Below are 262,045 nucleotides of genomic sequence, written 5' to 3' on the forward strand. Positions count from 1 at the left end.
AGGCTGGATTTTGGTAGGCTGACAGCACTGCATACCCACTGAAGAAACGTCAAATGATCACAGTGTAATGAAGCCACAGCTGCCCTCTGAGTTTAATTGACTGCATTTTGCACATCGCACTCACTTTTCAGAGTGATCTCAGCACTCTTCCTTTTTTGAGACATGTGACTTATTTTCTTTGTATAGCTTTCTCTGTCGATAAACGTGCGTGGCTATAACACGATGCAGAGAACGTATAAAATGACAACAGCTGTCACCCCCAGGGAGAGGAAAGAGGGGAAAAACACAAAGTCAGAATGCGAATGGTGATTTGGGGCCCAGTCAGAGACTGTACAACATCACTGCTTAACAAGTTGGGTTAAAATAAACTGAGCATTTTTAAGTTGGAAACATCAAAACTCGGGAATTTTAAAGTCAAGCGGTTTCACAACATTTGGTTTACTTCTGTGTTCCTGCAACTACTGGATGCACTGATGTTAGCCCTTTTCCTCAAGGTCTGTTACTGGATTTCAGAGAATGCCGTCAGGTTTATAAGCATCAACACCTCATGTCCTTAAGAGCATCACATCCTTCATGCTAATAGGCAGGAATTTTCAAATTATAGAGTATAGAGCACCATCATAGAATAATTAAATGTTATTGTTAATAAAACAAAGTAGGTACATTTTAATGAAATTTTTTAAAATACTTTTAGGTTACACTTGTGAAATGTGACAGTGGAGTGTGTATGTAATAAATTCTGATTACCAAAAATTTGCACGGTTATTTATTAAGTGAATTTATATGCATGGGAATTATTTGAAACAGCCAGATATAAACGTTTTAACATATTGATGCCATTAGCTATGCCAGTGACGGCCAACCTTAGCTACCATTCAACAGTAAATCAGAACATTGTAGTGGGACGTCTGAGTGCCAAAATTCTCATAAATTGTTTCATTTCAACACCAGGTGCTATGCCACAGAAAGCTGTCTGCTCAAGTATCACAGTAGCGAATAAATGAGTTTCAAAACTATGCTTAAAGTAAATAACTATGCCGAAGAGTAAGCTTTCCCTGCCCAAATAAAAAATTTAAGATAATTTGCAAACATCTTAATTTATATTTCCAACTGGTGATTTGTGGAAAGCACAAACTGCCTTTGTGAAGCCCCCAAATGAAGATTTCAATAGACTCTCCCATCCTCTGCATCAGAAAACAAGTAAGACTTTCTCAGGGGTATAGCAGGAAAACATTACTGCGACTTATTGCTTAGCAGCAATACATCCCTCTATTTATTCTGTAAATCTTGCCAATGATTTTTGGCCAAAAGCAATAAAATTCTAAAGATGAAATCTTTTGTTTTGTGTCCTCAACCTGCCCATTACCCTCTGAACCTGAATAAGGCAAAATTAGAGGCTTAATTCTGACAGTGTGAACTGTGTAAATGTTTGTAGGACTTACGAGCCCACTTTGGAAACATTGAGCATGCTGAAACTGCTTTTACATTGTAATGAAAAATCTTCTCCTGAAAAATTAGGATTGATTTAGTATTAGGATTTGATTCAAAATTGAACACAAAAGCATTCCTTTTGGACATACATTATTCACCATATTGCCCCAGAAAACTGTTTTTATTTGTTCATCGGTTCATGTATCTTTAATTTATGCCTCATTCATTTCAAAAAGAAGAAAAACTGTGACAGGAATGGAAATGTTAATGTCCTCACAGAAATTTGATTAGGATTTTAAAATGTCTGAATTGTTTACCATCTCTTCAGAAGAAAAACAGTTTACTTTGGCATGAGCTATGCATGGTTTGCAGAATAGGAAAACAAATGAGATTTCAATAATCCAATAAAATTAATAAGGAAGGATGAATGCTTTTTTTTGAGCCAGTTATGGATAAATTTCATTTCAGAGAGTATATTGTTTTCATTGCCAGGAAGATAAATTTAATTGCATTTAATTTTACTTCTTCAATTAAAAATAACCATGAAACACTCCTGGCTTTATTAGAATAAATCCCACCATGAAACACTCCTGGCTTTATTAGAATAAATCTTTCTAAACTAAGATTATAAATGTATAAATGACACCTATAGGTGTGAATATTGCACAACATTATGAATTTAATGGCTCTGAATTGCATACTTTAAAATTGCCACAATGGTAAATAGAATGTTTTGTGTATTTTACCAAAATGGAAACATGAAATACATGTCAAGAGAAGCATTTAAGACATGTAAATAGACATTTAATAAAAAGAATATCATAAAGTATGTGCTTTCATAATTATCTTCGTTTCCATGGCTTTGAACATAAGGACAGTTGCTCTGTCAAAAGAAATACCTTTACAAATATCCCATATGATCCAGGAACTACAGCTATTTTCAAATTAAGAACTTTCACCATTAGTTTTGCAGCTGTTCTTTTGAAATGATGCTTCAGTGGAATTCTTACACTAAGCATCTCCAGAGAAGCTGAAATCAGTAAATATTCCTATAAGATGGTAAAAATCTATAGCACCCCACTGACTTTCCCACCCAATGCTGATTCTTCTGTATATTTTTCTAGTATTCTAAATCCATCATTGTCAAAAATTACATAGCATCAAGGACGAGGTCCTTCACGGGTTTGTCACCTCCCATTACAGCAGAGTGACTTCTGTCTGCATCTTTCAAGGGCTCCCCTCATCTGTGGGTTCAGAATCACCTACAGTAGAAGACAATGGCAGAGGCAAGGAGAAGGGGGATTTTGAAAAAGTCCCAAGCATTTGAATGCAGAACAGACTTTCTGAGTGCGCCGGGGGATGGAAGGGCAATGCACCTGTGCTACCTGCCAGCGGCCAGGTCCGCCCCCTCGCAGGGGAGCCCGGCCCCGCCCAGGCGAAGGGCCACGCACCTGTGGCCGCCCCGAGCCACCGCAGAGGCAGCCAGCGAAGCCGTGAAGTCCGCGTCTGCGCCCAAGGCATCTGCAATCAGAGGCGGGGCGTGATTATCATCGGGAAGGAATATGCAACATCTGTGCAAGAGCAACGTGGAAACTCCCTCCGAATCCTTTTCATTCCATTGTTAGGAACGTCAACCAGAGACAGCAGCAGATATGCTCATTCCAGAGTATGAGAGGCAGGTTTTTAAGCACGGTTGGTTCAAATGCAGAGAACTGGCTCTCTGCAAATAGCCTCACAGGAAAACAGTCACCTGGGATGAATTTATGAATACCCTGCCATTTAATTTTTAAAAATAGACAGTTAAAATACATTTTTTTAATGGGGCTCATAGCCAATTATACAGGAAGTAACAGTTAAAATGTGAAATGAGGACAGAGCTCTGGAAATCCTATCTAATTGTTTTCAGTTATTTTATTCAACTGCTCTTTCGTATAATACATATAGATTTACAACTTTTACATTGTCTTGATAAATTCTGACTTTCATCACAACATAATGTCACTATTTTGTTCAGGTCTTCTAATAAATAGTTTTTTCTGATATTAATATCACCATTTCTTTCTTAAATTTATTTATTGTTACTTGCTAGCTTGGTGCACCTTTTTTTCAATATCCATAAGTGCATTTAACTTTTTCTAATGCTAGTCTGACAGAATTTCGTCCATTTACATTTAGAGTACAATCACTGTCTTGGATTTTATTTTGTTTATCTTACACTATTTTACCACTTTTTATTTACTATGTGTTTCATCTTACTCCTTTTCACTTTTTAAATTTTTGCTGGTTTAATTAGTTTTTCTTCTTATTCCCCTCTTTTCCTTTTGTGACTTTGCGAATTCTTCTGAACTTCCTGAGCACTTACACTCAAAAGTACATTGTTTTACTTTATTTGAAAACTAGATATTCTTTTACTAGGAGTACTCAATTCACCCATCTGTTTCCCCAATTTGTATCCATAAGGGGAGGCATTTGATGTATTCTTTCTTTTCTCCTTTGCCCACTGTTGTCCCCTCCAAAATTCTTCCTTACAGGTGAGGTCTGGAAAATTTACTGTTTTTTTTTCTCTAAAATTTCCCTCCTTCTCCTCTCCTTGTTTTTACGTTTAATATATTTAATTCTCGACCCAAATTACAAGTTCTATGACATTGTTTATTTTTTATGTTCTTTCTATTTCAAGAATCTTCATGCAATTACATTTTTTCTGAGATAATCTTTGATAAAATCATATGATTTAACATGAAATAAGTGAATTTTGAGAATATTCACATAATTTTATGGGAAATATTTCTTTTAAAGATTAATATAAGTATTGACCAACAATTTATTTTGGAGTTGTTAAAACAGAGTTAAACATTCTTAATCCCTAATAAATGACTTAATTAGAAAATGATTGCCAGTCATATTTTTCAGAAGGAAAATCAGAATAAAAGGAATTCATTTCCCCATTCCTAAGTATATCTGGCAATTACATCACAATCCAGGCAAAAACTTAAAGGTGATTTTGTACTCTGAGCTTTTAAACAGCTGTGCCAACAGTTGTTTATCAATAGAACAAATATTTAGTAAACCTTTCAACTCTTACTGTGTGTAGATTCTACATCCATATTACCTTGATAAGATAAAACTCTCAAAACTTCATTTATGCTTCTCTTAGCTGATCAGTCCTAATTAAAAATGGGTGTTAGCCCATATGGCTTCCCACTTCACTGGTCCTGAACCAAGGCTTCTTTCAGTTCTCTCTTCTCTTCCACCCAACCTTGTTCTTGGATATATTTAGCACAAATGTTGATTAGGGTTTCTGACCACACTGTCAGGTACATGGATATATTAGGCCAAATGAATAAATCTCTAATCATGGAATTTGAAATAATAGCACTTGCAGTATGTTTAAAAAAAGCATTTGAGATAAGCTGCCGTTCCAGGACACTGAAATCATGCAAATTATACAGATGTCTGACTCCACAAGTTGGGACTTGGTTGAACTAAAAAAACAAATCCCACCCCCCCCCTTTTTTTTTACTGATCTGTCCATACTGTGGGTAAAAGGAGCATCACACATAAGGTTTTCACAACTACACAGTCACATTATCAACAGGGTTTTAAATGTTAAAGCTATATGTCTTATATATGTTCCTTACACAACTCAAAAGGTAATTCCCAGAAATATTTAATTGTCTAAATCACTTGCACTCTCACACATCTGGCACTCTAATTGAACATACAAACCTTCAATGGGTTTTCTTTTCTTCCATCCAGAATGTTTACCTTTAAACTTTACGGGTATAGAGATATTAATATGTAGCTATTACAATCCACTTCTATTTTTACTCCTGGGAGAAAACATATCTCTAACTTCTACATTTTGTTTTGTTTTGATAGTTTTGAATTATTTTTTAGGTCAATATTTTATAAAACAACACAAAAAGCAAAAATCAAAAGAAGACCAAGAATACAAAATACGGACTAATGAAAATGCTAAGTTGCCATTACTGGACAACAATGTTTGAAGCATTCACATTCAATAAGACTATATCTCTGATAAAATCCAAAGCTATGTATACATTTGAGATTTACAGAATTTACCCTGAATTAACCTTGTCATGATCGGGGGAAAACTTATGAACGGCCTACATTGAGTATGTTTCCTCAGAAATGGCAAGCTAGCAACTCCCTGTTAATGAAGACGTATTCTGAATCAAATTAATAAATGAGACTATATAGAAACTGTATTGCACTATTATTAACAGGTAAAATTTAGCGAAGTTAGGTGCAATGGCTGACTTATTTATAGGCATTCTCAGCACCTAATCAACTATAAAGAAGATGCTCATACCAAATATTTTGAATGAATGGAGAAATCAGTATCACCAGGACTCACGAGAAATAAATACTTTGGGCAACTCTTGGGAAAATTAGGCTTCTCTATTAGTGAACTAGTTGGGCTATTTTACTATAAGGTTAAGAACTGAAGTATTTTTTACATCACTTCACATCAGAACACAAAATTACATAGTCTTGGTGTAAATATTAAATGATCTGAAAGTAGCAAAACACATAGCAGAAGCAATCCTAAAATAAAGCTATACAAGCTATGAAAAATTTTATTACTCTTTAGTTGTAATTTCTACCTCCAGGCACAGGAAAAGTGAATAAAAAGAGATCAATTGCTTCAGATTACATACTTCATTGCTGAATTTGAACTTTAATTTTTATAGCCTGAGTGACAGGCTTTTATATATGTTCTCTTGTCAATATCATAGGCAATTACTACACTTTGTACCTTGTGTAATACATTTTCATGAGCATGCCTCATCTCTTCTGCTAGATGCTAGAGTCCTCAAAGAGAAAGAAGTAAGTGAAAGCAGAACTCAGATCATAGCTCAAACTGTACTCCTCTGTAGAAAGAAAATACTTCTTTTCTCTTCTTTTCAACTTAAACCCTACTTTATGATTGAATGAGAGTCTCTGGATTTGAAGCTGGTTAATATATAATCTGTGAGCTATGTGTCTGCTTTAATCACATTTCATTTTTCCAGAACTGTTAGAAGAATACCACAATTTATTATGCTTGATTGATATGTGAGAGGGTATGTATGGAAGTCTTTTTCCAGGAACACCCTTCTCATCTTGCAGACAGTACTTATTCATGATTATATGTGCACTCAGATAAAAGTATAGTTTTGCCTCGATTGTCACTCACCGTGAAATTATTATTCAAATAGGACGAGGAGCTTCTTTCAGCATGATGAATGCTTCCAGTGTTTCTGACATGACATTTAATGATTGTCTGATGTTTGCAGGGGAAAAGTTCTTTTTTCTACTTACCTGACTTTCCCGATGTGAGGGATTTCAGGGCATTGAATTCTGTCCCCAGTGACAGGATGACTTGTCTCCTTGAACTCCGGTTAACCTGTTAAATGTTCCATGAGAAGCAAACATCAAAAGAGAGTGCAATTTTGATGATAAGAACACAGGCAGCAAAGAGAGACCAGGTAAAAATGATCATATAAATCTCTTGTAAATGTTACAACAAAGGTTAAAGAAACCAGCTTCAAATGATGAATCATTTGGAAGGGGAGACCTATTTTATCAACAATTTCCATAATGCCATCAGCTATCACTTCATCCAGCTAGCAACCCTTTCCTTGCTTTACTTTTCTTTATAACATAAGAATCTGATTGGTAGGATCCATGCACAAAAAATGGATTCAGCAGTTTTAAACTTAAAAGCTTTTACTTATCTCAGGAGAAAACCTGAAACATGAAACCAAGACACATAATTCTTTCCAAAGCCAGTGACAATGTATAATTTACTTGCTTTGCTCTAACTATGGTCTGTTTTCTTATTCACTCCTATTTTAATGAAAGCCTTGCATGCTTTTAAAAAAAAATCTTGCTATTCAATTGCTATAGTATCTGTTCTTTAATTATCAGATGTGGACAGATTCCCACTGAAACATCAGTTAATAGATTCTACCATTCTACTAAGAGTCTATTACTAGTCTCTACTAGTAGTCACCATGACAAACACACCAAGACAACAATTCCCTACCAAATAAAAAAGACAAGGTCACCTTGATATGTTACATGCCCAGTTATCAATAATAACGTTGAGACAATCACATTGCTCAACAAATGAAATGACATAAACTACCAGCCCCCGAATAGATTGCTCTTTTATTAATGTTTGTTTATAATGTTTTGCATTGTTATCAGAATCATAATTTTAGTCAATCTGGCTTTTATGTTTGCTGCATTATTTCTACAAAAACCATTCCTTCTCTGCTAATCATCACCTGGTGAAAGTTTCCATCAGCCATGTTTTTTTTGTTTTTGCTGTTTTGTTTTTGCATGGGCCAGCACCGGGAATCGAACCTCCGTCTCCGGCATGGCAGGCGAGAATGCTGTCACTGAGCCACCATGGCCCACCCCAGCCATATTTTTAAAATCAAAGTAAAAAACACCTGGATCTTGATTTCTGTTTAGCTTGTACTCAATCTGCAAACTTCTTAAAGATGAAAACAAATAAATGACATTTTAAATTAAAATGATATTTTACAAAACTCTCAATAGTAAAAGAGTACTCCACACAATTTTGAATCTATTTAGCATAGATTTGGTTGAGCCCAATAATTACCTTTCCTGGAACAGTGATTACCTAAGTGCAATTCCAGTGGCAAACTCAGAGTCCAATTATACTATTTTAAAAGTCAAGACCAAAGGTTCTGACAATAAGCAGTTTCCCCAAAACTTTCTAAAATGAAAATGTTTAAATTACACATAGGAAAACTCTGAACTAGTCTCTAAATTAATTATGAGTATGATGTTTAGTTTATGAAATGAAACGTCAGGCAAGATTGTAAGAGCATTCGGTTTCTATAATTATAACTTGTCAGTGAGATATTTGAATATAATAGTGACATGAGCACCATTGTTGATGTTTCTTACACAACCAGAAATTTGTCTTGTCTTCTGCCATAATCAAAAAATAGGGAAGAGAAAGGGCTCTGTCAGAAGACAAGATTTCTATAGGATCTACATTTTCTAATCTGAAACTGTTCTCCTCTACAGGTACATCTTCATTACCCACAACTCACCTACTGCCTGTTCTAAGATCCTGTCAGTTGGCGATTTTTACAAGTTTTCTAGAAATTAAATTTTTATCCTGACTCACGATATAAAGTTTAGCATTGGCCTGGTGGTCCAACGGTGAAAACCTTGGAATACCCTAATTGCCAGCGTGATATAACTGACTTCTCAACCAGATGAGAAAAAGAACAATCAAAAAATTTTTGAAGACTCATAAAAATTATCTTCTATATAGTTTTCCATCCAAACAGAAGGAGATATTTGCCATATATTAACTAGATAGCTCATTACAAAACGTGCCGCAAAACTGATTACACACATAGTACCGAAACACCTTCTAGCAATAACAAGAAGCACAGTATCCTATCAACTCTGTAAAATTATCAAACTTGTAATGGGAGAGAAGTATCTTAATTGCATCTTCAAATACCAGCTCTCAAGATAAACATTATGATAAGAAGTGAAATATCAAAGAAACAAAAACATTGTGACAGTTGGGTGTGCATAGATTTTTCTTTCCTTTTTTGTAGTTTGAATGCTGGAAAAAGTCATGTCGTTACAGTCCTACTTTTATAATAAGCTCAGGTGGCCTTTTCTCTGGATAATTTAACATCCACATGAGATTAGAAGCAGTGAGTGAGCTGGAGTTTTCACTTAAGAGTTCATGCTCTTGAAAATTAGAAGTCATAGAGGAGCCAGTTTCAAAATACGCAGAAATCTCTGGAATGGCACACATAGTTTTATTATGTTAGCAAAATGTAAAGACAAGGGTCTTGTTTAAGTATATTTAAAGACTGAGTTCAATCTTTAAATATCCCGGGAGATAAAATATTTAGGGAAGTCTTGCCTGTTTGGCTTTTTTTTTTTTTTTTTAACTTTTTCAATGTTAAGAATTTAAAAAATAAAGTGTGAAGAAAAATGTATGAAAGTGATAAACTCACCACCCAGACTTGAATAACATTTATATGAATTTCATTACTCTCAAATATCTTCATCTTAGTTAGTATTTCACCCCTTTGAAAACCATTTTTCCCCAAACATTAAATAGTTTAACAGTGTCATTGTAATATAATTCACATATGTATAACTTACAACTCATCCATTGAAAAAGTAAAATTCAATGCTTTTTACTTCCTAGTGTATTCAGAGATTTATGCAACTATAATCACAAACAATTTCAGAACATTTCATCACCTCAAAAAGAGAATCCATTTCCATTAAAAGCCATTTTCCACTTTCCCACCGTATCCCATCACTATACTTTTTGTCTCTATTGATTTTGCCTTCTGCACATTTCATATTGATGGAATTCTTCAATAAGTGGATGCTTTCCTTTCATATTTTAAAGGTTTATCCATGTTATATTGTATGTACTACTTCATTCCTTTCTATTGATGGAGGATATTCCATTATGTGGATAATCTGCATTTCATCGATCTTTTTTACCAGTTGACGGACATTTGGGTTGTTTCCACTTTTTAGCTATTATCAATAATTCTGCTATGAACATTTGCATACAAGTTTTTATGTGGATGCGTGTTTTCATTTCTCTTGGATATGCATCTGGAGCGAGAATTCCTGGGCCATATGATAACTCTATGCTAAAATATTTTGAGGACATGCCAAATTTTTCAAGACAACTGCGTTAACTTTACATTCCTACAGCAATGTATGAGAGATTCAGTGTATGCTAGCATAGCATTTTAATTCTTTTTATGATTTAAGTTATTTTATAGTGGCTGCTCTAGGTTTGTAGTAAACATTTTATTTTACCAGAAATACGTCACATAGATTTAAGTGAGATATGGAAAAGTTACTTTTCTATAGCTGTATTTCCTCTACCCCTTTCTGTGCTAACATGGTTAAATGCATTATATTTGTACATGCTCGAAACTTAATAATATATTTTAATTATTATTTCATATAAATAAAGAAGCTAAGAAAAGCCAGCATATATTTAAAGACTTTGTGATGTGAGCCTTATTTACCAGGCCTGCTTCTCTTCATTTGTTCCTCTGGATTTAATTACCAACTGTTGTCATTTCCTTTTTCCAGTATAGCTTGTCTTCCCCTCAAATCCTCTGTGCTGCTGTTTTCAAATGTATTGCATTTCTATACGTTGTAGTCCCAACAATACAATTATATACATAGCACGTTAAAGAATTCCTTCTTAAATTAGTTAAGAGAAGAGAGGAAAATAATATGTGATTGTATTGCCTTTCATAATTACCTACAAAATGACTTATACCAGTGACCTTTGTTTATGTTTGGGATTTGAATTGTTGCTTGGGGTTACATGTTCTCAGACTAAAGAATTCCTTTAATATATCCTATAAGGTACCTGCTAGGAACACGTTTTCTTAGCATTTATTTATTTAGGGATGTTTTATTTTACCTTCATTTGTGTAAGATAATTTTGATGGGTATGAGAGTCTTAGTTGACAGTTATTTTCTCTCAGCACTTGGAATCTGTGATGTCCCTGCCTTCTTTCTGTCTCTCTCTGTTCTGATGAGAAGTCAAGTCTTAACCTTGAGCTCCCTTGTTCATGACGAGTCATTCTTCTCTTGCCTCCTTCAATAATTGTTTCTTTATCTTTCAACTTGTCACTATGATGTGTCTGGGTATGAATGTCTTTGAGTTTATCCTACTTGGATTTTATTGAGATTCTTGCATGTACAGATTAATGATTTTCATTAAATTTGGGAAATTTTCAACAATTATTATTGCAAGTATTCTGTCTGCCCTTTTCTTACATCTTTTTTTGGTACACCCACTATACATATGTTGGTACACTTATTGGTGCCCCACATTTCTTGAAGGTTCTGGTCATTTTTCTTCACCCTTTTTTCTCTGTTTCTCAGAATGCATAATTTCTATTGATCTATTTTTTAAGTTTATTTATTTTTTTTTTTTTTTATTAACGGAAAGAAAAAAAAGAAATTAACACAACGTTTAGAAATCATACCATTCTACATATGCACTCAGTAATTCTTAACATCATCACATAGTTGCATGATCATTGTTTCTTAGTACATTTGCATCAGTTTAGAGGAACTAGCAACACAACAGAAAAAGATATAAAATGTTAATATAAAGAAAAGAAATAAAAGTAGTAGTAATAGTAAAAAACAACAACAACAAACAAACCAACAAGCAAACAAAAACAAAAAAAAAAACCCTATAGCTCAGATGCAGCTTCATTCAGTATTTTAACATGATTACTTTACAATTAGGTATTATTGTGCTGTCCATTTTTGAGTTTTTGTATCTAGTCCTGTTGCACAATCTGTATCCCTTCAGCTTCAATTACCCATTGTCTTACCCTGTTTCTAACTCCTGCTGAACTCTGTTACCAATGACATATTTCAAGTTTATTCTCGAATGTCCATTCACAACAGTGGGACCATACAGTATTTGTCCTTTAGTTTTTGGCTGGATTTACTCAGCATAATATTCTCTAGGTCCATCCATGTTATTACATGGTTCACAAGTTTATCTTGTCTTAAAGCTGCATAATATTCCATCGTATGTATATACCACAGTTTGTTTAGCCACTCTTCTGTTGATGGAGATTTTGGCTGTTTCCATCTCTTTGCAATTGTAAATAACGCTGCTATAAACATTGGTGTGCAAATGTCCGTTTGTGTCTTTGCCCTTAAGTCCTTTGAGTAGATACCTAGCAGTGGTATTGCTGGGTCGTATGGCAATTCTATATTCAGCTTTTTGAGGAACCGCCAAACTGCCTTCCACAGTGGTTGCACCCTTTGACATTCCCACCAACAGTGAATAAGTGTGCCTCTTTCTCCGCATCCTCTCCAGCACTTGTCATTTTCTGTTTTGTTGATAATGGCCATTCTGGTGGGTGTGAGATGATATCTCATTGTGGTTTTGATTTGCATTTCTCTAATGGCCAGGGACATTGAGCATCTCTTCATGTGCCTCTTGGCCATCCGTAATTCTTCTTCTGGTAGGTGTCTGTTTAAGTCTTTTTCCCATTTTGTAATTGGGTTGGCTGTCTTTTTGTTGTTGAGTTGAATAATCTCTTTATAAATTCTGGATACTAGACCTTTATCTGATATGTCGTTTCCAAATATTGTCTCCCACTGTGTAGGCTGTCTTTCTACTTTCTTGATGAAGTTCTCTGATGCACAAAAGTGTTTAATTTTGAGGAGCTCCCATTTATTTATTTCCTTCTTCAGTGTTCTTGCTTTAGGTTTAAGGTCCATAAAACCACCTCCAGTTGTAAGATCCATAAGATATCTCCCAACATTTTCCTCTATCTGTTTTATGGTCTTAGACCTAATGTTTAGATCTTTGATCCATTTTGAGTTAACTTTTGTATAGGGTGTGAGAGATGGGTCTTTTTTCATTCTTTTGCATATGGATATCCAGTTCTCTAGGCACCATTTATTGAAGAGACTGCTCTGTCCCAGGTGAGTTGGCTTGACTGCCTTATCAAAGATCAAATGTCCATAGATGAGAGGGTCTATATCTGAGCACTCTATTCGATTCCATTGGTCGATATATCTATCTTTATGCCAATACCATGCTGTTTTGACCACTGTGGCTTCATAGTATGCCTTAAAGTCAGGCAGCGCGAGACCTCCAGCTTCGTTTTTTTTTCCTCAAGATGTTTTTAGCAATTCGGGGCACCCTGCCCTTCCAGATAAATTTGCTTATTGGTTTTTCTATTTCTGAAAAATAAGTTGTTGGGATTTTGATTGGTATTGCATTGAATCTGTAAATCAATTTAGGTAGGATTGACATCTTAACTATATTTAGTCTTCCAATCCATGAACACGGTATGCCCTTCCATCTATTTAGGTCTTCTGTGATTTCTTTTAACAGTTTTTTGTAGTTTTCTTTATATAGGTTTTTTGTCTCTTTGGTTAAATTTATTCCTAGGTATTTTATTCTTTTAGTTGCGATTGTAAATGGGATTCGTTTCTTGATTTCCGCCTCAGCTTGTTCATTACTAGTGTATAGAAAAGCTACAGATTTTTGAATGTTGATCTTGTAGCCTGCTACTTTGCTGTACTCATTTATTAGCTCTATTAATTTTGTTGTGGATTTTTCTGGGTTTTCTACATATAGTATCATATCGTCTGCAAACAGTGATAGTTTTACTTCTTCCTTTCCTATTTTGATGCCTTGTATTTCTTTTTCTTGCCTAATTGCTCTGGCTAGAACTTCCAACACAATGTTGAATAATAGTGGTGATAGTGGACATCCTTGTCTTGTTCCTGATCTTAGGGGGAAAGTTTTCAATTTTTCCCCATTGAGGATGATATTAGCTGTGGGTTTTTCATATATTCCCTCTATCATTTTAAGGAAGTTCCCTTGTATTCCTATCTTTTGAAGTGTTTTCAGCAGGAAAGGATGTTGAATCTTGTCAAATGCCTTCTCTGCATCAATTGAGATGATCATGTGATTTTTCTGCTTTGATTTGTTGTGATCTATTTTTAAGGTCATGAATTCTTTCTTCCACAAGCTCAAATCTACTGCTATTCTCTCTAGTGAGTTGTTCATTTCAATTATTGTACTTTCCAATGCAAGTTTTCATTTGGGTCTTTCACTAATTTTTATGTCTTTTGGCATTCTCTGTTTGTAAGGCAATGTCATTATACCTCCTTTTACTGCCTTGATCACAGTTGCTTTCAGTCTTGAATATATCTATTATAGCTTTTGGAAAATTTTGCCTGCTAAATCTGACATCCAGACCCTCTCAAAGGCAGTTTCTCCTTTTTATCCCTCTGTATGGTTCACACGTTTCTATTTCTTTGCATGTTTCATGTTTTACGTTATTGCTGTCATTGTTGAAAATTGGGCATATTAGATAATATATTGTTACAACTCAGGACACTGTCCCGCATCCCCACCCCACCCAAGGGCCTGTTGTTGATGTTGTTTCATGTGCTTAGTGACATGGTTAGACTATTTCAATGAAGTCAATTTCCCCTGAGTTTGTAGATTCTGTTGTCACTCAGAATATCAATGCATGGGTTTGGCACACATGCAGTCACCTTAGGATTGCAGTGGTTGTATCAGGGCTCTTCATCTCTCTTTTCTCTTAGTCCAGATGTCTGTGTCTGCTGATATCAAAACCAGCTGTTTCCTTCCACTAACTGTCGGTATAATGCTTTATTGTTTTTGAGACTATACTCGAGTGTATTCTCCATTGTCTGATCCAATTACTTCTAGGCCCTTTTTTAGGGGTAGTCTTCAAAGCCAATCCGTGAGGTTTGTTTTCAGTCCAGGAGGAGTCTTCCTAGCTGTTTTTTCTGTACCTGTCTCTTCTTGTCAAAGTTTCAGTTTGTTTGTGGTTTAGCTTCTTGACATCGTGGCCTCCTCCTAATTGATTAGCACTAAAATCTCCATTGTTTTTAGTACAGTACTTACCTTTGAATTTCCCAAGCTCTGCTCCAAATAATGTCAATTAACTTGAGGAAATGTACAGTGTTCTGTGTTCTTATGGCCTCTTTTATCCCGATCTCAGCACTCTGGAGCTGCAGGCAGTGAGTGGACTGCTTCTCTCAGCATGACACCCTTGCCTACGAGTGGGGCACTGTGTGTGTGGATATCAAGGGGGTATCCTCTTGGCTTGCCTCTTGTGTGGAAACTGGACTCACAAGCTAGCTGGAGGAAAGGGTTCAGTGTTCTTAGCCTGCCACACTTGGGTAGAACTTTTGCTTTATGAGTGGGGACCTGGTGGAGGAGCCCTCGTCCATTCAGCTGATCTTGCCTGGAATAGAGTTTCTGCAACACAGAGCTGGGTGGGAGGCTGTGCTGGTTTGAAAGAATTTTTTTTTAACATTTAAAAAAAGTTTTATTAATAAGTTAAACAGTCATTAGGTGGAAAGTTCCTTAAATGACAGTGAGACAATCATTCGCTGAAGCCAAGGCCCCATCCACCAAGGACAAGACTATGTCCTTCCACTCCCAGCAGTTCCCAGCTCTCATCACACCCTCATAAGGCAGCTAAGCCTATGGCTCCCTTGAACAGAGCCATCATTCACTCCAAGGAAGCTGGGAGTGCCATGTTTTAATTCTGATCATCTTGTGGGAACAACCATCTCTTTTATCCCTATTTGATAATGCAGGTTGGAATATTTGATTAGATTAGCTCCATGGAGATGTGACATAGCCAGCTTTGGGTGTCAACATTTGATTACAGGGAGTTGACTCCATCCGTTCCAGGCGGGTCTTGATTAGTTTACTGAGAGCTTTCAGAAGAGGAAGCGTTTTGGAGAAAGCTTCAGAATGATGAGAAAGTCAGAAGAGCCATGAGCACCCACGCAGCCAGAGACCTTTGGAGGTGAAGAAAGAAAACGCCCCTGGGGAGCTTCATGAAATAAGAAGCCTGGAGAGAAAGCTAGAAGATGTTGCCACGTTTGCCATGTGCTTTTCCAGTGGAGAGAGAAACTCTGAACGTCATCAGCCTTCTTGAACCAAGGTATCTTTCTCTGGATGCCTTGGGACATTTCTATTGACTTGATTAAATTAGGACAATTTCATGGCCTTATAACTGTAAATTTGCAACTTAATAAATTCCCCTTTTAAAAGCCATTCCTTTTTTGGTATATTGCATTCTGGCAGCTAGCAAACTAGAACAGAGGCTCAGGAATGCTGGCATCTTGACCCTCTCAGGGAGAAGTCATAGAACCAGACTGAGAAATAAAGTGACAGAAAGCTCCGTCTTGTTGGCAATACCTACACAAAGTAGGGATTCTGTCATGCTGAACTGAAAGGGAGTAAGGAAATGAGGCATGGTTGAAATGTTTCAGACTCCCACCACTCTTACCAATAACTAATAGATTTATTGACTAAATGTTTCTGCATTTGAAGTATGCACTTAGAACAATTTCCAGACACTTCGAAAATTTTACGTTGCAGTTGCTTAATAATTTTCATGAGTTATGATTATTTCACTTTGTAGAAATCCACAGAGCTTTTCCTGCTCCCATTCCAGCAGAGTCTCTCCAGGATCATTTTTCTTCTTTCATTAAATGTTGCCCTTTCTTTCTTAAAAATCAACTGCCTTGCAGGAGATGCAGTTCTCTTATAGGAGTTAAGGATAGGAAGACTTATGGACCAATTTTTTTCAATATCAGCAATCAGAAATTTTCTTTTATGCCAAAGCTATTTTTCATTGCATTGTCCACTACACTCTCTAAGAACAGATGGTCAAACATCTTAGAACAAAATGCTTACGTGGATCTGTTTTTTATGTATCAATATTTAATTAAATATGTCCCCACTGAGTTAATGTGTTTGGTAATAAAAGCAAATAACATTTTATTGCATTACTTCAAGCCATTGCTATAAATAGCAATGATGCAGTAATGATCTTAAACTCAAGAAGTGACCAAGGACAGATGGAATTGTTGACAATGGAAATGCTTTAAGAGCATCAGCATTAAAGAGAAAAAACAGAGATCTTCTGAATAATAAAACAGAGAGGAGTGACATCCTTTTGAAAAGAAGTAGCTATGGGCTTTTCATAAATAGAGTCATATTCTCTTCTGAAATAAATACAAGAATTTGGGACAGAAACGATTCCGTTTCAAATAATGGCATGGAATGGTCTCCTTCTTCCCTTATAACCTCAAACGCCAGAACCGTCCCCTGCCCTTGAGTTCTTCCACGCCCAGCCCGCGCGCCCCGGCCCCACTCACCGCTGGCGCAGAAGGGCCCGGCGTAGGCCGAGAGGCTGCAGTCACAAGCCACCCCCCTGCGCTTCTCCCGGCACCGTCCCCCGTGGCGACACAGGTGTCCGTAGCTGCTGCAGTGCCCCGGGCAGCCCGGCTCCACGCCCGGCGTCCGCGTGGCTCTTTCTTCCAGGTCCAGGGCGCGCCCGTCCAGCTGCAGGGAGCGCAGGCAGCCCAGGAAGCCGCTCTGCCGGGTGGCCGTGCCGCCTGCAGGGGAAGCACCGCGCGCGGAAAGGCGCGCCCGGGTCCTCTCGGGATCCCAGCCCCACGCCTCACTGAGGCCTTAGGGAGAACACCAGACAGGCCAAAGTCTTGTGAACATACATACTTTGGAAAATGCAAATTATCAAGTATCAAAAGTTGCAAATGACGTGGAATAAAACACTATTTTTAAAACACGGTTGATTTTGGCAAATATTTATTCAACTTCAGTTTAGGAAGATATTTGCCTTAGCTCCTTTAAGAAGAACAAAATAAAGACTGTGCCCCCATTACTGTAGCTTTTGTTTGTGCACAACGACACACATTATCATGATTATGTATGAATTTCCAAAACTTTTAAAACAATAATGTGTAAACAAGTTTCTTGTCTGAAGGGACTCTCAGTAATAAAGTATGAAAAGGGATTAAGGAGTGAGCAAAGAAAGGGAACCTGGAGGGAGTGACATGAAGCCACAGACGTTATCCATCCTCTTCTCTCTGGGTGGTGCAGCATTAAATGAGTGATAGATGGGAATGTATTTTATCGTGTGAACTTTGAATCACAACGTCAGAGAAACCGCTTAGAGAGGCATACGATCCTTGGCGTTAGAATTACAGGAATTACCTGGAAAGCTTATGAAAAATGCAGATTCTTGGGTTTGTATCCAGAGCTGCAGCTTGGTGGCAAATCTAAATTTTCAACCAGCGTTGTATGTGATTCTGAAGCCGATGATTCATCAAATGATTCGTCGATCACAATTTTATAAACTTTAGCTGAACGCGAATGTTAATTTTGGTTTGCTTTTACACCACTTTCGTTCCTAGGAATTCCATCACATAATTTCCAAGATTATAAATGAGGGGAAATTTTTCTTTTTTTCAACCACTATGTGTTCCTCCTCTCAGGAAGTTTGATGGTTTTAGGTGTTTTGAACAGGCTTCGTCTAAGTTTAATGTGAGGAAACAATCAGGTTGGTTTATGAAGCCATGCTATGTTCACACACACACGATCCCTCTCTCTCCTTACACACACATTTGAATTCATTACTTAGCATTTGGTAACTAGAAGTCATACACATGATCTTCCAAAGCCGGCTGTGCAATATTTTGTGATTTAGCTGAGTTTCTAATTGAACTATGTCCTTATTTTCTTTAAAATGCACGAGGCGTGATCAATTGAGAGCTACTTCCTTAATCTGCTTATTGCCTAAATTAGAATAGAGTTGTTTGAAAAGCAATATAGCAAAGTACATTTTTCCCCCTTGGGAAAAATAAACAACAATGAGCAAACAATAAATAAAGCCAGCTAAAAGGAAAACTTCCATTACCAAGACCTGTAAACTTCAAATCAATCCGCTGTAAGAGGAAAGGAGCGGGGGTGGGAGGGTGACTCAGTGGTAGAATTCTCCCCTGCCATGCGGGAGACCTGGGTTTGATTCCTGGTCCATGCACTTCACAAAAAACAAACAAACAAGCAAAGCAAACAAAAAAATTCACAAATGGTGTTGCAATAATGGGATACTCAGATGGAAAAATAATGAAATGTGACCCCGCCATACAGCATACAAAAAAAAATGCAAAAAGAGTAAAGGCGCAAGGTGGGCCTATATGCATGCAGGAGAGACCACTGGAAGAGAGGGCGCGCCTGGGTGGACAGACCCTGGTGAACAGACGCCCTGGGACGCTCCTGTCTGCCTGCGCTCCTACAGTCTGCATCTGAGCGCAGGACTTCTGCCCCAGCTGTGAGATCAGTTCCCTCACTCCAGTGAGAAGTGAAACTGAAGAACTCCACACAAGTTGGAAATGATCAGGCTAACGGTAGGGAGCAAATGCAGCTGTCACAGATGCCAAGCCCTGCAATGGGAGGCGACCCGACTGGGGACTGCTATCATGGGTGTGGAGGCTGCTTGCACGTGATCCCTCCGTCTCTTGAGACTTACTTCTCTGTAAACCGTTACACCTGCAAAATGAGCTATCAAGAGAAGCGCTCGGCAGGGTCCTGACGTTAGGGTGTCAGGGGCACTGACAGCAGAAGCAGCTGTTTGTAACTGCCGCGCCGTTCCCCCGCAGCTGTGGCTTTCCAGCGGCCCCTCTCGGCACGCCCAGCGCGCGTGCACCCAGCACCCAGCACCGCAGCGCTCTCCCACGAAGAGCTGGCTGTGTCACTTTTTATGCAAATATGGTTCAAAGTTTCATATAACTTTAAAAGCACTAAATGTAGATTTTTGATAGTAAGAAATTAATCTTCAAGTACATGAAAAAGACAGTATGCCGGGTAAAACACTTTTGAAATTCAGTAAACAATGAGTTATTTGGTTTACAGCTCTGACAGCACACAGCTAAAGGTAAGAGAAGGCACATTTCTCTGGATTAGCACATGCTGTGAGTTCTGTTGTTTTGCTTTCTCATTTTTAGGCAAAATGGTACCTAAAATCATAGGTTTTTTGTTTTTCAGTTTTTTTGTTTTTGCATGGGCAGGCACCTGGAAGTGAACCCGTAAAATCATTGGATTTTAAATGTTAGTACAAAAATATAACTAATAAAATTTAGAATGTCATTCCTTTAAAATCTTGTCCAGCTCAAGGGTTCATTGCTGAACAATGGACATTGCAGTGGGCTTGCATACAGTGGACGACTCAGCATGCAGCTCTGTCCTGAAAAAGTCCATGATCCCTAATTTCTCCACAAGCACCCCAGAGGAAGCTGTGGTCTTAAAAAAGAAACCCACACCAGCCATAAATTCTCCATGGAGAGTAGAGAAGTGAGGATACGAAGTCTCAGTGTTGACGGAAACTGCATTCTGAAATGACTCAATTGCAAAAGGAGAAACATACTAAAAGAAAAAAACCTTAAACAAAAGTGAGTTGTATTTTATACTTAGGGAATTTGACTGCCGAACCAATTGATAACCCCTACCAGCCCTCATTTTGTGTTCTGATTGTTCATGGCATGTAGCTACGGCATCAGTACCCAAAATGGTAATTGTTTCGAGAATTAGAATTGTGTTGAGAGGAGGCTCCATTAATGGTTTGTGCCTGAGTTGGTCATTACCAAAATCGTTACCAAATTACGTTATTCTCACTTCCACCATTTCTTCTACATTACTTGGCTGGGACTCCTCTGCTAGGAAAAGCCTTTTTCTTGATCCATTCAATTATTTATCCATAACAATATATACTTTTAAATTCTTATTCTATTCAATGGTTTATATTCTTTTATTATCACTTATGTTGATGCTTAAATTATTTCACATATAGCCAGTGGGATCCCATTCAAGCAAACTTGCAATGGCTTTTTAACAAGTCTCAATTAACTTTGGAGCATTTAATCATTTTCTGGCATAGAAAGATCATTGAGCTGCCCCATCTCTGAAATCAGCTATTTCTCCCAGAAATCCTAGTTCCATTTAGTGGAGAATGGTAGAGAATGGCATTTCGAAACCAAAATCTGGGTGCTAAGTATCTCTTTGCTACTATAGCATCATGGCTTGTAGGTCCTCTCAGTGACAGAAATACAAAATAAAAGTATGTGTGCACTAGGCATGCACCACACACACACACATGCGTGCACTTGTACATTTATACCTCTATTTCCGTATTATATATATTACAGTACATGAGCTCATGCTGATACTTCCATTTCTAATGCAGCACTACATGTTTTTTTCTAGCACTCCTCTTTTCCATATTTGTAACCCTCTTTTCCAACAGTGAAAAACCTGGCTTCCATAATCCACAAAGTATTTAATTATTTGTCATTCCCCCAATATGGAACTGCTCTCCTGCCCCAATAGTCACTTCCCTGACCTTATCCCTGCAGCCCTCACTGACTCTTTGGCCTTGGAATCGCAGGTCTCACCAGTAGCAGATGACTCAAGAAAAGGGATCAATTATTATCGGTATTTAAAAAAAAGGAAGAAAGAAAGAAAAGGGAAGGGAAAGAAGGGAAGAAGGAAGTTGGAAATAGTTTTTGTTTCATTTAGTATTTGAAGAAGAGAATATTTTAAATATTTCGTTCATGCCTTTACCACACCCTCAAAAATCTTGATGAGGAAATGAAGGCAAATGAAATCGTCCTGAGGAGTTTTGCAAATGCATCCATGTTTGAGAAGAAGAGGTGGGCTGAGGTGAGCTGGTAGAGTGGAAAACAATCCAGAAAAAAAATGCCTTCCTGACCAAAAGAAGGAAAAGAAGTATAAAAACATTAAGGCATCAGTGGCTAAGAGAGATCAAATAGGTCAAGAGGCTATTCAGGAGGCTGCTCTTACACAAGCTTCAGTTAGATAGCGCTAATTGCCATGGCTTGTGTTCTGCAACCAACATCACTCCTGTCAAAGCTTAAGAACACCGAGGGCTCGAACAGAGTTTCCATGATTATGCACTAAGTTTGTTTTCCTGGAAACTATAATTTCCAGAGTGTTCTTAGGCTAGATAAATCCTGAAAACTAGAGGGACCAGCTTCTCCAAGATTATCAGTTAACTATATCCCCTTATCTTTTAGTGCTGACATTCTTTCTCAACAGTAAAAAGTCAGAACTTTTTCTGCCTAAAGATCCCAAGAGATTGGGGGAGGGATCAAAGGAGAAGGAGGGGGTATGACAGAGAAAATAGGATATAACAGATGAGTATGACTGCTGAATCAGTATATTAATGTTCCTTCTAGCCTCCAGTGTTTTGAAGCAACTGGGTTAGGTGGGGGGGGTTCTGAAATTGTGGCATGGTGGTTCATAACAGGGCCTGAAAACAGTTCTGTAGCTACCTGTTGTGGTGTAATTCGAAAATTATTGCTTTTTATTTTTTTCTTTGTATGTATGTTATATTTCACAATAAAACATATTTTTAAAAAGTGAAGATCCTCTGTGTAACGGTTTGAAGTTAGGATGGTAATAGATTCAAGGAAAAAAGGTTCACTTTTCCAGGGACCTCTAACGCCTAACTGTGCAAAGACTCTGAAGCTTCTGGCTATCCTGACATAGAATAAAATTCACCAAATGTTGTGGGCACAGAACAGTTGAAAATTTATTTAAGAAAAAGCAGCACATGATCTGGACAGGACTAAGATAAATCAGAATATGGTGTAAAGGATGATATCATCCACATTTTAAAACTTCAACTTCTGTGTGAGAGCAAAGGAAGAGATGTTCAGTTGGTGCAAAAGTTGTATTTTGGGTAGTACCTATCCTAATTTAACTTGCATGGTCAGTTTAGTTAACACTATAAGTACATAGAATTTTGGATAGGGTATGAGGTTTTGTTGGCTTATGAGGTTAGTGTGATATGCTGATGTATCTTAGAGTGATTTGGGCAGTGAATAAAGAAGTATTTGCAAAGTTTCCTTGGAGGACTGGGGAGAAAGGGGGAAATATTCAACTCTCCCATTTGGAGAATTCCTGATATTCTCACAAGCAGTGGGGACAACAAAATCAATAGGCTGAGCCTTTGAACTTGGGGCTTGCCCCTATGAAACTTATTCCTGAAAAGGAGAAGCTAAGCTTACTGATAATAAACCTAAGAATCACCCCCAGAGAACCTCTTTTGTTGCTCAGATGTGGTCTCTCTCTCTAAACCAGATGGGCAGGTGAACACACTGCCCTCCCTCCTAAGTGGGACTTGACATCCAGGGGTGTAAATCTCCTTGGCAACATGGGACAGAAATCCTGGGATGAGCCAGAATCTATCATCGTGGGATTGAGAAGGCCTTCTCAACCAAAAGTGGAAAGAGAGAAGTAAGACAAAATAAAGTTGCAGTGACTGAGAGATTTCAAACAGAGTCGAGAGGTTATCCTGGAGGTTATTCTTTTGCACTGTATAGATATCTGCTTTTTAGTTTATGGTGTATTGGAGTGGCTGGAGAGAAGTACCTGAAACTATTGAGCTGTGTTCTAGAAGCCTTGATTATTGAAGATGATTGTGTAATTCTATATAGCTTTTACAGTATGACTGTGTGATTGTGAAAACTTTGTGTCTGATACTTCTTTTATCCAGGGTATGGACAGATGAGTAAAAAAAATGGATTAAAAAATAAATAATGGGGGGATAAGGAATAAAGTATATTGGGTGGATAGAAATACTAGTCGTCATTGAGAGGGAGGGGTGAGGAGTATGGGATGTATGAATTTTTTCTTATTTCTTTTTCTGGAGCAAAATGATCATGGTGATGAACACACAACTATATAATGATATTGTGAGCCATTAATCGTACACCATGTATAGACTATATGTGTGTGAAGATTTGTCAATAAAAATATTTTTTAAAAAAGAGAAAGCAGCACAAAGAACAGTCAATGCATCCATCACAACCAGGAGAATCCTCCCGTACTAACTTGAGCTCTTAAATTATGGGGGAAAATTTGATAGAACTAGAGATACTAACCTTGCAAAGAAAGCTCATCAGGGAAGAGAAATACATGTCAGATATGAGGAAATTCAACCACATTTTATCTAAATTGATTAAATGGCCAGACAGAGCTGCCCACTGCAAAGCAAAGTGAAAACAATATAAGAAGCACGGCAGCTCTGTCTACATACTGTGAAGAACAAGCAAGTAAGGCAGAGTCGGAAGGGAAGGAAAGAAGAGTTAAAGAAAGGTAAGGAAGGAGGAAAGGAAAATGGAAGAGAGGGGGAAGAAAAGAAACTAGGGTATATGAGGGAGAATAGGAGAAAGGAAGGAAGGAAATGAAGATGAATCAGCATGCAAATGACAAAGAGCTTGCCCATGGAGAAAAATTCCCTGTAAGGGCTTCACAGCATGGGACTAGTTGAACCACCAATTCAGTAAAACAAGAGCAAACATATTATATAATTTTTAAAATATTACAAATTTTATAGGAAAGAGAAAACAAATTGAAACATAAACTTGATCATCTGAGAAATAATATATGAATCAGAAACATTCATATTTCATAAGGAATGTAATTAGCACAGCTAAAACCAACTTACTGACATTGAGGAGGGACTTGGGATAATCATTTGGAAGGAAGAGGAAACAGAAAAAGAGATTAAAGCAATTAAAGAAAAAAAGTGTACGGAGGCTATGGTAAGTTTAATTAGGTACTTCAAATAACACGTATTCTTACTCTTAATCCATTCCTGTGGTTGAGACCTGATTGTAAATAGGACTTATTGAAGATGATAATTTCAATTAAAGCGTGGCCCGAATGAATGAAATTGGTCCTTAATCCTATTACTGGAAAATTTATGAGAGAAAACTACATGAAGAAATAGAAATTGGAAGAGAAAGAAGATGACACCATGTGCATTGATCGCCCTGTGACAGAAAAAACAAATAGCAGCAAGGATTGTTGGTCCTTTAGAAGATACTGACTCTGGGAGAAAGCAAGTCTTCCAGCCTCTGAAAATGCTATTCAATATGTTCCCATGGTTTAAGTCAACCCATTTTGTGTTATTTGTGATTGCAGCAGGAAATTAAATAAGAGGACAAAAGAGACAAGCCAACATAAAAGTAGCAAGTATCCCAAAGATGCCAACAAATGAAACATAAATGTACTCAAAACATAATAAAGACCATTTTCTTACATCTAAAACTTTAGATCAGAAAAGGCAAACTTTGTTTTAGGAAAAAGTAAAATAGAATAATTAATAATAAATAATAGGTACTGGACCAGTATTTGAACTTTAAGGATAAAGAATCTGACAAGAGCTGTGAAGAATCTGAGATTTTACCCTATTTGCAAGCTAAAAATCTAGTTTACCATACTTTGGTAGATGTTAACCAAAGTTATGAGATTCCTGGTTAAGAAACAAAGGACTTTTCTACTCATAGCACAATAATCAGCATCAACAGCAACATATTTTCATTAGTTCTCCTGGCCTCCAAGTCCCACGGGCAATGGGATGAGCCCAAATGAATGCTATGCACACAGTAGGTTAGCAAGAACTCCAGAGACCAGGGCTGAGCACTTCTTAAAGCAAGCAACAAAAATAGTAGCAAGCAGCAAACAAACCAGTTCCCCTTCCCTTTGACCTACTTGATTGCTGTTATGGATTGAGTTGTGTCCTATCAACACATCAAAAGATGAGTTGAAGTCTTAAATACCAGTAACTGTGAATACAACCTTATTAAGAAATAGGGTCTTTGCAGCTGCATTCAAGTTAAGATGAAGTCATACTGAATTAACAATATTACTAATCCAATTTTACTGGTGCTTTAGAAGGAAAAGAGGAGAGGCCTTGGGAGAAGAAGGTCAGATAAAGACAGGGGCAGTTGAGTGGTGCATCTATACGTCAAGGGAACACCAAACGTATTGTTGGCAAACCCAAGAAGCTAGAAGAGGTAAGGAAGGAGTCTCCTGTAATAAGTTTCTTGGGGAGCATGGATGGCCCTGCCAATCCCTTGATTTCAAATGTCAAGCCTCCAGAATTATAAGATACTAAATTTCTGCTGTTTTAAGTAGTCTGGCCTGTGGTACTTTGTTACGGCAGACCGTGGAAGCTGAGAGAGTTGCTTCCAGGAGGGTAGCTGGGGAAGCCTGGGGTCTGGCACACTCAGGAAGAAGCAGCAGCGATGCTTATGGTTCACTTGGGCTGCTCCCTCAGGGGTGTCCTTCACCTGCTGAATAGGAAAAGCAAATCACAGGACGTCTAGCCCGAGACTTGCTCAATGCAGCGCGGGTTGCAGTGGGCAGGGAGCATGATTAAGGTTTCCTCCAGGGAAGGAGACTTTGCATCTAGCTTCAACTTGTTCAAGCACTTGGGCAGTAGGGAGGTCCTCGCTGACTAGAAGAATGCTGGGTGTGTTGCACCAATGAGTACTCGGAGTGGGTCTGGGGACACTTGACCGTGGAATGCTACAGCAAGCAGAGCAGCTGCAATTGAAGAGATGAATATAACACTGAATACAGACAAGGGTGAAATAGTGTGAACAAAGGGCTGAAAAAAATCAACTGTGACCCAATAATTTTATTCTATTCAAGTTGTCCTAACAGTATAAAGGCAAGGGACAAATACTCTCAATCATCCATAAGTTTAGGAAACTGCAAAAGCACTCTGTTTTTGAAGAAAAACAATAAACAGACAATAAATCCAGTCAACCAAGTAACAAGTGAATACAAAACTTTAGGAATGAAGACGCTAAGGTAATGAGCCAAATGACAGGCACTGTGTGTGTTTATACAAGAATCAACAACTATAAAAAAGATTGCTATCTACACACCCAAAATTGAGAGGTGGGGGAAGAGAGGAGAAAGCAAAGGAAAGCTAAGTGTTATTTTCTCCATTTCTTAGAGCAAGGAGTCAATAAATTATATGCAAAATTGAAAATAAAAGAATTAATATTAACTGGGATTATCTCTAATTCACGTTTTTTAATGATTTTTTTTTAATGTAAGAAAGATCATTCAGGGTAAGAAAAGATTTGTCAGAAGTTTTGTATACTTTTCAAGTTCATTTTGGTTACTTTTGCATCTCTTGAAGAATTAAGTAACTCCATAATCATTTCCAACTTTCTTTGTTCAGCTTTCCTTCCTCCAGTACATATGCACAGAGAGATATTTAAAGATTAGAGCTGACTATTTCTTGATTGAGTGATTCTAGATGATTATTTTACTATCTTCTTTGTCATTGGGATGCTTGCTTAATTTTTGAATAACATATCTGTCTTAACTTCATAAAATAATGAACCCATTACTTATTTGAAAATAAAGAACAATCAGAAATGATAAAATAATATTTATTAAAATACATAATAATGCAAATAGATGGATAAATAAAAATAAATACAATGCATATACATTAATGTATATTTGCCCCAGGAATTATAGTATTGTAGACCTTGGGATTTTCAGTGATACTGTTCACAGACATTTTAATCAAAGTCAGAAATTTATGTCTTCTTGAAAGAACAATACAGAACAACACGGCTCAGATGATGTTTCTCACCCCCAAGCAACAAAAAGCATTTTTCTGTTTCTTCGAGGCAACTTTGTGGCAAGCAGCAAGTGTATTTTTCACGAGTAAAATTGGCTCACACTTTTCCAAGCTCTTTCCCTGATCCAAATCTGGGTGTGTTTTCCGAGGACTGGTTCAGATACAAACTAGAGGCTGTTTGTAACTTTTTGGATTGGTATTTCAATAAAATCTAAACTCCTTTCATAAAGGTTTTGTATCTGGCAATCATTTAATGACATGCTCCCTTAACACATTTTCTAGTTTCTCAAGAAATGCTAACAAGCTTAGGTTTCTTTGAAGCAGGTGACAATGAAGTGGCCCATTTATGGGTTCACTGAGCGAACACGACGTGCTTGTCTGCTCTCTGACAGCCACCCAAATGCCAGAAACACGAGGATAAGTAAGCCCTGGCAGGAGCTCTTTGAGAAGCTTAAAATTCTTTTAGGAAAACACACAGGAAGGATAATTAAAACCCAGCCAGAGAATTGGGTATTTGAGATATGTCAGAAGGCAGAAAGGAAAGACTTAACTGGCATGCGTACCAGGAGAAGGCTCTGGCGAGGTCACTTTTTGGCTGAATTTTAAAGGAACATGGGCTTTTGTCAGAGTGGGGATTGAGGAAATAGAGTCAGGTAGGTCCTTTCAGTGCTTCTTCACTTTTCTTCATGTGGGGGAACCCATGGGAACTGAGGGAGGTCCCCATTTGGGGCACAACCCTTAGCCCTGTTCTTCAACTTGGGGCTTTTACTTCTCCCCCTTAGCAGATGGAACAGCTCTTCAGTCCTTATATGAAGAAATTTCTCAAACTTCCATCTTCTCCCCTCAGAAACATGGGAAGATTTCCAACTTCTCTGGTTAATATTAGAAAACTAAGGCTCAGTTTTGCATTTTTACTTATCTGCCCATTTTTTTGTCATTCATTTACAGTAGGCCCATTCCTTGATTCAATGAATTGCATACTTGTTTCATTCCCTCCCAAGACCCTACCTCTCCCTGTTTCCCACATTATTTTGGAATCTGGGATGCAGAAATAGAGATGTTTGATTTTTTTCAGAATGTGAAGCTTGATAAGTAAATTAGAAACACAGTTTTGCCCTTCATTTTAAAGGGCAATTAGTGATGTATTTAAGGAGTACTGATAGAGCAGTAATTGAAAATGAAAAAAAATCAAGGTATGTTTTTAATGTATACATGTAATTTTACATACCGGCATCTTTTCTGTTTTTACACCATAATAATTAACTTTTATTTGTATGTAATCCTCAAGATTATCAAATCACATCTTCTCTGTTGAATCCTATAACAATAATTTGTTTTATTGTACATTTTTAATGAAGAACAGTATTTGCGACCTGAAATAAATATAAGTAGGTATATCTTTATGCATTAAAATCAAATTTATGCAATATTAAAAAGGAAATATTCAAATATATGTGGTTATTTCATCCCCTGCTGATAACATATCTGCAATGAAAATTATATTTGCTTTTAAAGTACTTATGAATTAAATTTAGATAAATTGCATATGTGAAACTTCATGTCCCCTTAGCGCAAAAGAAAGAAAAAACTCTAAAAGCAAAGTTAAAATGGTGAAATGCATTTGCTTAAATAGCCATTTACCTCCAGTCACCATTTTAATTTAAGACCAAGCTTAGCAGCTGGAAAATTATAAATTTTAACAATTTCTTTTAGCATTGAGGCTTCTACTTGTGGAGGACGGAACAGATAATTTCAGGAACACCACTGAGCATTTATGAATCGAGAGAGCTTTGGGTTTTGTGTTCCTTTCGTCTCAGTATGTTACCAACTTTTAGTATCACAGTACTGAGCAAACATTCCATTTTTCTTGAAGTTCTGATGTTTTTATGTACTTCCCAACAGCAGTCAGAAGTAAATATCATATAAAGAAGATTTAATACCTAAGTGATACTATTTCCATGATTATGTTTTTAATCATAAGTCATTCTCTATAACCTAATACTTCAATGAAATGTAGTTTATCAGGACAGACAGAGTCTTTTTGACAGCTGCTTTTATTTTATCTGTCCTGATCTCAACTGTACCGCGAATTTCTTCTCTGGCCAACATGAGCGCATTTTTCCACTCCTTTGAAATGTGCTGAATTGCTCATCAAATCCCCCAAAAGATGTCACTATGGAAAGAAAGCTTTTTCCTGCCACCGATTACTGTCTGCCTGACAGACCAGAGGTCCCGGGGTATGAACTGTTTCTGAATAGGTCCCGCCCATGTCTGTCCTGAGACCTGAGTGGCCGGCAGCTGCTGCTTACGGGGCTGGACCACGGTGCCACTGGTCGGAGAAAACAAATACGATGGAAATCTTTACAATTATTCTGATAGGCATACAGACAGAATTAACTAGGATCTCTTATTTTAGTTCAAAACCAACATTAAAGGAGCATGTACTTATTGTGAATACTTTAAACAGTTCCCAATGTTTTGAGAGCACAGCTGCTATTATTAATCTAAACCAGGGGTTGGCACTCTTTTTCCATTAAAGGATGATAATAAATAACTTTGGCTTTGTAGACTGTATGCCACTGTAGTGCAAAAACAGCCACCGGCAGTAAGGAATATGTGTGACTGTGTGCTCCAGTGAAACTTAATAAATTTAAATTTCATGTTTCATGGGCCATGAACTATTCTTCTTTATATTTTTTCCTAACCATTTATAGATATAAAGACCGCTCTTGATTTGCAGGCTGTGCAAAAGGAGGCAGAAGGCCAGATTTTGGTCCACAAGCCCTAATTTGCCAACTCCTGATCTATATGCAAACTCCAGATGTAAATGAGCAGAGAGGAAAGGGGACAAGTCAACAAGGGGCTCAATTTTGCAAGAACGCGAGAACATTTTCAACATAATTAAGCAGAAAACTTCTCTTCTAAAATTAGTCTCAGATACTATATAAGTGATCATTAAATGCAAATCTAAATAGTAAGTAGCACTTAGTTAGATGTTCATTTCACGTAATTTTATTCTACCGTTTCATTTTTAAAAACTCCTTCAGTGATTCTTGGAATTTCTTTCCGCGTTAACTTTGTAAATTTAAAAACAGAACCCACAGATTCAGAACCAAAACAAAGATAAACTTTAATAGACTATTCTTAAAAGTAACATTTAGTCTAATGTGTGTGCGAGTGCTTTTTGGAACTCTGTCCAGTCATTCAGTTAACAAACATAGCCATCACCTGCCATTTGCCAGCACAGTCCCACACTTTTGGATGCAGGCATGAAAATATGTAGTCTCTGCACACTAAAAGTGTACGATCGAGCGGATGTGATGAATATTAATTATCAATCTTTTTTGTTATTGTTGTATCATCATCATTCCACGTGTAAGTGACCGGATAAAATGAATGGATATCCCTGCATCCAACACAAAGACTCAGAAGAGGAGCTAGGACATTTGCACCCGATTCTAGCTGCATCACTATTTCCTGCTTTGGCCAAAATAAAGGCTCTTTATTTTGTCAACTTTTTCCAACCTGCTCGTATTTTTATTGCATGCTCCAATTGCATGTGTATTTCTGATTCTCAGGCAAAACACTCTGAGAAACTGGACAACCCGTTTCTCATCCTGATGTAGTGAATCTCTATAACATCTAGTGAGTACTCATTTCTTTAAATGCCTCAGTTCTCAAATCCTCCTTTGTATGGGTTTGTGGCAAAAGATCAAAATGATTAGCATTAATGACCGCAATCTTTCTGTATTTGTAAAATAAAGTCTTCTGAATCTTTAAAAAACAATGAAGACCTCAAAATTTGGAAATTGAAATAGATAAAATCAAAATAAATTGATTGTTATTCAAAATTTTCATCCTGTAAAAAAAAATGAAACAACCTCTAATGCATATATAAAAACATAAATTAATAGGAATTAAATAGTCCAAAGAAGTGTTCAATGGTAAAGCAACACAGAAAATTTCCAAAATTCACATTAAAGCCCCATTGCTTTAGCAAGTTAAAGACCATAACACTCATGGTTATGGAAAGAGTAGAGCATGGATTATTTAAAATAGATCTCTATTTCACTTTTTATAGGACTGATGGTAGATGAACAAGAAAAGGCAGTAAAGTATCTTTTCGTTCAGTTGTCTTGGAAAGTGCCATGTTTTCAATGAGGGAAAGGATAGATAATATTTTCCATCAATTTCTTATTGGTACAGGCATTTACCACAATTTGCCGATTTAAATAGTTTTTTCAAGATTTTTCCATTGTTACCAAACTCCATCAAAACTTTTAATTAGTAGGGTCATCTCATTTTTTTTCTCCCTAATTTTTACAAAAGTTTATCCAACAGTCCAAACTTGGAAATGGTGGATTTTTAGACAAACTAATTTCTTGCAGTGGTCTTAAAAAATTCAGTAACAGAACTTCCAAAGCCTTTTTGCTTTAAAGTTCCTAGTGATCTGGAAATTATACTTTCCTAGTAAATATTTGCTGCTTGCCAGGGCACTTAATTTGATATCCAGTACAGATATAAATTTGGGGGGTGGCTAAGGTAGAAAGGAGACATGTTGAGTCAACACTGCATTTTAATAATGATTCTAGAGGAGGGAATCCAAAGTAACAGAATTACCATGAACCACAACTGACACCATTTCCAAATTTCCAGGCTCTCTATTCTGTTTGATTGGTCTACCTACTAACCTTTGCCAATCCAACCCACATCAATCACTATGGTAATATAATATGTATTGGTATCTTATAGGCTAGTCTCCTTACTCATTTCTCCAACTTAAAAAAATAGTCTTGCCTACAACTTCGCACTTAGTTTCCATACAAATTTTAAAATCAGATTGTTATAGTCCACGTAAATAAAGAAAACCCATTTCACATTTGTCTGGGATTTTGTTAAATTTCTTGGCTAATCTGGGAGAATTACATTTTAAAAAGAGGATTTCTCAAGAGAGCTGAGCTATTGATATTTCAGATGGGAAATATCCTCCTGTGTTGCAGGAGCTGTCCTGGGCATTATGGGATGTTCAGCGGCACCCCTGTTATTACTATTATATAAATAATTATATTAATATACTATATTAATATTAATTTAAATTCTTTATTTGCAATTATTCCAAGGGACATTTTTGTTACTACTGCAAATGGTTTTCATTATGTTTCCCAATAGTAATTACTGGATGATTTATAGAAATCAAAATAATTTTCATCTATTGTTCTAAATTCAGTGAAGTGACCAGACTCTCATTCATTCCAAGAACATTTCTGTAGATTATTTTGGGTTTTATAGGTTGGCAATCATTGTACATGAACAATGCCTGCCAGCCTTCCTTCTTTCCGTCCAATCTGTTTTATTTCATTTCCTTTCTTGGTAATTGTCACATGCATGCGTTTTTAGAAATTATGTGTTTGTGACTGATTTATAACAATTACATTTTAATTAAAATGTAGTCTTTCTCATGACAGTTCCTTAAAATTTAATATTTGATCCTTCTACAAAATGCTTCACACACACTTGAGAAGAACGCACATTTTCTAATTGTAAGGGGATGCAAAATCAAGTTTATTAATTATATTATTAAAATATCCTTTTCTACCTCAGTTATTAATTCCCCCCAAAAGTTATAATAAAACCTCTGACTCAGGCAATTTGTCAATCTCCCTTTGAATATCTATTAATTTTTTCTTTATACATTTAAGCATTTTGATGAGGTACATACAAGTTTAGTGTTGTTAGATCTTCTTGTGAGTTAAAGTCTGATCATTATATACTACTGTCCAACTCTGTCCCTAATAATGCTTCTTTTGACTTTGTATGATATAATGCAGCTAAATTTACTTTTTTGGGTTAGAATTTACTTGGGAAAAATTTTCCATTCTTTTGCATGCAACTTTACTCATGTTTTATTTTTTGTAAACAGGTTACAACTTTATCAATCTCATATAATAATGTGCAGTTTTTCAACGGGAAATTGACTCACATTTCTTGTGATTACTCGTACATTTGGATTTATTTAAATCATATTGTTTTATAATTTGTATTAATGCTGATTTTGTAAAGGACTCTGAAATATCGCAATTTAAATGCTTAGATGTAAAAGTGCCACTTCATATATTTGTCTTTATGATAAAATTTCAGTATCTTGTTATTTGATAGCAAAATTTTGCTTTAACTGGAATACTCTGATTATAAATTAATATAGAATATGCTTTAGAGTGAGCTTTAGATTATAGGAGAAACTCATGGAAAATGATGTCAGTTTATAGGAACAGTACTACTGGTCATATAAATAAATACAAACAAAAAGAGATAATAAAATAGTTTTCAAAGTATTTCTGTTACTCACTGAGGAAGTTTATTAGAAACTTCCCACCAAGAAAAAAAATCAATAAGCCCCTGACAGATTTCAGAAATCTTCGTCTGAATAAAAAATAGCCAATGTAGTTTTAATAACTTTAAGATCCTTCCTACTATATTCAATTTAACATCACAATTACAGATCTTTTCACTTTTACCTATGACTTTAACTATTAAAATGTTTATATGAGATTGGTAAATTCCATTTTTATAAACTGATTGCAGAAAATTAATTTCATTTTTAAAAATTAAAAGAAAACTTAGAAAAATCACTCCCCTCACATCTGAACCTGCATTTCCAAAGCATGAGCTATAAGAATTAGTAAAAAAATTGAGTAAAAAAATTGGTTATATTTCTACAATTGAACAAGATCTGACTACTGGAAGCTTCAAAGTAAGATATGTTTAGAAAGTAAATAACCCCACAATCAACCCCTTTCTGAAATTAGGAGGGGACGTGACTTTTTTTTTTTTCTAAGACTATCCTTGAAAGAAGTCTTTCCACCGAGAGAAACCCGGTCTCCTGTCCCTGAATGTGAGGCGGTTTACATTTCTCTAGTCTGTCCGCACAGACAGGGCTAAGGTCTCAGAGGGCCTGGACTGCCTCAGTTTCTCCCGTCCCCCCTCTACACTCAGCGATAGGAGAGCGTTCATTACAGCTGGCTGCATTCATCAAACAGTAGGTATCTCTGGGCACTGCCCCCCAAAATATGACATCTATAAAGACATACGCACTTAATCTCGACAGAACAACTATGGTCATTTTAAGAAATAAATCTCATAACTTTCCTCAAACTGTATTTGTGAGACAACGCGAATACACATTAGTTGGGCCTTCTTGGAATGTTCCAAGAATTTGCTTTCTGATGCCTTGGGGGTGGGAAGGAGCCGAGGATCTGGAGCCCTTGTGGGCTGGAAGAAAGGACAACCGCCGGGCGAGCCCTTCAGGAAGGTTTCAAGTTGGCTGTTGTCTCACCACAAAGGCTGAAGTTAGCAATTGTAATACCAGACAGTTCATGAGCACATTTCAATTTTTAAAAAGGCAGTTTAATTGGCGGGAGCTTAGTGAAACTCTGGGAAATTTCCAGTAATCATATTTGAAACAACAGGAAAAACTTTTAAATCTTTTACTCACTAAATTCGTATTCATTTTTTTTAAAGGGATGAAGCCTTATTGGATGGTATATTCATATACTGAAAGGGAAATGGTGTCTCATAAATATACATGACCATTAGGTAATTTTGAACTAAGGAAGAGCAAAAAATAATCACAATGCAAGCATATATTACACAATCTATTAATATTGTCAGGCTATTCAAGCACAGTTTTCAAATTCAACAACATTATTTAAATTGAGGCAAAAAATCTTTTGTTTATGCCAGGTAAGTAAATGGAATACCATACATTTGAAATGGTAAACTTAATTTTCAGTAATAAAATTATTGGTTATATGAGATATCTTATAGCCAAATTAATTATATTGATAGCTGAAGTGACCATTAAGATTTTTTAAAAATGGATGTTTACATGGTTTAGCTGTTTTGTGAAAGCTGTTTTGAGTTGTTCACATGTATCAAAACATGAATCTAGAGATTTAAAGCATTTCATGCTACAGATGAATACAACCAATACGCAATCTAACAATAACTTCCAAAACAATAATTTTCCAACTTCTAATAATCACAGCAATCTATATGAGAAAACTCTTCTGCCCACAAGGCAGCTTAAGGGACAATTTTCAAATCCCTGGAATTCTTTGTTGCCATGGCAATGATTTCCAAGGGTAGTTCCAAACCATTCCATTCTTGAAAACTTGATATTGCACTAAAAAAAAATGTTGAATGTGGGAAACTAAAGATTCTGCAAGATAAATACAGTCCTTTTATACAGGACATCTTAGAGTTTTAAGTGTTAATATGTAAATGTGAGTTCCTAAAACAATTATAGAGTACATAACAATATTTAAGGCAAAGATTTGGAGGAGTTCATCTTCTGAATTACTGTTACGAGTATGGTATGTAAATACCAGATTGACTAATCAAACTGAACTTTAGAAAGAGTAGACTTTGATTTCCAGTGAGTGGTAAGCTAATCAGTTGTTTCCATTTTAATTAAGAAAAAATAAAATACACATCATATTCACAGTGAAATAGTAAATTATTGGTCATAGAATTTAGTCTTTCAACTTGTTGATTTTATTTTGTCAAATATATTTTTAACTTGTTTGAGCATACCTGAAGCTAGTATCTCTACTGTACTAATTTGCCCGACATTTAACTATCTATTCATACTCAAGTAGCAAAGCCTATACTTCTGTGCAGGAGAATCACGTGGGAATCACCATTCATTCCGGGCAGCGTCACTGTTGCAGTAATACTGAGAATCAGTGCAGTTCCCCTCTAATCCACAAGCGCACTTTTGAGCATCAGGCAGAGAACCTCGCTAGTGAGTGTTTCATTGGCTCTTCCCACCCAGCAGCTTACGGGGGGGCCATCTGAAAATCAAGTACGAGAAAGGTGACACTTACTTTGCCCCCCACTACCACACCCCAGAACAGCTCCTTGAACTCCCAAGTTTAACGTGTATGTGTGTGCACATGTGCATGTGTAGAAAGAGAGAGAAGGACAGTGTATGTAGGAAGTGATATTTCACCCCTTCAGCACGGATAATATTTTTAAAGCATATCAACCAACATTTCCCCCCAATATTTCAATATCTAAACTTAATGATTTCTGAATATTTGTATTTTACTTAAAAATGAGTCTCCTATTTACTTGGACATGATATCACATACTGTCTATAAAAATAATATTCAAAAGTCATTTGCTATCAAAATAAAATCCTGAGTATTGTATATATGAAACATAAAATCCCTTGAGATGATGACTCATTGAGAAAATTTAATGTTATGCACAGATGCTGAGGGTTCTCTCTTCTAAGAATAATAGTTGTATACTGAATATTTGAAAAGATATAGCACTCCTTGTCAGGACTCACACAATTTTGGAGGTACATGTTTTCCTTGCATTAAATGGTTTGGCTATTTATTTGGAGGCCACAAAATGACATTGATAGAACTTCCTCATGCCCGAAGTGAATCTTGTGGGCATAAACAAAGTGCCTCTGGACCAGCTACAACTGAGATGAGAGCACACATTCAGTACATTCTCCTCATTGCTAGTGATTTCGGAAACGTAGGGCCAGGTGCTGTCTTAGTTTTCTGGAACCACACATCAAATCTAGAGGTTCCAGCAGGATGCCCATCACACTGATGTAGGATGACTAAGAAAGCAGGTGCACAACCTGTCTGTGGAAATATAAGAAACGACAAAAGGAGACTCTGAAAAGTGGAAAGAGAAAAGTTAACTTGTTAGGATTCCAGTCCTGGAAGAAAACCATAGTAGTACAGAATCTTATAACTCCCCAGCAAACAATGAATATGACACAGACCTGGTGTTTTCTGATACCCAAACTAGGAACAGAAAGCATCCAGGCAGCATCATTCCTTGTCCAGATAGAACTGGAGTCCCATCGATACTGCCTTGTGACCCTGGCAGAACCTGCAAAGGGGACTGACCAGAATAAGTGGTCAGTGGCGGCGCTTTCCTTCCCTGGGTGGGGGGAGGGGTTCCTAAACCACCTAGATACACTGCCAGGGTGGGAACATCAGCAAAGGGGAGCCAATCACAGCAACCAGGGACATACTCCCATCTATCGCAAGCAGGGAGATACCCACTACAATAATCATCAGTCCTGGAATCCCTCTTTATGCCAGGAACCTAAGACTCCCTTCTTTGAGTCACCAGGCGTTGCATCCTAGGAAAAGCTTCTTCTGCCCCCACAAACAGTACTAGCATGAAGCGGTGGGAGCCCCAGCAGCACAGATAAATCAAGCAACCAACAAAGCCTCTGAAAGTTACATTGCAACTTCAGCACACAAAAGTAGGATGAAACCTCTGTACTAAACCTAAACAGGGTTGCTATTGGCTATAGTGTAAATTTAGACAGGACTCAGAGTCTTCTAAAATAATACCCCAAAGAACTGTCCAAGATACATATGTTGGGAAAATCTTAATTTGATTGAGAAAAATATCAATTGACACCAATATGGAGGTGTATCAGATGCTAGGATTATCTGAAAGGATTCTAAAGCAACCATAAAAATGAGTGAACAACCAATTATAACTTCTCTTGAAATGAAAAATTAGAAAAGCTCAGCCAAGTTTAGGCCCAATAACAGAGTGAAGGAAACAGATGACAGAATCAGTGAATCTGAGGACAGAGTCATATATTTTATCTAATCTGAGCAATAAAGAGAAAATAGAGTAAAAATTAAAAGAACAAAGCCCAGGTACCTGTGGAAAAATAAAAGGTCCAACATTAGTATCATTAGAACCCTCCAAATAGAAGAGAATGAGCATGTGCTGAAAAAGTAATTGGAGAGATATTGGCTGTAAAATTCCCAAATTTGGTGAAAGACATAAACACACAGATTTAAGAAGTTGAGTAAACCAATAGGATACACTCAAAGAAATCCACATCAAGACACATAACTGAACTTTTGAAAACTAAATACAAGGGAAAAATCTTGAAAGAAACTGGGGAGAAATAATGCATTATCTATTAATTCAAAGACAGTGGATTTCTCATCTGGAACCATAGAGAGCAGAAGGAATGGCACAGCATTTTTCAAAGGCTGAAAGAAAAGAAGGGTCAACCACACATTTTATATCTAGACAAAGTATAAAATAAAAATAAAGTGGAAATTAAAATAAAGTAGAAATGAAAACTTTCTCAACAAATAAAAATATAAATATTTTGTTACTAGTAGTCATTCCCCTAAAGAATAGTAAAAGGAAGGAAGTTTTCAAACAGAAAAAACAAACAGAAGGAATTCTGGGGCACTAAGAAAGAAGAAAGAAGAAAGGACAACAAAGAGAAGAAATATGGGTATATATGATTGATTACCCTCCTCATAACTTCTCAAATTGGTATGTGATGATTGAAAAAAATATACAGCACCATGTGATACTCAAGACAATGATGTTTAAGGACAAAGATTAAAGGAAGGATAAAAGGACCTAGAGGGAAGTAAGGGGTCCACATTTTTCTTGAACTGGTAAAATATTTATGTAATATGACTATGATAAGTCACATATGTATATTGTAATACTAGGAAGCCATAAGAAAACTATACAAAGCCTTTACTCAAAAGCACTATAAAAAAAATAAAGATGGAGTCCTCAAAAGAACCTCAAGTTAACCACAGGAAGATAAGAAAGAAATGGAGTAATGAGAGACAAAAAAAAACAACAAAACACATAATAACACAGAAGACTTAAGCCCTACCTTATTGATAATTACTTTAAATATAAATGGTTTAAATGTGGCATTTAAAATGCAGAGATTGTCAAAGTGGATTAGAAAGAAATGACCCAACTCTATGATGTTTACAAGAAATTCACTTAAAATTCATCAATATAGGTAGATTGAAAGCAAAAGGATGGAAAAAAATACTGTGCAAACATTAACAAAAATCAGGAGTGGTTATTTAATATCTGATAAAGTAGACTTCAATGCAAAGAAAAATACCAGAGAAAATGAGGAACGTTATATAATGACAATCATTATATAATGAAAAAGGAGATCAATCACCAGAAAGAAATAATTATTCTTAATGTCAACATCAGAGACTCAGAGTACCTGAATTAAATATTGTAAGTGCTGAGGAGTCTAATCCACAATTATAGTAAGGAGGTTCAAAGCTCCCTTCTAAGAAGCCGATAGAAGTATAGAGGAAATAAAACAGCCGTTATATAGGTGATGTGAACAACATAGCTAACCAAAAGGATTTAACTGATATATGTAGAGCATTCTACACAATAAGCTGAATACATATTTTTTTCCAGAATCCACGGAACATTCACTAAGACAGGCTACTTCCTGGGGCATAAAACAAACCTCAACATATTTAAAAGAACTAAAATCATACGCAGTATGTACTCTGACCATAATGGAGTAAAACTAGATATTAGTAAGAAAAGGACATCATGAAAGTTTCCACACACTTGTAATTAAACAACATACTTCCAAATAATCCATGTGTCAAAGAGAAGTGTCAAAGGAATTTAAAAAGCATACTTAAAACTGAGTGAAAATGAAAATACAACATGAAAAATAAGTCAAATGCAGTTAAAACTCTATTGACAGGGTTGTTTTTAACACAGAGTGCCTGAATTATGAATGAGGAAAGTCCTAAAACCAATACTTAAATTTCTTATATCAAGAAACTGGAAAAAGAAGAGTAAAATTAACCTAAATAAGCAGGAGGAAGGAAATAAGCAAAATCAATAAAAATGAAAGTAGGAAAATAATAGAATCAATGAAAGAAAAAGATACTTCTTCTGAAAAGAAAATAATGAAATCAACAATCCTCTAACAAGCTGAAAAAAGAAAAACAAGTGACATAGATTGTTAATGTTGAGACTATAATGGGACATTATTTAAAGATACTGCAAACATCAAAAGCATAAACAGAGAATGCTATGAACAACTCTATATTCATAAACTTGAAAGTCTAGGTGAAATGGATCAATTCCTGAGAAAGTACAAACTACCACAACTCATCCAACATGCAATAGGCAATTTTCATAGACATAACAATTAAGGAAAGTAGATACATAATTTTAAAACTCTCAGAAATGGCAATCTCCAGGCTTATACAGTTTCACTGGAGAATTCTACGAAACATTTAAAGAAGAATTAATACTAATTTTACACAATATATTTCAATAAACAGAGGAGAAATGAACACTCCCAACTTCATTGTATGAATCCAGTATCACCTTAACACCCAACCTAGACAAAGACAGTACAAAAACAAACAAATAATAACAACAAAAACTGCAGACAGATATCTCTCATGAATTTCATGCAAAAATATGCAACAAGATATTAACCTAACCTACCAGATCCAGCAATGTAGAAGATAAATTATATACTGTGCCCAACTTGGGTTTGTTCCAGTTATGCAAGGCTGAGTCAACATTTAAAAATCTATCAAAATCAAAGTAATCTATCCTCTCAACAGATAAACACATCACCACATTATATATTACTTGACACAAAAATAACATTTGACACAATCCAAAACCAATTTGTAAAAATTTCAGCAAATTAGGAATAGAGGGGAACTCCCTCAACTTAGTAAAGGGCATCTACAAAATCCCTTTAGCTAAACGCTGCACTTAGAGATGGAAGAACGAATGGCTTCTCTACAAGACAGGGAATAAATATATCCTCTTTCTTCACTCTAATTTAGCAGAGTTACCAGAAGTACCCATTGCAATGAGGCAAGAAAAAGAAATTAAAGGCATACATGTAGAAAATAAATAAAGTTGTCAGTATTTACAGATAGTATGATTGTCTACGTCTATAATACAAGGGTATTCAATAATTCCCAGAGCTAATAAGTGAGTTCAGCAAGGTAACAGGATATAAGAAAAACACACAAAAATCAATCACATATCTACATATGAAAAATGAAAATCCAGAAACATACTAAAAGCACGATATCATTTATAATCAGTCTAAAAATTAAATACTTAGCTATGCATTGAATAAATGTAGGATCTGTATGTTGAAAATTACAAAATGGTGATGCAAGAAATCAAAAGACCTAACTAAATGGAGAGACATGCTGTTTGCGCCAATTGGAAAACTTAACATAGTGGAGAGATAATTTCCTCCCCTTAAATTGGTCTATAGGTTTAATGCAACTCCTATCAGAATCCCAGTAAGGTTTCTTGGCCACATACACAAGCTTATTTTAAAATAAAATGGAAAGGCACAGACTCTAGAATCACTTAAACAATCTTGAAAAAAAAATAGGGGAATAAAGTGACAGGAATAAATCTACCTTGTTACATAGTGACAATAACCAAGACAGTGCAGTATTGGTGGGAGGATAGAAATAGGGATCAATTGAACAGATGGAGAGTCCAGAAATAGACCCACCACACAAATATGTCCAACTGATTTTTGACAAATTTGTAAATGCAATCCAGGGAGGGAAGTTTAGCCTTTTCAACAGATGATGTTGTAGTAATAGGACATACATGCACACACACACACACACACACACACACAACATAGTGACTCTTGACCTAAGTCTCACAGCTTAAATAAAAATTAACCCCAAATGGATCTTGGAATTAAATGTAAAATGTCAGCTATAACACTTTTAAAAAAGTGCATGAGCCATCAAAGGGAAAAGTGATAAATTGGACCTAATCAAAATGTAAACTTTTGATTCTGCAAAAGACTCTGTTCAGAGCATAGAAAGTCAAGCTATGAAGAGGGAGAAGATATGTGTTTACCATATATCTGACAAAAGACTGGCATCTAGACTGTATAAAGAACTGTCAAAATACTGTGGTCAAAAAGCAAACACTCGACAAGAAACTTGTATAGACATCCTACTGAAAAGGCAAATAAACACATGAATATACTTATTAGCATCATTAGCCATTTAGGTGAATTAAAATCAAAATCAGATATCACTGTACACCTATCAGAATGGCTAAAACAAACAAACAAAAATAGTGACAACACTGAAAATGCTAGTTGAGGACACGAAGCCTCTCACTACTGATGGGAATGCAAAACTCGAGAAAATAGTTTGGCAGTTTTTAACACATCTAAACAAGTAACTATATGAGTGAGCAACTGCACTCGTGGGCATGTATGCCAGATAAATAAAAACTCATATTTATACAAAAACTTGTACATGAATGTCATAGCACCTTTCTTCTCACAGTAAAAAACTGGAAGGCCTCCAGATGTCCTTCAGTGGGTGAACGGGTCAACAATCACGGTGCGTCCACACCATGGAATAGTAGTCAGCAATAGCAAGGAGCAAACCATTGGCAGACATAACATCTTGGGAGAGTCTGCTCTTGAGAGTGAGCTAAGCCAGTCTCCAAAGCTTACATACTGTAAGATTCCATTAATATGACATTCCTGAAGTGACAAAGTTATAGAAATAGAGAGCAGATGAGTGGTTTCTAGAGTTTATGGACCATGGGAGAGGGGGTAGGTGTGGCTATAAAGAGGCAACACGAAGACTTCTTGTGGTGGTGAAACTATGGCGTACCCTCACGGTATCAGTGTCACTAAGGTAGCCCTGATGTTTTACTGTAGTTTTCCTGGATGTACCACTGGCAGGCAGCTGGGTAGACGAGGTGCTCAGATCTTCCCTACCATTTCTTACAACTGCATGCAAATCTGAAATGCCCACAAAATTTAAAAAGTTTCATTGAATAATAAAAAAATTTTGAGAAAATCATGAGGGAGAAGTATATTCTGAAAAAGAAGATATAGGAAATTGTCGATGACTGGAGTGGACTATCCCATTTCCTCAATTATTTTAGTCCCTGCCCTGCTAGTTTCCAAACTTGTCTGTAATTAGAATCACCTGGGGGGTCTTTTAGAAATTCCAAAGCACAGGATACACGCCAACTTACATGCCAATTCCTGCACAGGCATCAGTACATTTATACAGTCAGATGTTACTCTATGTGCACCCATTTGTGTACGCTGGCAAAGCAAAAATTAGAGCGCTTAACAAAATGAAAATTTAGGTCACACTATCCTCCGATTTCATCACTTCCCTACATAGGAGCGTCTGAAAATATTAGTTCCCTCATAGCTGTTTGCTCAAATTGTTACATTAAAAAATCTTCCAGCAGCAGCTTTGTCATCGCTGCTGTAAAACATACACGTGAGGAACGGTTGTGTGCTGAGTGTGCGTAGAAAAGGGGCACTGATTTTGGTTGTGAAGGGATTTAGCAAACATAATTTTTTTTCATTTCAATCATCCTATTCTCCAAACTAAAAATAATTTTTTTCTGTTGAAGAATAATCCTCATAAAGCCAAATGGATAATAAGTAGAAAATGCATAAATTAAATACTGGCCATTGGTAGGGTTTCTTGACTGATCTGTGAAGTGTCCTGGCTTTGGGAGAGTCCAAGCTGAAAATATCTGATACTTGCTCTTTGATTTGCTGAGCCATGCGATTTTCTGGTTTTATTAAACTAGCTGATTTTCTTCCTTTGGACTTGCCCTGCCTAGTTAACTAATCCAATGTACTGTATTTTGTTCCATAGTCCTTGTTTAGTCTCCTGTAATTGCTATTTTCACTGGCTAAAATTCATTCTCACTGATGAACAAATAACAAATTAAACTGTGCAATGCCAACAATAAATATAAGAAACAGGAGAGCTGAGAATGAGATTTGCTCACTCCCTGAGCTTTACGTACAGTTTCTCCTTCAGTGCCCACTGAAGTCCCATGAGGCCAGCTCTGTGTAGGCCATCACGTTGATGGGGAAACAGGGTTCCAGAGAGACTGAGCAATTACCAAGTTTCCACAGTTGCTAAGGACAGACATGCAAGTGGATCCTTAGAACTTGGAAATTGAACAAGTCCTCTGCTTTTTCTACTGAGCTGAATAGGCTGAAGGGCATCCGAAAAAGGAGAGACCAGCCCGAGAAGGGACGGTTGGCAGGGTTTGCATGGATCTGGCACTGTGGGTCAGATTCGAGAGGGTGAAAGAGAGCATTCAGGTGGAGGTGCGGCAGGAGTACTGGCACAGGGAAGTCCCTGTCTGGTGTATTCCACAATGGCCAATCAGCCAGGAGAGAGGAAGTTAGGGAAGGAGGGACAAATATGGTTTTGCAAGACTCGCCCACAGATGAGACTTACATGTCATTGCTTTTCCAGTTCGTTCTCAGAAGAGTCTGGAGAGACCAAGGTACCTAGAATTCATAGGACCAAGAGCTGGAGAGGAGAGAGCTGTATAAAGAGAGAAACCTGGGGATCTGAAGATGGTTCCCCTCCAACATTCAGTGGAATGTTGATCAGTATACATGAGTGAAGAACTCCCAAAAGGCCAGGGAAACAACCAGGGATTAGAAGGACCATTACCTTACACTCACACAGAATTAGAAATCATGTCTGGTTCCACTAGTTGGACTGGAAAACCTCCTAATTCAGGGACATGGGAGGGAAGACTTAGAACAGTCTTGCCTCAGCAATGGGGACTCGTTACCCCTAGGTTAAACACTGCTTTGGCCCTGCGTGGTGACTCTCAAAAATAAGACTCCAAAGGCTCAAACTGTTTCCAATCAACTTAATTATGTCCCCGAACAAAACTTAGAAACATTTATGGGAATATAGAAATATCCAGCACCCAGCAAGTTAAAACCCACAATGTCTGGTAATCAACAAAAAATTACCAGGAATGCAAAGAACCAGGGGAACAGGGTCCACTCTGAGGAGGAAATTCAATCAATTGAAGCTGACCTAGAACTGGTAGAGATGTCAGAATTTGTAGACAAAGACATCAAAGTAGGATAACTGGATTCCATGTGTTCAAAAACATAAGAAATGGAAGTTATTACTGTAAGAAAAACTATCAGCCTAACATTCTATATCCAGAGAAAATATCTGTCAAAAATGAGAAAGAAAAGACAAGCCACAGATTGAGAAAAATACTGGCAAATCGTGTAGCTGATAACAAATAAATTAAACTGTGCAATGCCAACAATAAATATAAGAAACGGGAGAGCTGAGAATGAGATTTGCTCACTCCCTGAGCTTTATGTACAGTTTTTTCACTGTACACGAAGCTTTTTCACTGGAAAAAGACATGCTCTTTCCATTTCCTGCCCAGATTTCAGTATTGGTCCTGACACGTGCTTCTAATTTGTCAAAGGGAAAGACGATGCAATTGCTTGTGCCTGTATTTTAATGGGAGTGGGATGACAGGTCCATCTAGACATCTTCCAAGCCCACCTCTCATCCCAGAGACCAGAGAACGAAAGTCTCAGAAGTGTGCTCTAATCAAGTTCACACATGTGTGTCCTCCTGGTCGACCTAGGGCCCTCACTTGTGAGGCTTGCTTTGTTTCAGTTCTGGAGCCCTTTTCTTTACCTCCTTTCGTGGGTTTGAAACAATAACACGACTTAATCTGATCATGTCAGGTTGCCAGTTCTCAGCTACTGGAATTGTTATTTCTGTTCAGTATTATTTCACAAAGCTTTCTTCTTACATAGTTTTATCTTCACTGAAGTTTGAAAGGATCCCCTGAAATAGCCTTGAATTTTTCCTTAGTCTGTCAACTGAGTTGACATTTCTTTTTGTCTACTCTTTCACAAATATAGGCAATTATGGTTGAACTGAAATGAACCCTTACTCTGTATCAACTGCATTCTCTTGAGGTAATGCACGCAAGGGGTTTAGCCAAGTGCCAGGCACGTGATGCACAATCTATATTAGCTCTCACTATTCACATTTCCCTTTGCATTTCAGCTCACCAGATAGCACAACAGGCAAAACGGTTTTTCATTGAGAACACAGTAGGCATGCTGATAAAATTAAAAATGAATGGAAGGCAGCAGTGTAGCACTGTCTGTGGGCACAGGAACACATGTGGCAGTTCTAGCCTGTGGCATGGGGGAGTCATTTAAATTCTCTAAGTCTCGTTTTCCATATTTCATAAATGAAGACTCAGGGCTTAATGACATATATACAGACTGAAAGTATATTTCAAACAACTTAGTCTTGTCTCTTCGAACTTTGAAGTCATTAACCAGTCTTAACTATAAGATTTTACTTGTATTGTTCAGTGGGACTAGCCACTTTTTCTAGTGGCAGGAACGGTGTGTGGCAAGCAGCTTAAATCCTGCTGTGTAGCGCCAAAAAGAACAGGATAACAGAACTGCATGCAGTGTTTGTCCTTAATTATACTGCTGAGATACACTGAAAGGAAATTTCGTACAGTTTGGCAATCCCTGGCACCCTGGGAATGCAAGCATTAGGAGTCATCTTCAGAAGCTGTGGTGAGCTGAATAATGTCTTATGACTAGGGAAGAAGAGGATTCTTGCTAGCCAAAGCCAAATACAAAGGTGAAACAAGTCTGAGCATCATCCAAGAACAGAATATGTGTGTATATATGTAATATATAAAGTATGTGATATATTGAATATAAGAGCAAACATGTATAATATAGTACATATCTTAGACATTCTAAAATTTAAAAAATCTAATATATTGGCTGTAAGTGCAAACATATGTAATATATATTTAAGAAATTCTAAAGTTTAAAAATTACTTTTTATAACCAAACGTTCCTCTATTGCTACAAAGTAGGAAAGTGCACCAGATGCCACTTTTGCTGACACTGTCAATTCCGTGAACCAAGGAGAGAACAATGAAATCATTCCCACGAGACCTGCACCATGAGCATCCACGAGCCATGCCCTAAATCTCATGCAGCTTCCTACATAGAAGCTCTCTTAAGGCCCCCATTCACAGGATATTTGTAAGGTATATTTCTAATGAAGTTAGTTATCTGCTTAAAATTTTAAAAAGGAATAACATTTATAAGGGTTTTAATCACATTGCACAGTGTAATTGTTTCCTCACTAGCCTAAAAAGCTTGAGAGCAATAAGTTGCTCTTTTGTTCCTCAAATCTAGCACAGCGCCTGACACTTGGTAAAGTGAAAATAAGCACAAATTGAATGTTTGGGTGAATGAAAAGGGAATTGTTTGAGTAAAGAGGCATAGGAAAATTAGCAAGGAGAGAGAGACATGGAGGAGAAAGGACATTTTTATTTAAAAAAATGAACTGAAAAACCATGGATCTTCAAGCACGTTTTTCAGTGTCCATTATATTTTAGGAAATAGATATTGTCGATTATATTTTAGGCAATCGATGATTAAGAATGCACTTTGCATTAGACTGGCTGCTACTGTTACAGAGTGATTAAGATCAGAAGCAGACACAACTTCCTGAAGGAAGAATGAGGTCTAAGAAAAACTAATTGAACCCGTTGCTTGGCTTGCCTGACTCATTTATCGTAACCCAGGTGATAACAGGACTGAAGGAGGTTAAAAAGGGGCAAGAGGCGCTGAACAATGACGAAGCAGGAAGTGAAGGGAAGGAAAGAGCCATCGTCTTTCAGCATAGTGTGGCCTGGGTTTCACGATTACATACTTTCAGCTATTAAATTCGCCTTTCTGAGCAGGCCACGGTGGCTCCATGGCAGAGTTCTTGCCTGCCATGCTGGAGACCCAGGTTCGAGTCCTGAAACCTCTCCATGCCAAAAAAAGAAAATCGCCTTTCTTATTAAAATAAGTGTGTTTTTATAAGTATGAAATATCCCACCTTTTGCTTCTCAAAGTTAGGCTTAGTTTAGGGTTTATTAAAATGCAGATTTACAGGCTCCTGGCCTGTCCCTGATTTTCTGATTCGGAGACTAAAGATGGGCTGAGCACCATTGCTGTGTGTGTTTTGAAGGACCCAGAGGAGATTGCCATGTACCCAGGAGTTTGAGGGCCACGCTTCTACCTCCAGCCACATTTTTATACTGCAAGAATTATTCAGATAACATACTGTTTTATAATGTGAAGTTTTAAAAACACACAACTATTACATTATTGGGAGAAAGAGCCAAGTATATTACATCAGGGTAAGGACAAATAAAACCACATTATCTCAGCAGGTATTGCCATCAACTTGCATATTTATTATCCTAAATCATGAAAAACCGCGTTACATTTAGGATAATTTTATTAGAAATGGAATTAAATCTTTAGATTTTTTTCCCCCAAGACCACAGTCCATTGTCATTGGACTGCTTCAGGAGATTTTGGACATAATTTGTGAATCTTGTCAAGCCTTCCTGTGTTTCTTTAACTTCAGCGTGTTGCTACAGAGGTGGCCTTGAATTTTCTGAACTTCCCCTGCTAAGTGTCGATATTCTTTAGAGATTTTTGCTGAAAGTTATTAACTCCTACATACTTTCCATTGTCTGTTGTCTTTTTTTTTTGGTGTTTGGTGACACATTGTGTAACCCATCTCAGACCTAATTTATGAAACTCTGCAACCGTTTTTTCACAACCTAAGTGAGAACTGTTCGCTCCAGTTTCCTTCCTTCTGGAGAGCTGGAAGAGTTAGGTGACAACCAATTTCTGTAAAACATTTCACTAGGAGGCATTTTAAAGCAATCTTCTACAACTGAACTACATTCACTTGCAATAATATCTGAACCAGGAGTGGTTGTATGAGAACCTTTGGTTATGAAAAAAAATTATATGCCATATAAAATCACAATACACAAGAAATGGTCCTGGGACCACTTCCATCTGCATCAATACAGTAGAGCCCTGAGCGGTTCCCTCTGTGCTTGGGAGCTTCGCAGGACTGCTCGAGAGGGCTGCAGGAGAACAGCGTCCATCAGAAACGGAGGGAAGGAGCAAATGCCTCCATATTTTTAAATAGGGTCCAAAAGTTTTCATTTCTGAATTGTAGGTATTACCTACATACCTATATAGGTATTATCTATTCCCTGAATTATAGGTATTATCAACATAAGCTGGTGGGTATATTTAATGGGTATGACGTTATATTTGATTAGATAGAAGAAAAAAAACAGCAATCCTTTTTTTCATAGGGAATAAGGATGGTGATGCTTTTTAATATTAAATTTATTTTATTATCGACAAAGAACAAAATTACCTAGTCAAAACAAGTATGAATATTGTTAGGTATTGAATAGATATTTGGTATATACTTATAGTATGAGGAAGGGGGAAACAGTGTATCATTGTTTAAATATGAGCAATGGGTACGATTGGACAATGTCTGACTATCACATTTTCTCTCCATAAAAGTTCTCCTTGGCTTTCCAGCATGAAAATTCTGAAGCACAGCGCCAAAGATCTGAAGATTCACAGGGAAACCTATGTATCTGAGTCCTACATACTATAGAAACATAATTATTTTCAAATTCAGAGTAACTCTACTTCACAATTCAATCATATAATTAAAGAAGAAACCCTCAATTTGCGTGTAGTAACTGAATATCAAAGTGCATTAGTTTTAACCCACCTAAATAATCTATTATCCAATAAGCATGCTATGAAAAACTCATGCAGTAATTATACCCTTTGAATACTAAAAACCAACCTGCAATCATTTTTTAAATGAATATAATTTACAAGCTAGAAACTCCTCTTTATTAAAAGAATAAGTTGATTTAAACATGAGATTTCCTTAAGTGTTTTGCAAATAACAGCTTAAGACAATTGAAATTCAAAGCAAGAGGAAAAATATTTTACAAAAGATGTCCCTATGTAACATTAATTTATTGTGGGCATAATAAAATATTTTCACTTGTGCAAGTGAAACTTTTACCAAGTACAAGGTACGGAATTACTTAACATAAGCACGACGGAGGATATTAATTATCAGCATAAGTTTAAAAAGAAAGCTCATCTGGTGACGTCTTGCAGGCAGGAAGGAACTCATTTGAGGAAGCTGAAAGGCTGCTGATGGCTCCTGGGAGAAGTGACAGGTCTGGTGTCCACCATCTGGAACTTTTCCAAGGCCCTAAGGACCAGATCTGCCTGTGTCATCTGCACAGGTAAGATTGAAGTTATGGGAGACAAGTTAGGTGAAGAGATGCAGCAGGAAAAATGAACCATCACCTGGGGAGTGGAAGGGAACATATTTGTATTTGAACAAATTTGTAGATTGAATTATCTACACTTACACCCTTACATATTCATTGACAAAGTATTTTTAAACACTTAAGGCAAAACTTGAGGAAGGTTATAGGACTTATTTTTTCTCATTTAACAACATTGATTTAGATTGTTTCTTTGTATGTGGACTTTTTAAAATGAAACAATTTTATGGGAAATGTGGCCAAGTATCGAATGAGAGCTGTTTCACTGAAAATTGCTCAAGTTCAAGGATTTTACTATAGCAAATGACACAGATGGAAATAGAAGTAGGCTGCATGGTGTGATTGTTATTCTTTTTTTTTCTTTTTGCCACTTGTGTATGTATTTATTTAAGTAGATAGCACAGGACCTGGTAGGACATACTCAAATCAATAACTGGTTACATTTGGGGTAAGGGCTAGGCTTGAATGGGGAACAAATAGGAAGAGGATGGCCGGGAGAACTTTGCTTTATGTGAACTGTTTGACTTTTTAAAGCGATGACATGTACATATATTAAATGTATAGTCATCCAAACAACATGGCCCACTATGAGGAAGTGTGACAGTTGCGTCTCATGACTGATGGCTGTGACTTTGGCCACATTCCACCTTTATTTGCTGTATCTGTTTGAGAACCACGATACAGTCACCTCGATTGTTAGATCAATATTCCAATGCATTTCCTCTGAGATTGTTTGGAATTATACTTTGGTTACAGTTAATGGTCCTGATTTCACACGAATAATTCACCCATGCAACTCCTAAGAGATGATGCTGAGGATGGTGGAGGATTCGAAGGATTATCAATTAAGACCTGTGGCTAGGCATCCACTTTACGTAAAATACTATACTAGGAGGCTGGGAGATACACGGAAGTAAAAGATTTGGTCCCTGTACCAGCTCTGGGCCTTAATTATTAAGTCATCCAGCATCTGCTTTCAGAGTTCATCCACACTCTGGACAAAGTGGAACGGCTTTAGAAACAAAACTGTATGTAGTACCAAAATCATACCTGACACTTTAATCTTAGAAGAGTGGGCAGTGGAATCTTCCGGGTGAAAAGGCAGAGGTGCTAAAAGAGGTGAAAACTAGAGCCCTTCCCACCTCTCTCCTCTGCTTGCTCAGCTCGTTTGTAGAGCCTTCAAGTGCAGGGCTCTCATCTCAGCTTTGACCTTAGGTTCCCTGAGCTTCAGTTAATGCAAGTGCAAAGTGGAGTTATAACAAGCCATACCCCTGCCTTCCTGCCAGAGGGCTTGTGTCAATCAAATTAAGCAACTCACGCAGAAGTGTTCTTACAAGTTTCAAGTCTGACCTCAGTGGGGATGAGACGTGGTGGAACTGGTAGCTTTGCATGTTACCCTCTGAAACACCCAAGGAATGGGGAAGAGTGTCCTTAAGGGTAAATTGATTTGAAATGCCAGTAGAGATACACACAAAAGGAAGAAATCCTTAGAACTTATTTAAATAAAAGCAAAACACAAAAGCAAACAGAAAATCATGGGATTTTCAGGATCCTATCATAGCATTCTAATTGTTAATGAATTGGCAGTCAATAAAATGGCAAGGATTCTAAAATATGCTTGATTTTTAATACAGGAAAGACACCTGATTTTAAAAGTCACCTGAATTTTAATACAGGAAAGAAACTTGCGGAGTGTTTAATGGCCGTCTCACAGAAGTGGTTCTCATACATTAACGTGCATTAAGATCACTTGGAGGACAAATTCATCTGAATTCCTGGGCCCTACCCCAGGGAGTGTGACTCAAGTCGGCTTGGTGAGCTGAGTTTCTTCCTGAGTAAGACATTCCCAGATGACGCTGGTGCTGTGGGCAGGTAAATCACCTTCCCCACAGCACCAGGCTAAGTCTCTGGGTTCAGTTGTCTCAGTTCAAATCCTCATTGCACACTAATTATCTGGTGTCAAGTTAGTTCACCTCTTTTTGTCCCCAACTCTGAAATAGAGAGTAATAAGTAAAAATGTTGAAAGTAATAGTATATTCTTTCCAGGACTGTTTTAGGTTAAATGACTTAATTCATACAAAGCACTAGAAGAGGGGAGCACATTTTAGAACTGAGTAAATGTTACCTATAGTGAATGTTCACTTTATAATCAATCCCATCAAAGAAAATGACAGTTGTAAGGGATATTAAAGGTCCTGGAGCTTCTAACGGATATTTAATTTCCTCTTCTGAGATGACCACACAGCTGTCCCACTGCACTGGATGGAATCTGTCCCGTATGCCTGGAAAAGCCTCCGTTCTTTTAAACCCCCAGGATGCAGACCTACTGTTGGGCGGGAGCTTTTGCTTAAGTTGTTTGCATGGAGATGCGGCCCAGCCCATCCAAGGTGCATTAATCCCCTCGCTGGGGTCCTCCATGAGAGGATATAAGCAGAGACATTCTGGAGGGAGCACTGAAACCAGCACCCAGGAGAAACGTGCCCCCAGAAGCTCAGACATTCTGGAAAGAAGGAACAACAGATAACGCCATGTGCCTTCCCATGTGACAGAGGGACCCGGATGCCAGCAGTTTTTCCCCAGAGAAGTTTAGCAAACTGAAATGCCCATCCAATGCTTTTTTTTTTGAAAACATGTAATGGAAGCTGAGAGTCTTTCCATCTTTCTTTGGCTGCAAGACTCTCAGAATTAAAATTGTGGCACTACTGAAGGAACTGAATGCAATGTTATATCAGTCTATATATTTCATTTTTACCCTTTACCATATTTTATTTTCTTATACTTATCTTCCCATTGCCCTACATGATACTAGAAATCAACTGGGTTCTAAAATACTTATTCTTATGTGCTTTTCCACATGATTATAAATACACAGATATATATAAACAGCTAACAAAAAGGAGTGAGAACTTTTATACTAATATACTAATAGTATATAAACAACTAATAAAAAGGAGTGAGAACAGAACAGCACCCCGGAAGGTGTGAGGCTTAATGGAATGGCAAGTCGCTCCCGCGTAACTGGTGTCAGGCAGCCTCAGGAGAAGGAGTCCCAGGACTGGAGCACTCGCCGCCGTGTTCACAGTAGCTGGGCAGACACCTAAAGAAGATACACAGCCACCGTTTCCTTTTCCAGTCATCATAAAATAAGTGTCTGATTGCTAAAGACAAGTCAATGTGAAAGTATATCCAAGGAACTCTCATGTGGACTCATGATTACAGGGTCTGCCATTCTCTAATCACAGTGATAAATTATAGGTTAATAAATCCATTAGCATGCAGCTGATGATCATGTATCTGTGCTAACTGCATTTTCAACACCTTTGCTTTTGCCTCAAATGACACAATACTAACTTCATATGGGGCTAGCAATATCCATTGCATACATAAAATTAAAAGATTGGCTATGTTGAATTACTACATTAGGAAAATGATACAGTAAGGGAAGTAGAGAAGGAGAAAGGGATGGGATTATCTTCAATGACAAGGTAACATAGGACTTGGAATTTTGAAAAACATATAATTTAGGTCAGTTTGTGGATGCCTCTTAGATTTAGAATGAATGATCATTTAGGATTAAAGCCATAAATATCTCCATTTCCCCCTGAAAAACAAACACATCTCAAGATCATCAAATAAATTAAAGAATCATGTATACACCATAAAAATTGCCATCTCTTTTATCAAAATTAGGGATGAGGGCGGGCCATGGTAGCTCAGCAGGCAGGAATGCTTGCCTGCAATGCCAGAGGATCCGGGTTCAATTCCTGGTGCCTGCTCATGTAAAAAAAAAAAAAAAAAAAAAATTAAGGATGAGTTACTTGAATTTTTGTTTATATGGTTAAACATTTAGTTCAAAAAAGCATTGTTGAGACTTCCTGTTTGGAAAAATAAATGCAAAGAATTTATGACATCTAGAAAAGTATTCAGAAGAAAGTAAAATTTATTAAAATCTCAGCACATTAAAACACTGTAAATGTTTATATGTATGCAATCATAAAATACATTTTATGTAAATTGATCACAAATATGATTTTTGCAGTGAATTTTCAAAATATCCAATAATATAACAAGGACAAATTTACGTATCAATTTACCATCATTTTAAATGGTTGGACTAAATGCTTTAGAGTGTATTTATCAATTTATGCATTGTTTGAAATCAATAACATCCTGGATGGAGGCACTCACAACAAATCAAACAACAACAACAAAATACCCAAACAATTGTATATACAGTTTTCAGATCCCAAGCTTGTTTGTAGCTAGTGTATAGCCAAATTATTTTACCAAAAAATTAAAGGTTTGATTCTTAAGTATTTCATTTCATTTGCTGTTTTTGAATACACCTGTATTACCCATATCATTTTCTTTATTCTTTTGGTCTTTGGGTCACAGCTATCACGAATTCAAATGTGATACAGTACTCCTGGTGGACCAAGATGGTGGTGTAAGATTCAGTATTCCATTCCCCACAGAATCTTTGAACAACTAGGTAAAATTGGCACACCCTTTTTCCTCACTGCTCTGGAAAATAGTTTAAGGATTGCAGTAACTGCAAGAACACCAAATCAGGAAAATGCAAAATAATAGTAGGACAAGCAAGTGACACCCTTACTGGCCTCCAACCTACTGCCTCCCCAGTGCAGTGTGAAGAAAGCTTGCACTCATTGTGGGTCCTTGGTTCTGCCCCAGAGGGAGCAGAATTGACCCCCATGTACCTACCAAGGGTGTTGTGCCACCAGCCTAGCAAGTGGAAGACTGAAGGACTGAGCCAGAACACTCATCACAGCCAAAATGTGCTCTGCATGCAGAAGCAGCTTGAGAAGAGCTAAAGCAGAATCACATTGAAGTGGCCTGGGGCAAAGGGTGACTGACTTCAAGACATACAACAGTGCACCTTGGAGATGGGGAAAGTATACTCTATAGGACATGGAGAAGGCATTCAGATGCCTCCAAACAGGGGAATTCCAAAGACCATGAAGGCATTCTCAGCACAAAATGCATGCTCAGAAAGACAGAGACGAGCCCACATTTCACCTCAGGCTGGTCTTCTTGATGAGGGTTAAATTCTGAAGGAGAACACCAGCCAACACAGAGCCAATTTCCAAAGACTATGAGAAGTGTTGTCTTTTTTTTATTGTTGTTGCGTTGCTGTTTGTTTTTGTTAGCAACTTGCACTGAAGAAAAATCTCAATCATATCACTATTTTGATAAAAATTTAAGGGACATACATTTCAAGATGAAATTCCAGAATCATCACATAGAAACATTAAAATGTCCAATGTGCAAAAATGTTTACAGGAAAAACAAAGAAACAGGAAGTGGTAGCCCATCCAAAGAAACCAGATAAAACTTCAGAAACCATCAAGGAATGAAGCCAGATTTTGGACAGTCCAGGCAAAGATTTTTAAATCAAGACCCATAATATGCTCAAATAGCTAAAGGAAAGCATAGGGAAAGCTTATATTCTTATAGAAGATATGAGAAAAATGATAAATGAACAAAGTCAGAATCTCAATAAAAGGACAGAAATTGTATTTAAAAAAGGAACCCAACAGAAATACTGGAGGTGAAATTATAAATTTGCTAGAATGTTTCAACAGCAGACTGGATGGAAAAAATCAATGAACTCAAAGATAAGATAAATGATATTAATTCAAGTTGAAGAGCAGTAATTTTTAAAAAATGAAGAAAAGTGATACAAACCTAAGGGTAAGACACCACAAAGTATATTAATATATGACTTATTGAAATCCAGAAGGAAAACAAAGAGAGAAAGGAGCAAAAGGAGTATTCAAAAGACATAATGGGAGAAAATATATTTCTCAGCTATTGAATGCTAAAGATGTGGAGAGAGTTCTGAAAGCTGCAAGAGAAAAGCAATGTATTAGGTACAAGAGAGTCTCAATAAGGTAAAGCGCCAATTGCTCATCAGAAACCATGGAGGCAAGAAGGCACTGAGATAAAATATTTCAAGTGCTGAAAGAAAATAATTGCCAACCAAGAATTTTATATCCAGTGAAAGTGTCTTTCAAATATGAAGTAGAGATTAGAACATTTGCAGATAAACAAAACCTGAGGGACTACACAACTAGAATTGCCCTGCAAGCAGTACTAAAGGGACTTCCTAAGATTGAAAGGAAAGAACAATAAACTGTAGGTTGAAGCAGTGAAAAGAAATAAACATCTCCAATAAAGGAAACCACATGGGTAATTGTAAATGCCAGTACTATGGCATTGTATCTTTTAAATGTAAATACACCTTTTACTTCTTACAACTGTGAAAATTCAAATGTATAAAAAGCAATGATATATCTATGGTTTTGGATACATATTGTATAAGGGTATAATTTATAACAAGTATAACAAAAGAATGAAGTTGGAGGGGAACAAGAACAGGTATTGGTGTGCTATTGATGTTAAGATGGTATCAAATCAAACGTGATTGCTACAGATTTATAGATTTAAATTCTAGCCCCATGGTAACCACAAAGGAAATATCTGAAAAACACACATAGAAGGAAATGAGAAGATGCTTAAAATGGTCCATTACTAAAAATATAATAAATATGAAGTTAGGCAGTGATGGAAAAATTGGGGAACAATAAAAGTATAAGACTTACAAAAGCCAAGTAGAAAAATGGCAGAGAAACATCCTCCATTATTATCAGCAGTTACTGTAAATGTAAATGGATTAAACTCTCAATGCAAAAGGCAAAGATTGGCAAAATGGATAATAAAGCATTAGCCAACTGCTTATAAAACACTCACTTTAAATGCAAAGACATAAGTAGTTTGAAAGTAAAAGGATGGGGCCAGAGACCTGGGTTCGATTCCTGATGCCTGCCCATGCAAAAAAAAAAAGAAAAATAGATGGAAAAATAGATTCTATTTAAATAGTAACCAAAAGAGAGTAGGAGTAGCTACACAAGTATTAAATAAAAAGATTTTGTCAAAAACTCTTTAGAGGGACAAAGAAAGACACTATGTAATGATGAAGGGATCAATTAAACAAGAATATATAACAATTATAGATACATGTGCACCTACAAGCAGAGCTCCAAAGTATACAAAGAAAATGCTGACAGATTTGAAGGAAGAAAGAAATGATTCTACATTAATAGCATGAGAATTTAATACACAACCTTCATTAATGGCTAGAATACCTAGACAGACAAAAGATAAAAATGGCAAAAAAAGAACATTAACAAAACCATAAATCAATTAGAACTAACAGATACATAAAGAACATGTTACCTAACGTAGCAGAATATGCATTCTTCTCTACTGCACCATCAGTCACTCTCAGGATAGGTAAGTAACTGAACAAGTCTCAACACATTTTAAATATTTATATCATACATTATATATATTTTTTTCCTGACCAACAATGGAATGAAGCCGGAAATCATTAACAAAGGGAGTACTGGGAAACTTATAAATATGTAGAAATTAAATAACACGCTAAAAACAATAAACGTGTCAAATAAATCATGAGTAATTAGGAAATATCCTGTGGTGAATGAAAATGAAAACACAACACAACAAAGCTCATGGGATGCATCACAGGCAGTGCTGAGAGGGAAATATATAGTTCTTAATGCTTTGTTAATGCTTACATTAAAGAAGAAAGGGCCCAAATCAGAGAACTCACTTCACACCTGGAGGAACTGTAAAGAGTAAATGTAACCGAAAGTTGGATGAAGGAAGGAAATAACAGAAATTAGAACAGAAATAAATAAAATAGAGAATTAAAAAAAAAAAAGGAGAGAATAAACAAAACCAAAAGTTAGTTCATTGCAAATATCAATAAAATCATGACACGTTCTGCTAGATTGTCAAAAAAAAGAGAAAGGACAAATAAATAAAGTCAGAAATGAAAGGGGGTGCGGCATTACTACTGACTTCACAGACATAAGAAGGATGACCAGACGATACAATGAACAATGGCATGCCAACAGATTATATAACCTGGATGAAGTGGACAAATTCCTAAAAACACAAACTACCTTCACTGACTGAAATAAAAATAGAAGATTTCAATGGACAAATAATAAACAATGAGAGTGAATCAGAAATCAGTGAAATATGATCATTTGCTTATGATCAGTGAACTGCTCATATTTTGTGAGTAACTGAAAAGATATTAGATAATGTCTTATGAGCCTGGAAAACCAAACGTGCATGACAGCATATCATCACGCACCCTGTGAGTGGATCCAAAAGCTCCCCTAACCCACTGAGAGTTCAGTGGGGGCTGCCCCCCGCCCAGCTGAGCAGTGGAAGCCTTTCTAACTGGACTGTCCACCACCAAGGCTTAGGGGTCCAGATCTGGTGTGGGGATAACCAGCGAATGCGGTCTCAGCTCCGTCAGATATTCTAATCCCAAAGTCAAGGTTAGGAGTCATTGGACAGTTTCTGACTTTATTCATCCCTTATCTTTAGATCAATTTTTTTTTTGAACCAATCAAGAGAAAGTACACATGGGAAAACTATTCTTGGACAAATTAATCAAGTTCATATGGTTAAATTTTTCATTCAGTGGGAATTATGTTCTTTTAATAAACATTACATACACTTTGGAACTTAAAACTTGTTAGCTGGAGACGATAGTTTTTCAATTAGTGTTTGAAACAAGATTGGCTAACAGCACCTATTCTACTACTAATAAGCTTTGATATGTCTACTATGTGTAAATACATCTTTTCTTAATTTTTTAATCTGTAACATTTATTTATTGAAAATACCAAAGGAAGGCACTAAATAATATCATATGTAGAAATACTGTTTTTCTTGGTATGATCCAGTGATTCTTTATAGCCCAAATCATAAGACTCAATTCTAAAAAATATTTTTTTCTTGTCTAATTGTCTCCAACAAATTCTTTTATCATGCTCTGTAGGGTGATAACCAGCTCCCCCTATTTTTATTGAGTCTATATCATTATGCACATTATGCACAATTCTTAGCTCAAGCCTGTACAAAAACAAGTTTATCTACCCCTGACCTAAGTAAATGCTTTATTTTAATATACAAATATGAAAGAGCTTCCTCATTTCAGAATGGCTTAATGTCAAAGAACCATATACTTAATTAATCATTTAATTTATATTATGAAAAAGAGTCTTCAAAAAATTTCATTCTTTGCTTCAAACAAAACAAAAGAGCCTTGTTCATGTTGATTTCACAGCATTATTTTTTAATTTGCAGGACGCAATTTCTTTCTTTGTTTTTCCAAATATTTAAATACTAAATTTTAAAGGATGATCATACTACACTAATATTTTTAACTTGGGGCTTGAGTCATCTCTTTAGTGTTCTAAGTTTTTAAATAAAATCAATGAACAGAAATCAACACGTCTTCATTAATCTGCCTTTGACTGAATATTGTCAGTTACTAGTACAATTTCAAAAACATGGGCAATGCAGATTCATCGTTGTCCTAAGGCCTGTATTCTGGCTTTCTCCCTGAAATTTTCTATTAAAAAATAAGCATTGTGTTTCTATTTCTATTTTAGTAACTTAAAGATATATCTTCCTTCCGCGGAGTCTGTCATTAAGACTTTTTCTTAGCTCCCTAAGTCCTTATACATTACCTCACAGAGATTTAGAAATTTAAAATTTAATGTCATTTTTTTCAAAGTTTGAACATTGCAATCTTTCATTTATCTTTTTTATTTTTAAAAATCATAAGTTCAGACATTTATAACCCTCTGAAAAATTGGATATGGAGTGTACTTTACATCTGTCTATTGTACTTCAGCAATAATTAAGATGATTAAGAACATTAAGATAAGAACTCAAAGGATATTAATTAAATAAAATTTTTTGAATAATGACTATTCTAGGAATACCAACAGTTCTGTTTATTTTCCTTTTACCGGGTGTTTCCAAAAGAGTTATTCTTAAAGTTATTCCTAAATAAATAAAATGAACTCAATAATTCTCTGTTAGGAAAAACACAGAACGATCAAGAAAAAGTTAGGAAACTTGAAAAAAACGTCTAATCATAAAGTTGTTCCTGTTTCTAGTTATGAAAGTGAACAAATAAATACACTAAGAACCCAGAGAATTTCAGCCCAGGTTGGTTTTCTTTGTCTACACATCTTTGAGAAAGATAAGAAAAATTGTCACTGCATGCCACTGCAACCAGCAGTGAAGTATTTTGTGCAAAACTTCAAACAGTGTAATCACAGGTAGGAATGTCTCCCATAAGGAGGAGGTGGGATCTGTTAACCAACTTAATAGATGATTTAATATTTCCAATGCCCTGGAACATGGTATGCTATTCAATAGCCTAAAGACTCCATAAAGGCTAAAGTTTTCAGCCATTCTCAATTTCAGACCGATGCAACAAATACAAGATAAATGCACGACAAGGACTCAAACAGACATTTGCACACCGATGTTCATAATGGCATTGTTCACAGTTGCCAAAAGACTGAAGGAAACCAAGCGCCCACAAACAGATGGAAGGATAAACACGATGTGGTGTGTACACATGCTGGAGCATTATTCAGCACTAACAGGGAGGGAAGGTCTAATAAATGCGGCAATGTGGGTAAACCTTGAAGACATCATGCTGAGTGAAATGATCCCATTGAAATGAAATAATTAGAATAAGCAAACTCATTAAGTGAGAATCTAGAATAGAGGTTACCAGGGGCGGGGTTGGGTGTAGGGAATGGCAAGTTCATGTTTAGTTTGCACACAATTTCTATTCAGGTTGATTATAAAGTTTGGAAATGGATGGTGGTGAGAATAAAAATTAAAAGGCAAAGCAGCTCTGCACAGCACCATAAACCCACTGTAGATGATGGAATACAGTTAATAGTACAGTTATAAAAATGTTCTTCTATGAATTTTAACACATGTACCATACTAATGCAAGGTGTTCATAATAGGGTGGTAGTATTAGGGTCCCTGAAATGAATGAAACATGTTTAAGACTGTTTATCATTTTTATAACCGCAGATAATGAAAGGAAAAAAGAAAATTGTCTAACAATATTAAATGAACAGTTGGTAAGTAAAATATGGAAACAAAAACACACCCTAATGCAAACCATGAGCAACAGTTAATACTATAATTGTGTAATATTCGTTTACCAATTGTGACAAAGGTACCACAGTAATGCAAAATTTAAAAATAGGGGTAAGGTTATTTGGCAAAACTGCATTTTTTACATGATTTTTCTGCAAACAAACAACATATCTAATTTTAAAAAATTAAAAAGTTATATGCACAATGTGCACAGAGAAGTGTGCTGTTTATAAAATGTAATCTCAGACTAAGAAAAAAAATAAACACTGGACAGGTGACTATGAAAATCCAGGGGGAAGAGAATCTGTATGTGTGAGTGAAACTTTGTGCTGTAAGAAATTCGTGGAGAACCAGCTTTATTATAACACAAGTCTTTCTCACTTTTATTTTCTTTGGTAAAAATAGCATTTTTCATTTCTCTGGCATGAAGAAATTGGCAGATTCCCACCCCCACCCCCCATTTGTTTATTTTTGCCTGGTGTTTTACTTTATTTTTTAAAAACAGCCCATATTTCTCCTTTCTGTCACAGATTGCTCTCACATTGATTTAAAATGCACAGTTGACTAGTTAGTTTCAGTGAATGGGAGAAATTATACTGTAGGAATGAAATTAGTCTCCGCAGCTGTGCATATTCAGGCCATTCTAAATTTATATGCCAATTGAGGATGAAAGTCGTTTGGGCTTTATCATCCAGCTAGTTTTTTCTGTGTCCATCTAAGAGGATGACGGAAAAGGAGGAAACATCACACTAAAACAAACGCGTCATTAAGACTCATTACAGGATTAATTTAAACTCTTGGATTTCGCTGATTTGATTCTTAGTGATGCTATGTCTTGTTGGGGAGCTTTATTAACAGAGCATTTTTTCCAGGAATTAAATTTGCTGAGAAAACAGAAAAGAGAAGCATTACGTCTCTTTCATTGCACAGGAGTCGGGAGGAAGAAGTCGGACCCTGCCACCTTGGCCATGCTGTGGGGACAGTGACCATGAGCTGGACTAAAGGCTGCTCCTGATGTCCAGAACTGATCTGTGTGAGGTTCCTGGGCACAGGTTCCAAGTACTCGGCCTGTGCTGCTAAAAATGGAGGTGAGAGCTGTCTTGTCTCAAGGTACCCTATACCAACTAGTAAAATCAGGTACATAAGCACTTAGGAGGAAATCACAAAAATCGCTGAAAAGAATGAGGCATGTTTAAGAAAACTTATAATTCTTATAACAACAGAAAATGAAAATAAGAAAGAAACTTGTCTGACAATATTTAATGGGATGGTTGGAAAATAAAATATGGTCCATTCATGTAATGGTATATGCATCTCTTATAAAATCATCAGTACTGTTTTCCAAATGTACATATAGGATCTTTTTCCTTGTGAAAATAAATGAGATTATTGTACGAATAAAAATAACAAAACCATTTATTACATTAGCATGACAGAGTTATGAAATGAGCTCTCAAATAGTTTGACATCAACCTTGATCTGTCAAATGTTAAGACATGAAAGATGATATTATCTTCATAATTGGGCAAGAAATTTTCTGTAGTCTACCTGGTGTCTGTCTTAAAATGGCTGGAACTTTCCTTCATATCCTTTCCAGTGCATTATCTCCATGTTTTACTTTTGAAATGATAGCTCTTGAAAAAATTGCTCTATTTATTTTTAGAATAATTCGGTCTTCAGGCTTCCCTACATGCTGAGGTTATAAAACAATATTAGACAGACATGCACAGACTCAGAAGATGAGGGAAGGAAACAATTGCAACACTGAAAATTATCATTCTTCATTTCACAGTAATGGCTGCTCTGAATGATTTTCAATGCTTAGACAAACAGATTCATAATCCATATTTACAGTCAATTTTAGGGAGGGACTTTGCTTTTCTTATAGCATAACATCGTAATTTCTACATAATTTTAGAAAGAAACACAAATAAGTAGTGAAATGCAAAGCTACAATAATATCAGGAAGCGACTCAAGCACTGCTGGGCAAACATGTCTTATTGACAGAGTTAAATGACATTTCAAGTGGCAGAAGACTTTTCACTTGAACGCCCACGAATGAAGATTCATTCCAGTCCCCTGTCCCCTCCGAGCTCCCAGGTTGCAGTTTCCTAGCTGTGCTCAACCAATAAGCAGACAAACATTCTGTTTATCATTGTCCAGGAGAGCCGATGCCCTCCCTGACTTAGTAAAAAATTGTACTGCATTACCACTTGGCAATAAATACAAGCTGGAATAACTGATTAAGTTAAAGAATTAGTCACTTTGGGCAACACACGAGGGCAGTGGGAAATCATAAGATGCTTTAGAGGACCCAAAGTTCTGGAGAGTATCTGCACGATGGGGTGAAAACCAGGATGGAAAACAGAAGAAAAGGTAATAGCGATCTTTTAGACTGGGACAAAAGATCCATAAAGGGTGGCACAATCAAAGTCAGTGCAATCTACGATGCTTTCATTAGTACTTCATAGACATGTCTTTTGGGCCATACCTGACAATTCACAATCTTCTCATCCAGCATTCCCTTTAAAAATGAAGGGATGGAAGGAGGAGTAGCAGCTACAGGCTGCCGGACAGTGGGGCTGGGGGCAGAGGGTCTGGGGAAGCAGTGGCCCAGCTGCTGCCCAAGGCTTGGCTTCTTCTCTGTCCAAGGTGCCCTGTGGTCAGAGGAGAAGCCAGGGCAGGACGGTCAGGTCCTGGTGTAGCCTCCCGCAGCTCCTGTGCAATAATTCATGAGAATATGTTCCCTCCAGTAGAATGTTCCTTGGAGACAAAGTTTGGCAACCTCAGTTACAGTATACACCGATGCATTTTTGGTGGGAACCCCAGAATCTGTCAGACACAAAAAACTCTTATGTGAAAAAGTGCGTGCTCTCCAATTCAAAGAAGAAGGAAATATGCATGAAAACATTCTTTTGAAGGCAAGATTGCACCAGTTGAAATGAATTTTCTGGGGCCTCCAGGAACAGTCAATGGCAGAGTGGACTGAAGTCGGCGGCAGAGCCCAGGGGGTGTGTAGCAGGAGCTCTCGGAGAGGTCGGTTATGTTCCAAAATGGTAGGCAGAGAAGACAGATGTCTACGATGATACTGCATTCAGTATTTTAAGCAGCAGCATCAGAAAATTCTGAATCAACTGTTAAGAGTTTCAGTGTTTCAATCAAATAGCCTTGGCCTCTTTGGATGGCTTCTATCACCTGAATGAAGCAGCGGGGCAGCTCCTATGAGGGTGTGCGTCTTTGGGTGTCCCAGGCTGCTGTGACAAATGTGCCACACAATGGAGGGCTTCAGCAGCTGGAGCGCATTGGGTCACGCTGCAGAGGCTAGAAGGCTGGCTCCCTCCCACGGCTGGAAGTGTTCTGGCCGGCAGACTTTGGGTTCTTCGGCTTTTCCATCACATGGCCATGCCTTTCTCTGTCCATGCCCTGCTGACCTCCAGAGCCCGGGTTCCCCCTGTGGACCTCTCTATAAGGCCTCCAGCGACAGGATGAAGACCTATCCTGATTTAGGTGGTCACACCTTACCTGAAAATAGCATTTCTCAAAGCTCCTGCTCACAATGGGTTCACACCCACAGGAAGGAGAGATTCGGAAAAGAATATGCTTTTCCTGGCTCACAGAACTCAATCTACCTTAGTATTGTTACATGAGTTTGAAGCCTGAACCTTCTCGGACTCTCAAACAGAAGCTGGTTGCTTGTTGGCTGCCATTTCATTTGGTTTTGGTTTTTGTTTTAACTTTAGCTAGCAGATGTTTAATTTATATTCTATATATATATATATTCTATATATATATCAATTATATAAAGACAATATATAAATTATATAAATAAATTATATTAATTATATATAATTAAGCAGATGTTTAATTTCTATTTATCTGTCTATGTATCATCCGTTGCACCTCTCAGAACAAGCCATAAGGGCTGGCCATGGTGGCTCAGCGGGCAGGGTTCTCCCCTGCCATGCCTGAGACCCTGGTTCGATTCCCGGTGCCCACCCTGTGTGAAAAAAAAAAAAAAGAACAAGCCATAAGCTGTGTATTGATTTGGAAAGTTGAGAGGAAAACAAAAACACGCTATTAATCCCCACCACTCCACCCCAGTCTTGGCCTGCTGATGGGTATATAACATGCAAACTTGCTTATGAAGGAAAAGTTTTAAACACATTCAATTTTCTTTTATTACAACATGTATCTTGGTTGGGGAGTATTTTACAATGAAAATGCTAAAGAACAAAAGTTTTAGAGAACAAACTGCTGAGTGGAAAGCCTGAAGGCAACTAGTGATTTTAATCTCTAATCTTTGAAGCAAGTACATTTTTACCTGTGTTCATGTATATTTACCTTCTGGTTGACACACTTCTATTTAAACTGGGTAAAGGTATTTCACATATTTTGGATCAAAGGAAACTTTGAAATCATAGAGTACGTCAGGTCTTACTTCACGTCAATTATCTGGTAATACGAAGTAATAGATCGACCTTATAATTTTTACTACTTTGTCCCGTGTGGTTCATGATGATGTATGTTACATTAGTTCTGTGTATACAAATAATAAAAAAAAATTGTTTCTGGAACTTTGGCTTTCTATTAAAATTAACCTCCTTGCTGTTTTGAGTATGTTTTTCAGCATATACTCATTTGAAATGAGCTTTCTTATTTGGCCATTGTCTGAGCGTTTTGAACTGAACTGGAATGCATGTGAATGGAGGCTCAGATGGAGGCTGGGATGTGTACGAGTCCTCCTTTGCTACCACAACAAATTAACACAGACTTAGAGGCTTAAAACTATACCCGGTTACTGTCTCAGAGGTCTGTGGATCAGAAGCCTCCCTGAGGTCTTTCCAGGCTCATTTAAATTTTTGACAGAATTCAATTCCTTGTGGTTGTAGGACTGAGGTTGGCTTTTCTTGACTGGCTGTCAGCTGGACCCACTCTCCACTCGGCGGCTGCCTGCTCCTCTCACCTTGCCCCCGCTGTCTTTAAAGGCAGCAATAGTCGGAGCGGCCTTCCCATGCTTTGAATCTCTGACTTGTCCTTTGGCCCATCTCTCCTCAGCATCTCTTCTGGCCCCAACCAGGATAAGATCTCCGCTCTCAGGGCTCAGGGTTTACTTTGCTCCCCTGGTAATTCAGAGTCATCTCCCTGTTTTAAAGTTTGTGACTTCAAGGTCCCTTAGCCAGGTTTCATATTTAGAAGTTCCAGGGGTTCGGGCATCCTTGGGAGCCCGTTCTTGCTCCCACAGAAGCCACATGCTCTTTCATGTTTGCTTTGATTGATCCTGTTGTCTTGAAGATCCACTTATTTCCTGAGGGAGGCAGGAATGTTTATGAACACACACATTCTCAAAGAGTATAAAGTTTCAAATATCCTATTGTTCATTTCAGTAGTTCCTTTCTTGGCTTATTTCATCTGAGCAATCATAAAAACGAAGCAGACGCACTCTATCGTCTTTTCTGTCATACAGTTTTAGCCATCATCCTAACAGGTAACATCCTCTCTGGTTTACAGTTCTCTTTAGTTTTGTTTGGAAACAATTCAGGTAGAGATTTTTTTTTTTTTTTTTTTGCCACTCTGACATATGGTTGACAGCAGACATGGGAGTATTTTCAGTATTCATACCTGGAAACCCTCAACATCATTGCCAGCACATGAAATTTCTCAGACAACTATTGATCTTGGATGGATTGTTATTCCTCAAGCTAGCTTCACTCTTCTGAGAAGGCTGGAATGTAGAGCAGCATTTTTTGAATACTCCTTATATTATCACGCATTCAAGATAAATTAAGACATTAGCTTACTGAGATCTTAAGAATCTTAAACTCTTTAGGATTCCTTGGCATCATATTGGAGGAGAAAAACATCCAACTGGAGATATAAACCTACACTGTGTGTCAGAGCAGCGATCAGTGATGTATTTGAATATATGTGGTTATATATATTGGAAATGTGCAAAATTCCTGTGAAACACTCACAACAAAAACTGACGGACCGATATACAGAATACAATATATAGGATTGTATGCAAAAATCTTTCCTTCTGGGTCTATATATCTGTTTAGGTATGATTGTAAATTAATATAAGAAGAGAAGGAAATCGTTTCCCAGTAAGAATCACAGTAATTGGATTTTGTTTTCTAAATTTGTAGTGAAAGGTGGCTGAATGTACCTGTATTTGTTATGGAGCTCTCTAGTTAATTGGAAGTTTCTTAGTTGAGGACTACTGCATTGTTTCCTTGTCATATGTGCAGTGGCAGGAACTGGGACAGAATGCCTGGAATGCCTTTGAGTCCATGCCACAATGTGAAAGGCTTCCGGCATGATTGGGCCCCTGAGCTGTGGTGTGCAGGTACCCCAGCCTAATCTCTGCACTCCTTGTCTCACAGCTTTTCTAGGCTGCATGGCGGGTTTCTGCTGTCATTGTTTCGGTTAATAAAGAAGCCAAATTTCCTTTCCAATCCAAAAATTCACCAGTTTCCACTTCTTAACTATACCAGTATAACACCAATAACGTGGTGGATTCACTTAATATCTTTTTTCCCCATTTTTTTCGTTTTTAAAAAAGTTATTGCCAGTGCTTACAAAGCTTTTGATAAACAGTTTGGTATTTACTGTTCTTTCCTTCCTACTTTTAAAAATATCTGTCCACCTATCTAACCTGTCTATGAACTGAGCTGTGTTGTATTGATTCAAAAGTTATGGATTGAGATGTATGACTTACTTTATAAGTAAGCGTTTCAGTAAACCAATGATTTGGAAAATACGTTTTGTTTTTTAAAATCTAACTGATAGAAGTATAAATTCCTTTATCTGTTGTAAAAATCTGATTATGATCAATCTGTCTGGAAGCTCATTTAAACATCCCAAACTCCTGGCCTCCAGAACGGGAATGAATCCTTGTAATTCTGCATAACTTAATATAGTACCAGGATATACCTCGGACTGTGGGCTGATAATTAAAACATATTGGGTCCAAAGGGAAAAACATGAACATATTAAACTTTCTCACCTGGGAAACCCCAGGTACCTTCTCAACCACTGGGGACTCCCAAGAAAATAAGCCAAGCTCTTGATTTTGAGGTTTACCCTTTCAAAACTTATTTCCGTAGTGGAGAAGCTAAGACTACTTATAACAAGGCCTGAGTATTGCTTCCAGGAAACCTCTTTCGTAGCTCAGATGTGGCCCTCTCTCTCAGTCCAACTCTGCAAGAAAAATCATTACCCTACCCCTATGTGGGACATTGTCTCCCTCTCAACGTGGAGCATGACTCCCAGGAATGAGTCTGGCTCTTGCCTCATGGGATTAACAGCACCTTCCTGACCAAAAGGGGGAAATATATGGAATATAAAATAAGGCTAAGAGTGATCAAATAGAGTGAAAAGGCTATTCTTGAGGGTACTCTGATGCAAGCTTCACTTACATAGTGCTAATTGCCATTGTTGGCTAAACCCCAACTAGCATCACTCCTATTAACTTTTAAGAACATCCATGGCTCAAACTGAGACTCTATAATTTCATGCACTAGGTTTGCTTTCATGGAACCTAAATTTCCAGAGGGCTCCTAGGCCAGATAAATCCTGAAACCCAATCTCCTAAAGATTATCATGTAATCCCCCTCTCCTTTAATGTCAATAGCCTTTCTCAACATGAAAAAGTCAAAAAGAGCATGGCGGGTGGGTCACAGTGGCTCTGCAGGTAGAGTTCTCGCCTTCCATGTTGGGGACCTGGGCTCGATTCCTGGTGCCTGTCCATGCAATAAAAAAAGGGGGGCATTTCCTAAAGGTCTCCATGGATTGGGAGAAGGATCAAAGGAAAAGGAGGAGTTTTAACAGAGAAAATAGGATTGGATTTAAAAATCTTTTTGTGTTCTTCAAAAATAACAAAAGGCATTTATGTTCATTGAAAGAGATTAGTCATTCCTTAACACTAATTTAGACAATATGTATGACAAGAAACCCAGATCACAGGACAGGAAGGATAAAAATGGCTCAACGCCCAGTGCAGTTGAGTTGCCCTCACTCACCTCCAGAAGAATAGGTGTCTCCGGAAACCATCTGCCCAGGCAGGAGGGAGTGGGCAGGGGCCAGGGTTCATCCCCCACCACACCCAGTGAGGGCCTTCGGAGGGTCACTGCCCGTCAGGTCACCCCCCCTGGAGGAAACAAACTCAGTGAAAGACAACTAAAAAGTGCGAACATTATGTGTGGATAGCAAAAAAAGAGAGAGGAAATGGAGAACAGAGACAAAGAGGAAAGTCATTTTTCAGACTCTGCACAAAGACTTCATCCAGTATGCTTGGATATGAAAAAACACAGTTTTATTCAGTTTTTGTGATGAAAATACACATTCATGAATTTAGTTTTTAATGATAGATAGAGATTAGCTAGATAGATGATGCATAGAGAGACTCTTTTGCACATTTCTCTCTCTCTCCCATTTTTTTCTCTCCCTCTGTCTCTCTTTCTTTTTGCCTCTCCACCTTCAAGCCATACAAAACCCACAGTATCACAGTAGGAAGAAAACTTTTCACATCTATTTGCTAGACCGTGAACTTCTGATATTATTTCTAAATGTCTACAGCTACTTCTTGCGCTGGACCGTCACCCATTGGAGAGACGCCTGAGGGAAATAGTCTGCGATTTAAGTAGAGTTGACAGAGGTCTGAAGGCAGATCCTCAGGTGCCAGTCGTCAAGGGACAGAGACGCGTTGGGCTGTCCCTAAACACTGCCCTTCTAAAGCTAGACCTACTACTCTTGCCAAAGGCACAGGCTTCCTCTTCTTCTTGCAAGGACAAGACCATGCCTGGGAACGATGACTCCTGATCCCCTTTAGGTAGGAACATTCTAATGGCCAAATTGAGGAAGGAGAATCAAAGTGAAGCTCCCTGAGCAAGGCAGGTCTAAAGAATTATATTGTCAAGCCACAGCAACCACTGCTGCCTCCTGAGAGAACGAGATAGAAAACTCAAATGCTGCAATTCTGCCTTTGCCTGACCTTGCCTCTAAAGTGAGACAAATGTGTTTCTATGCCTGGTTTTCTCCTTTAGGCAAGGGCTGCAAGAATGCCTAAAAATCATAGCAGGATTGCACACTCAGAGCCCTTTGAGGACAGGGCAGGGAAAACCCTATCAGAAGGGAGCAAAGCTCGGTGGGAGGGTGGGGAAGGGTCCATATCCATGAGCTGGTAGAGGTAACAATCCTAAAGGGAATTTTCAACAGCATAATACGTTTTTCATAGCATTAAGTATTGCATGATAACACATGCATTTTTGCAGTTTTTAACACAATCTACCTACATATTCAACACAATTTTTTTTTTTTCTGGGGAGTGGCAAGACTTTATTTTTAAACAAGAGCTGAGCTTCCAAATCCCTAATTTTGGCTAGTTTTGCTAACAATGGCTAAAGCAACATTTCATAGACATTTTACAAGTCTGGTCCATATTTCAGAATATCTAATTTAGGAAATAGGTAAATTAACAAAACGATTCCCTCAATACATTTAAAAATGTTAATTAAAGACCTTTGGATGGGCCACAGTGTCTCAGTGGCAGAATTCTCACCTGCCATGCTAGAAACCCGGGTTTGATTGCCGGTGCCTGCCCATGTAAAAAAATTAATAAATAAAATTTAAAAATACAAAAATAAAAAAAAAAATCATTGAAGTGAGATAGTGTGACGATATCTCTGGAGTAAGAGGAAGGAGGCTTAGATTCTAGTTACGTGTGTTTTATATCTCTAATTTCTGGTAACCACATGCTAGCCACTTCTTCATATTGAAATAACTCATCTCAAAGGCTCTAACTTTAAAACTATGTGATTTACATTTACTTTACTTAAGGATACACCTATATGTCAAGCTCAGCACAGCATGTAAATTTTTATATGTATCATCATCTTCACCACCAGTCTTGGGCAAAATTGTCAAGAGATAAAGTTTATTTTTGAATACTTCTTTTCTAGTTTAGGATCCTCCTTGCCATATTAGTATCATATTATTTGCCTTACTTTTCTGAATGCCCCACAGCTTGATGCTTTTTTTTATTATTAATTAAAAAAAATTAACAAAACATTTAGAAATCATTCCATTCTACATGTACAATCAGTAATTCTTAATATCATCGCATAGTTGCATATTCATCATTTCTTAGTACATTTGCATCGATTTAGAAAAAGAAATAAAAAGACAACAGAATAAGAATTAAAACGATAATAGAGAGAAAAAAAAAACTATACCTCACATGCAGCTTCATTCAATGTTTTAACATAATTGCATCACAATTAGGTAGTATTGTGCTGTCCATTTCTGAGTTTTTATATCCAGTCCTGTTGCACAGTCTGTATCCCTTCAGCTCCAATTACCTCTTCTCTTTTTTTTTTTTTTTTTAATTAACGGAAAAAATGAAATTAGCCCAACATTTAGAAATCATACCATTCTACATATGCAATCACTAATTCTTAACATCATCACATAGATGCATGATCATCGTTTCTTAGTACATTTGCATCAGTTTAGAAGAACTAGCAACACAACCGAAAAAGATATAGAATGTTAATATAGAGAAAAAAATAAAAGTAATAATAGTAAAAACAAAACAAAACAAAAACCTATAGCTCAGATGCAGCTTCATTCAGTGTTTTAACATGATTACTTTATGATTAGGTATTATTGTGCTGTCCATTTTTGAGTTTTTGTATCTAGTCCTGTTGCACAGTCTGTATCCCTTCAGCTCCAATTGCCCATCATCTTACCCTGTTTCTACCTCCTGCTGGACTCTGTTACCAATGACATAATCCAAATTTATTCTCGAATGTCTGTTCACATCAGTGGGACCATACAGTATTTGTCCTTTAGTTTTTGGCTAGACTCACTCAGCATAATGTTCTCTAGGTCCATCCATGTTATTACATGCTTCATAAGTTTATCCTGTCTTAAAGCTGCATAATATTCCATCATATGTATATACCACAGTTTGTTTAGCCACTCGTCTGTTGATGGACATTTTGGCTGTTTCCATCTCTTTGCAATTGTAAATAACGCTGCTTTAAACATTGGTGTGCAAATGTCCTTTTGTGTCTTTGCCCTTAAGTCCTTTGAGTAGATTCCCAGCAATGGTATTGCTGGGTCGTATGGCAATTCTATATTCAGCTTTTTGAGGAACCGCCAAACTGCCTCCACAGTGGTTGCACCATTTGACATTCCCACCAACAGTGGATAAGTATGCCTCTTTCTCCACATCCTCTCCAGCACTTGTCATTTTCTGTTTTGTTGATAATGGCCATTCTGGTGGGTGTGAGATGATATCTCATTGTGGTTTTGATTTGCATTTCTCTAATGGCCAGGGACATTGAGCATCTCTTCATGTGCCTTTTGGCCATTTGTATTTCCTTTTCTGAGAGGTGTCTGTTCAAGTCTTTTTCCCATTTTGTAATTGGGTTGGCTGTCTTTTTGTTGTTGAGTTGAACAATCTCTTTATAAATTCTGGACACTAGACCTTTATCTGATATGTCATTTCCAAATATTGTCTCCCATTGTGTAGGCTGTCTTTCTACTTTCTTGATGAAGTTCTTTGATGCACAAAAGTGTTTAATTTTGAGGAGCTCCCATTTATTTATTTCCTTCTTCAGTGCTCTTGCTTTAGGTTTAAGGTCCATAAAACCACCTCCAATTGTAAGATTCATAAGATATCTCCCTACATTTTCCTCTAACTGTTTTATGGTCTTAGACCTAATGTTTAGATCTTTGATCCATTTTGAGTTAACTTTTGTATAGGGTGTGAGACATGGGTCTTCTTTCATTCTTTTGCATATGGATATCCAGTTCTCTAGGCACCATTTATTGAAGAGACTGTTCTGTCCCAGGTGAGTTGGCTTGACTGCCTTATCAAAGATCAAATGTCCATAGATGAGAGGGTCTATATCTGAGCACTAACACAATTTTTAACTGATTCCACTATGATTGGTAAAATATTTGAACCACCTGTGCCTATTACAATTTACATTTCCAGTCACAGTGGGGAAAAAAAGGAAGCCACCTTTCTTTAATGAAAGGAGTTAGTTTAAGATGACTGGAATGCATGCACAAAAATATCATCCCCCCTAAAAGTCACCATAATAAATTCTGATGTGTTTAAAGTCATTTATACATGTCAAAAGCCTTTGCCAGTGGGGTTAAAAACACACAATTTAGTCGATCTTCACATGCAAAATTTACTTTGCCTAACAGAATTGAACAAAAAGAAAAATTTCAAAAGGATCAGGAAAGCAAATTGTGTCAGAAATAAGTGTGCTTTGAAGTGGAGACGGGGAGGAGACACTGAGTGTTCAACCCAGTTAACCTCGCCTTTCACTGTCTGAGCCATTTCCTAATTCTAATTTCCCATCTAATTCTGTAGATTGTAGAAAACTGACAACAATGCAAAGATTTTGGGCACAAAAATGCAGATTAGTCTAAGCACAAATTCTGGGATTAACAGATTCTATGGGTCTCTGTGCCTTTCATCATCTTTGAGTTATTTTACCATTCTATAAATGATAGATAATTGAAGGCAAGGAAATGATTATTGCCCATAGGCCTGCAAATAGTTTCATCTGGTGGATGAACAATTAAGCCTAATCACTTCTTTCCCATGGATTCATCCCATTTTACATTGATTTGTAAATTTATTGCATTCTTCCATATATATATATATATATATATATATATATATATATATATATATATATATATATATATATATATATATATATATATATATATATATATATATATATATGGGTATATATATATATATGGGTATGTAGTTTTTTGAATTCCGCTTTGAATCTGTTGTAACATCCAACTGATTTCCTCATTAACTAATGAGGTAAATAAAATCTTCAACATGTTCTTGTTAGAATTGCATGAATTCCTGATTACACCTCTTTTCATTTTAATAAGTGAAAGCAGATTTTTTCATACTTTTTCATATTAATCTTTTAAATATATATATTTCTTTTAATTTCCTTTTCTCTGTTTAAGTATTATTTGGCCTTTGGCCGTTGTTAATACACAAGGAAAGCAAAAACAGTGGCACTTATAAATATGTTAATGGACAATTAAATTACTAAAGCATTTACCCAGATGTTATCTTAACCATGTTTGCACAGAGTGGTGATCCCTTGTCAAGAATTAGATACAGCATTTTAAATGCACAGGCAGAAATGTCACTCTCACAAAGGCTGCCCTAAAGTGAACATTAAAATCCTGATGCTATCCTATGGACTTCAATTACGTTAATTCTAGTTTTCGTGCAACTCAGGAGTGGAAAGCATGCCTGCTCAGCATATCCTTGCAGGCAGGATACACACAACATATTGGCAAATAAAGTTGATCTAGCTATTGCAAGGAAAAAAAAAAAAACCAACAACAACGATGGCAGTCTTTAAAATGGGCCAAAGAGATTACCGGAAATCTGTTCAATGGAATGATCATCTGATTTTATAGGGGTATGTCTTAGCTTACCAGGTCTTCTGCACCAAAGTACCACAAACTGGTTGGCTCATTCAACAGGAATTTATCATCTCACAGCTGTGCAGGCAAGAGGTCCAAAATTAAGGTGTCAGTCCTTGTCAAGAATTAGATACAGCATTTTAAATGTTGTAGTTTTCGTGCAACTCAGGAGTTGCACCAGGGAAAATTCCTTTTTTTTCCCTTCTTTTTAGATATGTATTTAGTGTTACAACAGTAAAACCAGTTCAAAGAAAAACTCAAATTACCACACATTTATAGTCATATAAGGAATACTGAAGTGACATTGCAAACAGGTGCCATGCTTCCTCTGAAGCGTTCTGGTGGTGACATGTTGGAAATCATGACTTCATCTCGACTCCAGCCACATGGCCATGTGTCTCCTACTAAACTCTGCTTCCAGGGCTGCCAGTCATGCTGGATTAAAGCCCACCTGCGTTCTGTTTGAGAACACCTTAATTAATAACATCTTCAAAGACCCTCTTTCTCAATGATTCATGCCCAAGGGCCAGGGGTTAGGACTTGAGCATGTCTTTGTGGGGGAAAAGACTCAAGCCATAACCGTGTATCAGCTTCTGTCTTTGACCATGTTACTTTACAACTGTATGGACACAGAAGTTATTTTGTGGAAAACTAACAATAATGCAAAGAATCCTTGCCCACGACATGCAAACTCTGCACAGGGCAGGGGCAGTTGATTTTCCTTGCTATGGACTGACAAGTTTTGCCAGATTTGCACCTGTTTGCAATGTCACTTCAGTATTCCTTATATGACTATAAATGTGTGGTAATTTGAGTTTTTCTTTGAACTGGTTTTACTGTTGTAACACTAAATACATATCTAAAAAGAAGGGAAAAAAAAGGAATTTTCCCTGGTGCCAAAAGGGATAGAGTCTTTTACCCACCCTGCCTCTGAGAGCTTCATTTAGCAAATATATAATCGTAAATTCTTTCCCTTTCCCATTGAAATGTATGTGGAACTTTTAAAAAGCTAAATAAGCCCTTTTCCAGTTTTACAACCCGGGAATTTTTTCTTGATGGCCTTAGAGACCTCTCTTTGAAATGTAAATATCAATAATCTCTATCTCTGAGTCTCTGTGGGAGTTTAAGTGCCTGACTCCAAGTTGTAACTACCTGCTTGCAATAGAAAGTTTTATTTTTCCTGTGGATAAAGGCAGAGGCTAATACTGATGGTCACTCCTAATTATAAGGTGAATTTATGATATACCGTACATAGCAAGTGGTGCCATCAAGTTCTCTTGTAAACAAATTATCTTTTATCTTGAGAACATGGCTGTAATATGTTGTATCTGCTTGACTACATAAAAAGGCAAGATTTCTTTCTGTCTTTGTAGTCTCTTTGGTGTATTGGCTGTGACACACTTCAAAGTTGGGTTTAAGGCTTATTCAATAATAAAACTGTTAAATTCCTTTCTACCTTTGTGTAAAGGTTTCACTGGGTTGGTAGGAGACCTTATTTTCAATTATTTCCCCAACTGGCTCTCTCATTAATGGAGTTAAATAAAATGTTTGATGCATAATTCATCATTTTATATTTGTTAGAGGGTCATGATTTTACTCTTTCTTGAAGAAAACACCCTATTTGTGAGAAATGTAAAATAGATTTGCATTTTTTAAACATAAAGGATATAACACCATTCTGAATTTCTCTGCTTTACCTTCCACATTTTCCATTGGGTCAGTGGTGAATACAGATTTAACATCTGGGAACTGCATCCAAAGCCTCGGAGAAAAGAAATATTTAAATAAGCCCCATTCTCTGAATTCCCTCTTCATGGGTCTCAAAATACTGTTTCGTATAGCTCTAGTCTAAAATTTAACCAACAGTCTAGTCAAGTGTGAATCTAACTAGCCAAAAGGAATCTATCTTTGAGCCTCTATCTATGCCTCTTTTCTTGACCCTCCTTTATTCTTAGAGCCTTGCCACCTCAGAAAGGTCCCCATGTGGTTATGTTGCCCTCAGATCTTGTCCTAAATTTCCAAATCCAATCAGCTCAGGAGTTAACAAACTTGCACACACTACACTGCCCTTCAGAGGCAGATTAGTCACCATCTGTTGGTATTCAGGCTTGCCCCTTGGGGATCTGCGCTGCTGACCTAGCAGCCATATCAAAGCATTTGCCCAACAAAACCAGGTCTTCAGTGGGGGCAGTCCAGGTGTGGGCAAAGAAGAGCCATTCCCAGTGGGTGTTGTGCTAATGAAATGGATTTCTTTCCTTCTTATCTTTCTCCCCACAATCTAACATTTGACATTTCACAAAGTAAAACACCTGAGGCTTAGGGCAGTTAAGTCAGATCAGCAGTAAGTAGAGGAGCTGATATTCTTCCCTTGGGCAGGGCTGGCTGAGAAAACTAACCAGACACCAAACTAAAACTACTCTTGGCTTTTGCTGGCATTCTCCACAATAAGACAATTGTTAAAAATTGCCTAATGTTCATAGAATTTTCTCCACCATCATCTAGATATATTTGTAGTAAAATAAAAAGGAAAAAAAAAGAAAGAAAGAAAAGAAGAAATGGGAAGGAAAAGGAAGGGAAGGGAAGGGAAGGGAAGGGAAGGGAAGGGAGTATCTCTGTGTGTCACCCATTTCTTGAGGTTCTAGCTGGGGTCCTTTGGAATGGAGGCTGGATATGTGTGTGTCAGGAAATGAAACGGAGAGACATTAAATATTTTTCTTGTATATTTTCAGAATATGTATATTCTGCTTTCATACAGCTTCTTGTAGAAGTGTCCATTTCTTATTCCCCAAATACAGTCATTTGGTGTCCAATAGCACTTAAGAAATACAAGTCAGTGCTATTAATTGCATTCACAGTGCTGTGCTATCATCAGCCCATCCATTAACAAAACTTTTCTTGAACAACTGAATAACTTTTCTTCATGTATTTGAAAGTAGTTAAAATGGGAAATTTTATCTATGTTACCACAATACATTTTTTTAAAAAAAGCATTGTCAGAGCTAAAGAGATGTAGATAAAAATTTACCATACCAGGAAGTTAAATAAGTCTAGACTTAGATGCATCTAAAAACAAAGTCCTAGATTCTATAATGCAAAAGTTATGGAGAAAAATAAGGAGAAATGGAAATTTAAACACATACCTTAAAAATAATCAAAGACGACTTTCATGGTGGCTGTGTCTACAGATGCATGGTCTGGAGTCAATTAAATGGCAAATACAGCCCAAGTCTCCAAATAAGAATGCTTTAAATAGAAATGACAGACCAGGTCTCCAAATAAGAATACTTTAAATGGAAATCACAGCCCAGGTCTCTGAACAGAAACACTTAATACTTCACTACCTTTCTTACTCATTTATTACAAAATGACTCATCTCCTGGTCATGTGTAAAGTTTGTGGGAAACCCAGAGATGATGGAATCATTGAATTGCCTCAGAATACATTTATTACCTGCTGTGATGTCCTTTGGTGGTTGGTCTAGCTGGTAGAGGCTCAATTTGAGTTTTCCATCCTTAAGAAAGAGGATAAGATAGAGTGAACTGTGCCAAAAAGTACCAGACAGCAGACGCCCTGCTGTGTTCCAAGTTTGAAATTGAAAAGTGATAGACAATTTTTTCTTTGCAGAGGTTCTGGGCAAACCTAAGTAACTCCTGGAGCTCAGAAAAGTCACAGTTCACAGGTGAGAACATGAGAAGGACACATTCCCCCATAAATAAAACAGAAGATATTAAGCAGATGCCGGGTGGTGTTTCAATCTACTTACTTAGAGACTTTGCAAATATTTATAAGGTTTCTCATCAACCCAGGATTTTAAAAATTAGACCACCCAGTAAAGTTTAAATCCATGACATTTATCTTACTGTTCAACATAAGCATAAATACACTTATGCAAACCTATCTTTGTGTCTCTTATGTGAAATTCTCCACTTTCCTACTTCTAAGCATTAGCAAAGGAGTCTTGTTAATTTGATTCAATAAGAATCTATTCTATGCCAACTATTTTCCAGGCTTGGTGCTAGGCCTGAGAAATACAACCGTGAATAAAACTTATCCTTCTCTCAGACTGAAGCAACATTTGGTCTTCTTTGACTAACGTTGGCTTGAATTTTCACCTGCTACATTAGTCAGGGTTCTCTAAAGAAACAACCAACAGGAGAAATCTGTGAATATAAGATTTATAAAAGTGTCTCATGCAACCAAGGGAATGGAAGAGTCCAAAATCCATAGAACAGACTGTGAAGCTGGTGGCTCTGATAAAGGGTCTGGACCAACTCCACGGGAGAAGCTTGCTGGCTGAAGAAGTAGTGAAAGTGTCTCTCTTCTCCCTTAAAAACCTTCAGCTGATTGGATTATCTTATGGGAGCCATGCCTTAGTTGATTACAGATGTAATCAGCCACAGATGCAATCAACTGACAGGTAATTTAATACACCCGTCTTCCAGTCTATCAACCAGACAGGAAACATCTTTGTAACAATGGTCAAGCCACTGCGCGCCTGACTGGTCAACTGGGCACATCACCTGGCCAAGCTGACACCACAACCCAACCATCATACCTACCCCAGGAAAATTCCTTCCCTTGTCTAGATTATGCAAATGTTATGACAAGCATGATTTTCAGTCAGCATACAGGGACACTTAATTTCCTACTGGAGGTGGGATTTTTTTGTTTAAGGTTGATGACAAGGTTGAAAAGTGACCAGGGCAGCACCAGGATGCCAAGACTATGCAACATGCAGCAACTTGCCATCAGTCTGTTGACTCAGACATACGATTTCTCTCCGCACTTATGAAAAAATTCCCATCTCCCCGACATGGGATCCCATTAGCACAGCTCATGAGACTGTGTATTTATAAGCAAGTTTACATAAACTCATTTTATATCAATAATAATTTTTAAAATCTATTTAATAATTTATTAATAATTTATTGAGACGACAATGGTGCCAAACATGGCCCTAAACATTTACACATCCAACTCCATCCTCATAAAAGTGCTATGAGTTAGAAACTCTCTCTACCCCTTCCACAAATGAGGAGAGGCATCGAGAGCTTAGTGAGTCGCCCAAAGCCACAAAGCTAATGAGTGACAGAACTGGGATTAAAACAGGACAGTCCGATTCCAGAGCCCACGATTTTAATCACTACCGTAGAAACTGCATATCCAGTTTTCTCTGTCCAGTGCCTTCCCATCCTATGGATAAAAGACATGGAAAGCTAAATGTCAGTCAGAAGGTTTCTTAGTGAGCAAAGATGAGAGCTGTTTCTCAGGAGATGACTACTCTTGTGTATAAATTTTTAGCTCATTTTTGTTTGGGTTTTTTTAAACATATAGGGGCAACATTAATAATTTTACATACTTGTTACAGCATGATGATACTCAGGTTTTTTAAAAAGCAATATTTTTTATCTTTTTTTATTGATTTCCTCTTTCCCTCCTTTCTCGTCACATTGTTGCCCCCTGCCACTAATAAGGTAGTGTTTGTCCTGTTTTTCTCCCTCTAACCGAGTGATATAAAATATACTGATTCATGTGTACGAATATTTATGAATATACATTGGCATTGTTGAAAAATTAAAATGAGAGTCTTTCCCCTTTCCCAATTAATATCTCTCCCCCCAAATAACCAATATTCTGACCTCTTTAGCATAGACTGGATTCCTGGACTCAAATTCCACATTAGCGGAAACATATAGCATATATTCTTTTGTCTCTGATATCTTTGGGTCAGTGCTATTTGTGGTACTCATTCACATTAAAGCATGTAACTGTGTTTTGTTCTTTTATTTGCTGTGTAAACACTCAGTTTATAAATATACCACAATTGCTTTATTCATCTTTTTGTTAATGGACATTTGGGTGGTTTCCAGTTTTTAAAACAATTATGAAGAGTTCTCAAACGCAACTTTTAGTGAATATTTGTGTACATTTCTGTTGGGGATATGCCCAGGAGCTGACTTGCTTGGTTATGTGATTGGCATGTTAGCTTTAGGATATACAGAAAAAGAGTTTTCCAAAGTGCTGGCACTAATTTAAACTCCCACCGGCAATGTATGAGAATTCTGGTGGCTTTCCATCTTCCCTGACATTTGGCAATGTCCGTCTTTTAATTTAGCCATTCTGGTGGGAGCATTACACGATTTTCAGAGAAAATCCAGGAGCCATTGACCTGGTCAGAGAATTTATTCATATGCTTGTGTCTGTTTTTTTCTTTTATCTTTTGCTTGTCCATCCATAGGAAAGCTTTATACATTCTAGGCATTAATTTTTTGCATCATCTGTGTTTTTATGAAAGCTTATTCAAAACCTGGAACAAAAGCAAGAGAATGATTCTGTATCTTTTCACTGCCGTTAAAATGGTTCAATCAAGATTTATTTAATTATTTAGGAGAATGCAGCCCTATTGAGTTTTGTTATTTGCTATTTGATTAGAGCCCAGATGTTCTGAAATTACGTATTAACTTGTAGATGTCTGTCCAGTAAAAAGAATAGCCCCAAATTTACAGTTTTATTACCCTGTGGACATTAACCAGTTTTGTATCCACTAACAATTTAATTTCAGCATTTATTTTACCAAGGGACTATATAAATCTCCATTCCTCAAAATCTCCTTTGAAGCAACTTTACTGTTAATGACCCACTCATTCATGAATGAGGTGAATAAATCTTTGATGTATGCTTATTTGATATGCATATGGGTCATAATTTCAGCTTTTGGAAAATTATATTTTGGCAGTGTTAAATTTGTTTAGATCTATCAGTTAAATACAAAGTTTATTTATACTATTTCTAGCATGATAAATATTGATTTTTTTTATACTCAGGTATGTCTATGTTTTCTTTTATAACTTCTGCAATTTCCACCTTCCTCCAGATTCTACACATAATCTCATATATATTTTTCTAAGTTTTTGGTTGTTGTTTTATTTCTCAGCCACATTAAATTTACATATTTAAGTTAGTGATATAAGATAGTGATTCATTTTTGTTTTTTGCCTTATGGATACTTGCATGTTCCAGCAACCACATATCCTGTTATCAATAAATTCACATATATATTGGGATCCCTTTCTGGGTTTTTTACTTTGTTCTACTGACTTTGTCTATTCCTATACCAATATTATATTAATTTTAGTATAGCAGCTTTTAGCATGCTTTAAAAGCTGGTAAACAAAGTCTCACCTCACTTTTTTGCTTTATATATTTAATATTGCTTTTGTTTGCTTTTTATTTCAGGTGATGGAAGAGAGGAGCTGATCTTGGATATTTATTTATACATATAAATTTTCAGCTCCAGTGGAAATAAGAAACAGCAATTCAGATTCTAATTGGAATTTCATCAACTTACTTTAGAAAGAAATGATTTTAGGAAAAAAAAAGTGTTACTGATGGAAGGTTCACAAACTTTGAAGAACAGTCAATCCCTGGAAGAGCTGCTAAAACTCTCAGTGTTAGGTCACACCCAGAAAAATAAAGTCACAATATCTGGGGGTGGGCCCATCAACAGTACTTTGAAATCTCCTCAGATGATTTGAAGATAAACATAAGTTAAGAACCATGATCCAACAATTAAAATGGCTTTCAACACAATTATATTTTTAAAATTTCTGTCAGCTTATTTTTCAGAAACTGACATAAATTTAGCTTTCTTTTTAAAATAATCTTTAATACACATTATAACAATATACATAAATTAGATTGTTTACTCTTAGATATATTTTTATTCTGCTGAAGGTGAAATAGTTTTATTGTAAGAAAATTTCCTGCCATAATGAATTAAATAGCAAAAGCTTAAGAGTAATACACACTGATCCATAGTATAAATGTAAAACTTGACTATTGTTTGTTACTTTCATATCAGCTGCAGATTTCTTTACCTTTTGATAAATAACAGAGCAGCCAAGCTTCCTACCACAGATGAGTGATTGCTGGTTGCAAGAGTCCATTATGACAACTGATTTTTTCCAACGAAATATAGTTTAAAATATGTTTCCTTTTAAATGGCGAGGCAATTATTTTCCTATTTTGATCAAGAACACATAAAATTGCAATAACTTTCAGCATAGAATTCTAACATTTCCATTATTTATTCATAGACACAATTTGTAACCTATTACCAATTTGTCTGTGTAAAATTTATGCATTGTGATACTTTATACAATGTAACAAGCAGACAGTTTCCTTGAGGATGATGTCCAGAAATATTGCCATAATTGTGGTTTTCCTGACTGGTGGGTTAATAGTCTTCAGCCATAATCCAGAAGAATGTGTAATGTGTAGAAAATTCATGTCGCTTTTCCTTGCAGAGCCTTGGCAATCAGTGTCATGCCAACCAAGTGACTCCTGTTTATCTCAGTGACAGCACCTTTGAGTGTGGTCCCAAAGATCCTGGGCAGGTGTAGGAGATGAATTCTTCTTTCCCCAGCATAGGCAGGGAGAACGTGGCTTAAAATTCAGAACGTGTTTCACTAGGGCTTCTTGGATGCCCACAGCCAAACAAATCCTCCCACCTGGTGATAAAGCATGTCCAACAAAGTAGACCTCAGTAGCTAGCAGGATTCTTTCTCTTTCCTGTCTGAGTAATGTTTAGTATTTCCATTTCTCATGGGCACAAACTTTGGGTGGAAGGTTGTCCCATTTACCTGTTTCTTCTTTTCATTTCTTTCTTTTTTTTAATGTAATTTTATTGAGATATATTCAGACACCATACAATCCATCCAAAGTATACAATCAATGGTCCATGGTATCATCACATAGCTGTGCATACATCACCATGATCATTTTTAGAACATCTGTATTACTCCAGAAAAGGAAATAAAAGAAAAAGAAAACCCAAATATCCTATACTCCTTATCCCACCCTCTTATTGGTCAGTAATATTGGACTCTACCCAATTTCAAGACTTAAAATAGAGGTAGGTTAACTAAGACAGTGTAATATATATATATATATATATATATATATATATATAATATCTCAGTGGAACAAAACAAAACAGCCAGTAGTAGATCCACTCAAACATAGGCAACTGACTTTTTTTTTTTTGCAATATAGTTATACAATCATTATCAAAACCTGGATTACAGTTGAAAAACTTCAGGTATTTCCTTCTGGCTATTCTAAAGCACTAGACTCTAAGAGGAAACATCTGAGTGAGTAGCCCTAGTCCTTTGTTACATTCTAATATCTCAGTGACACCTCCACCCTCTCATTTGATCTTTCTCTCAATCTTCAGGGATATCTGGGAAATGCACATTTAACTTCTTCATGCTGGAAATGTGTGCTGACTTTATGGGGCAGAGGAAGAAGACTGATTGATATTCTTGGAGAGACTGGTACTCCTGGGTTTCAGAGCCTATTTGGCTTAAGGATCACTCTAGAGGACTTTTTTCTGTAAAACTTTTATAGCGATTTAGGTAGAGCCTAGGGAACTCCCTAGGGTTTCCAAGAACACTGTTGGTTGGTGTGCTTGTTTAAAAGGATGTATGTCCCCTAGAAAAGCCATGTTTTAATCAAAACCCCATTCTGTAAAGATACAATAATCCCTATTTAGTATTGTATGTTTGAAACTGTAATCAGATCATCTCCCTGGAGATGTGATTTAATCAAGAGTGGTTGTTAAGCTGGATTAGGTGATGACATGTCTCCACCCATTTGGATGGGTCTTAAGTTACTGGAGTCCTATAAGAGAGGAAACATTTTGGAGAAAGGAGATTCAGAGAGAGCAGAGAATGCTGCAGCACCACAAAGCAGAGTCCAACAGCCAGTGACCTTTGGAGATGAAGACAGAAAACGCCTCCCGGGGAGCTTCATGAAACCGGAGCCAGGAGAGAAAGCTAGCAGATGATGCCGTGCTCTCCATGTGCCCTTCCAGCTGAGAGAGAGGACCTGACTGTGTTTGCCATGTGCCTTCTCACTTGAGAGGGAAACCCTGAACATTGTCAGCCTTCTTGAACTAAGGTATCTCTCCCTGGATGCCTTTGATTGGACATTTCTATAAACTTGTTTTAATTAGGACATTTTCTCAGCCTTAGAACTGTAAACTAGCAACTTATTAAATTCCACTTTTAAAAGCCATTCTGTTTCTGGTATATTGCATTCTGGCAGCTAGCGAACTAGCACAGTTGGGGCTTGGCATATTGTGGCAGTTTGGAATATCTGGCTAGCTTGCATAATAGTAACCTCCCAAATGACCTCTCAACTCTATTTGAAATCTCAGCCACTGAAACTTTCTTTTGCTCCATTTTTTCCCCTCCTTTTTGTCAAGAAGGCTTTCTCAGTCCCATGATGCCAGGGCCAGGCTCATCCCTGGGAGTCATGCCCCTCAATGCCAGGGAGATTTATACCCCTGGAAGTCAGGTCCCACGTAGAGACCTGGGTAATGCGTCTATTTGCAGAGTTGGCTTAAAGAGAGAGATCACATCTAAGGAACAAAAGACAATCTCTGGGGTGACTTGTAGGTATAATTACAAGCAGGTCTAGCTTCCCCATTGCAGAAATAAGTTTCATAAGGGCAAGCCTCAAGACTGAGAGCATGGCTTATTAAATTGGGAGTTCCTAATGCTTGAGAGAGTATCAGGGATTGCCCAGGTGGGGAGGTTTAATAATTCCACATTTTTCCCTAGTCCCCCAAGGGGACTTTGCAAATACATTTTTATTTCCTGCCCACTATACTCTGGAATGTATCTGGGTATTGCATTACCTTAAGCTGAATAGAATAATAAGATATAATTCCCTATTCTAGGTTCCATGTAATTAGGTTGTTTAAATAAGCTGATCAGACAATCGAATTAAATAGTGTGCAACAGAAAATTTAAATTTTGGACCAAATTATCATCACTTCCTTTGGTCTTACTCAGAAGTTGAAGTTTTAAAATACAGACGATATCATTCTTTACCCTGTTATTTTGATTTATCTTGGTCATAACCAGGTCCATTTCATTCATATCTCGAATTGCAAGCTGATCTCATTCTCAACTTTTTTAACAGTTGCTGTGTGGAGTAGTGCTGATTTTCATAGCTGTAGGACTCTAACTCTGAGACTCAGTGTCACACAGATACCCAGTGTCCCTGGAAGCTATCAGGTTATGCAGAAACAGCATAGCACTGGGGCAGGCACCAGGAAACATCTAATTAAGTGTTACCATCCACACTGGGGTAGGTCACATCTCCAGGGAAACAATAAAAAAGATTCCACCCAACAATACTGAATGAGGATTAAAGGGTATGGCTCTTTTGGGGTACAGAAGAGCTTCAAGCCAGCACAAGCATCTTTTAATGTGTTTATTGGTCATTTGCTTATCTTCTTTGGAGAACTGTCTAGTCACATCTTATGCCCATTTTTAAAATGGGATTGTCTTTTATTGTTGAGTTGTAGGAGTTTTTAATATGTTCTGAATATTAAACTCTTATCAGATATATGGTTTCCAAATGTTTTCTCCGATTCTGTAGGTTGTCTTTTTATTTCATTTATAGAGTCATTGTATGCACTAAAGTTTTTAATTTTGATGAAGTCACATGATCTATTATTTTCCTTTGGTTGCTAGTGATTTCGGTGCAAAGTCTAAGAAACCGTTGCTTAACACAAGGTCCTGGAGATATTTCTCTCTGTTTTCCTCCAGGAGTTTTATGGTTTTGATTCTTATTTTTTGATCTTTGATCTATTTTTTGTATATATGATGCAAGGTAGGGATCCACCTTCATTCTTTTGCATATGGACATCCAGTTCTTCTAGCACTATTTGCTGGTGAGACTATTCTTTTCCCACTGAGTGGACTTGGCACCCTTGTCAAAGAACAACCAGCCATAGGTGTGAAGTTTTAATTTTGGATTCTCCTTTCAGTTCCATTGGTCTGTGCCATGCAGTATCAAGCTCTTCTGATTCCTGTAGCTTTGTTATACATTTTAAAATTAGGATGTATAAGTCCTCCAATTTTTGTTATTCTTTTTCAAGATGATTTTGGCTATTCTGTACTCCTTACTCTTCTAAATGAGTTTGATGACTAGCTCTCCCATTTCTCTGAAGGAGTCTGTTGGAATTTTTATTGAAATTGTCTTGATATGTAAATAACCTTGCGTAGAATTAACATCTTAATAACATTTAGTCTCCCATTCCATGAACATGCAGTGTCCTTAAATTTATTTGTCTCCTTTCATTTCTTTCAGTAGTTTTCCATGTACATGTCTTTCATATCAGGCTGAACTTTTATGTTTTCCTTTTTCTTGTACTAACCAGGAAATGTGTTCATTTTGTGTCCTGGTGACATAGAGCCAAAGATGCTTTCACATTTTGACCCCATAATCTATGAGCCAGTTCCAAGTAGCACATGTCTGGAAAGAAAACACTTTTTAAAGCAGTAAGAATAAATGCCCCCATGCTGTGCTTATAGGATTTTCTGTCACTAAACATGGACTCACTCCTTAAACTGAGATTTAGGTATTTTGAATTTTAAACACTGAAAGTTTATTAACATATCTGGGATCACTTGCAATTGGCCAGGGAATAGCTCATTAGGGATTTTCATTTTAAAATAATTGGCCTCCTGAGAATGATAACAAAACACAAGAGAAATACAAATTCTGATTTCCATGCAAAAATAGATAACATAGATAAAAATATACAAAAATAAAATTACCATGCACCATGATAATATTCATTTTTAACTTTTTTATGCATAAGGCATATTGTTAAATTACATGGGCAGCTGTTAAAAGAGTAAAAGTTGATTTTTAAAATACAATTTCAAATGGGGACATAGGAATATTTTTTTAATGTAGAAACTAATATCCCCTTCTTTTCTCTTTCCTTTCCACTTAGGTTTTCTTACCATAATGATGATCTATGGATTCTGTTCCTTGGCTAACTCAATGATATCCACTCCATTATAGTAAATATTTTCAAGACACCCATGAAAGTTTTTACGTGGGAATGTCAGCTTCCAGGTAACCGAATCCCTCTAAAGTTGATCTTAGAAAAAAAGATGACATCAACAGCATTTAGAGATTTTTCTAATTATCCTCGTAAGACATTTATGATTAGCAAGTATAACATGTTTGCTACTTTCAAATTAAGTGTCTTATTAAAGTGGTATTTTGTGGTACACACATTTCTTACACCAGATGTTTGTGTATAAATCTTAGGGAAGGAGTGGATGTCTTTCTCTATGAAGAGCCTCTTAGTAGGTATGGTCGGCTATGTCAGATGTGTGGATTCTATGGAAACTACTCAACTCTGTCACTATAACATGCAAGAAGTCAAGGGTATGACTTAAACTCATGGGCATGGCTGTTTTTCAATAATTTATATTATTATTATTACTATTATTATTTATAGAAGTCACCTTTGGGCCAGATTTGGCCCCAAGACTCTAATTTGACCATCCCTTGGGTATTGCCTTTTGTTATTACATTGATCAATTTGGGTAACGAAACCAAATCTGTTTAAGGGGAGGGCCACAGTGACTCAATGGCAGAGTTCTCACCTGCCATGCTGGAGACCTTGGTTCGATTCCCGGTGCCTGCCCATGCAAACAAATAAATAAATAAAACCAAATCTGGTACAAGACCAGGGTCTTTAATAGATCTCATCTTCCCAGGTTATTGCTGTCAGATGATAATCACAACTTTTGTGGTTTCTTCTGATACTTTATAACATTAAATGTGTGCTGTGACGAACTGGCAGAACAGATGTTATATTACAGTGCAGTTCTGATACATTTGGGCAATGGGTTGCAACCAAAGCCTTAAACTCTTAAAAAATACTAAGAAATTGCTGATGTGTGCATTTGGCTCTTGTTTTATTTAACAAGTCCATTGATACATACATACATATATGTACAGACATGTGTTGTTAACACCTCAAAGCGGCCCTAAGTAATGCTATGCTGTTCATAGCCAAACGACAGATATAATGCACCAGATAAAATTTCCAGGGCGGGCCGCGGTGGCTCAGCAGGCAAAGTGCTTGCCTGCTATGCCGGAGGACCTCGGTTCGATTCCCGGCCCCAGCCCATGTAACAAAAAACGGAAAAACAAAATACAATAAAACAAGAAAACGTTTAAAGATGTTTCCCTTTCTTCCTTCCTTCCTTCCTTCTATCCTTCCTTCCTTCTCTCTGTCTTTCCTTAAAAAAAAAAAAAAAAAAAAAAAAAAAAAAAATTTCCAAAGGCATATATTTAATAAACCTGCTTGCTGCCTTGATGCCACTTCATTCGTAGAGATTTCCTAAACCTAATGCTGTGACGTGTCATTGACTCTCATGCGGAGAAAGTGATCCGAAATAACATGTGGACGTATTGTAAGCAGTAAACATTGCCACCGTGCCTGGAAATGTCATCCTACTTCTGAAGTGCTATGAATGGATATTTTTCTACAGTAGTGCTTTCTTTTGCAGGTTATACTTCATTTAAGTTATACAACGTATAATAACCTCATAAACAAGATTCAAGTAACTCGATCCTCCCTTTGCCTGGAAATGACATGTGTGCGTGCCCACAGTGAAGTTGGCATGCGTGTCGAGCAGCTCAACAAGGACCAAGTGCCAGTGCTGGTCATCCAGCAGGCTGCCCAGCGAGATACTGCCCTGGAAGCCCAGGAGCCGAATGCTTGGTTATTTCCATTTTAAAATCACACTTTGCACTTAGGTCAGCATTGCAATGTCCTTCCATCCTTCCGTACTATTGAGCAGTCACCTGACTTTCTCTCGGTCTTGAATACAATATTCTCACACCACTTTTTTCCCTGTTTTTGTTCATTTCTACTTTGGTGCAATTCCTTTTATATTCATTTATTTTTTCTCATTGCTCATTGCATTCTCATTTTCTTGCAAAGATGATCCTTGCTAGAAACTCATTATCAGCACTCCCTCAAAATTTTCCAGTGGCCTATCTTGTCTTTATAGTGTGTGTGTGTGCGTGTATATATATATATAGTCTACATATATATATATATATACACGCACACACATACACATATATAATGTTGTTCTTACTAGACAATTATCAAACACATGCAGTTTTTTACCTGTATATGATGGGGATATTTGCATGTGGCCATGTATCTGTTCGGAATGCTCTTAAACCTTTTTTTTGGGGGGGGCATGGTTTCCTGAAACAGTCATACCTTGCATTCATTGCCCCTATGTAAAAATTAAAAGTACCTTTATAAGAAACACTGAAAGGTGTCCCAACTTGTATGATAAACTATATAAGCACTCTATCTAACTATGAAAAGATTAAATACCAACAAACATACTTTTATCTAAACAGGTTTTTTTTTTCTGCAATTTTTTCTTTTGTATTTTTTTATTAATTAAAAAAAAGAAAAGAAATTAACACAACATTTAGAAATCATTCCATTCTACATATGCACTCAGTAATTCTTAGTATCATCACATAGATGCATGATCATCATTTCCTAGTACATTTGCATCGATTTAGGAAAAGAACTAGCAAAACAGCAGAAAAAGATATAGAATGTCAATATAGAGAAGAAAATTAAAATAATAATAATAATAAAAAAATATATATATATAAAAGGAAAAAGAAAAAATAAAAACAAAAAGATACAAACAAACAAACAAACAAAAAAACTATAGTTCAGGTGCAGCTTCATTCAGTGTTTTAACATAGTTACATTACAATTAGGTATTATTGTGCTGTCCATTTTTGAGTTTTTGTATCTAGTCCTGTTGCACAGTCTGTATCCCTTCAGCTTCAATTACCCATTATCTTACCCTGTTTCTAACTCCTGCTGGTCTCTGTTACCAATGATATATTCCAAGTTGATTCTCAAATGTTGGTTCACATCAGTGGGACCATACAGTATTTGTCTTTTAGTTTTGGCTAGACTCACTCAGCATAATGTTCTCTAGGTCCATCCATGTTATTACATGCTTCATAAGTTTAGTCTGTCTTAAAGCTGCATAATATTCCATTGTAGGTACACACCACAGTTCGCTTAGCCACTCGTCCGTCGACGGACACTTTGGCCGTCTCCATCTCTTTGCAACTGTAAACAATGCTGCTATAAACACTGGTGTGCAAATGTCCATCTGTGTCTTTGCCCTTAAGTCCTTTGAGTAGATACCTAGCAATGGTATTGCTGGGTCGTAATCCATTCTGCCAGTCTATGTCTTTTGATTGGGGAATTCAGTCCATTAACTTTTAGTGTTATTACTGTTTGGATAATATTTTCCTCTAACATTTTGGCTTTTGTATTATATATATCATATCTGATTTTCCTTCTTTCTACACTTTACTCCATACCTCTTTCTTCTGTCTTTTTGTATCTGACTTTAGTGCTCCCTTTAGTATTTCTTGCAGAGCTGGTCTCTTGGTCACAAATTCTCTCAGTGACTTTTTGTCTGAGAATGTTTTAATTTCTCCCTCATTTTTGAAGGACAATTTTGCTGGATATAGGAGTCTTGGCTGGCAGTTTTTCTCTTTTAGTATTTTAAATATATCATCCCACTGTCTTCTAGCTTCCATGGTTTCTGCTGAGAAATCTACACATAGTCTTATTGGGTTTCCCTTGTATGTGACAGATTGTTTTTCTCTTGCTGCTTTCAAGATCCTCTCTTTCTCTTTGACTTCTGACATTCTAACTAGTAAGTGTCTTGGAGAATGCCTATTTGGGTCTAATCTCTTTGGGGTACTCTGTACTTCTTGGATCTGTAATTTTAGGTCTTTCATAAGAGTTGGGAAATTTTCAGTGATAATTTCTTCCATTAGTTTTTCTCCTCCTTTTCCCTTCTCTTCTCCTCTGGGACACCCACAACACGTATATTTGTGTGCTTCATATTGTCATTCAGTTCCCTGATCCCCTGCTCAAGTTTTTCCATTCTTTTCCCTATAGTTTCTGTTTCTTTTTGGAATTCAGATGTTCCATCCTCCAGTTCACTAATTGTAGCTTCTGTCTCTTTAAATCTATCATTGTAGGTATCCATTGTTTTTTCCATCTTTTCTACTTTGTCCTTCACTCTCATAAGTTCTGTGATTTGTTTTTTCAGATTTTCTATTTCTTCTTTTTGTTCAGCCCATGTCTTCTTCATGTCCTCCCTCAATTTATCGATTTCGTTTTTGAAGAGGTTTTCCATTTCTGTTTGTATATTCAGCATTAGTTGTCTCAGCTCCTGTATCTCATTTGAACTATTGGTTTGTTCCTTTGACTGGGCCATATCTTCAATTTTCTGAGCGTGATCCATTATTTTCTGCTGGTGTCTGGGTATTTGATCAGATTTCCCTGGGTGTGGGACCCGGCTGGTTGAAAGGTTTTCTGTGAAATCTCTGGGCTCTGTTTTTCTTTTCCTGCCCAGTAGGTGGCGCTCGTGGTGCTCGTCTGTCTGCGGGTCCCACCAGTAAAAGATGCTGTGGGTCCTTTAAATTGCCAATCCGAATCTCGCAGTCGGCCCGGGAAACCGCGCGTGGAGGGGGGGTCGCCGGCCACCGCGGCTTGGGGGAGTGCCGGTCCAAATTGCCCAGCTGGCCCGAGATGCCAAGCGTGGCGGGAGGGCCCCGCTATCCAACGTTCCCAGTCAGACCGGGAAGCCACGTGCGTGGAGGGGACCCCAGTCGCCAGCCGCCCCGGCCGGGAAAACGCACGCAGCCTCGGGTATCTCACCGCAGCGGATTCTCCCTGCCCGTTCAGCCGTTCCAGAATGGGGTACGCTGTCTTTTTGGTCTCTGTCGTGGCTCCAGGAGCTGTTTTGTATTGTTTCTGTTTCTTTAGTTGCTTTTCTGGAGGAGGAACTAAGACCCGCGCGTCTTACTAAGCCGCCATCTTCTCCGGAAGTCCTCTGCAATTTTGTTGAGATATATTCACACACCATGAATACATCCAAAGTACACAATCAGTGGCTCACAGTTTCATCACATGGCTGTGCATACATCCCCTTGATCAACTTTAGAACAACTTTAGATTCCAGAAAAGAAGTAAGAATAAAAAACAAAGCCCAAATCCTCCCACACCCCTTGTGCCCCACCACCGTTGACCCATAGTATTGGTTTGGTATATTGTTTACTGTTGATAAAAAAAATTAAATTATTATGGTTAACTATAGTCCATAGCTTGCAATAGGTACATTTCCCCATATACCCCTCTATTATTAATTCTTTAAACAGATTTGTTTTTAAACCAGTGATATAAAGCTGCAGATATATTTTACCTGATTTAATTTTAAAAGACACACTTTCCTTTAATTAATTCCAAAATAATGTGATTTCCCTTTTGTCGTTCTCTAGAGTAGAGTTCCATCACTCTGCATGGTTTTAAATTTCAAAGAAATGGCTTCTCTTTTTGGGCTTACAGATTTTTGATCATATCTGTAAAGAAGGGATCTCGGTCCACCAAAATCAACCACCTCAGATCCTACAAGAGAAGATATTAAAAATAAATATAAATATAAATATGCTGTACCTGAGCTCACTCATCATACACACATCCATACACATGCAAACTCACACACATGCACACTACATTTGTAGTCTGTTCATTGAAGGAGAAAACTGCTGCTGCCAAGAACATAATTTCTGTTTATACCATGATTTTCTAACATTTCCCTAAACTTCATGATCTAGAAATACTTTTATTAGTCTATTCTCAATCACTCTTATACTTTTAGTGGCCTCTTTCTCCTCATTGCTTTATTAAAAAGGAAAAAAAAGGTCAAGAAAGAAGCTGTACATCCACTACATAAACTTTATTTATCTCAAGGTCGCTCATATTAAATATCAGTGCCACCCAATTTAAATGGCTTATTTGTTCCCAAGCCAGTAGTTTTGTTGTTGTTCTTGTTTGTGCCCCCCCCTTTTATTTTTTGCATGGGCAGGCTCTGGGAATCGAACCCGGGTCTCCCACACGGCAGGTGAGAACTCTGCTGCTGAGCCAGCATTGCCCACCCCTAAACCAGTAGTTTTGACTTCTTGTAATTCTTATTCATGTACTCGCTTTTGCAAATGTTTTGTCTGATGGTGAAAGATACAGGCACACATACCATATTAAGTAAATAATGCTTTTGATGCTGTAAAGGCCCTTCAATAATTTGTTTTAACTGTCGGCTAACGAACACTAAAGAACACACACGTGGTGTGTATTCTCAGATGCTTTATTGAGAAAGCACAGCCTTATAACACTTAGCGGATTTTTCTGCTGCACTTTTCTGCCGACCAGTGAGACGCGGCCATTTACTCTGAGCTTTCTGACAGGATCTATGATATCCCCACACATACATCCAGTTCACCCAAAAAAGTAAGGCATCGTTCATGAATAATATAAAAGAATATCTATCAAAATCAAGTGCAAATTGACCATTAGATACACAAAAGAACTAATACTACCCACAAAATTCTCTCATTTTTTTCAAATATTAAAAGAAGAAAAAGCATGGAAAACCAAGGTAATATGAAATTATTTGCAGTTGAATAGCTGATGTCATTCAAAGGAAGACATGATTTGCATATTTATTTATGGTAAGTAGTTACCATATGTAATTTCACAAAAATATTAATTGCTACTTTTTTCATGGTTATACATTTCATTCAGATTATAAAAAGTATTTACAGTAAACTATTTCTCAAAAAGTCATCCATTTTATGCAGACACCATTTGAAAATCTAGAGTTTTATTTTTCTCACATCAAGCTAATGTACTTAAGGAATGAATGCTTCAAGTGTACAATGAATAAATACAACAGTCTGTGTAAAACTTATGTAAACTAAGCAATTATTCCTTGTTCTATAAATAATTGAATGTACATGATAAGAACAAAACTGTCAAATCCAAATGAAATTGTCTGTGATGATCAGATTGCAATAAACTAAAGAAAACTTTGAATAGGAGTTATGAAATAATGTCGAACTTTGGCAATGCCACGATCAAGTCTTTATGGGTTGCTTAAAGACACTGCTAATGTTTGAACTTCTTTTTTTTTCTATCTTATTTGCTAGGTAACAAAGCATTTTGTTCCTGAAAATGTAGCACCTGGATTTTTTAACCTATTTTTTTCTTTTTTGCCTCATCTTCGCCAGAACTGTGATTACTCTATAATAGCAGTATTGATCTTGTAAGCCATGTGAAGTATATTTCCTGGAATATTCCCCTCAGGCAAAACAAAATAGTAAAAACTTATCAGAAAATGAGACATAAAACAATGATCTTAAAATCCTTCTGCCCCATAGATAAGGCCTTGATTTTCTCTCCTTAGAATTCCTAATTCTTATGTCTAGAAATGTAACAATATGTTTGACTCATTGACTCATTTTACACACACACACACATACACACACACATTTTATTGAAAACAAATCAAGGAATAAAAAACACTCCAGATAAAAAGATAGCACAAAATACTCAACTATCATTTGAGCATTTGGTTCAATAAGCAGTAATTAGCTCTCCAAGAGTGCTGGTAGGGAGAATTCCCAAGCACACTCCTTGAGCATGCTCTGTCCACTGGAGAAGCAAAACTTTAAGACTTAGTGCTTAAAAATAGTGCTGGGTTAACCGTTTTCCATTTGTCTGCAAAAGTAATATGTTTAGTATTTTAAAACCCTTGTAAGAGAAAATAAGCTTTATATAGCCTCAATTAATACGAATAATTCACTATCGTATTTATTTGGATGATAACCCTACAATAAAATAATGCTCTTCAATATCATATTTAACTTAATTATATATCAAAAAATCGCGGAACTGGGGAACTTCTTTGTGTACATTTCAATTACATATAGAAGTAACATAGTGGAATACTGAAAAATTAAGGCCTCTTTTTATGGGTTACAATAGGGATCAGAAATTCCTCAAAATTTTCAGATACAGGACCTGCCATCTAAAATGAATGGAGGAAACTTAATTCTTCATTGAAAATAGGAAGTACTCACCTAATTTTAACTGGAGCTTATGGTTACTAGCTTTATTAGTTGAGGTTATGTTTTTCTTACTGAAGGTCTATCAATCCTAATAACTTAGTCCCCTCGAACACCAGCTCACCACAATTAGATCAGGAACTCCATTTTCCAGAAGTGAGGCTAAATTCGTTCTTACATATTCAGACCCTCTTGATCTGGTCTCACTCCCAGCCATTTGTATTGTATATTATAATATCATATATTCGATCAGGGAAGGAAGTGTGGGGCTGTTCTGTATGAGCCTGCATCCTGATTCCATTTTGGATAAATTACATACCCTCTTTTGTGCCTCAGTTTCCTCATCTCTGAAGTAAGAATAAAAAGCTCCTCCCTTGCAAGGCTGATGCAAAGATTAAATGAGTTAACAATTGTTAGAGCACTGGACAAAGAAAAGAGGTGGAAATTAGTTAAAACCAGCTCTTAGGGATTTTGTAGGGAAGTAAGCAGTTCAAAATGATGAAATGAGTTTCTGAAGGACTTGTGAAATCTCCCACTTTCAGTCCCACGGTGAAGGAGACCTTTACAGCCATCTGCAGTTATGTAGCTTTTCCGCCAGATGGCTTCGTCCACAGCCGGCTCACTTCAATCACAGGTGCCTACATTCGACTCTGATGGATCTCATTTTCTTTTGTTAGAGGGGAGTGGGAACTTGGAAGGGATTCTTCAGCTTACGTGATTATCACATTACCTCCACAATTTCCGAAAAAAAATAGGGAAAGAGCTGAAGACAGACAGATGTGTCCACAAGAAAAGAATAACTCCTGGAAAATAAAGGACTTTGTCATGGCAAATACTTACCTAAATGAGAAGAAATGTCAGGCGCTATTTTATGTATCATGTCCTCATACATACAACTAATATTTACAGAGAGTATGCCATGTGCTAAGTGGAAGCTAAAAATGCATAAAATAATGAATTCTTTTTATGGAGCTGGCATAGAGAAAGAAGGTATATATCCTGAAATATGATTATTTCTAGCCACCTTGACAAACATCCCTCTGTAGATAGGTATTTGGTGCAGAATGACTTTTAAGAAGGGATATGGAAGGAATCTACTTTCTTTAGACTTCTACGAAATTTCTGAAAAGATGAAGTAGAAATAGTTTGAGCTGTGAATCTATTTTCACTCGCTCATTTTTCACACGCGAAGAGCGTTTACAATGCGGACATCTCACCGTACGCCGTGGTTCTCAGAGGGGCCTGTCCCTCCGGTGCTGCCTTGCCTCGCCGTCACCTTGGAGGCAGAGCGACATTTGAGGAAAGCGCCGTTTGAGCAGAAAGCCGGGTGAGGTACAAACGCTGACATTTAAAAAGGGAGAAAAATAAATACAACTATTCCGTGGAAAATTTCTTAAATTGCTTTATGGGCTACCCTCATTTAAATCAATTAGGAGTAATTACTTGGAGACTTCAGAGCATGAGCCCCCATCCAAGCCAGCGGATCAGGAATTCTGTGGGAGTGGCCCCGGAATCTGCATATTTAATGAGCTGGCTGAGTAAACGGTGATGCACACAGAAACCTGAGGGTAATTTACCAGGAAAAATGCATAGATTATAGGAATTTACTCTCTGAAAATAAATATCTATGATTTCCAATGTGGAAACATGACTATCGACTTCCTAGTAAAGGCATTATTTATATACATTAAAATATCCTCATTAAACTAGGAATTCAATGAATTTTTAACAAATGTATGTACCCAAGTGATTGCTGCAAAAGTCAAGAAACAAAACATTTAAATCAACCTGCTAATTGCCATTTATATTAATCTTTCTGCTCAGTTTCAGACTCAGGCACAAATGACTCTCTCAGTCCATATAGTTTTAGAATTTCATATGATGGCACCATATGTGTGTTTTCCTTTAAGAAGATCTGTTCTAGTCTGCTAGCTGCCAGAATGCAATATACCAGAAACAGAGTGGCTTTTAAAAAGGGGACTTTAATGAGTTGCTAGTTTATAGTTCTAAGGCTGAGAAAATGTCCCAGTTAAAACAGGTCTATAGAAATGTCCAATCAAAGGCATCCAGGGAAAGATACCTTGGTTCAAGAAGGCTGATGAAGTTCAGGGTTTCTCTCTCAAGTAAGAAGGCACATGGCGAACACAGTCAGGGCTTCTCTCTCTCAGCTGGAAGGGCACGTGGTGAACATGGTGTCATCTGCTAGCTTTCTCTCCTGGCTTCCGGTTTCATGAAGCTGCCTGTGAGGCATTTTCCTTCTTCATCTCCAAAGGTCTCTGGCTTGTGGACTCTCTGCTTCGTGGTGCTGCAGCATTCTCTGCTCTCTCCGAATCTCCCATTCTCCAAAGTGTTTCCTCTTTCGTAGGACTCCAGAAACGTCTCAAGACCTACCCAAATGGGTGGAGACATGTCATCACCTAATCCAGTTTAACAACCACTCTTGACTAAATCACATCATCCAGGGAGATAATCTGATTATAGTTTCAAACATATGGTATGAATAGGGATTATTCTACCTTTATAAAATGGGATTTTGATTGAAACATGCTTTTCTAGGGGATATACATCCTTTCAAACCAGCACAAGACCTCTTTGGGAAAGTATAATATTTTGAGATTAATCCATGTTGTTACACATGTCAACAGTCTCTTTCTTCTGATTGATGAGGGGCATGCCACTATATATGACAGTTTGATTCTGCTGTATATGACCGTTTGATATATGAACTTCTTTTCATTTACTTGATAGACAACTGGGTTATTTCCAGGTTTCAGCTCTTATAAATTCACATACATAAGTCTTTGTGTGGACATGCATTAATTTCTCTTGTTTCTCTTAAGTAAATACGTGGGAGTGGAAGTGCTGGACAATATAGTAAATATATGTTTAATTTATGAGAAACTGTCAAATTGTGTTCTAAAGTGGTTGTATTATTCTTACATTTCGATCAGCAATGCATGAGAGTTCCAGTTGCTCCATACCTTTGCCAAATACTTGGTATATCTGTTCTTTTTAATTTTTGTTTATCACTGTTGTTTAATTGGTATTTCTCCGATGGCTAAGATATTGATTAATTTAAATGTTTTAATATATGGGATAGCATGGATCCCACAGATTGTTTTTTGGCAATGATAACGATATTGAATCATCCAATGAACAGGCACAGCTTTCCTAGGAAACATCTGCCTTTATTCATCCATATGTTCTTGCTTACTGTAGTTAGTGAGCAAAGTTTAGGGAAAATTTGCCTTTTTTCTATAGTCAGTAAAATCTTTGATCTCCGCCTCAATTTTCATGCATGACCTAGCCCCATCTTTTTTTTTTTTTTTTTTTTTTTTTGCTATTTCTCCACTTTTTTCTCTTCCTTTTCCATCCTTCTGGTGAAGATATGGTGTACAGTAGCTAATTGCACAGACTCTGAAATCCATCATGAGTTGATTTATATCCTAATTCTATGACTTACTTATTACTGACAAATGTGGATTTTTTCATCCAATTTTGGGTTTCTATTTGTTTGTTGGACTATTGGTTGAAATTTGTGTAGTATCTCAGTGTTTTGTAGCAAGAAGATTTTTCAGCATAGTAATTCTATTCTATGTTCACATAACAGAAACATTTTTTTTTCAGAACATTTCTATGACATTGGAAAGAAATGGTGGTATTCCTCCAGTTATAATAAGCTAGCTTTCAAAACACAAAACCTAGGACAAGCAAAAATTTTTATAAAATAAAGTTTAAAAATCTTCATGGAGGCATTAAAGAGTTACTAAGGTAGTCATGACTTGAGAATGATGATGGAAAGAAGATAAGCTCAAAGCACTCATTTTTTGCTTCTTCCTTGAGGCATGGCTGTTTCATTAGTTATGGAGAAGACAGGCCGTGGAATTCAGGGCTTGCCATAGAAGGTAAGTCCAGGTAAAACCCCTTAAATCTCAATTGGGACTATTAAAACACTATAACCTAGACATAAAATATTTAAAAGCCTTAAAGGGACTGATGCCCTGCATTGAGTTAGATAAATCCTTATTTAGATGAAGATTATCCTGGAGAATAGTGGTGTCATCTACACATTTTTGTACAAAATGTCTGGCATACAACCAAAATTACCAGACATGACAGAAATAGGAACAACACAAAAACTAGACACCAGAAGTAGAACTAGATATTAAAGTTAACAAATATAATCTTTAAAATGACTGTGATTAATATTTTCAAGAAAATAGATACGTAAATGGAGAATTTAACCAGAATCTATAAATAGAAACTCTAAAACTGGAAATTATAGTAATTAACATTAATAGTATGTTGATTGGATTTAACAGTAGACTGGTCACAACAAAAAATGAGACTTCTAAAGAAGATGATAGAGTAATAAACAACAACCAGACGGCAGCATATTGTATTCAAAAATAAATACAAAATAAAGATGTTTACAAGCCAATAAACACTGTGGAAACTGAACACCAGTAAAACTGTTCTTAAGAACACTAAAAGAACAGATGGTGCATTGGTGGCTCAGTGGCAGAATTCTCACCTGCCATACTAGAGATTCAGGTTCGATTTCCGGTGCCTACCCATGCAAAAAAAAAAAAAAAGACAATCAAAGAAAAACACTAAAAGAAGTTCTTCAGGCTGAAAGTATATGATTTGGAGAAGTAGAGAAGATAAATATATGGGTAAATCTAAGTGAATATTGATTACCAAAAATATATAATGCTGTATTTTGTGATATACACATACACACTCACACACACACATACACACACAGACATATGCAAAATTAAAATACATGTAATCATAGCCTTCAAAGCAGGAGGGGTTTAAAATAAAGAGTATAGAAGTATAAAATGCTAGCATTTTTTAGAAAGTGATCAAAGCACTAATAGTTGAAAGTTCACATTAAAATCTCTAGGCTAACCACAGGGGAACCTATAAAGAAAATTAAAACAAACAATAGTGGGAAAACTGGAAAAATGAAACCTGATTAATGTATCAAAAGATAGAGTTGAAAGGAAAGAGAAAGGAAAATAGAAGAGGTCAACCAAATAGAAAACAAAGAGTGAAATAATACCTATTTCTTCAAATATGTAAGTAATTACATTTAATGTAAATGGGCTAAATATACCAACTAAAACTCAATGCTCTTCAGAATGGGTTAAAAAATAGAGATTGTTCTTAAAGATTATGACATGAAAAGATTGGAAGTAAAAGATAAAAGATGTTCCATTTAAATGCTAACCACAAGAAAGTTAATATATCAACAGGTGAAGTAGATGTGGTAGTTTGGAGCTGTTATATACCCCAGAAACAACCATGTCTTTTAATCCATTACTGTGGGTGCAAAATTGCTGTGGGTGGGACCTTTTGGTTGGATTATTTCAATCTGAGAAGTGACCCAGCCCATTCTAGGTGGATCTTTATTTATTTATTTATTTGCATGGGCAAGCACTGGGAATCAAACCTGGGTCTCTGGAATGGCAGGCAAGAATTCTGCCACTCAGCCACCGTCGCACCAGCCTATTTTAAATATTTTTATTGAGAAATATCCATACACACACAGTCCAACCATATTATACAATCAATGGCTCACAACATCATCACATAGTTGAATATTCTTCACCATGAGCATTTTTAGAATATTTGCATCACTCCAGAAAAAAGAAATAAAAAGAAGGAAAAAAAACTCATACATTCCATTCCTTACCCTTCCCTCTCATTGATCCACAGTATTTCAATCTACACATTTTTTACTCTTTATCTCTGCTTAATATTTACTTATTTTTTACTCATCAGTCCATACCTTGGATAAAAGGAGTATCAGACACAAGGTTTTCACAATCACACAGCCACATTGAAAAGCTTTATCGTTATACAATAGTTCTTCAAGAATCAAGGCTCCTGAGACACAGCTCAGCAGTTTCGGGTACCTCCCTCTAGTTACTCCAAAACACCACACACTAAAAAGGGATATCTGTATAATGCATATGAAAATGCATGTGCCTTCCCATATGACAGAGGTGTCCTAGATGCTGGCAGCCTTTCTTTAAAGTCCAAGCATCATCCTGCTGATGCCTTAATTTGAACATTTTCGTGGCCTGAGGATTGTAAATCTTAGTTAATAAATCTCCATTGCAAAAGTCAACCCATTTCTGGTATATTGTTCTGGCAGCTTTAACAAACTGAGACAGTAGACTTTTAAGCAATAAGCATTATTAGAGATAAACAGGGATCTTTTCTAAGGATATAATAATAAATTTTTAAGGAGGATATAACAATTTTCATCTGTATGCAGCTAATAAAACAGCCTCAAAATATGTAAAGCATGTGACTTCTCATCTTGCTAGGATTATTAGCTAGTTCGGGCATGTCTGTTGCTCTCACAGCAATGACAGGCATGGATAATGCAAATAGGAGCAAGCAGAGCCTCTTAAGGCAAACCTTGGAATTGGAACAACGACGGTTCTTCCTGTCATTGGGCGGAGCCTGTCACAAGGAAAACTCAAAAGGCATGGGCAGTGATGCATACTTCACTCACAATATGGCATGGCAAGAGAGTGGTTCACAGAGGCATGGAGTTGATGCAAGCCATGAAAAAGAACACAATGTAAGCTTGCAAAATTGGATGTAAGAAATTAAATATAGGGGAGCTGTAGAAAGGAGAAACACAAACAAGACAATAAAAACATGGACGATCTAATGAGTTAAGAAAATCTGAGATGTCCCATAGTTTAACTGAGGCAAGTAGAATTTGAGAAGGAAGAAAATAAAATTTTCTTCTTTTTTTCCAGTTACCATTTATTTTCTTTTCTTGAAAACTTTTCCTTGCCTTCTGTTGTTCCTTTAGATGAGAATATAGCTCAAGGTCAAGCCACATGAATTTGCTAATGTTCCACCGCCCTTGACCTACAAAACTGGCAATATATGGTTTGACCTAATAGCAGATGTGACTAGAATGGCCAATAAAGAAATGACTGATTGACAATAACATAACTAAATAAGACGGGGTCTGAACAGCATATACACCATTGGTAAGATTATAAGTTATAAGAAAATCTAACAGTAAATTGGATGAATGGTGAAGGAACACTGAGAAATAAAAAATGATTTAAATTTGGGACATGATAAAAGAATTATTCAAAAGAAAGACCCTTCAGTATTTTATTAATTATCTGGGCTCAAAGTTAAAAATTAAAAAAGCCTCCTCCCCTCTCAGAACCACACACTCACCCCCCCAAAAAACACACACCCAAACAACACAAACTGGATCCTCCATTCAAGGAAAAACACAACCAATCTCTTCTTGGTGATTTATGAAGTCATGCTCAAACACTAACTGTTCTCTATTTTTTTATTCATGAATTACTGTCAGTAATTCATGAATAAATAGAAGCCCACTACCAATTTAACAGAAATTTGTGACAAACAAAGGCAATGCTAAAGTTCTATATTAAATGAAAAGAATTATATTAGTGAAAATAATTTGAGCCCTAGCATGGTGTGGAATAGGCACTTGAAATCTGAATCACTAGGTTGGGGTTTAGAGAGATGGTAAGGATACTAATCATTTAAGAAATCAACAGGAAAAAGATGGCCCTATTTCCATGCATAAATAACAATTAAAGAGCAATTTAAATAATTGGAAGTTGAAAGCATTTGAATTTGGCCCAAGAAAGTAGAGGAGTGTGAAAAACCAAAACCTGAATGCTGAAACATAAGGAAAAAGTGACTTGGATATCATCTCTCTTAAAGTAGCAAATAAGATTGCTGCCAATTAAGCATCAATGTAAATGCTCATTTATGGAACTTGTGTAGTTATTTTCCATCAAGGACATGGAGGATCCGAGTATTCCACTGTTGCTTATGCTAATCTGTAGACATGACCTCAATGTGGGTGCTCAAATGGCTCATTTGAGAATATTTGGAAGTACTTGGGTATTGTGCCAGCTTGAAAGGATTTATGTACCCTAGAAAAGCCGTGTTTCAATCCTAATCAATCTTGTGGGAGCAGTGGTTTCTTCTAATCCTTATTCAGTACTATAGGTTGGAAACTTGATTAGGTTTTCTCCACAGAGATGTGACTCAGTCAATTGTGGGTATTAAACTTGATTAAATGGAGACATGTCTCCACCCATTTTATGTGGGTCTTGATTAGTTTACTGGAATCGTATAGAGAAGTAGTCAGGAGAAAGCTTCAAAATGCTGCAGAACCATGAAGTCGAGAGTCCACCAGCCAGCGACTTTTGGAGATGAAGAAGGAAAACACCTCCCGGGGAGCTTCATGAAATGAGATGCCTGGAGAGAAAGCTAGCAGATACTGCCATGTTCACCATGAGAGAAAAACACTGAACATCATCAGCCTTCTTGAACCAAGGTATCTTTCCTGGATGCCTTAGATTGGACATTTCTATAGACTTGTTTTAACTGAGACATTTTTTCAGCCTTAGAACTATAAACTAGCAACTTATTAAATTCCCCTTTTTAAAAGCCAGTACGCTTCTGGTATTTTGCATTCTGGCAGCTGACAAACTAGAACAGGTATCAATAACTGCCTTTCAGACCACACAAAGATGTGCTGAGAATATCAAATGGAAGTATGGAAAGATAACTGTACTATATTATATTTGTTATGACTGGAGTTAGTATTATTTTTCCAATAACCCAATTTACAGTAACAATCTCCAAGATACCTGCTTTATGTGAATTGCTAATATACACATGAAATAAATATGTGAGATTTGGATTCATTAATTGTTCAATTTCATTATCTTCTATCAAATTTTTATCTGAATTACTCATTCATTCATTCATTCAACAACAAGTAGGTGTATGTGCAAATGTTCCTGATTATGGATGCGTGCTGGTGCTGCAGGGATAAACAAACCTCACCTTGTGATCTCATAAGGAGGAAAGAAACGGGGCCTTTTCTATCAGATATAGATATGCTCACCAGGGGTGGCTAGAGCCCATGGAGACCAACTGTTAACTTCCATTAAGAGTTACAACGAGGAAACACATTAAAACTAAGAGCCTAAGGCCTATTTAAGGTGAGACCCAAAGAGTGAGAAGTAGATAGCAAGGTGAAAAGAAATGGGGAAGGGGCATTGCAAGTAGGGGGAAATATAGGCATAAAGATTTTGAGTCTGTTAAAAACTTGGTGCAAAAAAAACAGCGGAAAGGGAGCAGGAGGTGCTGAGGAGAGCTGTGGGAGGTGAGCTTGGAGACCTATTCAAGGCCAAGGCCACTCCTGTTTTCTGTAGGAGTTTGGATGTTATATTAGGAGCAATGGAAAGCCTTGAAGGTTTTAAATAGGGACGTTATTGTATCAGATCTGCATTTTTAAAAAGTTACTTGAGCTGCAGTATGGAGAATATAACATAGTCAGCTCTGAGTAGAAACAGGGAGACCTAAAATTGGAAAGCAATTTCAGTAATCCAGATGAGAGGAGGTGTATTAGGTAGGGTTCTCCAGGGAAACAGAGCTGTCAGGATTGAAAGATAAATGTGTAAATATTAAGAGATCCGTTATACGAATTGGCTCAACTGGCTGGCCAGGGGTATGAACAAGTCCAAATTCCATAGCGCAGGCAGCAAATTGGGAACTCCAATGAAGGTTTGGATGGATTTCCCAGGAGAGCTTGCTGATAGAAATTTCTGTCTCTTTCTGACTGCCAACATCATCAGTTCTCCCTTTAAGGCCTTCAACTGATTGGATGAGACTTTTTCATTGCTGAAGGCAATCTCCCTTATTGATTGTAGATGTAATCAGCTATAGATGCAAGCAACTGACTGCTGATTTAAATCTGTGAAATACCCTCACAGTGACAATCAGGCAGTGTCTGCTTAATGAAGCAACTGGGCACCATGATCTGATCAAGTTGACACATGAACTTAACCATCACACCAAGATTGGTCAAGTTGGTAAGTAGAGTTAAAGGACACCAAAATCATGCAAGGTATGTTTTTGAGCAAGAGTATACAGATATTGGTAATTCACTGAGCAAGCTGGGCAAAGGAGACAGATGAGTTGAGGGCACATAGGTTTCTGGAATAAATAACTGGGTATTTCCATTTTTGTTCTCCTTGAAAGATGTGGTTGATGATATAGACACATCATTAGAGCTTAAGGAATTCATATTTTTGTCTGGGGGTTATTAGAAGCTTTTATAGCACCTTAGGTGTGACTTCAAGCATGTTTGGGGAATCAAATTTGCATTTTTTCCCACAATCATTTTGACTATAATGTAGAATAAAGACTACAGAGGCAAATACTGGAGACAGATAGCTTATTTAAGGGCTGCTGCTTAAGTCAAGTAAGGAAGGATACACTGGATAACCTGAAAGAGAGAAATGGGCAGATTCAAGCTGTATTTAGAAGGTAGACTCAGATACAGATCAAAAGGTGGCTGTTGGTGTCATTTTACGAAATAACAGGCAAAGGAAAATGAGAAAAAAAATTTAGAAGAAAAGAGAATTCCATGTTAGACAATTGTGGTTTAAGTACTCATGGGACAAGTGAGTTAGAGGTGCCCTGTGGAGGTGAGTATGAGTGGTCAGGGTTCCTTGGACTTGGGTTGAAGATACAGATTTGGAAGACATTGTCTGATGTACAAATGCTAGTGAAAACTCATGCGTAGAATGCTTAGAGAGAGCCTGGGGGTTGTATAAAAGGCCTAGAACAAGATCTACTGGGAATGGCAATGCTTAGGGAGATGGAAAGAAAACTAAGAGAATACAGAGGTTCTAGAATGTCCTGGTGGTCAGCTCTACCCTTGGCCTTGAGGTGCAGGTAGGCCAGGACTCTGGGGGCCTCCTTCCCCCAATCCTAGGCTAGAAGTGGAAGAAGGGGCTTTGAGGTAGATAACATGCATAAGCCAAGCCAGGAATCCATGACAATGCATCACATTTAAAGGAATTATGAGTATTATCAGAAATGGAGTGCAGGAAAGTAGATAAAATGGAACTGGAAAGAGACCTGAAATCTAAGAGACATTCTCTGTCATGATAACCAAAGTTCTAGAATATAGTATAACTAGTGTATTTATATGAAAACACTAATACTAATAACCGTCATTAACACAAACCACCCGAGATCATGAAAATTTAAATTACTATATTTGAACAATTTTTCTTCTAAGGAAAATAGTGACAATATAGAGATCCTGTCCTTATAGAGAATATACTTTGCATCTGTGCTGATATATCATCTGTCTAGTTTTATTTTTGTTTTTGTTTTTTTGCATGTGTCAGAAGCCCCTTGTGACCAACAGCTCATGCTTGCTGAAGTTAGGGGTGCCAGCAGGTCCCATGAGAGATGCGAAGTCAACTGGTCCTTCTGAATCAAGCACACAACAAATCTTCCTGGTGCCAACCCGAAACTGAAGGAGCTGGAGTAGTCTCTCCTCATGCAGGAACAGCAAGCTAATGGTAAATCCCAATCAAGGAGAATGTCCTACTTTGGTGTCTTTAAACCTGGAGCTGTTTTCCAGAGTAATAGGAGAAAGAGGGGCTAACTTCATAAAAGAGTAACTATCTCTAAATATCAGGGGTCTTAGCCACTGCAGCAGTGTCTGCGTTGACACACCCAAGAGGATCCAATGAGGGAAAGAAATGACCACTGGAAGGAAGAGCAAAGGTTGAGGCTAAAGCAGCATCATTATATTAAATACCTCACAGGAATGTGGACACTGGAAAACAGAGGTAGTCTTGGGAAACTAACGAAAAGAAGAGTATCTGAGACATTAAATACTGCATGGATGATAGATGTTATTATTATGCTTTAGAAAGTTAATATCCTACATTGTCAAAGCTTTGATTAGGTAAAGAATGGGGGTGACCATTTGTAAATGAAGATAGAAAAATCCAAACCCGAGCCACAGAAGACATTCCCATCCAGTCTCTGCTGTGGGTTTTTCTTCAGTTCTCTACAGGTATATTTTATATGATATTCTACTTTGATAATAATTATAAACATTTTGTTAAGAGATAATATGAAAAAAATTACACAACTCTATTCTGTGTCATCAAATGACAGCTGCGTAACTGGATCCTGCCGTATAACTTCACTGCCTGCTTTTATTTTGTGCTTATAATCATATCAATTCCACACTTTGTACTTTTTCCAAACCTAATACATGAGAAAAGAGACTGACAATACATAAACATATCCTACCAAGAGGAGATCAAATGAAGCTACACTATACTACTCGAACGTTTCATGGTGATGAAAGCAGAGAAAAGTGGAGAGAGAAAAGAGCTGTCATGGGCCATGTGTGATGTATGAGAAAATACTGTATTCCCATACTGATTGTTATCTCGGTTTCAGAAAATACAGCATTATCTGTGGTTAGTTTGAATTTCATGAGTTTTATTCATTGCCTACTATGTGGCAAGTACTCTGCTAAACTCCAAGACTCCAAAGACCAATGAGGCTCATTTCAAGTCCTCCGTTGCATTCAGTTATAAAAAACAACAAGCAAAGTCTACGCTGTCACAGGGGGACACGAAGCTTTCCCTCAAACCCAGCCCTCCTGCTCCAGCATGGAAAGGACGGATGCATGCTGAGCAGCTGACATCGGGGGATGAGCAGCACTTACTATAGGTGCATCCATACACCTCCACCCACATCCGATCCTGCCTTCAGGCTCCAGGCTGCAGGGAGGAGGTTCAGGAACCCCGCTTCCACCGGGGGCTGGAGCCTGTAGAGCACCACGCTTTCCGCATTGGTGTTTCCTGGAAAGCCCTGGGGAGAATGGAGAAGGAGATCAAAGTGTTTACAGAATATCATCTTCAGGCTGCACCTCTGGTGTCATCGAACAATGACCGGTCTGTTTTGTCTGGAGACAAAAGGCTGCCTTCTTACGAGAAACTCTGCTAATGTTCGATGGGCTGTGACAACCTCTCAGCCTCTGCATGAGTCACAACGGTCTAAGTTGACTTATGTCCAATATAGTTTACATTTCAGCAGCACCATAAAATGCCTATAAACATGTTACCTGCAATAAGCTTGCTTTTCTAAAATGTTCATCCCACAAATACCTCCCCTTATCTCCAAGCAGCCAAGATACCCACATGTATGCACATGATCCATAATAATAAAGTACTAGTTTAAATAAATTTCAGGATAATAAAGCTGTAATTTGTAAAGGATCAAAGATAAAAACCCAAGGCTCTAAAATTAAAGCACTAAAAGGGATTGAGGTATTATTCTACTGCCACACCCTTAATTTGTAAATGCAAAAACTAGGTCTGGGGAGCAGAAAAGACTTCTGAAGGTAGGATGGTTAACATACAGTATCGGCAGGATCACATTCCAGACCTTCCTATTTCAGCCCCAGTGTTATTCCATGTTTTCAGGCTGAACCCACTTCACAGCGGAAACCAGTCTGGTGCAGACTCGTGCAATGTTCTAATGACGTCTTGATTTGCCAGAGCTGGTATAACAGATACCACACAATATTTTGGTTTAAAGAACACATATTTATTGATTTAAAATTTTAAGGCTAGAAGAATCCAAAAGTAAGATATTGACAAGGCTGGCTTTCTTGTGGAGTCTCCAGGATTCTGGTGCTGATGGCGGCAATCCCTTGGTTTTCTTGGCTTCTGTCCCTGCCTCCTTGTCTTGCGGTGACATCCTCTTCTTTCCGGGGCTCTTCCAATTCCCTCGGACTTGTGCCTTCTTCCTGTGTAGGCTTCCCTGACTTCTGGCTTCCAGGTTCTTCTCTTTTTAAGGTCTCCAGTAATCTGGATTAAGATCCATCTTCATGTAGTCGGGCCACCGTATCTAAAAATAGCATCTTCAAGAGGTCATGATTACACATGAGTTCACACCCACAGGAACAGGGATTAAGGTTAAGAGCACGTCTTTCTTTGAGGTACATGATTCCACCTACCACATCTAATAATTGACATTTCCAAGAGAAACAACCCACCATCATCTGCTCCAGGACAAAGGGACGTGCTTTTTCATGGTCTAGCCTCTCTTTGTGTCACTAGCAACAGAGTGAGAGAAAGCAAGCTGTTTTATTTTTGTTTCTGTTTCCAGGTTTTTTTAAAATATCAAATACAGCATGTGTGGAAATAAGGGAAGGGCTGATGCTCTTGTACATATATTTTAGGTTGTTTCCCAGTAGCTGGTGTCAAAGGACAAATCAGGGTCAAGTTTGCAGATTACAATATTTAATTCTGGGCACCAAAAGTTTTCCTGCAGCAAGGACTCAGATCACTTGCAAAACAACAGAAGCAGCTATGAGCTTCTAGGGATGGCAAGCAATTTCTGTAAACATATAAAGGAACATAACTAGAGTCCTACTGATGGGATGAGGGTCTGTCCATCTGACAGCATTGGTTTAGTTGGGCAACCTTTATTTTGTTTGGGTCAAACATGATTAACTGGAGGCTTGATTGGCCATCTGGGTGTCCACCAGGGTAGGGATTTTTTTTTTAACATTTTTATTGAGAAATCTTCATACACATACAATCCAACATGGTGTACAATCAGTGGCTCACAATGTCATCTCATAGCTGTGAATTCACCACCACAATCATTTTTAGAACACTTGAATCACTCCGGAAAAAGAAATAAAAAAAAAATCTCATACATCTTATAAGCCTTACTCTTCCATCTCATTGACCACTAGTATTTCCATCTACCCAATTTATTTTACCCCATTATCTCTCCCTGATATTCATTTTTATCCTTATATTTTACTCATCTTTCCATACCTTGGATGAAAGGAGCATCAGACACAAGGTTTTCACAATCTTACCCTCACACTGTAAAAGCTATATCTTTATATATTCATCTTCAAGAATCAAGGCTGCTGGAACACAGTTCAACAGCTTCAGGTACTTCCCTCCATCCACTCTAATACACCATAAACTGAAAGGGATATCTATATAATGCATAAGAATAACTTCCATGATAACCTCTCGACTTTGTGTGAAATCTCTCAACCACTGAAACTTTATTTTTTCTCATTTCTATTTTCCCCCTTTTGGTCAAGAAGGCTCCTGTGCTGGTTTGAGATGATGTATGTACCCTAGAAATGCCATGTTTTAATCCTAATTCCATTTTGTAAAGGCAGCTGCTTCTTCTAATCCCTATTCAGTACTGTATGCTCGAAACTGTAATTAGATCATCTCCCTGGAGATGTGATTTAATCAGGAGTGGTTGTTAAAAACTGGATTAGGTAGAGGTGTGTCTCCACCCATTTGGGTGGGTCTTGATTAGTTTCTGAAGTCCTATAAAAGAGGAAACATTTTGGAGAATGAGATTCAGAGAGAGCAGAGTAGAAGAAAATAGCCACAAGAGGCAGAGTCCACTAGCCAGCGATCTTTGGAGATGAAGAAGGAAAATGCTCCCTGGGGAGCTTCATGAAACAAGAAGCCAGGAGAAGAAGATAGTAGAGGATGCCATGTTCACCAAGTGCCCTTCCAGATGAGAGAGGAACCCTGACCATGTTTACCACATGCCTTTCTAGATGAGAGAGAAACTCTGACTGTGTTCGCCATGTGCCTTCTCACTTGAGAGAGAAACTCTGAACTTCATTGGCCTTCTTGAACCAACGTATCTTTCCCTGGATGCCTGAGATGGAACATTTCTATAGACTTGTTTTAATTGGGACATTTTCTTGGCCTTAGGACTGTAAAGTAGCAACTTATTGAATTCCCAATTTTAAAAACCATTCTGTTTCTGGTATATTGCATTCAGGCAGCTAGCAAACTAGAACAGCTCCAGATCCTGGCTCATCCTGGGATTTCTGTCCCACATTGCCAGGGACATTTACACTCCCAGAAGTCATGTCCCACAAAGGCAGAGGGCAGTGAGTTCACCTGCCAAGGTGGCTTAGAAAGAGAGGCCACATCTGAGCAACAAAAGAGGTTATCTAGGGGTGACTCTTAGGCATAATAAGTAGGCTTAGCTTCTCCTTTGCAGGAATAAGTTTCACAGAGATGAGCCCCAAAATTGAGGGCTCAACCTATTGATTTTGTTGTCCCCACTGCTTGCAAGAATATCAGGAATTCTCCAAATGGGGAAGTTGAATATTTCCTCCTTTCTCCCCAGTCCTCCGAGGGGATTTTACAAATACTTCTTTATTCACTGCCCAAATCACTCTGGGGTACATCAGGGTATCACACCAACCTGGACAAACCAACATGGTTTCACGCCTTACTCAAGATTCCATATACTTATGGTGTTCAACTAAACTGACCACACAAGTTAAATTAGGTAATGTGCCACCCAAAATATAAATTTTACACCAATTAAACATCTCTCCCTTTGGTCTCACACAGTAGTTGAAATTTTAAAATATGGACCATGCCATCCTTTACCAGGCATTCTGATCTACACGGTATGGATTTTAATTTCAAAAGATTTCAAGAGGAAACTCAAGAAGGAATTCAAAGAAGAAGCAGGGCACTTTTTGTTTCCTTGTTTTTGGCTCTGAGGGGTCCTCAGGGCTTTCATTATACAGTTGTATAAATAGGTCAGTAAATCAGGCAAAACTATGCAAATGCCTATTCATAGAGAAGGAAAGACTTTGAAAAGTTAACCCAAACACTTAGAGACTCTTCCTCATGCAGCTTTCCTGTAGTATTACTTTTCAACTTTGCAAAACTCCTTTTACCAGAGTTTTAAAAAAGTAGTTGGTGGATTTTACATGAAAAGAATATGCTTGGGTTTGGGGTGAGGCGGTTCCTGGGGCAACAGACTTTTAGTGGCTAAAGAATTGGATCAGCCTTTTACAAATGGGTCCTACAATTAAAGCTGCAATTAGGAAAAAGCCAAAGGCAGAGAGGAGAGACACCTTTATTCCATGACATCCCCAATCTGGGAGTGAAAAGCATTGACACTTGCTGATACATTGTTGCAGCTGCCTGACACATTTGCTTAACAGGGATGCACAGAGCAGGCCAGGTGTGAGAAAGAGAGCAACCAAACTGCTCTCAGTTCCACCGAGAATGATGCCTGCCAGTTATTTTGCTTTTCTAAACAGAGTGCCAGGCATAATAACAAAACACATGGAGTAAATGATCAGTCTGCATTTGCCCAGACCCCTGGTGAGTCTCCATTGGTATACACAGCTAGAAGTAAGAATTTAGACACGGCTTTAGTGAATGCAGTCAACAGCTGTTAGATTTGGAATGCTCCCTTATTGCTAGTGAATATCAACTCTGAGACACTTAGTCATTTTACTAAAATGATTGTACTGTGCTGTCTTTACCTACATCAGCATCGTTTTTCAAGAATTAACACTTGCTAGGTCTACTTTATGTAGAGCATTGACACTCCTTCCATATCCCTATTGGGAGTTAAGACTGTCCATCCACAGTCTTTACCTGGACACCCGAGTCGGACACAGGTAAACAAACCACACCCGATCTCTTCCACTTCGCAGCATGCGGGCTTAAACTGCTGCCATCTGTTGCGAATTGCCGTTTGCTCATCTATAAAACTACCTCTGAAGACTGGAGTGATGGGCGATGATGCCTTAAAAGCCATCCTCCTGCTGTGTGCCCCGAGGGGTGCCCTTGCTGAGCAGAGGCCCCAGAGGCTGGGGTTTTTCAGTAATTGTTGGTACAGCTGGCAGAGCGGGTCTCACGGACAGCTCAGTTCAGACGCTGAGCCCCATTATTTAGATTCCAACCCAGTTCAATATCCAAGATATTCAACCAAAAAGGTAGGGTGTTGGCTCCTGTGGGCATATTGAGCCTGGCATCAAAGTTCAGTTGGAGAATTGAAACCAACTTTGTGTGTTGCTGACAATTTTTTTAAAAAACGTAAGTATAGCCAATACAATCGAAATCTTTCAGAGTTAGCATCCTGAAACAAAGTTGGTTTGTAGATTTGCATAACAATGTTATTGCTTTCTCAAGTTTATTTAAAGTATAAACTCTGGAATATATAATTCTCATTGATGTGAGTATAACATCATAGGGCAATTTCTTAAATGTCTATTTTTGTTTAATGGAATTAAATAGGTCAATTCATATCGAAGACATTTTAAACAGTTGCAATCTAATCACTTATGAACAGGGCAAATAAAGAATACATTCTTTACAATTTCGGAGATCTGAATAGAAAACAAAGACTTGTTATATGTGATCAGAAATACATTCAAATATTTGTGTGTATATATGAACATAATAATTCATTTGAATTTTAAGGAATCACATTATTCGTATACAGAACTATAACCAGTTCCTAAGGATGGCAACCCAATGATCCACTGCGTTTTAAAGATTCAGAAATTAAGAAATGAATTTTGCAGAAGGAGGTACTATAGCATTTCACTGACATAAAATTTAGAGCTTCTTATTGAAATGACTTTCTATTTCATGTGATTGAAAAATATATGGTTTTGTCTTTTTTTTTTTTTTTCAGCTTCATTCAGTATTTTAACATGATTACTTTACAATTAGGTATTATTGTGCTGTCCATTTTTGAGTTTTTGTATCTAGTCCTGTTGCACACTCTGTATCCCTTCAGCTTCAATTACCCATTGTCTTACCCTGTTTCTAACTCCTGCTGAACTCTGTTACCAATGACATATTTCAAGTTTATTCTCGAATGTCCGTTCACATCAGTGGGACCATACAGTATTTGTCCTTTAGTTTTTGGCTGGATTCACTCAGCATAATATTCTCTAGGTCCATCCATGTTATTACATGCTTCATAAGTTTATCTTGTCTTAAAGCTGCATAATATTCCATCGTATGTATATACCACAGTTTGTTTAGCCACTCTTCTGTTGATGGAGATTTTGGCTGTTTCCATCTCTTTGCAATTGTAAATAACGCTGCTATAAACATTGGTGTGCAAATGTCCGTTTGTGTCATTGCCCTTAAGTCCTTTGAGTAGATACCTAGCAATGGTATTGCTGGGTCGTATGGCAAGTCTATATTCAGCTTTTTGAGGAACCGCCAAACTGCCTTCCACAGTGGTTGCACCCTTTGACATTCCCACCAACAGTGGATAAGTGTGCCTCTTTCTCCGCATCCTCTCCAGCACTTGTCATTTTCTGTTTTGTTGATAATGGCCATTCTGGTGGGTGTGAGATGATATCTCATTGTGGTTTTGATTTGCATTTCTCTAATAGCCAGGGACATTGAGCATCTCTTCATGTGCCTCTTGGCCATCCGTATTTCCTCTTCTGGTAGGTGTCTGTTCAAGTCTTTTTCCCATTTTGTAACTGGGTTGGCTGTCTTTTTGTTGTTGAGTTGAACAATCTCTTTATAAATTCTGGATACTAGACCTTTATCTGATATGTCGTTTCCAAATATTGTCTCCCATTGTGTAGGCTGTCTTTCTACTTTCTTGATGAAGTTCTTTGATGCACAAAAGTGTTTAATTTTGAGGAGCTCCCATTTATTTATTTCCTTCTTCAGTGTTCTTGCTTTAGGTTTAAGGTCCATAAAACCACCTCCAGTTGTAAGATCCATAAGATATCTCCCAACATTTTCCTCTAACTGTTTTATGGTCTTAGACCTAATGTTTAGATCTTTGATCCATTTTGAGTTAACTTTTGTATAGGGTGTGAGACATGGGTCTTCTTTCATTCTTTTGCATATGGATATCCAGTTCTCTAGGCACCATTTATTGAAGAGACTGTTCTGTCCCAGGTGAGTTGGCTTGACTGCCTTATCAAAGATCAAATGTCCATAAATGAGAGGGTCTATATCTGAGCACTCTATTTGATTCCATTGGTCGATATATCTATCTTTATGCCAATACCATGCTGTTTTGACCACTGTGGCTTCATAATATGCCTTAAAGTCAGGCAGCGCGAGACCTCCAGCTTCGTTTTTTTCCTCAAGATGTTTTTAGCAATTCGGGGCACCCTGCCCTTCCAGATAAATTTGCTTATTGGTTTTTCTATTTCTGAAAAATAAGTTGTTGGGATTTTGATTGGTATTGCATTGAATCTGTAAATCAATTTAGGTAGGATTGACATCTTAACTATATTTAGTCTTCCAATCCATGAACACGGTATGCCCTTCCATCTATTTAGGTCTTCTGTGATTTCTTTTAACAGTTTTTTGTAGTTTTCTTTATATAGGTTTTTTGTCTCTTTGGTTAGATTTATTCCTAGGTATTTTATTCTTTTAGTTGCGATTGTAAATGGGATTCGTTTCTTGATTTCCCCCTCAGCTTGTTCATTAGTAGTGTATAGAAAAGCTACAGATTTTTGAATGTTGATCTTGTAGCCTGCTACTTTGCTGTACTCATTTATTAGCTCTAGTAGTTTTGTTGTGGATTTTTCTGGGTTTTCTACATATAGTATCATATCGTCTGCAAACAGTGATAGTTTTACTTCTTCCTTTCCAATTTTGATGCCTTGTATTTCTTTTTCTTGCCTAATTGCTCTGGCTAGAACTTCCAACACAATGTTGAATAATAGTGGTGATAGTGGACATCCTTGTCTTGTTCCTGATCTTAGGGGGAAAGTTTTCAATTTTTCCCCATTGAGGATGATATTAGCTGTGGGTTTTTCATATATTCCCTCTATCATTTTAAGGAAGTTCTCTTGTATTCCTATCTTTTGAAGTGTTTTCAGCAGGAAAGGATGTTGAATCTTGTCAAATGCCTTCTCTGCATCAATTGAGATGATCATGTGATTTTTCTGCTTTGATTTGTTGATATGGTGTATTACATTAATTGATTTTCTTATGTTGAACCATCCTTGCATACCTGGGATGAATCCTACTTGGTCATGATGTATAATTCTTTTAATGTGTTGTTGGATACGATTTGCTAGAATTTTATTGAAGATTTTTGCATCTGTATTCATTAGAGAGATTGGTCTGTAGTTTTCTTTTTTTGTAATATCTTTGCCTGGTTTTGGTATGAGGGTGATGTTGGCTTCATAGAATGAATTAGGTAGTTTTCCCTCCACTTCGATTATGTTGAAGAGTTTGAGGAGAGTAGGTACTAATTCTTTCTGGAATGTTTGATAGAATTCACATGTGAAGCCGTCTGGTCCTGGACTTTTCTTTTTAGGGGGCTTTTGAATAACTAATTCAATCTCTTTACTTGTGATTGGTTTGTTGAGGTCGTCTATTTCTTCTTGAGTCAAAGTTGGTTGTTCATGTCTTTCCAGGAACCCGTCCATTTCTTCTAAATTGTTGTATTTATTAGCGTAAAGTTGTTCATAGTATCCTGTTATTACCTCCTTATTTCTGTGAGGTCAGTAGTTATGTCTCCTCTTTCATTTCTAATCTTATTTATTTGCATCCTCTCTCTTCTTCTTTTTGTCAATCTTGCTAAGGGCCCATCAGTCTTATTGATTTTCTCATAGAACCAACTTCTGGTCTTATTGATTTTCTCTATTGTTTTCATGTTTTCAATTTCATTTATTTCTGCTCTCATCTTTGTTATTTCTTTCCTTTTGCTTGCTTTGGGATTAGTTTGCTGTTCTTTCTCCAGTTCTTCCAAGTGGACAGTTAATTCCTGCATTTTTGCCTTTTCTTCTTTTCTGATAAAGGCATTTAGGGCAATAAATTTCCCTCTTAGCACTGCCTTTGCTGCGTCCCATAAGTTTTGATATGTTGTGTCTTCATTTTCATTTGCCTCTAGGTATTTACTAATTTCTCTTGCAATTTCTTCTTTGACCCACTTGTTGTTTAAGAATGTGTTGTTGAGCCTCCATGTATTTATGAATTTTCTGGCACTCCGCCTATTATTGATTTCCAACTTCATTCCTTTATGATCCGAGAAAGTGTTGTGTATGATTTCAATATTTTTAAATTTGTTAAGACTTGCTTTGTGACCCAGCATATGGTCTATCTTTGAGAATGATCCATGAGCACTTGAAAAAAAGGTGTATCCTGCTGTTGTGGGATGTAATGTCCTATAAATGTCTGTTAAGTCTAGCTCCTTTATAGTAATATTCAGATTCTCTATTTCTTTATTGATCCTCTGTCTAGATGTTCTGTCCATTGATGAGAGTGGTGAATTGAAGTCTCCAACTATTATGGTATATGTGTCTATTTCCCTTTTCAGTGTTTGCAGTGTATTCCTCACGTATTTTGGGGCATTCTGGTTCGGTGCGTAAATATTTATGATTGTTATGTCTTCTTGCTTAATTGTTCCTTTTAATAGTATATAGTGTCCTTCTTTGTCTCTTTTAACTGTTTTACATTTGAAGTCTAATTTGTTGGATATTAGTATAGCCACTCCTGCTCTTTTCTGGTTGTTATTTGCATGAAATATCTTTTCCCAACCTTTCACTTTCAACCTATATTTATCTTTGGGTCTAAGATGTGTTTCCTGTAGACAGCATATAGAAGGATCCTGTTTTTTAATCCATTCTGCCAGTCTATGTCTTTTAATTGGGGAATTCAGTCCATTGACATTTAGAGTTATTACTGTTTGGATAATATTTTCCTCTACCATTTTGCCTTTTGTATTATATATATCATATCTGACTTTCCTTCTTTCTACACTTTTCTCCATGTCTCTCTCTTCTGTCTTTTTGTATCTGACTCTAGTGCTTCCTTTAGTATTTCTTGCAGAGCTGGTCTCTTGGTCACAAATTCTCTTAGTGACTTTTTGTCTGAGAATGTTTTAATTTCTCCCTCATTTTTGAAGGACAATTTTGCTGGATATAGGAGTCTTGGCTGGCAGTTTTTCTCTTTTAGTAACTTAAATATATCATCCCACTATCTTCTAGCTTCCACGGTTTCTGCTGAGAAATCTACACATAGTCTTATTGGGTTTCCCTTGTATGTGATGGATTGTTTTTCTCTCGCTGCTTTCAAGATCCTCTCTTTCTCTTTGACCTCTGACATTCTAACTAATAAGTGTCTTGGGGAACGCCTATTTGTGTCTAATCTCTTTGGGGTGCGCTGCACTTCTTGGATCTGTAATTTTAGGTCTTTCATAAGAGTTGTGAAATTTTCAGTGATAATTTCTTCCATTAGTTTTTCTCCTCCTTTTCCCTTCTCTTCTCCTTCTGGGACACCCACAACACGTATATTTGTACGGTTCACATTGTCCTTGAGTTCCCTGATACCTTGTTCAAATTTTTCCATTCTTTTCTGGATAGTTTCTGTTTCTTTTTGGAATTCAGATGTTTCATCCTCCAAATCACTAATTCTATCTTCTGTTTCTTTAAATCTGTCATTGTAGGTATCCATTGTTTTTTCCATCTTTTCTACTTTATCTTTCACTTCCATAAGTTCTGTGATTTGTTTTTTCAGTTTTTCTATTTCTTCTTTATGTTCAGCCCATGTCTTCTTCATGTCCTCCCTCAATTTATCGATTTCGTTTTTGAAGAGGTTTTCCATTTCTGTTCGTATATTCAGCATTAGTTGTTTCAGCTCCTGTATCTCATTTGAACTATTTGTTTCTTCGTTTGACTGGGCCATATGTTCAATTTTCTGAGCGTGATCCGTTATCTTCTGCTGGCATCTGGGCATTTAGTCAGATTTCCCTGGGTCTTCGACCCCACAGGTTGAAAGATTTTTCTGTGCAATCTCTGGGTTCTGTTTTTCTTATCCTGCCCAGTAGGTGGCGCTCGTGGCACACGTTTGTCTATGGGTTCCACCAGTGAAAGTTGCTGTGGGTCCTTTAACTCTGGAAAATTCTCGCCGTAGGGGAGGTTCGGCAGCCGAAGCGTCTTGGATGAATGCCAGCCAGCCTGGGGTTCTGAATGCGGGGAGGGTCGCCGGCTGTTGCAGCACAGGAGAGCGTCCGGCCGAATTAGCTAGTCGGCCCGGGGTACCAAGCGTGGCGGGAGGGCGCCAGCTGTCGCAGCCCGGGAGAGTGCAGTGTTCCCAGCCGACGGAGGAGTCACGTGTTTGGAAGGGATCCCCCAGTCACTGTTCTCCGCAGTCTGGGGATTTCCGACCCAACTATCTCAGTTGTTCCGGGGGGCCTCATGTGGTGGGGGCACCAGCCGCCGCGGCCTAAGGGGACCGCCTGTCCAATTCTACCAGCTGGCCTGGGAAGGTGGAAGGGAGGGACTCCGGTTGCTTGCCGTCCCACCCAGGAAAGCCCGTGCCCCTTGGTGATCTCACCGGAGCTGGTTCTCCCAGATAGTCAGCCGTTCCAGGATGGGGTACGCCGTCCCTTTGATCTCCCTCGTGGCTCCGGGAGCTGCTCTGTATTATCTCCACTCCCCCAGTAGCTGTTCTGGAGGAGGAAAGGTGAGGGCGGCAAGGCTGTCGAGGCTGGTGGCGGAGGAGCCGGTGAAGGCGGGGGAAGAGGGCACCGTGGTGGTTGGAGAGCGCCCGGAGCAGGAGGGGGAGGAGGGGGGAGAAGGAGGGCGGGCGGGTCGGCTGCTGCGGGGCGTGGGCGCCGCGCGGCGGGCCGGGGGAGAAAGAGAGGGGAGAAGGCAGGCGTGGGCGCCACGCGGCGGGCCGGCGGAGAAAGAGAGGGGAGAAGGCAGGCGTGGGCGCCACGCGGCGGGCCGGCGGAGAAAGAGAGGGGAGAAGGCGGGCGTGGGCGCGGGCCAGCGGAGAAAGACGGTTTTGTCTTTTATTCAACATATTCAAAGCTGGCTTTGAGAAGTCCCAGATCAGACATGGGTTCACAGGCAAGCACATAGCAAGAGGGATGAAAGGATCCAGACACAAAGACTTTTCCTTCCTTGTTTTCTTAAGTCTGAAAACAAAGGCTCTGTAAGAATAGGAATGCACATTCTCTGAGGAGATATGCAGCCTTTGGCGATTTTCAGAAGCTCAAATCTTCATTTAGGGAGATAAATAGGCGAAGAGACAGCACTGCCGAGAATGGCGCTTTAGAGAGGTCTAATGAAGACACAGAGCTGCATTGAAATCCTTTTTTGCACCCCCCCCCCCATAAGTCTTGTGACCTTGTGGTCATCACCGTCCTCTTTTATAAGTAGAATATCACTAGCTGACAATTTTGGTAAGGATTAAACCAGCTAGCATTTTGCAGACCATAAATTAATTCTTTTATTTACAGAATTCCTCTGATATTCATATATACAAAACCTCTCTTCCGTCTAAAGACAAAGAGTAGCTTAGCTTTGGCGTGAATTCTCCGCTTTGATGGCATCCCACGTGAATATTTAATCCAGTGATCAAAGATGAATATCGTCAGATAGAACAGTCAGCTTCCATAGCCTGTTCTTTGGGTATTTATGAAGCGACTGAAATCTGTGGCATGGGGTCTGCTCACATGAGGTACATATGCTTCCTAAATAAGTTACGTAGGAATAAGTGACACTGCTGACGAACTCCCCAAACCCTACTTTTAATTTGTCTACTAGTCCCTGTGGTCAAACCTAAAAGTCCTGGAAAAGGTCAGTAATAATGCTCACGGAAGACCCTGGTCCCCTGCAAAAGGCTCAATGCATCAGTTCTTGGCTGAGATATGACGTGCTCAGATAAACAGCAATAACTAGAAAAACTTATTCTGCTAAGGTATGATTCATTCACAACAGTTATTTTAAAGAAGTTTCCTAGGCACTTGTCGTTTTGATATACTTCTGTCTTAAGAAAGCCTTATCATCAATTCCTTATTTTAAATTATGAGTTAGAGAAATGAGTCTCAATGATTGTTTAAAAATAAGTTATGTGTTACCACTGTACTAAGCAATTTCATGTTATTTCATTTATTACTTCCAACGATGTTGGGAAAGCTTGGGTAAAATCATCTGTTCTCCAGCAGGTTCTGTTTTTTTTTTTTTAAATAGTTTCCCAAACACTCAACGTATTAAAAGAAATTCTTATTTCAATTACACTCAATCTAATTTTAAGCTATCTTGGTTAAGTGGCTGGATGCTGTCTGCAGTAAGGAAATGCCCTGAAGTCTCTGAGTTCTAATTTCGGTTCCTTAAATTGCCTAACTCTGCTGATATCAGATGCAAATTTTAATTTCTGCAGTCTCAGCTTCTTTATGAGTAACATGGGGGTAATAACTGCTTTGTCTAACTTATCAGTTGTTGGAAGATATTTCTGAAAGTGCCTGGAAAATTCTAAGGAACTATTCAAATGAAAGATAACATTAAGTTGCTCACCATAACATATGAGAGCAAGTATATTTGATTAAGACAGTTATTTATAATAAGTGTTACTTGAACAAATTGCATTAGTACTAAGTATAGAACATTAAGAATATAATTATCTAGCATATGCCCTGATGGCATTTTATGAAGCAATTAAAATGGTGTCTCTACAGATTACTGAAAAATGAGTATATTATCTTTATCACTTTAGTATAACACATATCTGTATAAACTACATAATTATGTCTATGAAAAAAATTAAGCAGTAATGAGCAGAATGAAAGATACAAAAAATATTAGATGCAAATTTAAATATATAGAAAGAAAACAACAATACAATATTTTTAAGAACTCACACAAACAAAACTTACTGGAATGGGGTAATGTGAATCAGGTATGGAAATAAACAGGAATGCTGAATGAATGGATGGACGAATGACTAATACTCAGGCAAGAGCAAGGACTTGTTCATATGATGCATTGAAGAATGTGGCTAACCCAACCCTTGGAAACCCATGTCCAAATAAAACAATCAAATGAACAAGAAGGTGGCACCAGCGTTTAGACCCAAGAGTCTTGCTTTGTCCTTTAACCCTCTGCTGACACTTCTCAGCCTCCTGGTTCTTGAGGGATGCACCCGGGCAGGTGAGGGGCCCCTGTAGAAGTGATCTGTGGGTTATTAAAGGGTCTTCTGGAGGGATACAGGTAAGACAGGGAGAGCAGGGGTGAAAGCTCTCTTGGCTTGATTGTCACAGGCATTTCCTGAGTTTCGGAGTCTCCTGTAAATGGTCCATCCCATGGAAGAGAGAAGGGGCTCCAGAGTTAGAGAACCCTGGCCTGGCTTCAAAACTCACTGGTTCTGAGACTGGGAGCAAGTTACACGACACCGAACACCAGCCTTCCCCTCTGAAAACTGGAAAAATGATATGCAGGCTTCATAAGGTCCTCACCAGGCCTCTAAGTTTCTTAGCTTAGGACAAGCATGTGCTAAACAACTGATTGGCATTATAATTCTGTTAAATGAGATTTCCTTTTATTTATCTTTATAATACTACTCTTAAGCTGCACACCTCCCCAACCCCTGATATCCAGACACAGCCTCCATGCACTGTTTTATAACTCCAAGGGCTCTGAGGATCTGAGTTTAAAATATACGGAAACTGGCCCTTTGTTGCTTTTTAAAAATCTTTATACAGCTCAGTGTCTTATAAACAGATACACTGAACATCATATTGCAATGGAATTGCTGACATGTTCACAGTGTAGCTCAGCATTATGATTATCATAAAACTGTACAATCTGTAGGATATGAATCTGGTGGTTAAAAAACGGGAAAAGTAGGAGAAAAGCTGATGAAGGGCTCTGCTAAGATTCTTGCATACAATTTCATATTTTAAACTGAAAATGAGATTTAATGACTAGAATGGGAAAACTTTATCAGCTGTATGAGACACAAATGGTGCTCTTTTGTCCCTATTAGTTTCAGAAGATGATAGATAATGATCAATATGCAAATAGGCTTCTTATTTAAAATTAGTATCTATAATGGACTATGTGAAGAGTTGGCCTTAATTATTTGAAAGTAAGTGCTCTTAAATTCATTATTTGTGTTAATATTTACTAACTTCCAGAATAGTTTATCAACATGAATAAGGATACTGTGACTTCACTTATCCTACTGTTATTGAATGGAATGAAGTAGGAATTAAGAAATGTGGATGGTAGAAAGGGCTTTTGCATTAATTACTTCTGAGATACATGTAAGGTCACTTAATGCCTCAGCTTACCAGGAAGACATAACACACATTAGTTGTAAGAGTATCTCTGTGATAAAAACATGACTTGAAATAATGAGTCTTAGGTATAGACAAGCTCTGTTGTTTCATAGAAAATGAATGAGGACTCTATTTAAGCAAATATGTGTGTATGTACATACATACATAGTGTGTTGGTTTGAAAGGATTTATATACCCCAATAAAGCCATGTATGAATCCTGATCCAATCTTGTGGGAATAAGGATTTCCTATAATCCCTATTCAACAATGTAGGTTGTATCTTTTGATTAGATTATCTCCATGGAGATGTGACATACCCAGTTGTGGGTTTTAACTTTTTGATTAGAGGGAGATGTGACTCCACCCATTCCAGGTGGGTCTTGATAAGTTTACTGGAATCCTTTAAAAGATGAAGCATTTTGGAGAAAGAACACAGAGCCATGGGAGGCCACGAGAACCACAAGAGCCCACAGAGTCAGAGACCTTTGCAGATGAAGAAGGAAAAAACTCCTAGGGGAGTTTCATGAAACAAGAAGCCTGGAGAGAAAGCTGGCAGACATTGCCATGTTCACCATGTGCCTTTCCAGTTGAGAGAGAAACCTAAACCTCATTGGTCTTCTTGAACCAAGGTATCTTTCCCTGAATGCCTTAGATTGGACATTTCTATAGCCTTGCTTTAATCTGGACATTTTTACTGCCTTAGAACTGTAAACTAGCAATTTATTAAATTCCCATTTTTAAAAGCCACTCTGTTTCTGGTATATTGCATTCCAGCAGTTTGCAAATTAGAACATATACCAATATTTAAGTAATTGAATACATACAATAATTAAAAAATTAAACACTGGTATTGCATTTGTATATCATTTGATATGTGAGAATGTTATGTTCTTTAAAAAATTAGAACAATCTACAATATTTGAATATTAAGTGAAAAAGACTAAAACAAAGTGTGGGTGATGCTGAAAAAGATGCGTCAATTAAACACTTCTGGTGCATGCTCACTATTGACAACTTTGAGGCAGCAAACATTCAGAAATATATAAAGCCTTAAAGGTATGAATCAAGATAGAATTTGGATGTCAGTTCAAAAATAATTCAGATAATGAAGAAAGCACAACTAGCCATTTAGTCCTCTGTATATATTGAATGTAACCATATACATAACAATTTCATAGGATTTTCTAGTGAGTGTTCACCACTGGTTTTAAGTGACACCATTAATCAAATCTTGAAATTTTCTTTAAAAGGATAGGTAGTTCATCTAACTCTTCCTTTGACTTGGCTCTAGGACTACTTGCTGTGTGAAGTTTATCAGTAAGTCCTCTTCTTGCTCTCAGAATTTCCTATTATAATGATAACCTTTCGTGATTTGTTCAAGTTTAGGGTGTCACACCTTTGGTTTCTCGTAAACTTTCAATGACCAGTCTCTTTTGGGGCATAATTGGCATTGTGCTGGTTTGAAGCTATTAACTACTCCAGAAAAGTCATGTCCTATAATCCTCATTCAATGGTACTGGATGGGATCTGTTTTATTGTTTCCATGGAGATGTGACCCACCCAATTGTGGATGGTGGCTTTTGATTAGATGGTTTCCAACACCTAGTCAAGGCGGGGTTGCTTACTGGAGTCCTTTAAGAGGGAACCATTTTGCAAAAGTTTCAGAGCTGACAGAACCAACAGAGTCCACACAGCCAGAGACCTTTGGCGATGAAGAAGGAAGCTGTCCCTGTGGAAGCCTTATAAAGTGGGAAGAGAAAGTTAGCAGATATCATCATGTGCCCTCCAGCTGAGAGAGAAACCCTGAACTTCATTTGCCCTTTCTTTGGAGTTAAGGTATCTTACCCTCGATGCCTTAATTTGGACATTTTCATGGTCGTAGAGCTGTAAGATTGCAAGTTAATAAATTTCCTTTTTAAAAAACCGTTTCACACCTAGGGCAATTTATAAGATTCTGTAAGGGTTCCAAGCACTAGAGTAACTTGCCAGAAACCTACAACCTCCAGATGGGTCCCTGGTCCAAATAAGTCCTGACACCTAGCCCAGCCTCTGCAGAACATTAGTTAGTTCCATCTCCCTACCCCATATCAGTGACGGACCCTTCCAATATCAAAACTTTAGAATTGCTATAGCCCAACAACCCCAAAAAGAGGGATGGAAAGATCAGAGGTGATGATGGAATTATACATAGAAGATAGGACTTAACAAATAAATATGAACGCTGAATTGTTAAATTGATATCTCTTGTAGTCTCTAGTATTTTAGAGCAGCTAGAAGTAAAAACCTAAAGTTGTGAAATTTTAACCCATGTCAAACTCTGAAATATGATCTATATCTAATTGTGGTGCTGTGCTTTGAAATTTATAGCTGTTTTTGTATATATGATATTGTTCACAAAAAAGAAGGAAAAAAGTCAATTGTGATGATAAAAAAGAATGTAAACCTCTAGCCTCCTATATTCTGGAGCAGCTAGAAGGAAAAATATGAGAGGATCGTATGGTAGCCCATGACAAACTCTTGAGATCTGTCCTGTGACTACTTGTTGAAGAGTGCTTTGAAAACGATTGCTTTTTTATTTCTTTGCTTTGTATATATGTTATACTATATGATAAAAAATACATATATAATGCAAAAAAAAAAAGGCGTTCCATTTCTGGTATGCTGCATTCTGGCAGCTTCCAAGCTAGGACAGGCATTACTGCAAAATCAAAAATTCTTCAAGGGCAATAAATGACTGCTGTGTTGAATTTTAAGCTTTGGTTCCCCAAACTTACACTCCTTAATTCTCATGCTCCATGTCAATATTTAACATAGTTGGTGCCTAGTAAATAAGAGTGAATTGACCCAATTGTCAGGGTTTGTTCGGTTGCTCTAGACTGAGCCTTCTGTTTCACCTACAAACCAGGGTTCACCTTCCTTCTTGCAGACAGCTCCAGGCTGCCCCTACATCTTCATTTCTGAGCTACCAAATGAATTACACAGTATTTTCCCACCAACTGCAGAGCAACTGACGATCAGATTTTTTGGACCCTTTTTAATTTCCCTCACTTTCCCTAATCTGGTCAGATTAATAATTTATCTAGAAACTAGCCATTATTAAATGAATGACCTAAGTGTTTTTGTTATTTTAATTGCAAATTGGAATAATTTATTTGTTTGGCTGATTAAATTGTCAGTAACTGATCACCAGATAGATTTCATTTATATATATATATTTTCATTTTCCCGTGGACTAGATTTACATATTTTCACTAAGAATCTGTGAGCATTACACTGAATGATACATATAACCTCCTTCTTGGATATAAGATATTAGGTAATAAAAATTATGTTTAATGTGTGAGTATGGCAAATAGTTTATAGTCCTGGTAGTCTAGAAATGGTTATGGCTAATAGTTTCAAAAATGTTTAGAGTTCCAGTTTTTATTTTTAATTTTAGTTTTTAACCCCCACAAGTCATTTGAAAGAGAAAAAACAAAATCTAAGTTCACCGCGGTGTTATATTTGTAATCATTTACAATGTACTCTGAGAAAACATCCTTTCTATAAACACCTATTCTGTATTATGCTGCTGTATAGGTGTATAACACCTATGCTGCTGTATTACCCCACTTGTCTCTCACACAAGATCTGCCAGCGAACAATATAAAGTCAGCCCTGGAAATGGAAGTTTCAGAAAGATGAAACCAAGGTGGAACATCCTCTTTGTGAATGAGAGGCAGGAATGTTCCCTTTCTGGGTCTTGATCTGAAAAGACAGCAGCTGGATTCAGAAGGTTCCACCTGCCCACAATTCCTCATTGTCTAATTCAGGATTAGACAATAAGGTTTATTTGTAGCTAATCAGGTGTCACACTAAGAAGTACTTGTATAATAGTAGGAACAGCATGAGGTACCGGTAGGTCAAGCAGGAGCCTTTTCAATCAAGAGAGCTGCTAATGGTTTGTAAACAGCCTGGCATTCCTAGAAGGGAATCAAATAACAGGAAAAAGGAGGCAGGCAGTAATGAAAAGTGCCTAAATTGTGAGTTAGCACACCCCTTTCATTCTCCAGAGAGACTGAAAAAGTGAAATAGTGTATCAAAATGAGAAATTCTTAGTACAGTTGGGGAAAACAATTGCCACTTAAAGGGTTTGAAAGAATTCTTCAGCTTCTTTCAATTGCAATAAAGTTCTGGTTGTGCCTCATGTAGCATCTCAGTAAGAGGCTTACAGGATCCACTGCCTTTACAATACTCAACCAGCCTCCAAAAGCAGCAAAGTGGGGTTTTGTGTGTGTGTGTGGTAAGTGGAGTCAATTGTAAAATAGGGTGATTTGGGAATGGAACTAATTTTCATCTGTTACCCAATAACTAATCTTCCTGAGACTTGACTTTGGTTTGATAATTTTGCAGCTTATCTAGGGAGGTATTATGTCCTCAGGAAGCTAAAATTTTTAGCAAAGTTAAAGTATCTTCTTTACAAGCAAGATGTTAGCAATTTTCAATAAATCATCCACATACTGAATTAATGTGGTCTCCTAAGGTGGGTAAAATCACTTTAAATTCTCTTGTAAATGCCTAGAAATAGAGTAGGTAAATTTCTAAATCCCTGAGGGCTCTACTGTCATAAGCATGAAAAGTTCTCTTTGGTAAAAATAAAGAAGAATCTTGATTCCTCATTTAAAGACACAGAAAAGAAAGCTGAACGTAATTTTAGTGCTGAAAGATGACCAGCTGATGGGGTATTGAGGTTAAAATAGTATCAGAGTTGAGTACCTCGGGTGCCAGAAGGAGCACAAAATTATTTCTTTCTATAAGATCTTATACACATCTATAAAAAGGTGAACCTTGCTTGTCGAAGTTTCCTTTCCTTCTCATAGACAATATGGAAGGATGGCAAGGCAAATGCCTCTTCTTTATTATAACTTCTTTTTTAGTTTTGATTCTTTCAATTTGACCTAGAGAGAAATGATAGTGCTTTACCCTTGGCCATGGTTTTGTGGTGGTTGTAAGCTATAGCAAGGGAATTGAGCAATTTTCTTAAACTGATACATTTGTTCTCAGGGTCCGTGAAGGTGGATCTATTTCCCATAATTTTGGGGTGCTTTTCCAGCACTCTCCCCTTTTGTTTCAGAAGGCACATATTTACCACTTCAAGTGGCGTGCCTACCAACAGCTCCAAAAACATTCCATTATAGCGCAGACATCAGAGTCCTGGGTTTACCCAGTGGCTCTTTCCAACAGATTAACATGCAATGAAGAGATGAGAGAGACCAGCTCCTCTACAGAGCACCTATTTGCCTGGGAAACTTCCAGGAGGAAGAATAGGTAGGATGTTGTCCAGACACACCCACAACTTCAGAACAAGAAAGACCAGTAGAAGTTACAAGAAAGGGAAGGGAAGGATTAAGTCGGGAAAAAAGGGACAGACCCATACATTTCTCCCATTTCCAGCTCCACGTTTCCCCCATTATGCCAATTTCTGCTCATCAGTCTGCACCATTTGCAGTTATTGCCTCTCTGATTTCCTCAGGGAAAAATCTCCTGGAGAAGGTGATAAAGTTTGAGAGTTAGGTTGCTTTCTTTTCATCTCACTCAATCTCTTCCAGCATTTCTTCTTACCAATGTCCAGACTTGTTAAAATAGTGTCATATTAACTTTTCACTTGGGGTCCCCTCTTACTGATTGGTGGCTCTCTGATTAACTTTTGTTTCCTTTGTGAATATTCTAATTGGGAAGCCAACACTGCAGTCTTAAGATTTTTTGTCCCTTTTCTCTTTCTCCATTTAACCAAACTGGGTGGCTGCTACCAATACTTGAGAAACAGTCTGTTTTTAGTACCCAGCTATTTTTTTCCCTGACTTATGCTTGAATTTCTGGCAGAAAGGCTGCCACTAAGTGTAGAGGACCTAGAGTCTACTTGAATATCCACCCAGATTCGTCCCCATGTATTCAGAAAACACCTGGGTGAACCGCTGATGAAAGCATTTCAGCTTCTCCTAAGCCATCTCCTGCAGATAAGCTTTAAGAACTGCCATCAGTGGTCTTTACATGGGGTTCCCAAGGGTCAAAGATCAGTTTGAATTGTTGAAAGAGGCAGATGGTTGGTATATTAGTTAGGGTTCTCTAGAGAAACAGAACCAACAGGGAACACTTGCAAATATAAAATTTATGAAAGTGTCTCACGTGACCGTAGAAACGCAGAGTCCAAAATCCACAGGGCAGGCTGCGAAGCCGATGACTCCAACGGATGACCTGGATGAACACCACAGGAGAGGCTCACCAGCCAAAGCAGGAATGCAACCTGTCTCCTCTCAGTCCTCCTTAAAAGGCTTCCCATGATTGGATTTGCATCACTAATTGCAGAAGACACTCCCCTTTGGCTGATTACAAATGGAATCAGCTGTGGATGCAGCTGACGTGATCATGACCTAATCCTATGAAATGTCCTCATTGCAACAGACAGGCCAGCGCTTGCCCAATCAGATGAACAGGTACCACAACTTGGCCAAGTTGACACGTGTCCCTAACCATGACAGTTGGGTTCCTGAGGTCCTGGGACTCATTAACATAGCAGGCTATTGCTTGGCTCTTATCAGACCCGTTCCATTAGAAGAGCAGGTCAGCTAGAGTGCTGTGAAGACAGCAGCTATTATACATCCCATGTGTAGGGTGGTAGAATGAAAACATGCTGCAGAACACCGTGACACATTTTTCCCACTCCCCCCAGAGCAATGGACATGAACTCTGAAAATGGCAAAATCAGGTGGAAGAAAAGCCATACGCATTACTTACTGTTTTCCAGCCTCCCTTCAGCCCTGGATAACTTCTAAAAAAGCATTTGAATGGCTGGAGCTCCAAAAGGGTAGGGCTGATTTTCTTCAGGATGAGATAAAAAAATTAGTTGACACTTTGATTTCAGCTGCCATTTGCTGTGGTATTTTTGATTCCCTTCTTCCAAGATAACCAGTGCCAAAGACGCCGCTCACCACCACACTGAAGATGTCATTCTAAGACACCCATCTCTTATCTGAATTCTCAATGAATCCTTGTTTTAACCTCTTAATCATTTCTGCTTTCCCAGCTAGGTTTTGTATATTTGGTTGAGGGAATTGCAGAGGGGAGGACTGGGATCCCCATTTCAGGGCATTTAAATAAGGTTGACAATTTGCGCCCTTCCAAGTGGAAGTCCATAGCTATAAGGAACCATCCAGTTAAGGGATCCACGTCCTCCTCTTCTCAGGCCCCAGAACGAGGCAAAGAAGGGGTGAAAGTCTCCCTGATAACGTGAGAGATGACTTCCAGGATGAATCCAGACCTAGCACTGTAGGATCAACGATTCTGTCCTGACCAAAAGGGGGAAAAGAAGTGTAACTAATAAAGTATCAGTGGCAGAGAGAATTCAAATAGAGTTGAGAGGCTACTCTGGAGGTTGCTCTTACACAAGCTTCAGGTAGACCTTGCTACCTATCATAACCTACCAACCCCCAACCAGGACCATTCCAGCCAATCCTAAAGAACACCTAGGGCAATATGTAAGATTTCAGAAGGGCTCCAGGCACTAGAGTAACTTTCCAGAAAACTACAACCTCCAGATGGGTTCCTGGTCCAAGGTAAGTTCTGAAACCTAGAGGGACCAGCCTTTCCAGAATATCTATAGTTCCATCTCCCTACCCCATATTAGTGATAGACCCTTCCAATATGAAAAATTTAGAATGGCCATAGTCCAAACACCCCTAAAGAGAGAAATGGAAAGATCAAAAGTGATGGTGGAGTTATGCAGTGAAGATAGGATTTAACAAATGAAGGTGAATTCTGAATCATTAAATTGATTTCTCTTTTAGTCTCCAGTATTTTAGAGCAGCTAGAAGTAAGAACCTAAAATTGTGGAATTGTAACCCATGTCAAAGTCTGAAATATGTTCTACAAGTAATTGTGCTGCTGTGCTTTGAAAGTTATTGCTTTTTTGTACATATGTTATTTTTCACAAAAAAGGAAGGAGAAAAAGTTGATTGTGATGATAAAAAAATACTTAAGCCCTCTAGCCTCCTATATTCTGGAGTAGCTAGAAGGAAAGATCTGAGAGGATGGTATGGTAGCCCATGACAAACTCTGGGATCTGTCCTGTAAATACTTGCTGAATACTCCTTTGAAAACTATTGCTTTTTTATTTCTTTGCTATGTACATATGTTATACTATACAATAAAATAATTAAAAACAAAAGTCACCACTCACAAATAGGCAGGTCCCTTCTCCATGGAAACAATAAAAAAAGATCCCACCCAGCAATATTGAGTGGGGATTAAAGAGCATGGCTTTTCTGGGGTGTGCAGCAGATTCGAACTGGCACAATACAACAATTTCACTCTCAAAACAAGAGCCTTTCTCTGGCCATTGCAAAGCAGTGTTTTCATAAGTTTAGCCATCCCAAAGATGACTGAGTGGAATAAGGACTTCAACAGAAAGACCAAATGATAACATTCTTGGGTTCCAATATTTTTCTGTTGATGGTGAACCAGACAAGACCTTAGAGCCTTCATTATCCATTTTCTCAATAATAAGTCAACATTTTCAGTGAGTTTGGAATTTTCTCTGGGACCCCAATCGCAGTGAGCCAAAGCAGATGAAGGGAAACTTTTAGGCAAACAGCATTGCCTGATCAAAGGTAACCACAATTTTCCTATGAACTTACCCAGTAGCAAGCCTCACTTGAGAAGTTACATTTTGGTGGTCAATTCCTGGAAAAAAAGAAACCAAGACCCAAACTAACATGCCAATTCAGAAATAGAGAATTAGCATTTTATTATCGAGCAAAACAAATATGTTGAAATATAGGCTGGTAGTCAGCAAGGGAGCTAAAAAGCTGTAATGGAGTTTCAGCTCTATTTATATGGAGTTAAAATTATATTGTGTTTTTTTTGCATGGGTAGGCACTGGGAACCCAGCCTGGGTCTTGGGCATGGCAGGCGAGAATTGTGCCACTGAGCCACTGTCACACAACCGAAAACTATAGTTATTACACATCACCTTGCTTTTTAAACAGTTAGCAGATACTCAATTTGCATCCGTAGTTACATTATGCTAAATCTGATATCCTGATTTTCAGATTTCTTATCCGGCTTCCTCACAAGTATTTACAACCTACAGTTGCCCCTGACAGTGCATCTAGTACCTATAATTAGCCACTTCTTTTGATGTTACTAAGGAAGACAAGGAAGAGTTCAGTTTCCCCACAGCTTGAATCCCTGAGGTTCAGTGGTTGTGGTTTCACATAATCAACCCTTACATCACGCTCCCAGGTTCAGAGATTATGCAAGTCCGCGTCTCTTAACACTTGACCACAATAAGTGACATGGTTATCTGAGATTACACATTTGATTAAAATCCTTTCCTTTCACAGCTTTTTTTTGTTAAGTGGGAATGGCAATTTGTTTGTTTATTTATTTATTTACTTTTAACTTTTTTATTGCATAGTATAACATATGTACAAAGCAAAGAAATAAAAAAAAAAAGCAATAGTTTTAAAGCACTCTTCAACAAGTACTTACAGGATAGATTCCGGAGTTTGTCATGGGCGACCATACCAGCCTCTTAGATTTTTCCTTCTAGGTGCCCCAGAATATAGGAGGCTAGAGGGCTTAAATATTTTTTTTTAATCATCATAATCGACTTCTTTTCCTTCTTTTTTGTGGAAGCTAACCTATATACAAAAAAGCTATAAATTTCAAAGCACAGCACCACAATTAGTTGTAGAACATATTTAAGAGTTTGACATGGGTTACAATTTCACAATTTTGGGTTACTTCTAGCTGCTCTAAAATACTGGAGACTAAAAGGGAAATCAATGTAATGATTCAGCATTCATATTCATTTGTTAAATCCTATCTTCTCTGTATAATCCCACCATCAATTTTGATCTTTCCATCCCTCTCTTTTAGGGGTGTTTGGGCTATGACCATTCTAAATTTTCCATATTGGAAGGATCTGTCACTAATACAGAGTAGGGAGATGGAACTATCTGACGTTCTGGAGAGGCTGGGCTAAATTTCAGTACTTATCTGGACCAGGGACTCATCTGGAGGTTGTAGGTTTCTGGAAAGTTACTCTAGCGCCTGGAACCCTTGTGGAATCTTAAATATTGCACTAGGTGTTCTTTAGGATTGGCTGGAATGGTCCTGGTTGGAGGGTGGTAGATTATGATAGGTAGCAATGTCTAACTGAAGCTTGTGTAAAAGCAACCTCCGAAGTAGCCTCTCGACTCTTATTTGAACTCTCTCTGCCACTGAGAGTTTATTAATTACACATTTTCCCCCTTTTGGTCAGGATGTAATTGTTGATCCCACAGTGCCAGGTCTGGATTCATCCCTGGGAGTCATCTCCCACATCACCAGGGAGATTTTCACCCCTGGATGTCATGTCCCATGTAGGGGGAGTGCAATGATTTCACCTGCAGAGTTGGGCTTAGAGAGACTGAGGCCACATCTGAGCAACAACAGAGGTCCTCCAGAAGTAACTCTTAGGCATGCCAATAGGCAGTCTAAGCTTCTCTGCTACTACCCACATAAGCTTCACAAGAGTAAGCCTCATGATTGAGGGCATGGCCTATTGATTTGGGTATCCCTAAGGGTTGACACAGTATCAGGGGATTCCCTGGTGGTAAGGTTTAATAGTTCCATATTCTTTCTCCTATCCCTCAAGGGACTCTGCCAATACTTTTTGATTATCTACTTAATATACTCCAGGATGTTTCTAGGCATTACAGTAATATGTATAGCATTAAAGGACCTCTTTCTTATTCTGTGCTTCCTGTGTTTCAGTTGTTCAAATGAGCTATACACATAGGCTGCATCAGATTATGCACTATAGAAAATTTCAGTTCCAGACCAAATAAACCTTTCTTTCATTGGTCTCAAAGAGTATGTGTGGTTCTAAAATATTAACACTGTCTTCCTTACCCCTCTGTTATGAATAACTTTAGCCCCAACCTGTTCTGCTTCATTCTTATCTCTAAATATAAGGTTATATATAAAACAGCATCTCCAAATCCAGAAATAGCAATCACACTCCAGACTTAATGTGCCTGCTCTAAAAGCTTACAATCAAAGCCCCTGTTTTCTTATAAGCATTTTCTAAAGGTGACCATACCACTGCTGTTTTTTCGTTCCTGGCTTATTTTGTCTCACCAAATGTCCCACATGTTCATTCACTTTGTTGCATGCCTCACAACATTGTTCCTTTTTGGAGCAGCATAACCTTCGTTCATAAGTATACACCATTGTTCACTAATCTACTTCTCCATCAGTGCATCCTTCAGCCACCTGCATTCACTGGGCATCATGTAGAGGGCCCAAAGTCCACAGTCCATCAACATTTTCAATTTAGATAACTTCATTGTTCCCAAGAGAAAGAAGACCAATTAGCACAACCCCCACCAAATAGGAAATCTAAACCTCTTCTTAATTCTTGTCCCTCCCCCCATTATTTACCTCTGCTGTTGCTGTGGTAGTGCTGATGGTTTCCTTTTGAGCATAGCTCATAGCATGCAATAGCAGTTTTCCCCCGTTTAGATTTAAACACTTTCTATACAGGAATTGTATCTTTGAAGTAATTCTTACGAGAACTCCATTCATATTTCTAGTGTGAGTCAGGGGGACAAATAGGTCTATACCACCCCTTTCAATCTTGTTCAACTTCAGTATGGTAATATTACTTCTAGATCCACTAGAAAATCACCTTTGCTCCTATCTATTCCTTTACATTGGAGTTCAACCTCATTAGGTAACGGTTTACCCATCTCTAGCTTCTATGTATCTTAAATCCCCTATATTCTGTATTATAAGCCTCTGTGGGTCATAAAAGTGGAATCATACAATATCTGTCCTTGTGTGTCTGGCTAATTTTGCTCAGCATTATGGCATTATGTCCTCAAGGCTCATCCATCTTGTCATGTGCTTCAGGACATCATTTTGTTTTACTGCTGCGTAATATTCCATTGTATGTATACACCACATTTTGTTGATCCGCTTGTCTGTTGATGGGCATTTGGTTTGTTTCCATCTTTTGTCGATTGTGAATAATGCTGCTATGAATGTCAGTGTGAAAATGTCTGTTTGTGTCATTGCTTGCAGTTCTTCTGGGTATATACCAAATATTGCCATTGCTGGGTCATAGAGCAACTCAATATTTGGTTTCCTAAGGAACTGCTGAACAGTCTTCCATAGTGGCTGCACCATTATACATTCCCATCAGCAGTGCTTATGTGTCCCAGTTTCCCCACATCCTCTCCAACATTTATAGCTTCCTGTTTGTTTAACAACAGCCATTCTTATTGGTGTGAGTAGGTACGTCTTTGTAGTGTTGACCTGCATTTCTCTTATAGCCAGTGAAAATAAGCATCTCTTCATGTGCTTTTGAGCCATCTGTATTTGCTCTTCAGAAAAATGCCTATTGATATCTTTAGCCCATTTTATAATTGGATGGTTTGTTCTTTTGTTTTGAATTGTATGATTTATTTGTATATACAGGAAATCAAACATTTGTCCAATATGTGATTTCCAAACATGTGCTCCCATTGAGCTGGCTGCCTCTTCACCTTTTTGAAAAAATCTTTTGAGGTGCAGAAGCATTTGATTTTGAGGAGCTCCCATTTATCTATTTTTTTTTTTTTTATTGCTTGTGCTTTGGATGTAAAGTTTAGGAAGTTACCTCCTATTACTAAGTCTTGAAGAAGTTTCCCTACATTTTCTTCTAGAAGCTTTATGGTGCTAATTCTCATATTTAGGTGTTTGATCCTTTGAGTTCATTTTTGTGTAGGGTGTAAAATAGGGGTCCTCTTTCATTCTCTTGGCTATTGATATCCAGTTCTTCCATGCCCAATTATTGAAAAGACTATTTTGTCCCAGTTCACAGGATTTGGGGGCTTGTCAAAAATAGGTTGATCATAGATTTGGTGGTCTATTTCTGCAATCTCGATTCGATGCCATTGGTCAGTGCTTCTGTCTTTGTGCCAGTACCATGCTGTTTTGACCACTGTGGATTTATAATAGGTTTTAAAGTCAGGGAGTGTTAATCCTCCCACTTTGTTCTTCATTTTTAAGATGCTTTTAGGTATTCAGGGTCTCTTTCCCTTCCAGATGAATTTGGTAGTTAGCTTTCCCAAATCTTCAAAGTAGGTTGTTGAACTTTTGATTGGTACTGTGTTGAATCTGTAGATCAGTTTGGGGAAAATTGCTACCTTAAGTATATTTAGCCTTCCTGTCCATGAGCAGGAAATGTCTTTCCATCTATCTAGATCTTTGATTTCTTTTATCAATGTTATGTAGTTTTCTGTGTAGAAGTCCTTCACATCCCTGGTTAACTTCATTCTTAAGTACTCAATTCTTTTAGTTACTATTTTGATTGGAATTTTTTCCTTAACTGACTCCTCAGCTAGGCCATGGCTTGTGTATAGAAATGTTACTGATTTTGCACATTAGTATTATATCTGCCACCTTGCTGAATTTGTTTATTAGCTCAACTAAGTTTGCTGTAGATTTCTCAGGATTTTCCTAGTATAGTATCATATCAACTGCAAATAATGAGAGTTTTACTTCTTCCTTTTCAATTTGGATGCCTTTTATTTCTTTGTCCTGCCTGATTGTTCTAGTTAGAACTTCTAGCACAATACTGAATAATAGTGGCAACAGTGGGCATCCTTTTATTTTTCCAGATCTTAGGGGAAAGGCTTTCAGTCTCTCTCCATTGAGTATGATATGGGCTATTAGTCTTTCATATAGTCCCTTTATCATATTGAGGAAGTTACCTTTGATTCCTATCTTTTGGAGTGCTTTTATCAGAAAAGGATTCTGAATTTTGTCGAATGCCTTTTCAGCATCAATCAAGATGATCATGTGATTTTTCCCTTTTGATTTGTTAATGTGCTGTATTACATAAATTGATTTTCTTGCATTGAACCATCCTTGCATTCCTGGTATAAATCCCCCCGGTCACGGTGTATAATTCTTTTAATATCTTGTTGGATTTGATTTGCTAATATTTTGTTGAGAATTTTTACGTCTATGTTCATTAGGGAGGTTGGCCTGCAGTTTTCCTTTCTTATAACATCTTTACCCAGTTTTGGTATTAAAATGATTTTGGTTTCATAAAATGAGTTAGGTAGAATTCCATTTTCCTCAATTTTTTGGAAAAGTTTAAGCAGGATTGGTGTTAATTCTTTTTGGATGCTTGATGAAATTCTCCTGTGAAACCATCTGACCCTAGGCTTTTGTTTCTAGGAAGATTTTTGATGACTGTTTGAATATCTTTACTTGTGATTGGTTTGTTGAAATCTATTTCTTCTAGAGTCAGTGTAGCTTGTTTTTGTGTCTCCAGGAATTTGCCCATTTCACCTAAGTTGTCTAGTTTGTTGGCATATAGTTGTTCATAGTACCCTTTTATGATTTCTTTTATTTCATCAGGTCTGTGGTAATGCACCCCTCTCATTTCTGATTTTGTTTATTTGCATCCTCTCTTTTTTTCTTTGTCAGTCTTGCTAGTGGCCCATCAATTTTATTGATTTTCTCAAAGAACCAACTTTTGGTTTTATTGAGTCTTTCTATTGTTCTTTTGTTGTCCCATTTGTTTATCTCTGCTTTAACTTTTGTTATTTCTCTTCTTCTATTTGCTTTGGGGTTAATTTGCTGTTCTTTCTCAAGTTCCTCCAGGTGTGCTGTTAAGTCCTCGATTTTTGTTCTTTCTTCCTTTTAAATATAGGCATTTAGGGCAATAAATTTCCCTCTTAGTACAGCCTTTGCCATGTCCCATAAGTTTTGATAAATTATAGTCTCATTTTCATTCATCTCCAGATAGCTACTGATTTCTCTAGCAGTGTGTTCTTTGACCCACTGGTTGTTTAAGAGTGTGTGTTATTTAATCTTCATATATTTGGAAGTATTCTCATTCTTTGGTGGTTATTGAGATCCAGCTTTATACCACTGTGATCAGAGAAAGTGCTATGAATAATTTCAGTATTTTTAAATTTATAAAGACCTGTTTTGTGCCCCAGCATATGCTCTATTCTAGAGAATGTTCCATGAGCACTATCCTAGAGAAGAATGTATATCCTTGTTTTTGGGGGTGCAATGATCTATATGTGTTTGTTAGGTCTAATTCATTTATCAAGTTATTTAACTTCTCTATTTCCTTGTTGATCTTTTGTCTAGTTGTGCTATCTATAGAGGAGAGTGGTGTACTTTAGTCTCCTATTAGTGTTGAAACATTATCACTCCCTCCAGTTTTGCCAATGTGTGTCTCATGTACTTTGGAGCTCCTTGATTGGGAGCATAGACATTTATGATTGTTATATCTTCTTGGTGAATTGACCCTTTAATTAGTATATAGTGTCTCTCTTTTTCTCTTATGATGTCTTCACATCTAAAGTCTATCTTGTCTGATATTACTATAGCTACTCCTGCTTTCTTTTGGTTACAACTTGCACAGAAAATCTTTTTCCACCCTTTCACTTTCAATCTATTTGCATCCTTGTGTCTAAGACAAGTCTCTTGCAAGCAGCATATACCTGGATTATATTTCTTAATCCATTCTGCCAATCTGTATCTTTTAATTGGTAAATTTAGTTCATTAACATTCAAAGGTATTCCTGAAAAGGTGTTTCTTGAATCCATTGTCTCATTTTTTAATTTTATTTGTCAGAGCTATATATTCTTTTCCCTCTTTCTCTTTGTATTCTTTAAATTGCCCTTAGTGGTGCTCTTCAATTCTGTGCCCTCCTCCAGACCTCCCTCTCCTGTCTCATTTTTTTAGCCACATGCACAGCTAATATTTGCTAAAAATTTCAAAGTTTAGCTTAGCTTTTCCTCTATTCATGACTTGAAAGATCTCTCACTTATTCTGAATGGAAGACTTGCTGAATTTTATGTTTCTTCAATTTATTTATTTAATGAATTAGTATTGTGCATTTGAATATGTTTTTATTCATTCGAAGATCTAAAAATGACTGAACTCTGAAAAATCATAGAAGAATGCTAATGATATTTTAGAAGAAATCAGATAGACTCTGATATTAGGATGAAACTCCAAGACTGAATATTGATGACAAAGAAGAAAGATAAGTAATCAGAGAGCATAAGTAAAATACATTAGGACTAACTGTTCTAGTTTGCTAGCTGCTGGCATGCAACACACCAGAGATGGATTGGCTTTTAATAAAAGGGGATTTATTTAGTTGACATATAACTCCTCAGAGGAAAGGCAGCCAACTTTCAGCTGAGGTTCTTTCTTATGTGGGAAGGTACAGGACAATCTCTGTTGGGCTTCTCTCCAGGCCTCTTGGTTCCAATATCTTTCCCCAGGGGTGATTCCTTTCTGCATCTCCAAAGGCCTAGGGCTGAGCTGCGAGTGCTGAGATGAGGTGTGCTGAGCTGCTTGGGCTGTACTATGTTGAGCTCTCTCATTTAAGCACCAGCCGATTAAATCAAACATCATTCATTGCAGCAGGCACGCCTCCTAGCTGACTGCAGATATAATCAGCAACAGATGAGGTTCACATGCCATTGGCTCATGTCCACAGCAATAGAACTAGGCACCTTCACCTGGCCAAGTTGATACCTGACCCTAACTACCACACTAACAAATAGAAATATCACAGGCAAATGATCAAAAGCCATATCGAACAAGGACAGGTATAATGTATGGGTTTTCCTGAATTAGTCTTAGACACTGTTCTTATGCTACCATCCTGCCTGGCACAAATATGCCTTTTAATAAAAGAAGATTGTTTTCTGGACATTAACACTTTTTTTTTCTTTTTGGCATGGGCAGGATCCAGGAATCGAACTGGGGTCTCTGGCATGGCAGGTGAGAATTCTGCCACTGAGCCACCAACGCACCACCCCTGGACATTTATGCTTTTGAGGCACAGTCAATTTGTCCCAGACACAGATATTTGACATAACATAAACTGATTGCATCTTCTAAGACATATGATAAAAAAACCTGGATGTTGTCTCTTAAGAGCCTGTTTAATATTCCAATTAAATGTTTCTGAGAATGAGAATATTAATTGTGCTTGCTGTACAACATGTGAGTAAATAAATTCGTTAATGTCTTCATTAACCATTATGTTTTGTTAGTACAGCATATGCCACATCTGATATAACTAAATCAGATATAAGTTCATGACACAAAAAAGGAGAAAAGTTGATCAAAAGAAAATTAGCTGCATATGATCCAGCAATCCTATGTACCTACTATTAGGTACATATTCAGAGGACCTGAGGACATGAATGGACATTTGCACACCGATGTTTACAGCAGCATTATTTACAATTGCCAAGAAATGGAAACAGCCTAAATGTTCATCAAGGGATGAGTGGCTAAACAAGCTGTGGTATATACACATGATGGAATATTTTATGCAGCTGTAAGAAAGAATAAAGTCATGAAGCATCTAACAATGTGGATGCATCTTGAGGACATTATGGTGTGTGAAATTAGCCAGAAAGAAAAGGACAAATACTGGATGGTCTCATTGATATGAACCAACATTAATGAGTGAATTTGGAGAGTTGAAGTTAAGAACACAGGTTATAGAAATAGGGTAGAGATTGGGCATTTGGTGCTGAATACAGATTGTGCAACAGGACTGACTGTAAACATTTAGAAATGGATGGCACAATACTACCTGATTGTAGCACAATAATGTAAGTACTGAAGGAAGCTGAATGTGAGAATGATAGAGGGAGAAGGGCTGGGGGCACATATGAAACCAGAAGGAAAGATAGACAATGAAGACTGAGATGGTGTAATTTAGAAATGCCTAGAATGGACAATGATGGTGATTAAATGTACAAATAAAAGAACGTTTTTGCACGAGGAAGAGCAAATGAATGTCAACACTGCCCGGTGCTGAAAATGAATGGTAAATGGGAAGAAGTACACTCAATGCAAGCTAGGGTCTGTAGTCAGCAGGAACATTGCAACCTGCTTCCACTGAGTGTGAAAAAGGCACTGTGCCAAAACTAAATGTCAACAAGTGGGGCATGGGGGAGGGGTATGGATTCTTTGTGGAAGAAAAGGACATGTCTTCATGTAGATTATGGTGGTGAAACATGTCTGTTCACTTAGGTTGATTGCATGATGTGTGAATAAAACTGTTTAAAAATGAACAGAGAGAAACAAGTGCTAGAGAAAATGTGGTGAAAGAAAGGTACTTATTCACTGTTGGTAGAGAAATGAGAGGTGCAGTCCCTTGGAGGGCAGTGTGGTGGTTCCACAGGAGGGGTGGGGTTGCCATGTGATCCTGCAACCCCATTGCTCAGTATATACCTGGAGGAACTGAGTGTGGGGACACGCATGGACATTTGCACACTGGAGTTTTTGGAGGCAGTGTTCAAGATTCACAATGGATGGAGGTGGCCTAGGGGTATAATGACTGAGGGAAGGAAGGGGGAACTGTGGTGTATGCATACAATGGACTATTTATGTGACACCTGAGACTCGGATTTAAAGCTCTGAAGCTCTGAAAGTCAGCAGTATCCATTACAGTAGCTATTTACTTTTTTTTCATGGGCAGACACTGGGAACTGAACCCTGGTCTCTGGCATGACAGGTGAGAACTCTGCCTGCTGAGCCACTATGGCCCACCTTACAGTAGCTACTTAAAGAGATGAAAAAGAGATCAGACTTTTACTAGAGATACAAATGAAGCTGAATACAGGGTATTCAGCAGAATACAGGGTAAAGGATGATATCCTTATTTTAAAACTTAACTTCTGTGTGAGAACAAAGGGAGAGAAGTTTATTTGGTGCAAAATTTATAGTGTGGGTAGTGTGTTTCCTAATTTAACTTGTATGGTCACTTTAGTTGCACACCATAAGTACATGGAATCTTGAATTAGGGTATGAGATTTTGTTAGTTTGTACAGATTAGTATGATGTTTGGATATATCCCAGAGTAATTTGGGCAGTGAATAAAGAGGTATTTGCAAAGTCCCCTTGGGAAATATTCAACTTCCCCATTTGGAGAATTTCTGATATTCTTGCAAGCAGTGGGAATAACCAAATTAATAGGCCAAGCCCTTGATTTTGGGGTTCGCCCCTATGATACTTATTCCTACAAAGGATAAGCTAAGTCTATGTATGATTATGCCTAAAAGTCACCCCCAGAGAATCTCTTCTGTTGCTCAGATGTGGCCTCTCTCTCTCTCTCTCTAAGCCAACTTGGCAGGTGAACTCATTGCCCTCCCCACCGCACCCTCAGTGGGACATGACTTCCAGGGGTGTACATCTCCCTGGTTATGTGGGACAGAACTCCTGGGATGAGCTGGGACCTGGCATCAAGGGATTGAGAAAGCTTTCTTGACCAAAAAGAGGAAAAAAGAAATGAAGCAAAATCAACTTTTACTGTCTGAGAGATTTCAGATTCCAAAGTGGTTATCCTGAAGGTTATTTTTATGCATTATATAGATATCCCATTTGAGTTTATGGTGTATTGGAGTGGCTGGAGGGAAGGATATAACTTTTACAATATAACTGTGTTATTGTGAAAATCTTGTGTCTGATGATCTTTGTATCCAAGGCTTGGACAGATGAGTAAAAAAATATGGATAAAAATAAATAAATAATAGGGGATAAGAGGTGAAATAAATTGGGTAGATTGAAATAGTAGTAATCAATGAGTGGAAGGGGCCAGAGGTATGAGATATATGAGTTTTTCCTTTTTTTTCTGGAGTGAGGCACATGTTCTAAAAATGATCGTGGTGATGAATACACAACTATGTCATGATATTATGAGCCACTGATTGTACACTATGAATAGGCTGTATGTGTGCGAAGATTTGTCAAAAAAATATTTAAGAAAAAAAATAAAATGGGGGAATTAAAATGAACATTAACTGAACTGAACAAAAATTCCATTTTCCAGTCAATAATTTTGGATCCAGCCTCTGTCCATAGCACTTTAACTTGGCCCAGATGCCATTCAGTGAAAATTTAATAATTTAATAATAGGTGAGGGATGCACTAATGACTAACTTCTAAATCAAGAATAATTCTATTCCAAATCGACCTGGATTTAAGTATTACTGTATGGGATTTTATCTAAGAGGATAACTGTCTGTTTCCATGTTGGGGAAGAGGTAAACAAACCAGTAGATATGGAGTAAAAACTTTTACATTCCAAATTTCAGAATTTCTAGATTCTGTCTGAGTATGCTGTATTCACAAAACAGTTTATTATCGCAGAATTCTTATTGCTTATACAAAGAACTACTGAGCATGTATTAGTAACAGCCATTTGCATTTAAAGAAAATGTTAATTTAAACAGAATCTAGCCATATATTACTGAAACAGAGTCGAGCCATGTATATTTCAAAATATGTTAAAATAAAACAGCTAATTTCCATTTAATTGCATTTTAAAGCTGCTTGGGTAGTTTCAGTGGAAAAGGAATGTTTTTCTTGTTATTTAAATATTTGAGTCAGCAATACTGCTAAGTCAAAATGACTATAGCCATGTAATTAACAACAAGTTCAAAATGAATGCCCACCATCAGAAAATGTTAAATAACAGATGGGAGAGAAAAGGAAAATAAATGTTTTTTCAGAAGTAAGTTTAAGTAGGACGAGGCCTTTTGTTGACATGTCCTTTGCCACATGTAGCCCCTTTTGCAGGAAAACCACCATTTTTAAAAACTTTTTATTTTTAAATAATTTCAAACTTGCAGGATGGTTGCAAAAATAATGCAAACCTCATACCGAGAACTCCAGCATACACAACCCACTCCCAGCCAGATAGACGAATCCAGATCCACCAGTTTTAACATGGTGTCACCTTCACCATATCACTCTTTCTGTCTGTCTGTCTGTCATTTATCTGTTTATCTGTCTTCCAAACAGTTGAGAGCAGTTTGCGCATGTCATAATCCTTGAACACATAACATTTCCAGGTACATTTCCTACAAACAAGGATCTTCACTTATGCAGTCACCTTAAGCACAGTTATCAAGTTCAAGAAATTTAACATCGACACAAGGCTTATGCTCTATATTCCGGTTTTTCTTAGTTTCAACACCTTTTTGAGACTTTTCTCCTCCATTCTCATTCCCTGTCCTGTATAATCTATTGCACTTGTTATTACGTTTGTAGTTGATCTTTCTTTTTTCAAATTGTGGAAACATACAGACAACATAAATCTTCCCATCCCAACCATGACAGCCAGTGGGATTCATCGAATGCACAAAATTGCATTCACCACCGTCCCTTACAAGAACTTTCATTCACCCCCAAAAGAAATCCCACCCTTGCTTTGCATTAGCAGCCCATTGTCTCATCCCCACCAAGGCAACCTGTACTGTCTCCATTTCTCCCCTTGCATGGTGCTGATGCTGAGTCACCCTCACAGGCTTTAACTTGGGCTGCTCCATACAGAGCCCCTGGGCATGTGTAAGTACTTCTACCTCTTCTTTTTTTCTGGGACTATAATAGGATGTGAAGCTTGAGGGGTGGGTTGTCTTCGGCCTAAGGATGCCGGGCAGGGACAGGGACAGGGCTCAGCATGGGCTGTGGTCTTTTGGTTTAATGCCCTTTTCCAGGTTTCCTTTCACCCTGATCTGTGGTTATCCTATGTACAGCCTTGGCAGAGCTTCCCCAGCCCAGTGTGGACCCTCAGAGAGATCTGGCCCATGCACCCCACTGCCTGGCAGCACCCTTCTGTCCACACATCCATGTACCAGCCCAGAGGAGAGAAGGGCAGTATGCACTGGATGGTGACCAAGGCAGAGGTGAGCCTGATACAGGGTTCTCAGCCCCTCCCAAAGCCTAATTCATCTCATCTTTAATGTTTTGCTTGGCTAAATTATTCCTTTTTGTGCCAGTTTGAAAGGGTTTATGAACCTTAGAAAAATCGTGCTTTAATCCTAATCCAATCTCACAGAAGCAGCAGCAGCAGTTTCTTTTAAGCCCTATTCAGCACCGTATGCTGGAAAACTTGATTAGATTATCCCCATGGAGATGTGACTCCACCCATTCCAGTTGGGACTTGATTAATTTATAAGAATTCTTTAAAAGAGGAAGTACTTTATTAAAAATTTGAGAATGACAGCCACAAGAAGCAGGGTCTACCAGCCAGCGACCTTTGGAGATGAAGAGGGAGAAGACCCCTGGGGGACCGTCATGAAGCAAGAAGCCTGGAGAGGAAGCTAGCAGATGTCACCATGTTCACCATGTGCCTCTCCAGCTGAGAGAGGAACCCTGAACTTCATCGGCCTTTCTTGAGTGAAGATAACCTCTCGTGGGTACCTTAATTTGGACACATTTGTAAACTTGCTTTAATTTGGACAGTCTCATGGCCTTAGAACTGTAAACTTGCAACTTACTAAATTTCCCTTTTTGAAGGCCATTTCTGTTTCTGGTATATTGTATTCCAGCAGCCAGCAAATTTGAACACTTATACTAGGGAACGATTATCTCTAGGTTTGAGCCCTCTGACTTTTGCTCTCATTTTTTCCCCTTTTCAGCCCAGAATCACCAAAACTTGCTCTTCAGTCATATCTTTTTTTTCCCAGTCATATCTTTTTATCTATCTCTGATTGGCCTAGTACATGCTTCAACTAGATGAAAACTTTTTGATCTCCTCTCTAAGCTGCGTCCACCTTCTCTCCTTCTCCTTCCAGGTGTCTAAATGAGGGATTTTGGTAAATATTATTTCCTCCCCTTCTTACTTGCACCTAGTTTTCCCTGGAGTGTCTGGACAGTGTGACAAGCAGCGTCTCTGAATCACAGTCTTGAATAGACTTTAAGCTGTGTAAGCTCTGGTTCTCCCACGGATGACAAAGACATATTTGGTTTAACTGCACTTCTTATTTGGGAATGCCTGAATGACATTGGAACAAGAGCTGCGACCAAAATTACTGTCCTAAGTTTGAGACCTGGGATTTGGTAATAAAAAAAATGTGGAATAATATTTAAAATTGTGACTGTTTCACAAAATCCAGAATGGCTGCTTACTCTAGGTTTGGGATAAACATGTCATTAATGGGCTTCTGAAATTATCAAAAAAAATTAATTCTATCTTTATTCAGCCCAAGTATGAGTAAATTTGATGACGTTTCCTCACCCAGCTAAGTCTCCATTTCCCCACATGTTGTTATGAAAACTAAAAGGGATAAATAAAGCCTTTAGGATGGTGTCTGTTTCATAAGCATATGCTCAGTAAATTTGCCCCCTACTTTCTCCTTATCCATGAAGATTGTCTTATCACTCTGTGCTGTTCAAACATATGTATCACAGAAAAGCCGTGGCCTTTAATCCTCATTCAATATTGCCGGGTGAGAGTTTTTTGTTGTTTTCATGGTGATGTGACCCACCCAATTGTGAGTGGTAACCTTTGATTAGATGATTTCCATCGAGATGTGTCTCCACCCATTCACGGTGGGGTTGCTTACTAGAGCCTTTCAAGAGGGAACCATTTTGGAAAAAGCTGTAGAACCACCAGAACTGACAGAGCCCCAGGGAAGCCATTGAAGATTCCTGGAGAGAAAGCTAGCAGGCATTGCCATGTGCCTCTCCAGTGAGAGAGAAACCCTGAACGTCATCAAACCAAGGGATCTTTCCCTGGATGTCTTACTTTGGACATTTTCATGGCCAAAGAACTGTAAACTTGCAACTTAATAAATTCCCCCATTTAAAAGTCATTCTGTTTCTGGTATATTGCATTCTGGCAGCTCTGCCAAACTAAAACACACTCATGTCCATGACGATGAGCTTCACTTTCAGAAAACGTAACTACGGCTGACACTGTCAGTAAATTCAGTGGAATTCATTGTGTTGTGAAGCTGAAGATGGGTCTGAAGCTTGTCCTAGAGGCTGGGGGCAGAAGGATTAGAGAATGTCCAGTGTGGGTCCTTTGGAATGCTCTGTCATTGTTGATAGTTCAGAGCGGTTACTGCCTAAATGACATATTTTTCCTGGTTATGGTTCTCACAGTAAGTAGATGCAGCCCGTTTCAAAAACAGATCTCATAGCCTTCAACTACCTTTCTGCTATTCTATACTACAGCTTAATAACAACAACAAAAGCGTCACAATTCTTTTGTATTATTTATCTAGAAACATTATATAGTTTATCTTTCAAAGTTGAAAGCTTTGTCTTAGCAGGTCCAAAGCTGAAAGCCATTGAGGCAGTGGCTCTTTCTAAAGGTAAATGACTGCATTTTGTTCCCATTCACTTAACATTCACAGAGAGAATTTAGCTCCCCATGATAACAGCTGAAGTGCACGGACTATTTGTTTAGAAATAAATGGTCTCACAATGAGACATAATGGTAGACAATGAAAAGAATCATGAGGAATGGTTTACACAGATAAAATAGCAAATCTTGTTCAGGGAAGAATTTACAAACAATCCATGGCTTAGTTTCCAAAGAAACTGATGTTCTACAAATATTTATTTTGAATTTACAGGTTCATCATACAAAAGAGCTCTCAGAGACACTGAAAAATGTTTAAATGTGACAAAATGCTATTAGAATGCTTTCCTGAGGAAGAATAACAAAAAGGACAAAACTCGAAACTATAGCTATATAACCCAAAATCTTGCTTTCTCAGTATACCTTATAGAAGAGAAAGAACCAATAATTCCATTAAAAAATGGTCCTATGTTTTAAAACTGATCTTTATCAATACAATATAGTGTAGACAATTTAAAAATAAGGCCTCGTTCATCTACATATAATAAACTAGAAGCTAATACTTATTAGCAGGATGTTAATCTACTTTATATAAACTGAGGGGCAGGATCGACTGCCTCTTGCTTACCAAGTCTGTGCTGAACACTAGGAAAGCACATCTTTATCAAGCATCTGTCGTGTCTCCTTATTTTCAATGCAAGCTTGAATTTTACAGAGGCTATGAAATTGTTTATACATTGCATACATGGTGTACATACATTTTATAAAGTGCATGATATATTTTTTTCCTGAAATCTGTAAAAGAGAAAAGCCATTGACTTCTCAGTTGAAAGGGGAGGATATTTCACCTTTCAATTGATATTATTTTCAAATACTAGAGTTTTTACTGGTCAGTTAAGAGTGGGCCTCATAATTTTCCTAAAGGTTAAAAGCACAGATATAGAAGCAGCATGGCAGACAGGCATATTTCCCTGGATCCAATCCAGGCCCACAGCGTTGTGGAATGATATACCATAGCCTGATTTTCCAAGAAGCTTGCCTCGCGAAGAAATTTCTTAGTGGTCCTTGCTTTTCTGAAATAAACATGTGCGCTTGAGGCAAATGTATGGACTCTAGGGACCTCATTCTGTCGTGGAAAAAAATAATGCACTATTCAAAACTTAAAATGTAAACCTTTTTACATACAATTTTTATTATAACTTAGGATATTTACTGCTAAAATATCGGTGGCTCTAATTTTGTGCATTTAATTTTTTAAAAACTTAGACAAGCAGGAAAATAGTCTCATACAATGATACATGGTGGCAATAGATGTTTTTACTGAAATGCCTCAGGCAGATCAAAGAATTGGCTCTAATGTTAGTCTCAATTATGCGATACCTATATATTATCTGTCACGTCAAAAAATTTTCAGGCTGATTATTCCTAGTTTCTTTACTATTTCTGTTACCAATGCAACTATAGCTGATATATATATATATATATATATATATATATGTATCAATTTTCTCTCCCCTCTAGATATGTCAAAACAAACTTTCCCACATTTTAGTGTGCCACATTTCACTTCCAAGGTAACACTGCTTTTCATCAATTCTATCCCAGATTATGTTCCAGATTTCAGAAAAAATTCTTGTTTTAGTATAACAGAGCTAATTTCCTACATTTTATTGCAAAGCTCAGTAGTAAAATAAATTTAGAAATGCAGATATATTTTATTATATTCTTTAAAATGTATAAAAGATTTATCTTACGTATGAAAATGTTAAAAAATAAAGGGAGATAGCAGAAGCAATTACATTAGCCTAACACGTCTTATTATTGGTTCCACAGTACAATAAGAACAACCACAATTAACTTTCTAACTCTTTTGCAAACTATAAAGCATAACTTGAAGTGTAATAGAAATAGTCAGTTTCTCTCAAAATATCCCCTCTATTCTTTGCCGTAGTGTCTAAGGGTGCCATCATCTACATACTTACGATTTTGGGTCTTGAAGCCTGTTAAAGTTTATGGAGTTTTTTATTTAAGAGTAAATGTCCTCTGGGGGTGTGAGGGTAGTTCAGTAGTAGAATTCTCACCTGCCAGGAGGGAGACCCAGGTTCGATTACCGGCCTGTACACTTTCCAAAGAAAGAAAGAAATCAACCAAACCAAACAAACAAACAAAAAAATTCAACAAAAGGTGCTACAATAATGGGATACTCACATGGAAAAAGAATGCAATGGGACCCCACCATACAGCACATACACACACAAAAAAGTAAATGTCTCCTTGTGAGGATTCCTATGAGTTAGTGCCTCATATCATTTATTCATTCAAAAATATTTATTAAGTGGAGCAACGGTAGGCACTGTATTAGGTTCTGGAAAATAACCAGTGAACGAGAAAGACATGGTCCCTGGCCTAGAAGAATTTATGTTTTAGCCTTCCTTACTCCTGACAATGGACTCAGATTAAGTTGGGAATAAAATGCAGATCAATGAAAAGGCAAACAACACAGGACACTATAAAAGATTAATTTCGCATACTTGACTGTTTTTGCTTCAGGCTGGCTCTGTGGACAAACCATTTTAAAAATTTTATAAAGACTGTGCAAGGAAAAGCGGTTCATAAATTGAGAATTTCTAATATAGTATTATGGCTTTACAATATATAGCTTTCTCCTCTGAGTACATTTCAGGGGAAAGAAAACTTGAGTAAGCATTCAACGTTAAGCAATAAAAATGCACCATAGTGTGATAAAAAGGACATTTTACCGATTTATAATTACACTTCTAACACATAAACTGCTTCACATTTTACAGGTTGAACCGGCCAGGAGTCAGATTCATGAGCTTATGTAGTATTACTTCTCTACATTCTTTTCTATGAGCTGAGTTTTCTTAAAAATTATCATAGTGGTGTGAGTAGGAACTCTGAATGAAAAATAGCAAAAAAACACCCTGACTGTTTTTCAATTCTTAACACTCACTTCAAATACAGCTGAAGTATTAAGGATATAATTCTCCAAAGAAGCGTTTTCCTTTGCAGATTTTGAGTGCTATATTTGTTGAAAAAGTCTTCTGCTTGTTTCATGGTAGATTTTTATTTAAAATCAAAGAGTTAATTTAAAAATCTAAATTTTAGTATGGCACTTTCAGCCCTACCCTCTTGAAGCTCAATTACATTCAGGATGGTAACTGACATTTTAAATGCATCTCTGCAGGGCCCTGCTTTACTATAACTGAACTTCCTTCTCCTCCTTGGTGCTTAAACTAAGACTGAAACCTGTCTTAGCTTCTTAGGGCTTCCATAACAAAATACCACAAACTCGGTAATTTGAAACAATAGAAAGGTCTTGTCTCAATACCTTTCAGTATAAAAGCCCAAAATGAAGGTGCTGCCCAGGCCAGGCTCCCTCTGAATCCTGTGCAGGAGATTCCTTCCTTGCCTCTTCTAGTTCCAGCAGTTGCCCTCAAGCCCTGGTGTTCCTTTGTTTGCCACTGCAGCACTGCAATCTCTGCCTCCTCCCTTTTCCCATGGCCGCATCCCGGGGCTTGTATGTCCAAACTTCCTGTTCTAGAAAGACCCAGTTGCCCACCCCACCACATTAGTCCTTCATCTCAACTAATCCTGGGGGAGTCTGTGTCTGTGATTCCTGGCTTTAACGCTGGACCAAGGCGGGCCCCCAGGGGTGGCCCCCAGGGCCTGCCCACCTGGACCTGCCCATTCTTTCCCCAGCAGGAGAGTTCTGGGAAGATCAGGCGCAGTGAGAATCCACAGGCTCTTTTCTCGCCCACAGAGCTGCTGGCCAGGGCAAGGACCAGCCTCTGTGAAACTGAGTGAGAGATGGTGCACTCTAGAGAGAGGATGAGATTCTAGGGTCTTCACTCACCCATCACCAAGGGAGGCAGCACTGGGTTTTTTTGGAGGGGTGGAGAATGTGGTACCCAGCTATGTGGATAAATCATTTATCCTCTTTGGTTGTCTGTGTGTTCATTTGCAAAATTGAGGTGATGGTGATTGCCCCCAAATCCTATATGATGGAAGATGTATGTTGCCTTGTGAACACAATACACTACGGAAAATTCAAATGATTTCCATTTCAAATGCACTTTGGAATGAGGCAGGAAAAGATTAAAAAGGAAAGTCATGAGCTTTTTTTATTGTTGTTCTGTTTTGTTTTTATTTTAATACATGAAAGGTGATAGTAAGTGGAAATTTCATAACCCAGTCTTCCAATGCCTACGGATGTCATGGAAACTGCAGCAAAATGTAAATTTTTAAACAGCAGATCACCATTTACTAACGTACCGTATTAGATTCAGTTGTCAACTTGGCCAGGTGAGCATACCTAGTCTTGTTGCTGCGGATATAAGCCAATGGTACGTGAACCTCATCTGTTCCTAATTACATCTGCAGTCAGCTAGGAGGCGTGTCTGCTGCAATGAGTGACGTTTGACTTAATTGGCTGTTGCTTAAATGAGAGATCGCAACGTAGCACATCTAAGCAGCTCAGCATTCCTCATTTAAGCACTCGCAGCTCAGCCCAGGCCTTTGGAGATGCAGAAAGAAATCACCCCGGGGAAAGTTGTTGGAACCCAGGGGCCTGGAGAGAAGACCAGCAGAGACCATCCTGTGCCTTCCATGTAAGAAAGAACCTCAGTGGAAAGTTAGCTGCCTTTCTTCTGAAGAACTAACAGAATAAATCCCCTTTTATTAAAAGCCAATCCGTCTCTGGTGTGTTGCATTCCGGCAGCTAGCAAACTAGAACACATACCAAAAAAATATTCTATTCTCCCTAACTTTCAGTAAACTTAAAGACAATACATTTCTTTGCACTTCTGTGTCTTCATCATGACTTGACTGTCCAAGAGTAAATGACATAATGCACATAAAATGCTTAAAATATTGCCAGGTACCCAATAAACACGCAGTAATATTAGGTGTCAGCCATGGTTCTTTAACTTGATTGAAATCTGGGTCTCTCTTTTGGATGCTTCTGGCCTTGTAATGCTCAGGAGTGCAGTTTGCTCAATTTTCCCTCATACTATTTATCATGGGGGCTGAAAGCATTTTTATTAATCTCTTGTCAACTTCAGAGCATTGCACATCTTCCCCTAACAAAAACAATAGAAACAAGTAAAATTAGAAAATCCCCCTTTTCCTTTAAGAAAAATATCATTTGACCAAAGCCTCTTCAAGAATTGGCCATTGTCATATTCTGAACTCCAACCTATTCCTCCGCATTTATCTCCATCTTCTCCACCCCACATTCAGAACTAGAGCATACTTGAGGAAAAACTTAGAGTTCCTTGATGCTAAGAATCTGCAGTTGCCTCACTTCAGCACCCTTTCCCATGACTAGCCTTTTCATTACCTGGGTTGGCAGCACCATCTGTGAAATCTCGTGTGAATTGTATGTGTTGACTGTACACCTCTAGATCTTTCCAGCTTCCTCGCTCCTATATGCTGTCTGCTTTTGAGCCTCAATAACATCCCTGATATCTGCACTTCTGATTTTCTTTATCACCCCTTCATGATCTCACTGTTCTTCCTACACCAGCTACAGTTCATGGTACTTTTCTTTTTTCACTTACACTTCTTTTGCACATCTGCTTAGCATTCATGTACAAAGGCATCACAAACCAGCATCCCTACAAACGCTAACCCTGGGTCAGTCCCATCACCTGCCTCATCAGGTACTGCACACTGGCAGCTGGGCACTACGGGGAAAAATCCCCCAGCCATGCCTTTTGGAACCCCATTTATGACCTCCAGCCTATGGTCTTCATGCTTCTAGGAGAGTGGTTCTCAATCTGGACTGAAGGTTGGCGTTGGGGAAATCTTTTAATGTACTCCTTGGCTCTCATCCCTGAGATTCAGATTTAATTTGCCTAGGCGATGGCCCAAGTAGCTCTTAGCAGCATTTAAAGGGAGTATTACTAGGGGATTTTTTTGTTGTTCCATGTCAAAATTAATCCAGATCTTCTGATATGCACATTCAGATTTCCTGCCCTATCTCCACTTTTCCCACCTCACTCGTATCATAGAACTTGAACCTTTAGCACATCAACTTGGTAAGAAACAGCCAGAAAGTCCCTTCCAAAAGTTTAAAATAAAATGCACATAGTTAGCTCCTTTCCTCCTGTTTCAGAAGACATGTTTCTTCAGTGTCTAGATCTTTTCCCCTCCTTTTCCCTTTGGGACTTTCTTCCTTGACCACTCCATGAGTCTTTTCATATCCAACCTTTCAATGGGCATGGGATCTCCACCCCCCACCCCCCACTGTAATCATGCTCAAATATCTCATACTTACATACTTCACTTCTTATCCCCATGCATGTCCCTCTTGCTATCACCATGGCTCTAGAAAGAGTGTTCATTATTTGATGACCCTTTTCATCATCTCATTTCTTCTCCTAAACCTACTACAATCAGACATGGACTATCATAAATTGATAAAGTTACCAATGACCTCACACCCACCATTAGTTTACATGGATATTTTTGTTTAATTTATACAATAGCTCTATAAGGTATATCTCAGAGCCACATCCATTACATAGGTGAAGAAGCAAGATACAAAGGAGTTATGCTACAGGCTCATGCAGCTAGGAAGTGATGGAGCCAATACTTGAAGCCACCCAATCTGATGCCAGAGTTTGCATTCTTACTACCTTGCTGCCTCGTCTTCCAGATTCCCCCCTGCCCCATTTGCTTGCTGTGATAACAACACTCTGTCCTACCTGATTTGACATTCCTAGCATTCAATTCCCTCTACGATTAGATGTCAGAAGAAGCACAATTATTTCCAGAAATCCACTGTTAGAATAAACACACTCATCAGAAGAGAGAGAATGTGCTGGTGGTTTTCACTCATCTTCTACCAGGTTACTTGGAGTATCAGATTTAGCCACATCTATCATGCCTGCCTCCAGGAGGTGGAAGAAAAGGAGTGGGGAGGGAAGGAGAGAAGAAAAAGAGAGGAAAGGGAAGGAAGAGAACCTAGCATTGTCCTGGAGCTCTGGCGGGAGTGGACCTTGTTCTGAGATCAACTTTTAGTGGATCTCTGATGATGAGAAGAGCCAGGCAAAGCCCAGATAAGTTATCATCAGAGGCTGGGCAGGGATGAAGAAATACACATGCCTGAACTGAATTCAGATGCTGCCTAGAGCTGGCTCAGCTATTCTCAGTGTACAAATATAGTCTCCTTGAAGAAGTGATTGTCTTATAATATTTTGTGTCAGATGGTAAAAACTTTAGCTCAGATGGAGAATAATCTCCAAATATTACAAATCTAAATCGAACAGTAAAAGAAACCTAGCAGCCCTATGGGAAATCACTGTGTGTTTGCAAAAGTTTTTCTATAGTAAATGAATGCAATGTGAGAAACCTAATTCCTCTCAGTTTGGAGGCTTTTTAGTAGAGACCTAACATCTTTGACATAAAGGTTTTTGAAGAGAGCCTAGATTTCATTTGAGTTTGCTCAATCAGTTAATGCACTTATTTACTGTGATTCAATGGAGGAAACTCAATTGTCAATGTAATTTATTGAACAATTAACTTTTTATTATTTGGGGAAGCAAGGATGAAAAAGAAATACTTTCAGAGTAATTGTGCATTGAATTCTTGGGCTATCGCTCAGTAACCTCTACACACTTTCTTACAATAAATACAAGCCTATTCCTGAATCTGAATTTATTTTTCTTCTCACTCAGAACTTAGCTAATAAAGCTTTCATTGGAGTGTAGCACAATAGTTCCCTGGGGACTCTGGAAATTTCTTTCTACTGCACAAGTAGTTTTTCTCTTCTCTTTTCTGTTTTAGAAAGAATGACATTATGGCTTTTAAACATACGAGGCTCTGAAAGAAAGACAACATATTTGGTTTGAATGATTAATAAGGACATAAAGGCATACAAAATAAAAGATAGGAGCTCAAATCCAAATAACACATTCCTTTGCAGAATTCAGATCCAAGCTGATTGTTTCTGAATTGTTTCTGTTCTATAGACACAGTTCTGATAGTAAATGTCAGTATATGCACTATCTTTCCAGCTTTATCCTCATAGCTACTTCAGCACCAGAGCCCTGAAACTTGAATCTTTTCCAAAATTTGGTCTTTACGAGCACCCAGAGGAACTCTCCAAGGACATTTGGGAAAGGAATAATATACTGGTGAGACTATAAATGGAGGGTTTATGCAGGGGTCGGCCACAGAGAGGAACTGGAAATATGGAGGGAAGAGAAGTTATGTGGTTCATGTCTTATTATGACGAAGAGCTTTTCTGGTATCTACTCAATGGTTATTGAACACAGTATTGAAATTTCTTCTTATCCATATAATTTAAAAGCATGCATTAAGAAAATATTCACTGTGGAGATGTTTTCAGATTCTGTCTATTTGAAGAAAACTGAAAAAAAGGCCACATACCCTAGGAATTAAAAATTTGAAATAAGCAATGAGTATATTTTTAATAAAAAGATAGGATAAAGAATATATCCAGTAGCCAGTACCATGAAGATAATAGATTTTTGATTTGGCATTAATTCATATCAAAGGTATAATTTTAGGGAAAGACCAGCATAAAACCATTGTGAGATAGAATGGAAAGATTAGGCAGGCTATTGGAATTGTGGCATTTCAGAGGTCATTCTGAAATGAGGAGGAGACATGATTGAGAGGGTGCTTTTGAACTGGAGGACATTGGCATTGGCTTTACTGAAGACTGAAGGACCCGAGTCAGAGGTGATGAGATGAAATTTATTTGGCAGGAAGAGCATCTCTGGAGTAAGGGTGATGGAGATAAAGAGGTGCAAACCTAGTGATGGATGTAGGAAAAGAAACTGAGAAACTGATTCAGTGTTGAAGAAGGAAGCAATCATAGAAGAGAGCCAGGGTTAAAGGAGCAGACAGAGCTCTTGGCTCTAGTGACCAACTATTTTATACTGCACAGAACAACATATAATTTTCCATTTTAACCACTTTTAAGGTTACAATTCAGGATGTTTTGTTGTCATCACTACCACCGTCTACTAAAATTTTGTCATCACTCCATGCAGAAACTCTGTGCCCATTATGAATTAGATGCCTATTCCTGCTCCACTCCCATGTAGTAATCTGTAATCTACTTTCTATCCCTAGGGATTTCCATCTGCTAGGTTTTTGGATCAGTGAACTCATTCAATATTTGTTTGTGTGTGCCTGGCTTATTTCACTCAACATGATGTCTTCAGGTTTCATCAGACTTCATTCCTTTTTACGGTCAGGTAATATTCCATTGTGTGTACAGGCCAAATTGTGTTTATCCATTTATCAGTTGATGGATATTTGCGTTGCTCTGTCTTTCGGATTTTGTAATTTGAATGCTACCTATCAATCCTGGTGTATACAGGCTATATATTTTAATAAAACACAGTCATGTGTCTTCCCTGTTCACAAGATTTATCTGGCAATAAAATACTCCCCCCCCACCAATCATGATAGATTTGTATTTCTCCATTTTTTGTCCTTTCAAATGACTCCTTTGAGATAATCTTGAAATTTCATCAGCATAAAGGTTGCTGAGGAAATGGAAGAGATAGCAAACCTAATTTGCTTTGCGCTTGAATAATACTTTATTATGCAATAAAATATTGAATATTTTGTTAAGTTTACATCATTTTTTTTTTTACTTATGGTAGATTATTTATGAAGATGGACTTAACCCATCGTTCAGTCTTCTTTTGGATTCCTTCAGTTTTAGTTTATTGATGCCTATTCTTTATGGTTGTTGTGACTATGTGTACGGGAGTGAGTGTGTGCTTACCCAAGTAATATCAACATGAAAAATAGGTGTACCATATGAAATTTTAAAAGGGAGAAACTCTTAGATAGGAACTTAACATCTTGCAATCCAGCTGCCTCTGTCATAAACTGGTGCTGGCTTTCTGTAGAAGCCAAGAGTTTAAAGCAAGACCTACAGAATTTGTTGCAAGCTGCTGGCCTCGGGATGGCAGCGGTAAACTGTGGCGATTGTTATGTAGAGTAGTCTGGGAGGAAGAGAATGTTTACCCAAAACAGTTATGTTAAGTATGAAGAACACTGTGAGATAAGAATCTTGCTCCCTCAGGAAATGCCTGCATATCTATTGACATCCTGTGGTATATAACTAAGATCTGGTTGAAAATAAAGTTGTCTGAAGTCTGTCTGAAGTAAACTCAAGCTTCAGACACCCTGAGCCCGTCTGTGTCTTTCTTTCTTTCTTCCTTTCTTTTTTTTCTCATCATTCCTTAATATCCTTCGAGCTCTGTTTCTACAGAAAGCAACAGCTTTCCCCTTATAGTTTTGCTGCAGAAATATGGAATTTTAAATCTGAATGTAGTTAAAGCTTACCTGTTAGTTTGAACCACAGGAAATCACCATTTCTTTAGGCCAAAACACTTAAATATTTGCAATTTTCCATGGTTCAACCTATAGTACACCACTGGATTCAACCTTCAGCCTCACTGTGTAATCAAAAGAAAGGAAGGTCACAAATGCTGAGTATTGGTCCTTGGCCACATGTCATGTCAAGGGCTGGTTTAGGAAGGTCCAGTTTCACCTGAGCCAGGTCATCTTCCCAATGGCCCCAATGGTGATCAAAGACTGGATGACTCAAGAACGAGTATCATGAACCACTAAAATTAAATAGATGATATTAGGTTATATTTAAAACACTATTAAAATAAATATTAAACATAGAATTTGGTACTTTATACTTATTGCCACTGGGATGCAACCATAAACCATTGAGATGTAACCAAAATGTTACAAAGTTAGACAGTGAACAGTGACATTGAACCTGAGTGAAATATGTTATCTATTTTTCTTAAAAAACATAAAAACCCTCAATCAACTTCCATCCATGATATTTTATGTAGCCTACCCTGCTCTTGAACAGTCAAGCTGCTCATTATCTTTTGAAAATCCATGAATCTCTTCCTTACCAGTACAGTGATGTCCACCTGTCCCACCATCTCCCCCAGTCTCTCCAACCCTCACCGTCATTCTTCATTATCCTCCTCCTCTTATTTCCAGACAACAACTTCAGGGTTACTTTACAGTCTTATAGCCATTTACTGGGCTTTACCAATTAGCTTTCATTGTGAAGAGATTCCATTGACTAAAAGAAACAAAAGTAAATTACTAGTGTTTATGAAACTTCTTTCGATTGCCTAGTATTTAGTTGAAAAGCCATACTTCACGTGGCTTGAACAATACCTGCATTCATTTAATTGCTAATCCCTATTTTCCCTGACCTTGAATGGAAAAAATACTATTGAGACTTTTCTTGTATATCTTTCCAGAAATATTCTCTATATTTATATGCATGAAATGTATATATTCATTTTTGTACTTTCAAATGGAAAAATATATACATGATTCTACCCCTTTTCAAAGAAATAAACCTTGAAATTAATTACCAATAAAATATGTTTATCTCATTCTTTCTCAAGGCTTCTTATTATTCTATTGTATAGAGTATCAATTTATCAGCTACCCACTGATAGAAAACTGTGTCAAACTATTATTTTAGTCCTAAAAAATGGCACAATTCATGTCATCATAAACATGAACAACCGTAGATGCATATATTAGAGTATAACTGTGGTATAAAGTCCTAGAATTTCTATTTAGTGTAGGTTGTACATTGAGGGGATCTTGAAAGCATCATACTTTTTACTTTCAGCACGCTGAAAAATCTTTTCGGAAAATTTTATTTGTATGAATTTTGCCAAATAATCGCCCAAGAGATTATATCCATTTATATTCGCATCAGCATCCTAGAGTATAAACTCATGACTTTGAGTCATTTCAGTTTTACCTTTTCAATTCATTTATAGACAGAAAATAGACCTGTATCTCTCCCTCCCGTGATGAAGGGTTGTGAGCTTAGGATCTGCAGCCAGGTGACTTGGGTTCAAGTTCTGCTATTTAGGACAAGTAAACAAAGCCTTTGGTGCTTAGCACATACTAAGCACTCAGGATATATTAAGTCTTCTCATTCATTTAAGAATTATTATTCTTAATTATTTATTATTTAAGAATTATCTTTAATTGATTTTTTTTATCTGATCTCATGCCAAGCAACAATATATATGATATCATAAGTTTGGTGTACTTTAAAGGCAATTCAAATGAAATATAAAGCCATGAAAATACAATTAAAATTTTTTTTCTATCTTATTTTTGTAAAGGGCTTTCTGAAGCAACACAACATTAGCAAATGTTTTAATCTGTTTCAACCTGATTGATTAAGGAGAATCTTATTGCAGCTTTAATTGTATTTCTTCAACTTATAAGCGAGGCCAAATATAATTTCCTACATTTAGAAATCATTTTTTCTTCTTCTGAACTAGTCATTAATATATTTCTCATTTTCACATTAGGTTTTTGCAAAAGGGCTCTGAAAGTTAAGAAAATTAACTCTGTGTCATACATATTAAAATATCATCCCCCCAGGAATTAACTGTCCACTTGGAAGAACTGGAGAAAGAACAGCAAACTAATCCCAAAGCAAGCAAAAGGAAAGAAATAACAAAGATTAGAGCAGAAATAAATGAAATTGAAAACATGAAAACAATAGAGAAAATCAATAAGACCAGAAGTTGGTTCTATGAGAAAATCAACAAGACTGATGGGCCCTTAGCAAGACTGACAAAAAGAAGAAGAGAGAGGATGCAAATAAATAAGATCAGAAATGGAAGAGGAGAGATAACTACTGACCTCACAGAAATAAAGGAGGTAATAACAGGATACTATGAACAACTTTACGCTAATAAATACAACAATTTAGATGAAATGGACGGGTTCCTGGAAAGACATGAACAACCAACTTTGACTCAAGAAGAAATAGATGACCTCAACAAACCAATCACAAGTAAAGAAATTGAATTAGTCATTCAAAAGCTTCCTAAAAAGAAAAGTCCAGGACCAGACGGCTTCACATGTGAATTCTATCAAACATTCCAGAAAGAATTAGTACCAACTCTCCTCAAACTCTTCAAAAAAATCGAAGTGGAGGGAAAACTACCTAATTCATTTTACAAAGCCAACATCACCCTCATACCAAAACCAGGCAAAGATATTACAAAAAAAGAAAACTACAGACCAATCTCTCTAATGAATATAGATGCAAAAATCCTCAATAAAATTCTAGTAAATCGTATCCAACAACACATTAAAAGAATTATACATCATGACCAAGTAGGATTCATCCCAGGTATGCAAGGATGGTTCAACATAAGAAAATAAATTAATGTAATACACCATATCAACAAATCAAAGCAGAAAAATCACATGATCATCTCAATTGATGCAGAGAAGGCATTTGACAAGATTCAACATCCTTTCCTGTTGAAAACACTTCAAAAGATAGGAATACAAGGGAACTTCCTTAAAATGATAGAGGGAATATATGAAAAACCCACAGCTAATATCATCCTCAATGGGGAAAAATTGAAAACTTTCCCCCTAAGATCAGGAACAAGACAAGGATGTCCACTATCACCACTATTATTCAACATTGTGTTGGAGGTTCTAGCCAGAGCAGTTAGACAAGAAAAAGAAATACAAGGCATCAAAATTGGAAAGGAAGAAGTAAAACTATCACTGTTTGCAGACGATATGATACTATACATCGAAAACCCAGAAAAATCCACAACAAAACTACTAGAGCTAATAAATGAGTACAGCAAAGTAGCAGGTTACAAGATCAACATTCAAAAATCTGTAGCATTTCTATGCACTAGTAATGAACAAGCCGAGGGGGAAATCCAGAAACGAATCCCATTTATAATTGCAACTAAAAGAATAAAATACCTAGGAATAAATTTAACTAAAGAGACAAAAAACCTATATAAAGAAAACTACAAAAAACTGCTGAAAGAAATCACAGAAGACCTAAATAGATGGAAGGGCATACCATGTTCATGGATTGGAAGACTAAATATAGTTAAGATGTCAATCCTACCTAAATTGATTTACAGATTCAATGCAATACCAATCAAAATCCCAACAACTTATTTTTCAGAAATAGAAAAACCAATAAGCAAATTTATCTGGAAGGGCAGGGTGCACTGAATTGCAAACAACGTCTTGAGGAAAAAAAACGAGGCTGGAGGTCTCGCGCTGCCTGACTTTAAGGCATATTATGAAGTCACAGTGGTCAAAACAGCATGGTATTGGCATAAAGATAGATATATCGACCAATGGAATCGAATAGAGTGCTCAGATATAGACCCTCTCATCTATGGACATTTGATCTTTGATAAGGCAGTCAAGCCAACTCACCTGAGACAGAACAGTCTCTTCAATAAATGGTGCCTAGAGAACTGGATATCCATATGCAAAAGAATGAAAGAAGACCCATATCTCACACCCTATACAAAAGTTAATTCAAAATGGATCAAAGATCTAAACATTAGGTCTAAGACCATAAAACAGTTAGAGGAAAATGTAGGGAGATATCTTACGAAACTTACAATTGGAGGCAGTTTTATGGACCTTAAACCTAAAGCAAGAGCACTGAAGAAGGAAATAAATAAATGGGAGCTCCTCAAAATTAAACACTTTTGTGCATCAAAGAACTTCATCAAGAAAGTAGAAAGACAGCCTACACAATGGGAGATAATATTTGGAAATGACATATCAGATAAAGGTCTAGTATCCAGAATTTATAAAGAGATTGTTCAACTCAACAACAAAAAGACAGCCAACCCAATTACAAAATGGGAAAAAGACTTGAACAGACACCTACCAGAAGAGGAAATACAAATGGCTAAAAGGCAAATGAAGAGATGCTCAATGTCCCTGGCCATTAGAGAAATGCAAATCAAAACCACAATGAGATATCATCTCACACCCACCAGAATGGCCATCATCAACAAAACAGAAAATGACAAGGGCTGGAGAGGATGCGGAGAAAGAGGCACACTTATCCACTGTTGGTGGGAATGTCAAATGGTGTAACCACTGTGGAAGGCAGTTTGGCGGTTCCTCAAAAAGCTGAATATAGAATTGCCATACGACCCAGCAATACCATTGCTGGGTATCTACTCAAAGGACTTAAGGGCAAAGACACAAACGGACATTTTCACACCAATGTTTATAGCAGCATTATTTACAATTGCAAAGAGATGGAAACAGCCAAAATGCCCATCAACAGACGAGTGGCTAAACAAACTGTGGTATATACATACGATGGAATATTATGCAGCTTTAAGACAGGATAAACTTATGAAGCATATAATAACATGGATGGACCTAGAGAACATTATGCTGAGTGAGTCCAGCCAAAAACTAAAGGACAAATACTGTATGGTCCCACTGATGTGAACGGACATTCGAGAATAAACTTGGAATATGTCACCGGTAACAGAGTCCAGCAGGAGGTAGAAACAGGATAAGATAATGGGTAATTGGAGCTGAAGAGATACAGACTGTGCAACAGGACTAGATACAAAAACTCAAAAATGGACAGCACAATAATACCTAATTGTAAAGTAATCATGTTAAAACACTGAATGAAGCTGCATCTGAGCTATAGGTTTAGTTAGTTAGTTTGTTTTTGTTTGTTTGTTCGTTTTTTGTTTGATTGTTTGTTTGTTTTGTTTTTTTGTTTGTTTTGTTTTTTGTTTGTTTTTTTTACTATTATTATTACTTTTATTTCTTTTCTCTATATTAACATTCTATATCTTTGTCTGGTGTGTCGCTAGTTCTTCTAAACCGATGCAAATGTACTAAGAAATGATGATCATGCATCTATGTGATGATGTTAAGAATTACTGATTGCATATGTAGAATGGTATGATTTCTAAATGTTGGGTTAATTTCTTTTTCTTTTTTTTTCTTTTTTTTTCCCATTAATTAATAATAAAAAATAATAATCTATTGAATAGATGGAAATACTAGTGGTCAGTGAGAGGGAGGGGTAAGGGGTTTGGTTGTATGAGTTTTTTCTTTTTTCTTTTTATCTCTCTTTCTGGAGTGATGCAAATGTTCTAAAAAATTATCATGGTGATGAATGTACTATTATGTGATGATATTATAAGCCATTAATTGTACACCATGCATGGAACGTTTGGATGTTAAGAATGTTCATGTTTGTATGCTGTTTTGGTTTGATAATACAAAATAAATTTTAAAAAATTCACAGTAAAAAAAAAATAAATATGTTCCAAAACTAAAAAAAAAAAAAAAAAAAAATCATCCCCCTTTCTTCCGGTGGTATTGTTGTGTGCAGTTTCTACCAAGTAATCTAATTTATCAGTATTTTCGCTGTGGCCTGGATTTTGTAACTTGTTGAGAAATAAATTCCCACTCCTATACCACATGCAGTTTTCTCCCACGATTTCTTTCTAGTACTGTCTCTGGATGATTTACGTTAAAATATTTAATCTTCCGGGCGGGCCGCGGTGGCTCAGCGGGCAAGAGTGCTTGCCTGCCATGCCGGAGGACCCCGGTTCGATTCCCGGCCCCAGCCCATGTAAAAAACAAACAAACAAACAAAATATAATAAAAAATAAGAAAATGTTTAAAGATGTTTCCCTTTCTTCCTCCCTTCCTTCCTTCCATCCTTCCTTCCTTCTCTGTCTTTCCTTCCCTTCCTCCCTTTCTCTTTAAAAAAAAAAAAAATAAAAAAATATTTAATCTTCCTAAAATCTGTTTTGATGAAAGAGTGAGATAAGGATCCAGATGGATGTGTTTTTTTCCAGATGGCTGCTTAGGTGTCCCATTGCCATTTATTGAATCATTCTTTTCCCACTGATTTAAAATGCCACGTCTTGCACTGGGTATCTCAGCATACACATTTAGGCTTGTCACTGGACTCTGTTTTATTCCTTTACTGAGACTTGTACAATATCCTGGCATCCGAAAAGCCAGAATCAAGTTTTATTATGTATTTTCTAATTTGTAGGATTAATTCCCTTTATCACTACTCTTTTCACTAATGGCCTTGATTATTCTTACATGCAAAATGTTCAAAATAAAATTTATAATGTTCTTATTTTTATTTATGGGTTAGAGGGGACTAACTCCTTTACAATATTGACTCTTCATGCCCAAGAATAGGGAATTATGAAAATCTTTTTTTATGCCCCTTACTGGTGTTTCAAGCAATTTTTTCACCTTGGTCTTGAACATTTCTTGTTAGTCCCCGCCCCCCCCACGCCTTTATCTATTATAAAGGGGGCCTATGATTCTTTCAATTTTTAACTACTACATCTTACATAGTCGGATACATTATTGATTTTTAAATTAGTTTCAAATGTGCATTACTGATTTCTCTTAAATTCATTTTCAGGTGAATTTCTGCATCTTTGAAGAAGAAAATGATGATGATTTCGACATGCTTTCTCATTTGCCTGCCTCTCTTTCCATTTTTGTCCTCTAATTGAAATGTGCTTGATAACTTAGGAAAAAAAGAATAGATACTTGTGAAGTATTAATTTTTTCCATGGTTACTGTAATGAGGGAGAAAAAAGCTTCATTGTCAAAAAAAAATGGCAAGTTCCAAATGAGGCCTCTCTGAGACTAAATTATATAAAGTCAGAAGTAAAACTTGAGAATATGACAACATTATGAGGGAACGATAGAAAACGATGATGTATCATTGTATTGGTTATATGAGTGGAGATATAAGTATTAAAGCATTTTACAGCTCTGGATAGCGATTTTGGTCATGTCTCCTTAAATATATGTGTACAGAGCCAAACCTGCCTGATTTGACATTTTCCCATACAAATTATTTTTATTTTGCCTTTTATAGACTAATTAATTTGAAGACACTGAGCAATAGGAACCATTTATATTAGCATCATTATACATGTATATGTTTACATTTTACACTGTTCCATGTATTCGTAGTATATTTAACATATCTAAATAAAATCCCTCTCAAGGTTTATGAAATATTGAATAAAGTGCTATAAAATGAGCAAAATTCGATAAAAGAATAGTTGACCAAAATAGAAGTAAAATAGATGACACCTAGTTTAAAATTGCTTACTCAGAAACTGCTCTGACTTGTCCATGTCACTGGATTCAGTAGGTGAAATTAGTGAGCAGTTTGATAAGAAAAGTTTTCAATAGCACAATGGTATGACAACGAAGCCAAAGACCAAGTTTAGTAGTAATATTAATCTTTTGATGATAAGAAGAAGAAAAATAACAGAATTCTCATAGGAGCTTATTATATGGCAAGTACCCAGCTAACCTCTTCAAATGGATTATCTCACTTAATCCTCCTTAAATTATGCCCATTTAACAAATGAGGAAATTAGGCCTTAGAGACGTTAAACTGCCCAAGCTCACTTGGCTTCTAACTGATTCTTATCTTCAAAACTAGCCTGACAGGGCTCTAAAGGTCCAGCCCAGTTTCTGATTTAGACCAAAATGTATGTTTGATTTACTATGACATGTAAAAATACACAAGAAATTTTGTTTGAAACAAAATTGATTTTTAAAAGCCTCTCAGTACAAGTAAATTGCAAAAAGAGAATCTAAAATAGAATAGTCAGTTAAGATTTAAAACAACACCAACACCACCTGATTCCAATGAATTGTGGAAATTTTCTATAGAGGCACACAAAGAAACTTTATCTAAAAAGAAAATCATTTTCCAGTGGATATGCATATACAAGAAACTAGAATATTTCATTATTGCTTAAGTAGAACTTTCACTGACTCTCTGGAGAGTTACACTCCCTATCAATGATTTGTAACAATAGGCGACATTTCAGTGTCATGTCCTACTTATCAATATCTTGGATAGAAGTAAAATAGATGACACCTAGCTTGAAATTGCTTACTCAGAAACTGCTCTGACTTGTCAATGTCACTGGATTAAGAATGAAGGCGGCTGCATTTCATAGACTTGGTACAATTGTAGGGTAATTGTTTTCAGTAGGTGAAATATTGCAAGCCAACTGGGAAATTAGTGAGCAGTCTGGGGATACGGCTGGTAAACCAGGCATTCATCAAGAATGGCTCCTCTGGGATGATGGTAGAGGCTCATTTAAAATGCAGAGCAGCTTAAAAGAATATCTGAGGTTTTCCACAAGTGCCGAGACAAAATAATTCTTGTTGGCGTTGAATCATGTCTCCCCTAAAAGACAGGCTGAAGTCCTAGACTTGGGACCTTCAGTAGAAACCCATTTGTAACTACGACTTTTGAAAATGTTGTTAGTTCAATGTAGACTCCTTTGAGAATAAGCTCTTCAAAGATACTATTTAGACGAGGCCAAATTATGTCATCCCGGGCCTTAATCTTTATGGCTGAAGTTCTTATAAACAAAGGAAACTGGACACAGAAATAGAAGCTGGAGGTGGAGAAGCTGGAGAGAGAGCTGGCCAGTGAGGGAGGGCGGCCACTGCAGAACCCAACGGATGTTGTGACCTCACCAAAACCTTGACATTGGGCTACCAGCCTCCAAACCTGTGAGGAAACAAATTCCTCCTGTTTAAGGCAACCAGTGTGTGGTGTTTGTCATGGTAGCCCTGGCAAACTGAGACAATTATGAACTGCTATTTTTATTTTAAGTATGGCAAAAGGCAAATCCCTACAAAACCATTTACTGTGGAATAAATCTGCCAGCCCTATAATGCTTGGCATTATCACAAGTGCTTCTGAAGGTTTGGGCCACCTGAATAATGGCAAAGTGGGGGGCAGGGTCTTCTTTAGGGGAGGTATAAGGGAGTGTGCTGGTTTGATACTGTTGTGTACCCCAGAAAAGCCATGTCCTTTAGTCCTGATTCAGTATTGTAGGCTGTCACCCTTTGATTAGATTACTTCAGATGTGGCATGCCATAAGGTGTGACCTTATGAGTAGATGGAAGTGTGACTCAGGTCTTGATTATTTTACTGAAGTCCTTAAAAGAACTCACAGAGCAAAAGACACAGATGCAGATGTTTGGACACGCAGTGGAAAATTCCAGGAGGACCCCAGGATCTGCAAGAGCCATTTGAAACCAAAAGCCAGGAGAGGACAGCAGATGCCATGTGCCTTTGCATGAGATACTAAGCAAGCCAGAACCCAGAGTTGTGCCTCAGAGAAGGTAGGTGGGGGTCCATAGATGCTTAGAGAAGAGGCAACTGGAATCAGAAGCACAAAGCAATGAACCTGGAGCAAGGACCTAAAAAACCAGCTATGCGCCTTCCTTAGGACTAAAATCACCAAGGAATACTTTGGGAGGAGAAGTGCATCATTAAATCTCACAACCTCTTAACATTATAGAAATAGAATTAGGGGGAAAGGTGGAAAAGGGTTGTCTGTAAGCACATAACCACCTGCAAGCCCTTTCATCTCCATGGAGACTCTGATCCTTGGGGGGCTGTGCACAAACTAAACCTGAAAGTGCTGGAAAGCCCAGAGCTTTCAGAGGTGGAGTCTTCATAGATGACTGACATGAGCTTTAAGATGAGCGCAAACGTGTGCTTTTATGATAATATCAAACCTCCCACTGCAGTGCTTTGGGCGCACTTGGGCATCTGACGTGGTGTTCATTACAGCAGGATGATTTTTCCTGACTTGGTGTTGAATGAAGAAAAGCTGCACATAAAGACAGGAGAAAGAGAGCACCAGGCCATGATTCAATAAGCCATTGCCCACTGCAGCCAGATGCAATATGAAGGCAGTGTCCCACACATAGTGATGTACCAATGGAGATCAGGAGATCCTGGGAGCTGAGGAAGCCTCTCCATGCCTGTATGCACTCTGAGTGGAGGCAGTTCTCTGGGGAGCTACTTCACCTGGCCTAAATGAGCAGTGAACTAGACTGCCGGATGCCGCAGTCAGCACTAAGCACAGGTACAGAAGAGTGACCTTTTGCTCATTTATTTTTTGGCAAAAGAGCTAGTGACTGCATGCACTGGAACCAGGAACTGAAATTAAAAAAACCGGGGAGCGAAGAATGCTGGTCATCTGCCCTGCTATCTGACAGAGGAACCCCGATGTCTGCAGTCTTTCTTCAGACAAGGTATCTTCCTATTGACACATTAATTTGGACATTTTCATGGCCTGAGAATTGTAAGTTTGTAAGCTAATAAATTCCCTTGGTTAAAAGACAGTCCATTTTTTACTTATTCTATTCTGGTAGCTTTAGCAAATTGAAACATTAGTAAAAAACAAAGTCACAATATTATTTTGAGAATGTGTTTTTTCTTTTCCTAAAGTTGTTCTACTGGGGAGAGACATTCTGAAAATAAAATTAGCAACATGATAACAGCAAACAATGAGTTACATAAAGAAATATGAAAGAAGATGTTTTAGCTTTCTGGTTTCTAAAACAGATACCATACAATGCGTTGGCTTAAACAGGAACTTATTGGCTCACAGTTTTGAGGCTAGGAGAAGTCCAAGGCAATGCTTTCTTCCTGAAAACTGTGGTATTCTGGGGATGGCTGTCAGGAGTCTTGGGGTTCCTTGGCTTTTCTGTCACATGGCAAAGCACATGGTGGCATTTTTTTTTTCTGGTTTCCACTGACTTCCAGCTCTTGGCTGTCCCCTGGGACCTCTCTCTCTCTAGACAGAGATTTCCTTTGCTAAGGAGAAGTTCAGCCACACTGGTTCAAGATCCACCCTCATCGGTCTGGGCACACCTTAACTAATTACACCTCTGAAGGTCCTCTTCACAAATGGGTGAAGGGTTTGCAACCTAAGCATGCTTTTTGTGGTGACATGATTCAATCCCCAGCACAAGGGAAGTAAGGAAACTGAAGGTTGTATAGGGTGGGAGGGGGTCTGTGTGTATATGTTGGGGGTTGTTCATGAGGAGTTGAAAACTGAACTGAGACGTGAGCTGCAGAAGTTATTTTTGCATGGTAGATAGTTCTCTTCACAGAATTCCAGAGACGGACACCTAGGACAAAAGATGGGCCTCCCTTGACAAGTTTAAGGAACTCATAGCAATGCTGGCCTTCCCTGGTAAATAGAATCTCACTTGAATTTCTTTTTAAGGGGACCTCACCATAATATTTCCTTTGAACACTTTTAAACATACCAAGTGATAGAAAGTTTATTCTAAACTTTGGTTTGCTAAACGGAGTTTGAAAGTATTTAGAAAATTATGAAAAACTGCTATTTAATCATAATTACACTGTAAGAAAATCATAAGGCAATAAAAGAAACCCCTAAGACTAGGAAAATACAGCAATGATGTGTGGCCATGACCTGGCCACAGGTTGAAGTGCAGCCATATGGGTGAAGCAAAGAGCGCTGAACTTGAAGTTGTTTATTTATTCACCCAACTGATGTGTGCTTGGCACTTACTGTGTTCCAAGCGCTCTCCAGAGGCTGTGGGACCAGCAGTTAGGAAAGCAAAGAGGACCAGGGGCATTGAAAGTCCCTGAGGCAGGAGAACACCCCTTGAGGGGAAGGCAAGGACCCCCTGAGGGCAGGGGTGGGACACCGCAAGAGATGAAATCTATGTTAGTTTCCAGGCTGCTAACACATTCACCCCACCATGGGCTGACTTGGCAATGAGAATTTACTGACACACTTTCAGAGGCTGGAAGGCTTGTTTCCTTTGGGGTGGGTAGCGTTCGAGTTGGCCGGCAATCCTTGAGGTCCTTGGTGTGGTGGTTTGGAATCGTGTGTGCCTCAGACAAGCATGTTCTTAAACGTAACCCATTCCTGTGGGTGTGAGCCCATTGTAAGTAGGAGCCTTGATGAGGTTGCTTCAGTTATGGTGTGGGCCAGGTGGGTCTTAGTCCTAGTCTTTACAAGAAGAATGAAACTCAAATGCAGAGAAAACTCCATGGGAAGCAAGAAGCTGAAATTCAACAGAACTCAGATGAGATCGGAAATGCCAACAGAGGCTGCTGTGTGCATCGTCATGTGACAGGGAACCAAGAACCAAAGATCACCGGCAGTCAGCCCCAGAGTACTAATCTTTGGGAAGAAAGCGTCACTAGACAACACCTTGATTCAGACTTTCTCTTAGCCTTGAAATTGTAAATTCATCAATTCCCACTGTTTAACCCATCCCATTGCATATTTGCTTGAGCAACCCAGGAAACTAAAACATGTGGCTTTCCTGTCACATGGTGATGCCCTTTCCTTTCTCTTCTGGATTCCATTGACTTCCAGCTTCCCTGTGGCCTTTTCTCATGTCCAGTTTCCTTTGCTTATAAGCACTTTAGCTGCACTGGATTCAAGACCGCCATACAAGATAAAGACCTACCTTCATTTAGTTTGGTCACATGTTACCTAAATATAGTATCTCCAAAGGTCCTATTTACAAATGGGTTCACAGCTATGGGACTAGGGATTAGGGTCTGATATGGCTTTTGTGGGATCATGATTTAATCACCAACAGTTAGGGAATCCACTGCAAAGTTTTCAGCAAAAGAATGTGATGTACTCTGACAGGTTTTAAAAGGAGAGCTCAAGAACTAGAAATGAGTTGTAGGGAGCCAAGGGGGGAAGGAAGGAGACCAGTTCCAAAGGTCAAGCAGGACCATAGTGAGGCTATGCCGATGGCCAGGGAAGGATGACAATTGGTTGGTCTGCAGAGTAATGATGGATGTTCTGCAATGTAGTTAGATGACTCCATATATACTCGGAAGTTACATCTGACACTGTAGGTTGATGCATAATGAGCTGACAGGATACGCCAAAGGACAGCATGTGATGTGTGAAGGAGAAGGAATTATCATTGATGACGCCAAGAGTTTTAGCTCAGCAACTAGTAGTGCTAATAGTAAATGTCACACGTTGTGATGTTTTCTGAGATCTAGAAACTGGGGATAACAGGTTTGATGGTTGGGAGGGGTGGAAATAAAGAGTTTGGTTTTAGACATGCTACTTTTCCTATGTCTATTTGACAGTTAAATGGAGGTGGAGTCAGGTGTGCAGAGGAGAGCTCAAGGCTGGCATTAGAACCTAGATAAAAATCTGAATTATCCAAATCCTCCCCTTGGAAAATTTCACAATGAATTACAGAGTTATGTATTTCCTTTAATTTTGGTTCTTCATTCTCATAGACAGAAGTGGAAAATAGACAACAACGGAAGATGGCTTGTCCATGATTGCTAATCTGGTACTTTACCAGTAGAATTTCACCATATGGTCTCTCAGCAGGATTCTGGGTCATTTTCCAGCCTTGTTGGGCTGGATTTCCAACCACATCTTTTATGTCCTTCCTACTCCTGGACAGTCATATCAAGCCCTGTGTTTCTTAGCATGCGTATCTACTTAGACCTCTCATATGTATATATATATGTATAATATATGTATATATAGTTTGCACCCTATCCATAAAATTGTCTTTTATCTGCCCTCTTCTCTAAACATGTTTATTCTTTTAAACTTGCTTGAACAATGACAACTTTTCAAATGACATATCAAAGGAGAATATTAACTATTCAAATCAAATGAGAGTGTGTGTCCTGAAACACCTTTTGTTACCTGAAAATATAAAAGATAGTGAGGGTTCTTCCACTGTTCAAAAAGATTAACTGAGTCCTGTTTAAGGAAGAGGGTTTCTCTCCCTTGAGCACAGCTTTTACTATTCTGAAGATTTCGTAAATCTGACAATCATTTCTAGTTGGCTAGTCCAGCCATATGGAAATAGTCAACGTGAAGCACAGAGTTCATAAGAATGTGGTTAAGATATTAATCTAATTGGATAAATAAATGCCAGTGATTGATAGGGCAGGTACACACAATTCCTCATCTAAAGCCTTGGTACCTGATTGGTTTCAGAATTCAGATTTCTTCAGATTTTGGAAAGCCCCACCGTGTACATACCAAATACTAGGGAACAGGTGGTAATCACACACATTACTATTTCCACAGTAAGACCTATGGATACCTACACTAAGCAAGGTGCTTAAAGACTGCAAATAGCACCAAAGTTGGTACAGTCAGGTTTTGCTGCTAAAGGAATATAGGACTCCTCAGATTTTACCATTTTGATAACATTGCTTGTGGAATTAGGAATTGCACATAAGAGATTGAGGATGTTTAATAATAGAAAACATTAGCATGGATAATGGATAGACCCAGACAAACAAATGCAGAAGTCATTGAAAAATAGGATAAGAAAAACATCCAGGAAACATATAAGGCTGGGGAATGAATGTTTAATGCATCATTAACATTAGAGGAGCAAGCCTCCTAGGAGAGAAGTGAGAACACACTGTTCTCCTGGGGAGAGGAGATTAATGCAATGAGCTTAGAGAATGTGGAGCAGTTATAGTATGAATCTGTGCTAGCAAAGGTGACATGCTTATCAAAGCACACCATTTTTCTTCATCAAGAGTGTTAATATTTTAGGCAGCAAAACAAATCTCTTAAATTACCTTATTTTAACTTCATCCATTAATACCTTCACTTAGGTTAAAGACATAAGCTCTAAAAGAATATGTAATTAAATTAAAAAAAATATTTTAAGCATCAGTGATAAGGTTGGAGAATAGTCAACGTCAGCCCATCCTTTTAAAGAAGTGATAAATACAAGACAAATATATCTAACTTACCTTGTGAAGTTTATTTATGAGAAAGGAGCTCTGGTGAGAGAATAGGAGGCAGAAAGGACATACCTTGTCAAGAATACGATGATGATTATGAATCAGCTCACATTTTCTAAGGGTGTGTTAATAAACTCTACCATACTTAGTCATTCGTTGGAAGGAAGGTAGGAAAGAAGTGAGACAGGGAGGGAGGGAGGGAGGGAGGGAGGGAGGAAGGAAGGAAGGAAGGAAGGAAGGAAGGAAGGAAGGAAGGAAGGAAGGAAGGAAAAAGATACCTGAGAGTCTGATACAGCTTTAGAAGAAACCCAATGATCTTTATACATACTTGATAATGTAGTCTTGAGAGCCTCATTGTTTGCAGTTTTACAACCTTCATCAAATTGCTCATATTTTCTCCCCATTCCAGTGTGAACAGCCATTTCACCATTTCTTGTGTATCTCATCCATTATCCACGTTTTTATTTTACATTATATCAGCTTCCTGGAGAGTGCTCCTTAATTACTTTCCAGCCATCTGCATCCTAATGCCTTCCTCAAGGCCAACCTAAACCTCGCTTCACTCCAGTTCCCTTCTGGTCTGTACAACACAGTTGAACACTCACTATAATAACTTCTGGTCTGTTTTGTGGGTTTTATCTCCTCAATGTCAGTAACATTAACTTTTTGTTCACCATGCAAAATTCAGTATAGTTAATCATAGAGTAGAACATGAATTCGTTTACTGCGGCCATTTGCCAGTCACAGTGATGGATGCAGGAGATGCAAAGATAAAGCTCAAAATAGGGGAAGGGGCATTGTGAACAGTGTGAAGCACCACTGGTCTGGTTAAAAACAAGTCCTAGAGACGTGCAGAATTGGAGCGATCACTCCTGCCATGGGTGTTTGAGAAAGGCACCTTGGCATAGGATACATTTCACGCATTCATCAAATACGTTCTAATGCCCTAGTCCTTACCAGGTAGTTATTAAGCTCTAGGGCTACAGCGATGAATGGCCTCCTGACATTTAGAGGAAAGCAAACCGCTCACCCCAGTGAAAGCTCAACATGTTCTTACGATTGAAGGGACTGTGGGAGTTGTCAAGTGCTGCTATTTTTACTCTTTTGGATTAATAAAGGTATTAGTCTTGACATGATTTCCTCCTAGGCACATGACCTCTTAGGGTAAGTGAAAGGATAGATTGCAATGCCTTGAATATGGCTTCCTTCTGACCTGCTTAAAAGGAAAACAAAAACGTTCATGGTTCCTCCATTACTTACATTTGAGGGAAGAGTCATAAGGGACTCTTGGGTAGGGAAGAAGAGTCAAACCACAAATTCTAGGCAGAATTTATATTGCTCTTACTTTACAGCATCTGTTTATAGTGACTCTGTCTGCCACACTTTCAGCTTTACTAATCAGGGCAGAGCAAGGTTTTAAACAGGTATGAGTTACTTCTAAATATTATATAATAAATGTTTTAACAAAATAAATACTTTAAATAAAATTCACAGAAGTTAAAAATAATTTCCCAAAAAGGGCACTGGCATATAATCAGAAATTGTATCACTGCAGCAAAAAAATTTAAAGTTGTTAAGATTCTTGAAAATCTCAAGTAGATATATAGCTTTAGCTTAATAAACATGGCTAAATAATAAAGGATACACACTTCTTCAAGTTCAAAGCCTCTCTGCCTGAACTTTTCACACAGAGAAATTGCTTATTATACTTTGAAACTTCAGTGTCTTTCAGAAGTATCAGATGAAATCATAGGAAATAAGATCATAAATTAATTCTTCTATGTGAAATGATGAAGAGGCAGTACCTAAAATCAATTGCACACGACTTCTATATTTCTGACACTTCCTCACTATTTAAAGGTATAATAACAAGATTCTTTTTCAATTATTTCAATGAAATATGTACCTTACCTTCACTTTGAAAATGTCTTCAGTGTAATTCTTCAGATTCTGCTTCTCTAATAGGTTTACAGTAATATGTACCAATTACATTTTTTTTTGTATGCTGTATGGTGGGGTCACATTTCACTCTTTTTCCATATGAGTATCCCGTTATTGTAGCACCATTTTTTAAATTTTATTTTTTGTTTGTTTGTTTTGGGAAGTGCATGGACTGAGAATCAAACCTGGGTCTCCCACATGGCAGGCGAGAATTCTGCCACTGAACTAGAAACTTACCCAGATGCTCTCTTCGCATCAGTATTGTTTCCAGTTTCACCCACTGTTCCTGGACATTAGCAGGTAGCTTGGTCACCCAACTGGAGCTCCGGTACCCTCCTTGGGTGGCCACAGCCATGACCTCCATTCTCTCTCCAAGGTCAATCTGCAGCCACTGGTATTTATCTGACAAAGTGGGGACCAGCTACCAGCTCCTTTGGTTTAGAAACAGAAAAAGGAGTAAATAATTAGAGGAGGAAATTATATAACACCTATGCTCCCAAAGTGGAAAATATTATTAGATCGTGAACTTAAAATATAAGAAAATAATAGATTCAAAACAGAAACAAAAAAGATAAAAAGGTCATGTGTAAATGGATGGACTCTAAATGAATTGCTTTCACATTGAGTTTGACTCGCTGACTCTCTGGAGTGCAGGTGTCCCACTGAGTGGAGAAGGGGCTTGATGCGACATGAGTGGCCCCTCTCTGCCCCCGTCACCTGGTGGAATGGTTTATTTTATGGGTCTTGTACAAGACTTGATTTAACCTATCATAAGAGATTAGATTTCTACCACAGAAAGTACAGTATTAAGCACTGTGGAAACAAAAGTGGATAAGACACATCCTTGTATTCAAGGAGTTGACACTCTCCTAGGACAAACAGGCATTTAACAGGACAATTCAAGGTGAGACACAGGTAGAGCCCTGAGCACGCTGCTCTCCCTGGAGGTGCTGTGGGGAAGGCTCAGGGAGAATCCCAGACCAAGCAAGGCTCATTCTGCTTTGAATGACAAGAAGTCCACAGGTATTCAAGAAGATCAAGGGAGAGCAGAAGTGTTTCCTTTTTTGTTTTGGCCAAACTCACATCCAAAACAAAAATCTAAGAGTGCCTGCTGATATCTATTGATGTTTTCCATTTTCCCAGTCTAATAAATGAAATTGGGGACCATGCCATGAAAGCACTCCTGATGCACGCTTTCTCAAATAGTCAATGCCCAGTAAAAAGCTGTAAACAACAACCAATCCCCAGGGCGAGGAATGCAGCATGTTTTCCTTTCCTCACAGTTCTGCCATGTACCCTAAGCTCTGATAGAAAGGTCTGAAAGGCTAGACAAAGTTAGTGCATTGACATACATTATGCGTCTTCTCATTTTTTATAACGATTCCCTCTTGAGTTAAGTCTTCAGTGCCATGGCTAACGTAAAGTAAGCACTCAAAAGGTTGGTATTATTTTAACATAGCTAGGAATGATATATCACACTCACCATGTGATATGTGAAGGTATCACAGGGAGGTACAGAGAAACTTGCTTATTAAGCAGCTCCTCAATTGATGGCCACGCACTAACTACTCCTTCCATAAAGTTCCCAAGCTTACAAATTCTTTTAAAATGCAGATTCTTTCTAATATTTCCTTTTCTTTGTAGTAGATCTTTGTTCAAAGGTTTATTTTCCTCTGAACATACCATTAGCACAACACTCTCCTTTCTTACCCAGATACTCAAATGAAAAATATAGATCCTTTCGTTTTGCTATTCATTGCTCTATATTTAAACTACTTGGAGAGAGTAAACAGGATGGAGAACTGTAGATCCCAGCACTGCCCATGTGATTGACACTAAAATCTTCCTCTCCTTTCTTAAGTTAGCTGGGAGGGAGGCGGAGGTGCTCCTGAATCTGGGTGATCTGCTGTGTGCTATGGGGTATCCCACACTTTTGCAGTATAGTTTTCCATTTGGGGGAAGATTTATTCTTGGATGATATAGGTGACATTTACATTTTTCCCCCTGCCATACATAGTGCGTGGATTTCCTCAGCCCTCAGTGGAAACAACCTCTATAGCTTCTTCCCTCTGCACGTTCTTCATTACAACTTCATTTTTGTGGATGTGATGAACTACCACCTTCCCACTTGTAGATCTAATTTAACAACTAAGATTTATTAAGCAACTGAGCACTCTGTGCCAGGCACAGAGTCATTGGTATGTGGATCTTGTCATTTCATTTCTAAGGGAACTTTAAGGCCCTTATTACCCTTTCGTATGGATGAGAATCTTGCAGCTGGGAAGTGACCAACAGAATTTGTATCCAGAACCTGTGCTCTTAACTTTGACTTATTATTATCAGTATGCTATTTTGATGATATGGATGGGATTTGGTGATCCTTCCACAAATGCAGAAAGGATGCAGTGGGTTTGGAGAGTGAAGAAGTTGGTTCCCTCAAGAAGCGGCCCCTATGCAGGGGGCACTTTCCACTCTGATATGTGGGTGTGCAGTGAGAGTGGGGGATATCCCTTGGCATTTTTCTGCCAACATCTAAAACATCTCCTGTTCTTTCCCAGGCTCATCTTAAAGTTTAATTCATGAAAATTCCTTCTTGCACTCATGACCAATAGTCCTAGGTACAACACTGCTACGTTAGCATACCCTTTTCTGTTGTATTCTTTGACTGTTTTTATTGATCTTTCTAAGAAAAATTGGGAGAAGATGAAATAAATGTCACTAGCCAACTCATCATCTTAGCATAGAATTTTGGAATTTTGTACATTTCAGATTTTATACATATCAGCTTGAATCTCTCAATAACAACTAAACAGTTTGGATTTCTTCCCTCATCGTGATTATTCCATATTGATAGTACACTCTTTAGCGTCTGCAAGTTTTTTGGTATTTTAAGTCATGTCAAGAGATGCATTTACCCATGGGAGCACATACAGAGAAGCACAATGAGAGAAAATGGATCAGAATGTTTCTGATGCGTTGCCCTGGGATCACGGGTTTTCATACGGGGCCCAGGGACCCTTGGATGCTACTTCTGCCCAACAGAGTTTGTTTGTTTGTTGTTTGTTTTCTTAGCTGCACTCCTCAAAAAAATCTTGACATGTTTTCAGTTACTTGATCTTATCTGCGATAAAGAGGTAGTACTGGTAGACAAATAAGCCATATAGTGAAGCCATTAGTGATAAGATAATTAAACATTGGCATTAGCAGGACATTTCATCAAGATAGTACAGCCTTGGGAAATCTGCAGCCCCAGCTGGGCTGCTGGGTTTTGAGGACGTGCGACTGTGTGCACCCACTGAATTTAATGCTAACGGGGAATGGAGGGGATGGCAGGAAATATGCTGTCACTAACCTGGCACTGTTGGATAGCCCTAATCTCTTTGCCTTTCTTTGCAAAGGCAGCTTTGCAGACTGGTACAGGAAAGCACTCTGGTATGGTGGAAAAAAGGAAACCAAGACTAATGAAAGCCTTGATGCATTGGTAGAGTTGAGGTCACAGGTGGGGTGTGACATAATCCTTTCTACTCTGCAGTCTTTAAAATTTAGCACACAAGGAACAAGAGCTCTGAGCGTGTCGTACCAGTTCATCCTCTTCCCCAGTCAGAGTTTTTTCCTCCACTTGCCTTCCTCCTTCCCCTGCCTTTTGGCCTGTCCCTGCACCTGAGTTAAAGGATTCCACTCAACACAAATACAGCCAGAGGCCCCATCACAGAGGCCAGCACGCTGGTGAATGGCAAAACCAGCATCCTGGCTGTTCCTTGCGTACATTCCGATGGCTACTTGTCGGGACTGGAGTGAGATTAAGGTGCTGAGCAAATTACCTTGTGGTCTCTCACCCTCGATCCCGCTCGATGAAAGGGAGGGCTTAGCTTTAGGGGACGGTTATTTTCTTAGAAATCATCACTGTAATTTCCCCAGGGATGACGAGCTTCGCAATTATTCTGATCCCAAGTGATCACACAGCATGGCACCTTATTTATCCATTGCCTACCAGCTCTAAACATCAGAGTTCTGAGGGAAGTATTGCAGTTTTCCCAGATATTTTGCAATGGAAAATAAGGAGAGGAAGGGAAACGAAAAATTGTCAAGCGTGCATCGTATGCTGAGGTTCTACCAGACACTTCTATGCACATGATTGCATTTTATGGCTAAAAGAGCCAGTTGTTTTGGTTTAATCACCTCCATTTTTACAGGTGAGTAAACAAGACAACTAATTTAAGTACGTGTGATGATATTATTTTGAAAATCAGCTCCTTTTTCAATTCTATCCCTGTCCAAAAACATATTCATATGATCTATTCATCACACAGTACTTCTTGTTTATAAATAATTTGGCTGAATTATGTCTATATTTCTTTTGTTTTTGCCTCTATGATAACTCCGTATTTTGTTCAGGTTCTGTAGTCACATGTTACGACCTAGGGGAGGTGAAAGAAAAAAGCTAGGTAGAAGCCTAGGCAGGAGATTTAATTACCTTTGACTAATAATATCAACAACAAAAGTCTCATCACTACAATACCTGTCCCATAACCACAATACCTGGCCATAAGTAGCAACACTGTCAAAGAGTATACACACTGACCTTGCATAGAAGGGAAATTATTCACAGGTAAAATAATAATAATAATAATAACAGGTATTATCATTATTAATGCCTTCCTCAAGGTTTAATAAGTACCAGGGAGGAAAAACAGCCAAAGGCACAAAATGTAGATCAGCAAAGTAAATGCGACTTAAAGAAACAGAGCCCAAGACTATTAGGGAACTTATATACCCAGTAAATTGCTAAATTGAATTTATCATAAAGGGACATTTTGCTCTAAGATAATTACATAGTTTCAAATGTAATTTCATACAGATGTGCTTGTTTTCCCTATCATCAAATTGCATCTTAATTCACAGGAATCATTAAAATTGCAGTATTGTCTGGAGTGAGGGGGAAGCGGTGGTGGAGAGAGAAAGAGAAGAGCTTACCATTACTGGCCCCACATTATCCTATGATTATGAGCTTTTCCAGGGAAGAAGAATGGGCTTGGTTTTCAGTAAATTCTCTCCTCCCTCATTCCAGTTCCTGAGATTTATTGAGCTTTATTCTTCTAAAACTCTTGTCAATAATCCCATCTGTTTTCACTTTAGTTCTTAATTCAATTAGTAAAAAAATGTTCTAACCACACATATATACTATTTTAAGTATTATTGTCTTTTTTTTTTCACATGGGCAGGCACGGGGAATTGAACCCAGGTCTCCATCACGGCAGGCGAGAACTCTGCCTGCTGAGCCACGATGGCCCTCTCTGTCTTTCTTTTTAAACCATGCTATTTGTGTTACAACCTGTCTTTCTTTGCTCTAGCTCTCTTTCAACTTAGCAGGCTGAGGTGGGGAAAATGTTCTGTCCCTTGAAAGTGTTTTCTCAAGGAATAATTGATCCTGTGGACAGTTCAGCATGTATATAACAGTCATTTGTGAGATGCCCTCCCTTACAAAACACATCTACAACCTTAATAGCTTTGAAATGAACAAATTACATAGAAAACAAATAAAAAATATCATATTACAGTGTTAAAATTAACCACATCAATAACCACATTAAATGTACGTCATCTAAATACAACAATGAAATTGCAGAGATTGTGAGACTGAATAATAAGGCAAGATCCAATTATGTGTTGCCTACAAGAAACACACTTTAAATACAAAGACACCAAAAGCTTAAATGTAAAAGTGCAGAAAAAGATGTTCCATGCTAATACTAGTCCAAAACAAAAACCAGCTGAAATGGGTATACCAATATCAGATAAAGTGGTTTTCAGTGTAAAGAATATTACAAGGGTTGACTATGTCATTTCATAATGATAGAGTGGTCCATTTTATCAAGAGGATACAATATACCCTGCATATGTGCACCTCACAACAGTTTCAAATACATGGAGCAAAAATCCATAAAGCTTAAAGAAAGACAAAATTCGTAATTGTAATAGATTTCAATACCCACCTTCCAACATTTGATAGAACCAGTAGTATAAATCAGGAAGGGGAGAGAAGTCTTGGATGTCATGGTCAACTGGTTAGCTCTGACTGACATTTAGAGAACACTCCACCCAGCAGCAGCAGGATGATTCACATTCTTTACAAGTTCACATGTAACCTTACAAATCTTATTCAACATATCACATTCTAGTTCACTGAATAAGTCTCAGTAAATTTAAAATAATTTGTCACATAAAGTATATTCTCTGGAATATACCCTGGAATTAAAACAGAAATCAATATTAGAAAGATTTTTGGGATCCCCAAATAATGGGAAATGAAATAACTTCTAAACAATCAGTGGATTAAATAAACTAAAAGGGAAATTAGAAAGCATTTTGAATGGAATGAAAATGAGAACACAGCATACAAAAACCTTGAGATGGGACTTCTGACTCTACCCCAGAATGCAGAGAATTAGGGGTCTTTTTTCCCGTCCTTACGGCAAATTTCATGTTCATGACCTTTGTCACATCAATGGAGAGTTGTGCTCACAGAATAATGAAAGGCCCCACCTCTAGAGATTGAAGGAGGCTGCAGGAAAAGAGGAAATGTGAGCATGAGCTCAGCTGGAGCAAATGCAACCAGACACCAGCAAGCCTTCAGCTGGAAAAGTTAACAAATTGTTGAAGACCAAGAGTGAGCTGGTGGGGCAGTGCATGTGTCTTGGGCACATCACAACTCGGGGGAATTTGCACTCTTCTTCAGGCTCTTTCTTGGACACCCACAGAAAAAAGTCAGAAAGAGCCCCATGAGTTACAGGACTCAACCATGTTCCTCTCCCCTAGTGCTACCATGTCTTGTGTTTTTATTCCATTTATATCTGTCATCTCATTCAATTCAATGAAAGCATCATTGGGCATTTATCATGCATTCTGTGAGTCATTTCATAGTACGTATAATCTCAGAATGTCATTTGGGCATGCAAGGACGGCATTATCTTCACTGGATTGACAGAAGCAATGAGGCAGCGGCGGTGGGTTTTAGTGTGATGTACAAAGTGAACACACAAGGAAGGGGTGGGAGGTAACCAGCATGCCCTGAGGCCAATCCCACCACTCTCCCTTCATCGTATTCCACTCCCCACACACAGCCTCTTTGTCTTTTTAAGGGAGTGATGAAACACTTCTTAAATTTTTCTTCTTTTTATTAAATGCCACTTATGTAAAGAAATGCAGGTGTGAAATGCCGAGAAATGAAAATTTAGTGAGTACTAAATTATCCATCTGTATGGGATTGATTGCGCAGTCAACCCAAAGCTTCCAGGACAAAGAAAGCAGCCCATTCATGGTAGTAATGACATTTTCCTTAAAGATATTATGTAGGTAAGTCCATTAGTGTTTGTGAAATCGCTGAACAAGTCCTGTATGAAAAGAGGCGTGCTTTTATTTATTATCATCCGTAATATGCAAATATATACAATATGAATGCAAAGAGAATGTGTTCTAGACGTTACTATGATGCATGTGCTATTGATGCACATTTTTAGAGGTGAGTGTCCATCAAGGAAGAGGGGTGGGACAGTGCAGCAGGGCTTGCCACCTTTGAGCGGGATTCACAAACACAGCCTGTGCTCACAGCAGCTGTGTCACCTGGTGGATAAAGCCCAATTTCCTAGTAGGTAAGGGGCCTGCAGGTACATTTCTTCCCTATTGTCCTGAGCAAATGGAAATATTCAATGGACACAGTCTAACTCTGTTGGGCTTGTTTTATGACATCCAGCTCACACCTGGGTGGTGTACCTGTCCCTGGCGGGGGGTGGGGGGTTCCCTCCTCTAAAAAGGAAGGGCTGCTCTAACCGAGAACATCCCTCTGCATCGGCCACAGGTTGAGACCTGCCGGCTATGGGGAACCAACGCCCATAGTGAAGCTGACCTGCTTCTTCCCTTCTGTGAATAAAATCAGAGCCTGCGTGAGCCCGGCTTTTGCTGGTGACAGACACCTGTATTGGGGTGGGTTGACGTCTCCTTAGGTGTCTCTCCTTTGGTCCTACACATGGTGCTAGAATTCCATAGTAAAGCTTGTCCTACCAAATTCTTTGGTGAAACACAATGACCTGAAAAGAGTCCAACTACAGGGGTCAGTATGATAGAAGATCGGGACTGATAAAAACAATATAGAGAGGTGATACCTTTCGCCCAGTTTCCCCCACAGGTTAGATCTTACTCCTTATAGTACAATTTCAAACTAGGAAATACACATTGGATCAATATCACTCCATACCATCGTACCACGTTTAGATTCCCATAACCACCACCACAATCAAGAGATAGAACCACAAAGACCTCCCTCATGTCTCCTCTTTGTAGCCACCCATAGCAACCATCAGTTCATTTCTCATCTCTACAAATCTCATATCTATATAGTTCTGCATTTTGGGAATGCCATTAAGGAATTAGAAAGCACATAACCTTTTTTCCCCAATATAATGCCTTTAGGATGCATCCAAGCTGTTCCATGCATCAATAGTTTGTTCGTTCTACTTGCTATAAATTATTCAATGGTATGGATGCACCCTTGTTTGTTTAACCATTTATCTATTGAAAGACAGTTCGGTTATTTCCAGTTTGGGGCAATATATAAAGTTGTTATGTTACAAAGTTTTGTCTAGAAACAAATTTTCAATTCTCTGGGATAAATGTCCAGGAGGGTAATTGCTAGGTTTTATGGTAAATGAACATTTAGGTTTTAAAGAAACTGCCAAACTATTTTTTGGGTTGGCCGCACCATATGACATTCTCACTAGCAGTGTGTAAGAGATCCCATTTCTTTGCATCCTTGCCAGAATTTGATATTGCCAAATGTTTTTATTTTTAACTTTTTTTTTTTTGCATGGCTGGGCAGGGAAGAATTCTGTCACTGAGCCACCGTTGCATTGCCCTATTTTTAACTATTTTAATAGGTGGGTAGTGACAGCTTACCATGCACCTAATTTGATTTTTCCATAATGGTTAGTGGTATTGACCATATTTTCACGTGTTTATTTACAATCCTTTACTGAACTCACTTGTTAATTTGAGTATTTTTGTGGATTCCTCGAATTTTTCTACATGTACTATCATGTCATCTACCTATTGACAGTTTTAATTCTTCCTTTCCTATCTGTAAACTTTTTCTCTCCTTTACTTCTCTCATTGCATAAGCTGGAACTTGTATAGTAATTTACGTATCAGTGGTGAAAACAGGCATCTGTCTTATTATCAATCTTAAAAAGCATTCAGTCTTTCAATATTAACCTTTTTAGCCAGAGGTTGTTTAAATGTAAATATTCTTTTCAACTTCATGAAATTCCCTCCTTTCTTAGATTTCTGAAGTATTGTCATGAACGGGATTCCCAGTTTTCTGAGACTTTTTAGCTTGAAATTTGTTAAATCATTGTTTTACATCTTATGATAAGATTATGTGATTTCCCTTCTTTAACCTGCTAATTAATTTTATACCTTTTATTTTAAAATACTTTTAATCTTACAGGACAAGTAGAAAAATAATACAAACCCGTAAAGAGAACTCCTACATACTCACACAACCCCAGATACCCAGATCCAACAGTTTTAACATTTGTCAACTTTGCTTCTTTCCTTCCTTTCTCCCTCCCTCCCATCCATCTACCTACCTGCACCTGTCGTCTATCTTCTGAGCTTTTGAGAGCGGGCTGCAAGCATCACATTCCTTGAGCACATCTTCCATGTACATTTCCTATAAACAAGGATCTCCACATATGTAATCTTAAGTGCAGTTATCAAATTCAAGAAAACTAACATTGACATAAAGCTTAAATTCTATACTCCAATATTTTCTTGTGGTCTAATAATTTCCTTTTAGATCCCATCCAGTATGATGTACCACATTTGTTATTATGTTTTTATTTATCTTTTTTTTAACTGTGGAAACATACATGCAACATGAATCTTCCCATCCAACCCCTTCCCAGCATACTGTCCAGTAGGATTAATCACATTCCCAAATGCAGCGCCCTTTCCACCACCTATCTCCAGAACTCTCCCTTCACTCCAAAGAGAAACCCCACATTCATTTTGCATGAACTCCTCATTGCCCATGCCCCATCACTTCCAGTTAACCTGTACTCTACTCTCTGCCACTATACGTTTGCATATTCTCTGACATTTTCTTTGTGGTTACATGGGCCTTATATTTAACATTCTAAATCTTGAACAATCCCATTTACTTGAATGCTCACCTACCTTCAGTAGTAGACACACACTGGGTGCCCATGCACCTACTAACTGCTATGCAGGTGTTATTCCATATTACATTTATACATTGCAAGTCCAAAGCCATTGTTTTGCCATTAGATTTTGTGCATTTGCTCTTTAGATCTTATAGGAAATCAAAGTGGGGCTATAAACCAAAAATATAATGGTACTGGTATTTGTATTTACCCATGTTATTATCTTTACTGGAGATTGAGATTTTTATTTATTCAAGTGGCTTTGGTCAATTGTCAAGTGGCCTTTCCTGTCAGAATTCCCTTTAGCATTTCTTGTAGGGCCAGTCTTACGATGATGTGGTACCTCAGGTTTTATTTATCAGTGAATGACTTAATCCCTCGCACATTTTGAAAGATAATTTTGCTTAATATGGAATTCTTGGTTGGCAATTTATTTGCTTTCAGCACCTTAAATATGTCTTCCCACCACCTTCTTGCCTCCATGGTTTCTGATGAGAAAGAGTCATCTGATCTCACTCAGGTTCTTTTGCATGTGACTTGTGTTTTTCTTTTACAGCTTTTGGAATTCTCTATCTTCAGCATTCAGCAGTCCAAAAAAATGGCATGATGTGGGTCTATTCGGTTTTATCCAGTGGAGTCCATTGAGCATCTTAGGTGTGTATACTCAAGTCTTTCAATAAATTTGGGGAGTTTACAGCTCATTATTTCTGTGAATATTCTCTCCGCCCTCTTTCTCCTCTTGGGATTCCCATATATATATTATAAGCTTATGGTGTCTCACAGGTTCCTCAGGCTGTGTTCATTTTTCTTCACTCTTTCTTCTTTCTGCTCTCAGACTGGATGATTTCAATTGTCCTAAGTTGACTGATGTTCTCTTCCATCTGCTCCAATCTAATATTGATCCCTTTTAGCAAATGTTTAATTTCTGTTACTGTGGTCTTCAGCTGGGTGTGCTTCTTCACCAAAATTTCCATTTCTCTATTGAAGTCTCTGTGTTCATCTATAGCTTTCCTGATTTCCTTCAGTTCTCTGTCCATATTTTCCATTGATTCCTTGATCATACGTAAGAAAAAAATTTTTTAAAGACTTTGTCTGGAATGCCCCTGTCTGGTTCTCCTCATTGAAGGCTTCTAATGCTTTAATATTCTCCTTCCCTGGGTCATTGCTTCCTGTTATATATACTATAATGTGTTATTGTTGGAATTTAGATTTTTAAGCATCTGTTTCCAGTTATTATTGCAACAAACTTTCCTTGAATGCTAGGAGCTAAGAAAAAACAAAAAGAAGGGAAAAAAAATCCCTTCCTCAGGCCTTGTAGATTGACGTGTGTGAGTGTTCTCCTTCATAGCTATCTACTCAAAAAGTTTGGACACTGGACCAGCCTGAAGCATAGGTGCCTCTACGGTCCTTTCTGTGCATGTGTCTCATCTTAGGCATGCATGTGTGGCCCTGTGAATTCCCCCTTGCGCTGGATAGGAATGCCTCCTCTTCTGTAGGAAACCGTTTCATCATGCCCCAGGCACTGCTCTGTGTATCCTACAGCAGTAATCTCTTGCACAAGGCAACACAATTTGACTGCTCTCCCAAGTATTCCATAGGAGAGCTCTGTGAGTTAGCAAGTTCAGGGTGGGGGGCTTGAGACCCTCAGTCACCACAACATAGAAAGGTTCAGCCATACACGCTTCCAGTACATGCACGTGGGTTACTCGGCTCACTCTGGAATGAGAACCAGGAACCCAGGCTGGAAGCACGGGCCAGCTCTGAGTTGAGCCATGGAGTGTTGGGGAAGGGGCCACCCAGAGTGCTTATAAGACCCTACTGCTTTTAAGAAGGTTTTTCCTGATTCAGCAGTCCTTTAACTGTTCTCTGGAGCTTTGGGAAAGCTGTCTCTTGCAGACCTCACTGGTTGTTCAAAGCTTCTGTGGTTGGGAGTTGGGGTTGAAGGCCTGAACCTTCTCAATCTGCCATCTAGATGGAGACCAGGCATAGCTCCTCATGTGGTTTTAAATACAAGAAGTATAAGAAAAGTGCAGTATTGATGGAATGCTCCTGAAAGATCTCAGCACATACCTCCACTGCACATCTAGGCCTCTGTGTTCTTAAACACAGTCCAGTCCTCTAATTGTGGAGATGGTCTAAGTTTAAAACCATGAATCAGTTTTGAAAGAACTGACAGGGACAGGAATCCAAAACTCATTAGTTGGGATCTTGTTTCCATTTTTTTTTGGAGACATTTCCCCAAGAGTGGTGCTTTCTGTTGAGAATCAAATAATGAAAACCTTCTAACATACCCTTCCAAGGGCCAAGGAACCATCACCCAACCTGGGGAATGATGGTCTTCTTGTGTTGAGGGAAGCTGTCACTGTGGAGCTGTTCACGTGCCATGTTCCTGTGTGCTACTCAATATTGTATGCCTACCTGGTGCCACCCAGGTTGTACTGGGTCTGTAAGCTCCCAGAGGAACTGCCACATGACAGGAACTGCCACAAAATCTCTGATGTGATAACTGACATGAAGGAGAAGGTAGGGCTCTTAAGTGGTCTGAGCAATTCTTGGCCAGGTCAGGGTGGAATTCTGTTGTTCAGAAGAGCTGTTGGTTTTATTGGGTGATCCTTTGCCACAGATCCCTGGTGTCTGGAAGTTATACTATAGCCATGTGTTTTGGTTTGTAAGCTGCTGGAATGTGATACACAAGAACTGGAACAGCTTTTAAAAAGGGAATTTAATTAGCTGCAAGTTTATAGTTCTAAGCCTATAAAAATGTCCAAACTAAGGCATCCAGGAAAAGATTCCTTAATTCAAGAATAGCTGATGGGTCAGGAACATCTCTGTCAGCTGAGAAGTCACATGGCTGGCATCTGCTGGTTCTTGCTCCTGGGCTCCATTCTTTCAGCCTCTGTTTCTGTGGGGGTTCTTCACTTTGCTTCTCCAAGGCTGGTTTTCATCTCTTGGTTTCCCTTGGCTCTTTCCAGGTTCTGGCTTGCTTAACATCTCATGATGACATCTACTAGGCTCTAAGCATCCTCAAACATCCATGTCTCTGCTCTTCAAGTATTAGCATCTGTGTCAGGTCTGAAGTTCTTGTCGGCCCTCTCACTGTTGACTCTCACTCTCTCCAAAATGTTTCCTCTTTTAAAGGATTCCAGTAAACTAATCAAGACCCATCTGGAATGGATGGAGTCACATCTCCCCCTAATCAAAAGGTCACACCCACAACTGGGCATGTGACATCTCTGTGAAGATAATCTGATCAAAACTTTCTGCCCTGCAATGTTGAATTAGGATTAAAATAAACAGCTACTCTTACAACATGGCTTTTCTGGTGTACGTAATACTTTCAAACCAGCAAACCTGTGTTAGCCCTTCAAAAAATGCACTGACATCTTTGTTGTAAAATGTTTCATCACATGGTATTCTGGAGGAATCACAGCTGTCACCATGGTATTTCTCTACATATTTGTCTCCATTTTCAGTTTGTCTCAAAGCTGGTGCAGTCACATTGATTGAATTTCGAATATTGAACTCATCCTGTATGCCCTGAAATAACCTCCAGATGATTGTGGTATATAATTCTTTTTACAAGTTCCTGAATGATATTTGTTAATATTTTATTAAGAATTTTTGCAACTATGTTCACGAGGGATATTGGTCTGTAATTTTCTTATTTTTGTACTATCTTTACTGGTTTTTGTATCAGAGTAATACTGGTTTCATAAATGATTTTGAGAATGTTCCCTCCTCTTCTATTTTCTAGAAGAGACTGAATAGAACTAATGCATATTCTTCTTTTCTGCCCAGTTCCACAATTGTTGAGAGAGAGGTATTGAATTCTCCAACTTCAGTTGTAGATTTGTCATTGTTCCTTTCAGTTATACCAATTTGAGTCTCATATTTTGCAATTGTTTGGTGCATGCACACTTATGATCTCCACATCTTATTGATATAGTGTCCCTTTTATCACTGTGTAATGTACTTCTCTGTTCCGGTAATTTTCACTGACCTGATGTCTGCTTTATCTTAAATTAATACAGAAACTCCAGCTTTCTTTTGATTTATGTTTGCGTGGTATATCCTTTCCCATCCTTTTACTTTAAACTTTTTTTCATTATATTTGAAGTGAGTATTTTAAAAACAACATATCATTTGGATTTGGTCATTTTTTTAATCGTCTGTTTTTTATTGGTATATTTAGACCATTTGCATGTTATATGTGATATGTTGGGACTCAAGTCTGACATTTTATTTGTTCTCTTATGTTTCTAGATTTTTTAAACTTGTTTCTCTGTTTTCTCTTTCTTGCTTTCTTATGCTTTATGGTTTCTTATGGACATTTAAAAAATCTATTGTGATTAATCTATAGTGTTTTTGAGTGTATAATTTTGTATATTTTTTAGTGGTTGCTGTAGGTATTACATTATAGATACAGAAATGATTATAGTCTGCTTAAGCCAACATTTAGCCAGGTCAAGTGAAGTGTAGAAATCTTACCTCACTTTATGTCCCTTATTCCCCCTTCTATTATATAATTTTCTTAACTATTTCATCTATATCCCTTGAGAACCACATTTGCAATATTCTAATTTTTATGTCAACTGTCAAACATATTTTAGAAAAGTCAAGAGAAGAATGAAAGCCTGTTATATTTACCCACATTTTTGCTCTTTCTTTTCTTTATTCCTTCCCGATTCCTTATGTTATCGTTTCCTTTCTGTCGAGAGAACTTCTTCTCAACATTCTGTCAATATAGATTGGTTGGCAGCAAATCTTCCTCACCTGAGAATGGTGATTTAGAAATTATTCCTGAAGGATATTATTGCTGGATGTATTGTTCTGGGTTAATAGTACTTTTCTTTCAGCACTTGGAAAGCATTATGCCTCTGCGGTCTCATGAAAAATCTACCGTAATTCAAGTTGGTTTTCTCCTATAAGTAATGCATTATTTCTCTCTAGCTGATTTTCAGATTTTTTTCTTTTGACTTTAGTTTTCAGAAGTATGATCGTGATGTGTTTTATTGTTGATATATTTGGGTTTAAACTATTTGGGGGTATGCTTAACTTCTGTTTTTTGCCAAATTTGGGATATTAGGCCTCCATTTCTTCAAATAGTTTTTTGGCTCAGCTGCTTTTTCCTCTTCTTCTGGGACTCTGATGACACGGATATTAGAACTTTTGTTATAGCCCCAAATGTTTCTGAAGTTCTTTAAAAAAAATTCCATTTTCTCTCTATTGTTCATAGTGTATAATGTCTATTTTTCTGATCTCACATTTTCTAATTTCCTCTGTCCTCTCTCTATTTTTCGTGAAATCATCCTTTGGGTTTTTATTTTGGTTAATGTACTAGTTCTAAAACTTCCGTTTGCTTTTTTCTACATCTTCTATTTCTTTGCTAAGACTTTCTACATTTTTATTGTTTCATGCAATTTTTAATTGCTCAGCGAAGTATATTTATGATGGCTGCTTTAAAATCCTTGCCAGATAACTCCAATATCTGTCAACTTGATGTTGACATCTGTTTGCTATCTTTTTTCATCCAAGTTGAGATCATCTGATTCTTGGCATGTAAGGGATTTTCCATGAAATATGGGTATTTGGGGCATTATGCTATGAAGTTCTGGATCTTACTTAACTCTTTTGTTTGGGCTGCATTTCTCTGAAACCTCCAGCAGGGAAGGGGAGTACCCCCCATTACACACGGTAGAAGTCCAGGATCAGCATGTGAGCTCTGCTGAGACCACAGGACTGCCTCCAACCATCAGGGTCCTAGCTGCCCACAGCCTTCTCTCAAACTACACTGCTGTGGAGGAGGGGATGTCATTACAACCTGAACAGGTAAGAATCTAGGTTCTCCAACAGGCCTTTGCTTGAGGGGCTGGGGCAATGGTTTTTCTATGGTGTTTGCCTGGAACACAGTGATTATTGTTGAAATGTTTTCTGTCTTTCTAGGCTGTCCTTTGGCTAGAGAGAGCAGGGTTTTCTTGGATATTGTTATAGCTTCTCCCCATGGCATTTCTGATCATAGGTTTAACCAGTTTCCAGTTTAGACCATATAGGCAAAAAGATAACACAGGTAAAGCACTTGTCTGGTTCCTTGGGAACCCCAGGATTCTCACCAGTCTACCTTCTTTCCTCAGATGTTTGGAATATCCCCCCCCCCCCCCACCTTTTTTTACCTTACTTAGCAGGAAGGAGAGGGAAAAGTTCATCTGTCTCATCTTTCTAGAAGCATCAGCCAGCAATATCTATGATGGTTAATAAAACTCCCATTTACCCTTAAGTGATTTCAGCCACCACTGGTGAAGAGGAAGTTTCCCATTCAGCCTCACCTCTGCCAAGTATGGGGAGTTTGGCTATTAAATATATTGCTTGCTGCTTTGAACAGGAAAAAGCAAAAGGATACAAGTTTTCAATAGAAAGAGGGGAACATAAGTCCTTAAATGGAGTGTGATGGTGTTCCACCATAAGAATAATTTATAACATTAAGGAACAATTAAATTTAAAAAAATCATGATGTATCAATAGTTTGTTTAATTTTATTCCTGAACGTTAATTAATTCCTTTGGCATATGACATTTTGTTTATCATTTTTCAAGTTGATGGACATCTAGTGTTTTTGTCTAGTATGAATAATATTGATATGAATATGTAAGTTTTTGTGTGGACATATATTTTCATTTACCTTGGAGGAATTGGTGGGCTAAGTATATGTTTTCTCTTCCACAGATAGCCAAACTATTTTCCAAAGTGGCATTTCCATTTTACATTCTTACCAAAAATATATGAGAATTCTGGTTTCTTCCAACCCATAAACATAATATCTGTCTCCATTTACTTAAGTCTCGTTTAATGCACCTCAGCTATACTTCGTAGTTCCTGATGTACAGACCTTGTCTCACACTTCTTTAGCGAGATTTATCCATAATGATTTATTATTTTTGATATTATTATGAATGGAATCCCCTTTTAATTTGGTTATCCGATCATTCGTTATTAACACAGAAATATAATGGATTATTAGAGAAATCCATCTATTGTAGATGAAGAACTACAGTTAGTAGTACAAGTATGAGAGTGTTCCTTCATAAATTAAAGTAAATGTATAACACTACTACAAGGAATTAATAATGGGGAGGTATATGGGGAAAATAATGGATTTTAATGTGTTGACTTTGTATCCTGTAACCTTGCTAAGCTTGCTTATCAGTGCTGGTATTTTTTGGTAGATTTCTTAGGAGTTTCTACATCCAGAATTGTGCCGTTTATACACGAGCTTGTATGGAAAGACCCTCCTTGTGTGGCTGGGTGTGCTAAGACTGCAAAGCCCTTAATGCTGGTTATCTTAACCATTCTCGTGGCTGCTTAGGCAGCTGGTCATCTTGAGAGAACAGGGTTCATCGCCCCACCCCCAGACAAAGGGCTGGCTTGCTTACAGCTTACTATAAATGCAGTGACTTTCCAAGCTCATTATTCCTCAGCTGCCGTGGAAATCTGCTGCAGGCATGGCCTCTCTCAGGGCCCATTGCCTTGCCCTGTGGGACTCAGGGCCAAGAGAAACAAATGTAAAGTGCTGATGTTCACGCTGCTCGCTGGGTCCTGAGTAATGGAGTCCTTTGTCTCAGATCCCACAGGCTTGTGTCTTCTCCTGCCATCCAAGAAATAGTAACAAGCTAAGTAATTAGCTTGTAAATATGGCACAGGAGGAAAATCCAAGTTCCAATGAAAGACTTTTTTTTTTTATCTGTATCCCTTTACATTATTATTATCATTATTTTGCTATTTTCTACTGACTAGAAACCTCCAATAAGACATTGAATAGAAGTTGTGAGAGTCCATGCCTTGTTCCCAATACCTTAGATATTCAGTCTTTCACTATTAAGTACAATAATAGCTATAGGTTTTTTTGTAATGCATTTTATCAAGTAAAAATTTTCCTTCTGTTTCTAGTTTTTAAGCATTTTTATCATTAATAAAATGACAACACCAAAAAAACATGGGACTAAGACTTAAAGAACCTCAGCACAAGAGAAGAAATGCAATGAACAATCAGCACATTAACATGCATTTGGAAGCATTAATCTTCAGGGAAATATACATTAAATCATAATGAGATAATATGCAAAAAGAATGGCTAAAATTAAGAAGGTTGATAGCAAATGTTGGTGAGGTGAAGCAGGAAGATAAGCAACTGGAACTCATCAGGCATTGCTGGTAGCAATTCAAGGGCTTCTGGAAATCATTTTGCAGTTTCTAAAAATGTGCACATACATCTCCTTGATGAATCTAAAATTTAAGTTTTATGCATTTATGCCAAAGAAATGAAAATCTATATCCACCTAAAGGTTTGTACAAGAGTGTTTATTGCAGCTTGATTCATAATAGCCCCAAACTGCAAACAAACCACCAGTGTCCTTTAACAGGAGAATGAACAAACAAACTTTGTTTTCCATATTTGTGCCATCAAAATAAATAAACTAAAAATACATGCAACAATATGGATAAATCTCAGAATATATTCACTTAAAGCCAGTGACAACAAAAGAATGCATACTGTGTGATTCTATCTGTCTGAGGTGCAAGAGCATGCAAGCTAAACAATGGTGATAGAAATAAGAATAGTGGATGCCAAGTTGGTAGAAGGCTAGAGGTAGAGTGAAAAAGGGCCTAGAAGAACTTCAACATTTTGCTCTGCTAGCCAGTTATATAGATAGATAAATAAATATTCGTCAAACTGCTCTGTGATGGTTGGGTTCATGTATCAACTTGGCCAGGTGATGGTGCCCAGCTGTTTGGTAAAGCAAGCACTGGCCTAACTGTTACTGCGAGCACATCTCATGGACTTAAGTCATCAGCCAGCTGACTGCAGCTACGGCTGATGACATCTACGATCAAGTAAGGGGACTGTCTTCTGGAATGAGATGCTCATTCCAATCAATTGAAGACTTTTAATGGAGAGGTGACAACTGCAGCAGTCAGAAGAGAGAACATTCCTCTCTACTTCAGCCCACCTGCCCTGGAGAACTCATTGAAGACCTTCATTGGAGTTGCCAGCTTGCAACCTGCCCTGTGGAATTTGGACTCATGCATAAGCACAGTTGTGTAAGACACTTTTATAAAATCCCATACTATTTAAAGATATCTCCTGTTGGTTCTGGTTCCCAGGGAACCCTGACTAAAACATGCATATTTTACATCTGTGCATTTCATTGCATTTAAACAATGCTTCAATTTCAAAAATGTTGGCCGCAGTTATGACCCTAAGGAATGTTAAAGTAAAACGAGAGAGAGAGAAAGGGATCAGGGGATCCAGAGACATCAGTCTTCAGACAAGTTTATCTCCAGCCAAGTACAAAATTATATACTAGCAAGAAAGGTGATAAAGGTGTTTGCATGCAAAAGCTATACAATGCAAAAACAAGTTCCAGGAAGTAAATACTTCTAAGGCTAGAATGTTAAGTTCCCTTAAGCAAGTCTCTTCCACACCTCATTGTGCTTTATCTGCATATCTCAGCTTCTATTAAGTTCCAGATCCTGAAAGCTTGAGTCTGTATTTCCTCTTAGACTTGTGTCTGCAAGCTTTAGGTTAAACAACAACCTTTTAATTCCTACACAAAAATATTTTAAAAAATTTAAAAATGGCCTGAGAGAATTAGAGCAAATATTTTTATGACTAATCTACGATAGCGTCTTTATGAATAGCTTGTTTGGGTGTCTTTCCCCTTCATGGTAATGATAACACATTTTAGATCAATTTTGATGGAATACAGCTGCATGTTGGCCAAGTATAATGTTATTTACATAAGCCTATCAAGACTAATTTAGTCACATACCTCTCCAATCAAAATGCATTTTGGCAGAGATAACCTGATGCTAATTTATTTGACCTGGTTTTAGCTGAATCTTTCAACATTTACAATATAGGCATATGTTGTATCAGAGAAAAGAAAGGAAAAAAATTTAAATGCTATTGAACTTATTAGTTCTAAGAACTATTAAGAGGTACAAGGGAAAAAAGCATCTAATTATCTGCAGACAGAATATTTCCCATTTTATGGTTGCTTTTGTTTCATGTAGATGTAAATTGACACATCTAACATCTGAGAACACTGGACAGCTTTGCGGGTCTCCCAGCCAATGAACTAAAGGAGAAGAGTAAACAAGGATTTTGATTTTATGAAAACTGAGGAGCAAAACCTCACTATAATAACATTAGTATTTTAAGCATTTGGTACATTAACATTATCATATGATAAACTGACAGCTTTAAAATTTTTAAATTATCACATGCTTTCTTTCCCCTAGTTCCTCACACCAAAAAATTGTATTTCACATCCTATTCTGTTTGGGGATATTACACTGTGCTGAGCAGAGGAACTTTCAAATAGAGATCACATCCTATAACGAAGCACTTACGGATCACTTATCCAATATAAGAATACTCTGGGCCGTTAATTCATTCTTATTGGAAGCATTAGGCAAATATTATCCCTGCTTCACCATCATTCAATGGAGTCAGAGTTCCAAAGAAGCATCATCAAGGGGATGAGCATTTGAATGATGGAGAAATACAAAGAGCAGAGGTGGAGAAATCGAAATTCAATACATCTCCATTTACTTGTGTTTGCTATCAATGATATAGGGGTCTGAATTACCCTTTTTTGATAAAGTTAATTCCCATGCAGCAATCTCATTCTCATTCAGACTAATGGTCCTTCTCTGGTTGGCCTCTGCACAGGAGCTCACGGTGTTCAGTATATAAAGCTCTCCTGAGTCATTAATAAAGTCTTACTTCTGGCTGTGAATAAGAGTTAATGCAAGCATTTTCTGGAAATAGAAAAGGAGGAAAAAATATGTATATCCTTTTGCCTAGCCAGTTTCAAATTGCTTCTGGCAATACTGTTCATTTCACCTCTACCCTGCCCTTCTATTTCACACTATTTCAGAGGGGAATAAGAAGTTACAGAGATTGAAAATAGCTTCACATGATGTGCAACTGAGCCAGTCTAATGAACGCTGATAATTAAAGGTAGAATAAACATAAAAACAAAAGACAACTTTCATAAGCAAAGTGAATAATTCAATACCAGCATGAATAATTATATGGTTTTATTTGTTCTTTAAGCTTTTGTCTGAATAACCTTTCATACAGAGATGGTTGAGAAGAATGAAAACTAGATCTCAATTATTTTGGCCTGCTGTTGTTTGGACTGTATCATGTATCTTGGAACCTTAATTTTATAAAAAGATTTACCTATTTGCAAATTTAAGAAATATCAACATAATCCTAATGACACCAAAGTCAGCCTTAAGAGTCAACCCCAAATTTTAAAAACTTTATACTTTATATATTAGCACCGATTTATCAGGGGCTGGTATGTATATTTAAATAGAAGCATGTTTGTTAATTATTTTGCATGTTGTGTATATTTATTGAACATCTTACAATCTATTAACTTTGTGAAATTATATATTCATAAATTATGATAAATTTTTTATCTCTTTATGTTCCCTTTTGTAAAGAGGTAAGAGATAGTATAGCCATGAGATTTTAAAGTAAATATATTCATCAGAAATTCATCCTAAGACTTCAAATTGGGAATTTTTAGAGGAAATGTACAGAGAGTACAACTATTACACTTTTGAATTAGGAGTGTTAAAATTATTAAGGAAACATTTTTGACTGATGGTACTTTAAAGAACTACAACTTTTTGTCTTTGTTAGTTCATTACTGCATCTTTATAAAATCCATCTATGTCACTGAGGAACCTGATAGGAAGTTTAAGAAGCAATGTGGGTAAATCAAGTCACAAGACACTACTAACTTGGGCCCTTTTCCTTTGACTCCTGGTCACCTTGTACTCTCCTCAACCTCTGCCTACTTCTCTGACCTGTCCTTCACAGGCTTCTCTCTTTTTTTTTGCAAACTTTCTCCTAAAAAAAAAAAAAATTCTTTATCAATTCATCTAAATTTCTTAACTATCTGAAACACAGGACGAATGCAATATCTTACACCATAAAATAACTTATTCTGGTTTAGGGAAAAATTACAAAGTGGGAAAAACTATATTGCAAGCAATCTAAATTAATTATGGAAAATCTTCATACAGCTTTCCTGCACTAGGTAGGAGGAAGTGTTGAGGCTTTATACATGAAATTTTTCATAGAGTTCATGATCCTTAGGGCATTTCTCTGTAGCGCGAAAACCAGGATTGAGGCCGCAGGCCTCCAGGACTGTTCGGCAAAAATAGAGCAGGCTGAGACTAAGGGACCGCAGTTTCGGAAAGCAAGTGATTTATGAGCTCGTGCGCACTGGGCCCAGCCGAGTCACCTCGAAAGTCTGAGCCTCAAACAAAAGGCAACCTTAGCTTTTATAGACTGTAGAATACCTTAAAGACAAGGTAAACAATTGGCGGATTTAAGTTGAGAATGGCCCAGGGCTTATAGACTGTTGAGGGGCCCCCACCCCAGGAATATCTTATCTTGACTATGTGCATTTTCACCAGTTCCTGAAGACTAGGGGGTTCTGGATTTTCCACAGAGAGCACAGCTAAATCAGAAAGAGGGGGAGGCCTGCCTGCTACATCTCATTCCTCATAAACATTTTTGAAATTCAGTGACTTTTGACATCATAAGAAACAAGGGGTGTGTTATTTAACACCCCATAATGCCACATTTTATTAAATACAACATAGCTTTTTGAGGTCTCTATACTCTGTTAGTCTGACTTAGTTCCATGCTATATCACAAGTTAAAACTCTGGTATATAAGGAATTATCAGCACAGTCATAACCATCATCACCCCCTGCTTAGATTCTACAGTCTGAACAAAGGGTGATTGATCCATCCACCAGCATATATAAAAATCAGAGCAAGTTACAGGAATAGTTCTGTGTCTGCTGGTTGTAAACAGAAAATACACACATGTATTCCATTGAAAGACATAACCCCAACTAGAGATAGTCTACAAATCATGCTATAGAAGTAATATAAAATAATCAAGAGTTACACAGGTTGACGATTATGGTAGCAATTCTAAAACCCTTCATTAGCTGATTGAGAGCCTTTACAAAAATTATTTGAAATGCACAAAAATTATATTATTATAGAAATTAAAACTCAATACAACCACTTCATAATGTAATTGTTTTTTAATTGAATGATTGTTAATGACAGACAAGCTCATTCTTTGGGATTTTTCTATCTGCTTTTTAAAATTTCCAATGTCATACAACTGGCAGAGTTGCAGCCAATTTACATGAAACCACAAAGGGATTTGATTCGTATAAACTAATTACATAGCACACATGCCTCTTGGGCTGTCACAACCTAATTAAACAAGATCTTTCAGAGTTTTGACATTTACTTGGGAACAACTGACCTTATCTGGCATGATTTCATGTTTCATTTTAGATTTATTTACTATACAGGTTTATGTTTAATGAATTCCATCAGTATGGATTATTTAGCATTCACTTTTTACAAGGCTCTGGGAAACAGAGTATGTGTAACCTTCACATGAGCTCTACCTTTACTGCTACTAGATCTTATTATGCCTGTGGAATCAGTTAATAAATAGCAGCTATTTTGTATCAGCTCATGTGCTGCTTTTTATGAATCAGCTCATTTAATTCTTACATAGCTTAAGCGCTGCCTCTTAATGGGTACTATTATTATTATTTTGCACTGGTGGAAGCAAAGGCTAGGAGACGTGAGGAATTTGTTCAGGGTCACACAGCTAGTAAGTGGTGGAGCCAGGATGAAAAATCAGAGCCCGCTAACTCCAAGCCTACGCTTAATCACTAAGGATAAGATGGGTTGGGGTCCTTCCTTGAAGGAATTTGGGGTCTAGTAAAGAGTAAGCACATTGGCATGCATACGGTGTATATTCTGAGAGATTTGAGGGTGGGAAATGGCTGGGGATGCTTGCTTTGCAGAGGTCAGCAAACTACAGGCGGTCTGCCAAATCAGGACCTTGGCTTGTTTTAGCTCAGCCAAGGAGCTAAGAATGACATCTACATTTTTAATGTGTGCCTAAAAAAAAAAGAAAAGGAGGAGAAACCACAGAGACCCACAAAACCTAACACATTTATGATTTGTGCCTCTACGGAAAAAGTTTACCAGCTCCTTGTTTAAAAACTCGTGAGGTCCTTGTTGCTTGGAGTGATTAACACATGGGAAACATTTCACCCAGGTATCTAAAGTCGAATTTTAAAAAGCCAAGGTAAGAGCTATTCCCATTGGAGGGTTCTAGTGCCAGGTAATGGCATCCAGGCAGAAAGATGTAAGTCAAGCTGCTGAGAGCACAGAGGACATCTAGGGAGCAGGGAGTTTTTAGTGGGAAGGGTAGGGGGGATTCCGATGCTGAGCGTCCTTCCCGCAAAGCTAAGGACAGTAAATGCCCAAACTTCTAACCTCATGGATTTGGGGCATATATGTGGACCACCAATTTTAGGTGTTTGGAAAAGATCCTATTTTTCAAAATTTTAATCTTTAAAAAATGAAACAAAGTTTCATAAAAACCACGTGTGATATTAATAAGTAACTCATGTGGCAGGGAAAGCAGAGTGTGAAAACCTCTGCAAACTACCTCGTCCCAGCTCAGTGATGGAGGCTCTATTAGAAAGGCAGATTCTGTAGGCAGTTCATGCATTTCTTTGCTTTTCATAAATCCTAAATTGATGATTTTTAACTTGCAGTTCTATGTCATTAGGAACAGCACTGGTGGCTTTCTCATATAATTCTGGATCTCTGGATGAAAGACAGAAATGGAAATCACAGAGAGTTTTCTTACTTCCAGGAGATGATCAAACTCTGAGTCGACCAGCACACCACACAGACAATCTGGAAGTCTGGCTCCTCACTAAGGAGAAAGTGGCTAATGGAGTTTTTATCCACACCTTCATTGTACCTTGACCCTAGAAAGCATATATTTAGGGAAAATGGGACTCTTTTGGGGGAGAGCATTTTTGCATTACATTCCAAACTTTTTGAGAAATCTTTAAATTATCCTCAACTCCATGAAATCTTGCCCTGGAAGGAATGAGTTTAGGTTACTGAAGATACTGAATATGTCACTGGCATAAACTACTTGAGCAAATCAGTTGGAAACCTATTGATGGTGGAAAATTTTCAACTACAGACCCATGAGGGAAAATATAACTTTATTTTTCAATAGCCCAATGAGTTTCTAATGGAAACTCTTATTCTGGATGATACAGAGACAGAAACTACTCACATCAGATGTCCCAGGCCAGTTCAGCCTGTCAGTCCATATTAGCACTTCAGGTGCATTCTGTTAGAAGTTCCTTCAGGTTTTCTCCATCCTCACTCTCCTAGGAGCTAGCTTTGGGCTCAGGTGCCTCTTACAGATCCCTTGACAGGGATGCATAGAGAGGGCTCAGGCAGTGTAGGGCCCCGACAGTCAGGAGCTCCCAACCTGTGCCCTGGTTGGGAAATTGTTGCTGATGTAGCCAAGTCCTCTCATCTCCAGCCAGCCAGGAAGTCCTCACCACAACCTTCTGAGGCTCGTTTTATCCTCCCACAGCTTCACCTTGTGCAAACACGGGGTCTTGCTCACTTGACTTCTGTTCTTCAAAGTGCTCTTGGATAATTCCACTTGCTCCTTGGTGATGCTGCAGAGCCTCTGGTCCTGTCAATGTCTTCATGTGCCATAGCATCATCATCATCAGGATGCTGTGTGGACTTCTCTTGGGTAATGGCCACATCCTCTCCATTACACACTTGGGAAGACACACCTGGAGCTCTGAACTCAATGGAGGTTCTAGCCAGTCACCTCCTTAAGGACTCAGGTTGAGAACAGAACTACGAGGTGAAGAGCTCACCTCCTCACCTACGCTAAAGTCCAACCCTGTTGAGTTTTCGTAGTCAGTGGGTGGATTTGTGTGGCAGCCCCCTTCTCAGGCCTCACACAGTAGCTGCTGTTTCTGTCCTGTTTCCAGTTGACTTGCACCAAATGATCCGTCTTCAAATGCAAAAGTAATTTCACCAGCTTCAAAACATTCATGGATGATCAGATCAAATAAGTATTAAAGAAATTTATCAGTAGCTCATTCTACTTTTTGCTCCAACCAAAATGTTAACTTTAGGATGGATTTTACCCATTGTTAAGGAAATAGCACAGCATCAAAGTTTTTTGGTATTAGCCATGCCACTCTGCATGATGAATGTGTGGTTCTGATATATTTTTCTCTTTTATTGATAAAAAACCATCACGTTCACCCTAGGAAACATTACCTTATGCTTATTCCAGACAACACTATACAAGCATTTTTGAAAATTATTTTACTACCTTGAGAACCCCATGCTACTATCTTATTCAATTTCATAACAGGCAATATGGGGGGGGGGTTGCTTCTTATATTTGTGGTCACTAATAATGCTCCTCTGCTAGATTTTAAATTTTTGTATTAGTATCTCTGTTTCTAAGCACCAAAGAACCATTCAGAACCACTGACTCATTTCCATAAAACAGGAACTTTAGTGTGATTACTAATACTGGCTAAGTGAAAAATCTAAAACAAATTAATAATACACACAAAAATATAAAAATGTGTTTTTACTGAGGTGCCCTTTATCCTGTTAATCAAATATCAGCCAAATTGCAATTGATCTTGCATTTGGATTTCATGAAATATATGTGAAAATTTATTTTATTACTTTTTGTCCTAAATTTGCTAAACAACATGCAGACCACTTTTTTAATTATGTGAGAACATTGGGTGGTTTGGAAACAGCAGTCTGAGAACCCTTTTTGCAAGGAGATGGTTGTCTGAGATTCATGGAGTGACCCTGTGATACGAGCATAACAGTGCTTTACAGAGGATTAGCTGAGGACTTGATGAAGATTTATTTAATTCCAGAAAGCTTCAAAAGTGGAAAATCAGCCATGAGGCTGTAAAGGTAATGTAGGTAAGAAATTATGTGAATGATTTATGGCCATAGCCATGAAAATAAAATAGAAAGAGTCTAAGCGAATACACTATTGGACATCTGCTTCTCCAAAGAAAATATTCTGCAATATTCGAAGTCAGAACTCTCTCCCAGTGAACAAGTTCCAAGTTGCACAACAATCAGTCACCATTTGCAACTGTTCACATTTCTGCCCCTCCTTATTTTAAATGGCAGTCAATTAACGGAAAATTGTATAAGGATTTCTATCTGAACCTCCTTTCTTACTCAATATATTTGCATTTCTTCCAACCATCTCTAGCACGATGTAGTTGCAAACAAATGGTGACTCATTAAATGCAGTCAAGTGTTATAATTTTCTAGAGTAAAAAGGTGAATCTTGGCTTTTTTTTTTTTAAAAAGCATCAATGCATCTTTTGCCAAATTTTTCTGTGTGTACGTGGCACATTTTGGAGAAGCAAAACATATATATTCTGTTGACAAAAGAATCAATCAATCACCAATAGGATTACTTAATCTGTCACACACCCCCAATTTTTGGTTTTTGCATGAACAGTCACCAGTTTTATTTTTGGTACTTGTTGGAAAACCATTAACTATGTTACTGAATACAGGTAAATTAGTGCAGTGTTTTCAGTGCAATCAGGCAGTTTTCCATTCTTTCTCCTGAGTTGAGAAAATGCACACTCATTCTTGGAAGGCTGCACTCTGTGCTCCAAGAAAAGCTGATGCCTCTGCTCTCTCTTATTTCTTGAATGCAGCCACCCAGGCAGCCTGACACTGGTCACGTATATCAGCTGCAAAGTTTTGAAGGGTTTGTTAATGCAGAGTCTTGGCTTTGTTATGGTGGATGTGCATTAAGTCCTCTAGGCTCGCTGAATTTCTCTTTTCTTAAGAAATCAGTACCTGATCCTTTCCAAAATAACTAGAGAAGAAGTGACGCGGAAAGCACCTCTTTGTCATGATTTCTATTTAGTCTGGGCGCTAAGAGGAGAGTTATATGACATCTCTGATGTTAACCCACAGAAGTCTTCAATCGCTTGAACGTATATTTTCTCTATGTCATAAAACCACAACCAGATATCAATGACTATTGCAACATAAAGGCATTAATCTCCTCTGTGATCCACACCAGCAAGAATGCCACCCATCTATTGGGATTGGCTCCCCTCCCCAGAGGTTAAATAGTGAAAGCTCTAAAGGAAAAACCTGTTGGAAAGAAAGTTTTGAATAATGATGAACTTCACCCATATGTTTAAATCCCATCAAGTGAAGAGCTATAAACATAGAGATGCTTTTTAAGTTTCAGCCATTTTGTGAACTACTTATTTCCTGCAACATTCTTTGCAGTAATATCTGTGTTTTCTGCATAATTTCCAAGAATGTAAAACCCAGTAAGCAGCAAGCCATTTATACGCTTTACTTGTCAACAGAAAGCTCTAAAGCTGTGTTCATTTTTGTCATATAGCAGTTTCCCAAATAAACAATTTGTTTCATTAAGTAAAATTCCCTGAAAAACTGTCATGAACCCACACTGGGTCCAGTGCTTCGATAATGTTTTCGTGATCATTATTGCCATTAGGTCATTCTGTCTTTCCTGCCTTCTCTCTTCTTGCCAAACATCAACCACTGTATTTTTATGGATAACTTAAGAATTTCTGGGTACTTTATTGTACATAGTTGTGAAAAAGCTCATTTTCCTTCTCTAGTCTTGTTAAAAACTTCTTGGGAGCTATTGCTTTGTGGAGAGGATATGGTTAAAGCATTTGTAAGCTTGCTCTATGCTTACATGTCCATAAGCAGTGGAAAATCACTGCACTTGTCTGCCTGTTTGTTTGTCAAGCAGAAAACAGCCTAAGATGTCTGTCGGCTTTGTTGTGTCACTTGCATATCTGTCTGCTTTGCTTGACTGTGGCATTTGCTTATCTGGAACATCTCCTTCTACTCATGGGAAAATTCCTGCTTTGTTCTTAAAATTAAAGATACCTCCTCAAGACAAGCAGGAACGCCCCCTGGTCTGTCATGGATAGCCTAACTCCAGGTGGCCCCTTTACCCAATAAATAGCTAGCAGAAAATAAACTTGAGGTTCTGGCTCTCCTTGCTTTCTGACTTTGTGTCAAAGGCCTTCTCTTCTCACACTGATTCTTTGTGGGACAAAGAATAACCGCCATAGGTGGTGTCACCCACATTGCTCTAAACTTTTCTTCTCTTTTTTCTGAGTGGTTGCACTAAGAAGGGATTAGTGTTTCTTCCCATGTTGACTTTTGTACACTGCAATTACTTTTTCCCTGAAATGGACATAACAGTTAAAGTGGTTCAAGAACTAAACCACAGTAGCAAGTGTTTCCAAATTGGACTGGACTGAAGTAGTGCTCACTGACTGTGGACTACTCCAGATCACCTGTCTTTATAAAGGTGAGACAAGCTGTTCTTAGCACAATGGAAGAAGAGTTGGTGATGGCATTACATTTCAATCAGCCCATGGTCTTTTTCCATTGCTGGCCAAGCCTCCCTGCCTATATGATTATTTGCCTGAAAGAACCATAGTGGGGATTTAAAAAAATGTTTATGAGAAGGATTTGATTTGGAGATGAGGAGGAGTATTAGTTAGGGTTCTCTAGATAAACAGAATCCACAGGGAACACTTGCAAATATAAAATTTATAAAAGTGTCTCACGTGACCGCAGGAACGCAGAGTCCAAATCCACAGGGCAGGCTGTGAAGCCAACCACTCCGATGGAGGGTCTGGATGAACTCCGCAGGAGAGGCTCACCAGCTGAAGCAGGAATGGGGCCTGTCTCCTCTGAGTCCTCCTTAAAAGGCTTCCCGTGATTAGATTTAGTGTCACTAATTATAGAAGACACTCCCCTTTGGCTGATTACAAATGGAATCAGCTGTGGATGCAGGTGACATGATCATGACCTAATCCTATGAAATGTCCTCATTGCAACAGAGAGGCCAGTACTTGCCCAATCAGATAAACAGCTACCACAACTTGGTCGAGTTGACACATGTCCCTAACCATGACAGGAGGTATCTACAAGATGTGGGGCTTTTTGGGAAACAGAACATAAGAATGAATAATTAACCAAACATTAGGAAATACTAGGGCTAGAAAAGATTGCCAAAAGGAGAGGAGACCAAGGATTAGACTTTGGAAAACCCCCAAATTAATATTCAGCCTCAGCAGTGATTGTAACTCACCCACTGATTCCATGGGAAAGGCAGAACCCCACTTCTGATACTCTGCTGGGGTTTCACAGGTTGTGTTCTGAAATTTATGAGATGTTTAGGAACTACTCTCACACTAATAAAGTGCCTTTTTTCTGTACCTTTAAATGCATGTATTATATTTCTCTTTCACTTATTCCTTAAACAATAGGTTCCTTGGTACATTTCACCTTTGGGTTCGTGTATTTCTGTTTATATTGTAAGTTCACTCTGCAGTTTTTCAATAAAGCTCTTATAGAAGTATCAAACCATGAATAATAATAATGTCTAAATTCATAACACCAAAAGAACTTTTTGTTTATTTTTGATTTCATATATTTTTATAAGTATACACACATATAAATTATATACATATTGACTTTTACAATGGGGATTCATTAGTTTACAAGTTTACAATTCTAAGGCCATGAAAATGCCCAAATTAAGGCAATCAACAGGACGATGCCTTCTCTGAAGACTGGCTACCAGCGAGCCTGGGCTCCTCTGTCACATGGCGAGGCACGTCTGCTGGTCCTTCTCTCCTGGGTTGCGTTGCTTCCAGCTTCTGGCTTCAGTGGCTTCCTTGTCATATTCTGTGAGTGTGTTCATGCCTCTCAGTTTCTCAGGGGCTTTTTCCATGTGTTCCTCTTAATTTCATCTCTTAGCTTCGCTATGTGTTTTCTCCTCTTATACAGGACTCCAGTAAGAGGATTAAGACCCACCTTGAATGAGTTGGTCACATCTCAATTGAAACAGCCTAATTAAAAGTCCTACCCACAACAGGTCTACACCCACAACAGGTCTACACCCACAACAGGCCTACACCCACAGGAACGGATTAAGAACATACTTTCCTGGGGGCCATAAAGCCTCCGAGCCATCACACGGCTCCCCACGAAACCTCCAGGAAATGGGTCCCCAGCAAGGAGGGAATAGGAAAAGCAGGGTTTCCAAAATATGCATTTTTAATATCTCACTGCACCATCTTGAATGATACTAATACCTGAAAAGAGGGAATGTCTACTAGATACTTATAAAGAAGTGCACCAAGGAAGGCATGATTGCCCTACAACTGCGACAAAGGCCCCTTCTGCCCTCTCGGCCTGCCTGGAAATGCGGCATGCATCTGATGATGCGAGATGACTCGTCACACAAGTTGTCATGGAGCTGTGGATCAGCCAAACGCACATAAACTGTTCTTCATGGTTTCCACACATGTTGTAGCTTGTTATCTTTCCTGCTCTCTTTAAATTTTGCTAAGACATGTGGCCTCTGGGTGGCCCTGAGCTTGGCGAAACCAGTCTGACCAGGATACAATGAGATACAAGGAACCCAGGGTCACACAGTAAAAGCGGCCTTCCTTAACGCTGGAGCTTGGTCACAATGTTCGATTACGTGCTAGATATGTGCGATTTATTATGTCATCATTATTGATATACTGATAATGCCTCCCAGACTTCGGCAAATTATTTTTTAATTCCTGGCCTCTTCGCTCTCCCCTTCATTCTCCTTAACATCCAGCATCCTTTTAGCCTCAGGAGGAAAACTTATATTTGGGGAAGGAAATGATATCACAAAAATAATTAGGACAACGCCATGAATTAAAGCTTTTGCACACGGGTCAGTGGACATTTTATAATGGATCTCGGTTCTTTTTCTCTTTTAACCAAGATGAATTTGCTCACTCTCCTGGCAGCCATCAAATGTACCTTCGTGTCAGAATGCTTAGACCACAGGGATAGGAAACATGCGCGGTCTGTTATAGTTCTGTTTAGAAAACCTCAGGGGTCTTCTTCTAACGTCGAAATTTAACCACACGATAAAAGTGCCTTCTGTGTGATTGTATTTTTAAAACAAAATGCAATTCAGACTCACAGGAGGCCTCTTGTGGACAGAAGACCCAAAGTTAGAGATGAGGACAATAGACTCTCAGCTATTGGTAAGACATCCTCTGAGATCCTAAGAAAATTTAAGGGGATTTCAGGTTTTAAATTAAGAATAAATCAGCATGGGTAAAAGGAGTTGGGGGAAAAATTCTCCGGGTAACTCATGTTTTTCTTCCCTTGTAAGGAAATTCCAGCCAGTCTACACCTGCCTGGTGTTTCTGTTAGAAATACCTCAAGGTGGGATTGGAGAAATCACCAACGGAGTATTTTATCCTAATCTTACAAAGCACAATAATATGACAACCAGGACAAGGAGCCAGGGAGTTTGAAATACTGAAAAATTTGAGCTGAACCTGTTAATAAAAAATATACAGAGGAGGCATGGAACACCAAATGCACAAATAAATGCTGTGTCTTTAACCAGTACACGAAATGATACCCAGAATGAATATTCTTTTCATTGTAAACAGCATCATGGAGTAATAACCTGGCATTGTTCACTAATTGTTGAACTGGGCTAGTTTTCATAAATTCATTTGATGCAGGCATGGCTATAGCACAGGAGAAAAAGACAAACTTAATACGAAAGGTAAATATTATTCATCTATGTGTGTATTTGCCAGCTAAAGAGAATATCGATCAATTTATTATAATTGCAATAAAACTAATGGCCACAACCCCATACATAGCTTTCCCCGAACAGGTAGTGATTGATCTTGGAGAAAATCAAGTCCTAAAATTGGGTGTATTTATCATACATAAACTTTATTTTCCTAATATAGAAAATCCATTCATTAGTTCAAAAATATTAAGAATCTATTATGTGCAAGGCATAAGATTATTTGAATTACCATATTTCAAGCAACCTTAAACTATATGTTAATTTTTAGAACTTTCCATTTAGTCTCAAAAACCATTTATAAAATGTGAACGAGAAAAGGAATAATAAACATTACGTTAACATAGTTAAATATTTGAATTCAATGATTTCTCTGATATTACTATCAAAACATTTTTGACAATTGCATGTAAAATCTTGTTTCTTGTCTTATGACTTCAATGCCATTATTTCAGCTTTTATTTTTACGTGAAATATTCCACTGAATTCTTAACTGCAGTTATGCAATGTGAAAGGTCTAGAAATGCAAACTATTCCTCAGCATCTTAAAATTTACGATCAATTCTCTCCTCAAATTAGCAAGTACCAGGCAAGAGGCTGAGGGCTGTCAGACATCCAGATGAAACACTCTTGCAACATGGTTTAAACATCATCCTTTGCCACCCCTGCATTCAAGCACAATATTGCTTACAATTTATATCTGGTGCTTGATGTAACGAGTTTGGTGTCAAAATGGTGTTTTACAAACTTACAGTTTCCCCTTCAAGTTTCTCTTTCCTCATCACCCCTGTAACGCTTCTGCTGCAAACAAGACTTATCTGAAGTATGGAAATGAAGCCATCAGGGATTCTCACGGTAACAGAACAGTTGGAGGAAAAGATGAGGTATATTTATAAAGATTCTGAAGAATAATTAGTTGCCCCAAACTGCCAATCAAACTGCTTTGTGGCTTTCCGGCATTTCTCAGGAGTGTCTAAACTGTTTACAACCGGCCCTGTGGGTCCCTCAGCCGTAACTGAGCAGTGAGACCAGAAGATGACAGAACTCTGAGCTGAGTCCTAGGGAGGACTGCCAGGTGGGGGCAGACATGGAAGGCACGCGTGGGGCTGGCTTTGTTTTATTAGGTGAAGACAGTCACAAGGAGAGAGGTAGCGAAGAAACATCTAGAAATAGGCAGTATACCCCTTTGGAGCCCAAACATCTAGAAATGAGAGCATGGTCCCACAGCGCTGGGGGTTAAGAGTGTGAAGTAATTAAAGCTGACAGATTAAGCTGAGGATTCATGTCCTCCTGTCTCCCTGGTTTTGGGAGGTAGAGAAGCATGCTTGTAATTTCCAAATATGAAGCAGTAAGTCAGCTCCTACTCTCAGCATTCAACCTGCAGAACAGGAGGGTTAGGTAGGGGCTCCCTTCAAGTCTGAACTTGGAACTCGGGTTTAGGATGCCGGCAGTAAGCAGCCTCGAGTGTGGGAGGTTCCCTTCTGAAACACTGATTTCACTTTTGATTTTATTTAAAATTGAGATTTTGATGTGTTGCTTCTTAAAATTCTACAATCATTTTCCCACACATTGCTGACAAGCTAGCTTGTTGAAGCCCATCCAATTTCTGAAATACGTGCACAGCTTTGTACTGATTGCAACTTGACACCCTCTTGTTTGCCTTTAACCACTGTGATAAAAATGTCCAAATTAGCACCTCAGTTGTATCACCTATGGATGGCAAAGGGGCCCAAATTGCAAATGACTCCACGGGTCAGGTATGTGAATGAGATGTGGGGGCAGTGGCTGCCCTGGCCAGGTGAAGCATGTAGACAGGTGGTTTGCTTTACTGAACCATGGCGTGGACTGTCCTATCAGATTTGTGCCACTTTTAAATTTGGTGTCTTGAAAATTAGACCACAGTGACTAAAAAATGCTTTTCCGTACTCATAAAACATCGTTTGGCCTTGCCAGCTACCATGAAACCTGGGACAAGAGAACCCCGAGCTGTTTTCCACCCCCGTGCTCTGAGTTGATCTGGCCATGGCATTATGTAACGGCAGTGTCCTTAATTACATTAGATAAACCGAGGGGCTCTGATGACATATCGTGATGAGACGCCCCATCATTTTCCTCACTCTTCTTTTCATGAGCAGTAGTTCATGCTTTTTTTTCTTTCACCTGGCACACAATTAATTCAATTCCTTTTACTATCTTTAACTTTCAGGGAATTAAAACTAGTAGATGTACTTCTTGGCTCCTCTGTTTATATCTGCAAATAGGTTAAGTGCTAATGTAGATTATTTTAATAAGTCCTTTTTGATTACGTTGTGGCCGTTCACAGTTCCCTAGGCGGGGCTTTTGTAGAGCAGGACCTTAATGAAGGGCTCTTCCCCAACCAGTCTCAGTTGAGGGCTCAACAAGAGGCGCCACCTACTCCCGGCTTTCAAAATGAAGTGGGACACACCCAGAGAAGGACTGAAAAGTAGGTTGAGGAAGCCAAGAACCCCTTGGAGATGAGCGAGGTCTTGGAGAAAGCTGTAAGTGTGCTGTGCGCCTGGCCGAGGCCCCCAGGGACGGCGGCTCTCTCTCCCTCTCTCTCTCTCCACCACACCCAGGACGGTGGGTCAGTCGGCCCTTGCAGACGACCAGTGACACATGGATGCCAACTGAGGCAAACCTGGGAGCCTAAAGTTCTACGTGGTGGCCAACCCTAAGCTCTGACAGAGGAGCCAAGAGTTTATGGACATGGGGCGGCTCGTACTTCAGAGTCTGTCAGGGACATGGACACACTAGAGCTCTGCTGGCCACTGCAGCAGGCACTTCAGAAGACGTCCGGGAGCTGAGGGAATTGGCTGAGCTTCGAGTACCTGTATAGCCCTGAGTTGTTGGACTTCACAGTTTCCCTGCTGCTCCATCTGTGGTGCACACCATCTCCCGAGGCCTGCCTGAGCTCCATGACTTGTTATCGGCTGACCAACTGCTCCCACCACAGACTGCTCCCAGCTGACCAGCATCTCCCACCACAGACTGCTCCCAGCTGACCAGCATCTCCCACCACAGACCCCTCCCAGCTGACCAATGGCTCCCATCACAGACTCCTCCCAGCTGACCAGTGGCTCCCATCACACACTCCTCCCAGCTGACCAGCGGCTCCCACCACAGACTCCTCCCAGCTGACCAGCGGCTCCCACACAGACCCCTCTGCCCTCTCTGAGACAGGATAGTCATCTTCCTCTGTGGGTCTTCCTCACGTGTGTGAACTGTCAGCGCCTCATTCCCTGCCTCTCTCTTGGACTCTCTTTGCTGGAATGTGAACTTCCAGGTGAAGCCCAGGACAGGCTTATACTAAGCTCTGAAAGCACTCTTGCAGACAAGGAAGCTGGTTTTTTTTTTTTTTTTTTTTGTAATTAGTTGATAGTTGATGTTAACGGACTTATTTGCCCCAATTATGAATATTTTCCTCTCAATGTTTAAAAGAATTCTTCAGTAGTGGAAAGTTATCTGATCACCAAACATCTAAAGACCCATTACTGGATATTTTTGCATAATAGGTTAAGCAGCAGAAAGCATCCATCAGGGAAAAACAATCTATTATTCTTTCCCAGGGACCTATCCCAGGAGCACCGAGTACCAGCAGCCTGTTGGAAATTATTATTGTGCCTGAACTCGTAAGAAAACAAGTGGGTAACCTTCATACAATGAAACACATCAGAAACAATGCTCACCAAAATTGTACTATTCATCTCTTTTGAGGTTTATCCAAGAACCAGAGCCTCTTTGCCAACAATACCTTTAACATCATTTTTCTGTTTGTCACTTCTGCCCAGGAATTGAGGTCCCATGCAATGCAAGGGTTGTGTGGCAGTAAATTAAAAAAAAAAAAGACAAAAGTAGGAGGTCATAATATTCAAAATTATGTAGCCATATGAAGAATCTTTTGATCCTACTGAGCAGATAAGAGAGATTTTTTTAAAAAAATAGTGTTTGTTGGCTCTAAAAGCAAACTACTATATTATCAGATTTTCAACTCTAATTTTGCTTATTTCCTCATTTTGCCTTGGTACACTCACAATTATAGGTTACAATGATCCATTTTCAGAGTTTCCCAAGTACTGAGAATAAAAGGTATTTTATTAGGCATATCATGCTGTCACTTCAAGGGTCTGGATGGTTACACAGAGATGCAATCATTATTTCTAGCTCCGAGATTCCACTTAAACCAATAAACGCAACAATGGAGCCTGCTTAAATAATGGCACTGATTCTTTTAAAGTGCATTTTATTTTTAATAGACACATTAAAGTTCAAACTATGCTGAAACTGTAACTATGGATACGTAGAAAGCAAAAGCATATTAAATTAATTGCACTCCAATGTGTCCAGTATTTCATGACAATGCATTTTCACAAATTGAAAGTAATTTTGGATTATGCTTCTTAACTTGTGGAATCTCTCATGGACGAATTGACTCACAGCCACAAAAACAGACAGACAACTTGCTTTTGTGAGTGCATTAACTTGTTCAGCCCATGGGTTCATCATTTAGTAAGAGAGAGAGCAAGTTTATTAGGGGCCAGAAGTCAATTCTTGCTCCCTTGCAGTGGATCAGGTGGGGTTCATTTATTGGATAGTTACCTGCTTTCACTCTCCTGTCTCATGCTCGGGCTCTGGTTACTATCACAGCTGTTCCCACGTCATCTACCTATCACACAGGAACAAAACAGAAAACAACGACATGTTTTCTGCCTGCTAAATTTTATCTCTGAGATCTTTAGAGTCCCCTGGCGAAAGCCTTTCATGTCTGTGGGTCTGTGGCACTGCATCATTTATTTGTTGGTTTCATCATTCGTGATAAGAACGTTTGTGTAGTCACTTTTCCAAATACCATTCAAAATCTAATAAGGGACATAAACACACTAGAGATAATTTATAGCCAGCAATAAATCACACCCATTTTGAAACTCCTTTGTTGACTATGGCAGGTCATCAGAAGCCAAAACCAATAAAGAAAAACAAAGAGTTTGTAAGCAACTCAGCTGCGAGTGGACAAAAGTAATAGAATGGGCCTATCTTTCTGATTTCATTAACATGAGTCTAAACTCTATTAAGGTTGATGTGCTTCACTCTGCACTGCAGGAACAAGAATGAAGAATAAAAATGACCCCACGCTGGTTCTGCACTTTAGGATCAACTATGACTTCACACCACGAAGGGCCATGGCTTGGCACCACCCTGGCTCTCTCTCCTTCCCTTTGCCCAGTCTCCACCAGGGTTTCAGTGATAAACTGTCCACTGCACCTGCAGGAACACAACCTAAAGTTAGGAAATAGAACTCAAACCCTACCGATGGAAGCAAGGGCACATTTAAATGTACCTGGAAGCTTAGCTGCTATTTTGCTGTAGTTGCAGTTGCTTTAACTTGGAAACTCAGGCTCAAAGCACGGTGGTGTTTTGGCTGCACGATCCCATGGTGAGGTGGAGGAGAGGATGAAAGGAGAGTGAGAGGAGGCTGGAAAATGCCCCAGTAACAGAGGCCAGTGGTAGAGGATATCACAGAACAGAAGTGACGGCTGTGAGGCTAAAGAAACCAGGGGGTCAGGGCTGGGCACAAAAAAGGAGGGTTGCAGACAGCTGGGGGGGAACTCGGCCCCTCAGAAGGTGTAGTGCTGTTCCCTGGCCGCTGGGCAATAGGTGCTTCCCAATGGTCAGCTGGAAACTCTTAACTGACTGGTTGTGGGATCGTTTTATTAACGATAACTTCAGCTGCAAAGGTATAAAGAGATCTGGGAGGGGACAGTTCGAGGCTGTCTCAGGCCTTTCCCTGTGACCCAGAAGTAGACTCTGTGCTCAGGCTTAGAAGGATTATCCTGGAGTCTAGGAGGAGGGGGGCTGACACCATGCTCAGGAATGTCTAGAGGTAAAAACCCACCCCCTGACCGACGGTGGCCTGCCGGCACACTCCTCCCCTCTGCCCTGAGCACAGGTGAACAGTGCCTGGCTCACCCCGTTGGGCAGCTGTCCTGGCGGGAAGGGAGTGGTGCCACTCCACCAGGACACGCCCCCAGAGGGACGCTGCGCTTAGGACATCTCCCTGCACTGGCCCCGGACGGAGACCCACTGGCCTGGCTCTGTCTCTCCTCCACGTGAGTAGACGTGCGTGGGTGGGCGACCCCACACCTGCAAACCCCTGGAGTGGGCTGGGACCCCAGGACTGCGTCTCTGGTGGCGGGCATTGGGGTGCCCTTTGCTGCCGTCCGCGCGGTGAGACCCCTCCCCAGCGGGTGATGACAGGTGTCTCTCCTTCTGAGGGGAGGTTGGGAGCAGCGACCAGGCTGGTGACAAAAGGGACAAGCTCCACTAACACATACGAGCACCCAACAGTCTCTGTCTGAAAACAGTACTTTCCACTGTTTCTCACTCTTCCGCAAATGCCTTACTGGAACATATTTGTATACATTTTACTTTGCTAAAATAGAGAAATAAATGAAATTTAAAAAAAAAAAAAAAAAAAACGGAAAGCTATGAGCACATGATGAAGCCGTATACTTTAAAATGTCTGCATTAGAATAAGTGCCTTGAATGGGAGGTGGGCTTTGACAGCTATAACGTATTTATTTGGCACAATGTGGGCTTTACTTAATGTGCTCAAATATCAAAACACCAAGAAGCTCAACAGGGAGTAAGAGCAGAAAAAAGTACAAACACCATGAAAAAAAGGCAATAGAGAAATAAGCAAGCATAATATTAATAGTGCCTAATGGTGTGTATTTCACACATGCCTTCAAATGTTTGTTTTGTTAATAGTACAAATTCACTTTCCTGGGAATGGATTCAAATAAAGGTTTTTACTAGAAAAATGCCAAGATAATGCCCCATTGCTAAGAATATCCCGTTTTAAAGTTCTCCCTTATTTACATGGCAAGATAATATTCAGTTTTCCAGCCTTCCACTTAAGGACATATAAAAGAAACACGCCTCAAGAGATATGTTTACAAACATCAATGGAATATTTGCAGTGGAGCATGAATAAACCATTATATGCTTATCTCTCCTCTGTGGATGCTAAAGAGAGAAGCAAGTGAGCCATAATGAGAGATAAACAAAGAATTATATTTAAAATGTAATAAGCATCTTTTAAGAGTGCCTCTTTATTCCACCGATTTTCTCATCCAAACAGAGATAATTAAATAATCTAGGATAATGTACACAAAAATTATATACTCATGGTAGAAAAAGAATGGCAAGGTAAACAAAGGGCCTTGGCAGATTCTAGAGCCTTCGATGAATACCTAGAAGTTGAAATGAGGGTATAGTAAGGTGGACTTTTTCCAAGGTCCATGGGATTGAGTTGAGGGAACCCCAGCAGGTGCCAAAGTGTTCGATTTATTCACGCCAGATCTGGCCCCAGCATGTCAAATGGGGGCGAATATGCTTATGTGGAATTTATTTCCTTCTGCACAGGGCCAATTATAATTATTTTATTAAATGAAAACCCAGTAGCCCCTGAAAATTAATGAGATTCACCAAGGATCACTGAGAGGACAAAAGCAGACCCACTGTCTCTCGGGTTACGCCTGGCAAACCTCGGGCCGTGCTGTGGGACCGCTCCGGGGAGCTGTTGAAGGTGGCTGGAGGCAAAGCAGATGCCAGCAGCTCATCACAATTATCTGCAGAGAAAATACCACAAGAGGGTCAAAATACTGCAGCTATTGGGGCAATAATCAAAAGCTGAAATAATTAAAAAAAAATTCCTAGGACCTAAAATAATCATTACTCTTTAAATTGTTTTTTTCATTTTTACTGTAGGATAATTTACATGGAGTAAAATTCACCCTTTAAAAGAAGTATTAAGTTCTTGGAGTTGTGACGAATGCGTACCATTGTGTAATCTCTACCATAATCAAGATATAGGTGAGTTGCACTGCCCCAAATTCCTTCCTGTCCTTTTGTAATCAATCCCTACTCTACCCCCAACTCCTGGCAATTACTCACCTGTTTTCTCTTAGAGATGCTGTTGTAATCAGAGTGCTAAGGAACGGAACTGCAATCTCTAGAACAAAAACGGAATGCACTGTTAAGAGGTAAATTGGAAAACAAGCAATGATTCTTAGAAACCAAATATGTGACCACTGAAAAATTCAACAGAACATTCAAAAGAAAGTTGCATAAAACATTGCAGAAAGTTAAAAATGGTTTTTAAATTTATGGTTTCAATTCCAATTGTAAAGTATTTGAAGAGTAAGTTTCCAGGCAAGGAGAAAGAGGAAATAGAGCGATGAAAGTATAAATTAATATATATAAATTTTATATTATATATATATTTATATATAATTAATTTATATATAATTTATAAATTGTATATAAATTATATGCCAGGAGTTGGGGGTAGAGTAGGGATTGATTACAAAAGGACAGGAAGGAATTTGGGGCAGTGCAACTCATCGATATCTTGATTATGGTAGAGATTACACAATGGTACGCATTCGTCACAACTCCAATTATATATATATATATATATAAATCAATATATATAAATTAATAATATAAATTAATAAATATATTTGTAAAAGCAGAAAGCATGAGTCTCCAAATTGAAAGGATCATCGAATTACAAGTGTAAGGAATGGGAAAATCCACAGCAATGCTAATAATTTTGAAAGTTCAGAAAACGACACTTAAAGAGACGGCTCTATGATTTTGCAGAATTTAGGGGAGATGACAACTGGTCACATACAAAGAAACAACGTTATCAATAGCCTGAAAGTCTCAATAACAGCATCTACACATTTTAAGAAAAGAAAGCACCACTTTAAAAATGCTAAGCAAAAGTGATTTTCAATTTTGAATTCCATAACTAGCCAAATAATTTGTTGAATGATGATATAATATAGATAAATTGAGATATGCACAAAACTAAAAGTATACCTCTCATGCATCTTTCCAAGGAAAGCACTTTAAGAGTAAACAAAGAAGGAAACTGAGTGAGAATCCAAGATATAAGAGCCAGTATTGGAAAGGACCCAAAGGAAGTCTTGATTGCCCTCTTTTTAAGTTTAGCGAGTATCTCACACAGATCGGGGCAAAAGGACAGACTTTCACGTGGGAGGCTGCAAAGAAGAAAAACAACTATGTTTTCCTCCATATGAGCAATACTATTTGCAGGTATAAGGAGACATTATGGAGTGCCTGGAGAAAATAATGCTAGAGAACTAGAGAAATGAAAAGAAAAAAAATGGCTAAGTCCTGGGAAATGAAGAACTGAGTAAGAACAGAGAATACATTTCTCAACATTGAGTAACACTGCTATGATCACATTAATGTACAGACTGAGGAAATATGGAGAGAGAAAAAGTAATTCAGGAAAACTATATAAAGGGCTGGAACAAGTTGCAGTTTTTGCCTTCTGGAAGCTACACAGGGGAGAGAGGAAGGGGGAAGCGTACTTTTCATTAAAAGCTCATTTGACTGCCAAAATCTATTTACGTTATGTATTGATAAAAATATGAACAGGTTTCCGCCCCCTCAAATAGAATGAGAGGATGTGCTAAAAATGTTTAAAAACGTACTAAAAATGTCAAGAAAATGTTTAGCATCATGTTTTGTGGATTCCAGCACAAAATTCTTTTTAGTGCTTTTAATATGGCCCAACTGCACTGCCTGTGTCTGCCACAAGAAGTTAATCAGGGTCAAGCCTGTTTAGTACAATCTTATGTTCATGCAGAGTAAGTAAAACATATGCATTGTGAACTAGAATATTTTTCAAAGAACATTTGCTTTTTTTTGAAAAGAAAATCTACAAATTAAAATCAAGAGGAAATCACTTGCTCGAAACTCTAAAAGATATGCTTAACAAGAGTATATGGGATTACGTGTCATAAAATATTTAAGTTTTAAAATGAGTCACTGGCATTTGTTTTCTAGTTTAATTTTGTGAGGTCCCATTACAGTAATTGTATGGGCATTTAATATAATTGCTACGTATTGGGCAGGGTAATTTCAATAAAAGCATCCTTATTTTGATTTAAATTTATAACAGAGGAAAATTTTGCAAAGGTTTGTATAAATTCAGGAAAGTCAAAATTGGCTTATTATGAAATAAGCAGTGTATTTCCAAATGTCATTAAATAAATGTATATAAAAAATAACTCCTGCATTTTATATACTGTACAGGATGTGTTGAGAATGCATGCATGTTACCTATTTCCTTACAATATCTGAATATATTACTTATGGCTTGTAAAATTCACTTGAGATTTTATAAATGATAATCAGTCTACCTCAAGGGACTTTAAGTTTTGCACAGAAAGAGATACTATTTTTATTTGCTTATGTATTATTTACAAAAATTGAAAAGATAAATAAGTTCTATAGTGCCTGATAAACTTAATTATTTCATGCTGTTTAAAAGAATGTAAGAAATAACTGAAGATTAGACATCATCATATAATAATAGTTTCCTAAGTATGTAATGGCAATAGGTGATAAAACCTCAAAAATATATAAGAAAACTCTGAAACTTACTTAATCAATTATTAATAAATGACATGATAATGATGTCTTGAAATAGGTCAAGGGCTAACAATATGATTTATTTCTGAAAGTGGAAATTTTTAAAAAATCACAAAGTCAGAGATTCAAATGTTAGAAGAGTCTCTCACACACAATACAGATACATATCTACATATAATTTTCTAACTGAGGAAATTTATATTATTTTTTTCTGTAGCAAAAATCATTTTACAAACCGAGTGTTAGTTTTCTATTGTTTCTCTAACAAATTACCACAAACTCAGTGGCTTTGCACAACCCAAACTTATTATTGAATACTTTTGAAAGTCAGAAGTCCAAAATGGGGCTCATTGGTCTAAACGGAAGGTTTTGGCAGGTCTGCATTCTGCTTTAGAGGCATGAGAGAGAACCCCTCATGGTGGTTTGGAGCTGTGGGTACCCCAGAAAAACATGTTCTTGAGTCACATCTATTCCTGTGGGTGGGACCTTTCGATGTAATTAGGACCTTTCGATGAGCCTACTTTGGTGTAGGTGTGGCCCACCTCAATCAGGATGGGTCTTAAGCTTATCACTGAAGTCCTTTATACGAGAATGAAATTCAGACAGAGAGAAAAATTTGCCTATATAAGAAGGTGAAATAATCAAAACACGAAGAGAAGGGAGGGCCCAGGAGAGGCCTGTGCTGGCCACGTCCAGAGCTAGGGACCAAGGATCAGCAGCAGTTAGCCCCAGAATGCCAGTCTTTAGGGAGAAAGCACCTGAGTTTGGACATCTTCCAGACTCAAAACCATAAGCTAATGCACTCCCATAGTTTAAGCTGACTCATTTCGTGGTATCTGCTCAAGCAGCCTAAGAAGCTAAAACACCCATCCTCCAGCCTCTGGAAGCTACCTGCGTTTCTTGGCTCATGCCCCCTTCCTCTTTAAGGCCAGCCATAGCCAGTCGAGTCTTTCTCAGTGAATCATCCTGACACTGGCTCGCCAGCCTCCTTCGTCCACTTGCGAATGAGGTGAATCATCTTGTCATTACATTGGGCCAACCCAGGGATATGATCCAGAAAAATATCCCTGCCTCCAGCTCAGCTGATTAGCAATCTTAATTCCAGCTGAAATCAGAATTTCCCCTTGCCATGCACGATAACATCTTCACAGGTTCCAAGGATTAGCAGTAAGATATCTTGGGTAGGGGGAGAAGGGGACGAAAGCATTATTCTCTCATTCTCTTTCACCTGTAATCATAAAGTAATCTATATAATTAAACACTATTTAGCCAATCGATAACACTTTTTTTCCCTTCGGTGGTATCATTCCATGAACAACTTTGCTTCCTTCCATATTCATAATTTGAATATGCGAAGAGCTTGAGCGTGATTTTTTTCAGCTAAATCGGCACTCACCGTGTGTTACCGTCATGGCTTCCAAGGGCAACGAATCATTTAACATGGACAATTTATCTAATGAAATGGTCATACATGGTTACTTTGTCTCCATCTCCTCCTTCTAAAGCATGAACTTTTTTATTGTTCAACCAAGAGTCAGTTCAATATCAGATCAAAGAACCCTGCCCAAATGTACGCAGCTGTGATGTATCAGGTAAAAATATTTTCTTTCTTCTCGCAAGCACATGTTAGAAGTTCCTTCGGAGGGGAATCTGGTGGTAATACACGTCTCAGCTTCTGTCTGCCTGAAAATTACTCCATTTCATTCTCATTCCTTAAAGATAATTTACGGCAATAACTTGAGACTGAGAATTCTTTGCTCTCAGTTCTCTGAGGGTTGAATATGTTTGGGCTTCCTTTGTCGTTGCTGAAATTTTTGCTGTTGTCTGACTGAGTCTTTGTGGGGAATGTCTTTTATCGGTGGTTGCTTTTTACAAACCTTCTGTTCGACTTTGGAGCTCTACAGTTTTCGATGTGTTTTTACTGTTCTTTGCAGAGTTTGGGATTTGGGGAACCTACTGAATGCGATGACTGGTGTATCACCTTAATCTGGAAAATTCCTAGACACTATTCTTCTAGTATAAGTCAACAATCCCTTCAGAAATTCTAAAATTAAAAACACCACCAATGAAAACATAAATTTTTAAATTAAGTTTGACACAAACCTTGGTTGCTACAACATGAGGCTATGCGTTGTCCTGATTTATTTGCTTGCATGCCATCAGTATGGATATTCATGCTTTCCATTGTAAAAGCGTTCACATGCATGATCACCAGAAGCCACCCAGAACTCCCTAGGGTATTATGAAATACATGGTTTAACAACTACATCAACTTTTTAAAATCCTAGCCACAGCAAATTTCGAAACACAGGGTGGCCTTACTGTTTCTTACAAGAAATTGCAGGCCAGTATAAACTTTCCCATATTTTCTCAATTACCTCTTGCTTCTTCCAGAGGTTTCAGTGTGCTACCAACCCAATTTGCTGCTTGGGTTTTTTGCACTTTTTTTTTTTTTTATGGTATTTACATGAAGGTAGTGTGAGTTCTGTCCCCAAGCCCTCACTGTAATTAGGCTTTCCACAGCATCCTCACACACCCGGGCCAGCTCACAAGGTTTGGAAACTGCACCAGGTACTATTAGGTCAAACCAGAGGTACCTGTGTGAATCGATGACACTGAGGCAACTTCCTCAATGGAGAACTAGGAAAACCCCAGGAGGGAATCCTCATCTATGGGAGGTGGTGGGTGCCTCATCCCCCTGCCATTCCCAATCCCCCAGGGATTTGCCTCTGCGTTTTCAACCCATGTATCTGTAAGTGTCCTTCTCACCTGGGGCAGATCCTCCTTACTTTGCATCATAATCTAAAAGAATTTGGGGGCAGGGTGCTAAGGAGAGTTTGCCCCAGATCACTTTACTTGTTCTCTAATTCTGAGTACTCTAAATCCCTGCTATTTCTGGCATCACCAGGTCAGGATTTGGGGAGCCCTTGGAACCATTCCCACCTTGGTAGATCTTCTCTCTGTGTGTTTTGAGGTATAGCTGTGCCCTTCAGTCCAATCCTATAACTGCTCTCTTTCAGGCAGTCTACAATTTCTCGTGCACCTAAGGCACTCCTTATTTTCTAGCATAGGTATTGATCTATTAATTTTAAACATATGTTTTCTGTCTTACTGGGGATATTTTAGGGCAGAAAGGAATAGTGTACCTTGAATATATATTAGAAGAGTCTGAACTGCATTTTATATATTATTTTCTTTGGCGCAACTTGAACATACACAATGCTAATAACAGTGCCTAGAATTTTTCTGAGTGAACATGATTTGCAGAAATACTGCAAATTGCAGCATCTTTGCTGAAGACATGCATTGATATTCAAACAGTAATAAGAATGACAATAGAAAAATAGAAATGACTCAAAGTTTTTTTTTGCATGGGCAGGCACCGGGAATCGAATACAGGTCTCTGGCACGGCAGGCGAGAACTCTGCCACTGTGTCACTGTGGGCCACCCAATTGCAAAGTTTTGATTCCATAATAGAGAGAATAGTGTTTCACTGCTTAGTAAAACACACGAAGTATTTGATATAGAAACAGAAGAACATTTTCTACACATTCCAGAGAGGTGGCAATGATGCTTATAGAAGGGAGAGTAAAGCATTAACACTTGTGATTTTAACTCATAAATAGTAGCATAATATAGCCCAGAAACTACATTTAATACCCTTATACTAAATGAGAAACACCAGTTATAACAAGAAAACTATGGACTCATGAAGTGCTGCTAATTAAGATTCCTTTTCTGTATGGCTTCCTTAAATACTCCTCTCAAATATTTACCCCACAATAAAGCTTATCTTGATTTCTGCCACAGACATAACCAAGGAGGGCTCTCAGAGTTTAAACATATATTCTTAAAATAGGCTAAGAAAAATAGAGAAGTCCTAATCCAACTTTCTAAAACTTTGTCTTCAATTTTTTAAGAGACATTTTAAAACCATGAAGAAGCCAAGACATAAGAAGTTACCTGTATTAGCTAGGGTTCTCTAGAGAAACAGAATCAGCAGGAGATAACTGTAGATATAAAATTTATAAAAGCGTCTCGCATAACCGTGGAAATGTAGAGTCCAAGGTCTGTAGGGCAGGCCACAAGCTGGTAACCAGTGAAGGTCCTCAGGAAACTATCAGAAGAGGCTGACTGGACAGTCACGGGAATGGAAGAGTCCAAAATCCATAGGGCAGGCTGGGAAGCTGGTGACTCTGATGAAGGGTCTGGATGAACTCCACAGGAGAGGCTCACCAGCTGAGGCAGGGAAAGTGACTGTCTCTTCTGAATCCTCCTTAAAAACCTTCTAGTAATTAGCTTCAACATCACTCATTGCAGAAGACACTCCTCTTGGCTGATTACAAATGCAGTCAGCTGTAGATGTAGCCAATGTAATCATGATTTAAGTCCATGAAATGTCCTTATAGCAACAGACAGGCCAGTGCTTGCCTGACCAGATGACCGGGCACCACCACCTGACCAAGTTGACACACGAACCTGACCATGACAGCACCTATATATGCACTTCATCTTTGAAGACCAGTCATACGCCACCAGGAATGGTAAGAGAAGGGGCCAAGAAGAAAGGACATTATTTAGAGGTTACTGCTTCCTAAGCCTGTTTGTTTAATGTCACTTTCCTTCAATTTTTTCTGAGGAAATAAAACAAATCCATTTATATTTTCTAAAGTAGCATTCAAAAATTTTGGACAAAAATTATTCTGCATCTTAAGAATATTCCAATTACACTTGTGATGCTCAACATGCCACAGTATCTTTCCTGTACTATACCATTGGGCTTTTCACATGTCCTTGAGATTGCATGCTGACATGCTTATATCTGTCAGTAGATTTGTAAGCTCTTTGAAGGCACAGCTGTAGTCTTTCAAACTTTGTGGACTTTACACCTAGCACAGAAAGTGAAATATACTGTGGGCTTGGTAAACGTCTTATGAACATTTATTAACTGAGTAAGCAACAAGGATAATTGACCTTAATTAGTAAATTAAATTATGTTTAATCTTAAATTATTAGATTAAACTTTATTGTTCAATTTAAGAGAATCTAAGAGAATGTCTTAAATTGAATAATAAAGTTTTGTGATGTCAAAGAGACCTAAAGACATCACTCAGCATGTCTCCAAGGTGATATCAAAAAGCATGTTGTAAATTGGGGTAGGAGATTATATTACGACTTTTATTTGGTTTCCTTTTAATTAATTTCCCACTATGTGCTTCCTTGGCTTCCAATGATTTCTAATAATAGTACAGTTCAAAAATAAATCTGTAAAGCCAGCCAGAAACAAAATTATTGAATTTTTCAATTTCCCTTTGGAAAACTTAAAGAGCCAATAACATGGGTTTGCCAAGGTTTCACCCTGCAACAAAGAGAACTTCTAGGTACAAGTTTGAAGAAACCTGTCCTCAAGCAAGAAAGTAAATTTCACCAAATGACAGATGAAGCCTTGTACCCACATTTTTTTTAACTCTTCTTCCCTTATCACTTTTACTCTGCAAATAGATTCCCCCGGAAGAGGCATCTACTATCGAGATTGAGAGCGGACAAATTTCAGCCATCTACAGGCATGACAGGGTCTGAATCTGTCCCAGCTTATTTGGGACTTGGTTAGGATTTGCCATATTTACATGTGCTCAGCTCAACATAGCAGGGTCCAGGGTCATAATTTGCTGTTATGGATATGTGCCATTTCATATTTATTCTCACAATCTGAGGGTAGGGATTCAGTGATACACTGGTGTGTTTTTTATTATTGTTCTGCTAGAAGATGATGGTTGAGAATCATGTTTTCTTAAAAGTCATTTTATACATATTGAAAAGTGATTAAATTCTTTAAAAGTTATGGTCAGTTAGCTTGGTGACTCACCTGGATTCATACGAAAGCAAGTCTGAAGGAAAGAAGAGTTAGTAAAATACAGAGCATAAACATAGAACAGGAGATAAAGGAGAAAATTATCTGAAGACTCAACAGTAGTTTAGAGAGAAATGAGATAAGCCTACAAGGAATGTCACCCTTTACCCAGACACCTCAATTTGCAACCTTGAAATGGGGCCACACTTGGCTGAACAGGAGTTCATTATATTTCCCTGGACTGGCTGATTTGGTCTTGGTTACTAAACTTTCCTGGAGATGACCCTTTAACCCACTCTATGGTCTTGATTTGCTCCCACTGACTCATGCCCTACATCATTCTCTTGCTCCTTCTCCTTGACAGGGGCCCCCAGGTTTGTCTCAGGCCAGGAACCATTTTTCAGTATTTCGTTTGGAAAGACAGTGGGATATTCAAAATTAGTCTATGGACTTGCCACAGATCAACACTGGACTTGCAGATATACTAATCTGAACACCCAATTTTTACCATGTTGCATATGAAAATGATTAAGAAATAAATTTGGGGAATTGTCCTTACTTTCTGAAGTTAGGCAGAGATAATATACTCTTTAAAACAGCATTTCCTTTGAGTGTATTAATTTCACCTATTCAATAAAAATGTATTGAGCACCTACTATATGCAAAGCAAAAGCTTTGGTATGGAATAAAGAGAGACGTGGTCCTAGTTTCAAGAAGCTGAGATTCCAATACGAAAGGGAGACGTGAATCTGTCTGTGATATGGAACAGGTAAGAAAGTAAAAAAGAACAATACGATAGTCCTTTATTTTTGCAAACCGATGGAAGCTTTTAATGGTGTAGGAATAAAATAGCTTTTGAAATGAAGTGGCCAAGTCACTACTTCAAAGATAAAACCACATTTCTGAGCCAGACAATTGCCACTGCATGATGATGATGTGGCAAGTAGTAAAATGAGATATTGTGTATTAAATCCAGCACAACTCCAGAAACATAGAAAGAATTTAATGTGCACCAGCTTCTTTACCTTTGAAAAGCTGGATTGAAGGTGTTTTTGGCTTTGGTTATGTCCCTAAATTTTCCACAAAGTATTATATTAACTGATAAACTTGACATTTATCTTTAAAATATACTATAATGGTGAATTTTTGACTAAAAATAAAGTATATCATATGGATACTTGAGATGTGTTGCTAAGTAGTAAAGGAAGAAAAATAATGAAATTGATTTCTGTAGAAAGGCTCAGTTATGACTCAGAAAATACAATGAAATTGATACAGAGTAATTTTCAAAAGAAAATAATGTGGATGGGGTTATCAATAATAATTGTAATTACAAATGCTGCTATGGTTATGGGGAAAATAAGTGGTAAGTTTTTTGATAAAAAAGAGGTAAGCTTTTGATAAAGGACAATAGCAGATGGAAGGAAATTTCCTGTATATCCCTGTGATCTTACAGGATTAGGTCTGGACTAGAATACAGGGCACGAGAAGGCTATGGGTTCTTCCAGAGATGCATTAGGAAGGGATGGAAAGAAGTGTGTGTTTCATGAGGTATATGGCACTGATGTAACAGTTATTGCATACACTCCAAATTGCATTCGTAGAAAGGATCCCAGTAACACCTCTGACACAGGCTAGAAAATTTATTCAGCCCAAAGAAAGAAACTTTCAAAGCAGCAGACCTTGTTCACTTGTCCACACTTGATGATAGTGTGGTTATGAAGGAGTGACAGAATCCTTGGGAGAAGAACAACCATGTCCCCTTAGAAAATACCAGGCCAAAGGAGACCTTGAACTACAGGGAAATATTTATTCAAGAACTCATAAAGGTAACTTCAAAATGTTAAGGAAAACATAGGTACAATTCCACAAAAACATACATTTTCTATCCAAGTCAGCTCTATGAGTCTAAACTGTGTAGCTCTAGAGGAAATTTGAATTTTGGTTTTCTGATTTGAAATAACAGTTGAGAGTAAAATGGGAAACGTGACATAACACACCTCACAGGCCTCAGGGCACCCGCCTTATAGAGGGACCATGCCATTGTTATTGAAATAACATGGTTCAATCAACGTGAAAAGACAGCAAACGAAATTCAGACCAACAAAAGGAAGACGTGAGAAAAGTATCCAAAGAAAGAATGTTTATACTAAAAAAGAGCATTAATAAAAATGAAAAGAAGACAATATAGAGTGAAGAGAGAACAGCCCAGAACAAAATAAGACTTGCCAAAATTGCTAAACACAACAAAAGAAGCTTTTTGCTATGCTTATAAGAACAAGACCAAAACAGCTGCAGGTCCACTCCTCTGGCAAAGTTATTAAGCAGCAGAAGAAGATAGAAATAATTAACTTCTCTTCTGTTTCCACCATCTGTAAAAAATGATCTTCAGATGAGAAAATATAAAACAAATCCCAACAAGAAGGGACTGAAGTCCAAGATGGGTGATGGAGTTGTGAGAAAATCTCCACAGTTCTAAACAAGTTTATGTTCTGTTTCAAACATATTTAATAGAATATTGGGAGAAATTCTGGGTTAAAATGCCAAATGGGTAGAGATGACCTCTGAGGCGCTGGGGGTTCTAAGATGTGAGGGGAACTTGGGAGGGGAGAAATGTCTTCTGATGCTCAGAAAAGAGCATATTTTATCATCCGTACTTTCATCAGTTTGTTTCCTGACTTGTTTATTAGCTGTCTTCTATAAAATGCAATTTGAGATGTCAAAATTATAGCTGCTATAAAGAAAATTGGGGGAGGGGGGATAAGACTCAAGATCCAAATGGCTTTCACAAGTTGGAATGAACTTTTGAATCTAATCAAATGATATCCTTAATATAAATGCAATGCCTGCATTGGAGTTCAAAAAGCCAACTGCAAAAGTAAAGGGACTTACAGGTCAAAATTGCCTTTTCAATTTTCATTTTACAAAATGACCCTGATCACTACAACTATAACTCAGTCTCATGATTGCTTGTTCTGTTAATCCATCTCATCTGCAACATCGATCCATTTATCATTCCACAGATATTGAGTACTGATTAGATTCCGGGCACTCTGCTAGGTGCTGGTGATATAAAAACGCCTCTCAAATACATCACAGTCTCGTGAAAGTGATATATTAAAAAGTCCATGGCAAAGCGATATACTCAGTGTAGTAAGAGACTCATAAAGGTTTGCAGATTTGCCATTGAGTGATGGAAGTTGTGGTCATGTGGTCAGGAAGCAGCACACAGAAGGTGATTCTGGTCTGGAGGACTTTTCCAAGAGAAATTAGGAAACGGAGATTGCAGGTGGTCCAGGAAAAGGAAAAAATATGAGCAATGATCTGTTGGTGAGACAAAAATTACATGCCCGGCTGAGGGTGCATTGCATTGTGGGAATGGCACTGATGGGGAGCATCAGTAGCGCAGAAAAAGGTGGAGAGGTAGGCTAGATAAAGGTTATGAAGATAAGCGTTTGCTTATTTCAGGAGCTGGAACTTAATGTTGAAAATTATAGCAATGAAATGTAGCATGCAGGCAAAATTGCGTCTTTAACATAAGTGTGTTAAAATTGAATAAATACACAGATGCATGCTGCCGACACGTGCGGTATGATTATGAACTATTCTAAGGTGTATCTTCCAGTCTCAGCCTCACTCTTTCTTTATCCACCTTCAATTCTGGCCACTGCTGAGCTAACCAGCTCCACATAAGCGTAATGTGACAGCAGCATCTTCCTGTGTGCAAAGATGCGCTCTCTGTCTATTTCTGCCTCTTGGCATCTCAGCGGTCTTGGCCTGGGCTGGCTGCAGAAACCCAGCAGTGACACACTAGCATTCTTCACCCTGGAGCAAGCAGTTAATACTCCAAGAGCAATGCTTTATCACGGAGACATGGCAGTGGGTAAATGATTTCCACCCCGGCTCTGGCCATTCCTTGGGCAGATAGATGGTTCAGAAACACATGCTACTGACACCCTGAGAGGTCCCCAGTAGGATGGAGCCCCAGTTGCCCACATCAGTGACCAGTCAGCAATGCAGACCTGTATCAGCTTTCCTTCTGTTATGAATTGAATTGTATCACCCAAAAAGATATGCAAAAATCCTAACCCCCAGCACCTGTGAATGTGACCTTACTTGAAATACAGTCACTGCAAAGGTAGTCAAATTAAGATGAGGTCAGATCAAAGCAGGGTGAGCCCTAAACCAATACCCTGGTACTCTTATAAGAAGGGCAGAGGAGTTGCAGCAAAGTGGGAAGCCAACCATGCGAAGATGGCAGAGGGGTGGGAGGGACACTGCCACAAGCCAAGGAACATCTGTGGCTACCAGATGCTGGAAGAGACAAGGAAGTGTCCTCCACTCTAGCTTTCAGAAAGAATTTGGCCATGCCAACATTCTGATTTTGGACTTCTGGCCTCCAGAACTGAGAGAGAATGGTTGGCTTAAGCCGGCCAGTTTGTGTTCTTTGTTACAGCAGCCATATTGAATTAATACATTCTCTTTCCCTCTTCCTCGTTTCCCAGCCTCCCACTCCTTGTACAAGGTCTCTTTACTAACTAGGCTACCTGCACTTAAATCCATGTTATAGGATCAGCATTTTTTGGGAAACCCTAGCTAAGATATCAGGCTGTCCAAAATGGAGTATAGGCAGCATTTTAAGCCATTATAGAACACACAGTAGGGGGCGCCACTAAAGGGTATTAGTGTCACATGGAGTCATGAAGGAGGAAGAGTCTCCCATAAAAAAACACAAGAAACAATCAAGCCTGGTAATGAACTGATGAGCGTGGACTCAATAGTTCTTGCTCACATCCAAGAAAATGGACAGGGACAATGAATACAGCAGGCTCGATTGTGCTATCTGCGGAAAATAAGACTGCCTGGCCTCTCCTGAAACTTTTCACTGTGCTTAATGAAACAACATAGTTATTTTTTCGGGGGATACATGCATATATTCAAGAACGAAGTGATTACTTGGTTTGGAACTGAAATTTTCTGAAGCACATAATCTAACTCAACCTATCTTTATAACTCACTTGAACAGTTGAAACAAAGGAGCCTGGAATAAGAAAGAGGTCCTTTAATCCTGTATAGATTAATGTAATGCCTGGATACATCCAAGAGCATATTGGCAGATAATAAAAAATTATTGGCAAAGTCCCTTGAGGGGTGGGAGAAAAAATATGGAAGTATTAAACCTTACCATCTGGGAATCCCCTGATATTGTATCAAACTTTAGGGACACCCACATCAATATGCCAAGCCTTTGATCCCGAGGTTCACTCTTGTGAAGCTTATATGGACAGCAGAGGAGCTTAGCCTACCTATAGGCATGCCTAAGACTTACCTCTGGAGGACCTCTCTTGTTGCTCAGATGTGGCTTCACTCTCTCTAAGCTCAACTCCGCAAGTGAAACCGTTGCCCTATGTGGGACATGACATCCAGGGGTGAAAATCTCCCTGGCAGCATGGAAGATGACTCCCAGGGATGAATCTGGCCCTGGCATTGTGGGACCAATAATTCCATCCTGACCAAAATGAGGAAAAGAAGTGTAACTAATAAAGTCTCAGTGGCAGAGAGAGTTCAAATAGAGTCGAGAGGCTACTCTGGAGGTTGTTCCTACACAAGCTTCAGTTAGACCTTCAGTTAGTTATAACCTGCCAACTCCCAACCAGGACCATTCCAGCCAATCCTAAAGAACATCCAGGGCAATATATAAGATTCCACAAGGGTTTTATGCACTAGAGTAACTTTCCAGAAACCTACAACCTCCAGATGGGTCCCTGGTTCAGATTAGTCCTGACACTTACAGGGCCCAGCCTCTCCAGAACATCAGATAGTTCCATCTCCCTACCCCAAATTATTGACAGACCCTCCCAACATGAAAAAGCTATAATGGCCATAGCCCAACACCCCTAAAAAGAGGGATAGAAAGATCAAAGGTGATGGTGGAGTTATACAGAGAAGATAGGATTTAACAAATGAATATGATTGCTGAATCATTAAATTGGTATCTCTTTTAGTCTCCTGTATCTTAAAACAGCTAGAAGTAAAAACCTAAAATTATGGAATTGTAACCCATGTCAAACTCTGAAATATATTCTATAAGTAATTGTGGTGTTGTGCTTTGGAATTTATTGCTTTTTTGCATGTATGTTATTTTTTCACAAAAAAAAGTCAATTGTGATGGTAAAAAAATATTTATGCCTTCTAGTCTCCTATATTCTGGAGCAGTAGAAGGAAAAATATGAGAGGATCATATGGTATCCCATGACAAACTCTGGATCTGTCCTGAAAAGAAACAATTCATCAACAACAAAAAAAATTAGAAAAAATTCATGAACTTCAATTCCATGGAAGAGAACGGAAACTAAGGCAATAAGATTTAGCAGTTGGCCCAGAAGGACCCATGATGAGAAAGGCAAAGGCAGATTTGGCTAAGATAATGTTATATGCTCTCAAGAAGAAGAACGATTGAAGCACCCACTTATTTGCAGCTTGGAAGCAGGCAGCTTCTCTACATGCTATACGGAATGGAGGCAGAGAGCCAGGGAAGGGTGGGTAAGGCGAGGGAGAAGAGTGTTGTGGAACATGGGGTAAGAGGTGGGAGAAATTCAGATCGAATTACCAGAGAGGTGACTCTAAGGCCCTCTGTTTCCTCTGAAGTCTAAAATGAGCCTGTTCTAAATCTTCAAGTCAGTCAAATGCAGTAATCCATGATGAACTCTAGACCATGAAGAGTGGGGGGGGGGGGGGGGGGCTGAGGGGTGTGCTAACAAAAAATTAAGGGATGAGATGGTTCTTACTCTCAAGGAGCTTACAACCTATGTGGGGACAACTACAAAAGATATCTATAAAGTAATATAAATACAAATAAATATAAACAGCACATGAAAGCTAAGGGATATTATGTCAATGATTATGCCTAGTCAGTCACAGAAGGCTTCCTGAAGGAAAAAGTTTGGTGTTTGAGAATAATGTTGGTTCGAGAACAATATGAGTAAGGCACATATGAAGGCAGGGAAGTAGGAATAAATATGTCACGTCCAGTAAGCAGATTAGCTTGGCTAGAGTAGATAAAGTCAAAACAGGGCTGGTAAGAAGTGAGAAGTCTGCTTGATGAAAGAGACTGCAATATAAGGTCCCTAAAACAAATGAGCAGGGAAAGAAAGTTTCCCTTTCACAATGGTGATAAGTGAGCAGCGTTCCAGGACCAATTCTGTTGGTTCGAAAGCTTTGGAGTTAATCTAAGAGAAAGAAACTAGCAGGGGTGTGGTGGTGAAGCACTCAGCATCCTTGAGCAATTGAAGTAGAAGGAACTGCCTTCTGCAAGAATGCTCAGGAAGTGGTAAGTGGACCCCAAAGGCAAGGACGTGAGACTCAGTGAGATTCCCAGGTAGAGGGTCCGTCACCAAGGCCAGCCAGTCCCAGCAATCCCACGGGCTCAGGCAGAATGACCTTGGCCCTTGTCACCGATTCTTTGGGGGGAACAGATTGTATAGGCTCGTAAAATAATTTATTTTAAATTTTGAACTACAGTGACAAGAAGTTTAATCCTGAAATTTTAGAAATTAAAACAGGAGGATGAGAAGACCCCTAATCTAAGGGAATGTTCATAATCCTGGAGATGGACAGGCTGGTTAGGGCCCAAATTCTCCCCTGGTCTTCACGTGGAAAGGCAAATCTCACACCTTGGAAAGAGGCCAGCCAAAGCCAACCCTCTTTCTCTATGCCTATTGATCTGAACCTGTTCCAGGAAGAAAGAGTTCAGGCGAGACATTTAGCAACAGCCGGAGTTGTACCCGGGTCACAAGAGTTCTGCTGGGGGTTCAGGGTCCCATAGATGTTGAAATCGGCTGCTGGGGCCCAATCTCGATTCCATTTGCCTCATTGTGAACATCAAATGAGTCCTGCTGGATCTTCCTATGTATTTCTTTGGCTGTGTTAATGAAGGCACCGTGGGGGCTGTTTGGGCTGAAGTCTCCATAAATAGAAGGCCAGGCCCCAGCAGAGGCCTCTCCCCTCTTTTCATCCCTGCGGGGACTCTGGGTCACTCTCATTCCCAACCAGCAAGATAACCGCCCCACAGCTGGCGTGTGGCCGGGGTCTCTCCCACCAAGGGAGCTGAAGGTCGCACGCCAGCTGCGCTCCAGCTGCGCCCTGCAGCAGGGGCGGGTGAGAGCGCCAAGAGATCTGCCCAGCTCTATCCCAGGTTTGCAGTTCGACTTGTTTCCCTCAGCGTAGACCGTACGGGCGACAAACCCCACCCGGACCGCGCGGTCGCGGGCAGGCAGGGACGGCTCCTCCGTAACGTGCAGGAGGAGACGGATTCGCCCCCCACCCCGCGCGCCCCGTGCAGCCCCGCCCCGCGCCTTTCAAGGTGGGAAGGGGGACACGCGGTCACTGCGGAAGCCCCGCGGCCGGGGTGGGGCCGTGGGGGTCCTGTGAGGATAGGGGGAGGACTCTGAGCGCCAGGAAGGGGTCGAGAGCGCGGTCCAGCGGCTGAATGGTGCAGAGGCGGGAGGATCACCGCGCCCGCACGCCCCTGCCTCAGCATGGGTTATTTTCGTGTTGAAATGTTTGCCAACCTAAGTGTATCTTCTCACTATTTCCTATTACACTTACACTTTCATCAAAAGGAAGACCAGTTCACAGCAGGCGCATTGCAAGCCCTGCGAAGGCCCTAAGATACCACCCTCCTTGCAAACCCACTAGTCAGACAGCTGCAGCCTCCCGGGTGGGCAGCCCGTGCGCCAGGGCACAGGACCGCGTATTCACAGCAGAGACCGGCGCATCAGCTTTTGTCTCCAAGTCCCAGGCAGAGAATCGGGTGGACCTGGAGGGATGGATGTCTGCACACACAGTGGGTTGCTGTGCAAGGTGGGGGCGGCGGGAGGGCTGAACTAACTCGGGAAATGCAAAGCTTTGTAATGGACAGCACCCCTTTCTGCCCCTCGCTCCAGAAGCTGAGACGACCTCTACCTTCCAGGATTGCGTGCTGTGGAGAGACAACTGGAAAGCTAGTACTTCATTCACAAATCATGAAAGGAATATTAGAGACCCATGGAAAACTGTCTCCCAGCTATTATAACCAGTCTGGTAACCAATGAAATCTGTTGTTTTACATAGGAACATGTAAAAATATAGTTGATGCAGTAAAACCCATCATCGCTATTGAAAGAAGTCTTTCTATCCAGGTTTGATTAATAAGTGTAAGATTATTTTTACCCATGAAGAATAGCAAAGTATTGTCATCATAATGCTATTCATCATGTTTGAAAATCGATGTGATTGATATTTTATTAGATTGGATTTATTACAATTTTTAAAGATTCCTCAAGTTCATAATGGATTATAGGAACTAAAGGAGATAAACTATTTACTTTCTTAAAGGCAAAATGTTTTTTTCTATTGGAGGAATCCAGAACTTGTCTTAACTTTTAGCAATGTTTGCAAATTTTAGGCTGTGTAACAGCCAGTGCTGTAAATTTTTGTAACTTCATAAAGGTGTACTTAACATAACTGTGGACTTTACCCCTTGTGCCATACAATAGCTCAAATTAGCACAAGAATCATACATGAAATGGAATAAAAATGCCTACTTCAACAGCTTTCTAACATTGCACAGATACTTATTTTCCCATTTGCTGTTGTATCAATTTTCCTACCAATCTTCTTGCAATAAATACTAAATATTATAAAGCATAGTAAATGTGAAGTTATATCACAAGTGCATAAAACTGAGAATCATCTAGTCTTTAAGCTCATTTCTGTTATGGAGGCTGTGATGGTGTGAAGTTGTGTTCAGTCCCGATGCACAGGCTTAGACCTCACCCAGCCCTGTGGTGTGAACCCGTTGTACGTAGGACCTTTCCACGGGTTGCACCAGTTAAGGATGGGTCTTAATCCTATTACTGGAGGTCTTTCAAAGCGGCATAAAATTCAGACCAAGAGAGAGAGTGACCCAGAGGGAGCAGCCAGAAGTTGAAGTCAGCGAAATCCCAAAGAGAAGGGAGAGAGACCGGGAGAGGCTGCCGCATGCTTCGCCATGTGACAAGCTAAGGGCCAAGGGTCACCAGCCACCAGCCCAGGAGGCTACAGGCTTTGGGGAGAAAGCACTGCCTTGATGACACCTTGATTTGGACTTCTTCCCAGCCTCAAACTGTGAACAAATAAATCCCCATCATTTATATAGACCCATTTCAAGGTATTTGCTTGAACAGCCCAAGAAATTAAAATAGAGACATGTTCTTCAAAAACTCATCATAAAATTGGGACACCATAATGGGAGACCCTTAGAATGTCATCTGCCTTATCTATAGACGCCTTGGCTAACATACTTTTTTCTTTATACCTGTGTTAGCTTTTGATTTGTCTTCAAAGTTAAATGAGATTCATATTATAGCTAGTGATCTGTAAATCAAAGTCCCTTCCAGCCATTCCTCAGCTTCACTGCTATGTTCAAAACCACGAGACTACAGGGACCAGCCAGAAGCTGAGTTAAATATAGGGTGGGTGAGAGGGACTTCCCTTCCACAGTTTGTGATGTGAGAGTGGTAGATAATGGTCAACTGTGTGAGAACAGGCATAACAGTAATTTTTAAATCCCTCATTTTGTTGTAAATTCAAAAAGCAAACATTCCTGTTATGGGTATCAAACATGAAGCCATCTAGCTCTAACTTTAATTTTATTTTATTCATTGTGCAACACTGGAAGAGTGTTTTACTAATTCCCCTAGAACTGTTTCTTTTCCATCCATTCCCTAGCCAATTACTTACTCATATAAAAATATGATCTTTCTGTGCATACCATCAAATCACTGCTTCTGAAACACCACATTCAACTTTAATTCTAAGTTTGTCTAAGGGTTAATAGGTCCTAAAATTCAAGGCAAATTATTATCTTCCTATACCAGATGCAGTTCTAATTTAATTGATATCTAAAAATGATAAATAATGTGTCAGACAATCACTCAGGTAAGTCAAAGAGTGATAAAATTGCTTGCTCAGTTTCCAAAGAAATCCCTACATTTGGGTCTGGAATTCTATAAATATTGGTTCACATTGAAAGAACAATGAGAAGATCCCAGAAACAGGCAAGAAAGTTCAAGGTCAAGGTCATCAAGTTTTGAACTACCAGTCCCTAGCTTTCCAAAATGTTCCTGATAGGTATATCAGTCCCCTAATTCTACAATTTCTTGAGAAACCATGACATTTACTAGGCATTTTCCCCTGCATTTCGCTACAGAGTAAGTTAAGCTGAGGAACTACAAGCTATCTCTTTCCAGAAAACAAAAACTTATAAATATAACTTTGGAAGACATAAATTTAAATATTCAATGTTGTTTTTAATCTAATTATCATCTTAAGGTGTCAATTGTAAATGCTTTAATTGTCAAGGAGAAACAAATGCATCTCTGAATTAGAAGCAAGTAATATCTTTGTTTTCACAGTCTAGACAAATGCAATATATTTTTAAAAATGTATTTTTGGGGGGGCTGTGCCTATTAGACCATTTTTCCTTTTAATCTAATTCTTGGGAATAATTTTCATGGTTGCTATACTAAATGGGTAGAATGTTTAAATTTAAATCCCATATTTACAATTTCAAAATTATTGTAAATATTCAACATCTTTAGACTTCAGTCCCTTACTGTATTATTACACCAAAAACTGATTAACTGAGACACAAACAGGGTCGTTAACCCATCACTTTATTATATTTTTCTATTTTTATTCCCAAATTAACAGTTTCATTGTGAAATTTTAACCAAGCTAAGCATAAAATCCATTCTTTGGAAAACCGGATTTACTGCAGTCCAATTAAGGCTATTATGAATATTGTGTTTTACAGATTCCTCTTACACAGCATATCATATTTGACAGATATTTTAAAACAAACAATTCTATGCTCTATGTGTCAAATGGAAAATAAATATCTTTATATTATGCAGTAACAGATTTGGTAGGTATGCAGTCATGGGCAATTAAACTATTCTAAATGCTGTATAATATAGAGAGAGCAACGGGGCGGGAGGGCAGTAAACCTTTCAGTGAGTCCAAAACTTAGCAAAAGTCTGTTCTAGAAGACCAGACCAGGCACTGTCTGGTGAATGAGGCCTGCATTAAAATATCCACGTCTTAGAAATCACCCTGAAGAAAACGGAGGGAGAAGTCACAGTTCCCTAAGACTGCGAAGGATGGGATGCAATCCCAATGGCAGTGACAGCTTTGTCATTGAGAAACAGAAGTCAACTGATTTCAGTCATAAATAAGCATATTGTTGTTTCTAATTGTTTTCTTTTTGACCTTTTTTATGTTTACCCTGTATGTTATTGGGTTAAATTGCAAATTTAAGTTTATTTAGTCCTTTGAGTTTTTAAGGTGGTCTGTATTTTCTTTAAAATGCAATCTTGAGTGATTATTTCAACAAACATTTTATTTTCAACCGAGCTCAGAAGCTGCAAGAAGTAGGCTGACATGCCTCATCCTCCTCAAAGACTTTAACGTGCATTTCCTACAACAAGAACATTCTACATAACCGTAATATCCAGCACAACAGGAAGTCAGTATGAATTCAACTTCTAATCCTCAAATTTTGTTCAAGTGTCACCAAATCCCAAAGATGTCCTTTATAGCAAAAGCACCCAGCTGAAAATCCTGCATAGCATTTAGCTGTAATGATGTTTTAGTCTCCTTCCATTTGAAATGACCCCTTCACATTCCTCTCTGCCTCTGACTCCCTGCTGTGGGCAGTAACCTGCTCCCCTGCTTCCACCCTTACCCCACACCCCGTTTCCTTTCCCTCCTGGGTCTCCAGCCCTGCATCAAGCTGTGGGATCTCCCCACTGCTCAGCCTGGGTGCCTACCTGCATGGGCCATTGAATGAATGGTTTTGGACTGAAATGTTCAAGAAGGCTAGGGAAGGGAAAAGGAGGAAGAAGAGAAAAAGCAAGTAATGGGATGGTCTTCATGATCCAATCATATTACTGGAATTGATGATCATTTCCATGGGCTACTTATGTTCTGAAAAGTTTGCACAGAGTTTAAAGGCAATGAACAAAGTCAGTCTGAACTCCATGTTACAGAAAGTCTGCTATTCATCTGAAGATTCTTCTCTTAAAGGGAATTACTAAATCCAAACTGAAATATCTACTCAAATAATTATCCTTATGTTCTGTGAGAGTTTTCCCTGACACATTTCACATCATAAATAAGTGTCCTTTCTAAACACCCACTGTCAGATTACAAATGCTGTGGTAGGTTTAGTTTACTCGGTAAACCTGGAAAACATAACTACTGAGGGGAAAAATCTAAAATTAAAATGAAAATAAAGTGAGCTAAGGAATAAATAAATTAGTCCACTGGAAAATTATTTCAATGGTTATTGCTCAGCATTTTACCGATTATTGACATTTCTGCAAAATTCACCCAACTGTAAGATTTTATATCACGAGATTAACATGCAGAGCCGGGATCATTCTTTTATGCTTCCTGCTGTTTAAACGGGCCGATAAGGGCCCTGAGCACCCTTCGTTCACTCATAGGAAAGGAAAAGGACTCTTTAAGAAACTGTCATGCATCAGACTCTTACTAAGCACAGATATTGATTAACCAGAGGTTCAGTAGACGTTGAATCCTCCCTGCTGCCCTCCCAACACTGCAGTGTTCTAATGTTCAGAAAGAAATGACAGTCACATGATATTCATAAAAGTCAAGTGTGGGTTTATGTCTTTTGGTAACAAGTGAAGGGACCAACAACAGCCAATTAAACAACATAAAGGAAAGGCAAGACTGAGAATCTGCCCTCAAAATTTTATGCCCAATTCTATCAAACGGTCCAGAGGGAAAAACAAATAACTCGTTCATTGTTTTTTGTTATTGCTGACTCTCCTAAAATGCAAAGAATGTTTTCATTTCAGAAAGAGGAAGACGATGCAGGACACTCCAAAAAGAGAAGAAGCAAAAACAAGTTGATAATACAGCCATTCGGAAAAATATTTTCCCCATAAAAAAATCCTCCTAACGTAAATATGTCCCCATTTTTTTTAGCCAGATCAACCAACATTCAAGTTAAAATGTACATAATCCCTAAAATGCCAGCTGTTTAGAGAGCTTCTGTAATGGCCTCATTTCCTGCAGTCAGCTACCAGCCACCTTTGAGGATGGCTGATTGGTTGCTGGAGAACCAGTTGTGGATAATGTGGGCAATTTGTGGTATCTATGTGAGAAGGAGATTTCTAATGTCCTTATTGATGAATAGTTCTCCAGGACTTTCTTATGGTATGCAAGATGGTTTCATTTTTGTTAGCTTTAATGTCTTATCCAGAAGAATTACTTAGCTCTAAAAGGTAATTTAAAAATTAAAATAATCTATTGAATATGGTGATACAAAAAAACTTCTTAAACCAAAGAAGACTGAAAAGATGCAAAACTATTATTTAAATTTTCAATGTCATCCAAGGATTGGCCAAATCCAAGTTTAGTGATCAAGTCCATTTTGATGGTTTATTTGTATATTCTACATAGACCATCTCAGAGGCCACTGAGTTCTAAGGAAATGTTCACTCTAAAAAAGTCCAGCTCACTTCGGACAGCTTCTTAATCCTTCTATTGGATATGAAGCAACAACTATCAATCCAACTAATCCTGCCAATAAAGAATAATCCCAAATAAGGGACCTAAACAGAAAAGGGAGTTATAGGGTATACTGCAGAACTAATTACTTTATTTCCCTCAAGGAAAAGCTGTTTGAAATCTGTTGATTAAGTAGTAAGAGTGACCTCTAGTGACTTATTTTGTTGTCGTATTTTTAGCAGTTGAGCGCTGAAGTACCTTATGATGCCTTTCTACAAGTACATCACTATTCATGCATTTATTTTTTTGTGCAAAATGTAAGTGCTTATTTCCGGACCCAGGATTTGGATTATAGGTAAATATCCACGTTTTATTTGCAAAGTGTCCTCACAAAACCAGATTAAGATTGCATCTGAAACATGACCTGACATCCGACCCAAGGGACAGGAGTGCCTATGGGGCAGGACCACCAAGAGCCTGGACAGGGAGCACTTAACACACACTGCCCAGCTCCCTGCCAGGGCTGCGAATGGCCCACCCTTCAGCCTTCAAAGGGAAGACCCTTGACCAAGAACCACCCTCTATCACTCCATCAAGGTACATTTCTGAACATGGTCACTAGCATTCATTTAAAATGACTCTAAAAAAATAGGTGTGAGAAGGTTGATGTGGAAACTGTGGAGATCCCAGTGAACTACTTTTTTAAAACAATTTTTAAAAGGGAGAAGGATATAAAAAAAACTATTCTCACAGCTGGATTAAAATTAATCATGAAGAGAGGACCTCACGAAGAGAGGACCTCACCTTGACAGAAATTTCAATCCAAGCAATATCAAAACTTGGAACATTTCTAGGTGTGATAAAGTATGGGTGAATTAGATTCTGTTGGGTTACTCTGAACACCGTCATCAAAGGAGAATCCCAGCCCGATGTAGAAATAAAGGCTTCCTCAGGTTTCAGCAAATCAACATAAGTCAGGAACAGGGCCCTCAGCGACAAATTATAAAATACACAGAGTTAGTATCCAGAGAAGAGTAATGTTCAAGATTACCTAAACGCCTGGTTAAGCGTCATCTTTAAGTAAAAACTCTGTATTAATAGAAATGAAGAAATAGAAATAGAAGTACAGCGAGCGCCCAAGTACAATTCCCTAACTCGTTCGGGCAGGTTCTTGAATTCGGGTTGGCCAGGGCACTCTGCCCCGCGGTACACTGAATGATGGAACTCAAGGGCGGCTCCCAGGACAAGGCCTGCAAAAATGTACACCAACATCTCAGTTGACGCAGTATGATGTAATGTCTATCAGTTATTTCCCGAGATATAATTCTTATAAAATGCTGCAATCCCAAAAAGGAATAATTGACATTTGCAGGCTGATGCCTGATTAAAAAGCTGTTATTCAGGGGTCTCCTTACAATGTGACCTCTCACAATGAATATTCGATTATAAATATTGATAGAGAAAAAGTCAAAATATGCATTCTATATTTCAGACTCCACCAGAGGAAAGTCCACTGGTGACAATTCTATCTTCAGGATTGCACTTCAGTCGAGCTTTTTTAAGGTTCTTCATTCTCAGGAGCATTGCTCTGCGATTCCGGTCGCAAATATTACTAAGGATAAGATTGCAGTCATCGTTTTCCAGCTGCACTCACATGGATTTCCTGCTACTACTGGGCTCCATCTGTGCGTGGGGAGAAGCAGCACCGTTCTGACTGAGAGAGCCTCGGGCGAGGGGGCCATGCTCACTTTACTGGGTGCCCAGAGGGGCGGGCGGTGGGTCGCTGCGGGGACACGACCCCCTGCGCTCACTCGCGCCCTCCTCCCGCGCGCCAGCACCCCTTTCTCCTCCTGCCTCCTCTTGCGCCCAGGCCCACCCAGGCAGCCCCCACTCCTGGGTGAGAAGCCTCTGCCTCTCGTCCACCCGCAGCTCCGCCCCTCGGACCCCGAGACCCAGACGCGGAGTGTGCGCCCCACTTCGCCCGGCGCTCGGTGGCCGCGCGGCTGCCCCACCCGGCCCGGAGGCTGTGCGCCACGTCCCTGGAGGTGGCGGGTGCAGAGGCGAACCTGGGAGGGGAGCCGGGCCGGCCGGCGTCTGCGGGCTCCCCGTCCCGCTCTTTGCTCTCCACTCTCTTCCCCCGAAACCTGGAGCCGCTCTCCCCCCGCGGTGACCTGGGCAGGGCGGCGGCCTGGCTCGCGCCCGGGTCTTCCCGGAGGCTCCGGCCGTGTTAGGGGCGCCAGGCGCTGTCCCCTCTGTGCGCCGAGGTCACGGAGAGCCTCCGGGGGGCATCGCGCTGTGGACAGGTTCAGGAGAGGAACGGGGCGCAGAAACAACGCGGCGGTGTACGTTTACCCGCAGGCTCACACCCACGTCCACTTGCCCAGCCTCGGACTTGTGGAATCAGAGAAGTAGGGCGAGGGAGACTGAGTCCTGCAAGAGCAAGTCGGATCCCACCTTTCCCTAAAATGCTGGTATTTTGTCCATCATGGCACCAACAGTGAGACGATTAAAAATCTGTTGTTCGAAGCCACCCAGTTTGTGGTACTTGAGCAAAATTGCTGTTGTGTTGATTGTCAAAGCACGCTTCTACTACGTTATAGAAATGCTTGTATTTACAAGTTCTGTCCCAAATACACAGAATAAACATTTTGCACATCTACACAGTGGCACTCAAAATTTGTTCAAAAAGGGCAAGATCGTTCATATATACTAAATCCACATGGGACTTTATATGCTGAGACCAAAGAGCACCAACACCTTTCTTCTGAGACAGGAAGCTTGTAATTACTTGTCGTGGAGGTTTATTCCGCTTTGACTTAAAATTTATTTCCGATCGCTCATTTTAATTCTTTGGTTAGGATTGGAAATCCTATGTATATATATATATATTATATATATATAATATATATATAATATATATAAGTGAAATTTATATTGCTGTAACTCTTGCCACACTCTTAAATTTTCATTAAAATCACCACAGGTTCTTCTCCCCTGCTGATACAGGCAAGGAATTTTGCAGATTTAAGAGCAGCAAGTCTCTAGGAATCCCTGTATCTATTAGCATCGCATCGGCTACAACCATCCCACACTGTACACTAAAGGGACAGGCAAAGTTGCAAACTTGAGACACCTGACTAGCACCCCGGATGTTTTAGAAAAAAAATGTTAAATACCGTGGACACGTGTTATATATTGTCCCTTTTCTTTCATTCTTCCCTCTTTTCCATGTCATTGAAATGTTGAAACTTCTTTCTTTCCACTTAACTTTGACCTAGATACCAAGTACAAGTATTATATTTATGTATTTTAATTTGGATACTGATTGCATTGTGGACTGAATCATGTCCCTGACAAAGACATATAAATCCTGACAGGTAGATGAGAACTCCCGGGAAAACAGGATCTCTGACGATGTTACTAGTTAAGGTGAGGCCAAACTGCATTAGAGTGGAAATTTGGACACAGCAGGCAGCAGGAGGAGAGAGACGGCCACGTGACTGAGGCAGAGCCTGAGTTCAGAGAAGGCATGATCCCGCCAGCACCTTGATTCTGATTTCTAGCCTCCACAGCTGTGAGACAATACATTCCTGTTGTTGAGCTGTCGTACTTTGGTACGGCTGCCCTTGCAAATTAAAACGGATTTGTAATTCAGTCAGAGTGTGAGAGAATAAGCATATAATATGATGCACATATTAAGGATGTCAGTGTATCACTTTGGAACAAATACTGTGAGTGGGTAAGGCGTGTTTAATGACTTGCTTTTTAATTGTAAGAATGTGCTCGTAAAGATAAGCTCTTTAAAGATGTTCTAGATTTTCTTGAATTACAGAAGGAGCATTACTACAATAATTACATAAGAAAACCTTAGTGATGGGCTTCCCACCCCACTGAGGTGACCAATAACAACAGAATGTTGTATATACTTTCATAATTTTCCCCACTCTTATACAGGCGCATGTTATCCTGTATGTGGGGTTGCGCTTTTCTTATTTCAATGAGGTTTTACGCTATACTTTACCTTTCTGCCATTTCGTCTTCTCTCCTAGTAACATACTATGTGCATTCCGATCTAAGCTGGAATTTATAGTGCTGCGATTTTCATTTCTAGGAAATGGAGTGACAGTACTAAAATTGTAATCACATTTTGTCTGTTATTCTAAGAGCACTTTAAGTCCAGAATGGGACTATACCTATGAATATGTCATATCTTTTAGAATTTCTTTTTCTTAAAGAAATAACATTTTCTATGAGATGTAATGTGTTCGTAATCAGATAAAAAAAATATATACTATTGCACTAGTCAAAACTCAGGCACAATGTAGAGTTCACTCAGATAGTTTAAATGAAGAGAATTGATAGAAAAGGCAAGAGCCCTGTGCCAGTTTGAAGCTATTACATATCCCAGAAAAGCCATGTCCTTTAATCCTCTTTCAATATTGTTGAATGGGACCTTTCTAATTGTTTCCACAGTGATGTGAGCCACCCAATTGTGGGTGGAAACTTTTGATTAGATGGTTTCCATGAAGATGTGTCTACACACATTCAAGGTAGGGTTGCTTACTGGAACGCTTTAAGAGAGAACAATTTTGGAAAAAGATTTAGAGCCCACACAACCAGAGATCTTTGGAGATGAAGAAGGAAGAAGACACCTCCAGGTGAGCTTCATGAAACAAGAAGCTGGGAGGAAAAGTTAGCAGATGTCGTTGCCATGATTATCATGTGCCTTTCAAATTGAGAGAGAAACCTTGAACTTCATCGGTCTTTCTTGAGTGAAGGTAACCTCTTGTTGGTGTCTTAATTTGGACATTTTCATGGCCTTAGAACTGTAAATTTGCAACTTAATAAATTCCCCTTTTTAGAAGCCATTCCATTTCTGGTATATCATATTCCAGCAGCTTGTAAACCAACACAAGCCTGAACGAGGGCTTTGTAGCACCCAAAGACTAGCAACATCAGAAAGCCATGGCCAAAGAGCTCAAGGACGAAACAGTGTTACTGGCATCCCAGATGAGAAGCCGCCATAAAGGAGGTTTGCCTGGTGGGACCTGAAGTCATAGATTCCGAGCTATAGCCTGGAAATAGGGAGTGACTAGGGGAGAAACATTCTGAGCAGTAACTTCTTAAATCCTCTGATTTTTGCTAATGTCTCCCATCATTAGGTAAACCAATCAGCTGGTGAGCCTGCAGGGCTCAGGAGCAGTAGGGATGGAAAATGATTCCAGGGGCTGAGCAAAAAGTGGCTAGCACATGCCTGGAACAGAGATATGTGCATTACCCACTGCTATGTAGTAAATCAGAGGGATTAGATCATGTATAAAAGATTAATGGATTATTAGTACTATCAGTTTTCTGATGATTGATATTAAGTGGGACCTTGGTGTAAGAATCTACTTTTTTTTTTTTAGTTGGAAAGCTGAAACAGTTGTAACTGCTACAAATTAAATCAGAGCTTTGAACTCAATTTACTCTTTCTTTTCATTATATTATAGGGAAGATTAATTGTGCGATCATGGTTTTAAGTGGAGCTTATTATTAACTTCAACATCCAAAAGTCACCTGAGCCTGCCTTTCTTAATATTTCACAGAAATAGAAAAGAAGATGTTTTCTCATAGAGCAGAGAAAGATAAGGTCTCGTTTCTCAGGCTTCTGGAATCCATCAATAATTTAACAAAACAGTTCTCACCTTTCAGGGCCAATTGGAGAAGGAATTTGAACTCAGGTACAAATTAAAATATCCTTTATTAAAATTTCATTTATTTTTTTGTGAAATCAACAATATACCCTAAAAAATCTAATTCTTCCAAACTGCTGTATGTCCCAAAACAAACAATAAATGGTAAACACGTCAAAATTTTCCTCCCATATTCTTATTGCTATTTAAGGGGAAGGAATTGGGAGTTTAGAAGAGGAGAAAATGATATAAATATATATTCCATAAACAGTTTATTAACTGCTTCATTGAGACTAGTTCTATGAAGATTTCCTGAATCTCATTTCTGTAACATATCACAGAGTCCTTTAACACTGATACGTTAAAAATAACATAGGTGCCATACATCAAGGAAACCATTTATTCAAATATTTCCTTTCATACAAAGGGATAATTCTCACCCTAACTCTGGATTAATCTTATTTGTGGAAAGAGTAGGTGGTCACAGAATGCAATTTTAAGGACTAAAAAACCACCCTCAAGTTTCTTCAAATCGGTTTTCTACCACAGAGGTGCACTGATGCTTAGCATGAAGTGCCTCAGGGATTTCAGATTTTTCCCTGAAGACAAACTTTGATAGAGGCTAGAGCACCTGAATTGGAGGTGGGTAAGAGGGTGTGAGAATGAGAGGAGAAAAGTGCTGTAAGCAGTATATTGTAGGGGTCAGTTAAATGTCAAAGGTGAATTTACTCACTTAACAGTTTTGTCTAGTGTAAAAATCAACACTTGAATGAGTTGCTAGAGCAGACTTTCCCACCAGGCATGGATGTGTTATTGTTGTAAAACCTCAAGTTTAAAATTGTGGGATCCTTACTTTGGAATGTCTTTTTTACTCACTTTTTACTTTTTACTCATTGATTTCAAGGATAAAGAAACATTATTCTGATTTAAAAACAAAGAACTGGTAGATATGATTTTGGAAGAACTTTTAGATATGCCTACATTTGTGTTTCAGAATTCTGAACCGCCTTACTGCAAGTCTGAATTTCTCAGTATAATGAGGAATTGTTCTGCCTCTAGCAGATCCAGGGAGCACAGATTCACTCGGCACCCAGCTCCCCGAGTCTCCCTGCGCCCAGCTCCCCCAGTCTCCCTGCGCAGCAGGCTTCATCTTGCTTCAGATGAGCCTCTAAGGGCCTTCAAGAAGCTCTTGGGCCACAATGCAGATGTCTAGTCATAAAAGAAGGAGGACAGTGAGGAATTCATCTTCTTCATCTTAAAGGAAACTACTCTTGTATAAGGAAAAGCAAAGGAGTGGGAGACAGAGAGAAAACAGCAAAGCAATACTAAACTGATAAATATTTGATTGCACTTAAAATTTAGAGAATTTTGTGACCTAGGGGAATGGAAAGGGCTTTGGAGATGGATTGATTAAGAGATAGAGTTTTGTAAATCAGCTCTTCACCTACTAGAGCAAGACGCTAAATCTCTCTGAATCTCAGATTCCACATTTTCACAATGAACATAATATTATACCACTAATACCATAATATTAGTTTGTGAAGAGTATATGAGAGTAACATGAAAAGCACCCAATGCCTATAATGTAGTATGAGTTCAAGAAATTTTTCACATTATCATTAATTAAAAAAACGAACAAACCCTATTAAGAATTTTCAAGGACTGATGATCATTGCTAAAAAATGTTTTGTTTTTACCAACACGCTTCTTTGTCCCAAAAGGATATTTTCAATATATGAAGTGTTGTAAGAAGAGCTGTGGCTAAAAGTTAGCCTTCTGACCTCTTTGTATTCTTATAGTTTCTTGTAGCATTTTGGAGTGAGGTTATGCCAGAATAATTTCCACAGGAATAAAGAATAAAGTGCACTTTTTGTGCTTAAAAGGATTTTGTTCCAATCTTTATTCTCTTGAATGACAATGCAAATTCATAAAATTTTAATATTTTCCAGTAAACACCTCAGCACAAGAAACATTAAATATTGATTCATGAGCATGTCAGGATTACCATTTACTTAGTTTCATATGATTGGTTCTTATTAACTCCTTATATCTATCAACAAATTGAACAGATGGCATTTTGCCAAGTGCCAAGGATGCAAACGGTGCTCAGTTTCATAGGTTTCCTTCATTTGGCTCATTGTCCAAAAAGTGGCAGAACTACAGAACTTCCTCAAGAGGATGCACAAAGAGATTTTAAAATGCCACCTTGAGCAAATTTTGTCCTTAAGCAAAAATGAAATAATCATTATCTCAAACAGTCCTCAAGTTTTCTTATCAGTAAAACTTTAGTTGAATTAAATGTTAAAAGTGTTGGTCTATTACGTAAATCTGCCCTTTTATTCAGGTATAAATCAGTTTTGAGATAAATATTTTGTTTTCTCTTAACAACTTGCCTTTTCAACCTGTCTCCCTACATATAAGATGTGTGGCAAAGTTTTAGTCACATTTGGTTTGTTAACTGGGTGACCCTGGGAAAATTATTCCCTTAGCTGCTCAACTGGGGATGAGACCAGGATCTACCTTCAAAGTTTCCTGTGACTGTTAAGCATGTTAGTAATCATTGGGCAGTTAGAAAATGTTTGGCTCCTAGATATGCTATTTTCTTATAACTAAGGAAAATTCACTATTAAATGGCAGTAATTTATAATAGAAATGTGAAATTGTTCAAAATAAGTTGGAAAAATATTTAAAAATCTATTCAGCAACATTGAATTATATACATATAGGCAACTTTGGTGATCTGAGAATCTACACATACCTTATATGGAACTCTTGGATTTTAAAAAAGTAATCAAGTGAGAAACAAGAGAATTTATCAGATATTTTCAAATTGTAAGCAATGAACATTTGAATATTCATATACAATTTATGAGGGTCTCATTACTAAAAACATAATTGAAGAATGGAAAGGCCCTCTTAGAATAAAATTCACTTACAATGTTCATAGTAAAGATTTGGGGTAAAAGAAATTTTGATTGGATTCATATTTTTAAAATAAAGGTAAAAATGGATATTAATAATACTAGCACAATACTGTGCATAAAACTACTAAATTGTACACCTGAAAGTGGTTAAAATGGGAAATTTTTGAGTTATTTGTTACCACAATAATAAATTAGAATAAATAAACAAAAAGAAAATGTATGGTACAACAACAATAAATGAAGGTAAAATCATAAAAATATGGCAACCATATTCTAGGTTTTATCATTTAAACTGAAAATATATTGGTAATACCTCCTACTTCTGACCAAGATAGCATAACAGGGACTGGACTTACCTTCCTATTTGACAAAATAATAAAAAGGTCAAAATATAAGAAACAATGGTTTTTCAAGACATAAAACCCCAGGAAACAAAAGACAGTGATCCCTGAAAACTCGGAAACAAATGAGGCATGCCCATATAGTGGTTTGGAACTATGTACCAAAAACATGCTCTTAAGTTTAATCTATCACTGTGAGTGAACCAGTTGTAAGTAGGACTTTTTGATAAGGCTACTTCAGTTAAGTTGTGGCCATCTCAACCAAGGGGGCTCTGAATCCTATTACTGGATTCCTTATAAGCTGAATGAAATTCAGACAGGCAGAGATAAAGCCATGGGAAGCAAGTAGCAGAAGGTCAGCAGAACCCAGAAGAGAAGAGAGAGGCCAGGAGAGGCTGCCATGTGCTTTGCCATGGGACAGAGGATCACCAGCAGCCAGCCTCAGAACTCCAGTCTTCAGAAAGAAACATCATCTTGATGACAACTTGATTTGGACATTTTCCTAGCCACGAAACTGTGAGCTAATAAATTCCCTATAAAATACCCTATGACTGTCCATATCCTACTGCCTTGGAAAGGTCCAAGCTGAAGCACAGGGGAAAACTCAAGCAGAGTCAAAAGACTTGCTAAGTTGAAAAGTCAATGTCAGGAATCTGGGAGACTAAGCTGGCTATAGCTCAGAAAAGACTTGAGAGCTGTGCAGAGAGAGAACTCTGGAGACAAGCAGAGGGTTCCTCTCTAGTATTCCACAGAGAACGGATCAGTGTCTGCCTGTGGGAAACTATTAGAAGCCAGGGAAAAAACACTCAAGTATTGGAGAGAACAGTAGGCTGGGAATAGTGCCTACACCCATCAACCTGCCTGGGAACCACATAATTTCTCTATAATGAGGATCCAGAATGGGTATAAAGGAATAAATAGAGCATGGCTCTGGACCTGCCAAATAATTCTTAAAAGCAAGGTTTAAAAGAACCAACTGTTTCCAATTAATTTAACTAATTTAACTGCATCTGAGAACAAAGCTAAAAGATATTTATGGCAAAACAAAATCCCCAGCATCCATATAAGTGAAATTACAATGTCTGCTATCCAATAAAAAATTACCAGGCATGCAAAGAAGGAAGATAATATTACACATGAGGGGGAAAAAAACAATCCATGTAACTGACCCACAAGTGACACTGATGCTAGAATCAGAGGACACTGAAAGAATTATTATGACTGCATTCCATATAGTCAAGCATTTATGTAGAGATGTGGAAGAAATAAAAAGAATGCCCAAATCAAACTTTTATAGATGAAAACTAAAATGTCCAGGATAAAAAATAAATGATAGGATTAAAGACAGGCTAAGCATTGCAGTGGAAAGGGGCAGTGAACTTGAAGACATGGCAACAGAACTATATAAATAAAATGATAGACAATTGATGAAACAAAATTTCTTTAGAAAGTATAAAAATATTTATATATCTTGAACAAGGCTGACAAAGATGAAGAGAGAAGACACAGAACACCACTGTCAGGAATACAACCACGGATATTACTGGAGGTTCTGAAGACATCATACAAGTAATAGGGAAATACTGTGAACAATTTTAAGCTCACAAATTCAATGACTTCGAATAAATTTGGCCAATTTCTCAAAATCCATGAGCTTCTAAAACTCAGTCAAAATGAAGTAGCTTGAATAATCCAATAACCACTGAATAAATGAATTTCTAATTTAAAATCCCCCTAAAAAGAAATATCCAAGTCTGTATGAGTTCATTAGAGAATTCCACCAAAGACATAAAGAAAAATTAACAACAATTTTACACAATCTCTTCCAGAAAATTGAAGAAGAGGGTACACTTTCTAAATCATTTTGTGAGGCTGGAATTATGCTGATACCAAAACAGTATCAATACTAAAGTACTCTATTAACAGTGAAGACAGTACAATAGAAGAAAACTGCAGACCAATAGCTGTCACGAACGTAGATGCAAAATATTAGCAATTCTAACCCAATAACGTACAATATATATATATACTTTGTAACCGAGTGGGATTTTTTTCCAGGTGATCAAAACTGATTCAACACTTGAAGACCAATCGTTACCTACCATATTAATAGGCTAAAGAATACCAATGATATGATCATAACAATTGATGCAGAAAAAGCATTTGACAAATTTTTTATTATAAATGACAAAATACTTATTTATAATTAAAAAAAATGTCTTAGCTAGCAATAGGAGGGGAATTTCTCAACTTGATAAAGAGTCACTACAGAAAACCAAACAGCTAATATCATAGTTAATGATGAACAATTGAATGCTTACCCTCTAATATCAGGAACTAGGAAAGGAGATCCATTCCCACAACTCTATTCAACATAGTACTGGAAGTTCTAGTGAGTTTAGTACAATAAAAAAGAAATCAGCATACAGATTGGAAGATGAGGAAATGAAGCAGTCCCTATTTGTAATGACATGCTTGTCTACACAGAAAATACCAAGGAATTCACAAAATCTACTAAAATTAATAAGTAAGTTTATCAAGTTCACAAGACACAAGATCAACCTGCAAAATACAATAAATCTATATATATGAACAATGATCATGTGGAAACTGAAATTAAAAGCATAATACCACAGGAATTTATCATAGGAAATGAAAACTTATGTCTATACAAAAATCCCACACATAAAGGTTCATAGCAGCTTTATTTGTAATAGCCCAAGATTGGAATCAGCCCTGATACTTTTCAACCCATGAATGGTTAAACAAACTGTGGTAAATCCATGCCGTGAAATACTACTCAGCAGCAAAGAGGAAAGAGTCGATGATACACATAATGTGGTAAATCTGCAGGGAACAGGCTGAACGAAAACAAAAAGCCAATCCTTAAAGTTACATTCTACGTGATCGCATAATTCCATTTAGGCAACAGTTCTGAAATGGCAAAATTTTAGAAATAAGAACAGACTGTCGTTGCCAGGAGTGATGAAAAGGCTATGTGGGGAAGGAATATGAGTACATTCAGAAAAGATCATAAACGGTACATGGGACATCAGGATTAAATTGCAAGTGAATCTACAATGATCTCAAAATTATAGGTTTGATTTTTTTTAAATAAACAGCTTAATTCTAAAGGCAAGAATTTTCTTCACATGTGAAATAATAATTTTCCAAATAAAGTTTTAGAGAAGGTCCATTGATGGGGGAAATTTCCCTGTGAAGTGCTGCTTCAATGAGATGAATCATGCAAAAGAAGAGCACCTATGTTTTTATGTAGATACTTTGAGTCTGCTAAAGACAGGAGCTATAGTAGACATTTTTGAAGAGGTTACTTCATCGTAAACATCATTTCAAAATTGCAATTCTGTATTTCTAAGTAGGTCATAGAAGGGAATCTCTCTTTGACAGAAAGCAGAGAGGAGGTTTTCCCAAACTCCTAAGGGCAGAGCAAGATAAGGCAAGATGAGAAGACTTAAAGGGAGAGTGGACAAAAGAATAAATGAAAAGGACATCTCTATGAAAGTCTATGTATCATATATTCTTTTCTAAAGAATTTTAAATTCCAGAAATTGCGTGAAAATATAATTCAATTTAACTCACAATTAATTATTGAACACCTACTATGTGCCAGGCACTGGAAAATGAAGATGGAGCTTTTCCTTTCAAGGAGGACCCCATTTAGAATCCAACACAATGTGATAAATCATTATTATTATTATTATTTTTGCATGGGCAGGCACCGGGAATCTAGCCCAGGTCTCCTGCATGGCAGGTGAGAACTCTGCCACTGAGCCACCGTAGCCTGCTGGTAAATTATTTTTTTAAAAGATACATATGTAAGGTATGCTAGGGTGAAAAAAAATGATTGCCATAAATTCTGCAGTGAATTGAAGTGAAGGACCTAGAAGGTCAGAGAAAACAACTGGGAGATGCCACGTAGGCAAGGCCTTGAAGGATGAATGTCACATGTCTACGCTACTCACTTATTTTTAAACATGTCTTATTACTGTTCATGGTATATACTTTAATACATGTCAAATTCCTGAAATGACCTAGAGAAGGTCTCAGAAAAGATCATAACCAAGGAATTTTAGTAATAAGTTTTGGCAAGCAAAACTTACTCGATGGAAAGTTTTAAAATAATAATAATAGATAATTATTGAGCATCTGCTGGGAAGGTGTGGTGTAAGAAAATTAACAATTTTCATCTCATTTTAACTTCACAAAAAAATAGAAGTTAGGTATTGTCCTCCCTTCTGGGGTAGGGTCCTGACACTACCTGTTGAGCCTCAACCATAGCTTCCCAACTACAGAAAGGGGATAATAATGTAATCTACTGCCTGCATTATTGTGTGCATTCAGTGAAATAATGGGTAAAAAGCACTTAACACAGCACCTGGCGTGTAATAAGCATGCAATAAATGTTAGTTACTACTATTTTTCTAGCTCACAGAATTATTGGGCTATATTCCTCAATTTAAATTACAGGCTTAATAGCGATGAGACAAACCAACATCCCGTGCCTCTTGATGTGCTGCATGGAGGACACAACGTCATGTCTATGGCATTCTTGTCAAAACCATGTAACCTAAACCTAATCATGAACAAACATCAAAGAAAACCAAATTGAAGGACATTCCGCAAAGAAAAGAAAAAAAAAATAACACAAAACAAGCTGTACTCTTCAAAAGTGTCAATTATGAAAAAAAAGAAAGGTTGCATCAGGCAACACGTAATTCCGGACTGGGGCCAGGGGAGGGGAGGACCAGATTACCGCAAAGAACATTAGTGGAACAACCGATGAGACCGGAATATGGGCTGTACGTTACCTAAAGAAGTATCGGCAACCTGTGAAATTTCCTAATTCCAATAATTGTAAAAAGGAATGACTTTGTTCTGAGAGCTTATGGGGTGTCATGTCTGCAATTTGCTCTCAAATGTCTTAAGAAAAGAATATCTAAATATAAATACAGAATAACAATCAAATGTGGCAAAATGTATATGACTTGTGAATCTGGGTAAAGGGTCAATGAGAGCCCGCTGTACATTTCTGCAGCTTTTTTTTGCACATTTGAAACCTCTCAAAATAAAAAAAAAAGTTTTTTAAAATAAAAACAACAAAGACAGGGTGCACGGCTGGTTCAGTGGTTAGAATGCCTGCTTTTCATGCGGGAGACCTGGGTTCGATTCCCAGACCATGCACCCCAAAAACAACAGCAACCACCAAGGCAATGTGCCGTTTCAAAGACATCCACTATTTACATAAGAAATACCAAATGTTTGCTAAGTCAGTATTTATTAAGTCCTCTTAAATCTCTTTTGGTATGATTTCAGTCTTCCAGGAAGAGTTTTGAATCTATTTTCATTTTGAAAAATAACAAAGGAGGCTGCTTCCAATTTTCTAAAGTGATCTTTTGAATAATTTAGCCCCTAGAGTAAAGTGTATATACTTGTCTATAATTTCTAAAAGTTATAAAACATTGTCTTATAAAGTAAGATAATATATTGGGGATCTGTTTTTCCATTGTTTTTTGACTTGCAATTATCTTTAATGGAACATCAGTGAATTTACTTGCCTTATTGTACTTATTCCTTAGCGTACTTCTGATGATTATACTATTCTTCGAAAACGTGTTGTCATGGTCAGGTTCATATGTCAACTTGGCCAGGTAGTGGTACCTGTTTGGTTGGGCAAGTGCTAGCCTGTCTATTGTGATGAGAACATTTCATAGAATTAAATCATGATCACATCGGCTGCATCCACAGCTGATTCCATTTGTAATCAGCCAAGGGGAGTGTCTTCTTTAATGAGTGATACTTAATCTAATCTCGGGAAGCCTTTCAAGGAGGATTCAGAAGAGACAGACTCTCTTCCTGCTTTGGCTGGCGAGCCTCTCCTGTGCAGTTCGTCCAGACCCTCCATCAAAATCATCAGCTTCACAGCCTGCTGTGCAGATTTTGGACTCTGCATTCCACAGTTACGTGAGACACTTTTATAAATTTTATATTTGCGACTGTTCCCTGTTGATTGTGTTTCTGTAGAGAACCCTAACTAATACACTTGTATTTGTGTCTCTTCAATGATTGTGAAATTAAGTGCTGTGCTTGAATACACTAAATGAGTAACATCTATCATGAACTCTCCAGAAAGTAATCAGCGAAGAAGTTAACAAAATTCACACATTTTATGGCATGTTTTAAGATATGATAAATCCTTTCCAAATAAGTAATCAAACTCAATTTGATTTGCTTTTAAAATGAAAGATTTCTTAAATAATTTTTTACAGAGTAGAATATTAGAATATACAAGCAATTTTTAATAATCTATAATTGTTTAATAAGTAGCCTTAACTTCATTGTAAGGCTTTGAGGTCATTTACATTTTATTCTCCATCTTCTAATTCATATCCTTTTCAAATAAGTAGCATTTAATTAATTTGGAACAATTATACAAATGGTATGCTGATCTAAAGAACTGTTAACCACTTGCTACCACGTGTCCACTTTGCACATATCCATATCCCTGCATTCTGAACTGTAAGGAATTCTATTTGTAGGTGACTTTTCTAGTGAAAAACAACCATTGACGTCATGGGGGCCATGCCAGGTATGTGAGTCTTGCAGTCTTCTACTCCAGGAGGTCACTAACTGGCATGCTGCTATGCTCCAAAATTCAATTTTTGTTTCATTTGTGATGCTCCCTGCCAATGTGGTGGGGCAGCTAAGGCAGATCTAATTTTGGGGAGACACAGTAGTCCTTTCTCAGCTGACTCTGTCTCAACGACGTCTCCATGTCAAGTACGTTTCCATGATCTCTGCTTCATTTGGGGTCAGGCTTGCATTGTAGTGTTATAGCTCTCCCAACCTTTTCTTGACCCCTTCCACTTCCTATCACACTGAGACTTTCCCTTGTGAAACCCTTGCCAGTTGCACACTGTCTTAGCATCTACTTCTCAGGTGACCCAGAGTAACACAAAAATAAATAAAATATTTTTGCATGTGGAATTGGAAGATTTTTTTCAGGTGAGTTATGCTACTGATAATAACATCACACATGCACAAAAATATTTTTCGTAATAGTACATTATTAATTTTAATTCATCTGTTTAAAATCATGGCTATCTGTAGTTTCAAGTCATTGATATAGAATAGCTAATTTCCTTACCTTTTGTATGCCTGAGGCTTTGGGCAGTATTTTGGCAACCTGAATTCCTTAATAAAACTGCTTCTCTGACTAATATCCACAAATTTGGTTGTGCTACCTGAATTCCCACCTGCAGAATGAAAAAATATTACTCAATAGTGAAAATATTGCTTACAAAATACTGGTTGAATTTATTAGGAGGTTAGCCTTATACTTATAGTTTCTAGCACATTTTTTGGTATTTGTAAGAGTCTAAGCATGTTTTTGTTTGTTTGTTTAAGAAAACTGATTTAACAACTACAGACTAACAAAAGTACCCCAAATACACTGATATTTTGTGCACATTGGGGTTTACTCAGTACCGTCCTTTCTCTTGGCAGTAAGATGAGATTCTGGGCCAGCTGCTATCACTTTGTGACCAAGATAAGGGACTCTCCAGCTTTCTGATTTTTTTAATCTTCTTTCTTTACCCTCCATGATCACACACAGGCTACACTCTCTGTTCTGCTTCTTCTGTACCCTTGTACCTATCAGCTGTATCAAATCTAAATTAAAACCTTTAGTATAAGACCAACATGGATCACTTTTCTTCTATTTCTCTAATTTTTCTCTAAATATCTCAAGAAAATCTCACTTTCCCCCTCTGCTTTCTTTCTTCTCTTTGTGAAGTTAATAAAAAAAAACAAACACCTCAGTTACAGCTTTTCAGGGTTAACTGTCATTCAGGTAATATATTCATATCATAGAAAAGAATAGTAATCTATTAAAAAGTAATTAGACATAATATAGAATTTGGACATCACCTCTGAACTTATGATTATTTTCAAAAGACATTTTTGACTATTCTACCAAAATATGCCTCTGTACTAGTTAGGATAAAGTAGGCTCTGTCTCAGTAACAAACAAGCCCTGATGCTCTATTGCGTACCATCATGAAGGTCTATGTTGTTCACTCAGAATCTTTTTGGGGGGTAGAGGGGATGGGCAATCTTACATATTGTTTGTGGGCATCCAAGTTGTGCCAGTTTTCTCTAAGACAATTTAGTGTAAATAGGGGTTGTGCTGGTTTGAAAATGTTACGTACCCCCCAAAAAGCCATGTTTTCTTAATCCTCATTCTATATTGTTTAAGGTGGAACCCTTTGATTAGATTGTTTCCATGGAGATATAACCCACTCAATTGTGGGTGTGACCTTTTGATTAGATGGAGCTGTAACTCTGCCCATTTAAGGTGTGTTTTGATTAGTTTACTGAAATCTTCAAAAGGGAATAAAACAATTGCTTCAGGGCCAACAGAGATGCTTGGAGATGCTTGGAGTGCCGACAGCAAGAGCAGATGCTTAGACAGGGACGTTTGGAGATGCAGATCCCAGCGTACATCAACACGTATCTTCCCATGAGATGCTAAGCAAGCCAGAACCCAGAGTTGTGTCCTGGAGGAGTTAAGTGAAGGCACACAGACACTTAGAGAGGAAACCACTGACATCAGAAGCTGGAAGCAATGGAACCAGGAATAAGGACCAGCAGATGCCAGCCATGTGCCTTCCCATGTGACAGACATAGGCCTTTCTTGAGTCAAGGTTTCTCCTTGTGGATGCCTTAGTTTGGACACTTTTCTGTCCTTTAAACTGTAGACCTGTAACTTATTAAATTCCTTTTTTTAAAAGCCATTCTATTTCTGGTATATTTCTTTCCAGCAATAGCAAACTAATACAGGGGTTATCTCGATGTTAGTGTTATAAGCTATTATGCGTTTTCTTCTTAATCATGTATTATACTATTTTAACAAAAACTAATCAATGTTGACAAGTAAGTACAGATATAGGTGAGAAAATTCATTCTAGTGACTTTAAAACGTCTTTAGAAAATGCATGTATATGTAACCAGTTATGCAGGAAAGACTTAACTCAGTTGGCCTGGGCTGCTAAAGACCTGCTTATTCCCAAGGTGTTCAGAACTCCTGCCTGCAGGCATCTATGCCTCTTTATTTCCCTAAACTAGTTCTTAGGACTTAAGAGGAAATCTTTATTCAAAGCACAGAATAACCTTTTCTAAATTTTACCAATAAGAGATTATAAAATTTCAGATTTATAAGTAAAACTACTTCCAAAATAAAAAATTACATAAAAATAGAAAAAAAATAATGCTCTAAGTATAAAAAGTTCCTGTTTCTAGAAATCTAATGATCTATTAACATGAAAGGCAAGGTCAAATTAAGCATGTCATACCATAAAGATTATTATGTACCTGGGAATTAATAAGGCAATTAATTCATTTTGAGGACAAATTTAATGTTTTCTAAATTTTGGGCTCCAACTTAATAGCAATTATATGTGGTTTTTCATAATATTAAATCCTATTAATGATGGCTGACCTAGAATTTAAATCTAGCAGAGCCATTTTTAAAAATTCAATGACTTCATAAAATCAGTGCTGCTGTTTATAGATTGTATATATTGCTGGTATACAGATGAATCTTGATCCAAATGTTTTAAGTCATATTTTATTTTATTCTGTAGTTTAAAGGTTCATTCATTTTACATGATCAAAGTTATTTTCATATTTCCTTAGTTGACCCATCTCAGGAGTTGTACAATGATGAATGAAATATTTACTTGCTATAATCACAGAAGCAAGAACTGACTGCTGGCTTTTTATTTTATGGTTCTTAGGGTTAACACATTAATGTCCTTTATAATCTCTTAAGATTATTAAGTGAGATTCAGCTCTCTTCCAACCTGGGATATCCTACCAAGTTTTTACTTTCCTTCTCTTTATTTCATTATGTTATACATTCAATTCACATGAGTGGAAAAGTGGTATTATCTGAGCTTCCTCGGTCTGGATGTTGGTGACACTGTCATTAGTTTTTTATAACTCTTGGCCATTCTTTTTTTTCTTTTACATTCTGGTTGAATTTAGTTTTCACAGAAAATACTGGCATGACAACCTAAAGATGGGTGCCTCTGTTGACTCATAGAATAAGGTTCCAGAGAGTAATCTTTCATTTTTTATTCCTTTACACCCTACTTCCATACACAACTCCGACCTGGTCCACGCGGCCAGCAGCAGTCTCTGAAGGATGGGAGATAAAAGGAGGTGTGACATGAACTTTACATGTTTTCTTACTTCAAGGAAAGAGAAAATGTCCTTGAAAAGCTGACAAAGAGAAAAATGGGGCATCATGACATAAATAATCACTCATATTCATGTAGTGAAGAATGTGGCAAAATGCGCAATTTAAATTTTTTTTCATAGACATGTAGAAAACGGACTCAAAGGTGATTGAGTGAGATGGATTGAAGGGAGGCTTTGGTGATGACTTGCTTTATTTCTCCCTTCTGGAACGTGAAACTGGGTGCTACAATTAAATATTGTCCTGAATTTTTCAAAATGCCAAAACTATACCCAATTTTAGCTCTTTTTAGAATTTCTCAAATCACCTGCCGATTTAAGGTAATGAGAAATATAATGTTAAAGTTAAGAAATACAGTAGGTCAAAAAGCAATAATGTTATCCAAGAGAGGATAATTACAGGTAAGACCTTGAATGAGAAAGTAATCCTAAATTCTTGACTCATTTATCATCTTGACTCGTTTATTATGATTTAATTTTCACAAAGAAATGAGAATTCTTTAAAAGTTATAGAGAAATGAGATACTGCAAATTAAATATAAAATTTGTAAGTGAGCACATTTATTCAATATATATCTACAGATTTATTCTGTGTAACTCTTAGGAATACAATTTAATTTTGAAAGTGAAAAGACTATTTCCCACTTAACTTGGATAACTGGCCAAGTTTAATAGCATCTCCCAATGGGATATGGTGGGACATGTAGTCATCACCCCAAAATCTGTGTGACTCATACTCAATTTTTCCTAATTCTCTTCGGTCACCTCTGTGTCTAGTTAAGGCTGCTAGTCCAACCTCCCAGATTCCTGAACTTATAATTCCACTATCACCTTTGATATTGCTTCTTCTTTTCTTTTGATCATGTCTTCTGTCTTTCACAGACATTCCAACCCACACATTCCAATGGCCAATTCGTCATTTAAGCCCTCAAATATCTCTCTCATGGACTGTTGCAAAAAGCCTTCTCCCTTCTGGTCTCATGACATCAGTTATAATTGCCCATTGCTGCTAGATGTGTGCTTCAGGGCATCATTTCACATCCTCCACTGGCTCCCTGGGACATAGAGAATGAGCCCACATATCCTTGCTTGACTGGGAAGGCCCTCCAAAATGCAATCCCAACACTCCACAACCTTATTTCTTTCTACTTCTCTCAAAACACTGCACCCCAGCACTCTAAACAAATCCATGCATCAAACGCCAGGCTAAAGTCGTCAAGAGTCCCAGTGGGCACCACTCTTTACCTTCTGTGTCCTTTACTGTGCCTAAAATGACTTTCCCCCAATTTCCACATTCCCATCCTCTACAGCCATCCACATCATTTGTCATGCAGGCTATTGTTACAGCCTGTGGACAAGAATGTAAAATATGAGCTAAAGTAGTAGTTTCAAACTGGTACCACACTAGATTCTCATCTCCAGAGATTCCAGTAGAATGCATCTGGAATAGAGTCCAGGATACTTAAATTAAAACACACAAAAGTTTCCTATCTTCTTTGCCAAATTAATGGCAAATACCACACAATGGACTGGCTTACACAATGGGAATTAATGAACTCACAGTATTGTGGCTAGGAGATGTCCAAAGACAGGTATGCAAGGTGCCTTCTTTCCTTCTTTCTCACAGTCTAGAATATTCTGACACTGGCTGACAGTCATGCCTGAGGTTCTTTGGCTTATCCTTGCCTCGTGTCACATGGCAGTGGGCTTTCCTTTCTCTTCCTGGTTCCACTGACTTCCAGCTTCCAGCTCGACCCTGTGGTTCTTTCTCACTCCGGATTCCAGTTTCTTTCTCTTTATAAGGCCTCCAGAAATAAGACCCAACCTCATTCAGCTGGGCTACACCTTAACTAAAAAGAATACCTTCAAGAATCTTATTGACAATGGGTTCATACTCACAGGAATGTGGATTAAGTTAAGATCACGTGTAAAGAGGAGGAACATAACTCAATCTACCATATTCCCTTAGTGACTCTGTGGGTGCCTTCTCCAGCTTAGCTCAGATTAGACAGTACTTGGTATACACAAATTAAGAATGAGAGACACAGAGAAAGTAGGTGTGTTTATGTAAAAAGTTACTCATATATGGGACTTGAACTCTTGAGTGGTAACCTGGGTCATTGGAGTAAACCTATTTTAAATTATTAGGTGAGGTACGATATGTAAGATTTTATTTGTGAAAGTCTGTAGGATTTTATTTATGGCAATCTCAAGTCCTGTAGCAGGGTTGGCTGCCTTATTCTTCACGTGTCAGACAGGTCACAGTCCCTTCCTCACCCAACTTCACTCTGTTCTCTGTGGGTGCCTCTCTTATGCACTCATCACTTTCAACCTTCTATTGTGTATTGATTAATCAGACACTTGCCTTATCCCCTTAATAGGCAGAAAGGCTCATTAAGAACTTTAGTAGCAAATGCTGATGAACTTGTCTGAAATCAAAATTAGGAACTAAGCAACTTTCTAAATAGAGTGTATCAGCAATCCCATATGATTGCCATCGCCTCCTAACTGGTCTCCCAGCTGCCACATGCCAGCTGCTTTTTTTTTTTTTTTTTTTTTTTTTTTTTGTCAGCAGTCAATTGATTCTCTCTTCAAAACCCTCCAAAGTTGTCCTGGTTCACTAGTAGGAAAAGCCAAAGTCTGCAAAATCATGCATGATCTAGCCCCTTTTGGAACTCATTTTTTATTACCTTCCATTCTTTCATTCAATTGCAGTCTCAACAACATGTGGTTCCTCAAATGTAATTGATATGTTCCTGCCTTGGGGCCTTTGCACCTGCTCTTCCCTCTGCCTGGAAAGTGCTTCTTCCTGGTATGCAGATTGCTGACTCGCTCACCACTTTCAGATCTCTGCTCGCATGTCACGTTGTCAGGGAGGGCTTCCTTGTCCACCTGTGAGGACACTACCGTTCTGGTTTATTTTTCTCTACAGACTCATCCCCATCTGAGGCTATGTATTTTTGTTTAGTTAGTTGCTGCTTCCCCCACTCCTCACTGGCACTCAGGGTCCTGAGATCTTGCAAAGATCCCTCTTCTGTTTTCTGGGTCCCTGAGCACATGGGTCGGTGCTAGTGCTCCTCATTTCAGGCAAAGCACCTTCAGGGCTGGCACCCCGAGGGCACTGCAGAGGAGGAGGCTGCAGCAGAGCAGGGAAAGGGTCGGCCTGCCGTGTAGGATGGCTGTCTCCACATGCCCCCATGTGCTCACAGCAGTGCTCTCACCAAACCTGCTTCCCACCCTCTGGAATTCAGTCAATAAAATCCAGCAAATATGTATTAATTGCTGTGGTGTACAGGTCTTGTTCTGAGTTCAGGAGACACCGCAGCAAACACAATAGCCAAACTCCCCAACCTGTGCACTTCACAGCAAATACTGGATAGAGTAGCATGTTAAATGACACCACAGTGAGACTGTCATAAAGTCCAGACTGCAGAACATGACCCAGTGTCTTCAACAAATAAATTGAAAGGGAAAGAAAAAGAGGGAAGAGAAAGATTAAAATATACTTTAAAGATTTTAAAGTATGATGAACCTTACTAGGATCCTGAATTTAAATATATTTATTTATATTTATATGTTCAGAGTAAGTAAATATGCATATATTTATACATTTATTATAAATTTTATGTTTACATATAATTATATATAATATATACACATTATATAAATATTAACTGCACATTTAAATATATAAATACATACATATTGTATGAAAAATTTTGTAAGACAATCAGGGAAATTTGAAGAACAACTGGATTTTGGTTGAAAGTAAGTAATGCTAGTTAAATTTTTAGGTATGATGATGGCTATGTAGCTATTTCTCATAAGAAATGAGAATGCTTATGTTTTAGAGATACACTCAAATATTTATGGATGAAATGATAGGATGTCAGGAATACTCTTCAATTAATTTGCGTGGGGGCAGGGGGCAGATGAAACCAGTTCGTTCATGAATTGAAGCAGGGTATTAGGTACATAGGGTTCATTATAATGTTTCCTCTCCTATGTTTGCTTTACATTTTTAATAATTACAATGCATGTTGGAATCTAGTGTGATGGAAAGTGTGTGGGAATAGGGAAAATATTTTAATTTTCTCATTTTATACAATTTTGTATTGTTCCGTTTTA

The 262,045-nt window shown here is 38.2% G+C and overlaps 1 non-coding gene and 1 pseudogene across 1 annotated transcript; one reads left to right on the plus strand and one right to left on the minus strand.

Annotated features, from left to right (window-relative positions):
• Positions 1-9,101: 9,101 nt before the first annotated feature.
• LOC143655444 (contactin-associated protein-like 3) lies at positions 9,102-240,441 on the minus strand (annotated as a pseudogene).
• Positions 240,442-252,769: 12,328 nt separating this feature from the next.
• Positions 252,770-252,841, plus strand: TRNAE-UUC (transfer RNA glutamic acid (anticodon UUC)). The gene has a single exon. It is a non-coding gene; the product is annotated as a tRNA-Glu (tRNA).
• Positions 252,842-262,045: the final 9,204 nt, after the last annotated feature.

The sequence above is a fragment of the Tamandua tetradactyla genome, chromosome 2 (genome assembly GCF_023851605.1).
Source record: "Tamandua tetradactyla isolate mTamTet1 chromosome 2, mTamTet1.pri, whole genome shotgun sequence".
Taxonomy (NCBI): Eukaryota; Metazoa; Chordata; class Mammalia; order Pilosa; family Myrmecophagidae; genus Tamandua; species Tamandua tetradactyla.